The sequence below is a fragment of the Pseudonaja textilis genome, chromosome 1 (assembly GCF_049901715.1).
Source record: "Pseudonaja textilis isolate UNSWEBS1 chromosome 1, rPseTex1.2, whole genome shotgun sequence".
Classification (NCBI taxonomy): Eukaryota; Metazoa; Chordata; class Lepidosauria; order Squamata; family Elapidae; genus Pseudonaja; species Pseudonaja textilis.
In genome coordinates this window covers 4,002,353-4,279,827 of record NC_141990.1, presented here as the reverse complement: position 1 = coordinate 4,279,827, position 277,475 = coordinate 4,002,353, and the positions used below count along the sequence as shown (strand labels likewise).

Below are 277,475 nucleotides of genomic sequence, written 5' to 3'. Positions count from 1 at the left end.
AATCAGCTGTGAGGCATGTGCATGCGCAGTGAGGTAAGTTTGCCTGCAGTTCGTGTGCTGACACAAATGGCACTGCATGCCACCTGTGGCACGCATGTCATAGGTTTGCCATCATGGCCTTATACCATCCCTACACAATAAAACAAAAGCGTTCAATAAGTGGAGGGGTTGTTGTGTTTTCTCCCTGGGGAGGTTTTGGGGCATCTGATTTTGGGGGGCCGCTCACCTATGAAACGGGTAGACTCATCACTTTCACCCCCATAGGCCACCTTCTGTCCTTCCAAAAGGCCCATCAGTCTCTTGAAATGACGCTTGCTCACAATCCGCTCGTAATCCGGGGACTCTTTAATGTTCTCGCCGTAGAATTCCTGCCAGGGAATCAACATGAATAGGGTTACTGTTAGGGATAACAAGGTTACCTAACGTAGTTTGGGTAAAATAATATATATAAACTATGATAGTAAGTTTAAGTGTGTGTCACTTTAAACTGCAAAGCATGTAATTTTGGGAGCGGTGTTGAACCGCCATAAGAGGGAGCAAGAGAACCTGACAATTGCTGACGATTCGCTGACGATTCCTGACGATTGCTGGCTTGATGGATTGATGGTTTGCTAACTGCGTGTTTTCCCTACTGCTGAGTTGCTGAAGGAAGAAAGGAGGTTTGACTTCTTCATATCTCTACTGCGAGGAGATATATTACTGGACTGATATTTATAAGTTTACTGACTTCTTTTTCGACACTGGAATTTGCAACTGAATAATCCCCGGATGGACTGAATTAGTGAATGATATATGGACTGTTTGACTATGCTATAACTCTTACTGGAATAAACTATTTAACTAGCACAGTGTATCTGTTTTTACTGAGTGTAAGCTACAAAAACGTTTATCTCACATATTTTGCCTGCCTGCCTGACTGCCGTGCAGATTCTGCTAGGGTGTATCCCTAACAGTTACTCTAGGTAATCGGTCTTATGAGAAGTCCTTGAGTTATGACCGCAACTGAGACTGGAAGTTCCATCACTAAGAGAGAGGAAAGGGAGGAAGGGAGGAACAACAGAAAGAAAAAGGGAAGAAAGGAAGAGAAAGAATGAGGAAGAAAGGAAGGAACAACAGAAGGAAAAAGGGGAAAAGGAAGAGAAAGAGAATGAAGAGTAAATAATACAGGATAGAAAGAGAATGAGGGAGGGAGGGAGGAAAGAAAGAAGGAAGGAAGGAAGGAAGGAAGGAAGGAAGGAAGGAAGGAAGGAAGGAAGGAAGGAAGGAAGGAAGGAAGGAAGGAGGGAAGGGAAGGGAAAGAAGATCAATTTTTCCAGCCTGATTTCCTTCAGTATAAAAGGGAAGAAAGAGAAATTTTGAATTTACGGTGTTAAGATTCCGTTATTTTATCCTGCAGTTCCTGTGGGGTTTGTCGCATGGCCTAGCCTACCTTGAAGGCCTGGGGTTGCGGATTACACCCTTCCCCTGTGGTTACACCCCTGGGAAGCCTTTGCTAAGCCATCAGTGCAAAAGATAAGCAACTTCCATTTTATTGTAACCCCAGATATTTGTTGTTGCTGTTTGCGGTGGAAGTTTTTTTGCTGCTAATCCTGGCGGAGGAAAGAGGTTTCCTCTGGAGTTTTGGTCAAGGAACAATGCAAGTTTCTCTGTTTTTGAAGATTCAACCAGCATTTGCCCCCGAAATCCCCGTCTTCTGATGCTGCCATGACTGTGTCTTGCCCGTCCAGCAGAAATAGCCTTCCTACAACAGGGAAGACTTAGTTCTTACTTTGATGTTCTTCTTAATGTTCTCTACGACGGTCTTCTGAATGGATGGGCTGCATAGGATGTAATCCGGGGCAATGCAGGTCTGGCCACAATTCAGGTACTTCCCCCACGCAATCCGCCTGAAGGATGAAAAAAATCCCAGGAGGTTAAGAGTAGGAAGGGCCTCTCTAGAGCAACCTTTTGGACCTCAGGGACCACCAAACTCATAATTTAAAATCTCGCGGATCGGAGACCCTAGGAAACCCCCCCGAAAAAGTCTGCAGGAAAATTCCCCACCCCCGTTTTCCTACTGATCAATTGTTCTTTATTTGGGATGGCAGGATACCGCTCCATTCTCAGGGGGAGAGAGAGAGAGAGAGAGACTTCTGGCTTCATGCAAGGAAAACAGCAGAAGCAGCAGAAGTCTGTCTTTCCCTCCCCAAACTCAGCCAGAAATGATTCTTTGCCGGCGCAGCCTCTTAGGAGCAGGAGGCCTTGCAGGGTCCCAAAGACTCATTTCTGGCGGAGTTTGGGGGAGAGAAAGAAAGACTTTGGCTGCTTTCCTTGCATGAAGCCAAAAGCAGAAGAAGAAGCAGAAAGAAGCAGCCCGGTGCCCAGGCGAGGTGTATGGGGCGAATGGGGCAAGTTCCCCCCTTTCTCCCTTTCCCCGCTCCCTTCACTACCTCGTGTTGTTCGCAATGCAAGTGACACAAGCCTTGTCTTCCTGCGGGCCTTGTGGGCGGCGCAGCCTCGTGTTCCCACGCAGCCTGGATTAATTGCTTTGGGGGTGACATTTCTCTGCAGACCACCAAAATTTTATCGCAAACCATCAGTGGTCCCTGGGCAACTGGTTGGCGACCACTGCTCTAGAAGTCACCCAGCCCAACCCCCAACTCTGAGGCCAGGGATCCACATTACAGGCAGACCTCGACTTACGACCGTAATTGGAATTTTAAAAAATTCAGATTCAAATTCGTAGTGAAGCGATCAAACCAGCGCCTGCATTTCCTGCGTCGGATGAAGAGAGCACGTCTTTCTCCTGTCCTGGCCACTTTTTACAGAGGCACGATGGAGAGCGTTTTAACAAAATGGCATCCCTGTTTGGTTTGGTGGCAGCAGCACCTCAAGATAGAAATTCCCTACAGAGAGTGGTCAGGACAGTGGAGAAGATTATAGGAAGCTTGCTTCCTGTTATTCAGGATGATGCTTATAAGCGCAATGTGCTGATTCTGTAAACCGCTCACAGAGAGCTGTAAAAGCACTGTGAAGAGCTATTGCTATTCCATTCCATTCCATTTTCTCTATTCTATCGTATTCTATTCTAAATTCTAAATTCTATTTTCTATTCTATTTTCAATGAAGATTCTATTCTATTCTTTATTCCTTTCCATTCCATATTTTCTATTCTATTCTAATTCTATTGTATTCTATAACTATTCTATTCTTATTCTAGTCTATTCTTTATTCCATTCCATATGTTCTATCTATTCTATTTCTGTTCTATTAATATTCTATTCTTATTCTATTCTATTGTTCTATTCTTTATTCTCTTCCCTTCCATATATTCTATTCTATTCATATTCCATTCTTATTCTACTGTCTGTTCTATTTTTTATTCCTTTCCATCCCATATTTTCTATTCTATTCTATTCTATTCTGTTCTGTTCTGTTCTGTTCTGTTCTATTCCATTCCATTCCATTCCATTCCATATATTCTAATTCTATTCTATTCTATTCTATTCTGTTCTGTTCTGTTCTGTTCTGTTCTGTTCTGTTTCTGTTCTGTTCTATTCTATTCTATTCTATTCTATTCTATTCTATTGTTCCATTCCATTCCATATTTTCTATTCCATTCCCATTCCATTCCCATGTACATGCCAGTTGCCAAACACCTCAACCTTGATCATGTGACCGTGGGGACGCAGGAATGGTCGTAACTGTGTGAAAAACGGTTGCAAGTCGCTTTTTTCAGTGCCGTTGAAGCTTTGCTCACCAAAACTGAGCTGTTGTGAAGTCGAGGTCTGCCTGTAGAAGATGCCAGACTCACCTGCAAGCCACCTCAAGATTGCAGCCCTCATCGATGTAGCAGGGGCTCTTCCCGCCCAGCTCGAGAGTGACAGGCGTCAGATGCTTGGAGGCGGCTTCCATAATAATTTTGCCGACGACGCTGCTGCCCGTGTAGAAGATGTGGTCGAATCTTTGCTTCAGCAGCTCCGTCGTCTCCGGCACTCCTCCGTTGACCACTGGATACAGATCCTGGGGTGGGAGAGGGGGTGGAGACAGGGGAAAGAGGGAGTCCTCGAGTTATGACCACCACTCACAGAGGATCAGATTAGGTAATCACCTCCTCAGCCCTTATTCTTAACACTGGTACACCACAGGGTTGTGTGTCGAGTCCCTTACTCTAGTCCTGGTGATGGCAAACCTTTCTGGGCTCCTGTGCCAAAAATTGTGTGCACGCTGGCGCTCGTGTGCTAGCACCCAGAAGGCGACGCACCACCCCCTTACCTGCACTGTGTCTCACAGCTGGTTTTTGGCTGGTTTGAGGCCTTTTTGGCATCCCAGAGGCTTGAAAAAGCCCCTAGGACCAAATAGGCCCGCTTTGTCACTTCCGGTATTAACAGGAAGTGACAAAACGGGCCTATTTGGCCTGCAGAGGCTTTTTCAAGCCTCTGGGAGGCCAAAAAGGCTTCAAACTAGGCCTCACAGCTGATTTTCGGCTGGTTTGAGGCCCTTTTCGGCCTCCCATAGGCTTGACAAAGCCTCTGCAGGCCTAATAGGCCTGGTTTGTCACGTCCCGGTATTAACAGGAAGTAACGAAACGGGCCTATTTGGCCTGCAGAGGCTTTTTTCAAGCCTCTGAGAGGCCAAAAAAGGCCTCATACCAGGCCTCACACAGCTTTTTTGGCTGGTTTGAGGCCTTTTCGGCCTTCCAAAGGGCTGAAAAAGCCTCTGCAGGCCGAATAGGTTCAATTCGTCACTTCCAAAGAGGAAGTGATGAAACAGGCCTATTCAGCCCGGAGAGGCTTTTTTCAACCCTTTGGAAGGCCGAAAAGGCCTCAAACCAGCCAAAAATCAGCTGTGAGGCACGCGCATGCCTGCAGTTCGCATGCCGGCACAAATGGCTCTGCGTGCCACCTGTGGCACACGTGCCATAGGTTCGCCATCACAGCTCTAGTCTATACTCTATAGGTGCATGACTGCATTCCCACTCATGCTAGCAATACTATTACTAAATTTGCAGATGATACAACAGTGGTGGGAGTCATCTCGCGGGAGGGGGGAGAGAATGAGTCTGCCTCAGGGTTGCCAGATCGCAGTTTGGCTCCGCGGCCAAACTCAAGTCAAAATACAGCCAAATTTGGCCAAATTATTGTTTGCTCATGGTGACGCGCATGCGCGAGGAGAGCGCCAGAGGACGCACTTGTCCTCCTTTTGCTCATGGTGACGCGCATGCGTGAGGGAAGGAGAGCTCAGGATGGGTGGGGAAGCCGAGGGGCGTGGCGTTGGAACGAGCCATAATAGGAATGGGTGTGGTGTTGATGGAGGAGGAGCCGCCCCTGCTCGGGTCACAGGCGGGAAGGGGGTGTGGCTGGGCGCCAAGGTCCCGAAGGGGTGTGTGATGGGAGTTGAGAGGAAGCAGGCGTGTCGGAGAACTGAGAGGACGCACTTGTCCTCCTTTTGCTCATGGTGACGCGCATGCGCGAGGGAAGGAGAGCGCCAGAAGACGTGCTTGTCCTCCTTTTGCTCATGGTGACGTGCATGCGCGAGGGAAGGAGAGATCTGGCTGATTTCACGGCCAAGCAACTTTCGTATGGCCAAATTTCCGGCCAAATAAATTTGGCCGGAGACATCATTTTTTTTCACAGCCAAGCAGATAGAAATACGGCCAGATTTCTCGAATTTGGCCGGAAAAATGGCCAGATGGCAATCCTGGTCTGCCTACCGAGATGAGGTGGACCAACCGTTGCTTTCGTGGTGTGGAGCCAATAACTTGGTCCTCAACCCCAATAAGACCAAGGAGCTTATAGTGCATTGTAGAAGGAACAGATCAGACCTCCAGCCCTGGCTTATCAAGGGAGACGGAGTGGAGCAAGTGTCCGGTTTTAAGTTTCTGGGTGTTACCCTAAAAGAGGACCTGACCTGGGGTGTCCACATTACCAGAGGCTAACCTGGACATTGGGGGACAAGTTGGAGATAATAAAGGGACTCTTATTATCTGTGTTGCCTTTGTGCCACGCCCTAGGCCTTCGAACTGCTAGGCTGGCAGAAGCTGGGACAAATAACGGGAGCTCACTCCATTACGCGGCGCTTGGGATTCGAACCGCCGAACCAAATCGACAAAGCTCAGCGTCTTAAGCCATTGAACCAGCACATCCCCTTATTTGTCAAGCTGGACTCTGGCTTTATGAAGGAATTATTTTTCTTATCTTTCTATCCTGTTTGGAGTGAAACATACCCACCCACCCACTCCAAAACACACAAATCCTGGCGGCTGGCAAATGAAACGGCAACCGCACTGCGAAGTCACACAGCCAACAATTCTTCACCCTGACCTTGTCGATGTATTGAGGCAGCAGCTTTTCAAACACCTTGGCTGTGTTTTCACTGATCTCCGACGGCTTGACCACCACAGCATTGCCTGAAAAGAACAGATCAGACGCAGGAGAATTAAAGGACAACCTGAGGTCATCTAGTCCTCCGGGACCACCAAACTCATAATTTTAAATCCCGCGGACCAGAAAGTCTGGGAAAATCCCCAAAAAAGTCTGCAGGAAAATTCCCTACTCCGTTTTCCTACCGATCGATCATTCTTTATTTGGGATCGCAGGATAGCGTCTCCAGCTCCGTTCTCAGTGAGAGAGAGAGAGACTTTTGGCTTCATGCAAGGAAAGCAGCAGAAGCAGCAGAAGTCTTTCTTTCTCTCCCCCAAACTCCGCCAGAAATGAGTCTTTGTGAGACTTGTTGCACCGGCGGAGCCTCTTGGGGCAAGAGGCCTTGCAGGGTCCCAAAGACTCATTTCTGGTGGAGTTTTGGGGAGAGAAAGAAAGACTTTTGCTGCTTTCCTTGCATGCAGCCAAAAGCAGAAGAAGAAAGAAAGAAGCGGAGAGAAGCAACCTGGTGGCCAGGCCAGGCGTGTGGAGCAAGTGAGGCAAGTCCGCCCCCTCCCTTTCCCCACTCCCCTCACTACCTCGTGAGGTTCGCAGTGCAAGCGACGCAAGCCTTGTGTTCCCGCAGGCCATGTGGGCGGGGCAGCCTTGTGTTCCCGCGCAGCCTGGATTAATTGCTTCGGGGGCTGACATTTCTCGGCAGACCACCAAAATTTTCTCGCGGACCAGTGGTCCCCGGCCCACTGGTTGGCGTCCCCTGATCTAGTCTAACCCCGCGCTCCATTCCAGAACCCAAATTACAGGTAACGTTCGACTTATCGTCGTGTGTGGGGGAGGGGCAGAGTCTCCAACGCTTTAAGCAAGAAGGTTGTTATGAGAACCAGGTCTGATTTTACAACTTTTTTCTACCACGGTTGCTAAGTAAAAATCTTGAAGGTCATTAAATGAATCGTGCAGATTTTAAGTGAATTTTGCCTTCTCCCACTCACCTGGGTTGCAGGTAGCCTTTTTGGGTGGTCTGTCATAACTTGGATGTCAGGATTCCGGCAGTTACCCCCATTTAAATCATGAGTCTTGACCAAAACTTCCAAAACTTCAAAAGGATTTATTGGGAGTTAAACTGTCTGGCACTGCCTGGGTGTAGCCGACTCTGAGACACATCGTTCATTGTCACCCTTGACCCTGGTTTTCCCCACACCCTCTGGATGTATCATAATTCATATTCTCCAATGGGACACCTCCATAGCCCAGAGTCATCAATCATGCTCTCCAGTTAGATATTTGCCTGGCAGAAACTTCAGTCACCTAGTTACTATCTTTGAAATACTATTTATGGAATGCACTTTCGATTTCCAAGCTGCCACACTGCTCCCCCCTCCCTTTCTGTTGGCAACTCTAAAAAGACCATAGAAATATTTTATGAGTTGACATTGGAATTGTTACTAAAAGGAACCAGCTGCATTTATTCTATCTTTAAGAATGAATTGAAATGAATGTTATTTTAACAGATCATATTTTTTTGTTGCTATAGGTTTTATGATACAGGCAGTCCTTGACTTACAAAAGCTCATTTAGTGACCATTCGAAGTTACAACTGCACTTTAAAAAGGGACCGTTTTTTTTCATACTTACGACTGGTGCAACATCCCCATGGTCACATGATCCAAATTCGGACACTCGGCAACTGCCTCTTATTTATGACCAAGGTTGCAGTGTCCCAGGTTCACCTAATCCCCTTTTGATTGGCAAAGTCAACAGCGAAGCCGGATTCACTTAGTAACATGTTACTAACTGAAGAACGCCACGATTCGCTTCACAATTGTGGCAAGACCGGTTATAAATAGGGCAAAGCTCCCTTAACAGATGTGTCACTTAGCAACAGAAATGTTTGGCTAAGTCCTGAAGAAGCTTCTTGGAGGAGAAGCGAAAGGTCTTCAAAGAAAAACCAGAAAGTCCAGCTGTCTCTTGGAAAAAAAACACCTTTGGGACTCCAAGTGGCCTCAACGACCCCCTAAAAAGGATGCAAATGACCAGTTCTGTCTGCAAGGAGTATCAATCCTCCCCTTCCCCACCATCCAGTCAGAGCCGACGAAGCTTCTTGGATGAGAAGCGAAACGTCTTCAAAAGAAAAACAAGAAAGTCCAGTTGGCTCTTAAAATAATAAAAAAAAAAGCGCACCTTCAGGCCACACCTGGAATCCTGCATCCGGTTCTAGCCTCTACATTACAAAAATAAAAGATGTTGAGACTTTGGAAAAAATGCAGAGGCGAGGCAACTAGGATGATTAAAGGCCTGGAGGCTAAAATATACCAAGAATGAAGAACGGTTGCAGGAAATTGGATATGGCCAGTCTAGAGAAACGAAGGTATTAGGGGAGTCGTGATAGCAGGGTTCCAAAATTTGAGGGGCTGCCACAAAGAAAAGGGGCGTCAAATTATCCCCCAAAGCACCAGAAGGCAGGAGAAGAAACAACAGACGGAAACTCATCAAGGAGAGAAGCAACGTAGAACTAAGGAGGAATTTCCTGACAGGTAGAACAATTCATCAGTGGAACTACTTGCCACTTGAAGTTGTAGGTGCTGCCACACTGGAGGTTTTTAAGAAGTTGCTAGAGAACCCTTTGTCTGAAGCGGTTGTAGGGTTTCATGCTTAAGCAGGGGGTTGGTCTAGAAGACCTCCTTCCCTTCCCTTACTTCCCCTCTCCTCCTCCTCCTCCTCCTCCTCCCTCCTCCTCCTCCTCCTCCTCCTCCTCCTCCTCCTCCTCCTCCTCCTCTTCTTCTTCTTCTTCTTCTTCTTCTTCTTCTTCTTCTTCTTCTTCTTTCTTCTTCTTCTTCTTCTTCTTCTTCTTCTTCCTCCTCCTCCTTCCTCCTCCTCCTCCTCCTCCCTCCCTTCTCCTCTCTCCCTCCCTTCTCCTCCTCCTTCTCAGAAATGGTGTAGTATCGCCTGCTTGGGCAGGGGGGTTGGACTAGATGACCTACAAGGTCCCTTCCAATTATCTGTTATCTTCCTCCTTCTCCTCCTTCTCCTCTATCCTCCTTCCTCTCCCTTCTAGACCTGCAGCTGGAGAAACTGAGAGTAGCTCCTAGAGGAAAAGGTTTTCTCCTCTCTCGACGCGTGACATCTGGTTTGGGTTTGACGACGGGGCGGGGTGGGGGGGAGTTTCCTCCATTTGTGGGGTCTAAGGGGGTGCTTTTGCTTTAAAGCCAAACATTCAAACATGCTGCAGCAACAGCCTAATCAAAGAACCACCAAGGACCTTCCCACCAACACTGACAGGGCAAGCCAACTAGTATATACGCACACAGATCAAACCGTTCTAGCCCTGCTGATGTTACCTAGTTGGGTCATGAAAAGTCTGCAAGGCAATTATCAAGGCTAGAGAGCAGTAAGAACCCTACAGTTCTCCTCCTCCTCCTCCTCCTCCTCCTCCTCCTCCTCCTCCATGTATTTGAAGGTGGTTTGCTTTGTTTACGATAGAGACGGGTTAAGGTTGATTTTTTAATTTCGGGAGCCAATACTAACAACATCCCATCTGATATGTGCTGGTTTCGATCCTTGGTACGCTTCCCAGAATCATGGCTGTAAAAAGAGCACCGCTTTAAATTTTAAAATAAGATGGGCAGGACAAGAAGTCACGGGTGGAACGTAATCAAGGAGAGAAGCCACCTAGAACTAAAGAGACATTTCCTGACGGTGAGGACAATTAACCAGTGGAACTACCTGCCTCCAGAAGTTGTAAATGCTCCAACTCTAGAAATTTTAAAGAAGAGATTGGATCACCTTTGTCTGAAGTGGTGTAGGGTGTCCTGCCTAAGCAGGGAGTTGGTCTAGAAGACCTCCAGGGCCCCTTCCAACTCTGTTATTCTATTCTATTCTATTGTAAACAACGTACCGGCAGCGATGGCTGCTAGCAGAGGCCCCATGATCAAAACGAAAGGGTAGTTCCATGCCCCGATGACCAGGGCGACGCCCAGGGGCTCACGACGGATGTAGGACTTGTCATTCAACGTCAGAATGGTCTTTTCCACGGACTGGGGGCTTGCCCAGTCGGGAAGCTTCTCCAGGATCAAATCGATCTCGCCCAGGATGATCATAAACTCGTAGCTGAAGCTGTTGAATTCGCTCTGAAAGAGTTACGTCGGTGTCAGTTGGGGGGGATATAAAATGGTACGATAAATACACGAAAATCAGTAAAGACAAGCGAAGGCCGCCTTGCAGTGAGAGGGGTACCAAATAAATATTTTATAAACGAAGAATAAGAGCTTTTAGTTTACAAATCCTAAGTCTGTGCAGAGGTTCTGACCCAGGCTACCCAAAATCACAAACCAGACAAAACCCCTTTTATTTAGGCTAATGTGAATTCCTCTCATTCCCATCCAGCAAAGTCCCGTCCAACGGTCTTTCAAGAGATTTCACAACTACAGATCTTGATCAGGCTGGAATAGTTGCCAGGCCGATAGCTCCCAAACGCCACGCTGTAGCAGACAACACTTGGCAAGAAGTCAGGAATAGATCGTCTTCACCCTAATGAATTGAACTAATTGTCTCCTGCAAACGCCACACCCCTTTCGCTCCTCTTGGTTCCCTATGGGAGGGGCCATTCGCCGTCCATCTGTGCTTTTACTCCCAAGTCGACTCTTGTTCCTTAACTGTTTCTTTCTTCTAGCAGCTCTGCGCATGCACACACTGGGAACAGGCTCCCGCTGTTCTTCTTCTGCCCCACTGATCCGAAGGAAGCTGATCACCGTCAGATGGTCACGGCCCCATCTTTACCTCTGACACAGAGCACTTGTCGGAGCCTTTCCTAGACTCCAGGACCGGCCCATGTTCCTCCCCAGGAAAAAAAAACAACGTAAATCGTAGTCATGTGACTGCGGGACACTGAAAACAAGCATCAGTGTGTGCCAGTTGCAAAACCCCCCAAATCTGGTCATGGGATTTTGGAGGGCACAGGCCTGGCCATCAGAACTTTGAATCCGGAAATCGAGGTGGGAAAATCTTGAGTTTTTTTCCTCACGCTAAAAGCCACCAATATATTTCCTGACTTCTTCTTTCCTGATTTCTGGGGCAAGCTTCTGTTTTACTAACAGTACCAGACATTTTCTTCTTCTTCAGGGTAAAACTGACTTCTTTACAAGAGAAACTCGGTGTATTGTGGTCAATTTTATCTTCTCACCTCCCAAGCAAGACCTCCCTGGCCGTGGTAGAAGTGGGCCCTCATCCCACCTGCAATAGGGAAGCCCAGGTCAGCTGCATCCAGACAACCCAACAGCTATTTGGGTATCCTATCCACCCCCAGCATTCTCCATCCCACCGTCAATACCTCCACAAACGATGCCACAGCACCAACCTTGTTGAGATCCGCCTTCATGGCTGCGGAGAACTCCTTCTCTTTCTCCTGCACCATCTTTTTCAAGGCTTTCAGCTGCTGGATCCGGAAAGCCAACGGGCGCGTCTTGCCCGTGTTGAAGGCAGCCCGGGCCTGCTCCACCGTTCGCTTCAGCTTCTCCATCGCAGTTTCTTGGAAGCTGCGGAAAGGCAGAAAGAGTCGGTCATGGCAACGAGGACTTGAATAAGGTCAACGGTGAGGTAGCACGGATGATGTTCCCCAGTTGGGTCATGAAACGTCTGCAAGAAAACCACCAAGCACAGCACAGAGAGCACAAGGATCCCATAGTCCTCCTCCTCCTCGCAAACCCCACTCCCTTCTAGCCTTGATGATGGTTCCTAGTTTGGTAATGAAATGTCTGCAAGAAAACCACCAAGCACAGAGAGCATCAAGGACCCCACAGTTTTCCTCTTTCTTTTCTTGCTCTTTATTCTCCTCCCCCTCCTCCTCCTCCTCCTCCTCCTCTTCCTCCTCTCCATCAAACCCACTCCCTTGGAGCACTGATGATGTTACCTAGTTGGGTCATGAAACGTCTGCAAGAAAACAACCGAGCTCAGAAAGCACCAAGGACCCTACATTCCTCCTCCTCCTCCTCCCCTTCCACAAACCCTACTCCCTTATAGCACTGATGATGTTCCCTAGTTGGGTCATGAAACATCTGCAAGAAAACAACTGAGCTCAGAAAGCACCAAGGACCCTACATTCTTCCTCCTCCTCCTCCTCCTCCTCTTCCTCCTCCTCCCCTTTCACAAACCCTACTCCATTATAGCACTGATGATGTTCCCTAGTTGGGTCACGAAACGTCTGCAAGAAAACAACCCAGCTCAGAGAGAACCTAACAGTTTGACCCAGAGCTACAACTATTCTCTTCAATCAGTAAGGTCAAAGGCACTGTAGGATTTTAGGTTGTTTTTTTTTTTTACTGTTTGACTATTTTAATTTGGTTAACCTTGTTCAATTATTATTTTTTATTGCTGTGTTTGTCCTACTCCTCGGTGGAACACATTCTGCCCAAAAACTATAATTTTGTATAATCTGGGTATAGTAATAACAGAACACTAGTTTAACCCTAAAAGTATATAGCCTCTTCCATTCTTGTCCTCTGGAACATAGCAATTAACCAATAAATAACCTATGGAGTTAAAATGGATTTTAACTCATGTCTTGGTTTAAGCCTCAATTACAAAGGCTGGGCCTTGTGTTGAACCGGTTTGGCGTTGAATTCATAATCTAAACCCTTTAGGCATGAGTCTCAGCAGTCGCATCCTGCCTTCCCACTCCAATCCACCTCTTGGTTAATTTACAAGACTTCAACAACATGTAGTTGTGAGGCTCTTAAGCAAAGTAATTTCCAAACTTGGCAACTTTAAGGCTTGTGGGCATGCTGGCTGGGGAATTCTGGGAATTGAAGTCCCCGTCTCTTAAAAGTTCCCAGATTTAGAGACTCTCTGCCCTAGAGTTAGTCAAAACATACGAAGAACGGTTGCAGGAACTGGGCTTGGCTAGTCTAGGGAAGAGAAGGACCAGGGGAGACAGGATAGCATCTTCCAATATTTGAGGGGCTGCCACAGGGAGGAGGAAGGGGTCAAGCTATTCTCCAAGGCACCTGAAGGCCAGACAAGGAATAATGGATGGAAACTGAACAAGGAGAGATTCAACCTATGATAATTATAAACACGTTGATATAATTATCAGAAGCATAAATAAGTTTAAATAAATAAATTTAGTTAAAATTATTTTGTTACGCTATTATTATTGTTATCAGTATATATATGTTGATACTTCTCTGTTTTTCCTTTGCTTTTTCGTAAATGATACGGTCTTAACAATACACTGTATTCAAAATGTTTATGAATAAAAATAAAACATATACTAAAAAGGAGAAACTTTCTGACAGTGAGAACAACCAACCCATGGAACAGAAGTTGCCTTTGGATGTTGTGGGAGCTTCATCACTGGATGCTTTCAAGAAGAGACTGGACTGCCATCTGTCAGAAATGATGTAGGGTCTCCTGCTTGGGCAGGGGGTTGGACTAGATGACCTACAAGGTCCCTTCCAACTGTGTTAATCTAATCTATCTAAATTTGGTCTCCTATCTGTCCTTGGACTTACGGGTTAAATTTTAACAAGTGCTTTTTTAGCAGGATTAAGCTCCTCAAATTGCAATGTCATTGTCCTTCCGCAGGTGAGAATGTGAAAGCTCAGCCAAGAATTTGCGGATCAATTTGCGGTCTCCTTGATCGCAACTCCATTGTGTTCTCAGCCAACACCCACATCAGGTTTGGATTTCTTAAGAGGCTTTTTAGCAAGACGATATCCTGGCAGGTCCCTAGGTTCAACAGCACAAACCCTTCTTCAAGCAGCTCGAGTGGAAATTCAAAGCTGCCCCACTTTAAAACCAGGTCTTTCCTTTCCTTGCCTTTAAAAGGCTTCACGGTCACTAAGAGGGGTTATAGGGAAATCAGGGCCAAGAACGAGACAGGAAGGAAGCAGGACGGTTGATGTGCTCACAACGATACAAGTAGTCTTCGATTTATGACTGTAATGGGGTCTGCTTACCACAAGTGTAAGTCTTTGACTTGCGATTTAGAATAGCATAGCATAGAACGGAACAGAAATAAATGGAATAGATTTCGGGTAGAATATAGAACAGAACAGAGAATAGAAATAGACTATAGAATAGAATTAAATGGAATAGATTTTGAATAGAACAGAGAATAGAATAGGAATAGAAAAGAAGCTGGAAGGGGCTTTGGAGGTCTTCTAGTCCAGCCCCCTGCTCAAGTGGGAGACCCTATACCCATGATGGCAAAACCTATGGCATGCGTGTTGGAAGTGGCACGCAGAGCCATTTCTGCCAGCACACAAGCAGCCGCCCGGAACAGACTCACTGCGCATGCGCATGCGCATACCCCCACCCCCACTGTCTGTCTGTCTGTCTGTCTGTCTTTCTTTCGATATAGATATAGAAATTCTCCAGAACTGTAAAGCCTACAAAACTTGACATTTGGCACGTATGTTCCTCTTGGCTTCTTGGTGCTCACTAAGAAAGGATTTTGTAAACTGACCATCAGAGCTATTAGTATTTCCTATATTATTATTATTAACACGCTCTGATGCTAAGGAGTTCTATTCCCCGTCCCCACCTGAGAAAAAATCTCTTTCAAATGCAAAACACAAGCAGAGGAGTTTCAGTTTCAGAGCAGCAACCAGCTTTAGTAGAGAACAGTTGAGCTAAGCCACGCCCAGGCGCCTTGCTGTCTCCTTGCTCACACAGCAAATACTGCTTCAGTTTCCAAACAGCCCTCAACTCTCTCACTCCCCGCCTGAAAAGAAATTTGTTCCAACTGCAAAACACAAGCAGAGGAGAGGAGTTTCACTTTCAGTTTTAGTTTCACAGCACCAAGAAGCTTTAGTACAGAACAGTTGAGCTAAGCCACGCCCAGGCGCCTTGCTGTCTCCTTCTTGCTCACACAGCAAATACTGTTTCAGTTTCCAAACAGCCCTCAACTCCTGTCACACACTGACAGGACGCTAGCCAGATGAATACCGATGGATGCTGGGATGCTGAGGCAGAATCCTCCCCGCCCTTATTTTCCTCCCCCAAAACTAAGCCCCACCACATAGTTTTGTGCTAGTTCTTGCATAAGCACGACCAGCCCTGGCAGAAGTTTAGTGAGAACTGACCCCAGCCCTCAGCCCCAAATCAGGCAGGAATCCCACAGGTCGATCCCCCATACCCAACTTTCGATTCACCTCTGCACCATCCAGGCAGATGCTCAAAAGGGGCAGCTGCCTTCCCCAGCGGTCGATCAAAACAGGGGATGGAAGCTCTGCACCTGTTGAACTTCCGCCTGCCTTGCTAGGAAAAGAACAGCCTCCGGCACCGCCCTCAGACCCGATCTTTATACCTTGCAGAGACCATTCCCACGTTTCAACCCGCACCCGTGTTCAGCGACACGCCACTCCTCCTCGTGACCCTTCTCCAACCCCTTTGTAAAGGCGGGTCTTTCCGGCTTCCGGCTCCATGCCCGACTTCTGGCAAGCTCTCTTCCGGTTTAGGTAAGACCACCACCTCCACCCCCCCACGGCGCTCGTTCGCGTTTGTCCTCCCTCGCGTCTCTGTAATTAAGTCTCGCGAGACCATCTAAACCAGGCGGCCCGGCGGAGACCAAGGAGCTGCTCTCGGCTGCCGCCCGCGGCGCTCTGCGCTATTGCGGGCGCCTTTGCAGATCGCCTGCGCGTTATAACAGAATAGGCTGGCTGGCTGGCTGGCTGGGGAATTCTGGGAATTGAAGTCCCCTTTAAAGCAGGGTTCTTCCAACTTGACAGCTGTAAGACTTGTGGACTTCAACTCCCAGAATTCCTCCTCCAGTCATGCTAGCTCGGGAATTCTGGGAGTTGAAGTCCACAAGTCTTAAACTTGCCAAGTTTGGAAGACCCTTGCCTTAAAGTTTTCGGGTTTGAGAAACACTGCACCAGCTCAGTTTAAAACCATAGATACAAGGTAGTCCTTGACTTATGACCACAGCTGAGCCCAAAAGTTATGTTGCTAAGTGAAACAAGTGGACTTTTTGTCCTGTTTCATGACTTTTCGTGTCATGGTTTGTTCAGTTAGTAACAGGGCTGTGAATCCGGCTTTCCCGTTGATTTTGCTTAGCAAGAAGTTTGCAAAAAGGGATCACATGACCCCTGGACACTGCAACCGTCATAAATTCGAGTCAGTTGCCAACTTTGATTATGTGACGCTGTAACGGTGGTAATCAGTAGTTGATTCAAATAATGTAACAAACGGTTCTCTGCCCTAGTGATTTCTTCCAACAACCAGTTCACCAAACTGCTCAGAAAGTGAACAACCGAAGTGATGCAAAATGGCTGAATCCCACCACTGGCAGTAATTGTGAAGAACAGTCATAAATGCCTTTTTTCAGTGTGTTGTAACTTCACAGTCACTAAAAGTATAGGGTTTCCTGAATAGCAGGGGGTTGGACTAGAAGACCTCAAAGGTCCCTTCCAACTCTTCTATTCTATTCTATTCTATTCTATTCTATTCTATTCTATTCTAATTTGTATTCTATTCTAATTTGTATTCTATTCTATTCTATTCTACTCTACTCTATTTTTTATTCTAATATTCTATTCTACTCTACTCTACTCTACTCTACTCTACTCTACTCTACTCTTTTTATTCCAATATTCTATTCTATTCTGTTCTGTTCTGTTCTGTTCTATTCTATTCTATTCTATTCTATTCTATTCTATTCTATTCTATTTTTTATTCCAATATTCTATTCTATTCCATTCTATTCTACTCTACTCTACTCTATTCTTTTTCTTATTTTACGTATTTCTTTTTCTTATTTATTCTATTTGCTATTCTATTCAATTCTTTTTCTATTTCTTATTCTATTTCTTATTTTATTCTATTCTATTCTTTTTCTTATTCTACGTATTTCTTTTTCCTATTTTATTCTATTCTATTTGCTATTTCTTATTCTATTTCTTTTTCTATTTTATTCTACTCTATTCCTATTCCTATTCCTATTCTATAAACAGTTGTGACTCGAGGGCTACCAGTATAGGAATTTCCGGCTCATATATTCAAATAAACATAAACACGCATTTATAGATACCCCAATCCTGAATCTCTGAATATGGGCAACGTTAAGGTTGCAGGTCTCAAATCCTATGAACGAGAATAAAGGAGAATATTTGTAGCTCAGGACTGAAATGACATCCTTGGCACTGATGCTGTTACCTAGTTGGGTCATGAAACATCTGCAAGAAAACCACCAACCTCAGAGAGCACCAAGGACCCCATAGTCCTTCCTTCCTTCCTTCCTTCCTTCCTTCCTTCCTCCTCTCTGCAAACCTCCCTCCCTCCGAGCACTGATGATGTTACCTAGTTGGGTCATGAAACGTCTGCAAGAAAACCACCAACCGCAGAGAGCACCAAGGACCCCACAGTCCTTCCTTCCTTCCTTCCTTCCTTCCTTCCTTCCTTCCTTCCTTCCTTCCTTCCTTCCTTCCTTCCTTCCTTCCTTCCTTCCTTCCTCCTCTCTGCAAACTTCCCTCCCTCCGAGCACTGATGATGTTACCTAGTTGGGTCATGAAACGTCTGCAAGAAAACCACCAACCGCAGAGAGCACCAAGGACCCCATAGTCCTTCCTTCCTTCCTTCCTTCCTTCCTTCCTTCCTTCCTTCCTTCCTTCCTTCCTTCCTTCCTTCCTTCCTTCCTCCTCTCTGCAAACTTCCCTCCCTCCAAGCACTGATGATGTTACCTAGTTGGGTCATGAAACGTCTGCAAGAAAACTGCCAACCTCAGAGAGCACCAAGGACCCCATAGTCCTTCCTTCCTTCCTTCCTTCCTTCCTTCCTTCCTTCCTTCCTTCCTTCCTTCCTTCTCTCTGCAAACCTCCCTCCCTCCGAGCACTGATGATGTTACCTAGTTGGGTCATGAAACGTCTGCAAGAAAACAACCAAGCTCAGACAGCACCAAGGACCCCATAGTCCTCTTCCTCCTCCTCCATGAACCCCGCTCCCTTCTTGCACTGATGATGTTACCTAGCTTATTTATTTATTTTATTTTGTCAAGCAGTTATTAGATAACAGGTATAAGTATAAACATGGTTATGAATACATGAAATGGATATGAATCAGAAAACAACAACAACAATAGGACAAGTTGGTGCGCTTATTCACGCCCCCGAGTTGGGTCCTAAAATGTCTGCCAAAGAAACAACCAAACTCGGAGACCGCCCAGAGCTCCTCTAGATAAATATTTCTGCATTTCCATGTTTCTGCCAAACCTGTTGCTATTCAGAGCAGATTTAAAGCAACCTTTATACCTACGGGACAAGCACCCTCCCACGGCATCAGATAAGGTTTCATGGCTTCTCAGAGATATGGTGAAATTTGTAGATAGCATCTACAGTAGATAAATAGTCTTGGGAGGGGTTATTATCATCTTATAATTTCAAATGTTTAAATCTTCAAAGAGCCTTTCAATATTTCAATTTCTAATAATCCTAAGATTATTTTTTTTTTACAATTTAAAAATAAAAAAACGTTTCTAATAATTTAATTTAGCCTGATACAGATTGACAGAGTCGAGAGGGACCTTGTAGGTCATGTAGTCCAACCCCGCCACCCTCACCCAAGCACACCGTTTCTGACAGATGGCGGTCCAGTTTGATAGGCTGATGTTTACTCAGGTAGTCCTTGACGTACGACCACAATAGACCTCAATGTTTCTGTTGCTCAGTGAGAAACCGTGGCTAAGGGAGTTTTGCAAGTCGTCCTTGACTTCCAACAGTTTGTTCAGTGACTGTTTAACGGTGCTGAAAATGTGATTTATGACCGTTTTCACAGTTACGACCTTTGCAGCCATGAATCACGTGATCAAAATTCCCCATGAATCACGTGGTCAAAATTCAGAAGCTTGGCAACTGGCATGTACTTATGACGGTTGACTCGGGGAGGGTGTCACAGGATCCCCTTTTTGCGACTTCCTGACAGTAGGGAGGCCTACTAGACCCAAAATAGGCAGGGGGGGCTGTGCTGTACTCCCCCCCATGCTCCCCCAACCAATATGCATGCGCATGTCTCTGCCACATGCGCCACGCCCCCCCCCCCTTGTGTATGTATGGGAAAGACAGAAAAATCAGCTAGCTGCCCGGAGGTGTGCGCGTATGCGCGGTGGAACTTAGCTGGGTGACAGCTCGCATGTCCGCAGAGCGGGCTCCGCATACCGCCTGTGACATGCATGGCATTAGGTTCGGCCCTCATGGTCATATAAAATGGAGGGTAGAGGGTGGTGGAAATTCACTTCATTGTCTCGCTTAGCCGGAGAAATGTTGAGCTCCATTTGTAAGTCCAGGACGACTGGGAATTGTTTGCCTGATCTGGAGGCCCTCTGTTTGGGAGAAGGTGCCACGACTATTAAAAACTCCCATTCCGGAACATATTACCATATGTGGTGGCCTTGTCCAGAAGCTAAAAAGTATTGGGCTAAGATCCGGGGTGTGTTGTAATGACGAGGCAGTCGAGGTGTTTGATCATGATCAAATAAATCATGATGAGCTTTATTGGAGTCTAGTCTTTCTGGAGTCTATTGGGGTCTAGCATTTATGCACATTTTTAGCAATCCTCTAACATTGGTTTCTGCCTAACTTTCGTCACTGTTTAGCATAGTAATTAACACAATTAATTATCTCTAGTTAAAGTCTAACATATGTTTACTTCCTCTCTCTTATCTTCCTTTACATTAGTGACTTCGTTTGCTTGAGTTGTATTTGCTTTGTAAACAGTCATTACCTGAGGTTTGCCATCCAAGATAAGAACATTCCTGCAATTAGAACTCTACAGGGGTGGGATTCAAATTTTTTAACAACCGGTTCTGTGGGCATGGCTAAGTTGGTGGACGTGGCTAACTCAATATCACTCACATCGAGGCACGCATCTCCTCGCCTGGCCTCTCATGACTGTGGGGATGCTGCAATAGTCGTAAGTGTGAAAAATGGTCATAAGTCACTTTTTTCAGTGCCACTGTAACTTTAAATGGTCACTCCACACAAGCGAAGTACCAGCAAAGGAGGGGAAAAAAACTCCAGAGAAGTTCCAGAGACAGGAAGTCTAGTCCTGCCAAGCATGTAATAAGGGTTAACAGAGAGGCAGTTTCTGTAAGCAACACCAGAATGTTTCCTTCCTGTCTTCCTTACAGGATTAGTCCAGTAATTTCTTCTAACAACCAGTTCTCCAAACCGCTTAGAATGTTAACAACCGGTTCTAGCTAATAGGTGCAAACCTGTAGAATCCCTGGCTAAGATAGACACATGGTTGGAAAACAATGATTAAACAACATATAGATTTGAAGTTTGAAATATTCCTACTAGGAATGGCACTAGAAGATTATAGTAAAGAAAAGACTTACTTAATTATACATGTTTTTAACAGCGGCTAGAATTGTATTTGCCCAAAATTGGAAGAATGATAAGATACCAATAGAGGGGAAAAATAATTGAAAAAATATTTGAATGTGCAGAAATGAATAGATTGACACTAGAAATTAAAGAAAAAGAAGAATTTAAATAACCTGGAAATAAGGAGAAATTTTCTAACAGTGAGAACAATCAACCAATGGAACAGAAGTTGCCCTCGGAAGTTGTGGGTGCGCCATCCCTTGGAGACTTTCAAGAAGAGGCTGGACTGCCATTTGTCAGAAATGGTGTGGGGTTTCCTGCTTGGGCAGAGGGTTGGACTAGATGACCTACAAGGTCCCTTCCAACTCTGATTAATTATTATCTATTATCTATATGGTATGGGATTTGTTTTATCAATGGATAGAAAATAGAACAAATTAAAAGGGATTAGATGTATTTATAGAGCAATAAGAGAAGCTAACAGATAACAGATAATCAGAGTTGGAAGGGACATTATAGGTCATCTAGACCAACCTCCCTCCCAAGCGGGAGATCCTACACCATTTCTGACAAATGGCAGTCCGATGTAATATATATATATTGTAACAGATATACAGTATAATAGATATATTGGACCTCATTTATTTTATACTATATACATGGGAATGTGATTATTGTTGTATTAAGTTTGATAAGAATATTATTAATAATGGCTAAGCAATTGAAATGTGTACCTAACTGATGCACAATTGAAATGGAATGGATTTAATGTATATAAAAATTTAAAACAAAAAACAAAAAAAAACCCTCCAGCTTCTATCCCAGATAGATAATAGAATTAACCAAGGTCATTTGACTCTCCTCAGAGGAAACGAACAAAGCCTCACAGTTAGGAAAAGGAAAATATTTTCACCCACTTGACTTATCAGCTGGCTTTGTCACGCTGCACTAAATAGGCCAGTCTGCCCCTCAGGACCATGGAAACGGACTGTAAACACTCCAATCCTCGACTTACGACCACCCTTGAGCCCCCAAATTCCCGCTGTTAAGTGAGATTGTTGTTAAGTAAATGTTGTCCCATTGAACGGCCTTTTCTTGCCAAAATTGCTGCTGTTCTTAAGCGAGTCACATGGTTGTTAAGTGAATCTGGCTCCCCCACACATAGACGTTGCTTGTCGGAAGGTCGCAAAACACCTGACCACCCCGGGGACATTGCAAGCGTCGTAAGTATGAATCAGTTGCCAAGCCTCTGAATTCTGATCATGGGATCATGGGGAGGTGACACAGGTCATAAGAGCGAGAAACGGTCCTAAGTCGCTTCTTCCGGGGCTCAGAACAGTCACTACACGAACTGTTGGAAGTTGAGGACTATTTCCTGGCAAGTTGGGCCTCAGTTTTTCCGAGATACGGCTTGGGGTCGTCAAACAGGTTAAGCCCCAGGTAACCCAAGCACGCTTTGCAAGCTACACACTCAATCCTATTATGGCACGGAGAGGCTCAGAGAGAATATAATGGCCCCTGCTGACAAAATGGAAGGGAACGATCAGGTCACTAGTCCTCAAGGTTTTATTTTTAATTTATTTTTTAAATTTTTTTAAAAAATTCCTAGCAGAACAAACCTTTTTTTTATGACAGGGCTGAACTCCTGCAACCCTTCAGCCTAATTTCAAAACAAAATAAAATGATAAACTCAGAGGGTCCGAAGGGGCCTTTAAAAGGTCTTCTAGTCCAGCAGGCCCCAACCTTTCCTGCGATGGCGGGTGACAGCAGGGTTGGAAAGGGATGGTTTTGCACACGCAACCTAACCCCGCATAGGTGCAATTGGAGCTTCGCGCGGACCGGTTGCAGGGGTGGGCTTGCTGGGGGTTTGTAGGGGTTCATGATGAGCCCCTAGCTAAGATTCTGTGCAGTTTGGAGACCCCCACAAATCCTGGCTGGCCTCTCCCAGGAGTCCCCACGTGGCCTGTTTTGGATGCAGGTAAGTGCAGGGCTCGTGTGGAGGCTCGGGGAGGGTGAAAAACGGGCCTCCCACAAGTTCGGGAAGGCCAGAAATGGGCCTGCTTCCAGCTTCCACAGAGCCTCCGGAGTTCGGGGAGGCCGTTTTCGCCCTCCTGGAGGCTCAAGGAAAGCCTGCGAGGCCGGGGAGGGCAAAAATGCAGCCCCCTGCCATGGTGCCGGAGGCCGACTGGGAGCTTCACAGGGGTGGGATTCAAAATTTTTAACAACCGGTTCTGTGGGTGTGGCTTAGGTGGTGGGCGTGGCTTGGTGGCCATGTTATTGGCTGGACGTGGCCAACTCAATATCACTCACATCTCCTCACGCATCTCCTCGCCTGGCCTCTCATGACTGTGGGGATGCTGCAATAGTCATAAGTGTGAAAATGGTCATAAGTCATTTTTTCAGTGCCATTGTAACTTTAAATGGTCACTCCACACAAGCAAAGTACTAGCAAAGGAGGGGACAAAAACTCCAGAGAAGTTCCTGAGACAGGAAGTCTAGTCTTGCCAAGAATGTAATAAGGGTTAACGGAGAGGCAGTTTCTGGAAGCAACACCAGAATGTTTCCTTCCTGCCTTCCTTACAGGATTAGCCCTGTAATTTCTTCTAACAACCAGTTCTCCGAACTGCTTAGAAGGTTAACAACTGGTTCTAGAGAATAGGTGCACACTAGTAGAATCCCATCCCTGGAGGCTTTCAAGAAGAGACTGGACTGCCTTCTGTCAGAAGTGATTGGGCTGGGGTGGGTTGGACTAGATGACCTCCAAGGTCCCTTCCAACTCTGTTAATCTGTATCTGGCTAGGCCACGCCCACCATGGCCACACCCACCCAGCAACCGGGCAGAGAACCCATTGCTAAAAATTTGGGAAGCCCACCCCTGAGACCAGTTCCCAAGGGGTCATGACCTGGTACCAGTCCATGGATCAGAGATCAAAGACCCTTTGAATGGAAGGGGCCTTGGAGGTGGTCTAGTCCAACCCCCTGCTTAGGCAGGAAACCCTACACCGCTTCAGACAAATGATTATCCAAAATCTTCTTAAAAACTTCTCGTGTTGGAGCAGTCACAACTTCTGTTCCACTGGTTCATTGCTCTAACTGGTAGGAAATTTCTCCTTAATCCTTGTTGTAGTCAAATGGACCCTGCTCAAGTAGGGGATGCTATTCAATTCCTGACAAACGTATGAGTACAGATTAGGTGAAACCTGGCTCAAAAACAGTCACTGTGAGAGAGAACTTGGAGTCCTAGTGGACGATCCCTTAAACATGAGCCAGCCGTGAACGGCAGCAGCCAAATCCTCTAATAAAATCCCTGGTTGTATAAGCAGAGGCACAGAATCAAGATCGCGTGAAGTATATTAGCACCACTTTGTCAAGCCTTAGTAAGGCCGCACCCAGAATCCTGCATCCAGTTTTGGTCCCCACGTTACAAAAAAGATACTGAGACTTTGGGAAAAGTTCGAAGAAGAGCGACTAAGGTGACTAAAGGCTCGGAAGACTAAAAAATATACGAAGAACAGTTGGAGGATTTGGGTTTGGCTAATCTTGAGAAGAGAAGAGAAGAGAAGAGAGGAGAGAAGAGATGTGGTTTGCTGGCAGCAGGTGCAGACAGGTGAGGTCTCAGAGAGCGAGGACTCAGGTGAGGGGCCTGCGTGGGATGCAGGGATGGGGCCAAGACCATCAGGGAGTGGTGTGCTGCCTTCAGAGATTGTGGAGGCTGGCAGCAGTGATGAAGAGGTCCCCGAGGAGCCTGTGCCCAGGGCACTTGCATGCAGGGCACCTCGAAGGGAAGAGCAGCTGCAGCAGCACGGCCGACTCGGGAGTAAGGCTACAAGGTAATGGCCCCTCCCTGAGGAGATAAAAGCCAGCTGAGAAACCGGAGTTCTTTGCAGGAAGCAAAGAAGTTTTTGCACTCGAGCCTTATGGACATTCGGAATATCTTGATTAGTGTTTGGAGACTTTTTGTGTTTGAAATATTTCTCGGCAACTTTATCTAATGTTCTTGGCAGCCTTGCACAACCTTGGCAAAGCTCCTTCTTATCAGAGACAATCAGTTTGAAACAGACATTTAACAGTGGAACAAGGTTTGGGTCAGAACAATTGAAAAGAAAAGAAGAGAAAAGAAGACCAGGGATGACATGATAGCAGAATTCCAAGATTTGAGGAGCTGCCCCAAAGAAGAGGGATTTTGCAGAGGTAAAGCGAAAGTTGGGAATGCGGGATCGACCTGTGGGATTCCTGCCTAACTTGGAGCTGTGGGGGTGGGGGGGTAAGTTCTTGCTAAACTTCTGCCAGGGCTGATCCTACTTATCCAAGCATTTCCTGTTGCACAGCTGGTCCTGTTGAATTCCTGCCTGCTGAAAGAGAGATTCCTTAGCAAAACTTGTTACTGGCAAGCTTTCCTGACGAATGTCTGCCTGCTTTGCTCCAAAAACGGGGGAGGGGATGGGCTGACTTGAATTTCTGTGCCTTGGTAAAATGCAAGAATTTGGCTGGGGGAAGAAACAGGATTTCAGGTTCCAGCTCAATTCTGATTCTGATTGTTATCTTAGATCTCTGGCTTTTGCAAAATGTCCTGTTTTGCAATTTGGTTGGAGAAGGAGAAATGAGATGGGTAGTGGGGGCTGAGAAGCAAAATATTCTACGTCGATTCTTCCAATTTTCTACAAGAAAAAGGTTTCCTTACCTGCTTTATTAAGATCCAGCAAATTGTCCGTGTCAGAGGATTTTTTCAGGCTGGTTTTTTTTAAATCAAACGTTGAGCAGGCTCACAACAGACGGAAGAAACTGTGCACTTAATTTACACGTGACCATTCCTAAGTATTACCCAAGTTTCAAGGGGCCCCAAAACGCAAGGCCATAAAGAAAAACATCGCGGCTGATGATTTCCTTTGAAAGAAATATTTTTATGCCGTCCATAAAATGCCAGCAGATCTCCGGGATCTGCCATTATTGCACCGTAAAGCAAAATAATAAATAAACAAATAAAATAAATATAATATAATAATAATAATGCAGAAAACAGAAGTGGACTGATTGGCTTTGAGAGAAGAAGAAGGTTAATTGTAGATTAAAAAAGGAGAGTGCATTGGCAGTGCGAACCAGTGGTTAGGGTAGTGTTTTTGAGGTGTCCAGATATCTTCTTGTCTTTCTTTAAAGATTTCTTAGCATTTTGGGAATAAAGTGAAAAAATTTGTTTACCACATTGTGACATTTTAAAGGCTCTTTTGGACCTTTTAAAGGTTGTTGCAATTGCTCAACAATAGAAGTTTCTTTTTTATCTTCTGCTAGAAGTTCCTGGCTACTAATAAATTCCCTAAAAATCAAAAATCGGGGTCAGCTGCCACATCGAGCAGCTTTAAAAGTCGGTTGAGACTTTTAAGTGCCACAATGTGCCAAGAGGCTCTGATTTAAAAAAACACAAAAACGACTTTTTAGGATTCATTGCACACATATCCTTCTTTGGAAGTCACCTCAATTGATTGGGCCGATTCAGTTCCCAGAAACTATTTGAAGCCGGACACAAAATGTTTAACTTGAAGCTAAGCTGATTTCGAAAGTTTCTAACAAATCCCCCTGCCTCCTGGCACTGATGATGTAACCTAGTTGGGTTGCAAAACATCTGAAAGAAGACAGCCAAGCTCTGATAGCATCAAGGATCCCCGTGTCCTCCCCTCTTCCCCCCCCCCTCTTCCTCCCCCTCTCCTCCTCCTCCTCCCTACAAACCCCTCTCCCTTCTAGCACTGATGACGTAACCTAGTTTGGATCATGAAACCTCTGCCTGGAAACTACGCAGCTCAGAGAGCACCAAGGACCCCACAGTCCTCCTCCCCTTCCTCTTCCCTCCGCAACCCCCTCACCCTTCTAACACTGATGATGTTACCTAGATGGGTCATGAAACGTCTGCAAGAAAACCACCCATCTCAGAGACCACCAAGGATCCCACAGTCCTCTTCCTCTTCCCTCCTCAACCCCCTCACCCTTCTACCACTGATGATATAACCTAGTTGGGCCGAGAAACGTCTGCAAGAAAACCACCCAGCTTGGAGAGCACCCCACAAATTCACCCCTGAGCTACAAACCTTCTCTTCTATTTATTTTTCCTTTCATCCAAAGGAATAAAAACTGCCATGCAAAGGCTGGATCCCAAAGCCCCATCCAGCTGGGCTTCCAGGCAGGACTTCAACCCAAACTTCTCCCATAAGAAACCTCTTCAGATGCCAACAATTCTCCTCCCTTAAGTTGACAGATCAGCGCAAAGGGGTCCGTTCCTTCCTTCTACTTTGCACTCATGACATTTGCTCTGGGTTTACTACTCTTCCTGGTCTGGGAACAATTACTCCACTTTGAGCTAGCTGGACTCAGGTTTAAAAATGTGCAATGTGCAACGCAAAGGAAGGAGACAACTTACCCAGGGGCGAAAATCTCATCCGGAGTGGCCTTTGTCCTTCGCAACAAACAAAATACTTTTTTTCTCCACCCTTCTTAGCTTTGCCTGCCTACCCACTGCATTAAATTTGGATCTGAGCCCAGGACACTACCGTATTCTCATTAATACACCAGGCATGTAAAAACACACCCATGCACGCAAAGGGAAAAGCAAGCCAAATGAAAGAAAAGAGAATCTGAAAAATAAAATAAAGGAATATCTTGGCTCGTTCCTCTGCAGTTTTTTTTCCCTTTTTTTGAGTTTTTTTTCTTTAATTTACTCGACCGAGGGAATGGATAGCTGTTTTGTTTTGGGCTTTTCTTTTTAAGCTGTTGTTAGGATTGTCGCAATTATTAATTTTGGGGGATTTTTATTTTTAAATATACTTCAACATCGACACACGGACAGTGTGGCATCTCAGTATCGTTAATTTGGATAGAAATAATAATATTAATCATTTTTGTTACATTAGTAGCTTGGAGAACCGGCCAATGCCACCTCTGACTGCCCCCGCCAACTGCACCTATTCTCTGCCTCTCATTGAGTCCCAGCTGATCCGCTGGATCTTCTTTGTTTTTTATTTTTATTTATTTATTTGATTTGTCAATCACTTACGAGATAATAGGTATAAGTATATACATAGTTATGAATACATGAAATGAGTACATATAAGAAAAATAAAATAATAGGACAGGGACGGTAGGCACGTTGGTGCACTTATGCAGGCCCCCTACAGACCTCTTAGGAAAGGGTGAGGTCAATAGTAGACAGTCTAAGGTTTAAGTTTTTGGGGTTTGGGGAAGAAACCACAGAGTCGCTTATTAGTATGTTTCTCTTTGATTGCTTATTTGTACCCTGAGTGTTATACCTATGATTCTTGACGAATATATTTTCTTTTCTTTTTATGAACACTGAGAGCATTTGCACCCAAATTCCTGTGCCCAATCACACTTGGCCAACAAAGAATTTTCTATTCTATTCTATTTCTATTCTGTTCTAAATTCTATTCTAAATTCTATTCTATTCTATTCTCTATCCCGTTCCATCCCATTCTATTTAAATACTGTTCTATATCCTTCTATTCTATTCTATTGTACCCTATGACTATTATTAAGTGTTGTGCCTGATGATTCTTGACTCTTGACGAATGTATCTTTTCTTTTTATGAACATTGAGAGCATTTGCACCAAAGACAAATTCCTTGGGTGCCCAATCACACTTGGCCAACAAAGAATTTTCTATTCTATTCTATTTCTATTCTATTCTCTATTCTATTCTATTCTATTCTATTCTATTCTATTCATCCATTCTATTCTATTCTATTCTATTCTAACTCCAATATTCTATTCTATTCTAAATTCTATTCTGTTCTATTCTAATTTCTATTCTCTATCCCGTTCCATCCCATTCTATTTAAATACTCTTCTATATCCTTCTATTCTATTCTATTCTATTGCACCCTATGCCTATTATTAAGTGTTGCGCCTGATGATTCTTGACGCTTGACGAATGTCTCTTTTCTTTCATGAGCACTGAGAGCATTTGCACCAAGACAAATTCCTTGGGTGCCCAATCACACTTGGCCAACAAAGAATTTCATATTCTATTCTATTGTGTGAAACCAAAAATAAAACCGAATGCAAAGTGAAATTTGGAAGCCGTGGAAAATGCAGTCCTCGGCTTATTTGAGTGCACAGCTGAGGAGCCACTCCAGAGCTTTTTGCCTTAAGGGCATCACCGCCTCCTAAAAGAGTTTAAGTAAGTGGAGTTTATAATATCCTTTCCCAGGTTTTCCCAGGGGGGGAATTCTAGAAATGTCTTTCAAAATTATTGAGAAGCTGCCATGATGAGCCGAGCCAATTTAAAGTGCAAAGCTTGGGTGGATGATCTGATCAAACAGGTTTTAATGCTCAGCTGGTTTCACTGGAGGCTGGAAAGAATGCCAGTCGTTTTTAGCGTTGGTCTCTCTTTCAATTCCCTTTGAATGCAGCAAACGGCTAGTTGGGAGAAATACTCATCTGGTTCACTTCCGAGAAAGGCAAAAGGAGGAGAGAAAATGGAGGCCGATTGAATAGAATATACAGTAGAATAACAGAGAGTTTCCTGCTTGGGCAGGAAACCCTACACCGCTTCAGACAAATGGTTATCCAACCTCTTTTTAAAAACTTTCAGCGTTGGAGCATTTACAACTTCTGGAGGCAAGTAGTTCCACTGGTTAATCGTTCTCGCTGTCAGGAAGTTCATCCTTAATTCCAGGTTGTTTCTTCCCTTGATTCGTTTCCATCCGTTGCTTCTTGTCCTGCCCTCAGATGCTTTGGAGAATAGCACGACTCCCTCTTCTTCGGGGCAGCCCCTGAGATTTAACAGATAATCAGAGTTGGAAGGGACCTTGTAGGTCATCTAGTCCAACCCCCCCGCCCAAGCGGGCGACCCTACACCGTTTCTGACCAATGGCAGTCCAGTCTCTTCTTGAAAGTCCAATCTCTTCTTGAACATTGCAACAGTGCTATCATGTCACCCCCTGGTCCTTCTCTTCACTGAACTAGACATACCCAGTTCCTGCAACCATTCTTCATATATTTTAGCCTCCGGTCCCCTAATCCTCTCTGTTCCTGTGCAAGAACAGGTATGCCATTGTCAGACTCTGGTGGGGACATGTAGGGGTCATGTTTGTCTGAGCTAAGTTTGGCTGAAGTTCGGACGGTTGATGCAATGAAGGGGCAATGGGCAATTCCTATCGCTAGTCGTTTCTGGCTCTAGGGGTCGGTGCTCCTCTCCGTTACAAAGCCGAAGAGCCAGCGCTGTCCGAAGTTGTCTCCGTGGCCACGTGGCCGCCATAAACACCGAAGGCGCACAGAGCACTGTTACCTTCCCACCAAAGGGGTCCCTATTTTTTCTACTTGCATTTTTACATGCTTTTGAACTGAGACAAGGAATGGGAGCTCACTCAGTTACGCAGTGCTGGGGATTCAAACTGTCGAATTGCCGACCTTTCTGGTCTACAAGCTCAGCCACTGAGCCACCCACGTCCCTAAGGACTCCGATTGTGGCAGAGGGCTAATCCTACCTTTGTTGGATGTTGGGTGAGGGCATTTGCTTATGAATAGAGCTATCTATCCCTTTATCTCTTAAGTGCTGGCATCTGCTGTGGGGCTGCTTTCCAAGAGCATGTGCCTCCATTCCTCCTTTAGGGAAATATAATATTTTGCCTTTTTAATATTTCTCAAACTATTTCTAGGAGAGAGGTGGGTGCTAATTTTCTATATGCTTTTGCACATTGAGCAAACAAGCCAGCATCTGGCCCCAGCTTTGTTTTGTTTTTCGATATCTAATTCCAGTTTGTCTGGCCTGGTCAAAAGTTTAGGGTTGCTCAAGCAAGCCAGAGCTAGTTTTGCCATTGCAGAAAGAACAGAAATTGTGAATTCCACTAGTATGGAAGCTGAGGTACATGCTTATTAAAGCATCCTGCGTGGGGATTTCTGGCAGTGGAAGCCCACCCCTCTTAAAACATCCTGGCTGGGGGATTCTGGGAGTGGAAGTCCTCCCCTCTTAGAGCAGGCTGGCTGGGGGATTCTGGGAATGGAAGTCCTCCCTCTTAAAGGATGCTGGCTGGGGGATTCTGGGAATGGAAGTCCTCCTCTTAAAGGATGCTGGCTGGGGGATTCTAAACATCCTGGTGGAAGCCTTTCCCTCTTAAAGCAGGCTGCCTGAGGGATTCTGGGAGTGGAAGTCCACCTTTCTTAAAGCAGGCTGGCTGGGGGATTCTAGGAGTGGAAGTCTTCCCTCTTAAAGCATCCTGGCTGTGAGATTCCGGAGTGGAAGTCCTGCCCTCTTAAAGCATGCTGGCTGGGGATTCTGGGAGTGGAAGTCCTCCTCTTAAAGCATCCTGGCTGTGAGATTCGGAGTGGAAGTCCTGCCTCTTAAAGCATGCTGGCTGGGGATTCTGGGAGTGGAAGTCCTCCTCTTAAACCAGGCTGGCTAGGGATTCTGGGAGTGGAAGTCCATCCCTCTTAAAGCATCCTGGCTGGGGGATTCTGGGAGTGGAAGTCCTCCCCTCTTAAACCAGGCTGGCTAGGGGATTCTGGGAGTGGAAGTCCTGCCCTCTTAAAGCATCCTGGCTGGGGGATTCTGGGAGTGGAAGTCCTGCCCTCTTAAAGCATCCTGGCTGGGGGATTCTGGGAGTGGAAGTCTTCCCCTCTTAGAACAGGCTGGCTGGGGGATTCTGGGAATTGATAATCCCTACTCCTTAAAGTTGCCAAGAGTGAGAAACTCTGATCTAAATGATGAGGAACAAATTTTCCCATTGCCACCGGGACACCTCCCCGCAACCTTAATTTCAGCAGGATCTCTGGATCTTTTCCCTCTTACTTACCCCATAATCAGTTCATCCTGTTCAAAAGGACTGGAAGCAGGAAAAAAAAATAGTGTATGGGTGAAATCTGTCCTTCAGGGCTGGAAAAGTTGCCGCCATGATTGAAAAGGATTTTGCATGGTGTTGTCTAGGATCCTGGCCATTTTACGGTATAGAACGGAGAAGATCCATTGCTGCCTTAAGGGTTGGGTTGTCTCAAATTTTGGAGCACAGAACCATAGGAGAGAAGTGGAAAACCGAAGATAAACAGGGAATAGCAAGCTCGCAGTATTCGTGTCAAGGCCGGGATTATGGAAGGGCGTGGGAAACTTTTAATTAACTTTTAATTTTGAATTGTTAGCATCTTTTGTCTCATTTTAGACTTTTATATACCGTTTTTATATTTTAATATTTCATTCGTATGACCCGGAGTTCTTCTGAGAGGAAGGACCGCGTTGTTTAAATGTGATTAATAAAAATGAAGGCAGTTGTTAAGCAGGATTATTTCTCTCAATCTGAAGTCAAGATCTGCTTTGCGGATCCTCCCAGTAATCATTTTGAAAAGCAAGATCGAGATTTTAAACACACATTCCAATCTCCTCTTAAAACATTTATATTGTACCGACTTGCAAAATTCATTAATCGAGAAAAAAATTAGGAAGGAGTCCAATAACCTCATTTCTGACTAACAAAATTTGTTGACATCTAAGGAAAGTCGATCCAGGCTTTTGTGAACTGTCAAAATGACAAACTATGTAATTTAAATCCTGGTGCTTTCAGAAGTCGTCAACAAATTTTGTTAGTCAGAAATGAGGTTATTGGACTCCTTCCTAATTTTTTTTCCTCGGCGGTTTTCACATTTGGCAATTTAAGACATCTAGGGTTCAACTCCCAGAATTCCCCAGACAGAATGTTTTAAGATGGGTGGACATCAGATCCTGTGCTGGATGGGGAATTCTGGGAATTGAAGTCCGTTTTAAAGCAGACTAATTGGGGCTTCTGAGAGTAGAAGTCCATCCATCTTAAAGCATGCTGGCTGGAGAATTCTGGGAGTTGGAGTCCACTCGTATTAAAGCAGGCTGGCTGGGGGATTCTGGGAGTTGGAGTATTAAAGCATGCTGGCTGGGGAATTCTGGGAGTTGGGAGTCCACTCATATTAAAGCATGCTGGCTGGGGAATTCTGGGAGTTGGAGTATTAAAGCATGCTAGCTGGGAATTCTGGGAGTTGGAGTCCACTCATATTAAAGCATGCTGGCTGGGTAATTCTGGGAGTTGGAGTATTAAAGCATGCTAGCTGGAGAATTCTGGGAGTGGAAGTCCACAGGGTATAAAGTTGTTAATAGTTCCTCACCCCTGCTTTAGAAGGCAGTACCAAGATTATCGAGTTGGGAAGGCCTGGAAAAAAACCTAGGAAAATGTTTTTTTCCCCCCCCCAAAGCCGTTTGGAAAAAAATAGTTATTTTTTTTAAAAAAACCACTGCTTTCCCCCCACCCAGACCTTCTCCATCTCTAATCAAGATCCAAGAGGACTCCGATGAGTTAGAAGAACAGGCAAGGATGAAGTTCAACAGGGCCCAGTCGAAAGGCCAGCTTTGCACAGGGGCAAGTCAATCATCTGTTCACCCCATGCCAAGGGAAGCAAGCATGCCACATTTTGGGGGCAGTTGTAGCGCAAAAGAGTTTTGTAAGGGAAACTAGGACAACTTGTGTAGGCAGGTTTTCAGGTCAAGGTAATCTCATTATCCACCTGGCCTAAATAGGGCTCCTCCTATGGGAAGCCGTGGTTAAGCGTGGGAGAGATCCTTCTTGGCCCGAAGGTTCAGACCAGGGGTGGGTTTCTACCAGTTTGCACCTATTGGCTAGAACCGATTAACATCCTAAGTAGTTCGGAGAACTGGTTGTTAGAAGAAATTACTGGGCTGATCCTGTAAGGAAGGCAGGAAGGAAACATTCTGGTGTTGCTTACAGAAACTGCCTCAACGTTGACCCTTATTACATTCTTGGCAGGACTAGACTTCCTGTCTCAGGAACCTCTCTGGAGTTTCTTTTTCCCTCCTTTGCTTGTGTGGAGTGACCATTCAAAGTTACAATGGCACTGAAAAAAGTGACTTATGACCATTTTTCACACTTACGACTATTGCAGCATCCCCACAGTCATGAGAGGCCAGGCGAGGAGATGCGTGCCTCAATGTGAGTGATGTTGAGTTGGCCACGCCCAGCCAATAACATGACCACCAAAAGCCACACCCACCACCTAAGCCACGCCCACAGAACCGGTTGTTAAAAAATTTGAATCCCACCCCTGTGAAGCTCCCAGACGGCCTCCTGCACCATGGCAGCGGGGGTGCATTTTTGCCCTCCCCGGCCTCGCAGGCTTTCCTTGAGCCCCCAGGAGGGCGAAAACGCCCATTTCTGGCCTTCCCGAACTTCTGGGAGGCCCGTTTTTCACCCTCCCCGAGCCTCCACACGAGCCCTGCACTTACCTGCATCCAAAACAGGCCACGTGGGGGACTCCCGGGAGTCATTTGCTCACACAGCAAATACTCTTTCCGTTTCCAAACAGCCCTCAACTCTCTCACACCCTGACAGGACGCCAGCCAGATGAATGCCGATACATGCTGGTAGACAGAGGCAGACTCCCCGCGCCCTTATTTTTCTCCCCAGAAACTAAGCCCAGCCACATAGTCTCATAGCGCAGCTAGCGTATCGAGCTAGTATGTGTATATATAGGAACATCTGAGTATCAGTTTATTATTGTTTCACTTGCTTTCTTTTTGTAACTTTAATATACATTTATACAGGCCATAATAAAAGTTATCAACAGGGTTGATTTTTTTCCCCCCCTCTTCAGTTAGTACACTAACGGGTCGAGAATTAAACGCATGCAGTTACAAAGGAGAGGTAGTCGTAGAAACACCGTATTAAAGATTTAAAAATACAAACGTTGTATAAATTAAAAGAAGGAGAGAGAGAGAGAGAGCACACTTTCAAATGAACTTCCGAAATTGTCTGTACTGATAAATAAAAGGAAAAAGTACATTACTTTTGTCAAAGGAAAACAAAATTAAAAGACGGGGAAAAGGAGAGAAGGAAAAAAAAAAAAACTGCACGAAACTCATGTTCTTCACCCTCCATAAAATCCGACGGTTCTTAAATGCCAATCAACTTCCATCCAAGGAGGTTTTGACTGTTCTTTTAAAGAAAAAAAAAGAAGGGATTGAAATGATTCCATTATAAACAAGCTTATTCCCCCCACCCACCCCGGCTCCTCTTTTTCAAGTGATAGGCAGTAAGAAAGCCTCTAAAAGTTAAAAGAGGACCAACTACAAAAATTCCGTTTGTAAAATAACATTTTTTTTGAGTCGAGCAGAGGGGGTGGAGGCGGACAACAGGACAGACGCCCTCAAAAGCTGCTCCAGATAAACCTGATTATAATTAATTCTTAATGCTATATATATATATATATATTTAAGAAACGCCTCTGCTACAGAAGCACCCTGTTCCATCCAGGTGGCAGTTGTGTCTTTTTTCTTTCTTTCTTTTTCCTCAGGGAGAGACACAACTTGGCATGCAACAGAAGAATTAAGCAACCAAACAAGCCAGGATATAGGAGAGGGCGGGAAACCCAAGCCAGAATGTTACCGAAAGTCAGTTTTTTTCTCTCTCTCAAATCTGACCAATGCCAAGACGTGTGTGTGTAGACTTCCAGCTCCCAGAATTCCCCAGCCGGATAAATAGGGGAATTCTGGAGAGTTGGAAATCCGCATCTCTTCAAAAGTTGAGGTTGAGAAAAATGCCGCTCTAGAGTATTACTCAAGTATTAAGATTAAAAAAAGGGCTGTCAAAACCAAAGAATTCACCTGACGACACACATCGACACAACTTTGAAACGTCTCCTAAGAAGCTGCAGAGGTTTGAAGTTCGAGAGGGTGTATTTTTTTTTTTTTTGCAATGATTATTTTTTTTGGGGGGTGGGGGTGTCTCTCCTGCACCCCAACAAGAGTCAATAATGAATTATCGTTCCCCCTTCTCTGCCCGGCCAGGAAGAATGGATAAGTTGTGCCTTTTCTGTATACACAGTTTTAGTAAATTAGTGCAATATAAAGTATCCGGGCGAGAGGGATCGGGAAGAACATTAAGCTCGTACGTCTACGATCGACCTGCTAAAAAGGTCTGTCGTTTTGCCTTCTCGAGTTAATTTATTTTTTTTTGCAAAATTTATCCTGATGGTTGGAAGAGACTTCGCCACGCCAACGCCCGGCTGAAAAGCTTCGCGGGACGGAAGTCCAGAGCGAACGACGTCGCCGCCTTCGTTCGGGTTTTGTTCCGCAAGGCAAACATCCCGTCCGTTTCCCGAAGCGGGAACCAAAATTTGGGGCGCGTGCGTGTCATCTCTCCAGAGAAGGAGGCACTCCGCGCTCTCGTAATCTACGAAGATGGCGAATCGTTGCTTGCTAAGATCCAAATAGCGGTGGAAATTTATACCAAGAGTCTTTCCCGCCTGGCTGTGAAACAAAAGATGGTTTGTCTAAGGACATTTTTTTTTTCTCCCCGACATTATTTGCATTTTTTTCCACCTCCCGTTTCACGAACTGTTTTTTTTCTTCTTCTTCTTCTTCCTTCGATAGAAGCCAGCTTTCCTTTGGGATGGGAAATGCCCAGATTTTGGCTACGCTGAGTGGTCCTCCGGGGAGTAGAACAGGGGGAAGTCTATTCATAGACGGCGACGGCGTTGCAACACAGAGCTGAGAGTCTCCGTTCGATACTAGCTTTATCTGAAAAACAAAGCGAAGGAAAATAATAAACAAAGCATTAAGACATCAGCGTGGGTGAGAGTAAATACATGCTCTGCATTGCAGCCCAAGGGCCTGATCTGGATTAGTCAAGCCAAAACTTGAAAGGAAAAAAAAAAAAGCAGCATCCGGGATGAAGTACGCTAAGGTAGAGATCTACAACTGTTTGCAAGCTCGCTGTGTATTGCAACTTTTACTTTACATAAACTCAAATATCGGTTGGGAGGATTGTGTAGCTAGACGGGAGATTTTTCACTCCTCCGGGTTGTAATTGGCCCTGAAGTTGCTTTTGTTTTTAAGAGACGGTGTTGTGGTCGGCCAGAGGAACTAACGCAGACTTGGACAGTGAGGAGGTTGGGGAGGAACTCGGGCCGGTCCTGGAGTCTGGAGAAGTCTCTGACGAAGGCTCGGCGTCAGAGGAAGACATGGGGCCGGGGCCGTCTGACAGTTACCAGCTGCCTTTGGAGTCAGTGATCAGTGGGGAAGAAGAACAGCTGGAGCCTGTTCCCAGTGGGCGCATGTGCAGAGCTGCCAGGAGAAGGGAACAGGCTAAGGAACAAAGGTCGACTCCGGAGTAAAGGCACAGGTGGATGGTGAATGGTCTCTCCCATAGGGAATAGAGGAGCAAAAAGGGGAGTGGGGTTTTGTAGGAGACAATTAGGGTGAAGATCTGGTCCTGACTTCTTGCCAAGTCATTTCTGCTACAGCATGGCGTTTGGAAGCTATCGGCCTGGCAGCTCTCCAAGCCTGAGAAGCTCTGTGGTTGTAAATCACCCTTGAAAGACCGTTTGCCGGGACTTTGCTGGATGTGAATGAGAGGAATTCACATTAGCCTAATAAAAGGACTTTCTGTTTTTTTTTCTTTGAAGATATTTCGCTTCTCATCCCAGAAGCTTCTTCGGTTCTGACTGAAGGGTAGAGGATGGAAGGATTGATATTCCTTCCAGTCATCGGGTTGTTAGCATTCTCTCTGAGAGCTGCTGAGGCCACCTGGAGGTTTATTTGTGCTCTCAGGGTCCCTTCAATACAGGGGGTCCTCGACTTACAACCAAGATCGAGCCCCAAATTTATGATGTGAAGGGAGGCATTTGTTAAGTGAGTTTGGCCCCATTTTTACGAACTTTCTGGCCACCATTGTTAAGCGAATCGCTGCACCTGATGTCTTGTCACTTTATCAATTAGTTGTTTGGTGTGAATCTGATTTTGCCCGTCCAAAGGTCGCAAAAGGGGATCCCGGCGATGATCTTAAGTATGAGTCAATGGCCAAACATTTGAATTTTGATCACACGACTGTGGAGATGCTTAGAAAGATCGTAAGCATGAAAAACAGTCTCAAGTCATATCCCACCCACCCCCGGTGCCGTTGTGACTTCGAAGGGTCACGAAATGAAGTGTTGTAAGTCGAGGACTAGCTGTAGTGCAAACGGGTGTGGAAACGTCTTGGAACCGCTGAAAGAGCTGTGTTGTAAACAGGAGATGGGTGGTGAGCCCTTGAAAGGGGTTATCTACATTAAGATTCCAGTATTGCCCCTGAAGGCAAGATAAGAAACAATGGGTGGAAACTAATCAAGGTGAGAAGCAACCTGGAATTAAGGAGGAATTTCCTAACAGTGAGAAGAATTCATCAGTGGAACGGTATTAGGAGTATGAGTCACCTAACAGCTATTTGGGTTAGAAATATATAAACCAGGATAAACATTTTAGTACTATATCTTTAAGAGAATGCAAGAGGATGCAATTGGGTGTGGTTTCTCAAACAGCCATAAGATGGAGCCAGAAACTTGGATTGTCTTAGTCTTAGTCTCAGAAGAGAATCTGTCTGAGTGAGTATCTCTGTTTCCTTCTGTTGGAAAGTATTGCTGTTGCTCCATTTCTTCTAATTGACTGATATGACTGGATTTAATGTAAGTCTGATACTGAACTGTTTTTTGACACTGGACTTTGTTATTGAATTATCCCTGGACTAAAAACTGACTGATTTACCTGTGAAGGACTTTGGATTGCTTGTTTGGACTTTGCTTAACATTTCTGGGAGTAAAAACCAACGTTTACTGTACAGTGTATCTGTATGCTGTGTGTGTATTATTCAAACACTCAAATACGTCTCCCTGCATGCGCTCATTCTCCTAACGGGGAATTACCTCAACAAACAGCTTGCCACCAGAAGTTGTGGGTGCTTCATCACCGGAAGTTTTTAAGAAAAGACTGGATAGCCAGCTATCTGAAATGGTCTAGGGTCTCTTGCTTGAGCAGGGGGTTGGACTAGAAGACCTCCAAGGTCCCTTCCAGCTCAATTCTGATTGACTGATTGAACATGCTCTCAACGGGAGGAGGGAGGGGAATTATCACCAGTCTACAACAAATAGGATCGTATCTCCTGTTTACAACACGGTCCTTTCACCGGTTCCAAGAAGGCTTCACATCCTTTTGTACCACTCAAGGTGACCCTGAGGATACAGATAAACCTCCAAGCGGCCTCAACGACCCTCTCAAAGAATGCAAACGACCAGCTGTCTGCAAGGAGTATAAATCCTTCCCTGTCCCCACCATCCGGTTAGAATGGAAGAAGCATCTTGGATGAGAAGGGAAACGTCTTTAAAGAAAAAAACAGAAAGCCCAGTTGCCTCTTGAAAAAAAAAAAAGTCACCTTTGGGACAACCATGACCTGAATGACTGAGAATCTCTACAGACTTTTAGCCGTACAATTTGGGATGAACCTTCTTTGAATGGTGTGGGAAGAGGAATGGATTTCCAGAGGAAAAAAATGGCAGATAACTGAAACCGTTTGCACCATTCAGGTGACCCCGAGGACACAGAAAAAACTTCCAAGCAGCCTCAACAACCTTCTAAAACAGTGGTGGCTAACCTTTTGGGGCTCCTGTGCCAAAAATTGTGCGCATGCTTGCACACTCGCATGCCAGCACCCAGGAGACAATGCTGACCCCAACGCATGCGTGTGCAAACTCCACCTCCCCTGCCACCCCCTTACCTGCACTGTGCCTCACAGCTGACTTTCGGCTGGTTTGAGGGCTTTTTCTGCCTCCCAGAGGCTTGAGGAAGGCTTCTGCAGGCCGAAAACTAGGCCCGTTTAGTCACTTCCGGTATTTCCAGAAAAACAGAAAGTGACGAAATGGGCCTAGTTTTCGGCCTGAAAAGTCTGCAGAAGCCTTCCTCAAGCCTCTGGGAGGCCGAAAAAGGCCTCAAACCAGCAGAAAATCAGCTGTGAGGCGCGCGCATGCGCAGTGAGGTTAAGTTTGCCTGCAGCTGGCATGCCGGCACAAATGGCTCTGCGTGCCACCTGTGGCACACGTGCCATAGGTTCGCCATCACAGCTCTAAAAGGACGCAAATGACCATCTATCTGTAAGGGGTATAAACCCTTCCCTTTCCCGCCATCCAGTCAGAGCTGGAGAAGCTTCTTGGATGTGAAGCGAAACGTCTTCAAAGAAAAACCAGAGTGTCCAGTTGCCGCTTGAAAAAGCACCGATAGATTCTATTTGGATAGAGATCATTGCATTCTGTACATGAAATCCTCACTTTATAACCACAACACATTTGTTGCTAAGCCAGGTGATGATTGAGTTATGCCCAATTTTATGATTTTTTGGGGGGAGGGAGGGGGGAACGGTTGTTAAGCAAATCACGGCACTTATTAAGGGAATCACCACGGTCATTAAAACGAATCCAGCTTCCCTGCGTTGACTTTCCTCGTCGGAGGCCAGCTGGGAAGTTCTGCAAGAATCACGTGGATCCTGTTGTAAAATAAACATGCCGGTTGCCAAATTTGGATCATGTGAGCATGAGGCGATGCTGCAACAGTCGTAAGTGTGAGAACCATGCTTCTTTCAAGTTGCTGTTGTAATTTCAAACGGCCAGTAAACGAAAAGGTTGTAAATGGAGGAGTAGCTGTAATCAAATCTTTGGGTTTCAAACCAGCTCCTTTATCTATAGCCGTGATGGCGAACCTGTGGCACGCGGAGCCATTTGTCCTGGCGCATGAGCCGCAGGCAAACTTATCTCACCGCGCATGCGCGCACCACAGCTGGATTTTTGGCTGGTTTGAGGCTTTCGGCCTCCGGAGGCTTGGAAAAAGCCTCTGCAAGGCTTTTCCGGCCAAATTATAGGCCTGTTTTGTCACTTCCTGTAATACCGGAAGTGGCAAAACGGGCCTATAATTCATCCTGAAAAGCCTTGCAGAGGCTTTTTCCAAGCCTCCGGGAGGTCAAAAAAGGCCTCAAACCAGCCGAAAAATCAGCTGCGAGGCGCAGTGTAGGTAAGGGGGTGGGGTATTGTGTGAGCATGTAGCAGGGCACGCGCATTGCATTCTGGGTGCTGGCACACGAGTGCGCGCTGGTGTGCACACAATTTTTGGCACAGGAGCCCAAAGAGGTTAGCCACCCCCGATCTATAGAAAAGTTTAAATCTCTAATTTTATAAAAGGCTGTTGATTCTAGCTTGTTGTCAACGCGCTCCTAAAATCAGTTTTTAGGAAGGAAAAGATGGAATAAAATAGTGTTTGTGACGCAATGGTGACCTGGGAGTCCAGGCACGAGAGTATCAAAAACCGTGTTCCGTTTTTGCGGGTGATCCTGAACTTATGGCCGTCACTGAAGCTGAAATGGCAGCCGTAAGTCGGACTGGTTGAGGGTCGCTGTGTGATTTAGAAACAGAAACGCGTGGGCTCAAATGAGCGGCCTCCAAACCCCCAAATGCCAATTTTTGTATCCAGGTATACATATTAATGAAGGATGATATAGGATGGTGGTGTTTACTTTACGGCTGCGCTGTGCTTTGCTCGAAGTGCACAATCTATAAAAGTCCTCCCCTCAACCCCCCCCCACCCCCCCAGCTCCACACGTACAACGGTTTATGTTCTCTATGTCAGCAGGGTCCTGCAAGATCTTCGCCAGGCCTTCCAAGAGCAACGCGGCTTTGTGGTACCGGTAAGCAATGTCTTCGGTCTGCTGAAACATTTCATCCAAGGCTGCTGCCTGGACCTGAGGAGGAGGAAGAGGGGCAGATGAACAGAGGGCAAGAAGAGAGGAGACCCCCTCGCTCTCCTGCCCTCCCTCCATCTCTAGATCATCCACATCTCTCTCTTTTCTTTTCTATCTTTGGTCCATTCATCCATCCATATCTATATATCTATCTATCTGTCTGTCTGTCTATCTATCATCTTTGGATCATCCATCCGTCCGATTATCTGTCTGTCTAATCTATCTTTTATCTTTGGATCATACTCTATCTATCTATCTATCTATCTATCTCTTCTATGAATCTATGTATCTTTATCATTATCCATCCATCCATCCATCCATCCAATCATCCATCCCTCTATCTATCCCTCTATCTATCTATCCCTCTATCTATCTATCCCTCTATCTATCTATCCCTCTATCTATCTATCCCTCTATCTATCCATCTATCCATCCATCCATCCATCCATCCATCCATCCATCCATCTATCTATCTATCTATCTATCTATCTATCTATCTATCTATCTATCTATCTATCTATCTATCTATCTCTTATATGAATCTATGTATCTTTATCCTTATCTATCATCTATCCATCCATCCATCCATCCAATCATCCACCCATCCCTCTATTTATCTATCCCTCTATCTATCCATCCATCCATCTATTCTATGAATCTATGTATCTTTATCATTATCCATCCATCCATCCATCCATCCATCCATCCATCTAATCTATCTCTTCTATGAATCTATGTATCTTTATCATTATCTATCCATCCATCCAATCATCCACCCATCCCTCTATTTATCTATCCCTCTATTTATCTATTCCTCTATCCATCCATCCATCTATCTATCAATCTATCTATCTATTCTATGAATCTATGTATCTTTATCATTATCTATCGATCCATCGATCCATCCAATCATCTATCTATCTATCTATCTATCTATCTATCTATCTATCTATCTATCTATCTATCTATCTATCTATCTATCTATCTTTGGATCATCCATCCATCCATATCTATCCATCCATATTCTTTCATCTATCTATCTTCTTATCTCTATCATCCATCCATCCTCCATCCCTATCTATCATCTATCTCTATATCATGTATCCATCCACCCATCTCTAGTTTTCTGTATATCATCCATCCATCCATCTCTCTCTCTCTCAACCATTTGTTTGTTTATATTTATAGGTAATCCTCAATATTTATAAGTAGTCCTCAACCATGGCCGAACCCAAAATTTCCGTTAACCAAGACAGCTAAGTGAGTTTTGCCCCATTTTACAGCCTCTCGTGCCAGAGCTGTTGAATTAATCACTGTAGGTCTTAAGCTAGTAAAACCCATTTATTGAGTGAATCTGGCTTCCCCGTGGATTTTGCTTGACGGAAGGGCACAAAATGGGATCATGTGACCCCTGGGGGGGACCCTGCGACTGTCATAACTACGAACCAGTTGCCAAGGGCCTGAATTTTGATCACAGGACCACGGGGATGCTGCAATGGCCCCAAGTGTGAAAGGTGGTTATGTCACTTTTTTCCAGGGCTGTTGTAACTCTGAATGATGTATGGTTGTAAGTCGGAGATTATCTGTTCTTTGCCATCCATTTCATTTCCAAGCAGTATTTTTGCTTTGGTTAAGGGGAAAAAAAAAATCCTGAACCTTTTAATGACAGCCAGAGTCCACTACGGTGGAGAAAGAGAGGACTTCAAAAGATACCAAGGGGGCAAAAATGCCGCAGATGTTCTGAACAATTCCTAGTGGACAATCACTTCAATAGGAGCCGGCCGCGTGCGGCAGATGCCAAAAAAGCCAACACAATCCTAGGCTGCATTAAAAGAGGGAGAGAATCCAGATCACGTGAAGTGTTAATGCCACTTTATAAGGCCTTGGTAAGGCCACACGTAGAATCCGGCATCCAGTTTGGGTCGCCACAATGTAAAAAAATAAAAAATAAAAATGATGTTGGGACTCTAGAAAAAGTGCACAGAAGAGCAACCAAGAGGATTAGGGGACTTGGAGGATAAAACATACGATGAACGGTTGCAGGAACTGGGCCTGGCTAGTCTAGGGAAGAGAAGGACCAGGGGAGACAGGAGAGCAGGGCTCCAGTATCTCAGGGGCTGCCCCAAAGAAGAGGGAGTCAAGCTATTCTCCAAAGCCCCTGAAGGCAGGACAAGAAGCAACAGGTGGAAACTCATCCAGGAAAGAAGCAACCTGGAACTGAGGAGGAATTTAGTGACAATAAGAACAATTAACCAGTGGAACAACTTGCCAACAGAAGTTGTAGGTGCTTCATCACTGGAAGTTTTTAAGAGATTGAATAATCTGAAATGGGTTTGTTGCCTAAGCAGGAGGTTGGACTAGAAGACCCCTAAGGTCCCTTCCAACTCTGTTATTCTATTGTATTCTTTTCTATTCTGTTCATTTCTCCTATTCTCTCTTCCAGGGGTCTCCAACCTTGGCAACTTTAAAGACTTGTGGACTTCAACTCCCAGAGTTCCTCAGCCAGGAAACCAAAGCCAGCAAAGGGAGCTGAAATCCACAAGTCTTAAAGTTGTCAAGGTTGGAGACCCCTGCTTTCTTCTCTTCCTTTCCCTTTCCCTTCCCTATTGTATTCTATTGTGTTCTATTCCCTTTCCTATTCTATTCCTATTCATTTATTCTATTCTATTCTATTTTCTCTTCTCTTCTCTGTTCTATTCCATTTTCTATTCTATTCTATTCCTATATTCTACTCTACTCTATTCTTTATTCCAATATCTATTCTATTTTCTTTTCTCTTCTCTTCTCTGTTCTATTCTATTCTATTCTATTTTCTATTCTATTCTATTCTATCCTATTCCTATATTCTACTCTATTCTATTCTTTATTCCAATATCTATTCTATTCTATATTCCAATATCTATTCTATTCTATTTTCTCTTCTCTGTTCTCTTATATTCTCTATTCTATTCCTAACTTCTACTCTATTCTATTCTTTATTCCAATATCTATTCTATTCTATTTTATCTTCTCTTCTATGTTCTATTCTATTCTATTTTCTATTCTATTCTATTCCTATATTCTACTCTATTCTATTCTTTATTCCAATATCTATTCTATTTTCTCTTCTCTGTTCTATTCTATTCTATTTTCTATTCTATTCTATTCTATCCTATTCCTATATTCTACTCTATTCTATTCTATATTCCAATATCTATTCTATTCTATTTTCTCTTCTCTGTTCTCTTATATTCTCTATTCTATTCCTAACTTCTACTCTATTCTATTCTTTATTCCAATATCTATTCTATTCTATTTTATCTTCTCTTCTATGTTCTATTCTATTCTATTTTCTATTCTATCCTATTCCTATATTCTACTCTATTCTATTCTTTATTCCAATATCTATTCTATTCTATATTCCAATATCTATTCTATTCTATTTTCTCTTCTCTGTTCTCTTCTCTTCTATTTTCTCTTCTCTTCTCTTCTAATTCTATTCTATTGTGTTGTATTCTCTATTCTATTCTATATCCTCTCTTATCCTGTACCACGTCTCTGAGCATCTTTAGGGCCTCCAACTACACGACTTATGGTAGATTCTTGGAAAGGCTTCAACCTTCCATCACAAAAGCACCTGGGACCTCGCAGCCCTGGGACTGTTCAAACTCTGGATAATGAAGTCTGATGAAAGATCTAACCGACAGCCTCACCAAAACTTTTCCCCCCCCAAATTAAGAGGAAGAAGTAATGAGTCGAAAGCGCTCTTAATTAATCTCCAGGTGCTCAGGTTGCGCTGGAGTTGTTTTGTGTGCCTGAGCAGCAGGAGGCTTTCCGCAGGTAATCCTTGAGCTTAGGACAGTAATGGGGCCCAAGATTTATTTATTTTTCTTTTTGCCACCGCTGTTAAGCGAATTGCTGCAGTTGTTAAGTGAATCACGCTGTTGTTAAGTGAATCTGGGTTCCCCCCTTGATTTTGCTGGCTGGGAAGGTGGCCAAGTGGCCATGACGAACATTATAAACACAGGCGGGGATGTACAGTGTCCAAAATTTTGATCATGTGACCCTTGGGAACGCTGCAATGGTTGTTAAGTGCGAAGATCGGTCGCAAGTCCTTTTTTCCAGTGCCGTTGCAACTTGGGAAGTCACTAAACAGATCAAATCGGGAGATTCAGGCTGTTCCAAGGAGTATAAAGTATAAATGATCTGAGGAGGAGGAAGAGGAGCAGCTGACTGGGAGCGGGTGTGTGGCTCCATTGACAGTGGAGGAAACCGGGCAAGGGCAAAGTCCGGCTGGGCAGACCAGGGGAGAGGTAGAACAAGGGAGAGGGAGTTCAGAGGAAGACCCAGGCCTATCCCCTCTTCATCCTAGGGCACAAAGGGAGAAACGGAGAAGAGAGCAATGTGGATTGTGTGGCTTACGGGGAAGGAAAGGGCCCTGATTCCCTTCATTAGCCACAGCTGGGAAGGGAGTTTAAAGCAAGCTGAGTGCGACAGCTGTTGGGAACAAACGTGGGTTTATTTTGTGTTGACTTTGCTTATATGTGTTCCTGGAGTTCTCCCAACCGTGTTGAATTATGGCTCTTCCTTCACGTCTGGAATTCCTTCTCTTGCCCTGCTGGATTAATTATCTCATTTTGCCTTGATTGGAGTTATAGTTACGGTTTTTGTTGACCATGTTTTGGACTTGATTCTCTGCAGCCCAAGGCTGTTCCTGGGAGAGTTTTTCTCCAGCCCAGAAGGTAACCAGGACATTGGGGGCAAAGTTTGGAGCTAATAAAGGGACTCCTACTGATTATCTGTGTTGCCGTTGTGCCATGCCCCTTTGGGTCCTCACGTTGTGGTTAAGTGAGGTTTACCCCATTTTATGACTGTTCTTGCCAAAATTGTTAAACGAATCACTGCGGGGTGTGTGTATGTGTGTGTGAAGTTTGTCACACAGTTGCTAAGTGAATCTGACTTCACTTGGCTTGTCAGAAGGTCGCAAAAGGGGATCATCTGACCTTGACTCTGCAACCGCCATAAACAGGAGTCAGTTGCCAAGTGTCTGAATGTTGATCATGTGACCAGGGGGGAATCTGCAACGGTTGTGTGAAAAAGGGTCACAAAGTCATTTTTTTTCAGGGCCACGGTAACTTTGAACGGTCACTAAACGAACCGTTGTTAAGTCAAGGACTACCTATACAAGAATCTGAGCTATTAATGGTCAAGGGAAATGAGCGGGAGATAAGAAAGAGCACTCAAGTTGAACTGGACTTAGATCTCTTGCGGGGCGCAAAGGGACTCATGACTTAGGACGCGTTTGACCCCCTCCCTCGGGATCAGCCTACAAGGAATGGTTGGTTTTATGTTGAGAACTTGTACCCATGCAAAGAAGGCCGCTCACTGCATGTTGCCTCCCCACCAGCCCTACAACACTCTGTGAACTGCCTTCTCTATTGCACAGTGATAAATCCGGTCAGTTTCCCTGCTTTCTAACCATTTCCACCATGCAACTATCTCTCTCTCTCTCTCTCTCCTATCTCTCCTGTCTCTCCCTCTCTCTGTCTATCGTCTGTCTGTCTATCTACACTACAATATCTATCATCCTTCTGTCTCTCCTCATCTCTCTGTCTCTCTATTTACCTACTTTCTATCTACCTACCGTCTATCCTGTCTCTCCCTCTCCCTCTATCTATCTATCTATCTATCTATCTATCTATCTATCTATCTATCTATCTATCTATCTATCTATCTATCTATCTAATCTATCTATCTCTAATCTATCTGTCTGAATCTATTTCTCTATTTTTCTTTGTCTCTCTCCATCTCTATTGCTCTTTATCTCTATCTCTCTCTTTCCTTCTCTCTCTCTCTCTACCTATCGTCTGTCTATCCTGTCTCCCCCTCTTGCTATCTATCTATCTATCTATCTATCTATCTATCTATCTATCTATCTATCTATCTATCTTTCCATCCATTCATCCATCTATATCTAATCTATCTGTCTGAATCTATTTCTTTATCCATCTATTTTTCTTTGTCTCTCTCCATCTCTATCGCTCTTTATCTCTATCTATCTCTTTCCTTCTCTCTCTCCATTTATCGTCTGTCTATCCTGTCTCTCTCCCCCCACTTTATCTATCTCTCTGTCTGCTCCTCTCTCTCTACCTGCCTACCTACCTATCGTGTCTTATCTATTGTGTCTGTCTCTAGCTAATCTCTCTCTCTCTCTCTCCTGTCTGTCTCCATCTATTTATCTATCTATCTTTCCAACTTTTTATCTACCTACCTATCTGTATCTCTCTATCTCTTTATCTCTCTGTGATCGATCCGGTCAGTTTCCCTGCGTTCTTACCATTTCCACCGCGCAACTGTAGATGAGCTTTTCGGCCGTGACGCTGTTAATTTCATCGACGAAGCGCTGCTTATCTGAGAAAAACTGGTTCAGCTTTTCGGTCAGCTTCTTGCACATGGCGATGCAGAATTTGTACCTCTCGTTCAGGTTTTTGACAACTGCAAAGGAGGAACAGGAAACAGGAAAAAAAATGCAGCCAATTAGCAAAAAAATAATAATAATAATTCCCATTTGGCTCTTTGGCTGTTACGACAGAATGAGAGAGGGTATATGCATAATGTTGTATGTTTTCATTTATTTGTTTAGTCATGTTCATGTAGTGTACGGTGGAGGAGAGGTGTGGTGGCTTAGAGGTGGAGCTCTCGCCTCACAATTGGCTGTGACTTTGATCCTAGGTAGAAGCAGATATATTTCTCTCTCTGGGCACGAGGAGAATATATCTGCTGAACAAAACTCCTCATTGGTGACAGGAAGGGCATCCGGCCAGTAAACACTCAGCTCCATTCAGTTGCCCTGGGACTGATTTTTTTTTTTTTTACTGCCTTTCTGAGGGGGCATGTGACCTTTCTTGAAATCCGGGTGATTTCCTTATCTTGTGAGGTGAGTGAGAAATGGATCCAAGGATTTCTTCTCCTGGGTGTGCTTTTTTCTGGAGAGCTTAAATGACCTCTCTGCTAAAGGGTTTCACTTTATGAGCAAGAGTTGGCTGCTTGATAGTTATCACTGCATTTTAAATATTTTCATTCCTCAAGGTGCTCTGGCACCCTGCCTGATTCGTAACTCTGCCTTGCAGGTATTTTTCAATCTAATGATTGCAGCTTTTTACAAGCAAAGAAGCTTTTTGTATTTTCGTACAGGTAATCCTTGACTTACAACAACAGTTCATTTAGTGACCATTCAAAGTTACAACGGCACTGAAAAAAGTGACTTATGAGCCCTTTTCACACTTATGACCATTGCAGCATCCCCACTGTCACGAGAGGTCAGGCGAGGAGAAGCACCCCTTGACATGAGCGATGCTGAGTTGGCCACATCCAGCCCTCCCCGTAGTTCCCCGTAGCTGCCCGGGCCTCGCCCTGCCCTCTCCACGGCTCCCCAGGCCTTGGAAACTGGCAAAAAAAAAAACACTTGCTAAGCAACTGGCCATTAAGCCTGGTCATTAAACGAGGACCACTTGCATTTGGTTTGCCAGTCACATGGCCACCTGTCCATGCCCACCCCAGTCACATAACCACCTAGCCACTCCCAGTCAGCGTGCCACTCCTACCAAAATAGGGTCTCCTGCTTGGGCAGCGGGAAGGGGGAGGGGTTGGACTAGATGACCCACAAGGTCCCTCCCAACTCTGATTATGTTAAACCCCAGTCACATGACCACCAAGCCACACCCACAAACTAGGCCACGCCCACAGAACCGGCCGTTAAGAAATTCGAATCCCACCCCTGCTCAAACCAGCCGAAAAATCAGCTGCGAGGCAGAGTGCGGGTAAGTGCGGGTGGCGGGGTTGGGTGGGTGGGGATTGCGCGGGCGTGCGCAGACCTCCAGAGTCCTTTCCAGCTCTATTCTGAGGGATTGACTGACGAGGCACATTTCGCACGGACTCCCGAGATTGGAAAACCCCCCAATTTTTATTCCTAAGGGGAAAAGGCCGTCGGGGGCTCACCTTGTTTCACCGCAGTCGAGAGATTCAGCTTGGCCGATTTGATCTGTGCTTTGGCCAGGTGTAAGGATGAAGCCAGGAGCTGGGCCGCCTTCATGTACAGGACCAGCTGTTCCACTTGCCTGGAGAGCAGGAAACAAAAGAGGAAACAACGCCGATCATTCCTTGGCTACGAACTCAGGGTTCTCAACGAGGGGGTTCCTCCCCTGGCTCCCCCACTTCCTGTTGCAACTTTGGAGGTCTGAACGTCTGTGGAGATTCTCGGGTCATCCAGGCCGTGGTTGTCCCAAAAGTGCTTTTTCCAAAGGAGGCAACTCCACTTTCTTGCCTTTTTTATTTTTATTTTTTTTAAAAAAAAGACATTTCGCTTCTCACCCAAGAAGCTTCTTCCGCTCTAACCGGTGGGGAATGGGAGGATTTATATTCCTTGCTGACAGCTGGTCATTTGTATTCTTTTTAGAGGGTCGTTGAGGCCACTTGGACGTTTGTCTTCGTCCTCAGGATCATTTCAGTGGTACAAATGGGTAGTAGAGTTTTCTTGGAACTGTTGTAGAAGGCTCCACGCCCATTTGCACCACTCAGGTGACCCCCGGGGACATAGACAAACCTCCAAGTGGCCTCAACGACTCTTTAAAAGGATGCAAAGGACCAGCAGTCTCCTGGGAGTATAAATCCTTCCATTTCCCGCTATCTATTCACAGCTGACGAAGCTTCTTGGATGAGAAGTGAAACGTCTTCCGAGAAAAACAAGGAACTCCAGTCGCCTCTTGAAAAAAGCACCTTTGGGATGTCAGCCGTTCTAAGGAAAGCCGCCTTTTGCGGTTGACCGGTGGAATTTTGTCAACACCAATGGTGTCCCCAGTGGTGTTCCAGAGGTTTTGCGATCGCACCCAAGATGCCTATGGACCGTTGGTATTATTTTTGCTTTCTTTTGCCACAGTCCTCCTATTTCTATTTTCTGGTCTTTGCATTTTGCATCATTATTGATTATTATCAAACTTATTTATCTTGAGGCTTGAGGAGACTTATAATTTTGTTGCTCGTAGCTGATGATTTGATTACTTATCGTACCCTGTGACTATTATTTGTCATTTGGAAACTAAAAGTTTCTTTGACTTCCCACATTATTAAGTGTTGTACCTGATGATTCTTGACTCTTGACGAATGTCTCTTTTCTTTTTATGTACCCTGAGAGCATTTGCACCAAGACAAATTCCTTGTGTGTCTAATCACTTGCCCAATAAAGAATTCTATTCTATCTTATGATTTATATGAACTGTTTTATTTAATATCCTAGTATGATTGATGTTGCTTATTTAGTATCCTATGACTGTCACAGAGTGCTGTATTTAAATGATTTATGATGAATGTATTTTATGATTATGAACATGATTTATCACTTGCTGCTTGTATGCACACCGAGAGTTTTATGCACTGGAGATAAATTCCTTGTGTGTGTCCAATCACATTTGGCCAATAAACAATTCTGTTCTATTCTATCCTTAATTCTAATTCTATTCCTAATTCTATTCTAGTTCTATTTTATTCCATTCTATTCCTATTCCATATATTCTATTCCATTCAATCCTTAATTCTAATTCTATTTAATTCTTGTTCTATTCTATTTTGTTCTGTTCTATTCTGTTCCTGTTCTATTCCAGTTCTTTTTTTTCTGTTCTCTTCTATCCTTAATTCTAATTCTATTCGTAATTCTGATTCTGATTCTAATTCTATTCCTAATTCTAATTCATTTCATTCCATTCCTGTCTATTCTTATTCTTGTTCTTATTGCATTCGATTTCGTTCTGTTCTATTCCGGTTCTCTTCTCTTCTGTTCTCTTCTATCCTCAATTGTAATTCTATTCTATTCTTGTTCCATTCTATTCCATTCCATCTCATCCTTAATTCTAATTCTATCTCTAATTCTGATTCTGATTTTATTCCTATTCCTAATTCATTTCATTCCATTCCTCTTCTATTCTATCCCTGTCCTATTGCATTTTAGTTCGTTCTCTTCTACGATGTTCTTGTTCTGTCTGCATCCCCACTCCCTTAAGGATAAAAGCAAGGCTGCTCCTGATTATTATGGGTTGCAACCTGCCACGTGAGCCTGTTATCAACTCAACGTATCCGCACCTTTCCTCTACAAAGGCATGAAATCGTGTGAGGAGTTCCTGTTATTTATTTATACATTTTTACTGGCCACCCATCTTGCCTCAGGGTAACTCCGGACAGCTTACAATCATAAAAAAATAAAAAACTACCCCCAAATTATTATTTTTTTTAAAAAACACCATAAATAAAATCTGGGATGTTTGAAACGGTTTTGGGACCATGAACCGTCCTGGGCAGGAGGAGATTTCTACGGAAGAAAGCTAGCAGCTCGAGGAATCACTCACCCCCAGTCTTTGCTTAGCTGGCTGATTTGATCCACCACAACGCTCTCCTGGATCTGGTAGAGGGAGACGGCGGAGTTGCAGAGCTCCGGGTTGCCGCTCCGGACGGCTGTCAGGTCCAGCACGCACTCCGTGAACGCCAGCATCAAGTTCAAGTGGCGCAGGGTGTCCGTGTGCTCCCTCTGGAGAGGAGCAAGCAAAAAAAAAAGACCAGCTTAAAAAAGGGCGCCTCTGTGGGGCAGTGGTTAGAGTGCAGTACTGCAGGCTACTTCTGCTGACTGCCGGCTGCCTGCAATTTTGGCAGTTCACATCCCACCAGGCTCAAGGTGGACTCAGCCGTCCGTCCTTCTGAGGGGGGTCAAATGAGGACCCAGATTGTTGGGGGCAAGTGGCAGACCCTGTAAACTGCTTAGAGAGGGCTGGGAAGCACTATAAAGCGGTATGTAAGTCTAAGTGCTATTGCTATGACTATTTAATCTCCACCTGGGCTCTGAGGCCATCACAAGGACACAACCTTTGCGTGTGTCTAATCCCATTGGGCCAAATAAAGTATTCTATTTCTATTTTATTCATTCCTGTTCTGTTGTTTTCTGTTCTATTCTATTGTTGTGGCCTGTCAACCGCTGGCCTCTCCAGCAGCTGAATTAGAGGCGGCGGCAGTGTGGGAGTCAGGATCAGGCCAGCCTGGGAACTCCAAGGGGGAAGAGGAAGCGGAGCTGGCAGAGACAGAGGCGGAGCCCGGGCCATCCGTCAGCCCTCAGATGGAGAGTCAACAGCCCCCAGGTCTGGAGGTGGCTGATGTGGAACAGCTATGTCCAGTCCCTGACGCACAGAAAACAGAGGAGAGGAGAGCAGTGGAAATCTATGGGCCGGTCCTTGGGACGGAAGAGCTACCGCTGCTAGCGAAGCCCCTATCCAAGCTCTGGGGATAAAAGGCTGGGGACGGAGATGAATCGATGTGAGACAACTATACATCTCTTTGCAGACGGACTGGTTAGCCTGCGGTGAGAGAGAAACGTTTTGCCGGGGCTGCCGGCGCTGCTAATAAAGGAATCTTTTGAGTTAACTTCAGAGGGTTTGTTGTGTTTGGGGAGGTGGGTCAGAACAGGAGTCAACTGTGGTCGTAAAACCAGGACTACCTGTACCTGCATAGCCTCCCGTGAATCAAAGGGTCTTAAGACTTTCTACGCTTGCGAAGTTGGGTTATTAATGTTCCGGACAGGCATAGTAGGGCTAAGTGCAAAAGAATATGCCCCCTGCCACATAGCCTTCCCACACCTCAGATTAATGTTGCTATAAATATTAGTCCTGGCAAAGACTGTAAAATTCCTTGGGGCTGGGTAAAGATTTACTTAGCGATTTGATTTCCGTAGCCACCCATCTCAACAAGGGTCTCTTGGCAGCATGCATCGTAAAACACAGGAACAAATGAAAAACAATTAAAATGCCAAATATTTATACATAGCACCAAGGAGAATTGTAACAAGGACGCTCAGGCAGCCTTTTAAGATAACTGTATTTTAAAATCTTTGACGTAGGCGGTTTTGTTTACCTGTACAGGTGGACCTCTAACTTATTACCACAACCGAGCCCAACATTGCTGTTGCGAAGCGAAACACTGGTTAAGGGGAGTTTGGCTCCGCTGTACGACCTTTCTTGCCGCCGTTTTTAAGCGAATCACCGCAGTTAGTAACATAGTTGTTAAGTGAATCTGGATTCCCCCATTGGCTTTGCTTGTCAGAAGATCCCAAAAGGGGATCACACACCAACCGTCTTAAATATGAGTCAGTTGCCAAGTGTCTGAATTTTCGGATCGCAGGTGTGAGAAATGGCCGTCAGTCACTTTTTTTTGGTTAACTTCAAATGGCCACTAAACGAATGTGTCAACTCATAAAATATTTCTATGGTCTTTTTAGAGTTGCCAACAGAAAGGGAGGGGGGAGCAGTGTGGCAGCTTGGAAATCGAAAGTGCATTCCATAAATGTTTTTTCAAAGATAGTAACCAGGTGACTGAAGTTTCTGCCGCGCAAAATTCTAACTGGAGAGCCTGATTGATGACTCTGGGCTATGGATGTGTCCCATTGGAGAATATGAATTACGACACACCCGGGGGGTGGGGTGGGGGAAAAACCAGGGTCAAGGGTGACAATGAATGATGTGCCTCAGAGTCGGCTACACCCAGGCAGTGCCGGACATGTTAACTCCCAATAAATCATCTTTAAATTTTGGAAGTTCGGCTCGAGAGTTATGACTTAAACGGGGGACACTGCCGGAGCCCTGACAGAATGGTTGTAAGCTGAGGACTTCCCGGTACCCCATTAACCCTCCATTGCAATGTCTCTGCCAACCTCCATACCTCCATCAAAGTTTCTTCAGGCAGTTCTGGAGCTTCAAAGCTGGGAGGTGAGGCGCCGTAAGGCATGTACTTCAAACAAGGGGCTGCCTCGGCTCCAGGAGGGGAGGAACCCATATAAATCCCGGGTGGGGAGCCCATCAGGATCCGGCCACTGGTAGAACACAGGGAGCCTCCGGAGCTGTTAGAGCCAACTAAAAGGCAGGAATAATAATAATAATAATAAAAAAGACACATCACAACACTGTGATGACCCAAAGGGGCGTGGCACAATGGCAACACAGTCAGATAATCAATTGGAGTCCCTTTATTAGCTCCAACTTTGCCCCCAATGTCCTGGTTACCTTCTGGGCTGGAGAAAAACTCTCCCAGGAGCAGAGAATCAAGTCCAAAACGTGGTCAACAAAAAGTATAAGTCCAATCAAGGCAAAAGGAGCGGGAGAAGGAATTCCAGATGGGAAAGAACGGGAGTAATTCAACACCGCTGGGAGGGCGCCAGGAACGCAGAGAAGCAAAGTCAACACAAGATAAATTCACGTTTGTTCCTGGCAGCTTCCGCACTCATCATGCATCTCTTTTCAACTCCCTTCCCAGCTGTGGCTAATGAAGGGAATCAGGGCCCTTTCCTCCCCCGTAAGCCACGCAACCCACGTTGCTCCCTTCTCCGTTCCTCCCTGCGTGCCCCAGGATGAAGAGTGGGGGGTGGGCCTGGGTCTTCCTCTGAACTCCCTCTCCCTTCTACCTCTCCCCTGCTCTGCCCAGCCGGACTTTGCCCTTCCCCAGTTTCCTCCACAGCCGACGGAAGCCACACTCCCGCTCTCCGTCAGCTGTTTTGCCTTCCCCCTCGGATTCAGACTCCGTCAGGGACATGACAAACACACTCAAAAGGCTGTGTAAGCTTATAAAGAGCCTTCCCAGAGAAAAGAATATTTGCAGATAAGGTTTGAATTGAATTGTGTGGGTCCTGGCTGCCATCTTGAGTTTGGTGGTTTTCTTGTAGACGTTCCACGACCCAACTAGGTAACAGTGGGGACAATTAACCAATGGAACAGCTTGCCACCAGAAATCGTGGGTGCACCATCACGGACAGCCATTTGTCTAAAACGGTAAAGGGTCTCCTGATTGAGCAGGGAGTTGGACTAGATGACCTCTAAGGTCCCTTCCAACCCTATTCTGATTCATTTCTTTTATCCCTCTTTCAAAACACTTTTCCTTTCTGTCTAGGGGATGGGCTTGGCTGTCTTCAAAAGACCTTTGTCTTTCAGATGCAGGTGGATCTCTGGATTTTGCCCTGATGTGTTTGTTCTCCTGCATGGTTTTCAAGGAAAAAAAACCCAATTGCCAGTTTCCTAGTATAATTTGATTGCTTACTGTACCCTAGGACTATTATTAAGTGTGGTACCTGATGATTCTGGACTCTTGACGAATATATTTCTTTTTCTTTTATGTACACTGAGAGCATCTGCACCAAGACAAATTCCTTGTGTGTCCAACCACACTTGGCCAATAAAGAATTCAATTCAATTCAATTCTATTCTATTCTATTCTAATTTTCTATTCTATATTCTATTCCATTCCATTCTTCATTCCAGCACCTATTCCATTCTATTCATTTCTCTATTCTATTCTATTCTATTCTATTCTATTCTATTCTATTCTATTCTAATTCTATTCTATTCCATTCTTCATTCCAGTATCTATTCCATTCCATTCTATTCATTTCTCTATTCTATTCTATTCTATTCTGTTCTGTTCTATATTCTATCCTGTTCTATTCTATTCTATATTTTATTCTGTTCTATTCTATATTCTATTCTATATTCTATTCTATTCTATTCTATTCTATTCTATTCTATTCTATTCTATTCTATTCTATTCTATTCTATTCTATTCTATTCTATTCCATTCCATTGTTCATTCCAGTATCTATTCCATTCCATTCCATTCCATTCCATTCCATTCCATTATCTATTCCATTCTATTCATTTCTCTGTTCTGTTCTGTTCCTATTCCATTCTATTGCCTTTTGAAAAGCACCTTTGGGATAACCATGAACTGGATGTTAATTCTGCATCGGGTTCGCTGAACTGGTATTTGAACCAACTGGCTGGTCCTGCCCACCCCTCACTGTCCCTCCCAGGAGCCATGAGAGGGGAAAACGGGCTTCCCAGAAGTTTCGGAAGTGGGCCTGTTTCCGGAGGGCCTCCAGAGCTCAGGGGAGGCCGTTTTCACCCTCCAAGAGGTCCGAGGGAAACCTCCGGACCTTTGGGAAGGTGAAAAACGGCCCTCCCAGAAATACTGGTAGGCCCCGCCCACCCAGCAACTGGTTAGCGAACCGGTTTGCTGGGATTTTTGAATCCCACCCCTGCCCCTGGCCTGGCCACCAGGTATATACTCAAGGCCCTTTGACCCGGAAGGAGTCACCTCCTCACCTGACATCGTCCGAGCTCGGAGAACCATATGGGTGCACATTGGAGGGGTGGCACTGTTTGGTGGGGATCCTACGGTGAACATCACTGCCCTGGAACTGGCTCCAACTGGCATGGATGGATGTCCTCCGGTGATGCCACAGGCCCCCGGGGGAGCTGGGGAGGAAAGATAACTGGGTCAAGACCTCAAACCGAGCAGCCTTTAAGATGGGCGGACTTCCACTCCCAGAATTCCCCACAGTCAGCGGGCTTTAAGAGGAATGGGTTTCCAGCTCCCAGAATTCTCCAGGCTGCGGGCTTTAAAAGAGGAGCGGACTTTGAATTCCCAGAATTCCCCAGCTGGAACGTTTTCAAGATGGGCGGACTTCCACTCCCAGAATTCCCCAGTCAGCGTGCTTTAATGAGGACCCAAATACTTGGGGGGCAAGAGGCTGACTCTGTAAACCGCTTAGAGAGGGCTGCAAAGCACTGTGAAGCTGTATATAAGTCTAAGTGCTATTGCTATTTATGGTTGAGTGGCCTTCCACTCCCAGAATTCCCCAGTCGGCATGTTTTAAGAGGGATGGACTTCAATGCCCAGAATTCTCAGCAAATATGCTTTAAGATGCACGGACTTCCAACTCCCAGAATTCTCCAGCCAGTGTACTTTAAGATAGATCCGTGATGGCGAACCTATGGCACGCGTGCCACAGTTGGCACGCAGAGCCATTTGTGCTGGCACGTGAGCCGCAGGCAAACTTAGCTCACCGCGCATGTGCGGGCCCCCACAGCTGATTTTCGGCTGGTTTGAAGCCTTTTTCGGCCTCTCAGAGGCTTGAAAAACAAACAAAAAAAAGCCTCTGCAGGCTTTGGCGGATGAATAGGCCCGTTTCGTCACTTCCTGTAACACCAGAAGTGATAAAACGGGCCTATTCGGCCTGCAGAGGCTTTTTTTGAGGCCGAAAAAGGCCTCAAACCAGCCGAAAATCAGCTGTGAAGAGCAATGCAGGTCAAGCGGGGGCATGGGATTGCGCGTGCCTGCACGGGGGTGGGGTATGGGGAGGCACACATTGCCTTCTGGGTGCTGGGACGCAAGCACGCAAGCGCCAGAGCGCATACGATTTTTGGCACAGGAGCCCCAAAAAGGTTTGCCACCCCTGAGATAGAGGGACCTCAGAGCACAGAATTCCCTGGTCAGCCCATTTTAAGACAGGTGGACTTCAACTCCCAGCATTCCCGCAACTAGCATGCTTGAAGATTGGTGGACTTCCATTCTCTTGCCAGGTGTGGAATTCTGGGAGTTGAAGTCCTCCCATCTTTAAAATGCCAAGGTTGAGAAACGCTGATCAAGGCTATCAAGAGAGAACAGATGGCTACAAGCCGCAACTTTAACCCTTTCTGAAGAGCACATCTTACCGAGTCATCCTCCACACCCCCAAAGATCCCCCTTTGTTCCCCCTCTTTTCAATAAAGCTTTGAGCATTGCCCATTAGCCAGCTTTCAGTTCAAAACTGGATTTTTAACCTAACACAGTCCGGGCTCCTGGAAGCCCTATCAATTTGTAAAAATATCTCATTTAAAAAATATAAATGTTCCCGTGTTATCAGTAACAATGATAACCGCCCCCCCCTTTGCTTCAGACTTTGAAACCGCGCATGGTTTGGTTAGCTTTTTCCAATCAGGCGTTCTCACAATGGCCTTGGGCATCAATTCCCGTCCTTGGGAATTCTGGGAACTGAGAATTATCAATACATTCGGGAGGTGGCCCATGGGAGGAGATGAATTATGAGGTGAGCTGGCACAGGGCCATTTTCAAAGCCAGTGTTGTGGTCCGCCAGCAGCCTGCGGAGCTGCCAGAAGGCAAGAACCACTAAGACAAAAGGGCCGACTTGGGAGTAAGGCTTGGAGATGATTGGCCCCTCCCACAAGACATAAAGGAAGAGCAAAGGGACAGGAGCCTTTGCAGGAAGCAACTTTGTTCGTTCTGGTCGGTTTAAGATCTGAAGCTCCGTGTTGACTTTGTGCTCCGTTTGGCCTTGTACAACTAATTGGCAATTTAGTCCTTGGCAGCATTTCAAGGGAGATAAAGGTGGATGCTTATTAGCTTTATCCCGAAAGACTGGGGCAGACCAAGCTTCTGTTGGACTATTCACAAAGTTTTTGGGATTCATTATGGGCTGTGAATGCATATAATTCACAGCCGGTGAAATAATAAAAAGGGGGTTTGAGGAACAGCATGTGATGGTTACTGTCTCAGGAAGCCTTGGTCAGAACAGCCAGACATATCATTATGACTGTGACACAAAGGTTTCTTTCTTCCTTCAAAAGGCAACTGGATTTTCTTGTTTTCAGTCTAGTTGCCCCTTGAAAAAGCACTTTTGGGATAACCATGACCGGGATGACTGAGAATCTCCAGAGAGATTATGGCTGGGACTTCAACCTCAGTGGTTCCAAGTGCCCATATAGACATATAAACACTAAAAAAAAAAGAGAATATTTGTAGCTCGGGGCTGAACTGTGGGGTCCTCGATGCTCCCTGAGCTTGGCTGTTTTTCTTGCAGACATCCCATGACCCAGCTAGGTAATGTCGTCAGTGCTAGAAGAGAGTGGGGATTGCTCTTATTTATGGCAAGCAAGATGTACATAGGTTTTCTTGGTGGTTCTTTGTTTGGGGGGGGTCATTTACTGTCTATTTGTCTGAGTTTGTGAATGAATGAATGAATGATTTATTGGCCAAGTGTGATTGGATCCAGAAGGAATTTGTCTTGGTGCAAATGCTCTCAGTGTACATAAAAGAAAAGATACATTTGTCAGAGTCAAGAATCATAAAGTACAACACTTAATAATAGTCATAGGGTACAATAGAATAGAATAGAAGGATATAGGAATTTAAATAGAAGGGGATGGAACAGGATAGAGAATTTAGAATAGAATAGAATAGAATAGAATAGAATAGAATAGAATAGAATAGAATAGAATAGAATTCTTTATTGGCCAAGTGTGATTGGATCCAGAAGGAATTTGTCTTGGTGCAAATGCTCTCAGTGTACATAAAAGAAAAGATACATTTGTCAGAGTCAAGAATCATAAAGTACAACACTTAATAATAGTCATAGGGTACAATAGAATTGAATAGAAGGATATAGGAATAGAATTTAAATAGAATGGGATGGGATGGAACGGGATAGAGAATAGGACAGGATAGGATAGAATACAGAATAGAATAGAATAGTATAGAATAGAATAGTATAGAATAGAATAGAATAGAATATAGGAATAGTATAGAACAGAATAAAGAATAGAATAGGAATAGAATAGAATAAAGAATAGAATAGAATAGAATAGAATTCTTTATTGGTCAATTGTGATTGGGCACACAAGGAATTTGTCTTGATGCCAATGCTCTCAGTGTACATAAAAAGAAAAGATACATTCCTCAAGAGTCAAGAATCATAAGGTGCAACACTTAATGATAGTCATAGGATACAAATAAGTTGTGGTGCCTTGACTGAGGTAAACGGGGAGGAAACTCACTCGCTTCTAGCACTGATGATATTACCTAGTTTGATCATGAAATGTCGGCAAGAAAACGACCAAGCTTAGAGAGCACCAAGGAGCCCGCATATTCAGTTCCTTGTTTCCCTTCTTTATAGGGGAAGTGTAGGAGTTGACCAGGCTGAGACTGAGGGAGGGGTCGAGCGTGTCATTAGTCTTGAATCTCTTTGCGCCCACAAGAGATCTAAGCCCAGCGCACCTTGAATTCCATTGACTCTTATCTACCAACCTGTTTGACGATTAGCAGCGCAGATTCTTGCAGTGAGCATCAACATGTAATCAAACTAGTCCTCTGAATTGCCTTGGTTCTTGATTGATTGTACCTATATAAGGTACAGTATATACCTATAAGGTATCCTATGATTGTCCCTATTCCATGGAGAAGTTCAAAACAACCTGCAATATCCTCCTCTTTTTTTTTTTTCCTTTTTCCACCTTACCTGTATCCATTGGTCGCTCGGTATTAAGGCTGTCAGTGCTGCCCTGGTAGAGTTGGCTGCTAAGGGCAGCCTTTGCTGGTTGATCTGACAGCTTGCTGGTACTTACAGACCTGTGAAAGGAATGAAGGATGTGGTCAGGATAGGCTGGGGTGGGTGGTGTGTTTCTCAACTGGAGATGTGAAAGTACGAGAGGGATCTCAAGAGTCCTAGTGGACAATCACTTAAATACGAGCCAGCGATGTGTTGCAGCTGCCAGTAAGGCCAACACAGTTCTAGGCTGCATCGACAGAGGGGTAGAATCAAGATCACAGGAAGTGTTAATACCACTTTGGAAGGCTTTGTGAAGGCCACGCTTGGAATATTTGCATCTAGTATTGATCGCCACGATGTAAAAAAGATGTCGAGGCTAATGAAAAGAGTGCAGACAGGAGCAACAAAGGTGATTAGGGGACTGGATGCTACAACATGTGTGACTGCAAGAATTGGGTACGTCTAGCTTCGTGAAGAGAAGGACTTGAGAGCGACATGATAGCAGGGTTGCAAATATCTCAGGGGTTGCCACAAAGAAAGGGAGTCAAGCTATTCTCCAAAGCATCTGAGGGCAGGACAAGAAACAACGGATGGAAACTCATCAAGGAGAGAAGCAATCTAGAACTAAGGAAAAAAATACCCGACAGTTAGAACAATTGATCAGTGGAACTACTTGCCTCCAGAAGTTGTAAATGCTCCAACACTGGAAGTTTTTAAGAAGAGATTGGATAACCCTTTGTCTGAAGTGGTGTAGAGTCTCCTGCTTGGGCAGGGGGTTGGACTAGAAGACCTCCAAGGTCCCTTCCAACTATTCTATTCTATTCTATTCTATTCTATTCTATCCGTTCCATTCCATTTTCTATTCTATTCTATTCTGTTCTGTTCTATTCTATTCTGTTCTATTCTATCCTGTTCCATTCTATGCCATTCTATTTTCTGTTCTGTTCTGTTCTATTCTATTCTCTATTCTGTTCTATATGTCTAGTACAAGGATCTCCAAAAAGGGCAGCTTTAAGACTTGTGGACTTCAAACTCTCAGAATTCTGGGAGTTGAAGTCCACAAGTCTTAAAAGTTTCCAAGGTTGGAGACCCCTGGTTTAGGGCTTCCTTCTTTTCTCAGAAAAGCTCCCAGAACCTTGAGGTTCTCCAGATGGGCAAAGACCCTGATATTCGTGTAATTAGGCTAATGTAAGGAGAAGAAGGAGAGGCATAAGCTGGAGGTGGAGTTAAAAGAGGGGTCAGCCCAGAATCCCTACATAGTCACCAAGTTCAACCCTGTCTTGAATTCCATTGACCCTTATCTAATGCCTAGCAGGGGGCTAAAACCGTTAATTGAGAAGATTCCTAGGCATAACCTTTTTAGCAATAAAATCGTTTTCTTGGACCTGAATTTTTTTGGTTTTTTTTTTGGGGTATCTGACACCTAGTCATCTTCAAAGGAAAAAAACAAAAAAAACCAAGGAAATCCAGTTGCCTTTTGGAAAAAGCCTGACGTGGATGATAAGAGAATCTACAGACAGACACTTTATTCTGTAAAACCTTCCCTTGCAGGAGATGATTTTTACTAGGAAAAAAAAAGAAAAAGCAACGAGCGAAAGACCAAATCAAACCTTGGGGGCTGTTTTTAATCCGTCCGTGGTGGTAAGAAATGCAAAACACATTTTAAAAAGCACCATAGGGAACATCTTGCCAGGAAAAGGAGTTGGTTCGAGCTACATATTTCCAAGAAAGGCTCCCAGATGGGGGGAAATTCGCTTTTGAGCGAGTTCTTTGAAACGAGGCGTGTCTACTGTCCCTCATGCAGGAGGACTCTTTGCTTCCAGAAAACGGCTTTTATTTTGCTTTTAAGGGCTTCAAGGTTTAAGATTTGTGCAAGGACATCAGCTGGAACAAGCTAGAAGGCAGCTCTCTTATATATAGCTCTTCCAATCGATGCTAAATGCTTCCAGGCCTGACCACCATAAATAGGGTGTAAGGATTATAGCCATTATAAAAATAATAACTTCCACTTATCCAAGACAAAACAAGAAAAACAACAACATCAACCCCAGAATATTAAAACTCTTGTTATCATCTCAACACAAGAGGGAGCAGCCTCATTATATACGTGTTCCCAGGGCCCGCTGAAAGAGAGGTTATCAGCAATCTTAGAAACCTAACTGATTAGGTGCCATCAAGCAGCGGTCAACACAACTAACCTAGATAGACCCAAAAGCGCTTTTTTCAAGAGGCAACTGGACTTTCTGGTTTTTTCTTCTTTAGAAGATGTTTCGCTTCTCACCCAAGAAGTTTCTTGGGCTCTGACCAGATGGTGAGGAATGGAGAGGTTTATATTCCTTGCAGACAGCTGGTCCTTTGCATCCTTCGAGAGGGTCATTGAGGCTACTTGGAGGTTTGTTCTCTGTCCTCAGGGTCACCTGAAGAGTGCAAATGGGTGCGGAGCTTTCTACAACACAGTCCTTTCGGCAGCTCCAAGAAGACTCCACGCCCGTTTGCACCACTCAGGTGACCGAGGAGAGAGACAAAACCTCCAAGTGGCCTCAACGGCTTTCAAAAAGGACGCAAATGACCAGCCGTCTGCAAGGAGTATCAATCCTTCCCTTCCCCACCATCAGGTCAGAGCCGAAGAAGCTTCTTGGATGGAAAGAGAAACGTTTTCAAAGAAAAACCAGGAAGTCATAGCCGACTGGGTGGGTGTGCTCAGCTCGACACCTCTCATTGGGCAGGGCTGACTGGGTGGGCACAGGCGGCTCGACACCCACTCCCCAAACTGCTGGCGTGTTTCCTTTTTGCACTGGGTAGACCGGGACAAAGTGACGTGGGCTGGTCCCTCACGTTTTCCAGGACGGCTTCGCGGGCCAGATCCGACCACATCGTGGACCAGATCCGGCCCGCGGGTCTTGTGCTTGACACCCCTGCTGTAGAATGTAGGCTGGGGATCAGTACCTGCCAAAGGCTGCCTTGCCGTGTTGCTTTTCACCACTCTGCGCGGCGTGGAAAGGTGTGAGCTCTCTGGCCTCCCCCAGGTCCTTCTGCTGAGGCAGCAAGAGGTCCGAGGGTGCCTGCCGACTGACCAGGCCCACCAAGTTGGAAGAGGCTTGGGTCTTCGGTATTTTGAAGGGCGCCGTCGCCTATTGGAAAATAATGATGATTAATAATAATAATAATAATAAAAAGATGATGATGATGTCACAACACAGTCGCTCAGATGGTCCACTGGAACTTGTATCACAACTACTATCTGCCTGTAGCAAAGAACTGGTGGGATCGTAAGCCTGAGAAAGTGGTCGAAAATGAGCATGCAAAACTACCGTGGGACTTCTGAATACAGACTGATAAAAAGTTTTAGAACACAATACTCCGGATATCACGATTGTGGAGAGGAAAAAAGTGTGGATTGTCGACATTGCCATACCTGGTGATGGCAGAATCGACGAGAAACAACTTGAAAAAGTCACCAGATATCAGGACTTGAGAATCGAACTGCAGAGACTCTGGCATAAACCAGTGCAGGTGGTTCCAGTGGTACTGGGCACACTGGGTTCCTCTGCCTAAAGACCTAGGCAAGCACTTAAAAACAATTGGTGCAGACAAGATCACCCTTGGTCAGCTGCAGAAGGCCACCTTACTGGGATCTGCTCACATAATCTGCCGATACATCACACAGTCCTAAACACTAGGGAAGTGTTCGACTATGATTTGTGATACGAAATCCAGCATAGTTATCTCATTGGCTGTGTACATTGTTGCTTTTTGTGTATAATATAATAAGTTATCTCAATTGTAATTGGAGCCCTTGGAGCAATACCTAAAGGGCTACCTCGCTATTTGGAAATTCTAAATTTATCAGACTTGAATACCCTGATTCTACAAAAAAACCCACCCCACTTGGAACAGCTTATATCCTCTGACGCTACCTGAACTGTTCCTAGGTCCTTGGTTAGGACTCGAGCTGTTGAGCTGCCAACCAGTCCCAAAGGCTGTGAATCTCACTAAAGATTAAATAATAACAACAATAATAGTAATAATAATAGGCCACCTTAACTGGGATCTGCTCGCATAATCTGCCAATACATCATGCAGACCTAAACTCTTGGGAAGTGTTCGACTAGTGATTTGTGATACGAAACCCAGCATAGTTATCTCATTTGCTGTGTATACTGTAATTTTTGTGTAGAATAATAATAATAACAACAACAACAATAATTTCCTGAATTTTAAATTACAGATAGACCTCGATCTACAACCACAACGGAGCCCAAAATCCCCGTGACTGAGCAAGACATTTTTTTAAAGTGAGTTTTGTTCCATTTTATGACTTTTCTTGCCAGGGTTGTTGAGCGAAGTGTTGCTTTTAAGTTCGTCACACGGTTGTTTTAAGGGTATCTGGATTTCCCGTGGGCTTGGCTGGTCAGAAGGCTGCAAAAAGACGATCATGCGACCCCCTGGACATGCTGCGACCATCATAAATATGAGCCAAGCATCCAGATTTTGATCGCATGACTGTGGAGGCGCTGCAAGGGTCACGTGAGAAACAGGCCGTAAGTCACTTTCCTCAGCATCGTTGTAACTTCGAGGAGTGACTAAACAAACTGTTGTTAAGTTGAGGAATACCTGCAGTTAAGTGGGACTGGGGCCACAGTCCTTTTCAAACTTTTTCAAAAGAAGAGCTGATAAAAGTTATTTGGCTATCACCTGACATCAGTTAGTTGGTGAGGAAGGTGCTGGCCTGTATCTCATGTAGACCTACGTTTGGCTTATGGTCATGTTGGAAGTTATCACCCGCCCCTCTGCTAGGAAAATGAAATATTTTAGGATATACTAAAAAGGCAGAGTATTTCCCCTAAAAAGAACAGAAACTCAGAAGCAGAAGCTCACACACACACCCCCGCACCTTTGTTAATGGGTGGGCGATTAAGGCCTGCGCCAGAATATTCTACATAACAAAGGTAAAGCTATCATAGGAATTGCTCAAAGCCCCTTCAGTGCACCCAGCAAGGCTCAAGCAAGCCTGGGTCTCAGGACAGCCCCTGCATGGCTCCATGGGAGTCTGACAACCCATCAGAATACAAGCTCCAATTCAAATCCCAACGGAGGGTATATAAGGGACTCTCAACACCTCAGACCTCTCTTCTTTTCCTTCACCCAACATTTTTGAACCGTATCATCGTTCCTTCCTTCTTTGGCGCTCCAAGCCACGTGGTCCTGTCTACCATTAAACCATCTTTCCAAAACAGCCTCCGTGTTTCCAGTGTCGTTTTCCCCCCACTTGGAACAGAACCCAGAAGGATAATTCTTCCAACAGTCACTTGTTCATTGCTCTGGTCAAAAGCCACACTCAATCCCTTCTGGAAGAGAGCACCGAAGAACAACTCGTTCTTTACAACAGACAAGAGATCCGGTGAATTTAAAAACTTCTGCTGATTATAACGTACGGTGTAACAGCGGAAACTGTGAGAGGGATCTTGGGGTCCTATCACTTAAATATGAGCCAGCCGTGTGCCGCGGCTGCCCAAAAAGCCAACGCACTTCCAGGCTGCATTAACAAGAGGGACAGAATCAAGATTACGTGAAGTATTAATGCCACTAGATAAGGCCTTGGTAAAGCCACACTTGGAATAACGGATCCAGTTTTGCTCACCACGATGTAAGGAAAAGACATGGAGACTCTGGAAAGAGTGCAGAGAAGAGCAAGAAAGAGGATTAGGGGACTGGAGGCTGAAACATATGAAGAACCGTTGCAGGAACTGGGTATGTCTGGTTTAATGAAGAGAAGGACCAGGGGAGACAGGATAGCAGTTTTCCAATATCTCAGGGGCTGCCCCAAAGAAAAGGGAGTCAAGCTATTCTCCAAAGCACCTGAAGGCAGTATGAGCGCATACAGGGAGACGTATTTGAGAGGAGTGTTTGAATAATACACGTACAAAACACAGATACACTAAATGTAGGTTTTTACTTCCAGAAAGGTTTAAGCAAAGTTCAGAATCAGGCAGTCCAAAGTCATTCACAGTTAAATCAGTCAGTTTTTTTCAATCCAGGGATAATCCAAATATCAAAGTCCAGTGTCAAAAAGCAGTTCAGTAACAGACTTACATTAAATCCAGTAATACCAGTCAATTAGAAGAAATGGAGGAAGGGCAAAACTCTCCAACAGAAGGAAACAAACTCACCCAGACTTCTTCTTCTGAGACTAAGGCTAAGACAACCCAGGTTTCTGACTCCATTTTATGGCCGTTTGAGTAACCACACCCAATTGCAGTTTTTAGCATGCTCTTAAAGAGACAGTGTTAAAATGTCTATCCTGGTTTATATATTTCTAACCCAGATACCTGTTATGGTGACTTATATTCCTAACAGGCAGGAAAAGAAGCGGTGGGTGGAAACTAATCAAGGGCAGAAGCAACCTAGATCTAAGGATAAATTTCCCGATAGTTGAGAACAATTAACCAGGGGAACAGCTGGCCACCAGAAATTGTGGGTGCTCCAACACAGGAGGCTTTCAAGAAGAGATTGGACAGCCACCTGTCTGAAGTGGTACAGGGTCTCCTACTGCAGAAGAGGGTTGGACTAGAAGACCTCGGAGGTCCTTTCCAACTCTTGTTATTCTGTTTCGTTAGCTCTCTGTCCCACCTACACACACACACACACACACACACACACACACACACACTCATCCCCACTTACCCACATCCTTCTCAATGAGGCTGCCAGGCAGTAACCAGAGGGATAGAAGGTGCCAAGTCTGGATCCAAGGACCACTCCAAGGGTGGATGATCTTCCAAGACCCCTTTTGTCCCGTCCCAGTTCCCCAAAATCCTTGCTTTGTTGGTTCTCAAGACCTTCCCCCCTTTGTGGATTCCAAAAGTCTGGGAGGCATTGCTGGGATTTTGGGGAGGGGCTTCCCATGTGCTCAGGCTTCAATCCTTTTGTCTGGGTCAGGTGACTTTTCTTCCTTGTTTCCTTAACGACTTGGTTCCTTTCTTATCTACCACCCCCCCCCGCCCCGCCCTGAAGGGATCATTTAGACCAGATGCTTGGCTTCCTGCTTATCTGCCTCCTTCATCTTTAGGCATGGCAGATGCAGTCTAGTCTCCCAAGTGGAAACCAGGGGATGGCAAAGAGTTTTTGTCCCGCTTCAGGTACAAAAAAGGCAATGGGGTGACTTACAGATAACAGACAATCAGAGTTGGAAGGGACCCTATAGGTCACCTAGTCCAACCCCCCCCCCAAAAGCAAATGGCAGTCTAGTCTCTTCTTGAAAGCCTCCATTGAAAGCCACTCCCACAACTTCCGAGAGCAACTTCTGTGCCACCAGTTGATTGTCCTCACTGTCAGAAAGTTTCTCCTTATTCCTAGGTTGAATCTCTCTCCTTGGTCAGTTTCCATCCATTATTCCTTGTCTGGCCTACAGGCACTTTGGAAAATAGCTCGACCCCTTTCTCTCTGTGGCAGCCCCTCAAATATTGGAAGATGCTATCATGTCTCCCCTGGTCCTTCTTTTCACTAGACCAGCCAGGCCCAGTTCCTGCAACCGTTCTTCATATGTTTTAGCCTCCAGTCCCCTCATCATCCTGGTTGCTCTTCTCTGCACTTTTTCTAGAGTCTGAACATCTTTTTTACAGTGTGGTGACCAAAACTGGATGCAGTACTCTAGGTGTGGTCTTCTTAAGGCTTTATGGAGTGGTATTCGTACCTCACTTGACTTAGGGCCAATCACCAGGAAAAGGTGAGTTTTGGGTCTACCTTAGGCATGAAGAAACCTGGGTTGGGTGACTTTGGGCCACTCACCTGGGAAATAGTGAGTTATTAGCTTCTTTCAGCTTTCAAGTGTTGGAAGTTATAAACCACCCCTCTCTTAGAAAAATGAAATAGGATATACTAAAAAAAGGGCAGAATATTTCCCTTAAAAGAGAAGTAGAAACTCAGAGAGGAAGAAACTCAACCCCCCCCCGCCCCCCCTTTGCTCATGCCCCACTAAGGCCTGGGCCAGTCTATTCTTCATAACAAAGATCTACCTCCTTCAGGCAGACCCATAATAGCAGGGGTCTTCAAACTTGGCAGCTTTAAAGACTTGTGGACTTCAACTCCCAGAATTCTTCCTCCGGTCATGTCAGCTCAGGAATTCTGGGAGTTGAAGTCCACAAGTCTTAAAACTTGCCAATATTTGAAGACCCTTGCATAATAGGAATCTCAAAGCCCTTTCATTACATCATCATCATCCAGCAAGGCTCAACCAAGCCTGGCACTCAGGACAGCCTACAGAGTTGCCCCTGCATGGCCCCATGGGAGTCTGGCAACCAATCAGAATACAAGCTCAAATTCAAATCCCAGCATAGGGCATAAAACCCAGGAACTCTTAGCATATGTTCCTTTTTTTTTCCTGCTCAGAGCTCCAAGGCATGTGATCCTGTCCACCATTAAACCATCTTCTCAAGCAGTCACCGTGTTTCCAGTGTCGTTTTCCCCCCCCGCTTGGAACAAAACCCAGAAGGATAATTCTTCCAACACAAGATTAGAATGAGAATGATAAGAATTGGAAGGGACTTCGGAGGTCGTCTAGTCCATCCCACTGCTCAAACAGGAGACCCTATACCATTTCAGACAAGTGACCGTCCAGTCTCTTCTTAAAAACCTCCAGTGATGGGAGCACCCACAACTTCAGGTGGCCAGCTGTTCCCCTGGTTAATTGTCCTCACTGTCACTGTCCTTAATTCCAGGTTGCTTCTCTCCTTGATTAATTTCCACCCGTTGCTTTTTGTCCTGCCTTGTCGTTGCTTTGGAGAATAGCTTGACTCCCTCTCCTCTGGGGCAGCCCCTGAGATATTGGAAGACCGCTATTCTGTCACTCCTGGTCCTTCTTTTCATGAAACCAGACATACCCAATTCTTGCAATCATTCATGTTTTAGCCTCCGGTCCCCTAATCCTCTTGGTTGCTCTTCTCTGCACTCTTTCCACAGTCTCCACATCTTTTTTACATTGTGGTGACCAAAACTGGATGCAGGATTCCAAGTGCGGCCTTACCGAGGCCTTATAAAGGGGCATTAAGACTTCGCGTGATCTTGATTCCTTCCCTCTGTTTATGCAGCCTAGGATTGTGTTGGCTTTCTGGGCAGCTGCAGATGTGAAGTAGTACAGGCTTACAACTGTTCATTTAGTGACCGTCTGAAATTTACAAAGGCATTGGAAAAAGGGAGTTATGACAAGTTTTCAGACGCTGCTGGAACACTGCTGGTTCCAAGGCACCCAAAGGCCAGAGAAGGAATAATGGATGGGAACTGAAAAAAGGAGAGGCTCAACCTTGAAATAAGGAGAAACTTTCTGACAGGGAGAACCATCAACCGATGGAACAGAAGTTGCCTTCGGAAGTTGTGGGAGCTTCATCCCTGGAGGCTTTCAAGGAGAGACTGGACTGCCCTCTGTCAGAAACGGTGTAGGGTCTCCTGCTTGGGTGGGGGGGTTGGACTAGATGACCTACAAGGTCCCTTCCAACTCTGTTAATCTGTTAATCAGTTTTGGTCACCACACTATAAAAAAGATGTCTGGACTCTGGAAAGAGGGCAGAGAAGAGCAACCAGGAGGATGAGGGGACTGGAGGCTCAAACATACGACGAACGGTTGCAGGAACTGGGCCTGGCTAATCTAATGAAGAGAAGGACCAGGGGAAGCAGAATAACATCTTCCAATATTTGAGGGGCTGCCCCAGAGAGGAGGAAGGGGGTCAAACTATTTTCCAAGGCACCCGAAGGCCAGACAAGGAATAATGGACAGAAACTGAACAAGGAGAGATTCAATCTGGAAATAAGGAGGAATTTTCTGACAGTGAGAACAATCAACCCATGGGATAGAAATTGCCTTCAGATTGTGGGAGCTTCATCCCTGGAGGCTTTCAAGAAGAGACTGGGTTGCCATTGGTGAAAAATGGTGTAGAGTCTCCCGCTTGGGCGGTGGGTTGGACTAGATGACCTACAAGGTCCCTTCCAACTCTGTTAATCAGTATCCTCTGTTAATCAGTATTTTTGGGTGATCTTCACAGCCAGCTTCCGGCAAGCACGGTTAAAGGAGAAAGCCAGAGTTGCATATTGACTGCATGATTCACTTAACAACGGCGGTGATGTGCTAAATTAGGATCAAACAAACCATCATAAAAATGGGGGCAAAGCTCACTTAACCGCTGCCTTACTTAACCGTGGAAACGTTGGGCCTCAACTGTGGTCGTAGGGGAAGGATTAAGGCAACAGTTTAAAAATACCCAAACGGTCCTTTATCAATTCCAAAAATTAAAAACCTGCTTGTGCTATAACTACTAAAGCCTAAGATTTGGCACGGCATTTTTTTCCAACTCCCCCTCGCAAACCAAAATATCACACAATACACTGTATCGCACAAAATAAAAAAAATATATATTAGGTGCTCTCTAAAACACTCTGCAGCCGAGCTTAAAGCATCATTTTGCACCACTTGGAAAAAAAGATCTGCACACCCGTTGTTGCCATTTGAGCGTTCAGGCAGGAGGAACCAGTGGTTTTGGGGTAGAGAAGACATTGATCTCAACATTAAGCAAGTGTCTCCCAATCTCAAGGTCTCACGGGAATACAGGCATTCCTCGACTTACAATGGGGTTGCTTAGTGACCATTCAAAGTTACGACAGACCCCGAAACGGGCTTGTCTCCTGCTGCTTGGCCCAAAGTCCCTCAGCTGGCTGACATGCCTAAGGTGGGACTAGAACTCACCTTCTCCTGGTGACTGGCTCAAAGTTACCTCGCTGACTTCCACTCTAAGGCGGGACTAGCATTCACTGTCTCCTGATGACTGGCCCCAAGTTACCCAGCTGGTTTTCGTGTGTGAGGTGAGACTAGAACTCACAGTCTCCTGATGATTGGCCCAAGGTCGTCCAGCCAGTTTTCATGCCTAAGGTGGGACTAGAAATCATCATCCTCTGGTGATTGGCCCAAAGTCAACTAGCTGGTTTTTGTGCCTAAAGCAGGACTACAGCTTACCGTCACCTGCTGCTTGGCCCAAAGTCATCTGGCTAGCTTTCATGCATAAGGTGGGACTAGAACTCACAATCTCCTGGTGATTGGCCCAAAGTCACCCAGCCGACTTTCATGCCTGAGGCGGGACTAGAGCTCAGCATCGCCTGGTGATTGGCTCAGTCACCCATCCGGCTTTCATGCTTAAGGCGGGACTAGAACTCACCCACTCCTGGTGATTGGCCCAAAGTCACCCAGCCGACTTTCATGCCTGAGGCGGGACTAGAGCTCAGCATCGCCTGGTGATTGGCTCAGTCACCCATCCGGCTTTCATGCTTAAGGCAGGACTAGAACTCACCCACTCCTGGTGATTGGCCCAAAGTCACCCAGCTGACTGTCATGCCTGAGGTGGGACTAGAACTCACTGTCTCCTGGTGATTGGCCCAAAGTCAACCAGCCGAGTTTCACGCCTGAGGTGGGACTAGAATTTACCGTCTCCTGGTGATTGGCCCAAAATCCCCAGCCTGCTTTCATGCCTAAGGCGGGACTAGAGCTCAGCGTCGTCTGGTGATTGGCTCAGTCACCCATCCGGCTTTCATGCCTGAGGCGGGACTAGAACTCACCGTCTCCTGGTGATTGGCCCAAAGTCACCCAGCTGACTTTCACGCCTAAGGTAGGACTAGAACTCACCGTCTCCTGGTGATTGGCCCAAAGTCACCCAGCTAACTTCCACTCTAAGGCAGGATTAGAACTCCTAGTCTCCTGGGGATTGGACCCAAAGTCACCCAGTCGGCTTTCATAACTAAAGATGGACTAGAATTCACGGCCTCCTAGGAGCGCCTTAACCACGAAACCAAACGGCTTCTCTGCAGAGCAGCTTCTGACACTCACCTTGGTGGGAGAGCCAATGATGGTCGGCAGGGGAGTTTTGAACGGCCAGTCCGAGCTCCGTGGAGATGACCCCATGTGTTTGGTGGGGGATGTCCCCAGACTGACCGGCCGGGTGGGCTGGGGCGAATGGCCATAGCTGCAGCCTGCGTGGGATGGGCAGATGGGGTCTGAGTGCTGCTTCCGAAGCTTCTGCTTGTTCTGGTAAATGTCCGTCAGGGTGGGCGTGTTTTGCAGTCGGGCTCCTGTCAACAGGAGGGACTGGGGAGACTGGGACTGCGTCGCTGAGGAACCTGGCGGGGAGGAACGGAAACATTACGGGATTCAGGGCATCCGGTCAAGAATGGATCTTGCGTCCACGTTTTTCAACCCTGGCAACTGTGAGATGGGTGGCCCTTTGCTCCCAGAATCCCTCAGCCAGGATGCTTTAAGAGGGGTGGACTTCAACTCCCAGAATCCCCAGTCAATCTGCTTTAAGGGGATGGACTTCCACTCCCAGAATCCCCAGCCAGGATGCTTTAAGAGGGGTGGACTTCCACTCCCAGAATCCCTCAGCCAGCATGCTTTAAGAGGGGTGGGCTTCCACTCCCAGAATCCCCCAGCCAGGATGTTTTAAGAGGGGTGGACTTCCTCTCCCAGAATCCCCAGTCAATCTGCTTTAAGGGGGTGGACTTCCACTCCCAGAATCCCCCAGCCAGGATGCTTTAAGAGGGGTGGACTTCACTCCCAGAATCCCTCAGCCAGCATGCTTTAAGAGGGTGGACTTCAACTCCCAGAATCCCCCAGCCAGGATGCTTTAAGAGGGGAGGACTTCCACTCCCAGAATCCCCCAGCCAGCCTGCTTTAAGAGGGGTGGACTTCCACTCCCAGAATCCCCAGCCAGGATGCTTTAAGAGGGAGGACTTCCACTCCCAGAATCCCCCAGCCAGCCTGCTTTAAGAGGGTTGGGCTTCCACTCCCAGAATCCCCAGCCAGCCTGCTTTAAGAGGGAGGACTTCCACTCCCAGAATCCCCGTCAATCTGCTTTAAGAGGGGTGGACTTCCACTCCCAGAATCCCCAGCCAGCCTGCTTTAAGAGGGAGGACTTCCACTCCCAGAATCCCCCAGCCAGCCTACTTTAAGAGTGAGGACTTCCACTCCCAGAATCCCCCAGCCAGGATGCTTTAAGAGAGGAGGGCTTCCACTCCCAGAATCCCCAGCCAGCCTGCTTTAAGAGGGGAGGACTTCCACTCCCAGAATCCCCCAGCCAGCCTGCTTTAAGAGGGGAGGGCTTCCACTCCCAGAATCCCCCAGCCAACCTACTTTAAGAGGGGAAGACTTCCACTCCCATAATCCCCAGCCAGCCTGCTTTAAGAGGGGAGGACTTCCACTCCCAGAATCCCCCAGCCAGCATGCTTGAAAATGGGTGTACTTCAAGATCCAGAATCCTCAGCTAATCTGCTTTAAAATGGGTGAAGACTCAGAATTCCCCAGTCAGAATGCTTTAAGATGGACGGACTTCCACGTCTAGAATTCTCAGCTAATCAGCTTTAAGAAGTGTGGGCCAACTCCCAGAATTCCCCAGCCAGTATGCTTTAAAATGATTGGACTTCAAGATCCAGAACTGTCAGCTAACCTGCTTTAAAAAGAGTGAACTTCATCTCCCAGAATGCTTTAAGGGGGATGGTCTTTCACTTCCAGAATTCCCCAGCTAGCAAATTAGGGGTGTGGACTTCAGCTCCCAGAATTCCCCAGCCAGCCCAACAACTCACGTACACCCATTTTAAAGCATTCTGGCTGAGGTGTTCTAGGAGTTGGTCCGCACATCTTAAAGTTCCCAGGGTTGGGTACCTCTGTTAGGAATATAAGTCACCTAACAGGTATTTGGGTTAGAAACATATAAACCAGGATAGACATTTTAACACTGTCTCTTTAAAAGCATGCAAAAAACTGCAATTGGGTGTAGTTACTCGAACGGCCATAAGATGGAGACAGAAACCTGGGTTGTCTTAGCCTTAGTCTCAGAAGAAGCCTGAGTGAGTTTGTTTCCTTCTGTTGGAGAGTTTTGCCGTTCCTCCATTTCTTCTAATTGACTGATATTACTGGATTTAATGTAAGTCTGATATTGAACTGTTTTTGACACTGGAACTTGTTATTGGATTATCCCTGAAGAACTGACTGATTTACTTGTGAATGACTTTGGACTGCCTATTCTGAACTTTGCTTAAACCTTTCTGGAAGTAAAAACCTACATTTTACTGTACAGTGTATCTGTGTACTGTATGTGTATTATTCAAATGCTACTCTCAAATACGTCTCCCTGTATGCGCTCATTCTCCTAACGGGGAATTACCTCAACAACCTCTGATCTAGTTGGATCAGATGCTGGTCAGTGAGAATTCTGGGAGTTAGAATACACCCATCTCAAAGCATGCTGGCTGGGGAATTCTGGGAGCTGAAGTCCACTCATCTTGAAGTTCCAAATTTCAAAATACACTTGTCTTCTGCCCTTTACATGAGGTTTTGTTCTTCCAGACTAGCATCTAGGACAGTTCATGTCCCCAAACCTCAGCCAGTAATCCCTGCTGGGACACCCAGCCAAAAGGAAACTGAGATCACATCTTCCCTTTTTCTTTTGAGCCTGCGGGAGTAATGCATACAGTCCTACAAACATCTGTCTTGCCCAGATCTATTTTAAATAAAGCATCTCCTTTGAACAGGTGCTTTCCAGAGGCACTGAAATTAACAGAATAAATCCAAATAATAGGGTTGGAAGGGGCCTTTAAGGTCTTCTAATCCAGCCCCCTGCTTCAGGCAGGAAAACCTATAGCATTTTGGACAAATGGCCGTCCAGTTTCTTCTTAAAAACCTCCAGTGATGAAGCAGCCACAATTTCTGGTGGCAAGTAGTTCCCCTGGTTAATTGTCCTCATTTCTCCTTAATTCCAGGTTGCTTCTCTCCTTCATTAGTTTCCATCCATGGTTTCTTCTGCTGCCTTGGAAAATTATTTTGACCCCCTTCTTCTCTGGGGCAGCCCCTCAAATATTGGAAGACTTCTATCACGTCCCTCCTAGTCCTTCTCTTCATTAGATTAGACAAGATCCAATTCTTGCAACTGTTCTTTGTATCTTTTAGCTTCCAGTCCAGAGGTGGGATTCAGCAGGTTCTGATCGGTCCTAGAGAACCGGCGGTAGCAGAAATTTTGAGTCGTTTGGACAACCAGCCAATCCCACCTCTGACTGGACCCGTCCCCATCTATACCCCACCTCCTGAGTCCCAGCTGACCGGCTGGGTCTTCTTTGATTGCCCTGCACAGGAGAACGGAGCTGGAAAGCAGGCTAGTGGGGTGGGGGGGTGGGGGGAAATGGGGATTTTGCGGTAACCCTTCCCTGCCACGCCCACCAAGCCGTGCCACGCCCACCAAGCCACGCCCACAGAACTGGTAGTAACAAAAATCTGAATCCCGCCACTGTTCCAGTCCCTTAATTGTCTTCAACCATACTGGCTGGGGATCATGGACAGGAGAGTCATTCCCATCGGCTGGTTGTACCGACCCATTCTTTTTAAACCATCCGTTCCACAAAGGCACAATGAATGTGATGAGAAAAACTAACCGCCGCTGGAGGGAGGGAGGGAGGGAGGGGGAGGACCAAGAGAGGAAGGAAGCCTCTGGTCATCCCAGGTCACCCAAGTGGCTCAAAGAAATGCTTTCATGAGCTACAAAGGAACGGCAACAAAGCCCTCGCAGAGTCTCGGGGAGCTTTCCTCCCCATCAACAGGATGTTACGGCGCAAGGAAAGGCCAGCCGGGGTGACCGCAGCAGCTTGTGTCCTCGCAAGTCCTTTGAAATGGGCTATGCTCACAAAAAGCATCTGACTGGCATCCCAGCACAGAAAGACAAGTTCAGGCAAGGAACGTAATCTCCCATCGCCCCATTCCAACATTTACTGATCTCTCCCTCTCTCTCTCTTAAAATGCCTCTATGGTACTTCAGTCGTTCAGAGAGAGATGGGATGGCTAGAGAAGTCCTGTTCTAATAGGGTTTTGGCTAACTAGCTGCAATCTGTCAGTCAGTCTCCACCTACCTAGAGATAGGTAGGTCTCCCTCATCTATCTCTCTATCGCCTCTCTGTCTGTCTGTCTGTCTCTGTCCATCTATCCATCATCTCTCTCTCTCTGTCCATCCATCATCCACTCACCCACCCACCTGTCTATCCATCCATCTGCCCATCCATCCATCCATCTTCTCTCATCCATCCATCCATCATCTTTTCTCATCCATCCATCCTTCCATCGGTCCATCCTCTTCTCATCCATGCATCCATCCATCCATCCATCCGTTCTTTGTCATCTTCTCTCATCCATCCATCATCATCATCTCTCATCCATCTGTCCTTCCATCTATCCATCCATCATCTTCATCCATTATCTTCATCCATCCATCCATCCATCATCTTCTTTCATCCATCCGTCCTTCCTTCCATCATCTTCTCTCATCCATCCGTCCTTCCTTCCTTCCATCCTCTTCTCATCCATGCATCCATCCAGTTCTCTCATCTATCCGTTCTTCCATCGACCTATCTTCTCTCATCCATCCATCCATCCATCCATCCATCCATCATCCATCCTCTTCTCTCATCCATCTGTCCTTCCATCTATCCATAAATCATCATCTTCTCTCATCCATCTGTCCTTCCATCTATCCATCCATCCATTATCTTCATCCATCCATTATCTTCATCCATCCATCTGTCCTTCCTTCCTTCATCATCTTCTCTCATCCATCCATCCATCCATCCATCTATCCATACATCCATCATCTTCTCTCATCCATCTGTCCTTCCATCTATCCATAAATCCATCATCTTCTCTCATCCATCTGTCCTTCCATCTATCCATCCATCCATTATCTTCATCCATCCATCTGTCCTTCCTTCCTTCCATCATCTTCTCTCATCCACCCGTCCTTCTATTGATCCATCCTCTTCTCCCATCCATCCATCCTGTTCTCATCCATCAGTCCATCCTTCATCTTTTCCCATCCATCCATCCATCCATCCATCCCCCCACCCTTCATTTTTCATCTTTCTCATCTCATCTCTCACTCCCCTCCCCCAATATCTCATATCCTCTCTCTCTCTCTGTGTCTCACGTAACACTGGTGGACGTACCTTGACTTGGTTCCTAAAAGCCTTGGAGAACATTCTCCACCCCTCCCGTCTTTTACAAAACGGAGCACCCAGAGGCTTGGAGACCCAGAACGAAATTGACCTGTAATTCCTCCCCCCCCCCATCCCTTAAGCAGTCAAATGATCTCCACCAGCCTCCTGAACATGCGTGGGTGGGAAGACTTCAAAATTCTGGACAAAAGGACTCTTTGTACCTTCACAGGAGCCAAAACCCTCTCCATTAAAAATCAAATTAGGATGGGGGGACGTGACGGGACGACAAAGAGAAACCGCTCACCTGAAGAGCTTCGGCCCCTTATTTCATGCCCTTGCAGCTGACCACAACAGCAATGCCCAAGTTGCTCAGGTATGGTACCAACTGAGGAAAAGGAAATAGTGAAATTGTTGGGTTTTTTTTTTTTTTATCTCCAGGAATGGAATTACAGGTATCCCTTGACTTACAACCACAATTGAGCCCAAGATTTCTGATGTTAAGGGAAGACATTTGTAAAAGTGAATTTTGCCCCCATTTTAAGACATTTCCTGCCACAGCTGTTAAGTGAATCACGGCAGTTGTTACGTTAGTCACCCGATCGTTGAGTGACTCTGACTTCCTCATTGACTTTGCGCTCTTCCTGCGCCAACTCAGGAAGCTCAAACTGCCCCAAAGGAGCTGCCGATCCAGTTCTACAGAGGAAGGATGGAGTCTGTCATCTGCACCTCTAGAACTGTCTGGTTTGGCTCTGCAACCCAACAGGACAGACACAGACTCCAGAGAGTAATTAGGACTGCAGAAAAAGCAATGGCTACCAACCTGCCTTCCATGGAGGACCTGTGTCAACTAAAAAGATACTCCTTTGGTCTTTTTAGCTGCCAGAGAAAGGGAATGGGGGAAAACAGTGCATTCTTGAAAAGCCTAAATATCAACTCAGCAGCCCAAAGTTGTCGGACCATAAGAAGGTTATTGGAGAGCATGATGGATGACTCTTGGAGACAGATGTGTCCGATGGGAGAAGCCACACCCAGGGGTTGGGGGAAAGACCAGGGTCAAGGGGGAAATGTATGATGCGATTTAGTACCGGCTGCACCCAGCCATGCGCCAACATGGCAATTTCCAATAAAACCAATTTACTTTTTCTGAGACGCGGCTAGAGACTTTTGCTTTGAATGAGGGGGGATTTGTTGGAGCCCTGACAACCTGTATCCTGCCCGAGTCAAAAAGAGGGCTGTGAAAATATCTACAGACCCCTCACATCCCGGACATAAACGGTTTCAACTCCTACCCTCTAAACGACGCTACAGAGCAGCGATGGCGAACCTTTTGTTGTGGTGTGCAGAAAGTGTGCACATGCAATGTGTCCGCCCCCCTGCACATGCATGCGCAACCCTCCCCCTCTTATCTGCACTGCACATGCGCATGTCCCCCAACTGATTTTTGGGACCATTTGAGGCTGTTTTTGCCCTCCCGGGGGCTTGAGGGAAGCCTCTGCAACCTTTGGAGGCCGAAAAACAGGCCCGTTTTGGCACTTCCTGTATTTCCTGTAATTGTTTTTTCTGCAGAGGCCTCCCTCGAGCCCCTCAGAAGGGCGAAAATGGCCTCAAATGGGCCAAAAATCATCTGGGAGGCGCGCACAGGCACAGCGCAGGTAAGTTTGGCTGGGGCTCGCGTGCCCGCACAAATGGCTCTGCGTGCCACCTGTATTCGCCATCATGGCTATAGAGCCCTGCACACCAGAACAACTAGACACAAGGACAGTTTTTCCCCCAACGCCATCACTCTGCTAAATAAATAATTCCCTCCACACTGTCCAACTATTTGCAAAGTTCGAACTACTATTACTGTTAATCTTCTCATCACTCTTAATCATCCATCCCCTCCCACTTGTGACTGTATGACTGTAACTTTGTCGCTTGTATCCTAATGATTTATATTGACTGTTTCCTGGTATGATTTGATTGCTTATTGTACCCTATGACTATTATTATTCAGCGTTGCACCTTATGATTCTTGATGAATGTATTTTTTCTTTTATGAACACCGACAGCACTTGCACCAAAGACAGTTGGACAGTGCTGAGGGAATTATTTGTTTAGCAGAGTGATGGCATTTGGGGGAAAAAATTGTCCTTGTGTCTAGTTGTTCTAGTGTGCAGTGCTCTATAGTGTCGTTTTGAGGGAAGGAGTTGAAACACTTTATGTCCAGGATGTGAGGGGTCTGTAGATATTTTCACAGCCCTCTTTTTGACTCGTGCAGTATACAGGTCCTCCATGGAAGGCAGGTTGGTAGCCATTGTTTTTTCTGCAGTCCTAATTATCCTCTGGAGTTTGTGTCTGTCCTGTTGGGTTGCAGAACCAAACCAGACCGTTTCAGAGGTGCAGATGACAGACTCAATCATTCCTCTGTAGACCTGGATCAGCAGCTCCTTGGGCAGTTTGAGCTTTCAACTTATCAACTCCAGCGATTCGCTTAACAACGGTGGCAAGAGAAAGTCGAACATGGGGCAAAACTCCCTTTAACAAATGTCTCCCTTAAAAATGGACGTTTTGGGGCTCAATTGTGGCTGTAAGTTGAGGACTACCCGCAGAGGCCAAAGAGGTGGCCTGGGTTTTAAATTTTCAGGCTTGTGCTGTATGGGGGCTCACCTAGTGGCGAAGGGGAATATGGCCTCGAAGAGCCTGTGGACAGTCTGCGGCCAACGGTCTGGACAGTGTCAGCCGGCACCGGGGAGCTGGAGCCGGTCTTGAGGAAGCCCAAAGGACTGGTGTTTGACCGTCGCACTGCCCCAGATCTGAAAGCAGAAGAGAAAAGGTTTAATAAAAGAAAGCTAAGACACCTAGGAAATAACACAGCGAAAAATTGTATTTATTCCTCTATTGAAATAACTGTCCATGTGGCAACCTTCCGACAGGAGGGCAATCTTGAAATGTTTAATCGATTTCAGGACCATTACCTTATTTACAGCAGGTATATTTGTATACGCACATATAAAATATAATTTTATATCTATATATCCATATCTATATCTAAATGTATATGCAGGAATACACACACACACACACACACACACACAGAGAGAGTTTGGTCTAATGGTTAAGGCACAAGGCTAGGAAGCTGATGAGCTCAAGTTCAACTCCTGTCTTAGCCATGAAAGCCTGCTGTGTAATTTTGGACCAAGCACTAGGTGACCGTGAGTTCTAGCCTCGCCTTAGGCATATAAAGCCAGCTAGGAATAATTAAGGGAGAATATAGCAAGACAGACAGGTACATTGTCTTACACATAACAACTCCTGCTAGGATTACATATGCACAGTACTGGAAACAAGGAGATATACCACAAGATGGAGCAGTGATAAGAAAAATTCTAGACTGCCCGGAAATGGACAGGCTGACTTTAGAGTTAAAGGATAGAGGTATCTGTGCATTATTCAGTCTGGGACGCCTGGTATATATGGTTTGACAATAGAAAGAAAAGCAATACTGTAACTAACTAAAGAATATGAAGCTATATGTACTGAATGTAGAAGTAACAGAAAATGTATTATGTAACAAGCGATATAGGTAAGGAGTAAGGAATAGAGAATTAACAGAAAAATATGTAATAATCGTACTGCAATAGAAAATTAAGTAGAGTATATGCACATGTGATGTATAGTAGCTAGATTATCGTTATTAAACTAGAATGTGATAATTATGTAGTGATTATATTATGATAAATTTTGATTATGGATTAAAGGGGAATAAATTGAGGGATAAAAGGGTGGCATACTCTAATTGATACTTAAAGGGGAAAATTTTGGGGGAATTATTAGATTTAAGATGGAATTTATTGAATAATGAAACAAAAGTATATTACAAAATTGCAAATGCGACAGATAAAAGTATAAAGGTATAATGAATTTAGAATTAAAAAATAAGAATATTAGGACTATAGAATAAGATTTGAGAACATTTATAGAAAAAGGAGTTAAGATAAGATAGAAATTGAAAATGGATTTAATAAGTGTAAAGAAAATAAGAATTAGTGGAGAAAATTTACTGGAAAATGGAAGTAATGATATGATATAGAATTGAATGTGAAAGATAAATATGTACTATGGTCTTGTATTGAAGTGTAAACCTGGAACCACGTTGACTGAAAGAGAAGTTTTGAAAATATAAAAATAATAAACATTTATTACAAAAAAAGAAAAAGAAAATTAAGTAGAGGAATATGGTTAAGAAATGCTAATGATGTCTTCAACGTTGTTGCAATTGTTATTTTTTTAAAATGCTTTTAAATTGTTGGAAAAACTGAATAAAGTTTATTTAAAAAACCTGTTTCATACTTATGACCGTTGTGTCTGATCCCCCTTTTGTGACCTTCTGACAAGCAAAGTCAGTGGGAAAGACAGATTCACTTCACAATGCGATTACTAACTTATCCACTGCAGGGATTCACTTCAACAACTGTGACAAGAAAGGGCAAAACTCACTTGACAAATGTCTCACTTAACAACCTAAAATGTTAGGCTCAACTGTGATCATTAGGCGAGGACTACCTGTATCTGATTTTGGCTGGGGAAGCCAGCCAAAGGCAGGTAATCCTCAAGTTACAACAGTTTAGTTTAGTGACGGTTCAAAGTTACCACAGTGCTGAAAATAATGACTTTATGACCGTTTTTCCCCCACACATACAGTTGTTGCAGCATCCCGGTGGTCACGTGTTCAAAATTCAGACGTTTGGCCACCGACTCATATTTATGACGGTCTCATATTTATGTGTCCCGGGGTCACGTGATCCCACTTTTGCAATCTTTCGATAAGCAAAGTCCACGGGGGAGCAAGACTCATTTAACAACCAAGTTACCAACTGTGGTGTGTCAACTCATAAAATATTTCTTTTCTTTTTTTAAAAAATAAACTTTATTAGTCTTTTGTACATTTTAAAAATAAAACAAAAAATAAATATCACGACATGAACAGTTTTGTGACATCCATCTCATCCATTTCTATCTTTTGTGTACATTTTCAAATATATACAATTTTGTGCATATGTATTTAATTTACATTTAATCTGTAAGTTGCTTATCTTTAATTCCTTCATTAATGTCTTAATTCGATCCGATTATATCATTTCCCACAAATTCTATAGTATTAACGGCTGCTAGAATAGCTTATGCTGAATGTTGGAAGCACAACTGTATACCATCGGATGAACTGATTATTCAAAAAATAACAGAATGTGCTAAAATGGACAAATTGACTTTAATGATACAAGAGAAAGAGGAGTCTGAATCTCCTAAAATATTTCTTTGGTCTCTTTAGAGTTGCCAACAGAAAGGGAGGGTGGGGAAAGGGGTTTGAAAGAGCAGTACGACAGCTTGGAAATCGAAAGTGCATTCCCTAAATAGTTTTTCAAAGATAGTAACTAGGTGACTGAAGTTCCTGCCACACAAAATTCTAACTGGAGAGCATGATTGATTATTCTGGGCTATGGATGTGTCCCATTGGAGAATATGAATTACGATACGCCCAGGCGGATGGGGGAAAACCAGGGTCAAGGGTGACAGTGTGTCTCAAGAGTCAGCTACACCCAGGCAGTGCCGACATGTTAACTCCCAATAAATCCTTTTGAAGTTTGGCTTGAGACTCATTACTTAATTGGGGGTAACTGCCAGAATCCTGACAAACAGTTCATTTAGTGACCCTTCCAAGTTACAAAGGCACTGAAAAACACGACTATGACCGTTTTTCAGAGTTACAAAATTCAAAATTTCAATTTCAAAATTCAGACGCTTGGCAACAGACTCCTATTTATGAGGGTTGCAGCATCCCGAGGTCAATTGATCCCCCTTTGCGACCTTCCGACAATCGAAGTCAACGAGGGAAGCCAGGATGCGGGGGGAAAAACAGGGTTAAGGGTGACAATGAATGATGGGTCTCAGAGTCGGCTACACCCAGGTGATGCCGGACATGTTAACTCCCAATAATTCCTTTTGAAGTTTTGGAAGTTTGGCTGGAGACTCAGGATTTAAATGGGGGTAACTTCTGGAATCCTGACACGGTGATTCACTTAACACCCACGGCAAGTCGTAAAATGAAGATAAACCCAACTGACACTTAACACTTGCTTGGCAACAAAAATTCTGGGCTCAACTGGGGCTGTAAGTCAAGGAACACCTGTACCAGGTGTGATAAGTGGGGAGGAGATCGTGGGATCAGCCAAAGACCCAGGGAGAAAGGAGGTCTTACCTTGGTGACCCGTGAGGGTTTGACCCCGGGCTGGTGGCCGACGTCAGGTTCTGCTCTATGAGCTGGTAGTTCCGTAGCTGAGTAGGGACTGGGATGGGCGCCGTTTCGCTCCGGGGGGAGACAGAAGGCTGGCACTGCCTGGAGATAGAACAGAATAGAATAACAGAGTTGGAAGGGTCCTTGGAGATCTTCTAGTCCAACCCTCTGCCTAGGCAGGAAACCCTACGCCACTTCAGACAAAGGGCTGTCCAACATCTTCTTAAGTGTTGGAGCATTCACAACTTCTTGTGGCAAGCTGTCCCACCGATTCATCGCTCTAACTCTCAGGAAATTTCTCCTTAGTTCTAAGTTGTTTCTCTTTTAAGTTTAGTTTAGTCACCTGAAATCTCCATCACAATAGAGCTGGAAGGAACCTGGGAGGACATCTAGTCCAACCCCCTTGCTCAAGCAGGAGCAAGGTATCATTTCAGACAAGTGACTGTCCAGTCTCTTCTTAAAAACCTCCAGTGATGAAGCACCCTTAAATTCTGGTGGCGAGCTGTTCCCCTGGTTAATCGCCCTCACTGTTAGGAAATGTCTCCTTAGTTCTAAGTTGCTTCTCTTCTTGATGAGTTTCCCTCCGTTGCTTCTTGTTCTGCCTTTTGGTGCTTTGGAGAATAGCTTGACTCCCTCTTCTTTGGGGCAGCCCCTCGAATATTGGAAGACCGCTCTCCTGTCTCCCCTGGTCCTTCTCTTCCCTAGACTAGCCAGGCTCCAGTTCCTGAAACCGTTCGTCGTATGTTTGAGCCTCCAGTTCCCCTCATCCTCCTGGTTGCTCTTCTCTGCACTCTTTCCAGAGTCCAAACATCCTTTTTTTTTTACATCGTGGCGACCAAAACTGGACGCCGTATTCCAAGTGTGGCCGTACCAAGGGGTACTAACGCTTCACATGATCTTGAAACGGAGGGACAAGGACGGCTGCAGTGAAGAGAGACAGCAGGGTGACCTCTGGGCCATGAAATTCTCTTTTCCGCCGGGGGAAACTTTCATGGCTGGGTGTCCAACCGGCTAAGGCCACCGCCAGAGCACGAAAGAGACCAGAGCCTGCTCATTCACAGGGGAGGGAATGCTTAAGGATTGAAGGCTGGGTGGAAAATTCAGTCGTGCAATAATAATAATAATTTAGAAAGAGGTTGCAATCGAAACATAAAAAGAAACAGTGAGACTGTTTTCCTCCTTTTCTTTCTGGCTGTTCTAGGGCAGGGCGGGCAGGCGCCAGAGCCGCTTCTCTCTCTCTCTCTCTCTCCTCTCTTTCCCTTTCAAGTTTTTTTTTTTCCAAAACAAACCTCCTTTTTTTGGAAAACCCACTGGGGAAGGGAGGACAGGAAGTTCAGAAGTGAGGATGGCCAGAGTTTGTTTATTTAAGGGTGATAAAGTCAGGAGACTTGGGAAAAACGGGGCGGGGGGGGGGAAGAGAGAGAGAGAGAGAGAGAGAAGAAAGACAGATGACGCAACCCGTCGTCCCTGGATAGTCAACAAAGCACCTGGGAGCACCTGGGCAGAGGGAAGGCACGCACCTGCTTGCTTTCGGCGCCCGCCCGGGGCTGCCAATGCTCAGGGAAGGTTGCAGCCGCTGCCAAGAGGGCCCGGCTAAGAATTTGGCCTGTTCCTGTCTCCACCCCCACCCATCCCCTCAAAAAGTCTCAGCAGTTCAGCTCATCGGCTTCCAATGCCTTCCAGATGGGGCGGTTCAAGTCACTTCCAGCCTATTGACTCGATTAACAGAGTCGGAAGGGACCTTGTAGGCAGTGGTGGGATTCCATTTTTAAACTACTAGTTCTGTGGGTGTGGCTTATTTGGTGGGCGTGTCTTGGGAGGCCATGTGACTGGGTGAGCTTGGCTTGGTGGTCATGTGACCGGCCTATTGACAAGATTAACAGAGTCGGAAGGGACCTTGTAGGCAGTGGTGGGATTAAATTTTTTTTAAAAAAACTACTGGTTTTGTGGGTGTGGCTTATTTGGTGGGCGTGGTGTGGCGGTCATGTGACTGGGTGGGTGTGGCTTGGTGGTCATGTGACTGGCCTATTGACTAGATTAACTGAGTTGGAAGGGACCTTGTAGGCAGTGGTGGGATTCAATTTTTTTTTAAACTACTGGTTCTGTGGGTGTGGCTTATTTGGTGGGCGTGGTGTGGCGGTCATGTGACTGGGTGGGTGTGGCTTGGTGGTCATGTGACCGGCCTCATGTGACCGGCCTATTGACAAGATTAACAGAGTCGGAAGGGACCTTGTAGGCAGTGGTGGGATTCAATTTTTAAAAAACTACTGGTTCTGTGGGTGTGGCTTATTTGGTGGGCATGTCTTGGGAGGTCATGTGACTGGGTAGGTGTGGCTTGGTGGTCATGTGACTGGCCTATTGACTAGATTAACAGAGTCAGAAGGGACCTTGTAGGCAGTGGTGGGATTCAATTTTTTTAAAAAAACTACTGGTTCTGTGGGTGTGGCTTATTTGGTGGGCGTGGTGTGGCGTTCATGTGACTGGGTGGGTGTGGCTTGGTGGTCATGTGACCGGCCTATTGACTAGATTAACAGAGTGGGAAGGGACCTTGTAGGCAGTGGTGGGATTCAATTTTTTTTAAAAAAAAAAACTACTGGTTCTGTGGGTGTGGCCTATTTGGTGGGCGTGCCTTGGGAGGTCATGTGACTGGGTAGGTGTGGCTTGGTGATCATGTGACTGGCCTATTGACTAGATTAACAGAGTCGGAAGGGACCTTGTAGGCAGTGGTGGGATTCAATTTTTTAAAAAAAACTACTGGTTCTGTGGGTGTGGCTTATTTGGTGGGCGTGGTGCAGCAGTCATGTGACTGGGTGGGTGTGGCTTGGTGGTCATGTGACTGGCCTATTGACAAGATTAACAGAGTCGGAAGGGACCTTGTAGGCAGTGGTGGGATTCAATTTTTTTTTATAAAAAAACTACTGGTTCTGTGGGTGTGGTTTATTTGGTAGGCGTGGCGGTCATGTGACTGGGTGGGTGTGGCTTGGTGGTCATGTGACAGGCCTATTGACTAGGTTAACAGAGTTGGAAGGGACCTTGTAGGCAGTGGTGGGATTCAATTTTTTTAAACTACTGGTTCTGTGGGTGTGGCTTATTTGGTGGGCGTGGCTTGGTGGTCATGTGACTGGGTGGGTGTGGCTTGGTGGTCATGTGACTGGCCTATTGACAAGATTAACAGAGTCGGAAGGGACCTTGTAGGCAGTGGTGGGATTCAATTTTTTTTAAAAAAACTACTGGTTCTGTGGGTGTGGCTTATTTGGTGGGCGTGGTGTGGCGTTCATGTGACTGGGTGGGTGTGGCTTGGTGGTCATGTGACCGGCCTATTGACAAGATTAACAGAGTCGGAAGGGACCTTGTAGGCAGTGGTGGGATTCAATTTTTTTTATAAAAAAACTACTGGTTCTGTGGGTGTGGTTTATTTGGTAGGCGTGGCGGTCATGTGACTGGGTGGGTGTGGCTTGGTGGTCATGTGACAGGCCTATTGACTAGGTTAACAGAGTTGGAAGGGACCTTGTAGGCAGTGGTGGGATTCAATTTTTTTTTAAACTACTGGTTCTGTGGGTGTGGCTTATTTGGTGGGCGTGGTGTGGTGGTCATGTGACTGGGTGGGTGTGGCTTGGTGGTCATGTGACCGGCCTATTGACAAGATTAACAGAGTTGGAAGGGACCTTGTAGGCAGTGGTGGGATTCAATTTTTTTTTTAAAACTACTGGTTCTGTGGGTGTGGCTTATTTGGTAGGCGTGGTGGTCATGTGACTGGGTGGGTGTGGCTTGGTGGTCATGTGACTGGCCTATTGACTAGATTAACTGAGTTGGAAGGGACCTTGTAGGCAGTGGTGGGATTCAATTTTTTTTAAAACTACTGGTTCTGTGGGTGTGGCTTATTTGGTGGGCGTGGTGTGGCGGTCATGTGACTGGGTGGGTGTGGCTTGGTGGTCATGTGACTGGCCTATTGACTAGAATAACTGAGTTGGAAGGGACCTTGTAGGCAGTGGTGGGATTCAATTTTTTTTTAAAACTACTGGTTCTGTGGGTGTGGCTTATTTGGTGGGCGTGGTGTGACGGTCATGTGACTGGGTGGGTGTGGCTTGGTGGTCATGTGACTGGCCTATTGACTAGATTAAGAGAGTTGGAAGGGACCTTGTAGGCAGTGGTGGGATTCAATTTTTTTTTTAAAACTACTGGTTCTGTGGGTGTGGCTTATTTGGTGGGCGTGGTGTGGCGGTCATGTGACTGGGTGGGTGTGGCTTGGTGGTCATGTGACAGGCCTATTGACTAGGTTAACAGAGTTGGAAGGGACCTTGTAGGCAGTGGTGGGATTCAAATTTTTTTTTTACTACTGGTTCTGTGGGTGTGGCTTATTTGGTGGGCATGGTGTGACGGTCATGTGACTGGGTGGGTGTGGCTTGGTGGTCATGTGACTGGCCTATTGACTAGATTAAGAGAGTTGGAAGGGACCTTGTAGGCAGTGGTGGGATTCAATTTTTTTTTTAAAACTACTGGTTCTGTGGGTGTGGCTTATTTGGTGGGCGTGGTGTGGCGGTCATGTGACTGGGTGGGTGTGGCTTGGTGGTCATGTGACAGGCCTATTGACTAGGTTAACAGAGTTGGAAGGGACCTTGTAGGCAGTGGTGGGATTCAAATTTTTTTTTTTTACTACTGGTTCTGTGGGTGTGGCTTATTTGGTGGGCATGGTGTGACGGTCATGTGACTGGGTGGGTGTGGCTTGGTGGTCATGTGACTGGCCTATTGACTAGATTAACAGAGTCGGAAGGGACCTTGTAGGCAGTGGTGGGATTCAATTTTTTTTTAAACTACTGATTCTGTGGGTGTGGCTTATTTGGTGGGCGTGGTGGCCATGTGACTGGGTGGGTGTGGCTTGGTGGTCATGTGACTGGCCTATTGACTAGATTAACAAGAGTTGGAAGGGACCTTGTAGGCAGTGGTGGGATTCAATTTTTTTTTTTAAACTACTGGTTCTGTGGATGTGGCTTATTTGGTGGGTGTGGCTTGAGGTCATGTGACTGGGTGGGCGTGGCGGTCATGTGACTGGCCGATTAAGTAGATTAACAGAGTTGGAAGGGACCTTGCAGGTCATCTAGTCCAACCCCCTCCCGCCCAAGCAGCAGCCCCTACACCTGTGATGGCGAACCTATGGCATGCGTGCCGGAAGTGGCACACAGAGCCACCTCTGCTGCCACGCGAGCTGTTGCGCTGCATCAGGTCCACTGTGCATGCGCGCCTCCTGAAGCCAGCTGCTTTCGGGGATCTGCCGTGTGTGGGCGGGGGCGTGCGAAATGGGGATGCGGTCCTAAGTGTGAAAAATGGTTGTAAGTCATTTATTTCAGTGCCGCTGTCACGTTGAACGGCCACTAAATGAACTGTAATAATTCAGGACCACCTGAGAGCTCCGAGGCGGAAGAGGGAACGGAGCTGTCAGAGAGAGAGAGAAAGAGAGACGGAGCCTGCGCCGTCTGTCAGCCCTCAGATGGAGAGTCAACAGCCCCCCCAGGTGTGGAGGTGGCTGTTGAGGAAGAGGAGGAACAGCTGGGTCCAGTGACGGACACACAGATGCCCAGAAGGCAGAGGAGAGGAGAGCAGTGGAAATCTATGAGCCGGTCCTTGGGATGGAAGAGCCACGGTTGTGAGCGAAGCCCCCACCCTAGCTCTGGGGGTAAAAGGCCGGGGGCGGAGATGAATAGATGTGACAGACAACTATTCATCTCCATGCCAGACGGACTTGTTAGACTGCGGTGAGAGAGAAACATTTTTGGCGGGGCTGCCGGCATTCCTAATAAAGGAATGATTGATTTAACTCCAGAGGGTTTGGTGGAGCTCGATGAATCCAAAGTTGGAATGAAGGTTGCCGGGAGAAATATCAACAACCTCAGATATGCAGGTGACGCCGCTCTAATGGGAGAAAGTGAAGAGGAACTAAAGACCCTCTTGATGCGGGTGAGGGAGGAGAGGGCAAAAATTGGCTTGAAACTCAACATTAAGAAAACGAAAGTCATGGCATCCGGCCCTCTTAATTCCTGGCAAATACAGGGGGAAGAAATGGAGGTAGTGACCGATTTTTATTTTCCTGGGCTCCAAGATCACAACAGATGGGGATTCCAGCCAAGAAATTAAGAGACACTTGCTCCTGGGGAGGAAAGCTATGGCAAATCTAGACAGCATACTAAAAAGGAGAGACATCCCCCCTGCCAACCAAAGAGCTTCGAGTCAAGGCTATGGTTTCCCCAGTTGCAATGTATGGCTGTGAACGTTGGACCGTAAGGAAGGCTGAGCACCAAAGAATGGAGGCCTTTGAACTCTGGGGCTGGAGGAGAAGACTCCCTTGGACTGCAAGGCGATCCGACCGGTCAGTCCCAGAGGAGATCAACCCTGGCTGCTCTTTAGAAGGCCAGATCCTGAAGAGGAAACTCAAAAGACTTTGGCCACCTCAAGAGAAGGTGGAAAATCCATCCCACTTAAACGGACTCATTGAGGAAGAGCCGAAGTTGTCCGTAGTCCTTCTCTTCCTCCTCCTCCACTCCGCACCCATCCTTCCTTCTAGCAGTGATATCGTTACCTACTTGGGTCATGAAACAAACAAACTCAGAGAGCACCAAGGACTCCATAGTCCTCCTCTTCTGCCTCCTCTTCCTCCTCCGGTCCGCAAACCCCATTCCCCTTCTAGCACTGATGAAGTTACCTAATTGAACCTGCACGGAAACCCCCAAACTGAAAGAGCACCAAAGGACCTACCTCCATCCATCCATCCATCCCAGCTTAATTGAGGAACCACCAAGAAAACAACTCCCACTAACACTGACAGGGTAAGCTGTGATACATAGACAGCAATCCCTCCTTCCCCTTCTAGCGCTGATGATATTACCTAGTTGGGTCATGAAACGGCTGCAGGAAAACAACCATGCTCAAAAGAGCACCACAATATCAACAACGATGGAGAGGCAAAGGAAGAAGACGTGGGGAGGGCACAGAAGGAGGGGGGGCTGGATGGAGTCACTGAAGCAGTTTGGCGTGACTCCAGAAGATGGTTGGAGGACAGGAAGGCCTGGAGGAACGTTGTCCACGGCGGTTTGCAATGAGTTGGACACGACTTCGCAACTAACAACAACACAGAGGGTTTGTCGTGTTTGGGAGCCAGGTCAGAAGAGCTTATTCGAGGCTTTGGCTAACTCTGGGGGCAGTCAGGTACATAAACCCGCCACACCCCCGAAAAGGGCCATGCCACACACACACACACACACCCCGCACTGGTGTCACGTCCAGGGTGAGCAACCGGCTAGTACTTACCCTCCGCACATGAGGAACTCGCTCGAAGCTCTCCGGCCCACGGTTGCCAAGGGGAGATCATCTGCAGGGAAAAAGAGACAGGTCGCACCAACGGTTTATACACAAAGTTGTTGGTCCACTTGCAATACCCCACTCAGGGAGCCATCGACTCGGATAAACAAACTAGCAGAAAACAACCGTCTGGTCAAGGAACTAGTAAGAATAAACCACAACAGGGCAAGGCGCTAGTATACAAACGGAGAGATAACCTCACTCCCTTCTAGCACTGATGATGTTACCTAGTTGGGTCATTAAATGCCTGCAAGAAAACAATCAAGCTCGGAGACCACCAAGAGACCCTACAGTCCTCCTCCTTCCCTTCCTCCTCTTCTTCCCTCCCCCTCCATAACACCACCTTCCTTCTAGCACTGATGAAGTTACCTAGTTGGGTCATGAAACATCTGACAAAAACAACCCAATTCAGAGAGAACCAAGGATGCCATATTCTCTTCCTCCTCCTCCTCTACTCCGCACCCCCCCTTCCTTCTAGCACTGATGGTGTTACCTAGTTGGTCATGAAACATCTGGGAAAAAAACAACAACTCAGAGAGCATCAAGGACTCCATAGTTCTCCATAGTCTTTCTCTTCCTTCTCCTCCACTCTGCACCCACCCTTCCTTCTAGCAGTGATATCGTTACCTACTTGGGTCATGAAACAAACAAACTCAGAGAGCACCAAGGACTCCATAGTCCTCCTCTTCCTCCTCCTCCTCCTCCTCCTCCGGTCCGCAAACCTCATTCTCCTTCTAACACTGATGAAGTTACCTAATTTAACCTGCACAGAAACCCCCAAACTGAAAGAGCACCAAAGGACCTACCTCCATCCATCCATCCATCCATCCCAGCTTAATTGAGGAACCACCAAGAAAACAACTCCCACTAACACTGACAGGGTAAGCTGTGATACATAGACAGCAACCCCTCCTTCCCCTTCTAGCGCTGATGATATTACCTAGTTGGGTCATGAAACGGCTGCAGGAAAACCACCAAGCTCAAAAGAGCACCACAATATCAACTGGGACTGACTCCGCACTGGTCACGTGAGGATTTGTTTAACACCCCTCAGCGATGTGTTGACCTCCTTAATTAAGGTTGTTAAGTGAGAACTACCTGTAGAAGAAATGAAGCTTATTTTTTCTTTTTTTCCCCACTGTCCGCCATAAAGTGATTAAAGCCGCACCTAGGTTTGATCCTAAACGGTTCTTCCCCACTGCAATTCTGTTCGTATCTCCGGCTCTGGGTTTTGTAAAAATTGTTGGTCTTTGAAGGTTCAGAAAAGGAAAGGGTTAAGAAGGCAAGGAATTCAAAGAGGAATGTATCCCTCTGATAGAGAGAAGAAAAACATGTTTCTAATTCCTTTGAATCTGAGATAACTGTACAAACACAGGTGCCCTGATAAATGAAAAAACGAAAAAGAAAAAGAAAGTTCTCAAAACTTCTCAAATCTTTTACTGGTCTCGTGAAACAGATTTGCTCTGACCCTAATTGTGCCCCGGAGTGGTTCCCATGGCACAAAGGTAACTGTTGCCCAGATTACAAAAAAGAAAGATTTTGGACAACTAAGAATACAAATCAAGCAGGAAGCTAACGATTACTACCAACCTGCCTTCCATGGAGGACCTGTATCCTGCACGAGTCAGACTGTGAAAATATCTACAGACCCCTCACATCCCGGACATAAACTGTTTCAACTCCTTCACTCATAACGACGCTATAGAGCACTGCACACCAGAACAACTAGACACAAGGACAGTTTTTTCCTGAACGCCATCACTCTGCTAAACAAATAATTCCCTCAACACTGTCCAGCTATTTACAAAGTCTGCACTATTACTATTAATCCTCCCAGCCTTTCTTTCACACACCCACTCCCACTTGTGACTGTATGACTGTAACCTTGCTGCTTGTATCCTTACAATTTTTATTGACTGTTTCCTAGTGTGATTTATTGCTTATTTGTACCCTAGGACTATTATTAAGTGATGTGCCTTATGATTCTTGATGAATGTTTATTTTTATTTATGTACACTGAGAGCTTATGCGCTGAAGACAAATTCCTTGTATGTCCAATCACACTTGGCCAATAAAGAACTCTATTTTATTCTATTCTGTTCTATTCTAATTTCTATTCTATTCTATTTTTTATTCTATTCTATATTCTGTTCTATCCTATCCTATCCTATATCTATTCCATTTAATTCTATTCTATTTTTTCATTCCACTATTATTCTATACTATTCTATTTTCTATTCTATTCTATATTTTGTCCTATCCTATTTTATCCTATTCAAAATCTATTCCATTTAATTCTATTCTATTCTATTAACTTATTTCTATCCTATCCTATTCCATTCCATCCATCAGATTGTAAAAACACCACAAGGGAGCGGTTGGATGAGGAGACCCGAACTCATTGGTAGCCTCACAATGCAACGAACAAGGACATCCATTCAATTTTGCAGCTACTAAGATTTATTTTTATTTATTTATTTGATTTGTCAATTGTTTACAAGATAATAGGTATAAGTATATACACAGTTATGAATACATAAAATGGGTACATATAAGAAAAATAAAAAGAAACAATAGGACAGGGATTGTAGGCATGATTGGTGCACTTATACACGCCCGCTGCAGACTTCTTAGGAAAGGGGTGAGGTCAATAGTAGACAGTCTAAGGTTAAAGTTTTTGGGGTTTGGGGAAGAAACCACAGAGTCAGGTAGAGTATTCCAGACATTGACCACCCTGTTGCTGAAGTCGTATTTCCTGCAATCAAGTTTGGTGTGATTAACCTTGAGTTTGTATCTATTGTTTGCTCTTGTATTGTTATGGTTGAAGCTGAAGTATTCATTGACAGGTAGGACATTGCAATGTATGATTTTATATACCATACTTAGATCAGACCAAAGACAGCATAATTCAAGGTTTTCTAGGTAGAATTTCAAGTCTGGTAGCATAAGGTATGACTGATGAGCTGTATTCAAGTATTGGTCTAGCAAATGTTTTGTATGCTCTAGTTAGTAGTGTGATATTACCAGAGGAAAAACTACGTAGGATTAGGTTAACAATTCTTAATGCCTTTTTGGCTATGTAGTTACAGTGGGCTCTAGCACTTAGATCATTAGAGATGAGTACTCCAAGGTCCTTTACAGAGCTTGGATCATCAACAAGATCTTGACTATTCCGCTTGTATTTTATTTTCTGATTTTTTTGCCAGTATGTAAGACAGAGCATTTATTTATTGAGATTTGAAGTTGCCATTTGCTTGACCATTCTGATACACAGTCAAGATCTTTTTGAAGGGTAGCAGTATTGTCTGTGGTGTTGAATAGCTTTACATCATCAGTGAAAAGAATGCAGTTGCTCTTAATATGATCACAGAGGTCATTTATATAGAGTATGAAAAGAGTTGGTCCTAGAACACTGCCTTGGGGAACACCACTATTGAGAGATACAGAATTTGACAGGACACTCCCAATTTTGACCATTTGTTGTCTGTTTGACAGGAATGCTTCTATCCAGTTATGTAGGTGTCCAGAGATACCATAAGATTTTAGTTTTAGGAATAGTTTGTCGTGTACCACTGAATCAAAGGCTTTACAGAAATCTATGTAGATTGTGTCAGTTGCTTTGCCCTGATCGAGTTGTGTAGTCCATATGTTTTTGCAGTGTAAGAGTTGCAGATTACAGGATAGTTTTTTCCTGAATTCAAATCGTTTATTAGAGAGTAGGTTGTTTGTCTCTAAGTGGAGGATGATGGATTGGTTAATAATTGATTCCATGACTTTACAGGTGATGCAGCATAAAGAGATTGGTCTGTAATTTTCAACTAGGCTGGGGTCTCCCTTTTTGAAGATGGGGATGACCGTGGCTTGTGACCATAGGTTAGGCAAGGAGCTGGTCCTGAAAGATTTTTCAAAGATTATGCTTAGAGGTTTGGCTATGGCAGTGGATAGCTTTTTTAAGAAGTAGGCACATATTCCATCCAGTACAATAGATAGGGATGGTTTTAGATTGCGTAGTGCTTTTACAACATTGTCTACTGTAAAATCAATACATATTAGATCATTGTAGTTGTCTGTGGTTCGGCTAGGAAATACTGGGCATGATCCATTGCTGTTTACAACTACTGAGCCAAAGAATGTGTTAAAGAGGTTGGCTTTAATGGTGTCATCGTTGCAGTCTTTGCCATTAGGTCCTTTCAGGGCTGGGATGGACCTTGAGTCTTTTAGTTTGTTGTTTACAAAATTGTAAAAAGCGCGGGTGGAATTGGTGCGTAGAAGGTTTTCCTCTTATTTAATGTGATAATTGGTGCATTCAGTCTTTATCTGGTGGCATAAATTTTTGTATCGGCTTTTGAAGTTGGCAACGTTGACCAGATTTGTTTTAACGCCAGAGTGATCTCTTTTTAGACTGAAGTTTCCTTATTGTTATGGGTAATCTGTTTTTTTGTTTGTTTTGGGAATTGTTGTTGGTACTTATAAGATGGTTGGACGAGCAGGCAAAAAAGCAAACAAACAGCCAGGGAAATGGTTGAAGCTGGAAAACAGGCCCCTTGTCAGTCCAACAGGAGAGTGCGGCTTATTAGGTATTTTGGCAACAAGGGTTTGGCAGCACAAAGAAACAACAGCCAATGACTTATTTTTGTGTTTCCACAAAAATAAGATTGTGTCTCATATTAACTTTTGCTCCAAAAGATGCATTAGGGCTTATTTTCTGGTTAAGTCTTATTTTTGGAGAAATACGGTACTAAATGCATCTATCTGGCTGACAATCTTAACTGGGGCTTATTTTCAGGGTAGGGTTTATATTACGAGCAGTCTGAGAAAAAAATAACGCTAGGGCTTATTTTCCGCTTGGGTCTTATTTTTTTTTGAGGAAACACGGTAAACAGCCATCAACACCCCAAATCAACAACTGAAAAGCCGCACACGGCAGGCACCATATAAATACCACACACACAAGAGCCCCAAAGCACACACACATGTTGCTAGAGAGAAGTTCTTGGAAAATGGGCTCCAAAGCTCGGAAGACAAAACTTCCAGTCCTGGTGACCGATCCAGATTGGATCCTGCAATACGAATCCAATCTGCTACAAAATCGCACAACTTAAACCCTGCCACGCTCCTCACGAGAGCGAGAACTGGGGCGGGGGGGAAGCAGCCAGTTATTCATAAAGTGGAAAAACTCACACAACTGGTCGGAAGAGATGTTGTGCGGAACCAGGACAAAGTCATCGGTGTCGCAGGAGGAATTCTTGCTACTGGTGCTGGCAGAGTCTTTGGACACCTGAAGGTAATTCGGAGGCCCCAAGGGAGGAGAAGACAGGTTGTCTTCCTGGATGTGTTGCATATCTGGAAGGGACTGGAGAGAAGAGGGTGGAGTCAGAGGCAACAGGTTTGCAAAGACAGATGGGGAAATTTATTTATTGATTGAATTTATATTGCCGCCTATTCCCCCATGGCGACTTGAGGAGGCTTACAGAATCCAAAACCATATTTAAAATAAAAAACAATAAAAAGTAACAAAAATGATCAAATAAATTAATAAAGTACAATAGAACAAAATCTGGGGGAAAAAATAAATACCCCACCCCTCAAATTCCCACCCCATCCTGCCCCGACGAGAGCAGATCACACGAGCCATTTGATGGGCTCCATCCCGCTCTGGATCCCCCCAGGCCCGCTGGCAGAACCAGGTCTTCAGTGCCTTCTGGAAGAGTATTAGAGAGGGGGCCATTCTAATCTCTAGGGCAAGGGTCTTCCAACTTGGCAAGTTTAAGACTTGTGGACCTCAACTCCCAGAATTCCTGAGCTAACATGACTGGAGGAGGAATTCTGGGAGTTGAAGTCCACAAGTCTTAAAACTGTCAAGTTTGAAGACACCTGGAATAGTTAGATAGAGAAAGGGAGGTAGAATAGATAGATAGAGGTGAAGGAGAGAAAGATAGAAGAGATAGATAGAAGAGATAGATAAAGAGGTAGAATAGAGAGAGAGAGAGGGAGGATGGGATAGACAGACAGACAGACAGAATAGATCATGGGTCTTCAAAGTTGGCCAGTTTGACTGGTGGACTTCAACTCCCAGAATTCCTGAGCTAACATGACTGGAGGAGGAGGAATTCTGGGAGTTGGAAGTCCACAAGTCTTCAAGCTGTCAAGTTTGAAGACCCCTGCTCTAGGGGAATGATGTTCCAGAGAGAGGGAGCCACCACGGAGAAGGCCCTTCTTCCGGGTCCCACCAAGTGTATCTCCCTCGGGGCAACATTCCCTGCCTTCCCGGTCTGGGATTCCATCTCTTATCTCTCTATAGCAGAAGGGCTGGCAGCTTGAAAGACCTGTGGACTTCAACTCCCAGAATTCCCCAGCCAGCTTGTTTGAGACTTCAGAAAAAGTGCAGAGAAGAGCAACTGAGGGGATGATAGATAGATAGATAGATAGATAGATAGATTGATTTATTTATTGTCATTGTACTCAGAAACCTGAGAACAACGAAATAAGGTGCTCTTCCACAACATACAACTGAACAACACCAAAAGACATATACAAATAACAATGTAAAACAAATTCAAAATTCAAGGCCTGGAGGCTAAAACATATGAAGAACGGCTGCAGGAATTGTGTATGTCTGGCTTAATGAAAAGAAGGACAAACCTCCTGACTTTATGATCCTAAAGAAAACCTTGGAATGTGCAGAAATGGACAGGCTACCAATGGAACTCAGAAAACAAGAGGAGTCAGAATACAATGAGATTTGGAACTGATGGTATAGGTGGCTGGAAGGTAGACAAGAAATAAATAAAAAGTCAAATAGAAGGATACGATAGAAATTGGTCAATATTATATGTAAATTTATTTGTGATAAATAATTAGGATGAAATTCTGTATTGTATCTAAATAAGTGAACGACCATTTGATACAATGAGAGAGCTGTCAATTAGAGTGAACATTGCATTTGCTCACGTTGCGACAAATGGAATGTTTTGATTTTACTGTATGTATATAAATTTATTTCATAAAGTATTTTTATAAATAAAGAAAAAAGAAAAGAAGGACTGGTGGGGGGAACGGGACGGGACATGATAGCAATCTTCCAGTATTTGAGGGGCTGCCAGAAAGAAAGGTGTGGTGGGGGGTTTGACTTATTTTCAAAAGCACCGAAAAGCAAGGCAAGAAAAAAAATATGGATGGAAACTAATTGCAACCTGGAATTGAGGAGAAATTTTCTAACAGTGAGGACAACAAAAAAAGTTTTTTTTTTATAAAAAAAGAAGTCATTAAACCAAAGCATTTTTTTTTTTACTTATGGCCAATGATATGCTCGGATAAGCTTGGGTACATATGCAGTTTCCGGCTACAATTCAGGGCCTCCTCCGCTGCTTGTTTTGACCTGAGATATCCCACAAGGAAAACGCGTCCTCTCCGCTGAGCAATCACCCTTCCCCTTAAAGTTCACAAGTTAAAAAAAAAAAATAGTTCTTTGGTCCAGTTCACACGGTATTTTATTTATTTATTTACTCCCATTGATGGGGCTCGCCCATTTTCATCAAAGAAGCGACCTCCGGATGGGGCGTACAAGTGAAGCGAACGCAATTAATCCATACCTAAAAACCATTATCACGGTTAAGGATCGAAGAGGCACATTTAAAAACAAAAGCGAGAACAAAGACAGCAGCAGATTGAAGGGGTGTAAGTAAAAGTATGAACAAACATACTAGTTCACCTGTCCCTGAGGGTCTGAGGCCTCCTGGACTAATCAGATCTTAACAGCCGTGGTTGGCACAGTGGTTAGAATGCAGCACTGTAGGATTTAGAGGTTGTGTGATAGCAGCCTTCCAATATCTGAGGGGCTGCCACAAAGAAGAAGGGGTCAACCTATTTTCCAAAGCACCAGAGGGCAGGACAAGAAGGAACAGATAGGGTAGGGTAGAGTAGAATAGAATAGAATAAGTGTATAGAATAGTATAGAGTAGAGTAGAATAGAGTACTGTAGAATAGGATAGAACAGAACAGAATACAGTAGAATAGGAGTGTAGAGTAGAGTAGAATATAGAATAGAATAGTATAGAACAGAGCAGAACAGAAGAATAGAATAGAAATATAGAATAGAATAGAGTAGAGTAGAATAGAATAGAGTAGGAGTATAGAGTAGAGCAGTAGAGTAGAGGATAGAATAGAATAAAATATAGAATAGAATAGAGTAGAATAGAATAGGAGTGTAGAGTAGAGTAGAGTAGAATAGGAGTATAGAATAGAATAGAGTAGAATAGAATAGAAATATAGAATAGAATAGAGTAGAATAGAATAGAAATAAGAATGGAATGAAATAGAATAGAGTAGAATAGAATAGGAGTATAGAATAGAGTAGAATAATATAGAGCAGAATAGAAATATAGAATAGAATAGAGTAGAATATAATAGGATAGAATAGAATAGAAATAAGAATGGAATGAAATAGAAGAGAGTAGAATACAATAGAACAGAAATAGAACTAGAACAGAACATAATAGAATTAGAACAAGACTAGATTAGATTAGAATAGAAATAGAAATAGAACAGAATAAAATTAGAACAAGATTAGACTAGATTAGGTTAGAATAGGAATAGAACAGGAATAGAACAGAACACAACCGAGAATGGAATAGAATAGAATTAAATGGAATAGAATTAGAACAGAACAGAAATTCTTTCTGGGCCAAGTGTGACTGGACCCACAAGGACTTGGTATCTTGTGCATAAGCTCTCAGCGTGCACACATATAGCAAATAAATGGTAAAGTCATGAGATACCAACAGGAGACGGTGGTAGGACAGATGAGATATGAGGTGATCATAGCAACACAGCCCGCTACATACAGTAGGTAAATTTCTTAGGCCTAAGACAGCGTTACGGGAATTGAAGATGGGAGCTTAATAAAGAGAGACCCGACCTAGAATGAAGGGGGAAGTTGGTGGCAGGGACACCATTGGATGCACAGGACAGGCCCATCCCTCTGCCCACCCCCACCCCCTTCCCCCAATTCAGAAATACAGAGGACCAATTTTCCAAATCTGAGCAGAACTTACTGGAGGAGAAGCAAACCGGCAGGAGGGAGAGCTACCACAGGATCCGCCAGAGACCGACCCAGCAGGTGCTGGAACAGGTACAGGACAAGCTGAATGGAGGGGGGAGAAAAGGGCAGAAATGACACCACAGACAGGTGGGCTGCAAAACGTGAACCATTTCAAAAGGCCAGTCGTCACTCTCTGTCCAGGGGTATCTGGGCAGGTGCATGTCTCCAGGACCTGAAAAAGGTGGGCAGTAGTCTAGGTGAGGGGTCTCCAAACTTAACCACTTTAAAACTTTTGGGCTTCAAACTCCCAGAGTTCCCTAGCTGGGCACGTGGATTTCAACTCCCAGAATTCCCTAGTCAGACACATGGACTAATTCCCAGAATTCCCTAGCCAGACATGTGGACTTCAACTCCCAGAGTTCCCTAGCCAGACACATGGACTAATTCCCAGAATTCCCTAGCCAGACATGTGGACTTCAACTCCCAGAGTTCCCTAGCCAGACACATAGACTAATTCCCAGAATTCCCTAGCTGGACATGTGGACTTCAACTCCCAGAGTTCCCTAGCCAGACAAGTGGACTTCAACTCCCAGAGTTCCCTAGCTGGACATGTGGACTTCAACTCCCAGAATTCCCTAGCATGGACAGACACATGGACTTCAACTCCCAGAGTTCCCTAGCTGGACACATGGACTTCAACTCCCAGAGTTCCCCAGCTGGACACGTGGACTTCAACTCCCAGAATTCCCTAGCCGGACACGTGGACTTCAACTCCCAGAGTTCCCCAGCTGGATACATGGACTTCAACTCCCAGAATTCCCTAGCCAGACACATGGACTTCAACTCCCAGAGTTCCCCCAGCAAGTGGACTTTACATGACACATGGACTTCAACTCCCAGAGTTCCCCAGCCAGACACATGGACTTCAACTCCCAGAATTCCCCAGCCAGACCCGTGGACTTCAACTCCCAGAGTTCCTCAGCCAGACTTGTGGACTTCAACTCCCAGAGTTCCCCAGCACTGGCTGGGGATTTCTGGGAGTTGAAGTCCCTAAGTCTTAAAGTTGCCAAGTGCTGGATGGGGAATTCTGGGAGTCGAAGTCCACTAGTTATAAAGGGGTTAAGTTTGGAGACCCCTGGTCCAGAGCTTGCAAATACTGCAGCAGATAACAAGACAGGGTAGTCCTTGGTTAACGACTCGTTCAGTGACGGTTCGAAGTTACAACACCACCGAATGACGGGGAGGTGGGAATCGGCTGCCACTCATGAACGCTGCAGAGTCCTTTCCTCCCCTCATCCGTTGTTCGTGACCTTCCCTGCTGCCTCCCCGTGAGCAGGGGAGGACAATAGGGAAGGTTGGAGGTTGCCCCCAGCCTCTCTGGGGGTTCATAACCTGCCAGCCGCTCACACACCCATCATGCAGCAGCCCTGCTACTCTCAAGTACAGGCAGTCCTCGACTTACAACAGTTCAATGAGTGACCGTTTAAAGTTACGACGGCATCGAAAAAAAGTGACCGATGATTGCTTTTCACACTTAGCGGCCATTGTAACACCCACCCACCCCGGTCACCTGATCAAAAATTCAGACACTTGTCTTTAGGACGGTTTTACGGTGTCCCTGGGGGTCATGTGATCCACTTTTGGGACCCTCGGAACAAGCAAAGCCAATGGGGGAAGCCAAGATTCGTTTCGCCACCCTGCTACTAATTTAACTGCTGCGATTCGCTTAACAACGGTGGTCAGAAAGTCGTCAAATGGGACCAAACTCACTTAACAACTGTTCCGCTTAGAAACAGTAATGTGGGACTCAATTGCGATTGTAAGTAGAGGACTGCCTCTCTAAAAAGCAAACTATTAACCCAAAGTCTTGATGATTAAAGAACACCCATCGGCTCCCAGAACATTCTACAGGTAGTCCTCGACTTGTAACAGTTCGCTTCCTGACCATTCAAAGTTACAACGGCGCTGGGAAAAGCGACGTATCACCGTTTTTCACGCTTACGACCGTTGCAACGTCCTCACGTGATTTATATTCGGACGCCTGGCAACTGACTCACATTTACGATGGTTGCAAGGGTCCCGGGATCAACTTTTGGCAACCTTCTGACAAACGAAGTCCGCGGGGGAAGCCAGATTCACTGAACAACCAAGTTACCAATGGCAGTGATTCACTTAACAACGGTGACAGGAAAAGTTGTAAAACAAAAAAAAAAAGGGAAGCACAAAACTCAAACAAACGCCTCACGGAGCAGCCTACATTTGGGGCTTCCTGGCGGTCGTTAAGTCGAGGACTACCTGTGTTGGAAATCAATCCAAGGTGAAAACAAGACCGATCCTGGTTTCGCCTGCCATTCCCGAAAAAGGCCAGAAGGGAAGATCTCGGCGTTTTTATGGAAAGCTCAAAAAGGGTTATTCGAGAAGGACGATTTCGGCTTACATTTTTTGACCGTCGAAACTTGATCCAGGAACGGGTGATTGAAGAAAGCTTCTGTAAGAGAAAAAGACAAAAAAAACGCCACAAACTGAGTTCACAGCAACTGCCTTTAACGAAGATCAAAGCCCGCTTGGGGCTAGGAAATGACACGGTTCAGCAAAGGTTTTCAAAGGCACAGACCACGCAGTTTGGAACGGACAAAAAAATAAAAACAAAAAACGTACCCTGGGAATTTAAAGAAGGCCTCAGGCTTCGCGCAGTGACCGGCCAGTGATATTGAGTGATCTGTTGCAGAGCTGGAATCTCTCCTGGTGTCTTGTGACTGTCACTTCCCAGCTGGTGGGAGATGCCGTCTCAAAGCATCCAAGAGAAAACCAAGCTGGAGAGCTTTCTATTTATTACATCATGATTTTTCCCAATAGTTTGCCATTTTCAGATGGGGTGGACTTCAACTCCCAGAATACCCCACGGTACTTTGAGAGGTGAAGTCAATCCATCTAATCTCTAAGGCCCGAACAAAGGTGTTTATTTCAAGAGGCTTTGCTTTTTTTTTTTTTTCTTGAAGATTGTGGTTGTAAGTCAAGGACTACCTCTATAAAACATTTTTTTACGGAGTCCACACTCTGGATCCTCATTTTACTGACCTTGGAAGGATGGAAGGCTGAGTCAACCTTGAGCCGGCCAGGATCGAACTTTCTGGCTGTGGGCAGAGTTAGCCTGTAATACTGCATTATAACCACTGCACCACCATGGATTCCTTCCTCCCTCCCTGTTCTCCTTCCCTCCATTTCTCCCTCTCTCTTCCCTTTGCCTTCCCTTCCTTCCTTCCTTCCTGTTCTCCTTCCCTCCATTTCTCCCTCTTCCCTTTGCCTTCCTTCCTTCCTGTTCTCCTTCCCTCCATTTCTCTTCCCTTTGCCTGCCTTCCTTCCTTCCTCCTCCTTCCTCCATTTCTCACTCTCTCTTCCCTTTGCCTTCCTTCCTTCCTCCCTCCCTCCCTGTTCTCCTTCCCTCCATTTCTCCTCTCTCTTCCCTTTGCCTTCCTTCCTCCCTCCTGTTCTCCTTCCCTCCATTTCTCCCTCTCTCTTCCCTTTGCCTTCCTTCCTTCCTTCCTGTTGTCCTTCCCTCCATTTCTCCCTCTCTCTTCCCTTTACCTTCCTTCCTTCTTGCCTTCCTTCTCAAGGAATAGCACTTAGACTTATATACCGCTTCAGTGCCTTTACAGCCCTCTCTAAGCGGTTTACAGAGCTAGCCTCTTGCCCCCAACAAACTGGGTCCTCATTTTACCCACCTCGGAGGGACAGAAGGCGGAGTCAACCTGGAGCCAGTCAGGATCAAACTTCCCGGCAGTGGGCAGAGTTAGCTTGCAATACTGCCTTCTAACCACTGCGCCACCATGGCTCTTAAGTCAAGGGCCGCCTGAACGGCGGTGATTTCATTTCAATGGACCGACTGTCACAGGCGGACCGTCCTTAAATTTCACGAAGGGCAAATCCGCGCAGAGGCAGCTTTCTTGCCAAGACCACTTATTTCCTTCCATTTGAGATGGGGAGGCCTATCAATTCTCCTCCCAGAGGACCCTCCGAGATGCTGGAGTGGGAATCGGATCGATTAAAGAGAGCATCTGGATTACGGTCAGAAACTGGCAGGCGCATCCTGGGGGCTTTTTCTATCATTTGGAATATATTGCATCCAATTTTGGTCACCGCGATATACGGAGGCTTTGGAAAGAGGGCAGAGAAGAACGACAAGGATGATTAGGGGACTGGGGGCGAAATCATAAGAAGAACGGTTGCAGGAACTGGGTAGATCTAGTTTAATAGGAGCCTCGGTGGCGCAGTGGTTAGAGTGCAGGACTGCAAGCTGCTCCTACTGCAATTTGGCAGATCGAATCCCACCAGGTTCAAGGTCGATTCAGCCTTCCGCCCTTCCGAGGTCGGTAAAATGAGGACCTAGATTGTTGGGGACGATATGCTGACTCTGTAAACTGCTTTGAGAGGGCTGTGAAGCACTGTAAAGCGGTATATAAGTCTAAGTGCTATTGCTATCATGAAAAGGACTACGGGGGGGACGTGATAGAAGTCTTCCAATATCTCAGGGGCTGCCCCAAAGAAGAGGGAGTCAAGCTATTCTCCAAAGCCCCTGAAGGCAGGACAAGAAGCAACAGAGGGAAACTAATTGCAACCTAGAACTAAGGAGGAATTTAGTGACAATAAGAACAATTAACTAGTGGGACAATTTGCCTCCAGAAGTTGTGAATGCTTCAACGCTGGAAGTTTTTAAGAAGAGATTGGGCAACCATTTATCTGAAATAATATAGGGATTCATGCTTGAGTAGGAGTGTTAGGGATACACCCTAGCAGAATCTGCACGGCAGTCAGGCAAAATATGTGAGATAACTGTTTTTGTAGCTTACACTCAGTAAAACAGATACACAGTGCTAGTTAAATAGTTTATTCCAGTAAGAGTTATAGCACAGTCAAACAGTCCATATATCATTCACTAGTTCAGTCCGTCCAGGGATTATTCAGTTGCAAATTCCAGTGTTGAAAAAGAGAGGTCAGTAAACTTACAAATATCAGTCCAGGAATATATCTCCTCGCAGTAGAGATATGAAGAGGTGAAAAACTCCTCTCTTCCTTCAGCAACTCAGCAGTAGGGGAAAACACGCAGTTAACAAACCATCAATTCATCAAACCAGTCAATCGTCAGGAATCGTCAGCAATCCAGCAGGTTCTCTTGCTCCCTCTTATGGCGGTTTCACACCGCACCCAAAATTACATGCTTTGCAGTTTAAAGTGACACACACTTAAACTTACTATCATAGTCTATATATATTATTTTACCCAAACTATGTTAGGTAACCTATGTTATTCCTAACAAGGAGGTTGGAGTATCTGTACAACATAATTTCTCAATCCTTTGGCCTTCGAGGGACGTCCAGAAATGGATGGAAACTAACGAAGAAGAGAAGCAACCTGGAGTTAAGTAGAAACTTCCTAACAGTGAGGACAATTAACCAGTGGAACCGCTTGCCACCAGAAGTTGTGGGTGCTTCATACCACTGGAGGTTTTTACGAAGAGATTGGACAGTCACTTGTCTGAAATGGTATACGGTCTCCTGCTTGAGCTGTGGGCTGGACTAGAAGACCTCCAGGGTTCCTTCCAGCTCCATTCTGAACTGAACCTCCAAGGTCGTTCCAACTCTGTGATTCTTTGTTCTATCAAACAAATCTTGAGCTTTTTCTATCAAACCATCATAATTGATTAAAACAAAACAAAACAAAAGCTCTCAACTTTGATTGCCTTGGAGGGATGTTAAGAGGGGAAAAGGCGATAAAAAGCTGCCTGATGAATTGTTATCAGTTTTATCAGGATTCTAACCTCGGGACAGAAATCCGCATGTATCCTTACATTCCTTCTGCTCTCAAGACTGTAAAAAAAGGAGAAGGACCATTGTGATGGTTCACCAAGGGAGAAAAAGCACGCAAAACCGACAACTAGGTAACACAGGTAGTCCTCGACTTACAGCAGTTCGTTTCGTGCCACAACGAAGTTACAGCGGCGCTGAAAAAAGGGACTTAGGGCCGTTTTCCGTAGCATCTCTATGCTCAAGTGATCAAAATTCAGAGGCTTGGCAGCTGATTCTTATTTACGACAGTCGCAGTGTCCCTGGGTCATGTTTTGCGACCTTCTGTTGGGGTTCGCCGGCAGCAGGTGCAGACAGGTGAGCTCTCGGAGAGCGAGGACTCGGATGAGGGGCCTGCATGGGATGCAGGGATGGGGACAGGATCATCAGTGGAGTGGAGTGCTGCCTTTGGAGATTGTGGAGGCTGGCAGCAGTGAGGAAGAGGTCCCCGAGGAGCCTGTGCCAAGGGCACATGCAGAAAGGATTACTCGGAGAAAAGAACAATTACAGCAGCACAGGCGACTCGGGAGTAAGGCTGCAAGGTAATGGCCCCTCCCTGAAGAGATAAAAGCCAGCTGAGAAACCGCAGCTCTTTGCAGGAAGCAAAGAAGTTTTTGCACTCAAGCCTTGTGGACGTTCCGAGTATTTTGGTTGGTGTTTGGAGACTCTTTGGTTTATTGTTTAGGAACTTTATCTGTTGTTCTTGGCAGCCTTGAAAAAACTTGGCAAGGCTTTCCTGTCAGAGCTAATTAGTTGGAAGCAGCCTTTTATCTGTGAAGGAACAGGATTCGTGAGTGAAACAGTAAAAGGTTGTGGTGCTACCTTTGTCTTGTGTTTGCTCTCTTGGAACCAAGTTTGGTTCGGAACACCTTTGGACAATCAAAGCCAATGGGGAAGCCGGGTTCATTTAACAACCGGGTTATTAATTTAGCAACTGCAGCGATTCACTTAACAAATGTGGCAAGAAAGGTCATAAAATGGGGGCAAAACTCACTTTGACAAATGTTTTGCTTTAGCAACAGAAACTTTGGGGCTCAACTGTGGCCGTAAGTCAAGGACTAGCTGCAGTCTTACATTCCTTCGGCTCTCAAAACTTTAAAAAGAGGACAAAGGCAGCCGTATTGGTTTGAGAGGTGGGGGCGAAAACCCCCGCAATCTACAACTGTGTTAAGGCTATTGTTGGGGCTATCCAAAAGCACACACAAACTCCCACACGTATGTGTGTGTGTGTGGGGGTGGGGGTGTGCACGTTTGTTGATCTTATGCCGGCAGTAACTGCAAAGGTTGGTAGTTGTAATGCTTTCTCTCTAAGTGCCGCCGCTTTTCGACAAACAAGCAGAGCGTTCAACTTTCAACCTTCCAGGTGGGGACGATAAGTCATCTTTCTACGGACAAAAGGTTCCTTGGGACTTCGCAGGAAAAACAGTGCGTGTTTTTCTGTGTTTTTGTGTGTGTGTGTGTCGATGATTATGGGGTGGATGCTCTCCACACGCCTCCCATATAAACCTCCCCCGTTAAGAAAAAAAAAAAAAACTGCTTTGCGTTTTTCCACCGCGAATTGTTAACAAAGCTTAAAGCAAGTGTGTGTGTGTGTGTGTGTGTGTGTGTGTGTGTGTGTGTTAGCAAAGCAAACAACGGCTATAATCGAGAGCACATCGGTCACCTGGAACATTTGAAATCCCTGGAGGAAAAAGACTAGACATTCTCTAGCCTTTCAGAACAGGGTGTTCTGAAATCCAGATGGGACAGTTTGCCGGAAAAATACAGCTGGCGTTACCTGGGACGAGAACATAACGTCCCGGGCAAATGAGCTGGCAAGAACCAACGGAGTATGATAGCTTTTATCTCAAGATTGAGCAAGATTTCCGCCCCCACGTTGACTTAGGCAAGAAAAACCCAAAGGACACCTATAATAGACTGGGTGGAACCAGGCTCAAGAGCAGGAACTGGGAGGGGGATCTCGGAGTCTTAGTGGACAACCAGCTAAATAGGAGCCAGCCGTGTGCAGCAGCAGCCCAAAAAGCCAATGCAATCCTAAGTTTCGTTCACAGAGGGATATAATCGAGATCAAGGGAGGTACTAATACCACTCTATAAAGCCTTAGTAAGGCCACACCTAGAGTACTGCACCTGGTTTTGGTCACCACACTATGAAAAAGATGTTGAGGCTCTAGAAAGAGTGCAGAGAAGAGCAACCAGGATGATGAGGGGATTGGAGGCTAAAACATATGAAGACCGATTGCAGGAACTGGGTTTGGCTAGTCTAGGGAAGAGAAGGACCAGGGGAGACAGGATAGCATCTTCCAATATTTGAGGGGCTGCCCCAGAGAGGAGGAAGGGGGTCAAACTATTCTCCAAAGCACCTGAAGGCCAGACAAGGAACAATGGATGGAAACTGAACAAGGAGAGATTCAACCTGGAAACAAGGAGAAACTTTCTGACAGGGAGAACAATCACCAATGGAACAGAAGTTGCCCTTTGGAGTTGTGGGAGCGCCATCATTTCAAATTTTCAAGAAGAGACTGGACTGCCATTTGTCAGAAATGGTGTAGGGCCTCCCGCTTGGGTGGGGGGTTGGACTAGATGACCTACAAGGCCCCTTCCAACTCTGATTATCTGTTACCTGTTTCTAAATATTGCCTGTTTTTGTTTTTATACTCCTGGTACGATCTAGCCTCCAACTATTTTTAAATGCGGGCAAATCCTCGACTTACGACCACAGCCGAGGCCCAAATTTCTGCTGCTAAGCAAAAACAGTTGTACAAGAAGAGTTTCGCCCCATCGTATGACCTTTCTGGCCGTGGTTGTTCAGTGAATCGGGCTACTCCGTGGACTGGGCTTGTCAGAAGGTCGCAAAAAGGGGATCCCAAGTGTCCCTGGGATACGGCGACCGTCATAAATATGAATCAAGTTGCCAAGCGGCTGAATTTTGATCACTGACCAAGGATGCTGCTGCAATTGTTATAAGTGCAAAAAACCGGGCGTAAGTCATGTTTTTTGGTGTCGTCGTAACTCTGAACGGTCACTAAACTGTTGTCAGTCAAGGAGTACCAGGTTAGAAAGCAAGAAACCGTGAGTTCAAATTCCCACCTTAGCCATAAAAGCCAGCTGGGTGATTTTAGGCCAATCACCAGCAAGCGGTGAATTCTAGTCCCGCCTTAAGCGTGAAAGCCGGCTGAATGATTTTGGGCCAATCACCAGGAGACGGGAAGTTCTAGTCCCGCCTTAGGTATGAAAGTTGGCTGGATGATTTGGGGCCAATCACCAGGTGACAGTGAGTTCTAGTCCAATCTTAAACATGAAACGCTGAATGATTTTGAGCCAATCACCAGGAGACGGAAGTTCTAGTCCGCCTTAGGTATGAAAGCTGGCTGGATGATTTGGGGCCAATCACCAGGTGACAGTGAGTTCTAGTCCCGCCTTAAGCATGAAAGCCGGCTGAATGATTTTGAGCCAATCACCAGGAGACGGGAGTCCTAGTCCCGCCTTAGGCATGAAAGTTGGCTGGATGATTTGGGGCCAATCACCAGGTGACAGTGAGTTCTAGTCCCGCCTTAAGCATGAAAGCCGGCTGAATGATTTTGGGCCAATCACCAGGAGACGGGGAGTTCTAGTCCCGCCTTAGGTATGAAAGCTGGCTGGATGATTTGGGGCCAATCACCAGGTGACAGTGAGTTCTAGTCCAATCTTAAACATGAAAGCCGGCTGAACGATTTTGAGCCAATCACCAGGAGACGGGGAGTTCTAGTCCCGCCTTAGGCATGAAAGCTGGCTGGATGATTTGGGGCCAATCACCAGGTGACAGTGAGTTCTAGTCCAATCTTAAACATGAAAGCCGGCTGAATGATTTTGGGCCAATCACCAGGAGACGGGGAGTTCTAGTCCCGCCTTAGGTATGAAAGCTGGCTGGATGATTTGGGGCCAATCACCAGGTGACAGTGAGTTCTAGTCCCGCCTTAAGCATGAAAGCCGGCTGAATGATTTTGAGCCAATCACCAGGAGACGGGGAGTCCTAGTCCCGCCTTAGGCATGAAAGTTGGCTGGATGATTTGGGGCCAATCACCAGGTGACAGTGAGTTCTAGTCCCACCTTAAGCATGAAAGCCAGCTGAATGATTTTGGGCCAATCACCAGGAGACGGGGAGTTCTAGTCCCGCCTTAGGCATGAAAGCTGGCTGGATGATTTGGGGCCAATCACCAGGTGACAGTGAGTTCTAGTCCCACCTTAAGCATGAAAGCCGGCTGAATGATTTTGAGCCAATCACCAGGAGACGGGGAGTCCTAGTCCCGCCTTAGGCATGAAAGCTGGCTGGATGATTTGGGGCCAATCACCAGGTGACAGTGAGTTCTAGTCCCGCCTTAAGCATGAAAGCCGGCTGAATGATTTTGGGCCAATCACCAGGAGACGGGGAGTTCTAGTCCCGCCTTAGGCATGAAAGCTGGCTGGATGATTTTGGGGCCAACTAGCAGCAGACTCCGAGTTCTACTCCCGCCTTAAGGCACGAAAAAAGCGACACCGCTGTTTTTCACAGGACCGTTGCAGCATCCCCATAGTCACCTGATCAAAATTCGAATGCTTGGCAACCAGCTCAGGTTTATGACGGTTGCCGTGTCCCAGGGTCCACGTGATCCCCTTTTGCGGCCCTTCGGACAAGCAAAGTCCATGGGAAGCCAGATTCACTTAACAACCGGGCCACCAACTTAACTGCAGGGACTCACTTAACGTCTGTGGCAAGTGCGCTCGTAAAATGGGGGCAACACTCGGTTAACCGTCTCACTTAGCAACAAAACTCTGGGCTCCCCACTGTGGTCCTAAGTCGAGGACTACCTGCAGGTACAAAGGCTTTAATGAAACCCGTTCCCATCTCCAGACAACGGCTGAATATCAAAGGCAAGAAGTCCTCAACGTCATTCTTTTTCTCTCTTCCCTCCCCAGCCTTTTCTTGCCTTCTCTGTTGTTTTGCGGAGTCACAAGTCTTTTCTGAGAATTTGTTTTCAGCAGAGAACAACGTTTGCTCAATTCCAGGCAAAGGGAAAAAAACAAAAAGAAACAAACATGAAATAAAAATATAAAATAAGACCATTCTCCCCTGCAGGCAATTAAAAGTCAAATCGGAGCAATTGTTTTCCGTCTCCTGGGCATCAGCTGATCAGCCACGGAACACAACTTGAGTTGGCAACATGAGAATTTCGTCAGAAACTTTCCCAGACAACAATCGCAAGAGCCAAGAAAGATGTTAGACGTAAGCGCTATAAATAACTTGGCCAAAGCTATTTCCAGAGCTGGTTTTATTCTTGCGGGGTTCTTTTTGTGTGTGTGTGTGTGCGATTAATCATTAACGCAACGGGTCCGACTTTACAAGCTGCCTACAGCTTGTTCCTGCTTTAAATGTTACTTAAAAGAAATAAACACAACCTTGGAACCGCGGCTGTGTTTCTAAGAAATTCAGGATTATCTAAGCAGCTCTTGCACTGTTTACCAGTCGACGTCCCTAACCGGAAGCCTTCCCAACCCACCATCACCGAGCATGGCTGGGCATCGAACCAACCACTGAGCTGAAGTGACAAACCCAGGGGAGAAATTGCCCATTCTGCGGGTATTGGCTTTTTAAATGCCATCATCTGCCAATTACAACTCTTGTGGACCAAAAAAGAGAAAGAGAGAGAGAGAGAGAAAAGAGAAAGAGAGAGAGAGAAATAAAAGGAGATGCCATCAGGAAATCAATTCAGATTTAATTGCTGGATTGAAAGAGCCTGGCGCAACTAATAAAACCCCCATTCGGCTAGGTGCAGGGCCAAACAACAGGCTTAGAAGTCACAGAGAAAGGATCTGGTACTTATTCTTATGAATCCTAGTGGATAGACTAGAATAGACTAGGATAGGATAGAATATTATAGAATATTATAGAATAGAATAGAATATTGGAATGTAGAATAGGATAGGATATTGGAGTGTAGAATAGAATAAAATAGAATATTGGAATGTAGAATAGAATAGAATAGAACAGAATATTGGAGTGTAGAATAGAATAAAATAGAATTGAGTAAATAGAATACTGGAATGTAGAATAGAACAGAAAAGAACAGCACATTGGAGTATAGAATAGAATAAAATAGGATAGGATAGAATATTGGAGTGTAGAATAGAATAAATTGGAATAGAATAGAATAGAATATTGGAATGTAGAATAGAATAGGATAGGATAGGATAGGATAGGATAGAATAACTTTGTCACTTTGAAATGTACACTAATTGGCATACATTAAAAATCAAATTTCGCTGCATACAGCTCTTAAAGGGTCACCGCCTCCAATTTTCACTACATAAATAGGACAAGGAAGCTGAAACAAATAAAGAATGGTTGTTGGAATTGGGTATGTCTAGTCTAAGAAAGAGAAGGACCAGGGATGACAGGATAGCAGTCCTCCAATATCTGAGGGGCTGCCCCAAAGAAGAAGGAGTCAACCTATTCTCCAAAGCACCAGAAGGCAGGTGAAGAAGCAACGGATGGAAACTCATCCAGGACAGAAGCAACCTGGAACTAAGGAGAAATTTCCTGACAGTGAGAACCATTCATCAGTGGGACCACTTGCCTCCAGAAGTTGTAAATGCTCCAACTCTGGGAGATTTTTTAAGAAGAGACTAGACAGCCATTTGTTTGAAATGATATAGGGTTTCCTGCCTGAGGAGGGGGTTAGACTAGAAGACCTCCAAGGTCCCTTCCAGCTCCATTCTGATTGATTCTATTCTATTCTCTTCTCTTCTCTGTTCTGTTTTGTTCAGTTCTACTCTACTCGCTATAGTGGCGCAGTGGTTAGAGTGCAGTACTGCAGGCTATTTCTGCTGACTGCTGGCTGCCTGCAATTTGGCAGTTCAAATCTCACCAGGCTCAAGGTTGGCTCAACCTTCCATCCTTCTGAGGGGGGTAAAACGAGGACCCAGATTGTTGAGGGCAATGCGGGGACTCTGTAACCTGCTTAGAGAGGGCTGGAAAGCCCTGCGAAGCGGTATGTAAGTCTAAGCGCTATTGCTATTCTATTCTACTTCTAAGAAGCTATGCCTTTCTCAACGAATGGAGTCAAGGATCGTTTCTATCCAGAGGTTCAAACTTGTGGGAAAGGTGACATCCGATCACCAAGCAAAATCGAAGAGGGAAGCAAGATTCACTTAGCAACCCTGTTACTAACTTAACAACCGCGGCGATTCACTTAACCGTTGTGGCAAGGAAATTCAACAAAGGGTGGCAAAATTCACCTAACAACGGAGAAGTGGGGCGCAATTGTGGTGGAGGATTCCCTGAACTGAGTCAATAGAATAGAATAACAGAGTTGGAAGGAACCTTGGAGGTCTTCTAGTCCAACCCCCTGCCTAGGCAGCAAACCCTACACCACTTCAGACAAAGGGTGATCCAACCTTTTTTTAAAAAAAAACCTCCAGTGATAGAGCACCCACAACTTCTGGAGGCAAGTTGTTTAATTGTTCTTTCAGGAATTTTCTCCTTAGTTCCAGGTTGCCTTCTCTCCTTGATTAGTTTCCACCCGTTGCTTCTTGTCCTGCCTTCAGGGGCTTTGGAGAATAGCTTGACTCCCTCTTCTTTGGGGCAGCCCCTGAGATATTGGAAGACTGCTATCCTGTCTCCCCTGGTCCTTCTCTTCATTAAATTTAGACATACCCAGTTCCTGCAACCGTTCTTCATATGTTTTAGCCTCCAGTCCCCTAAGTCACCACTACTATTACTATTAATCTTCTCATCGTTCCTATCGCCCATCCCCTCCCACTTGTGACTGTATGACTGCAACCTTGTTGCTTGCACCCTAACCATTTATACTGACTGTTTCCTAGTATGATTTGATTATTTATTGTACCCTATGACTAATATTAAGAGTTGTACCTTATGAGTCTTGTATCTTTTCTTTTATGTACACTGAGAGCATTTGCACCAAGACAAATTCCTTGTGTGTCCAATCACAACTGATCAATAAATAATTCTATTCTTCATTTCAATAAATTATATTCTATTCTAAATTCTATCCTATTCTTAATTCTATTCTATTCTACTCTACTCTACTTCTATTCTTAATTCTATTCTATTCTTAATTCTATTCTATTCTACTCTACTTCTATTCTCAAATTCTATTCTACTTCAGTTCTTAATTCTATTCTATTCTTCTATTCTATTCTATTCTATTCTATTCTATTCTATTCTTAATTCTATTCTATTCTATTCTATTCTACTCTACTCTACTCTACTGTACTTCTATTCTTAATTCTATTCTACTCTATTCTTTATTCTATTCCATTCTCTTTGTTGCTCTTCTCTGCACTCTTTCTCGAATCTCAACATCTTTTTTTACATCGTGGCGACCAAAATTCAATGCTTTATTCCAAGTGCGGCCATGTGTGTGGCCAAAATGAAACAGATGATTTTGCCGCTAACGGCCATTATTCTGTTCTAATTCGTTTCAGAACATTCCATTTTTAATTCCGGTCTGTCGATCCAGAATATAAAAAAAGGGTTGGCTGGTTTGGTTCTGAGCTGGCACTGGGAGACGGTGGCTTGGGGGAAGGCTTAACGCTACGGAGCTGGCTCCCTTCCCGTTGTCCTACTTGGGAGGCAGCTGTCCTAACCCCCTCGGGCGTTATGTCTGGGGTAGGCAGAAGGGGCTGTGGAACACCAGCCAAGCCTTGGGGATGCAATGACCCTGCAGAGCTTTAGATGCAATTCCAGAAAGGTCCTCCAAACCCTGAATGGGGCATCTGTCTGCAAGTCCCTCAAGCAACAGCCGGCTGCGTCGAAGGACAGCCTCCCGCGAGCCAAGAAGAGACACTGGTCCTTTCAGAGGTTGTGGGACGGGGGCTAAATTTGTCTCCCGCAACAGGTGCGCAGTCAGAACTGCACCTTGTCTGTGGGGATTCTCCGTCAACCAGGTCATGGTTGTCCCAAAAGGCCCCCTCGCCCCCCCCCAGAGGCTACTGGGCTTTCTGGTTTTTCTTGAAGACGTTTCGCTTCTGATCCAAGAAGCTTCTGCTAACCTGCCTTCCATGGAGGACATGTCTACTGCACCCTGAGTCAAAAAGAAGGCTGTGAAACTATCTACAGACCCCTCACACCCCGGATATAAACTGTTTTAACTCCTTCCCTCAAAACGACGCTATAGACCAGTGATGGCAAACCTTTCCGGCACCAAGTGCCGAAACCGGAATGTGCGTGCATACATGTGCATGTGCCAGAGCACCAGAAACCTGAAGACCAGCTGGCCGGTGCGCGCATACATGTTTTTTGGCCTTTTGGGGGGCTGTTTTCAGGCCAGGTTGGGGCTGTTTTCAGCCTATTTTCAGGCTGGTTTGGGGCCCTTTTGGCTGGAAAACGGCCCAGAAAACAGCTGGAAAACAGTCCACAAAACGGCCAGAAAACAACCTGAAAAATGGCCTGGAAAAAGGCCCACAAACTGGCTTATTTTTTGGCCACTTTTATGCCATTTTCCAGTGCTCTAAGACCAGCTGGCTGGCTAACCCTAACCCTAACGTGACAGCGTGTATGCCCACAGAGGCCTCTGCATACCACCTCTGGCACACGTGCCATAGGTTCGCCATCACGGCTATAGACAGTCAGCAGAAGAAGCCTTCACACGAACCACTACGCCACCGAGGCTCACTATATACACACAAGGCAGTTCCACAATGTTGAACAGACAATTGTCCAGACCCAGGTCCAAAAGAACATCCCGAGTGTCTTTTGGGGCCAGTCTGTCTCAGTCCCAACCTACTTCACAAAATATCTGTTTAGGGCAGAGGTCTCCGAACTTGTCAACTTTTAAGACTTGTGGACTTCAACTCCCAGAATTCCTCAGCCAGGAATTCTGGGAGTTGAAGTCCACAAGTCTTAAAAGCTGCCAAGTTTGGAGACCCCTGGTTTCGTGGCAACAGTCTTTTCTGGCTTGGCAGCCCAGAAGACAGCGGCAGGGCTGAGCGGAGATGGTTTCACCTGCCGCTTTCACAAACGCAGCTTCTCATGTGCCTGCATGTGCAAATTGCTTGCCACTTCCGTGGCCCGGTTCCAAACAGGCACCGGGCCAGACACCGGGCTGTGGACCCTTGTTTTACGGGGAAATACGAGAAGGGATTTCTACAAATGTCCCCGATCTCCTGGAGGAAAAGGCAGGAAACAATAACCCCAACAAATGAGACAGGAAATGCTGTCTCAAGCGCTGGCCAGCTCAACTTGACCTTCCCTGCAAACATCAATCAATCAACTTGAGCTTCTCGTAAAAGTCACGGCCCCGGCTCATTTGAGCAGATCGTTGCTGCGATTGCAAACCGGATCGGACATGAGGATCGGTTCCAGAAGTGGTATTTAGCCGGTTCTGACCAGTTCCGGAGAACCGGTAGCGGAAATTTTGAGTAGTATGGAGAACCAGCCAATCCCACCTCTGACTGGCCCCGCCAACCCCATCTCTTCTCTACACCTCCTGAGTCCCAGCTGATTGGCTGGGTCTCCTTTGGTTGCCCTGCATAGGAGGACGGAGCTGGAAAGCAGGTTAGTGGGGTGGGGAAGGAATAGGGATTTTGCGATATGGAATGAAATAGAATAGAATAGAATGGGATGGGATGGGATGGGATAGGATAGGATAGAATGCTTATAGGCCAAGTGTGGTTGGTGCAAATGCTCTCAGTGTACATAGAAGAAAAGATACATTCGTCAAGAGTGAAGAATCCTCAGGTACAACACTTAATAATAGTCATAGGGTACAATAAGCAATCAAATCATACTAGGAAACAGTCAATATAGATCAATATAGTATCCTTCCCCTGGAGTGGGGAGGGAATGGGGATTTTGCAGTAACCTTCCCCTGCCACGCCCACCAAGCCACGCCCACAGAACCGGTAGTAAAAAAAAATTTGAATCCCACCACCGATCAGTTCTCTTTCCTTACTGGGGGAAAAAAAAAATAGGAGACCTTTTTTAAAAGCATCCCGGATCTTTCACTCACCGAAGTCCATTCTGTCTTTCTGGTTTCTCTGAAGCAAGTTCAGAAGCAAATCGGACAAGTAGGCTGAGGTTTCCCTGGGGATGCTAAAAGAGCAAAGTCAAAAAAATAAAAAATAAAAAAAATGGGCAGATGATTTATGGTCTCTCTGGAGGTTCAAAGCCATCCCCAATGGGCTGCGATACCGTGCCATCCTGTGGCTACTTGGAAGGGCACCGGCCGCGACAAACAAAGGCACTGAAATTGGATGCCGCGGTTTAAGGGAGCGCCGAGCCTACCTCGGGATGAGGTTTCTGTTCTTCTCGTAAAACATTCGCAGATCCTGAGGACTATTCGCCTATAAAAAAAATGAGATTGATTTAGATTAAGTTAATTTAGGGTGATTTTGAGGTTGGCTTCACCCAATGTCCAAATGAGGTTTTTTTTAATTGTATTACGGCTTTGCTTCATTCACGGATCTCTACGGAGGACGGATCTAGACAGCACAACTAAAAGCATAAAACCAACCCCAATATTTATTTTAGAAAGTTTATGAGGATGATTAGCAGTGTCTTGGAATCAAGGGAGCAGCAAATGAGAGTCCCTGTCAGGGCAAGTCCCTTGTGTATCGACAGAGAGCAAACCCTTCTCCCTTCTAGCACGGATGATATTACTTGGCTGCGTCATGAAACGCCTGCAAGAAAACAGCCAAGCTCAGAAAACACCAAGAACCCACCAACCAACCATCCATCCACCCACCCTTAATCAAGGAAACCCTGAGGACACCTCACCAACACTACTGTCAGTGCAAACCACGAGTATAAATGAAAAGAGAACAAACACCACTCCCGTTTAGCTCTGATAATGTAACGTAGCTGGGTCATGAAATGTCTACTAGAAAACCAGCAAGCTCAGAGGGCACCAAGAACTAACCGTCCATCCATGACAGTCTAACCAAGGATACCCCAACAATACTGACAGAGCAAACCATTAGTATATATGAAAAGAGAGCAAACTCCACTCCCTTCTAGCACTGATGTTACCTAGTTAGGTTATGAAATGTCTGCTAGCAACCTACCAAGTTCAGAGAGCATTAACAACCAACCAACCAACCTTCATTCATTCACCCACCCGCAACCAAGGAACTAACCAATGAGCCACCAAGGAACCTCACCAACACTAGCAGAACAAACCGTTAGTATATATGAAAAGAGCGGAAATCTCATTCCCTTCTAGCACTGATGACGTTATCTAGCTGGGTCATGAAACGTTCTGCAAGAAAACCACCCAGCTCAGAGAGCCCCAAAGGACCCCCACATTTCCATCCTGAGCCACCTGAGTCTCCTTTAGTGTTTTATTCTCTGCGCTCACCTGAAAGGGTGGCTTCCCAACCAGACACTGGTAGATGACGGTGCCTATACTCCACAGGTCGGCTTTAGCATCGTAATGCTGCGACATGATCACTTCTGGGGCCTAGGAAATAAAAAGGAGATTGAGTGACAGGAGGGAGGGAGCAGCTGTGGGAGAGAACAGCACTGAGCGGACAGGTGTGTAAGTTAATGCATAGCAGGGAGGGAAATATTTACACTTCCCACAATCTTAGCAAAACAACCCAATTTGCACCCCCCTCTTCCTTCTCACCCATTCCTTCCCAGCTTTCGCTCAGGTGGGGTTAGAAGGAACCAGTCCTTATCACCCCTCCCTTTTTTCTCCCATTCTCCAAGGGTTGCAAAAAAAAAAGTGGGGAGTTGTTTTCCCCTTCTTTGCTGGCTTTATATCAAAGGGGCCGTTTTCTCACGCCGAATTTTTCAGCAAGGGCTTAAAACGATTCCTTTCTGTTGACGATGAAATTCTTTCCTTTAATTTATCGCACGGAGCTTAAGTCTGGTCGTTTGGGTTTGCTCCAAAGCTTTTTTTTTTTTTTTTTTTGCAAGTTTCCTTAAAATATTCGGTGTATTTCTGGGCATTTTCAAAAGCCGCTTCCAGATTATTATTTTTTTTTTTAAAAAAAAAAAGGCTGTCTTTTTAAACAAGACTGGTTCATTTCGTTGTGTTCACACAAGGTCCTTAATGTATTCAGGTGCATTTGTAAAATATCAACAAGCTTAGCGAACACTTCAGTGTTTGTTAAATTTATGGTTCTATGCATTGGGCCAACTTAAGAAACCGAGTTAGTAATCTGGCTAACGGTGACATAAATGAGCCAGTTTGGTTTAGTGGTTAAGGTACCAGGCTACAAAATAAGGAGACCGTGAGTTCTAGTTCTGCCTTAGGTATGAAAGCCAGCTGAGGGACTTTGGGCCAATCACCAGGAGACTGTGAGTTCTAGTCCCGCCTTAGCCATGAAAGTCAGCTGGTTTTTTTTTTTTTTTTTGTAAATTTTATTTGAGTTTTCACAAAGAGAAAAAAATACAGATAAAACATCTTTTTGAAAGCAGCATAATCCCGGGTTACATTTCTTCGTACAGACACAAATTCAGGTTCATGCTCATTTTTATATTCTATTCCATATCTTATTACTATTTTACATTTTCTGCATGGCTTCTCCCACCTTTTAATCTTCTCAATTTTATTTTAATTCTCTCATCTCAATTCAAATCATTGTATTTATATTTTTTGCCTGTCCTGTTTCAATTATCTATTATCTTTTCTCATTAAACAAAATTTCTCCTGTGGTTACTGATTGGAGTATGACGCCTTTATATCTTTTCCCTAAAGTTGTAACATTCAATATAATACATAACTTCCATTCGGATTCTGCTTGGTACATTTTTAGTTGTTGCTTTTACAATTTAACCCGGTCAGCCAGAACTTTCACTTCTTATCTTCCTCCTGCACATTCTTTTCCGGTCGAGTTCTTCTTTGTGGTGGCCATTTCTGACCACGGCTGCAACCGCCTTTGGGAAAGGGAGTAATGGCCAGCTGAGGAGGAGAGATGCGGCTCTCCTCAACCCTGCTGGCGGTCTCCCCACTCTTCACCACCTCTACGGGGTGGCTTAGCCCCAAAACCAGCCGGCTTGGGGCGCTCCAGCGGTGTGCCCAGACAGAAACTGCGCACGATCGCGGATTTCTGTCTGTCGCTGAAGCCCTTCAAACCGGAAGTCAGCTGGGTGGTTTTTGGCCCATCACCGGAAGGCAGTGAGTTCTAGTCCTGCCTTAGACATGAAAGCTGGCTGGGTAATTTTTGGCCCATCACCAGGTGACTGTGAGTTCTAGTCTCACCTTAGCCATGAAAGTCAGCTGGGTGACTTTTGGCCCATCGCCAGGAGACGGTGTGTTCCAGTCCCGCCATATGCATGAAACACCCAGCTGGGTGACTTGTGGCCGGTCACCAGGAGACGGTGAATTCTAGTTCCGCCTTAGGTATGAAAGCCAGCTGGGTGACGTTGGCCAGTCCTTCTCTCTTAACACAACTCACCTTACAGGGTCGTTGTGGGGAAAATGGGAGGAGGAAAGAATTTTATGCATGTTCACCAGCTTGAGTTACTTACAAAGTAATAAAATGGGGGCTAAAAATAAAAACAATACAATAAAATAATAAATGTGCCCAATAAAAGAGAGACAGATAAAACCCTGGATTTTGAACCCATTTAACCTTCAAGTCTCATCTTTGCTATGAGATTTCTAGGTGGTTTTTCATAAGCCCCCTGGATTTCATCTTCGGTTCTCTGCGCCCAATCTAGAGCCATCGCGCAGAAGGGAGTGAAGATTACCAAGGACCTGTGCACAGCCGAAGCTGCCCTAACCTTAAATACTAGCTGCAAAGCTGCACCTACAGCCAAAGAAAACCAAGGGTCTTCACTCACCATATACATCGGGGAACCGCAGAGAGTAGCCGCCATCATGTTGCTCTGGAGGTAACGGGCAAACCCAAAGTCAGCTGTTTAAAGAAAAAACAGAGCACAGTTGAGCGCTCAACCGCTAATAACAGAAGAGTCAGGTGGGGCTTTGGAGGTCTTCTAGTCCAACCCCCTGTGCAGGCAGGAGGACCAAGGTAGGTGTAATATGGCCCAACCTCTCCCAATCTGGGACCTCCACAGATCTGTGGGTTTGACTCCCACATCTCCCAATAGGTCAGAAAATAAGATTTGGTATATCCAACTTTGCATGGAAAATGTTTCTGGACTTTGTGCTTGGGGCAGGAAAAAAAAACCCTGAAAAACCCTTGGATGCTGGGTTTTATTGATTAATATACTTTGCTATAGAAATGACTGGTTGGTAAAGTTAAAAGTGGAGGTTGCAATCGTATTTTGTACTTTACTGCACTGAAAAAAAAAAATGGAAGTTGATTTTTTTTCCCCTTTTCCTTTTCTCCTGCACCTATAACCTCCCTTCTCTCTTTCTTGTTTTCCAACCATCTCCATTTTCACATTCTTTCAATTTTAATAAAATCCTTTCGAGGAAGGGGAGGACATTTGAGAGGGTGGGAGTGAATGCCTTACCAAGACCTCTTCACTTCATGACTCCTTCCAGCATAATTCCAAGCTGGTGCACCGAGAGGTGAAATCACCAGACCGGAGGTTTATGAATTGTGTTCTACGATCGACGGAAGCGGTTCAAGAATGTGAACAAGAGTCTGCCTTGTTCAAATCCGTCGCAAGGTCAAACATTAATGCTGACCGTGGGGAAGCTTCATCCAATTGTGCAATTGTAAGTCAATCAGAGCTAACCTTTAATGCGACGATGGCCAACCTTGGAGGTTTGGCGGGTCACCAGTTAAGAAAATGCCTATCTTAACTCTGCTAGTGTGTCACGCCCTGTCCGCTCCAAACTCTTCTGAACCCCCCTCTGGAAGTCACGTGAGATTACCCTTCCCTTGTGGAGCCTCCTGGGCCACACAAAATAGTGCAAATATGCTTGCACAATTTTCGGATGCCTATTGGTTCTGTAAGAGCACGGTGCCAGAGCTCCGGCAGTGACCCCCATTTAAATCATGAGTCTTGAGCCGAACTTCCAAAACTTAAAGGAAGATTTATGAGGAGTAAACATGCCGGCACTGCCTGGGTGTAGCCGACTCTGAGGCACATCATTCATTGTCACCCTTGACCCTGTTTTTTCCCCCACCTCCCCTGGGCGTATCGTAATTCATATTCTCCAATGGGACATATCCATAGCCCAGAGTCATCAATCATGTTCTCCAGTTAGAATTTTGCACAGCAGAAACTTCCATCACCTAGAACCATGATGGCGAACCTATGGCACGTGTGCCACAGGAGGCACACGGAGCCATTTGTGCCGGCACGCAAGCTACAGGCAAACTTACCTCACTGCGCATGTGTGCACCTCACAGCTGATTTTCGGTGGATTTGAGGCCTTTTTCGGCCTCCCAAAGGCTTGAGGAAAGCTTCTTCAGGCGTCTGCAGGCTTTGTAGGCTGAAAACTAGCCCTGTTTTGTCACTTCCTGTTTTTCCGAACATACCGGAAGTGATGAACAGGCCTAGTTTTCGGCCTGCAAAGCCTGCAGAAGCCTTCCTCAAGCCTTTGGGAAGCCGAAAAAGGCCTCAAACCCACCGAAAATCAGCTGTGAGGCGCAGTGCAGGTAAGGGGGCGCGCCTCACAGCTGAGGTGGGGGGGGGATTGCGCGTGCATGTGTAGGGGTGTGGGGAGGTGCACATTGCCTTCTGGGTGCTGGCACGCGAGTGCGAGCGTGCAAGCCCATGCACCATTTTTGGCACAGGAGCCCAAAAGATTAGCCACCACTGACCTAGAAACTATCTTTGAAAACATTTATGGAATGCAAGCTGCAAACTGTTTCCACCTCCCTTTCTGCTGGCAACTCTAAAAAGACCATAGAAATATTTTATGAGTTGACACAAGGATCTCTTGTACGATTTTACAACGATCCAAAGACCTGTGTGTGTGTGTGTGTGTGTGTGTGTGTCTAGGACAAGTCACCAAAGCCAAGTCACCGCAGTCAACACGCCGTGGGACAATTCAACGCTAAATTATTTCATTCAGTTCCTTTTATTATTGGTGACCACGTTTTTCACTGAAATTATTGTAAGTCTTTGTATTTCGGGATTGGCTTTTATTATTACTGGCCATGGTTCCATCAAAATTAATTTAACTTTTGTATTTGTTGAAATTGTCCCATGGTGAGTTGTTAAAAGCTGCTCCAGAGGCAACTGGGCTTTCTTGGTTTTTTTCTTGGGAAGACGTTTCGCTTCTCATCCGAGGAGCTTCTTCAGCTCTGACTGAATGGTGGGGAATGGAAGGATTTATGTTCCTTGCGGACAGCTGGTCATTTGCATCCTTTTAGAGGGTCGTTGAGGCCACTTGGAGGTTTATCTTTGTTCTCAGGGTCACCTGAGTAGTGCAAATAGATGGGGAAGGGGTGGGTGAGAATATTTGGGGGAAAGCGAAAGTAACTGCCTTATTTCCCTGAGGCACTGCTTCAAGGTTGCACGCCTGGGAGAAGAAAGCGGGTAGCTTCGAAGTGACCGTCCCGAAAACAACTAGCTTGAACCCGATTGGTCATTATGGATCAGCGATGGGAGGCAGTTATGGAAGGGAAAAGTTGAACTTAGGGATTTTGGCATGCGATGATCCAGTTCTGGCTATGCATTACTGCGATACACCTGACTTCTAATAAAATTATACCTTCCTCAACAAATGGAGCCAAGGATCATTTCAGGTTTAAGTGCTGGCAGGTGTCAACTCTAAAGCTGACCTGATCGGAGCCGTTTTGTCGCTTCAGTATTGCTACACTGGAGCTGAGAGATAAGGGTAGGGGAAGAGAGAGGTGATGACCCGTAGTCTCTCAAAATAACCCCAAACCCAAAAACATATATTAAAGTCCGGTAAAGCCTTCGACTTAACTTCCGTGTTTTATTAGGCACAGTTTAAAGTCACCAAAGTAAATAAGGAGGCAAACGGAAAACCAAAACAAACCGCATTGAGGAGAGTTCTGAAGCAAGCCGAGATAACTAATTATAAACTCCAGGAAAATAACCGAAAAAAGTCCACGGGAAGAACCCAGCAAAGATAAGCCTCTTTCAAGGTGAACACTGATTGACTTCAGCAATTCTAACTGCGCAGTTGCAAACTTATATACATAGCTCCCGACTGCAAGCCAGGAGGAGGATCATGGTAATCTCCCTTTGAGTAGACCTCGCTTTTCCCTGATCCTCTCCTCCCTGCGTGCCCTAGGATGGAGACGGGATGGGCCTGGGTCTTCCTCGGACTGCCCAGCCTCTGCCTCTGCCCTTCCCCAGCCTCCTCCACCACCTCTGGTGCCACACTCCCACTCCCTGTGGGCTGTTCCTCCTCTTCCTCAGAGTCAGACTTCACCAGGGGCATTATAAGAGATAGCTGGGGTTATATTGTAGCCAAAACAAAATAATTTCTCTTGGGAACCAAGGATATTCTTACACCTGGTCAGAGAGAAGAGGAGTGATGATACCTGGCAACCAGACAACATCTGGATTGGACCATGTGACTGTTTGTTTGGGAAAAGGGGGAAAAAAACTTTCATTTTGAATTAGATGAAAGCAACGGGAACCTTCGCAGTTGGTTTTCACCAGATCTGTGTCAACACGATAGATCACAATAAAGCTGTTCTCTGAGGAATCTACCGGCCTTGTAGGTTTGCTTGATACGGGTCTATTATTTGGAACCCCGACACCAGGTCTGACAAGCCCGCTGTGGCTTTTCAAAGTAACTTTTGAGGGGGGGCTAGCTCCCTCGTGCGGGGGGAGTCCGCGGCGGGGCAATCGGCTCCGACTTGCCTATCTTGACGCGGATGCCGCTGACGTTCGACTTCCTGCGACTGGCGTACGACAGCAGGATGTTCTGCGGCTTCAGGTCCCTGTGGATGATGCCTTTGCCGTGGAGAACGCGCATGGCAGCCGCGATCTGCTGCAGGAAGACCCGGATGGTATCCTCGCTGAGCGTCCCTTTGGCTGGCAGGAAAGGGAGGAGGGCAGGGCAAAGTTATTTCTTTTTTTTTAAAAAAAACGACAACGATTTTTTTAAATTAAATTTTACACAATTAAAAACAACACAAAGGTCAGGGCTCCAACAAATCCCCACCTCGTTCAAAGCAAAAGTCTCCAGCCGCATCTCAGAAAAAGTAAATTGGTTTATTGGAAATTGCCATGTTGGCGCGTGGCTGGGTGCAGCCGGTACTAAATCGCATCATACATTTCCCCCTTGACCCTGGTCTTTTCCCCAACCCCTGGATGTGGCTTCTCCCATCGGACACATCTGTCTCCAAGAGTCATCCATCCATCATGCTCTCCAGTAACCTTCTTATGCTCCGACAACTTTGGGCTGCTGAGTTGATATCTAGGCACTTAAGGAATGCACTGTTTTCCCCCACTCCCTTTTCCTGGCCGCTAAAAAGACCAAAGGAGTATCTTTTTAGTTGACAACAAATACAAAACAAAACAACACACGGACCATTTTTACAATGTTGTGACATCTACTTTCCCAGTTTTTGTCAACTATCTACCTACATATATACAGAAGCCTGATGATGGCAGGTGAGATTCTGCCGAAACGTCGCTACAACTTTAAAAGCACAACTACAATGATGTGGGAAAATACCCGAACAAAGCTCAATGCCCTACATATATTTATATATACATTTGTTTATATTATTGTTTTATTCTTGCTGTCCAATCATCCATAACAAATTATAGTATTTTTTTCCAGACTGTATAACATTCCTTCTCTTCCCTCTCTTGTAATTCCAACGTGAGTTTTGTCATTTCTGCACAATCCATAATTTTCTTTATTAATCGTACTGCCTGTGGGGGTACTATCTAGTTTCCAATCTTGGGCCTACTAGGTTATTCTTGCTGCTGTTAGAATGTGTACTCTGAGGTATTCAATTTCTTTCTTAAATGTTCCTCTAATTATCCCTAAGAAAAACGTTTCAGGCTTAAGTTCTAATTGAAATCCAGTAATTTCTTGCAACCATGTTCTAATTTTATTCCAGTATTCTTTTCTTTTGGGCCAGGACCAGCATATGTGAAAGAAAGTGCCCTGTTTATTTTTGCACTTCCAGCATTCAGGATTCATATTTGGGTAAATTTCCGCCAATCTTGCTGGTGCTAGATGCCAACGATAAAACATTTTGTAAAGGTTGTCCTTATACGCAACAGCCAATTTCAGAAAATTGCACTCTGACTGGGTTCTCCTTCATACGATAGTTCTTGATTTCTGAACATAACTGATCCCAAAATTTATGTTGCTAAGCAAGACAGTGGTAAAGTCAGTTTTGCCCCATTTGGGGACCTTTCTTTCTTTTTTCTTTTTTAAATTTTATTTATGCCTTTTTTCTTCTTCTTTAAAATACACAAATGCTTATTAAACAGTGTATTGTCTGGATCAATTTATTTATACATTCATAAAATACTAGTAGTGACAATAGTAATCCTATGACAGTAATGTTTGCTTATGAATAATAAAATTCTTACATAATTTACTTATACATATTAGTAATCGTTCATCCTCTAATTTCTACTCCTTTTGCACCTCTATAACTGTCTGGTTTGGTTCTGCAACCCAACAGGACAGACACAGACTCCAGAGAGTGATTAGGACTGCAGAAAAAAACAATCACTACCCACCTGCCTTCCATTGAGGACCTGTATACTGCATGAGTCAAACAGAGGGCTGTGAAAATATCTACAGACCCCTCACATCCCAGACATAAACTGTTTCAACTCCTTCCCTCAAAATGACACTATAGAGCCCTGCACACCAGAACAACTAGACGCGAGGACAGTTTTTTTCCCCAACGCCATCACTCTGCTAAACAAATCATTCCCTCAACACTGTCCAACTACAGGTGAAACTCGAAAAATTAGAATGTCGTGCAAAAGTTCATTTATTTCAGTAATGCAACTTAAAAGATGAAACTAATATATAAGATAGACTCATTACATGCGAAGCAAGATAATTCAAGCCATGATTTGTCATAATTGAGATGATTATGGTTTACATGACTAATCACATAACTAATCACAGCTTGCAATATTTTGCTTTTCATGTAATGAGTCCATCTCATATATTAGGTTCACCCTCTAAGTTGCATTACTGAAATAAATGAACTTTTGCATGATATTCTAATTTTTCGAGTTTCACCTGTATTTACTATGTCTGCATTACTATCACTATTCATCTTCTCATCACTCCTAATCGCCCACCCCCTCCCACTTGTGACTGTATGACTGTAACTTAGTCCCTTGTATCCTTACGATTTATATTGACTGTTTCCTATATGACTTGACTGCTTATTGTACCCTATGACTATCATTAAGTGTTGTACCTTATGATTCTTAATGAATGTAACTTTCTTCTATGTAAGAGAGCATTTGCACCAAAGACAAATTCCTTGTGTGTCCAATCACACTTGGCCAATAAAAGAATTCTAGTCTATTCTTTTGTCTTTTTAAGGCCTTTTTCCTGCCACACTGTTACGTCAATCCCTGCAGTTGTTAAGTCAGTGACAAGGTTATTGAGTGAATTTGACTTCTCCGCTGAATTGGCCTTCTCGACCTTCAGATGAGGAGATTTCTGAGTAGAGCATTTTAGCCCATCAATCAGCTTAATTGAACCTTCGTGTGCGGACCTGATCTTTCTCGCCTGACCACGCCTTGAAACATGCAGTTTATCAGGCAGCCACAACCAGAGACGTCTAGAATTTGAATGACACCCATCCAGGCACGTCTGGCTGATGTGCTTTGGCTGGACTTTGACTTCTAATACTGAATAACAGCACGGGATTAACAAAAATGGGACTCAGATCCTGTATATCTGGACAGCAACAGACTTGATAGGACAACAAATACAGAGTAGTTCCTCGACTTATGACTACAATTGAGTCAGTGGTGGGATTCAATTTTTTTTTTTTTTTACGACCGGGCTCTGTGGGCGTGACTTGGTAGGTGTGGCAAGGGAAGGTTACTGCAAAATCCCCATTCCCTCCTCACCCCACTAACCTGCTTTCCAGCTCCGTTCTCCTGTGCAGGGCAACCAAAGGAGACCCCGCCGATCAGCTGGGACTTGATAGGAGGCAGGGAATAGGTGGGGGCGGGGCCAGTCAGAGGTGGGATTGGCCGGTTCTCCCAACTACTCAAAATTTCCGCTACCGGTTCTCCAGAACTGGTCAGAACCCGCTGAAGGCCACCTATGCACTGAGCCCCAAATGTCTGTTGTTCACTGAGACATTTGTTAAGTGAGTTTTGCCACATGTTCTGCACCTTTCCTGCCACTATGGTCAAGTGAAACACTGCAGTTCAATCAATCAGAACAGAGCTAGGAGGGACCCCGGAGGTCTTCTAGACCAGCCCTCTGCTCAAACAGGAGACCCTGTACACGTGATGGCAAATCTATGGCACACGTGCCTGAAGTGGCACGCAGAGCCATTTTTCTGGGCAAGTCAGCCATCGCCTGTTGCTCTTCTGGTCTTCGTGTGTGTATATATATCCAAAGGACCCTCTGTGGTTATTGTACAGTACTGCAAGCTACTTCTGCAGCCGGCTGCCTACGGTTTGGCAGTTCAAATCCCACCAGGCTCAAGGTTGACTCAGCTTTCCATCCTTCCGAGGTGGGTAAAATGAGGACCCAAATTGCTGGGGGAAAGAGGCTGACTCTGTAAACGGCTTTGAGAGGGCTATAAAGCACTATAATAAGTCTAAGTGCTATTGCTATATGCGCCAGAAACCAGAAGAACGGGTGGCCACTGCGCATGTGCATGCTGGAAACTGGAAGCTCTGCTTCCTGGCGTGTGCTTGCAGGCCAGGGAGCTGCTCTTCCGGTTTCCAGTGCTCCCCTTCCAGTACTTGGCGCCCAAAAGGTTCGCCAACACTGCCCTATACCAAGTGGTGGCTAACCTTTTGGGGCTCCTGTGCCAAAAATTGTGAGCGTGCTTGCAAGCTCACACTTGCGTGCCAGCACCCAAAATGCAATGCGCGCCGCCCCCTCCCCATGCCCTCTGCGCATACGCTCGCAATCCCCCACCCCCTTAACTGCACTGTACCTCACAGCTGATTTTTCGGCTGGTTTGAGGCCTTTTCGGCCGCCCGGAGGCTTGGAAAAAGCCTCTGCAAGGCTTTTCGGACTGAGTTATAGGCCTGTTTCGTCACTTCCGGTATTACAGGAAGTGACGAAACGGGCCTATAATTCAGGCCTGTTTCTGGCTTCCGGAAGGCCTCTGGAGCCCAGGGAGACCGTTTTTCCCTCCCAGAGGCCTGAGGGAAGCCTCCGGACTCTGGGGAAGGTGAAAATGCCCCTCCTGGAAGTTCCAGAAGTCCAGAAACGGGGCTGTTTCTGGCTTCCAGAGGCCCTCTGGAGCCTGGGGAGGCCGTTTCTCCCTCCCAGAGGCCTGAGGAAGCCTCCGGACTCTGGGGAAGGTGAAAATGCCCCTCCTGGAAGTTCCAGAAGTCCAGAAACGGGGCTGTTTCTGGCTTCCGGAAGGCCTCTGGAGCCTGGGGAGGCCGTTTTCTCCTCCCAGAGGCCTGAGGGAAGCCTCCGGACTCTGGGGAAGGTGAAAATGCCCCTCCTGGAAGTTCCAGAAGTCCAGAAACGGGGCTGTTTCTGGCTTCCAGAGGCCCTCTGGAGCCTGGGGGAGGCCGTTTTCTCCCTCCCAGAGGCCTGAGGGAAGCCTCCGGACTCTGGGGAAGGTGAAAATGCCCTCCTGGAAGTTCCAGAAGTCCAGAACGGGGCTGTTTCTGGCTTCCGGAAGGCCTCTGGAGCCTGGGGAGGCCGTTCTCCCTCCCAGAGGCCTGAGGGAAGCCTCCGGACTCTGGGGAAGGTGAAAATGCCCCTCCTGGAAGTTCCAGAAGTCCAGAACGGGGCTGTTTCTGGCTTCCAGAGCCCTCTGGAGCCTGGGGGAGGCGTTTTCTCCCTCCCAGAGGCCTGAGGGAAGCCTCCGGACTCTGGGGAAGGTGAAAATGCCCTCCTGGAAGTTCCAGAAGTCCAGAAACGGGGCTGTTTCTGGCTTCCGGAAGGCCTCTGGAGCCTGGGGAGGCCGTTTCTCCCTCCCAGAGGCCTGAGGGAAGCCTCCGGACTCTGGGGAAGGTGAAAATGCCCCTCCTGGAAGTTCCAGAAGTCCAGAAACGGGGCTGTTTCTGGCTTCCAGAGGCCCTCTGGAGCCCAGGGAGACGTTTTGCCCTCCCAGAGGCCTGAGGGAAGCCTCCGGACTCTGGGGAAGGTGAAAATGGCCCTCCCGGAAGTCCCAGTAGGCCATGCCCACCCCCACCATGACCACGCCCACCCGGCAACCGGGCAGAGAACTGGTTGTTGGGATTTTTGAATCCCACCCCAGCATCCCTAAAAAAATTCAGACATTTGGCAACTGGCTCATATTTATGACCTTTGCTGTGTCTCGGGATCCTGTGATCCCTTTTTTTTTTTGCGATCTTCTGACCAGCAAAGTCAACCAAGAAAGCCGGTTTCCTTTAACCCTCGTGTTTTACTAACTTAACAATGGCGGGGATTCACTTCACAACTTGAAAGGTCGTAAAATGGGGCAAAATTCACCCGATTAAATGTTTCCCTTAGCAACCAGAAATTTGGGGCTCAGTTGTGGTTCTTAAGTCGAGGACTACCTGTATCGGGCCAGAATTTTGTAGCCTGACACCTTGCTTCTCCGTGTCCCAGAAGGCCACGCTGGCTTCTGAAGGGCACAAAACATCTCACACACTTTCCCACAACAGCTGTGCAATGATGCTCGAAGTCCCAAAATAGCTTGCTTGAACTTTACAGCTTACTGGACCCTTAAAAAGTTATTTTCTCCTTAGTCTCCAAATCCTCTAGAAGGAAAAAAAAAAAGACGCTTTTCCAGAAATATGGTCCCTCCTGCTCCAGATCCTAACAGGAAAGGTCCAGAACCAGGAAATCAAAACAAGGGCAGCTATCTCTCAGGCCCAACTCCAAGTAGCCCTCGACTTACGACCACAATTGAGCCCACAATTTACGTTGCTAAGTGAGAAGTTTGTTAAGTTATTGAGTCTGTCATTTGCACCTTTATAACTGCCTGGTTTGGTTCTACAACCCAACAGGGTAGACACAGACTTCAGAGAGTAATTAGGACTGCAGAAAAAACTATGGTTACCAAGCTGCCTTCAACTGAGGACCTGTATCCTGCACGAGTAAAAAGAGGACTGTGAAAATATCTACACACCCCTCACATCCCGGACATAAACTGTTTCAACTCCTTCCCTCAAAACGACGCTATAGAGCCCTGCATACCAGAACAACTAGACACAGGGACAGTTTTTTCCCGAAGGCCATCACTCTGCTAAACAAATCATTCCCTCAACACTGTCCAACTATTGACAAAATCTGCACTACTATTACTATTAATCTTCTCATCGCACCTTATCACCAACCCCGTCCCATTTGTGACTGTTTGACTAACTTTGTCGCTTGTATCCTTCCAATTTATATTGACTGTTTCCTAGTATGATTTGGTTGCTTATTGTACCATATGAGTAGAGGAACTGGGGTGGTGGTGGTGGTGGTGGTTGGCTCTCTGTTTACCCCGATCAAGGAATTACTAATTCAAGACAAACAAACAATAAACCACAGCCTAACCAAGGAACCACCAAAACGCTCCCAACAAACGCTTGACAAGGCAAGCCTAAACAGAAAGCAACCACACACACCCTTCCCATCTAGCACTGATGATGTTACCTAGTGGGGGTCATGAAATGTCTGCAAACAAACCACCAGGCTCAAAGAGTCCCAAGGGCCCCACAGGTCAACTCTACCTACAAATATTCTCTTTGATCAGTCATCTGGGATGAGGGTTCTCCAGCCATCAACAGCACTGTTACCTTTTCCTACTCTCAGCTAGAAACAAGCAAGAAGAGGGGACTGTGAGGCCACTTGGCCACGAGAGGATGCAGGTTAAGGACAAGAACTCTTACCTTGCAAATAATCGGCTAGGTCTCCACCATTGCAATACTGTGAAAGAGAAGAAGAAGGAAGGACCAGTATCAGAAGGGATGAAGGCTATAAGCTGGTCTATTTGACCTAAAACCTCTCCACACGTCCCATCAATTTTAAATTTTATAGACTGTTTTTATGTTTTAATATTGTATTGTACGGCACCCACCAGAGTCCTTCTGTGAGGAAGATGGGCGATTGCAAAATGTCAAATAAAATCAAAATAAAATATATACCTACTAGTTCAGTAGTTAAGTAGTTATAGTTCAGTAGTTATATTGTTACTATAGTTAATATAGTATTAGTAAAAGTATTAGTATAGTATAGATTAGAAGAATGGAATAGAATAAAAGAATAGAATCAAATAGAATTGAATGAATAAAGAATTGAATCAATTAGATTAGAACCAAATAGAAGAATAGAATAGAAGAATTAGAATAGAATCCAATAGAATAGAACAGAAGAATAGAATAGAATCAAATAGAATAGAACAGAGGAATAGAATAGAATCAAAAAGAAGAATAGAACAGAAGAATAGAATAGAATCAAATAGAAGAATAGAATAGAATCAAATAGAATAATTGAATCAATTAGATGATAATCAAATAGAAGAATAGAAGAATTAGAATAGAATAGAATCAAATAGAATAGAACAGAGGAATAGAAGAATAAAATAGAATCAAATAGAATAATTGAATCGATTAGATTATAATCAAATAGAATAATAGAAGAACTAGAATAGAATAGAATCAAATAGAATAGAAGAATAGAATAGAATCAAATAAAAGAATAGAATAGAATCAAACAGAATAGAATAAGACCCTCAGAAGGGACCTTAGAGGTCTTCTAGTCCAACCCCCGGGCTTAGGCAGGAAACCCTATACCATTTCAGACAAGAAGTTCAACAAAATCCAAAGTCCCCAGACTGGTTTCCTCGCTTGCCCAAAGCTCTTTCTCTTGATTTCAATTTTCAGATTGAACTAAGGGGAATTTTTGCTCACTCCCAGCACTGCACATTACATGAATGTGTTAACCTTAAGTATAAACCATGGTTCTTCTAACCCCGGACATAACGGAGCAAAATGGCAGAGACTCTGGAAATTAAAGAAGAGAACGGGCCACATTTGCATGTCAGGGGTTGACACGTGTGGCTGCTTCTCCAGGCTATGGGACTGCAGTGTGACATCTCACAGTTCGTGACTTCACAATCCAGGGGGAAACAGAAGCATTTGCCAATGGAAACGCTGCGTGCATTTTAATTTTTTTTGCACGATTGTTCACCCCACTGCAGATACAAGTGTGGAGAAAATTATAAATATTTCGATGCTTTTATTTAACGGAACTCGCCCAATGTTTAATAGGTAGAGAGAAATCAGCAGCCTAGCTAGCTGTTTATAGTTGCCAGAAAGAGTCACTTGGGTTATGGACCGACTGGGAGATGTAACTGAGCCACACACAGAAACTATATTTATCACTTGGTGAATTGACAGGGACTTAGAAAGTGTTCCTCTTTGTAAAGGAGAAAGTAAAACAAGTTAAACAATAAGCCACCCCAAAAAAGAAGATATAAGGTTTATTTTAGGCCTGGATAATAGCTAATTGGCTCAGTTGGACTTCTAAGCCTGAAATAATTAGAAATAGCGGAAATAATTCTGGAAAAATAGTCGCTATTGCCTAGTCATTTCCCCCCCCACCAACTAGCTAATATCCACACCCCAAAACAAACCCAACGAATTCCTTTTGCCTGGTGCATCTGAATGCACCCAACGGTCACCTGTTATATACACAATTTTGCAATGCACCGCACTGCGCCAGCTCAATTGGCCGATACTGATGACAAGCTTAAAAAAGAGAGCTATCTTCTCCAAGGGCTGAAATTTAATAAAGCTGCCACATGTGCAGAGTTTTAAAAATGGAACAGCAGGATAAAAGCCTTGATTTTCTTTCCTAGGTTATTTAACCCTTGAAGTTTCTCCTTCTTGGGCTATTGCTAGTTGGACCCTTACTCCTTATTTCCTTTTTTTACTCACACACACAGATACACACACATTCTCCCTCTATCTATCTATCTATCTATCTATCTATCTATCTATCTATCTATCTATCTATCTATCTACCTACCTACCTACCTAAAAGCGAAATACCACTCATGCACAAACTCTCCAGAACCGTAAAGCCTACAAACTTGGAAATTTGGCATGTATGCAGGGGTGGGATTCTACAGGTTCACACCTATTTGCTAGAACTGGTTGTTAACATTCTAAGCAGTTTGGAGAACTGGTTGTTAGAAGAAATTCCTAGGCTAACCCTGTAAGGAAGGCAGGAAGGAAACATTCTGGGGTTGCTTACAGAAACTGCCTCTCCGTTGACCCTTATTACATTCTCGGCAGGACTAGACTTCCTGTCTCAGGAACTTCTCTAGAGTTATTTTCCCCTCCTTTGCTGGTACTTTGTTTGTGTGAGTGACCATTCAAAGTTATAATGGCACTGAAAAAAGTGACTTAGGACCGTTTTTCACACTTACGACTGTTGCAGCATCCCCACAGTCATGAGAGGCCAGGCGAGGAGATGCGTGCCTCAATGTGAGTGATATTGAGTTGATCACGTCCAGCCAATCACATGACTACCAAGCCACGTCCACCACCTAAGCCCCACCCACAGAACTAGTTGTTAAAAAATTTGAATCCCACCCCTGCACGTATGTTCCTCTTGGGTTCCAGATGCTCACTAAGAAAAGATTTTTCCAAATGACCATCAGAGCTATTAGTATTTCCTATATTATTATTATTATTATTATTATTATTATTATTATTATTATTATTATTATTATTATTATTATTATTTATTTATTATTAACATGCTCTGATGCTAAGGAGTCCTACTCCCCCTCCCCACTTGGAAAGAAACCTCTTCCAAATGCAAAACACAAGCAGAGGAGAGGAGTTTCAGTTTCACAGCACCAAGCAGCTTTAGTACAGAACAGCTGAGCTAAGCCACGCCCAGGCTCCTTGCTGTCTCTTTGCTCACACAACAAATACTCTTTCAGTTTCCAAACAGTCCTCAACTCACACACTGACAAGACGCTAGCCAGATGAATACTGATAGGCAGAGGCAGAATTTTTTCTCCTTATTTTCCTCCTCAAAAACTAAGCCCTACCACACATAGGGCATGGGTATAGAACTAACTAGGTAGGTAGGTAGACAGACAGACACACACATATTCATACATTCATTCATTCGAGAGCAGGCATCACAATTTCATCTTAACGTGTGTCATTCTGCACGTAGGAAAAATGACACTAAAGCTTATCTCACCTTTTCTCTGACTTCTGGCATGACACGCTGTCCCCGTCCCCTTAATCCACAGGCACACATTTCTTCTGCGGGGGCCTTGATGCTCTCTGAGCTGGCCTCCACCCACCGCCCCCTTGCAGAAGTTTCATTGCCCAGCTAAGTAATATCAACAGCGTGAGGAGGGAGTGTGGTTTGCTCTGTTTATAATTGCTCAGTGCTGGTGGGTATATATTCTTGGTGGTTGCTTGATCAGGCTGTGGTTTACCGTTAAGCTTGCTTACGGTTCCTTGATTGGGGTACTGCATTGACAGGCAAGCCCCTTATACTGTGTATAAACAGAGAGCAAACCCCACTCCCTTCTAGTCCTGATAACGTTACCTAGTTGGGTTATCAAACGTCTGGTTGTTTGTTTGAGTTGGTATTTCCTTAATTGAGGTGTTGTTTCAGGCCTGGTTGTTGGTGCAGTGTAAATCTTGGTGTTAATTTCTGCTTCCCTGGGTATTGATTGCGGGAGGTGGTGTTTTGGTCTAAATAAACGATGTTTATTGTAAACAATACTCCAATCAAGGTATCACCAACTCAGACAAACAATAAACAAAAGTCTGATCAAGAAACCCGTCAAGAACAGTCCCACTAACACTTACAGGGCAAGTCATTTGTATATAAGCAGAGGTGAAACCCCTTCCCTTCTAGCACTGATGAAGCTACCTAGTTGGGTAATGAAACGTCAGCAAGAAAACAACCAAGTTTAGAGAGCACCAAGGACCCCACAGTCCAACCCTGAAAATTCTCTTTAATTGGTAATGCATTACCCTGGCTGTACTATGTTTTGCGAGGCAATGTATGGGTGAATGGAAAAAAAAAGGGATTTTTAGTAATTGCTTCTGTAAGTACAGAACATCAAATATTGACCCACGTATATTATAGCATAAATCACATAACACTCCATTAGAACCCAAAACTGGTGGATCAAAAATATTTCGGGGTGGATTTTCTTTGGTAGTGTACATATCTACTAATTTTTGGACAATTCAGGGGATCCCTATATGGTTTGAGGGAGGCTGGGGAGACTTGAGTAAGACAAAAGGAAAAATAACTCAAATTCAGTCACAAAGAAATTCAAATCATTAATATACATACCTCCATTACAAGAAAGACAGAGTTGGGCATTTCCTGAAAGGAAAAAAAGAAAGAAAGAAACATCTCATTAAACAAGAATAACGAAAGCTTTCTTACAATAAATATATCCTTTTCACCCACCTGCCATTGATTTATATTGGGAGATATTTATGGCATTGACCACAAAAAGACAAGATTTTTTTCTGGAATTGGCACGATGCTCAGCTTTCAAATAAAATAAAGCTTTAAAAAAAGACAAGCGTGGACAGACATGGATGCGGATTTTGCATTAAAAACCACCAAAATAAACAATTATAATTTGATACAGAGCAGTGGTGATGCAGTGGTTAGAATGCAATATTGCAGGCTGACTCTGCCCAGAGTCTGGGGTTTGATTCTGACCTGTTCAAGGTGGACTCAGCTTTCCATCCTTCCCAAGTCAGTAAAATGAGGACCCAGATTGTTGGGGGCAAGAGGCTGACTCTGTAAACTGCTTAGAGAGGCTTTGTAAAAGCACTGTGAAGCGGTATATAAATCTAGGTGCTATTGCTGTATAATTTTACATCTGGCAGGATTGTGCAGGCCTTTGGATTTATGGTGCTTTGGAGTAAGAGTAAGTGAGGGCAATTTCATATCAATTTTTGGCAAGTCCGTAACCCAAATGCAATTTTTCTTCCTGGGACTGTGCTACAATTGTAGAATTCTTTATTGGCCAAGTGTGATTGACACACAAGGAATTTGTCTTGGTGCAAATGCTCTCAGTGTACGTAAAAGAAAAGATACATTTGTCAGGAGTCAAGAATCATCAGGTACAACACTTAATGACAGTCATAGGGTACAATTAGCAATCAAATCATACTAGGAAACAGTCAATATAAATCGTAAGGAGACAAGCCACAAAGTTAGTCATACAGTCACAAGTAGGAGGGGATGGGCGATAAGGAGTGATGAGAAGATTAATAGTGATAGTAGTGCAGACTTTGTAAATAGTTGGACAGTATTGAGGGAATTAGTTGTTTAGCAGAATGATGGCACTGGGGGAAAAACTGTCCTTGTGTCTAGTTGTTCTGGTGTGCAGTGCTCTATAGCGTCGTTTTGAGGGTAGGAGTTGAAACAGTTTATGTCCAGAATGTGAGCGGTGTGTAGATATTTCCACAGTCCTCTTTTTGACTCATGCAGGATTCAGGTCCTCCATGGAAGGCAGGTTAGCAGCCGTTGTTTTTTTCTGCAATCCTAACTGTAGTGGACATTTACGCAATTCCGGGAAAAGACACAGCTGCCTTAAGAAGTTGTGGGCGGGTGCTACGCAACAACCCACACGCAAATATTTGGAAGCATCTATTTGGCTTCGAATCCAAGGTTTTCTATGGGAGAAGACTCAGTCTAGTTCATCTATAGAGCTGCACATTTACAGTAAAGGACCATTCGGGGTTTCCGATGATTTGTTGGTGCAAACTTGTAAGACCAGGCGGAACAGGCTGTTTGCTGCAAGGAGGCAGAGGCCGAAGGGTGGGGACCGGCGGGTGGGCATGGCTTTGGCAAAATTCCCTGTATAAAACTCACTTTTTGGTGGGTGGGGTGGAAAAAGTGTATCTTACACACTGGAAAATATGGTAACTTTGAAGTAAGGGATCAAAACACCCCGGGGGCCATGAGACGTCATGTGGCTGTTATGTACTATCACCTTACGTCCCAGTTACTCATTGATGCAGAGTAAACATCCCTGGGAAAGCTGCTGGGACGGCCTTCAGCTCTCCCGCTGGAAAAATTGAGGCTCCCCCAGTAATGACACAACTGTTAAGTTAGGTGGAAACCCCCACTGGGGAGTTGTTTGCACAGAAACACACATCCTCTGTCACTGAGTTACAGATCAGGCCCTCGCTTTGCAAACGCAGCCGTCTGACATGGTGTCCTCACATGGCCTATTCTGAATTTCATCCTTTTAAGCCAGCTTTGCTGGCTGAGGAATTCTGGGAGTTGAAGTCCACAAGTCTTAAAGTTGCCAAGGTTGGACACCCCTGTTTTAAGCCATTGTCTATCCAACCAGGATGAAGGCCGCTTCCGCCTGTTTCCAACCTATACAGATAGTCCTCGACTAAACCAGTAGCGGCTAACCTTTTGGGGGCTCCTGTGCCAAAAATTGCGTATGTGCTTGCGCTCGCATGCCAGCACCCAGAAAGCAATGCGCACACTGCCTCCTGTGCATGCGCGTGCAATTCCCCCCCTCCGCCCCCTTACCTGCGCTGCGCCTCCCAGCTGTTTTTCCACCTGTTTGAGGCCTTTTTCAGCCTGCCAGAGGTTTGAGGGAAGCCTTTGCAGGCTGAAAAATGGGCCTGTTTGGTCACTTCGGATATTACCGAAAACACAGGAAGTGGTGAAATGGGCCTATTTTTCGGCCTGCAAAACCTGCAGAGGCTTCCCTTAAGCCTCTGGCAGGCCGGAAAAGGCCCGAAAATCAGCTGGGAGGCTGTGTGCATGTGCAGTGAAGTAAATTTGCCTGGAGCTCACATGCCCCACAAATGGCTCTGTGTGCCACCTCTGTGTGTCACCATCACGGGACTAAACAGTCTGTTAAACGGTCAGTAAACAGTCTGTTTAGTGACCGTTCCAAGTTAGAACGGCATTGAAAAAAGTGACTTGCGTCCACTTTTCAGAGTTATGACCTTTGTAGCGTTCCCCATGGTCATGTGACCCAAATCCAGATGAACAAGCCATTTCTATAACAATAAGCCTCTCTAGTTAACCCCCCCTCCCAAAATCAAAGTATGTTTTTTTCATTTGAAGCACAAAATCACAAAATACTGTTGTGTGAAAGGAATGGAATAGAAAATAGAATAGAAAATAAAGAATGGAATGGAATACAATGGACAGAACAGAATATAGAATAGAACAGAATAACTCTGTCACGTTGAATGCACATTAGTGAACGTACATTAAAATGAAATTTCGTTGCACACAGCTCTCAAACGATCAAAAGTTGTAGTTGCAATGTTGTTATCGTCTACTGCAGGGGTCTCCAAACTTGGCAACTTTAGGACTTTAGGAATTCTGGGAGCTGAAGTCCACAGTCTCAAAGCTGTCAAGTTTGATGACTCCTGACTTAGACTAATATACCGCTTTACAGTCCTCTCCAAGCGGTTTAGAGAATCAGCCTATTGTCCCCAGCAATCTGGGTCCCCATTTTACTGATCTTGGAAGGACAGAAGGCTGAGTCAACTCAGGATAGTATCTTTACAATCCCCAAGGCATGTTACAACTTTTGAGCAACCCCTAATGTAGGGGTCTACAAACTTGGCAACTTTAAAATTTGTGTATTTCCACTCCCAGAATTCCCCAGCCAGCCATGTTTTAAGAGGGGAGGACTTCCACTCCCAGAATGCCCCAGCCAGCCATGTTTTAAGAGGGGAGGACTTCCACTCCCAGAATCCCCAGCCAGCCATGTTTTAAGAGGGGAGGGCTTCCACTCCCAGAATGCCCCAGCCAGCCATGCTTTAAGAGGGGAGGGCTTCCACTCCCAGAATTCCCAGCCAGCCATGTTTTAAGAGGGAGGGCTTCCACTCCCAGAATTCCCCAGCCAGCCATGCTTTAAGAGGGGAGGACTTCCACTCCCAGAATCCCCCAGCCAGCCTGCTTTAAGAGGAGGGCTTCCACTCCCAGAATTCCCCAGCCTGCATGCTTTAAAAGGGGAGGACTTCCACTCCCAGAATTCCCCAGCCAGCCAGGCTTTAAGAGGGGAGGGCTTCCACTCCCAGAATCCCCCAGCCTGCATGCTTTAAGAGGGGTGGACTTCCACTCCCAGAATTCCCCAGCCAGCCATGCTTTAAGAGGAGGACTTCCACTCCCAGAATCCCCAGCCTGCATGCTTTAAGAGGGGTGGACTTCCACTCCCAGAATCCCCCAGCCAGCCATGCTTTAAGAGGGGAGGACTTCCACTCCCAGAATCCCCAGCCTGCATGCTTTAAGAGGGGAGGACTTCCACTCCCAGAATCCCCCAGCCAGCCTGCTTTAAGAGGGGAGGCTTCACTCCCAGAATTCCCAGCCTGCATGCTTTAAGAGGGGTGGACTTCCACTCCCAGAATTCCCCAGCCAGCCATGCTTTAAGAGGGGAGGACTTCCACTCCCAGAATCCCCCAGCCAGCCTGCTTTAAGAGGGGAGGGCTTCCACTCCCAGAATTCCCCAGCCAGCCATGCTTTAAGAGGGAGGACTTCCACTCCCAGAATGCCCCAGCCAGCCATGCTTTAAGAGGGGAGGGCTTCCACTCCCAGAATGCCCCAGCCTGCATGCTTTAAAAGGGAGGACTTCCACTCCCAGAATGCCCCAGCCAGCCATGCTTTAAAAGGGGAGGACTTCCACTCCCAGAATGCCCCAGCCAGCCATGCTTTAAGAGGAGGGCTTCCACTCCCAGAATGCCCCAGCCTGCATGCTTTAAGAGGGGAGGACTTCCACTCCCAGAATGCCCCAGCCAGCCATGCTTTAAAAGGGGAGGACTTCCACTCCCAGAATCCCCCAGCCAGCCATGCTTTAAGAGGGTGGACTTCCACTCCCAGAATTCCCCAGCCAGCCATGCTTTAAGAGGGGAGGACTTCCACTCCCAGAATCCCCCAGCCAGCCTGCTTTAAGAGGAGGGCTTCCACTCCCAGAATGCCCCAGCCAGCCATGCTTTAAGAGGGTGGACTTCCACTCCCAGAATCCCCCAGCCAGCCATGCTTTAAGAGGAGGGCTCCACTCCCAGAATTCCCCAGCCTGCATGCTTTAAAAGGGGAGGACTTCCACTCCCAGAATCCCCAGCCAGCCATGTTTTAAGAGGGAGGGCTTCCACTCCCAGAATGCCCCAGCCAGCCATGCTTTAAGAGGGGAGGACTTCCACTCCCAGAATTCCCCAGCCTGCATGCTTTAAAAGGGAGGACTTCCACTCCTAGAATCCCCCAGCCAGCCATGTTTTAAGAGGGAGGGCTTCCACTCCCAGAATCCCCAGCCAGCCATGTTTTAAGAGGGAGGGCTTCCACTCCCAGAATGCCCCAGCCAGCCATGCTTTAAGAGGGGAGGACTTCCACTCCCAGAATTCCCCAGCCAGCCATGTTTTAAGAGGAGGGCTTCCACTCCCAGAATTCCCCAGCCAGCAGGCTTTAAGAGGGGAGGGCTTCCACTCCCAGAATCCCCCAGCCAGCCATGTTTTAAGAGGGGAGGGCTTCCACTCCCAGAATGCCCCAGCCAGCCAACCATCTTAAAACATGCAGGCTGGGGAATTCTGGCAGTGGAAGTCCACAAGTCCTAAAGTTGTCGAGTTTGGAGACCCCTGCTCTAATGTTTGGAAATAGAAAGTTGAAAAATTTGATGTTCCCTAGCCATTCTAGCTGATGGTGTCAACCTGTCTTGATTTAGGTCTCTTTCGTGGACACTTTTGAACCAGTGGGATCCATTCTACAACTCTTCTATCCAGTGCACAGAATGGATTCTGAATTTATTGGGGAGCAAAGGAAGTCTTTTCGCCAAATGCTTCGCTTAGGTACCCTGCAGATTTCTGGGCCGCTGTCCTTACCATTGGCCAGGCTGCTCCCAAGGGGAATGGTCTTAATACAACCAACTTACAACCATTCGTTTAAGTGACCGTTTGAAATTAGAATAGCACTTTTTAAAAAATGGACTTATGAGCGGTTTTCTTCCCCACGCTTACGACCGTTGCATAATCAAATTTCAGACGCTTGGCAACTGGCTTGTATTTATTATGGCTGCAGTCTCCTGGGGTCACGCGATCCCCTTTTGCGACCTTTGGACGGGCCAAGTCAATGGGGGAGGAAGCCAGATTCGCTTAACAACCACAGTGATTCACTTAACAAACGTGGCAAGAAAGGCCGTAAAATGGGGGTGAAAACTTATCTAACAGTGCTCTCGCTTAGCAACAGACATTTGGAGCTAATTGTGGTCGTAAGTCGAGGACAAACCTGTAGCCCAAAGCATTTAGAGCAGGGGTCGCCGACCTTCTGTACCCCAGGGACCACCAAACTCATCATTTTAAATCCCGAGGACCAGAGACCCTGAGAAAATCCCCCCCAAAAGTCTGCAGGAAAATTCCACGCCCCGTTTTCCTACCGATTGGTCGTTCTTTATTTGGGATCGCAGGATACCATCTCCAGCCCCGTTCTCAGAGAGAAAGAGAGAGACACTTTTGACTTCATGCAAGGAAAACAGCAGAAGCAGCAGAAGTCTTTCTTTCTCTCCCCCAAACTCTGCCAGAAATGAGTCTTTGTGAGACTCGTTGCACCAGTGGAGCCTCTTGGGGCAGGAGGCCTTGCAGGGTCCCAAAGACTCATTTCTGGTGGAGTTTGGGGGAGAGAAAGAAAGACTTTGGCTGCTTTCCTTGCATGCAGCCAGAAGCAGAAGAAGAAAGAAGCAGAAAAAAGCAGTCCAGTGGCCAGGCCAGGCGCATGGGGCCCGTGGGGCAAGTTCCCCCCCTCCGCCCTTTCCCTCCTCCCCTCACTACCTCGTGTTGTTCGCAATGCAAGCGACACAAGCCTTGTGTTCCCACGGGCCTTGTGGGCGGCGCAACCTTGTGTTCCCGCGCAGCCTGGATTAATTGCTTGGGGGCTGACATTTCATTGCGGACCACCAAAATTTTCTCGCAGACCACCAGTGGCGCCCGACCGCTGATTTAGAGGACACCTACGACCTATGCTTCTGGTTAAATGTAAATACGCGGGTACATTATATATAAAACCTATCTGGAGCTGCACCACAGATTTCTCTAAAAATCAAACCATTCTGGCCCCAAAGAGAAGCAGAAACAAAGGGCCCAACAAACCAGGCACCATCCGAATTACAAGGTCTAAAAGAAGAGAAACAGCTTACGTAAGCGTTCTGAATAATATCGGCCACTGCAGAGCCCGTGAGAGAATACAAGCCCCGTTTTATTTTTATTTCTAAATGAGGCCTCTGGCTTTAGTCCCCTTTATTTAAAGAAAAAAAAAACCCAACAACAGACAAGACTCAGCAGAGAAAAAAAAGGGCAGCTGAGGCCAGCAAAATGCATCTATGGGCAGCTGACAAGAGAACAATACAACCGATGCACGGAGAGGGGGTGAGGGACTGGGACAGGATCAGTGGTTAATTCCAGGAGGTGACGGAAAGAACGTGGTGGCCCACCCTGGGATGAGGCTCACAAGGGTCTCCTAAACGGAAAAGCCCAGACAACAGTTGCTCGTGACAGGAAGGGGCCAGTGAGAACATGTAGCCCACTCTACTCCCTTTCCTGCACTAGTCTGGAGTGTCCCCTCATGACCGACAATGCAATTTGTGTATTTATCTATATCTTTATTGGGTTGGTTTTTTTTTTAGAAATAACCCATATCCAACATACCCTTTCTCCTCCTAGTTTCCCTAAAACCACCTTCCTGTGAGATGGGTTGGGATCAGCGTGTGTAACTGGCCCAAAGTCACCTAGCCAATATTCATGCTTAATGGCGGGACTGGAACTCACTGTCTCCTGGTAATTGGACCAGCCAGCTTGCATGCCTAAGGCAGGACTAGAACTCACATTCTCCTAGTGCAGGGGTTCCCAACCTGGGGGTGCGAGACGATATTCCAGGGGGTGCGAGAAAAGTCCAGGTAAATAATAGGATATTGGCTATATGTTAGCATTTTTATTTATTATGCAATGGATTAACCTTGTTTTCATTTTAGAGAGTTCAGTATCGTTATTTAGTGGCCGTCACATACACAGCTGAAAAGATCCGATCCTACCGTATATTTAGCGCGTTCAGTAGTTCCTAAAGTCTAAATTTCAGGGGGTGCGAGGTTCGAGTGAAATTTCTTTAGGGGTGCAGGGCGAAAAAAAGGTTGGGAACCACTGTCCTAGTGGATGGCCAAAAGTCACCCAGCCAGCTTTCATCCCTAAGCCGGGACTAGAACTCACAGTCTCCTGGTCTCTACCCTAGTGCCTTAAAGACTAGACCAAACTGGCTTTCTCTTCCTCTTGATCTGCCTGAAAAGTCAGCATCCATCGGAATAAAGCTGGGAGGGACCTAAGAGGTCTTGTAGTCCAACTCACCGCTAAGGCAGGAGACCCTATACCAATAGTCGGAAGAGACAAATAATAAATAATAGACAAACAGTCCGAATAGTTGGGATCAAACGGAGAAAAAGAAGAAGGGACAGGCAAAAGGACTCAATTCCAAGCCTTAGACAGGTTCCAGAGTTCAAAGCGGAGAGGCCACCAAGAGAACTGACGGGTCTCCACGTCAAAAAAAAGACCTGGAGCTGTACAGCGACACCAGCCCTCCCACACAGATGTCCTCAAGATGCTGTGCATGCTATATTTATTGTTACTATGGGGGCAGCAGTAAAAAAACTTTGAAAGGGAGCCAATGGAATTAAAAAAAATCCCACACACTATATGGAGGAGGATGCCTGTAACCTGACCAGTAACTAACTCAGTGGAGACAAACATTGTGTTTATTTGTCACGTTTATGTAGTGTGCATTGGAGCTGTACCCGACAAAATTTAATTTTAATGCATGCCGATTAACGTACATTTAAGGTGACAATAAAGTTGTTCTCTTTTCTTCTAATGCTCTTCTAATTCTATTCCCATTCCCAATTCCATTATTTCCTATTCCCATTCCCGATTCTATTCTGTTCTCATTCAATCTTGTTCTCTTCTCTTCTCATTCCTATTCCTGCTCTACTCTAATTGCTGTTCTACTCTAATGTCAAGCAAAAGGGCCCCACATAAGTCCAGGAAAGCAAAATAAAGCAACCACAGCAGAATTACGCTTACGGGTACGGTCAGTCCTCACTTATGATCACCACTGAGCCCAGCGTTTATGTGGTTGAGGGAGAAATGTGTTAAGCGGGTTTGCCCCATTTCACACCACACAGGTTAAAAGTGAACCACCGTTCGCCGTTCTTAATTTAGTCACCCGGTTGTTAAGTGAATCCCCATTGACTTCTCCTTTTCAGAAGGTTGCAAAAGGGGAATCACGGGACGCTGCGACCCTCATAAATAGGAGCGCCTGAATTCGGATCACGTGACCATGGGGACGCGGCAATGGCCCCAAGTCCCTTTTTTTCAGGGTGGCTGTTACTTTCAACGGTCACTAAACGAAGGATTGCGAGTCAAGGGCTCCCTTTATCGGCAAAAGAAATGTAGCATGATTTGCTCAATGGACGACTCTTCTTTCTTTAAAGACGGTGCCTCTTGACAAAGAGGTGGCCTCCTTCCATCTATTCTATTCTACAGAGGAAGGATGGAGTCTGTCATCTGCACCTCTATAACTGTCTGGTTCGGTTCTGCAACCCAACAGGACAGACACAGACTTCAGAGGGTAACTACGACGGCAGAAAAAACAATGACTACCCAACTGCCTTCCATGGAGGACCTGAATACTATACCCTGAGTCAAAAAGAGGGCTGTGAAAATATCTACAGGCCCCTCACATCCCGGACAGAAACTGTTTCAACTCCTTCCCTCAAAACGACGCTATAGAGCAGGGGTCCCCAACCACCGGTCCCCGGACTGGTACCGGTCCGTGGATCATTTTTTACCGGGCCGCAAAGCTTGGGCGCCACCATCTTGTTTTGACAGCGCTTCCGGGTTTTCGGTTGCTTCCGGGTTTTCGGTTGGAAAGTGGCGTTTGGGTGCTCCCACCTTAGTTTCGTCGAAGAGGGGGGCGGCTTTGAACGAAGAGCCGTCCCGATGGCGGTGGAGTCTCACGTTACTCAGGTACCGGTCCGTGGAAGAATAAATAATCGTGAAACCGGTCCCTGGTTCGAAAAAGGTTGGGGGCCACTGCTATAGAGCACTGCACACCAGAACAACTAGACACAAGAACAGTTTTTTTCCCCGAACGCCATCACTCTGCTAAACAAATAATTCCCTCAACACTGTTCAACTATTACAAAGTCTGCACTACTATTACTGTTAATCTCATCACTCCTTGTCACCCATCACCTCCCACTTGGGACTGTATGACTGTAACTTTGTCGCTTGTATCCTTACGATTTATATGGACTGTCTCCTAGTATGATTTGATTGTTGATTGTACCCTATGACTACCATTAAGTGTTGCACCTGATGATTCTTGATTCTTAACGAATGTCTCTTCTCTTTTTATGTACACTGAGAGCATTTGCACCAAGACAAATTCCTTGGGTGTCCAATCACACTTGGCCAATAAAGAATTCTATTCTGTTCTATTCTATTCTATTCTATTCTATTCTATTCTATTCTATTCTATTCTATTCTACTCTACTCTACTCTATTCTATGTTCCAATATTTTATTATATTATATTCTTCATTGCAATATCTATTCTATTCTGTTCTATTCTAAATTTCTCTTCTAATTTCTGTTCTATCCTATTATTTCTATTCTATTCTATTTTTTTTATGTATACTGAGAGCATTTGCACCAAGACAAATTCCTTGGGTGTCCAATCACACTTGGCCAATAAAAGAATTCTATTCTGTTCTATTCTATTCTGATAGGGTGCTGATATCAGCCCTACGGGAAAACCAGCTTCCTCGCTGATCACTTAGTAACAGCAATCAGCCCTGACTCAGTCAATCAGAATAGAGCTGGAAGGGGCCTTGGAGGTCGTCTAGTCAACCCCCTGCTCAAGCAGGAAACCCTAGACCTGGGATGGTGATGAACCTATGGCACGTATGCCGGAAGTGGCACGCAGAGCCATTACTGCCGGCACGCGAGTTCTCACCCAGAGCAGGTCTACTGGGCATTCCTGCCCATTGAACAGATGATTATCGGTTATCTGGTGCGCACAGGCAGGGTGTGTGTGTGCAGGGGAGGGTTGCCCGTGCATGCGCAAACACGGTGCATGAGGGAGGGATGTGTGCGCATGGGGGGGGTACGTAAGTGCACGCGCACAATTATCGGCACAGGAGCCTCCAAAATTTAGCCACCGCTGCCCTAGACCATTCCAGACAGGCGGTGGTCCGGACTCTTTTTAAAAACTTCCTGTGTTGGAGCTCCCACAACTTCTGTTGGCAAGTAGTTCCACAGGTTAATTGTCTTGCCTGATAGGAAGCTTCTCCTTCGTTCCAGGTTGCTTCTCTCCTTGATGAGTTTCCACCCATTGATTCTTGTCCTTGTGGTGCTTTGAAGAATAGCTTGACTCCCTCTTCTTTGAGGCAGCCCCTCAAATCCTAGAATTCTGCTATCATGTCCCCCTTAGTTCTTTTCCCTAGACTGGCCAGACCCAAATCCTTCAATCGTCCTTCGTATGTTTTAGTCTCCGGGCCTTTAACCATCTTGGCTTGCTCTTCTCTGCAACTTTTTCCAAAGTCTCAACACCCTTTTTAGAGTGTGGTGTCCAAAACTGGACGCGGTACTCCAGGGTGCGGCTTTACTAAGGATTTTACTAAGGACTTGTGTTTTTTCTTTTTTTCTTTTTAATTTCAGCCACTTGTCAATGTTATTGCAGCTCAGAATCGGCTGGCTGGCCTTTGCTTGCCCCTCTCCCCCTCTCAAGGCCGTTTCCTTTCGTGTTAGGAATTTGCCGTTTTCAAAAAGAGGAACTGTCTATTACGGATCCAATCTTCTCTGAGAGTTTGTTTTAAAGAGGGGATTTTTTTTTTCTTCCCCCAGCAGCAGAAGAGAGTTAAAACCACAGCGAATGTTTATATAACACGGTTCTTAAAATATTGTTGAATCCGAAGTCCTGAGAATCGGGATGTTTAAACATGTTGTTCTAAAGCGGTGGCATCTCTCACACTTTCCTTTGCCAAGGATTAAAAAGAAAAAAACAACAACTACTGGGTGTATTTTTTGGCCCAAGCTAGATGCTAGCCACAGATGGATTCATAACGACCAAAAACTGCCTCAGTTGTGGATGCTTCAATAAATATGCAAAGATGATTGACAGGTGGAGACAGTTCGTAACTGCCTGTTATACTAGAGCATGTTTTATTTATTTATAATTCCACGTTTATTACTTTTTAGGTAACTCCAACTGGTGAGTACACATAATGCTCCTTTCTCCTCTTATTTTCCCCACACAATCACCCTGTGAGGTGGATTGGGTGGAGTGTGTGTGTGTGTGACCGGTCCAGAGTCATTCAGCTGGCTTTTACATCTAAGGTTGGAACAAGAACTCACCATCTCCTGGCGACTGGTCCAAAGTCACTCAGCCAACTTTTATACTTAACGCAGAACTAGAACTCACAGTCTCCTGGTGATTGGCCAAAAATCAACCAGCCAGTTTTTATAAAAGGGTGTGTGTGTGTGAATATAACTCGCCATCTCCTGGTGATTGGCCCACCCAGTCAACTTTTACACCTAAGGCGGGACTATAACTCACCATCTCCTGGTGATTGGCCCAAAGTCACCCAGCCAACATTCATACTTAATGCAGAACTAGAACTCACTGTCTCCTGGTGATTGGCCCTAAATCAACCAGCCAGCTTTTTACACCTAAGGAGGGACTAGAACCTTGACCCTTGCGTTGGCCTGACACCAACTGATTCACCAATTAGAAATTACAGGTGGCGACTTTTCTTATTTTGTTGCCTGGTATTATTGTGGACACTTCTAAAGATGTGGAACTGAAACAAAGCCACGGCTGCTAGCCAGGAGCACAGTGTAGACTCACCTCACCATCCTGTTTTGCGTGTTTCAGGTATCAAGAAGTGTTGTGTGCTCTCTCTGCCTCCCTCTCTCATTTAATTTTGTTGTACGAGGTGCAATGACAATAAACACTCCCTCCCTCCCTCCATCATCTATATATCCCTCTATCACATTTAGTTGTACGAGGTGCAATGACAATAAACTAAACTATCTCTATTTATCTATCCCTCCCCCCATCTATCATCTATATCATCTATCACATTTAATTTTGTTGTACAAGGTGCAATGACAATAAACTAAACTATATCTATCCATCCATCCATTCGTCCCTCCATCTATTATCTATATCATATCTCTCTCTCTATTGCATTTAATTTTGTTGTATGAGGTGCAATGACAATAAACTAAACTATATCTATCTGTCTGTCTGTCTGTCTGTCTGTCTGTCTGTCTATCTATCTATCTATCTATCTATCTATCCATCCATCCATCCATCCATCTATCCATCCAGATAACAACAGATAATCAGAGTTGGAAGGGAGTTTGTAGGTCATCTAGTCCAAACCCAAGCGGGAGACCCTACACCATTTCTGACAAATGGCCGTCCAATCTCTTATTGAAGGTCTCAAGTGATGGCGCTCCCACAACTTCCGAGGGCAATTTCTGTTCTGTTGGTTGATTATTTGCACTGTCAGAAAGTTTCTCCTTATTTCCACCTCTATTTAAATCTCTCCTTGTTCAGTTTCCATCCATTATTCCTTGTCTGGCCTAAAGGCGCTTTAGAAAATAGTTTGACCCCTTCCATCCCTCCATCTATTATCTATATCACGTTTAATTTTGCTGTACGAGGTGCAATGACAATAAAGAAAACTAAATTATCTATCATCTATGTATCTATTCATCTATCTGTCCATCTGTCTGTCCATCTATCCGTGAGAGATAGAGAGATAGAGAGTATAACTACAACCCATTCCTGCTTTCCCAGGATAAGAGCCAAGGGGGAAAAAAATTGCTTTCTGTTCCAAATTACAACCTTGTAAGGTGTCCTTGACTCCTTTTTCAAAATGAGTTCACTGTCAGGACAATTTATTTTGCCCATCTGAGGTTGAAATTAACTCACCATTGCTCAAGCTGGCCAATAGGGTTTGGGTTAATTATTCTCGCAAGGCCAACGGAAAGCTCTGGGGGCAGCTGACGATTATGTGCCAATATTTACACATGTACAGATTTCGGACTGGCCTATAATCAAGCTTATGATGAGCAGCTGCCTTTTAACATTAGATGCCAAGGGTTCAATCTAGGAGCCTCTCAAACTACAGGTAGTCCTCGACTTACGATCGCAACCGAGCCCAAAATCTCTGCTGTTAAGTGAGTTTTGCCACATTTTACAACTCTTTCTGCCACTGTTGTTAAGCGAATGGCTGCGGTGGATAAATTAGTAACCCGGTTGTTAAGCGAATCCAGCTTCCCCATTGACTATGCTTGTCAGAAGGTCACAAAAAGGGATCACATGAATAGTCGTAAGTATGAGCCAGCTGCCAACCGTCTGAATTTTGATAACCTGTCCCAAGAGGATGCTACAAAGGTGGTAAGTGCGAAACCAGGGACAAAACCGTATCACTGAAATTCAGCCAACGCCGCTCAGTTTTGACGACACAGTCTCAACCCACGGAGAGTTTGGGAGTTGAGGGGCCAAACAGGAATTACTGCCCTTCAGCTCCCGTTCCTAGCCTTTTTCAAAGGAAAGAAGGAAAAACACCCAATCAGCCTTTCTGACAGCATTTGTGCTCCCACGGGAGGCCAACCCAGCTGGAGAGATTACACACATCCCTTGCTGACAGCGAATTCATCCCAGAGAAGCTCTTGAGGAAACATCAATTCCTGCACAATTTCTTCCCCAAAACCCACACATTCTCCTGGGCAAACTTCCTTCCTAATCTTACTACCGATATTCATCAGCAGGGAGGGCCGCCATGCAAGGCAAAAACTTTATTCCCTTTAAAGTGCCAACTAGAAACTTAGGGGCCCTTGAGAAAATAGAGAACTCTTGTTCATCGTCTGCTTTTCTATTGTTTCACCGTTTTATATGCGAACTTTCTACTAGTGGCACGGAGCCTCCTAAATGCAAACATTATCTGAATCCACTGAAGAAACGGGTTAATATGTTTTTAGTGTTGTATGCTGCCCAGACGAGTCAGGAGGTCTTAGGGATTTGGCAAACCAGGCCTCGACAGCAATGTTTCTCTGAATTAGCAAACCCTTTAAGGCCCCTTGGACTTCAATTCCCAGAATTCCCTAGCCAGCTCACGCTGCCTGGGGAATTCTGGATGTTGAAGTCCACGCGTCTTAAAGGCCACGCGTCTTAAAGGAGTTGCTAAGGCAGAGAAAAACTGCTCCGCAGGGTGACGTAACTAAGTTTGCGCTGTGTAAGCACAGCTGACTAGCAAAAAGGGAGGCAAGCTTTGGCAGGAATCCCGGTTTAATTGTTTCAGCAGACTTTGATACAACGGGTGGTACATGCGGCTGCTCAATTTTTCACGTGACTTTTTTTTCGGGGGGTAACTTGCTTACAAAAGTATCATCTCATGAAACAGCGTAGGTTTATTTATTTATTTTATTTGGTTTGTCAATTGCTTATAATAGGTATAAGTAAAAACAATTATGAATACATGGATACATATAAGAAAAGTAAAAGAAACAATAGGACAGGGACGGTAGGCACGTTGGTGCGTTTATGCACGCCCCATACAGACCTCTTAGGAAAGGGGTGAGGTCAATAGTAGACAGTCTAAGGTTAAAGTTTTGGGGGTTTGGGGAAGAATCCACAGAGTCAGGAAGAGTATTCCAGACATTGACCACTCTGTTATTGCTGAAGTTGTATTTCCTGCAATCAAGTTTGGTGCGGTTAACCTTGAGTTTGTATCTATTGTGTGCTCTTGTATTGTTATGGTTGAAGCTGAAGTATTCATTGACAGGTAGGACATTGCAATGTATGATTTTATATACTATACTTAGATCGGACCGAAGGCGGCGTAGTTCTAGGTTTTCTAGGTCTAGAATTTCGAGGCTGGTGGCATAAGGTACCACCTGCAACGAATAGAGGAGTAAAGAACTCTTCTTGTGAAATATTTCTGGACTTTCTCAACTGTGTTAATATCAGATACGTAATGTGGGTTCCAGACTGATGAGCTGTATTCGAGTATAGGTCTAGCAAATGTTTTGTATGCTCTAGTTAGTAGTGTAATATTACCAGAGAAAAAGCTATGTAAGTTAACAACTCTTAATGCCTTTTTGGCTATGTAGTTACAGTGGGCTCTAGCACTTAGATCATTAGAGAGGAGAACTCCAAGATCCTTGACAAGAGTTTGGATATCAACAAGGTCTTGATTATTCAGCCTGCATTTTATTTGGATTTTTTTTTTGCCAACATGTAAGACAGAGCATTTATTTGTTGAGGTTTGAAGTTGCCATTTGTTTGACCATTCTGATACGTATTTCTGCACTACTTTGTAATTCAACACATTTCTCCACTCCATTATAGATTATAGCACCTATATAACAGGCCATACCCCCCCTCCCTCCCTGTCTTCTATATTTATACCTATATCTTTTCTCTCTTCCTACCTACCTACCTGCCAACCTAATCCATCTATATCTTTCTGTCTATCTTCCTATAATCTCTCATTCGCCCCTGCCCACTACCCACCTAATGCCTTCTATATCTACATTTATCTATCTACCTACCTATACATACATACCTATCCCTACCTACCAACCTTATCTGTCTTCTATATCTACATCTACCTACCTATATATACATACATACCTATCCCTACCTACCAACCTTATCTGTCTTCTATATCTACATCTACCTACCTATATATACATACATACCTATACCTACCTACCAACCAACCTAATCTGTCTTCTGTATCTATACCAGTCTATTTCTTTTCTCTCTACCTACCAACCTAATCTATCTATATATTTTAACTATTTCTCTCCCCCTGCCCACCTACCCATCTAACCTGTCCTCTATATGAACATACATACATCCACCCACCCTTCTACCTATCTATCTATCCATCTATCCACCCATCTACATACCAACCAACTTAATCTGTCTTCTATATCTATACCTATTTCTTTCTATCTACCTACCTACCTGCCAACCTAATCTATCTCTAACTCCTGTCTGTCATCTCTCTCCATTCTTCTTGGAATGGAATAGGGTTTCCAAGCACAGCCCTCGGATAGGATTTGCTAGTGTTTCATTTTTTTCTTCTTTTTTTCTTATTTTATAACATAACATACTAAACAATTCAAAAGAAAATCATGGGAAAGTGAGGGAGGGAGAAGGGAAAAGTGGAGTAAAAAGAAAGAAAAAGGCACTGACTTCCGACTCCCTTTTGTGAAGTAGAATAATACAATAGCATTAAACGTCAACTTTTTAACTTTTACATGGTAGTATAAACTAGCCGTTTCTAGAACAACAAATCCATCTAATTGGTAAAACCCCAAATCAAAGTTTCATTTTTTTTTTCCCACCTCAAGCACAAAGTCCAGAAACGGTTTCCAAGTAGAAACAAAGGTAATTGTGTTTTTTCCTTTAATCAAAACAGTCGATTTAGCCACCTCTGCTAACTCTGTCAATGTTTGCAGCCATTTACTACCGGTTGTGGGTGTGGCTTGGTGGGTGTGGCTTGGTGGGTGTGGCTTGGTGGGCGTGGCAGGGGAAGGTTACTGCAAAATCCCCATTCCCTCCCCACCCCACTGGCCTGCTTTCCAGCTCCGTTCTCCTCCGCAGGGCAACCAAAGGAGACCCAGCCAATCAGCTGGGACTCAATGGGAGCCAGAGAAGAGATGGGGGCGGGGCCAGTCAGAGGTGCATTGGACGGTTCTCCGAACTAGCCAAAATTTCCGCTACCGATTCTCCAGAACTGGTTAAAACCGGCTGAATACCACCTCTGACGGTGGGGATCAAAGAGTCCTTCCATTTGCGTGCATAGAGTAACCTTTCTGCCCTCAACGTATATAACAGCAAAGTCCCAATTTCTTTCCACCCGCCCAAGTAGGATTTACTGATATTTTAACTGGTCTGAAGAAAAAGACAGAAGTGACACAGGGACATGGGCCTTTGAAGGGAAGCTTTCTTACAGGGAAAAAAAAGGGGAAGGAATCATGTCCCCTAGTTAGATTTGGAAGGAAATAGTTAATTTTTTTTTTCCTGGGGATCTGCAGGTGTTCAACTTTATAATTAAAGGTGAAAAAGAAACAAGGAAGGTGCTTTGTAGTCCAACCTGCCAGGATTAAAAGTAGAAATTTGTGTATGGCTCACTGGGATACAAACACCGATGGATTGGTTTTTCAAAAATTAATTGGTGCTTCTGTGTCCTGGGACCCAAAGCATACTCGGCAGAGAAGCTGTCATCGGTCTTCCTACGTCCTATTTCTCAAACTATAACAAGGATATTGCGGAATACCGTCCAAAAAAAAAAAAAAAAAAAGGAGACTAAAATAGCAGCAAACAAAACTCCATGAGAAATGAAGAGATTTTAAATGGGGGAAAAAAGCAAGATTATTAAAACTTGGGGGGGGGAGAGGGAACTTTATTTAATAAAAATTAATAATGTTGAATAACAGAATTGGAAGGGACCTTGGAGGTCTTCTAGTCCAACCCACTGCTCAAACAGGAGACCCTATACCATTTCAGACAAGTGACCGTCCAGTCTCTTCTTAAAAACCTCCAGTGATGGGAGCACCCACAACTTCTGGTGGCCAGCTGTTCCCCTGGTTAATTGTCCTCACTGTCACAAAGTTTCTCCTTAATTCCAGGTTGATTCTCTCCTTGATTAATTTCCACCCGTTGCTTTTCGTCCTGCCTTGTCGTTGCTTTGGAGAATAGCTTGACTGCCTCTCCTTTGGGGCAGCCCCTGAGATATTGGAAGACCGCTATTCTGTCACTCCTGGTCCTTCTTTTCATGAAACCGGACATGCTTTGGAGAAGAGGTTGATGCCCCTCTTCCAGAATAGATTTTCTATGAGCGTCTATTTTATTACCCGGTTGTCCAACTTTTGGGGACATTTTTGAGAAGGTTGAGAAACACCGCTTTACCTTAGAATTTAATTTAACAGATTAACGGAGTTGGAAGGGGCCTGGGAGGTCATCTAGTCCAACCCCCGCCCAAGCAGGAGACCCTACACCATTTCTGACTGTCCCATTTCTTCTTGAAAGTCTCCTGTGATGAAGCTCCCACAACTTCTTTCCTTGACCATAAACACACACACACACATACACATGTTTAGGGTCAAAGAAAGAGAATAAAGCAGTGTTTCTCAACACACACAAACACACTTGTGTATGTCTGTGTGTCTGTATACATATATACACTGCCTAAAAAAATAAAGGGAACACAAAAATAAGACATCCTAGACCTGAATGAATGAAATATTATTATGAAATACTTTGTTCATAGTTGAATGTGCTGACAACAAAATCACACAAAAATTATCAATGGAAATCAAATTTAGCAACCCATGGAGGTCTGGATTTGGAGTGACGCTCAAAATTAAAGTGGAAAAAAGCACTACAGGCTGCTCCAACTTTGATGTCATGTCCTTAAAACAAGTCAAAATGAGGCTCAGGAGTGTGTGTGGCCTCCACGTGCCTGTATGACCTCCCTACAACGCCTGGGCATGCTCCTGATGAGGTGTGGGATGGTCTCCTGAGGGATCTCCTCCCACACCTGGTCTAAAGCATCCCCCAACTCCTGGACAGTCTGTGGTGCAACGTGGCGTTGGTGGATGGAGCGAGACATGATGTCCCAGATGTGCTCAACTGGACTCAGGTCTGGGGAATGGGCGGGCCAGTCCATAGCATCAATGCCTTCGTCTTGCAGGAACTGCTGACACACTCCAGCCACATGAGGTCTAGCATTGTCGTGCATTAGGAGGAACCCAGGGCCAACCGCACCAGCATATGGTCTCACAAGGGGTCTGAGGATCTCATCTCGGTACCTAATGGCAGTCAGGCTACCTCTGGCGAGCACATGGAGGGCTGTGCGGCCCCTTAAAGAAATTCCACCCAACACCATTATTGACCCACTGCCAAACTGGTCAGGCTGGAGGACGTTGCAGGCAGCAGAACGTTCTCCACGGTGTCTCCAGACCCTGTCACGTCTGTCACATGTGCTCAGTGTGAACCTGCTTTCATCTGTGAAGAGCACAGGGCGCCAGTGGCAAATTTGCCAATCTTGGTGTTCTCTGGCAAATGCCAAATGTCCTGCACGGTGTTGGGCTGTAAGCACAACCCCCACCTGTGGACGTCAGGCCCTCATACCACCCTCATGGAGTCTGTTTCTGACCGTTTGAGCAGCCACATGCACATTTGTGGGCCGCTGGAGGTCATTTTGCAGGGCTCTGGCAGTGCTCCTCCTGTCCCTCCTTGCACAAAGGTGGAGGTAGCGGTCCTGATGCTGGGTTGTTGCCCTCCTACGGCCTCCTCCACTTCTCCTGATGTACTGGCCTGTCTCCTGGTAGCGCCTCCATGCTCTGGACACTACGCTGACAGACACAACAAACCTTCTTGCCACAGCTTGCATTGATGTGCCATCCTGGATGAGCTGCACTACCTGAACCACTTGTGTGGGTTGTAGACTCCGTCTCATGCTACCACTAGAGTGAAAGCACCGCCAGCATTCAAAAGTGACCAAACCATCAGCCAGAAAGCATAGGAACTGAGAAGTGGTCTGTGGTCACCACCTGCAGAACCACTCCTTTATTTGGGATGTCTTGCTAACTGCCTCTGCTTTCCACCTGTTGTCTATTCCATTTGCACAACAGCATGTGAAATTGATTGTCAATCAGTGTTGCTACCTAAGTAGACAGTTTGATTTCCCAGAAGTGTGACTGACTTGGAGTTACAATGTGTTAGGTGTTCCCTTTATTTTTTTGAGCAGTGTATATATACACACACGCACAAACAAATATATATACACATATACTTATATGTATGTATTCAGCTTTGTTCAGGTATTTTCCCATGTCATTGTAGTTGTGCTTTTAAAGCTGTAGCAACGTTTCGGCAGAATCTCATCTACCATCATCAGGCTTCTGTATTGTGTTCATCTGTGAATCAGACTTTCACAGCCGTTTCAGTTTTAAATTTGGGGCTAGCCTACTGCTGTGCCAGAATGGTTTTTTCTTCATCCTGATTGGTTGGGAGTTTTGGTCTGTGTTTATTGGTCTTGGAGTTTGCTGTGTTCTGCTTGGTTGGTGTTTCTAATATCTTCTGTCTATTTTGTGGCTTTTTTTGTCTTGATTGGCTGGCAACATTGTGTTTCCTGTACTGGAGGCTTTTAGTGCAGCTTGGCTCTGAGTAAATGGACAGCTATCATTTATTAGGAAGCTAGGTTTCATCTGGGTGCCTGGCTGGGGTGTTTGAGCTGGAGGTATCAGGGGGGGAATCTGTTTGTGCCCAGGTCTTTGCCTGACTTGTGGTGTGGAGATTTTTTTGTTTGTGAGTGTAGGCTTCCAAATAATAGACAGTCTGGTGGAATCATCTCTTCTATTCATGCTATTCAGATGAGATTCTGCCAAAATGTTGCTACAACTTTAAAAGCACAACTATAACTATAACGACATGGGAAAATACCCGAACAAAGCTGAATATATTCTGAGGTTTTCATGGGTATTTGTATGTGGATCTTTGGTTATTTGGGTTTTCTCCTGCGTAAAATTGGAAGTATCTAGGCGACGTTTCGATGAAGTCTCATTCATCATCTTCAGGCTTGCGTCTTCGGCTTTGTGCTTCTTACTCCGAGAAGCACAAAGCTGAAGACACAAGCCTGAAGATGATGAATGAGACTTCATCGAAACATCGCCTAGATACTTCCAATTTACGATGGGAGAAAACCGAATAACAAAGATATGATATGATATGATATGATATGATATGATATGATATGATATATATATATATATATATATATATATATATATATATATATATTCATATATATATATATATATTCATATTCGTAGATTTTCACGGGTAAAGGTATGCAGGTCTCAGTGTGTTTGGGTCTTTTCCCGTGTAAGATTAAGAGTATCTTGGTGACATTTTGGCGAGGTCCCACTTGCCATCCTCAGGCTGGTGCTTTCGGCTTCGTGCCAGTGCAAGCAGTGTGTGATCGGAGCTGCCGTCTCTCTATAAATACTGGTGGGGGGAGGGGGGCTGGTGTGCTGGGCTGGTTGACTGCGCTGCTGCCTCTCGATTAGTGCTCACACAAGCACGAAGCCAAAAGCACCAGCCTGAAGATGGCGAGTCGGACCTCACCGAAACGTTGCCAAGATGCTCTCAATCTTACACGGGAAAAGACCCGAACACGCCAAGACCTGCATACACACACACACACACATACTTATACACACACAAATATATCTATCTACAACTATATCTATCTAATCTATCTATCTAATCAATCTATATCTGTCTCTATCCATCCATTCATCTGTTCTGACCATTACTAAAACTGTCTGTCTGTCTGTCTGTCGAGATTAGATAGATGTAGATATAGATAGACAGACAGTTTTAGTAGTGGTCAGAACACAACTTGTCATCAAATTGGAGAAAGTGGAGAAAGCCATCTTGCTGGCTGGGGAATTCTGGGACCTGAAGTCCACAGATCTTAAAGCTGGCAAGGCTGAGAAACCCTGGCGTAAAGTGAAGCTAAATTGGAATGAGAAACGATCCTTGGAAAAACAAGAGACGGAGGCAAAGGGTTAACATTCCTATTCCATGCCAAGTGCCAAGAGAGAACCAGGGTGGATGTTTAGGGAGGGGCATTTAAAAGCAGAAAAAAAACGAAGAAGCTGAGATTTGGCTCTCGAAAGATTTGCCTCTGCCTTTTGCCGACGACGTATTGCTTTCATTTGTTCCGTTCCCGCAGCTGCCAATCTCGACAAATGACTGTAGGCGGGGTACGTCATAAATATTAGTCTGGTGTTGTCAAGTATCTCAACATGGAAATGTCGTTCAGCCTTATTTTGGTTGACTGCGTGTATACCAAGTGATTTACGCTACTGTACGCTTCAAACGGCCTGCCAAGTCTCCTATTTGATTACAGGCGTTGCATGCGGTAACGTTCGCACACATCCGAGTCTCCTCTCTAACAAGCCATTAATTATGTCGAGAGCTGGAAGGATCAGCCAAACCTCCAACTCTTGTTGGCATGGCCACCAAACAGGAAAAGCCTCACGGCAAACATTTGCCAAGCCAGCACCTTTTTCAATTATCCAGGAACGAGATGGGGCAAGTCGAAAAAGCCCATGGCCCTTTCTTATTAGAGGTTCCCGCGGACCTGGGAGGAGGAGGGAAATCCCGGTACTAAATGAGGAAAGACACTTTTGAGCAAACCTTGAGAAGAATGAATAACAGAATAACAGAGTTGGAAGGGACCCTGGAGGTCCTCTAGTCCAACCCCCTGCCTAGGCAGGAAACCCTACACCACTTCAGACAATTGGCTGTCCAATCTCTTCTCTTTTTTTTTTTTTCCCCACAAACTTTTTGATTTCAATCTGCATATGCACAGCGATACATTAATAAGGTGGCATCGATATATCATACATTTTAGTATAGGCAAAATCAATAATATCGATCATTATCTCTCAGTGCATAATTTTCACATTAATTCATAATCCTTCGATGCTTATTTTCAACCTTTCAAAACTCTCTCCAAATGCCTACCACCATATCAGTTAAATATACCTAGTAATTCCATTATTCAATTTTCTCCCTCCTTTTATTTTTTAATCTCTACTTAAAAACCTCCAGTGTTGGAGCATTTACAACTTCTGGAGGCAAGTTATTCCACTGACTGTCCTGTCAGGAAATTCCTCCTTAGTTCTAGGTTGCTTCTCTCCTTTAGTTTCCATCTGTTACTTCTTCTCCTGCCTTCTGGTGCTTTGGAGAATAGCTTGACTCCCTCTTCTTTGGGGCAGCCCCTCAGATATTGGAAGACTGCTATCATGTTTTCCCTAGTCCTTTTTTATTAAATTAGACATACCCAATTCCTGCAATTCCTTCATATGTTTTAGCCTCCAGCCCCCTAATCCTCTTGGTTGCTCTTCTCTGCACTTTTTCTAGAGCCTCAACATCTTTTCTACATCGTGGTGATCAAAACTGGTGACCAAAGATTGTGGAAAGGTGATTCAGACCTAAATTGCCAAAGGACGTCACCTACTGATAAACTAACTCAGTCTGGTCTAGTTCTGGCATTGCTGCGTTTTGTACAATATTTTAATTCGCCGTGATGTAAAAAAGACGTTGAGACTCGGAAAAAGTGCAGAGAAGAGCAACCAAGAGGATTAGGGGGCTGGAGGCTAAAATACGTGAAGGAATTGCAGGAATTGGGTATGTCTAATTTAATAAAAAGGACTAGGGAAAACATGATCGCAGTCTTCCAGTATCTGAGGGGCTGCCCCAAAGAAGAGGGAGTCAAGCTATTTTCCAAAGCCCCGGAAGGCAAGACAAGAGGCAATGGGTGGAAACTAATCAAGGAGAGAAGCAACTTAGAACTAAGGAGAAATTTCCTAACAGTGAGGACAATTAACCAGTGGAACCGCTTGCTACCAGAAGTTGTGGGTGCTTCACATCACTGGAGGTTTTGAAGAAGAGATTGGACAGTCACTTGTCTTGAAATGGTATAGGGTCTTCTGCACGAGCAAGGGGTTGGACTAGAAGACCTCTGAAGTCCCTACCAGCCTTATGATTCTGGAAGAAGAGAGGGAAGGAAGGAAGGAACGGAGGAGGAAGGAGGAAGAGGAAGGAAGGAGGTGGAAGGAGGAAGGGAAGGAAGGAAGGAGGGAGGATGGAGGAAGGAAGGAAGGAAGGAAGGAAGGAAGGAAGGGGGGGGAAGGAATGAATTCTAATGTTCTATGATTTGCTTAACACTCATGGCAAAAAGTTAATAACATTGGGCCAGAGTCATTTAACAACTACCTGGCTTAGCAATGAAAATTCTGGCCCCAACTGTGGTCATAAATCAAGAACTACCTGCATATAAGCAGCCCGTGTGTCAGAAAACAGCAAATCACCCTTAGGTAGTCCTGACGTTTTAGGAGAGGAAATGTATAAATCAAATTAAAAGGCAGTCATAAAAAAATTGCAGCAATACATCAGGAATGGAGGTTCCAGCTTTTGGGAGGAGGGTGGGAGAAGGGGGAAGAACGGACACGCAAACCACAATAAATGCAGGTGGTGTGCAGTATCAGTTAATCTGGATTTCAGGGCAAATTCTGTGTCTTTCCCAAGATCAACTGCATTGCAGCTGCGATGTCCTGCCTCCTTCCTCCAGTTTATATTGGTGGCAGGGAAAACTAGTAAGAGATTCAAAAGCAAAAAATAAATAAAAATAAAAACTGGGACTTCTGCCCTTACTTTCCCCAGGGGAAACAGACCCGAGAAGTTGCCGAAAGGAAAGATACAGGCCAGGAAACATTTGCATCCAGAAACACGAAATTGGGGCTGGCAAGGTTGGAGCCAAAACCATGGGACGAGTAGCAAATTCACTGCCGGGTCTGTATAAAAGACACAGCAGCTGCTAAAATATCAAGACAGAAACGGAGTTGACCGGCGTTCACCTTGTTTCCTTATGTGAGGGTCTCCTCCAATTTGAAATCAAATTCAAACAGTGGAAATGGTCCCAAAGGTTCTTTTATTCAGGAGGCAATTGGACTTTCTTGTTTTTTTTTCCCCCCCTCTTTTGAAGACGTTTTGCTTCTCATCCAAGAAGCTTCTTCAACTTTGAAAGGATGGCGGGGGATGCACTTGGGAGCCTGATTTTTAGCTATACAATTTGGGATATGAACACCCTTTGAAGGGTGTATGGGAGGAGGAATGGATTTCCAGAGAAAATTTTTTTGCAGACTACAGGAACCATTTGCACCACTCAGGTGACCCCCGAGGACGCAGATCAACCCCCAAGCGGCCTCAACGACCCGCTTAAAGGATACAAATGACCAGCTGTCTGCAAGGCGTATAAATCCTTCCATTCCCCACCACCCAGTCAGAGCTGAAGAAGCTTCTTGGATGAGAAGCGAAACATCTTCAAAAGAAAAACACACATACAAGAAAAGTCCACTTGCCTCCTGAAAAAAGCACCTCTGGGACAACCATGAGCTGAATGACGGAGAATCTCTACAGGCTTTTAAGCAGTGGAAATCAAATTCACATTTAATTATGAGAGCCCTGAGGCTAGATACAAGCAAGATACTGAATAAAAGGATTACGTCCTTTAATATATATGTAAATGTGTATAGGAGGAAAACAATAACTGTAAAAATAATTAACAATGTGTGGAGATTCTCAATCATCCAGGTTATGGTTCTCCCAAAGGTTTTTTCTTCCCACAACGCAACTGGATTTTCTTGGGTTTTTCTTTGAAAATGTTTGGCTTCTCATGCAAGAGGATTCTTCAGTTCTTTCCTGAAAAAGCTTCTTGGATGAGAAGCAAAACGTTTTCAAAGAAAAATCAAGGAAGTCCAGTTGCCTCCTTCGTAGCCTTCTCCCGATGCTACCCTTTCAAAGCGCAACGTGTTTCCCTACCAACATGAGAGTAAGAACCAGAGTAGTAAGAACTTATTTCCAGGTTGAATCTCTCCTGGATCAGTTTCCATCCATTATTCCTTGTCTGGCCTTCGGGTACCTTGGAAAATAGCTTGACCCCCAGAGAAAGGAGGGGCTCAAACTATTTTCCAAAGCCCCCAAAGGCCAGGCAAGGAATAATAACAGATGGAAACTGAACCAGGAGAGATTCAACCTGGAAATAAGGAGGAATTTCCTGACAGGGAGAGCAATTAACCTGTGGAACAGAAGTGAAAGAAGTGGAAGCTTTCAGGGAAGAGATTGGACTGCCATTTGTCAGAAATGGTGTAGGTTTCCTGCTTGGGCAGGGGGTTGGACTAGATGACCTACAAGGTCCCTTCCAACTCTGTTAATCTGTTAGTCTGTTAAAAAAAAAAAAAACCCAGAATGAAAGGTGAGACACCAGAAAAACAGGGGAAGGCAATCTGCTCACCACAGGATAAACTTGTAATTTCATACATTACAGCGGCATAAATTCAACGGTATCCAAGCATCGCCAGGAGACGCCATTCGCTGCCTCGCAAGCAGCACATTATCTGGCCTCGAGCACATTATGCTAATAAACTTTCCAGCTTGAATGAAGGGAAGCAGAGGCGCCGAGGATACGAGGCAGAGAAAGGGAGGAGGAAAATCCACGAAGCAGAGCACGGCTTGAATGCTTAATTTTATTTTATTTTTTTCAATTTCCACGAGCCGTTTAAAGGGCCGTAAAGCCACACAGCTCAATTGGCCAATTTGCATGCAGCTGGAACTTCGGTCTGGTTAAGTTGACAGCTTAGGGTATATACAGGCAGTCCTTGACTTACAATCACAACGGAGCCCAATTTCTGTTGCTAAGTGAGACTTGCCCCCATTTTACGACCTTTCCTGGCACCATCGTTAAGTGACTCAGTGTAATTTTTAAGTTAGGAAGGCGTTTGTGAAGTAAATCTGGCTTCCCCGCTGATTCTGCTTGGCAAGAAGGTTACGAAAGGGGATCACACGACCCTCAGGACACTGCGACCGTCACAAATGAGTCGGTTGCCCGGCGTCTGAATTTGGATCATGTGACTGGGCATGTTGCAAAGGTTGTGTGAAAAAGGGCTGTAAGTCCCTTTTCCAGTCATGGAACTTTTTTTTCCCCCAGTGATGATGTAACTTTGACTGGTCGCTAAATGAACTGTTGTAAGTCGAGGACTACAAAAATAAAGATTGCACTGTAATCTTTTTACAGAGGCACAATGGAGATCGTTTTAATAAACCGCATCCCTGTTTGGTTTGAGGGCAGCAGTGCCTCAGATAGAAAGTCCCTACAGAGAGTGGTGAGGACAGCGGAGATTATAGGAAGTTCGCTTCCGTTATTCAGGAAGCTACTTACAAGCGCTACGTGCTTTGAGCTCAAAGCATTGTTAGAGACCCCACACGCCCACTTCACGGTCTCAGTTTCTGTTGCTCCCTTGTCAGGAACCGTATTTACCAACCGCATCAACTTCCCTTTAGCGGGCCGTCACGCTGCCCCGGCACAACGGCCCCGCCGCCCCATTTCAGGGGGAGGAGATTTCAAAGTATTTCTAGCAGGACTACCAGAATCTAACAGTTTTGTTCCCTATGCCATCCATCTGGTAAACTCGCAAGATTCGTTTTACTCACCATCAACATGTATACATCCGAATTAGACTGTGTTGTTTCTCTCTTGTCACATAGTATATGTGGGCAAATACATAATTTTATATTTATCTATTTATCTTGTCATATTTAGGTAGTGTAAAATTGGAGGTGCTGACCCTTTAAGAGCTATATGCAATGAAATTTCATTTTTAATGTACGCCAATTAGAGTACATTTAAAATCACAATACAGTTATTCTATTCTATTCTATTCTATTCTATTCTATTCTATTCTATTCTATTCTATTCTATTCTATTCTACTCTACTCTACTCTACTCTACTCTATTCTCTATTCTATTCCTTTAAAAAAACAGCAATTTTGCCACTAAGCCAATTACAATCATTTCACCAATGACAATTTGCATAGGTCTATTTACCATTGATCCTGGGTAAAATGTGTGTGACTGGGAAGAATCAATACCAACTTATTAAAATAAAAAAATTAATAAACTCAATGGCACAAAATTGACTAAACATAACTGAAGAACACCAAGAATACTGCAGGCACCTGCCAAGTCAATCCCCAACTTGAGACCTCTCCAACAGAAACAGCCAGGCTTTATTTTTAAAGCAACCAAAGTTATACAGGTAGTCCTCAACTTATGACCACAATGGAGCCCCAAATTTGTGTTACTATGTGAGACATTTGTTAAGTGAAGTTTGCCCAATTCTATGGCCTTTTAGTGCCACAGTTGTTAAGTGAATCCCTGTGGTTGCTAAACTAGTAACATGGTTGTTAAGTGAATCTGGCTTTACCGTTGACTTGCAAAAGGCAATCCCAGGAGCCTGGGACACTGCAACGGTCATAAATATGAGTCAGTTCGCAAGCCTTTGAATTTTGTGACCACGGGGATGCTGCGACGACTGTGAAGTGTGAACAATGGTGATAAGTTATTTTTTTCTCAGTGCTGTTTGAGCGGTCACTAAATGCACTGCTCTAAGTCAAGGATTACCTGTACGTTCTTTTAGTCAAGATTCAAAACAATGGCTCTCCCACAACTCTTGTGTGTTTGTCAACCAAAAAGGCACTTTTCCCACCCTACACAATAAAAAAACATTGTGTGCTTTGGTGGACTGCACATATTCACAGGTGCAACGCCGATACAAAAACACCACGGTTAAAAAAGGGGACGTTTGGTGCAAGAAATAAAACAGGTGAGAGGCAAGGAGACATTGTATAGAGCAGGGGTTGCTCTGACCAAGGCTTCCCGAGACCGTAATTAAGCACACTCTTAGTCCAAACAGTCTTGTTTTATTTCAACGCTGGGAATTATGTTCATTCCCAGTCTGTAATGAGTCCCACACAGTTCCTCGAGATAAGCACCCACCTTTCTCTCCTTTGAATTGCTGCCAACAACTAAAGTGCCAAATTAACTGGGAAAAAAAACCAACCGAAGTACAAAATCCACACAGAGCTTCAATGTTTAATCCGAATAGAACAAACGACTTTGCTTCCTGCAAAGGTTTTCCTACCTTTGCACTTCCTTTATACCTTAGGGGAGGGGCAATCACCTCCAAGCCTTATTCCAGAGTTGCCCTTTTGTCTGCTCTTGTCTTCTAGCAGCTCTGCGTGCACGCATACTGGGAACAAGCTCCCCTTCTTCCTCTGCTTCGCTGCTGTCCGATTCTGGAGGCTCTGGGGTCAGCACATAATTCCCAGGTGGCCCCGGCCCCATCTCTGTATCGAATGCAGGACCGATCTTTCGAGTCCTCCCCAAACTCCTGGACTGGTCCCTGTTCTTCCCCACTGTCTGATTCTGTTGCCATCTCCGCAGGCTGCCGGCAAACCACAACAGGGGTCTTCAAACTAGACAGCTTGAAGACTTGTGGATTTCAACTCCCAGAATTCCTCCTCCAGTTAGGTTAGCTCAGGAATTCTGGGAGTTGCAGTCCACAAGTCTTACACTTGCCAAGTTTGAAGACCCATTGGTATAAGGACACAGGTTCATTTTTTTAAAAAAGTGCAATGGACAACAAACTCACCTGGACATCATACAGGGCCACAATGTTTTCATGTTGCAGTTCCTGGAAAATAAAAGACAAATAGTTCAGAGGAAGAATGTGACCAAAGCCAGTCCTGTACAGGCAGTCCTCAACTAACGACCCCAATGGAGCCCAACACTTCTGTGGTTAAGCGATACATTTAACGGAGTTTTGCCCCATTTTACAACCTTTCTTGCCACGGTTAAGTGAATCCCTGTGGTTGATAAGTCAGTTAACACGGTTGTTAAGTGAATCTGGCTTCCCTGTTGACTCTGCTTGTCAGAAGTTCTCAAAAGAGGACCATCGCGTGACCCTGGGAGGACGGCCGTTGTAAGTATGAAATAGTTGCCAAGCGGCTCACGGGACTATGGGGATGCTACAAAGTCGTAAATGGTGAAAAACGGTCCCAAGTCACTTTTTTTCAGTGCCGTTGTGACTTCGAAGGGTCACTAAATGAACTGTTGTAAACTGTATATGCTGCCATCGAAATTATTTCCACAGTTTCTTCCCGAGAATCAAATAGGTGAGGGCCACCGAAGTCATAATCTCTAGGCTCAACTGCACCCAGTGGTGCCACTACTAAGAAAGTCCTGTTCTTAGTTTCCATCAGGGAAAAAAAACAATGAGCTCAGGTGACCCTAGAATGTGAGGAAATTCAGCTGGGACACCTTCCACCTTGGAACTAAGAGGTTCTCTCTCTCTCAATACGTGAATAGTTATAAAATAACAGAGTTGGAAGGGATTTGGGAGGTCTTCTAGTCCAACCCCCCTGCTAAGGCAGGATGTCAACTACAAAGATACTCCTTTGGTCTTTTTAGCTGCTAGCAAAAAAGGAGTGGGGAAAAAACAGTGCATTCCTCAAGTGCCTAGATCAGGGGTCTCCAACCTTGGCCACTTTAAGCCTGGAGGACTTCAACTCCCAGAATTCCTCAGCCAGCTTTGCTTCCTCCCACTCCTCCTCCTCTCCCCACCCCTTCTGACACAGATAATGTTCCCTAGTTGGGTCATGAAACGTCTGCAAGGAAATAACCAAGCTCAGAGAGCATCAAGGACCCCAACCCGTCTGGTGCCTCCTCCTCCTCCTCTTTCTTCTCCTCCTCCCCCCTCCTTCTAGCAAACCTCCCTCCCCTTCTAGCACTGATGATGTTGCCTAGTTGGGTCATGAAACGTCTGCAAGAAAACAACCAAGCTCAGAGAGCACCAAGGATGCCACAGTTCTCGTCCTCCTCCTCAAACCTCCCTCCATTCCAGCCCTGATGACATTACCCAGCTGGGTCACGAAACGTCTGCAAGAAAACCACCCAGCTCAGACAGCACCAAGGACCCCACAGTTCCAACCCTGAGCTACAAACATTCCCTTTTATTGGTATTGTTTCCTGTTTGCTCGGTGGCCTAGTCCAGGGGTCTCCAACCTTAGCTTTGCTGGCTGGGGAATTCTGGGAGTTGAAGTCCTCCAGGCTTAAAGTGGCCAAGGTTGGAGACCCCTGGCCTAGATAATCGCCATGGCAGCCCGAAGTTACTGGAGTGCAAGAATATTACTGGGGAGCATGATAGATGACTCTTGACTATGGATGTGTCCCATTGGAGAATATACATCCAGGAAGAGGGGGGAAGATTAGGGTCAAGGGGGAAATGGGTGATGTATTTTAGTATCGGCTGCATCCAGCTAATGCCAACATGGTCACTTCTAATCGATTTTCTCTGAGAGAAGCGGCTGGAGACATGATTTGAATGGGGGTGGATTTGTTGGAGTCCTGATTGATACAGGAGACCCTTTACCTGTGATGGTGAACCTATGGCACGCCTGCCAGAGGTGGCATGCAAAGCCCTTTCAGTGGGCACGTGCACCATCGCCAGCTCCTCTTTCTGGCGCACCAGCTAGCTGGTGTTCGCAGGCGGCAGAGTGCCGGAAAATGGCCCCCAAAAACGGCTGGAAAACAGGCTGTTTTGCAGGCCATTTCCAGGCTGTTTTTCCAGCCAAAAACTGCCTGAAAATGGGCAAAAAAACCCAGGCTGTTTTCTGGGGTGTTTTCGGTGCAAAAACTGGATTCAAACCAGCCAGAAAAATATGCAAAAAACAGGCAAACGTGAACCGGTCAGCTGGTTTTCGGCAAGCACGCATACATGCACGCTCAGGCATGCGCATTTCGGTTTGGGCACTGGGTACCTAAAAGATTCACCAACACTGCCCTACACCATTTCAGACCAAGGGTTATCCAATCTCTTCTTAAAAACACCTCCAGCGTTGAAGAACCCACAGCTTCTGGTGGCCAGTTGTTCCACTGGTTCTGACTGCCAGGAAATTTCTCCTTCCTTCCAGATTGCTTCTCTCCTTGATGAGTTTCCATCCGTTGCTTCTGGAATGAGCCAAGAAGGGACGGTGGCCAAGTTTTCAATCCACCCAGCCTTCGGATGTCTTTGAAACCAGTCCCGTGTTCACTAAACCAGGAATTCTGGCTTCCCAGAAACGGGTTTCTGGGAAAAGTTGACTCACCGAAGCCAAGGGCTCGAGGCTATGTCCAAGTAAGACACTTTTACAGATGTACAGTTAGTTTCCTTCCTTGGTTTTTGTAAACAGAGAGAGCAGAAATTTTAGGTCGCCGACGCCCTTTGTATCTGTTTGGAGAGGTGGTTATAGCTTCAGGTTTTATAATCCTGGCAAAGGCGGCTCTGAAATAAGGGACCTTTTTCTTACTTCAGGATGATTATTCAAAGTAACCGGAGGAGAGGGGAAAGAACTGAAGACTGATCAATGGAAGAATCCAAATTAAAGCCTCCATCCTTGGCTTGAAGTATAATTTGGATAATTTGCTATTTCTGACGCCTGCCTGAACACTAGGGACTAGAATCTCAGCCAACATGGCATCAAAATCCCAGCCAGGAAACCATTTGGGTCCAAAGTTTTGAATTTAGTGCAGAGGTCTGGTCCCTATCCACAAAACCTGTTTTCCCCAATCACCTCTAGAGCTAACAGATCTCAAGAATCTATTACAGATAGTCCTCGACTTACAACAGTTCATTTAGTGACTGTCGTTCAAAGTTACGTCACTGAAAGTAATTTTATGACTGTTTTTCACACGTACAACCGTTGCAGCCTCCCTGTGGTCGCATGAGCAAAATCCAGGCGCTGGATTGACTCATATTTATGGCAACTGACTCATATTTATGACTGTGATGTCTCAGGGCGTGGTACAAAAGCAACAAAGTCACAAAAGTAGGTAGAAGTCCCTTTAATTCCTCCAACTTGGCCCCCAATGTCGAGTTATCATCAGTTGGAGAAAAAAACTCTTCCCAAGAACAGTTTTTAAATGGAAGAAATTCCGTCCGAACCCAAAGTACATCTAAATTATAAATAAAAAGCAACACAAACCAGGCTGCAGAAATTAACGAGACAGGGCAGGATAAGGGATTGCAGACTTCAAAAGGTAACGAAACACACACAGCGGGGAGGACGCCAGAACCCAGATAGGACTTGACAAACAAAGATAATGCAGGCTTTGCTTCCGGCATGGTTTTGTGCGCAGACACCTTCTTTAAACTGTTTCCCCAGCTGCAGCTAATGAAGGGAATCAGGGCCTTTTTCTCCCCTGTAGCCCACGTTGCTCCCTTCTCCGTTCCTTCCTGTGTGCCCTAGGATGCGGAGGGGGTGGGCCTGGGTCTTCCTCTGAATGCCCAGCTGGACTGTGTCCTTCCCCAGTTTCTTCCACAGCCACCGGAGCCACATTCCCACTCCCTGTCAGCTGTTCCACTTCTCACTCGGAATCAAACTCCAACGGGGGCATGACAATGACAGTTGAAGTGTCCCAGGGTTGAGTGATGACTTTTTGTGACTTTCTCACAAGCAAATTCAACAGGGAAGCCAGATTCACTTAACAACCACGTGGTTAACTTAACAACTGCAGCGATTCACTTAACCACGGTGGCAAGAAAAGTTGGGGACAAAGCTCATAAATACCTCACTTAGCAACAGAAGGGCTCAATTGAGGTCATAAATTGAGGACTACTTGTATCTTAAGCAGTTGCTAGATACAACTGCTTTACTTTGCTCCTTCTCAAAAGATTTTCTCCAAATTTACTTATACTTTTATTTCATTGTTGTTAAAATTAATTTTAACGCTTTCAATGCTTTTACATCTACGCTTTTATGTTGTTGTGAGTTGTCCAGAGTCACTTAAAACAGTGAGACAGGCAACATATAATACAAACAAATGGTTGATTTCGCACAGCAGGCAGAAGGGCCACTGTCCCTGCCTGACAACACTTCCACATTTGACTGACAGTTGGGAATCAAGTGACTGATTGTGGCTTTCAATAAGCTTGACACTGCAAAAGATCTGAATGTCAAACAGGATGTCCACATGTTCGCTGTAGCATAAAATACTTATTTTTTAACAATTTTTCGCTTATGCTCAGACCACAACTTTCTACAAGAAAAGAAGAAGAAGAGAGAAGCGCTTGTTTGCAGAGCAAGCGTGGATGGAATTATCTATAGATATAAAAGCGAAATAACACTCAGGCATCATCACAAAATCTCCAGAACCGTAAAGCCTACAAACTTGAAATTGGGCACGTATGTTCCTCTTGGCTTCTAGGTGCTCACTAAGAAAGGATTTTTCGAAATGACCCTCAGAGCTATTATATTATTATTTTTAACACACTCTGATGCTAAGGAGTTCTACCTCCCCACTTGAAAACTCTTCCAAATGCAAAACACAAGCAGAGGAGTTTCAGTTTCACAGCACCAAGCAGCTTTAGTACAGAACAGTTGAGCTAAGCCACGCCCAGGCTCCTTGCTCACACAGCAAATACATCTTGTTTCAGTTTCCAAACAGCCCTCAACTCTGAATACCGATCGATGCTGGTAGGCAAGAGGCACAATTCTCCCCCCACCCTTATTTTCCGACGTTTAGAAAGGATTGCTTCTTTGCTGGGCCTCTGTAATTCACCCCAATGAGGCTCTTTGTACCGGAGAAGAGATATTATTTACTTGGCTGAAGTCTTACGCATCTCATGCATGGCCTCCTTCGGTACCTGGGAAGTGAAAAACTGGGGGGTGCTCAGTAGATGTGGGAGCTTGTAAGCTGAATAAAAAGTTCAGGCGGCCTGTATTCCCAGATCAGGGATGGGAAAACTGTGGCCCCTTTAAGACGTGTGGACTTCAACTCCCAGAGGGCCTGCATGGCTGGCTCAGGAATTCTGGGAGTTGAAGTCCACAAGTCTTAAAAAAGCCATGGTTCCCACCCCTATACAGAGAAGGAAATCAACTAATAATTAGCTAGCTCGGTCTTCCTCACGCTTGCCCTCCCCAGCTTGGGCTTCAATTCTCATGTTCTCCAGCCTGGGTGGGAGTCAAGGCCCCATCACACAGGGAGAAAATCACATTGGGCAAGTTTGAGGGACTTCAGCAAAGGTTCGGTGCAGCCCAAGAGGCACCTGACAGGTGCAGGCTTGAAGGAACAGCTCCTACATGCCAAGTTTGAAAAGGAAGAGTGTGAGTTCTAGTTCTGTCTTAGGTAAAGAAAGCTGGGTGGGCGACTTTGGGCCAATCACCAGGAGACGGTGAGTTCTAGTTCCGCCTTGGGCATGAAAGCCGGCTGGGTGACTTTGGGCCAATCACCAGGAGATGGTGAGTTCTAGTCCTGCCTTAGGCATGAAAGCCAGCTGGGTGACCATGTGCCAATCACCAGGAGACGGTGAGTTCTAGTCCTGCCTTAGGTATGAAACCCACCTGGGTGACTTTGGGCCAATCACCAGGAGACGGTGAGTTCTAGTCCTGCCTTAGGTATGAAACCCACCTGGGTGACCATGTGCCAATCACCAGGAGACGGTGAGTTCTAGTCCTGCCTTAGGTATGAAACCCACCTGGGTGACCATGTGCCAATCACCAGGAGACAGTGAGTTCTAGTCCTGCCTTAGGCATGAAACCCACCTGGGTGACCATGTGCCAATCACCAGGAGACGGTGAGTTCTAGTCCTGCCTTAGGCATGAAACTCAACTGGGTGACTCTGTGCCAATCCCCAGATTAACAACAATGGTAAGAAAGATTGTAAAATGGGGAAAAACTCACTCAACATCTGTTGTGTTTTTTTTGGTATCTGGTTTGGGTCACCCAATAAGGATGTTGAGATTTGCAGAGAAAAGCAGCGAAGATTATAAGGGGACAAAATGTGTGAAGGACAGTCGCAGGAATTGGGTAGGTCTAGTTTAGAGTAAAGAAGAACTGGGGGTGGGGGTTATGATAGCATCTTCCAATATCTGTGGGGCTGCCCCTAAGGAGGAGGAGTCAAGCTATTTTCCCAAAGCCCCTGAGCACAAGAAGGACAAGAAGCGACGGATGGAAACTGATCAAGGGGAGATCCAACCTAGAACTCAGGAAAAAAAATTCCTGACAGTGAGAACAATTAAACAGCGGAACCGCTTGCCGCCAGAAGTTGTGCGTGCTGCATCTCCGAAGGTTTTTAAGAACAGATTGGACAGTCACTTGTCAGAAATGGTCTAAGCTGGTCTCCTGCTTGGACAGAGGGTTGGACTAGAAGACCCCTTAAGGTCCCTTTCAACTCTTAAAATATCAACATCTTCTCTCTATCCTTGTGCTCAATGGACACTCGGAAAAACTGAAGGGATTCCTACCATCACAATCCTTATTCCAATCTAACTAGAAATGGGGTTTAGCGTCAATTGGTAGATCTCCGCCGAGAGTAGTTCCATTCTCCTGAACCCTGAATTATTATTTTTTTACGCCGCAGAGACAGGCGACTAAACCTGGAATTTCCCCTGTATACAAAGTGCATGTTTTACCACCTAACTGTACACGTTCCTATCTTGTCTGTGGCATTTGCAAGGATTCTGCCTCCTCCAGAATAAATTAAAAGCACTATGCGCAGGCCAGTGTGGTTTGCGCCGTCAGCCTCAACCCGGCTGCCAGATCGCCGCCTTCGGCTAAGCATTTCTAATTCAGAAATTTTTCAACTCATAACTCAGGTTGTTCCTTTGGCCTTGCTTAGCGTTTTGCTTGGAACGAAAAGAAAAAAGGCTGGGGCAACAGAATTATGGACGTTCCGCACCATTCCAGAAGTCCTCATCCATCTCTTCCAAACCAAACTGACAAGTTTTTTTAATTTTAGTTTACTTTGTCGTCACTGCTCCTCGTACAAAGAAATCGAACATCTTCAGCACACATCACGACCATGAAAATAAACACCAACACACATCCTTCACGTTCTATATAATTGAACGGAAAACCCCTGATACTGCATTCATATTGCACTAGACAGGAGAATCCAATGGGATTACTACCCTGGGATAGAAGCTGTTTTTCAGCCTATTTGTCCTTTTTTTTTTTATTGTCCTGTACCGGCTTCCAGATGGTAATAATTCAAATAAAAAGGGTGCCCAGGATGAGATGGATCTTTGAGAATGTTTTTGAACTTTCTTGAGGCAGCGGGAGCTATAAAGCTCTTCCAAAGAAGGGAGAGGGCAACCCAGGATCCTCTGGGCAAAGACGTTAACTCTCTGGAGCAGGGGTCTCCAACCATGGCAACTTTAAGCCTGGCAGACTTCAACTCCCAGAATTCCCTAGCCAGCTTGCTAGCTGGGAACTTCTGGGAATTGAAGTCCGCCAGGCTTAAAGTTGCCACGGTTGGAGACCCTCGCTCTGGAGTGCCGTCCTATCTGCCACTGTGCAACTGGCAAACCATACAGAGGTGCAATAAGTTAAGAATAAAGGAAAAGGAAAAATCAAAACAAAAGGCCCTCAAATGAAGGTTGTCTATGCATGCAGGCAGTCCTCAACTTACAACCACAACCGAGCTGAAAATGCGTCGCTAAGCAAAGTATTCGTTCAGGGAATTTCGCCCCATTTAACGAGCTTCCTTGGCATAGTTGTTAAGTGAATCACTGCAATGGTTAAGTTAGTGACACGGCTGTTAAGTGAATCCGGCTCCCCCTTGGACTTTGCTTGTCAGGAGGCCGCAAAAGGGGATCAAGTGACCCCCCTGGGACACTGCGACCGTCATAAATACGAGCCACTTGCCAAGCGTCTGAATTTTGATCGCAGGAATGTAAGTATGAGGACCGGTCAATAAGTCACTTTTTGCAAAGCTATTGTAACTTCAAACTGATCGCTAAATGAACTATTGTAAGTCGAGGACCACCTGCACATAGCCAATATAAATGTCACTATGCCTCCTGAAATCTAAAACTAGGAAAAAAAGACACTATACGAGGGGAGGCTCAGCCAACCTCATTGTACACATGTTGTACTCTGACAATAAAGGTAATAATAATAATAATAATAATAATAATAATAATAATAATAATTCCCCCACCCCACCCAGGCTAGGCAAGCTCTGCTAGGTATCCACACAATGCTAAGTTGCGGCGATTGTCGGAGCTCCCCATGTTGTGAGCTACACAACAGCGCAAGGAGGCTTTGGGGGTTTGGAAGAAAAGAGACAGCGTACAATACCTTCAAAATTTTTATCTCCTTCCCAAGGAGGAGCTGCGACTTCGACAAGTTCTTTTTGTTAATGCTCTTTATGGCCACTTCCCAGTCCGTTTTCTGAAAAGAGAAGGGAGAAAAGCGTTTTAAGTACAAGCGAGCTTTCTTTTTTTGTAAACAGTCACCAGAAGCGAGTCGATCTGGCCTTTTTTTCTTTTCCTTCTTCTTTCCTTTAAAAGCTTTACGATGATTTAAGATTCCTGGAAGACGTGCTGAGTCCTCTTTTCCTCCACCTGGTCTACAGCTTTCTCAACTCCTAATTACACTGCCAACACCCCCCCCTCAGGAGAGTTTAAAGTGGCCAGGGAATCCTGGGAGTTGAAGTCCACAGGTCTTCAAGATGCCAAGGTTGGACACCCCTCATCTAAAAGACTTAGAAGAATATGTCAAGTTGCAAACAGCTGACAGTTTACAATTAGGACCACAGGCCCAACCTTAAGTGCAACTTAAGTAGGAAGAATTGGCTACACGTCCCCAAGACAAGAATGGGTTCACAATAACAACTTCTTTGTAGGGACAAGAGGAAAACTTACAACTTTCTCCTTCTAGCTTTGTCCTTTTTACAGTCAAGGCGATCACCTTCAGCACACGCTAGGCTCAGGTTCAAATGCTTAACAGGCAAGACCACGGATCTCCTACTCTGTTCGGTCAGCCAAGCAATGGTACCTTTTAAGAGATCTGCAGACCATTCCCTTATCTTGAACAGAGGGACCAGAAGTTCCCTGTCTCAACAAGATTGCAGCTGCCCAAAAGGAATCACACACACACACACACAGAGACAAAAATCCCAAGTTGTTCAAAGTTACCCAACAACAACAAAAAAAAAAGACATTTGTGAAGATCCAAAAATATCTAAGTCAAGCCAGAAGCAAATTCTTGAGGAGTCGCTTGGCCCCTTCATATTATTATTATTGGTTATTACTAGTTAAATTTCTTTGCCAATCTTGCCGTGGGACTACTCGAGGCAGCTCACAAGAAGAAGGAAGGAATGTAAACAAGAAGCAAAACGCAACCATCAAAGGAATCATTGAAAAAGGGACACGCACAGAAGAGCACCTCCTCGATATGATAACCAAGAGGGGAGGTCAACCCTTAAAACAAAACACACCCAACCCCAAGAGAAGAAATGCTTCTGGCTCACTGGGATCCTGGCAGTAGAAGCAACTCAAGAAAGAGATTGTGGGTGGGTGGGAGTTGCTCCCCCCCCTCCAACCACAAATCAAACAGCTACCTACCCATCTATTTCCGTAAGCTAGGAACTTCATTCAAGCCTTTGGACAAGAGGTTGGCACCCCTCCGCTGGCAAAACCCCGGACTACAAAACCCATGATCCTGTAAACCCCAGCCTCCTCCTTTACAATTCAAAGAGCGTGCAGGTTTGCCCGCCGGTGTGCACGATAGAGAGATAGAGAGATAGAGATAGAGATAGAGATAGAGATAGAGATAGAGATAGAGATAGAGATAGAGAGAGAGAGAGAGAGAGAGAGAGAGAGGGGAGAAAGGTTGGGAGGAGTACAAGCCATTTGGAGGCTGACATCATCCCATCTTGGCTTTGGTGGGGAAGGAAAAACAAGGCAGGCAAGTCCACCAGCGGGCAGCAGAACTACACCCCAGCCCCCCCCACCGCCCCCCCAAAAATAGGGAGAGGGGAAGGAAAAAAAAACCGATTTTTTTTTGGTGACAAAGGCACCCAGCTTTTTAAAAATACACCGCTTTCTGGTCTACCCAACCTCAGCAACCTAGTTAAAAGAAGAGAAGCGGAGAGAAAAAAGGGCAGGTAAGGAGAAAGGCTCTCCAGGTAAAATTTGAGGATGGAGAAAGCCCAGGAGGCAACTTCAATCGAGACATCCTCGCTCCTTCGCAAATCTGGCAGTCCTGTAAGCGCCCCCCTCCCGCCACCCTCAACCCCAATCGACCTTCTCCATCCACCACCAAAGAAGTCGAGACCCCCATTCCCCTTTGCACCCCCACCCCCAATTCTCTCCCTTTGCACCCCACACACACCTCCACCCTCGTACCTTGCGGTGCCGACCCTTAAAGACCACGGCGAAAGCCCCATGCCCGATGAGGTCTTTCTTGCTGTATTCAAAATCTCCCACCACCTCCATGTTCTTCAGGGGGGCATGAAGCTTGAAAGGGGTGGGGGGGGGACACACACACCACGCAGGGAGGAAGAGGAGGACAAGGAGAAAGGGAAGGACAAGCCGGAGCTCACATCAGCAGGCTGGGGGAGGAGAGGCTAGGAGAGAGGGGGGGCTGGGCTGGCTCTGCCCGCGTCCTGGCCGCCCCCCCCAGAGAAAGGGGGCACCTGCTGGCATGACGCTGCTGCTGACCTCAGGCAGGTGGCTGGGGGGGGCATTGGCCAGCTTCCCATAGGCAATGGGTGTTTTCTGGCATTGAAAGTTGGGGGGGGGGAAGAGGAAGAAGAGGAAGAGGAAGAGGAGGAGGAGAAGCAGTAGGGTGGATGAAGCCTCTTTGGTAGAAAGGAAAGATGCCCAAAGCCCCAGAGAGGTTTAAAGAAAGGAGCCGTTCCTAATTCCAAGCGAAGATGGTAAAAATCCTAAATTCCTAGCATTGGGAGAGGGGATTAAACCCCTTTAGAAAAGCCACCCCCCCACACAAAAAAGTGGGTTTTACAGGTGAGGAACATAAAAAGCCAATAAAGGAGCCAAGCAGGTGTCTGTCATCCAAAGACCCCTTTAAAAACAAGGGTTGCTTTTTTTTTAAGGGGTCGTCCCAGGCAGTTGTGATGATGCCTGGAAGGAGTTGGGGGGAGATCAAGGAATTAAAAAGGGAGGGCAATGACAGCTGCCCTGAGGACGGAGAAGAGGAAAAACCCGTTAATAACAGGAAAGATTAGGAGGGGAGGAAGGATTGTTATTATTTTTCCCCCCTTGGCTTTTGCGAAGGGAGATTGCAAGGGAGCCCCAGAGAAGAGAATCGGGATCGCTTTTAAGGGGTGGAGGGGGGGGAGGAAGGAAATTAAAACCTTCCCACCCCCCAAAAAAGAGGATGAAAAGGGGGAACCGGGTAAAGGAGTTCAACCCTCGCCCATCGCTCTTTTTACATCCTGCCTCTTCCACCCCACCTCTGCCCCGGCTTTAAAGGCAGGGGGGTGGGGGGGCAAGGGCGGCCCTTCCTGGAAGAAGCCGCCGGAGATTAAACGAGGAGGAGGGGAGGGGGGAAAGGGGGTTGGCAGGTCTTTGCAAAAGGGAGGGAGGAAAAAAAAAAGGAGCGTCAGGGAGGAGTCCTTCGCCTTAGGCCGCCACTGCCGCCCCTCGCGTTCTCCAAGCGCCGCGGACTCAAAGCCTCTTGCCTCCACCGGCGTCCGGCCGCGACTGGCGAAGCTTCCGCGCGGCGCCAGCTATTTATATAGGACGTCTCGCGCAGGCGCTTTCTTCGGTCTCCCTCCGCCGGAAAAAATACATTTAAAAAAAAAAAAAAAGAATGGGCGGGGCGAAGCGGGAGAGAGGAGGGGAAAAAAAGAAGAAGAAAAAAAAAAAGAGTCCGCGCGCGGGAAAATTTGAGGGAGAAAACTTGCCCCCAACGGGTGGGGGGGAGGGGAGAGGAACGGCTGTTATTCTTGATATTGAAAAAAAAATATTTTTAAAAAAATAAAGAATAAGCGGTTAGAAGCCAGACATAAGACACACACCCCCTCGCACCTAAATCAAAAAGATTTTAACTTAGGAACTCCGCAAACCAAAGTGTTGTTCTGAGACAGAGGTTGGCAGCATTTGGACTTCTCAAGGAGGAAGACCTCAATGAGGAGAGGTGGCCAACTTTTTCCTCCGACTCTGCTCCTTCATCTTTTAGGATGTAGGTCACTTGCTGCTTTTTAGAAATGGAGCTGTCCTTTCTGAAATTTTACAGTGCTGAAATAACATAATCTGTCTAGCTTCTTTTAAAATTAAACACACAGGCCCAGCCTATCCGCATCTCATGGCTTTTCTAAGGTTCAAAGGCGCAGGGAATTAGAAACTGGATACAAAATTATTTTTATCCATACATTATTTCATTTATGTAGCCCCAGTAGCCTACTCTGCAGGGGCGTTGTGTGTAAGTACAAGTATAGGTCGTTCTCGATTTACGACTGCAATTGAGCTCGGCATTTCTGTTGCTAAGCGAGGCAGTCATTAAGTAAATTTTGTCCTATTTTACAACTTTCCTTGCCACTGTTAAGTCAATCAATACAGTTTATAGGAAGTCCTCAAGTTACGACCACAACTGAGCCCAACATTTCTGTTAAGCGAAATGATTGTTTAAGTGAGTTTTGCCCCTTTACGATCTTTCCTGCCACAGTCGTTAAGTGAATCGCTGCAGTTGTTAAGTTAGACACACGGTTGTTCACTTAATCTGGTTTCCCTGTTGACTTTGTCAGGAGGTCGCAAAAGGGGATCAAGTGACCCCAGGACACTGTGACTGTCGTAAATATGAAGCAGTCGACAAGCATCTGAATTTTGATCATGAGACCATGAGGCGGCAATGGTCGTAAGTGTGAAAAACAGTTGTAAGTCATTTTTTTCGGTGCCGTTCTAACTTTGAACGGTCACTAAATGAACTATTGTAAGTCGAGGACTACCTGTATTGTGTTAGTAACACGGTTGTTAAGAAAATCAGGCTTCCCCATTGACTTTGCCTTACAAGGTCACAAAAAGGGATCACCTGACCCAAGGACACTTCAGCCATAAATATGAATCGTCCCACGGTCGTGATCCCCTTTTGCGACCTTCTGACAAGCAGTCAATGGGGAAGCCAGATTCACTTAACAACCGTGTGACTAGTAATGGCAGTGATTCACTTAACAACTGTGGCAAGAAAGGTTGTAAAATGGGGCAAAACTCACTTAACAACAGAAACGTTGGGCTCCGTTGTGGTCGTAAACCAGGAGTACCTGTATTCTAATCCATATATAATCCTGATAAACCAAAGATGTGTTTACAAATCTCAACCCAATAAAGCTTATTTCTGAAACTTGGGAATTTTAAGATGTTTCAGGTTCAATTCCCAGAATTCCCCAATCAGCTTCTAAGGGATTGAAGTGAATTCTGAGTTGATGTCCATACATGCCCAGTTTACAGATAATCAGAGTTGGAAGGGACCTTGTAGGTCATCTAGTCCAACCTCCCGCCCAAGCGGGAGACCCTATACCATTTCTGACAAATGGCAGTCCAATCTCTTCTTGAAAGCCTCCAGGGATGAAGTTCCTGTAACTTCTGAAGGCAACTTCTGTTCCACGGGTTGACTGTTCTCCCTGTCAGAAAATTCCTCCTTATTTCCAGGTTGAATCTCTCCTTGTTCAGTTTCCATCCGTTATTCCTTGTCTGGCCTTCAGGTGCTTTGGAGAATAGCTTGTCCCCTTCCTCCTCTCTGTGGCAGCCCCTCAAGTATTGGAAGACTGCTATCCTGTCTCCCCTGGTCTTTCTCTTCCCCAGACTAACCTTGCCCATAAATACATGCAACCTTTCTTCATATGTTTAGCCTCCAGTCCCCTCATCATCCTGGTTGCTCTTCTCTGCACTTTTTCTAGAGCCTCAACATCTTTTTTATAGTGTGGTGACCAAAACTGGATGCAGGACTCTAGGTGTGGTCTTACTAAGGCTTTATAGAGTGGTATTAGTTTGAGAAACATTGAAATAAAACAGTGTGGCTGGATGCCAAATTAAAAAAGATGTAACACCTGCTTTTTATGTTTGGCTGAGTTGTATACTATAAAGGGCATAATAATGTACATATTACTCAGATCAATGCCCTAGGATCAATGATGGTGAATGCACCCTTCTGCCGTGAATTTTTTAATCCCAATGCGCACATACAAAATTCTCCCCACATCCTTACGATCAAAACATGAGCCCAGAGATCCTAATCTTAATTCTCTGCCTTGTTTTAATTTTGTGGTGCTATCACATTGCAATGGGAAACAGGTAAAAAGATACGATGACACACATTTCAGATGTTTGTCCTGCAAAACGACCTATGACTGCAATTTTGGCCAAAGCATCACGAGAATCTGGATCTAGCGATGTGAAAATCTAAACAGCTAGATTTTTAAACAAATCCTCTTAAGCTCAAAACAAATGAACTTTTCTAGTGAAATGTGTGAACAATGGTATTAATTGCCATTTAGCAGCCTGAACGCTCCAACACTAGAAGTTTTTAAGAAGAAATTAGACAACCATTTGTCTGAAATGGTATAGGGTTTCCTTCCTGCGCAGGGGGTTGGACTAGAAGACCTCCAAAGTCCCTTCCGACTCATTATTCTGTTCTGTTCTGCCTTTTAATGGTGTCCCGTTCAACTACCAATCAAATCACACCTTGCTGCCTGCTTTTTTGAGGCTATTGATCCAAAGGAGCAGATGGCTTTCTTATTTAGAGGCCTAGAACATTTATTTTGCTGTATAAAATAAATACATTATTTGATCGTAGCACTAACGATTACCGAAAGCGGCCGTTTGCTTAAATGGCTTTTTTTTTAAAAGGAAAAAAAAATCCTAGAATCATCAAGCAAATCTATGAACGGCTATTACCGGTGTAAAATATTTATTTGCTACTTCTTCCTGGGCTCCTAACCTCCGAGGCAGCTTCAAAGATGACAGGGATAATATTAATCAGGAACAAAAGGTCCTTTTGATAAGGCTTTTGTAGGACCTTAAAAGATTTAAGCTATTTTGAGACGCCAAATTTACCCTGCCTGTGAAACTTAAAAATTAAATTTTTTGCTGCAGCTATCTTTTTCGACATCCTAATATTTCAAGGGTGAGTTACTCATAGGGCGAATGATACAGGCGAAAGACTAAAAGATATTGCATTAACTGAACCCCATTTCCATGGATGGGAGGATCAGGACAGGAGATGCTGAATGGAGCCTCCAAGTTCAGGGGCGGTCTACCAAGGAGCAAGTGAACGATAGCAAGGGACAATTAAGAGTCAATAGACAAACCAATCAGATCCCCCCAAACTTTTCTGAACATTTTAGTTACGTATTTTTAGTGACTCCTTCAATTCTCAGCGCTTTCCCTTCTATGTCTTCTCATATCTGTCTTTGCATTGTTGAGACAGGCCAGTTTTATTGCAGTGGGCTAATTTAAAAAGCTGTGCCTTGGTAGTCCTCCAGTTACAACCATTTGCTTAGCGACCATTCAAAGTTATGATGGACCTCCCAAAACCTACAGTACTTACAGGAAGTCCTCAACCAACAACCAGAATTGAATTCAAAATGTCTTAAGTTTGTCAGAAGGTCACAAAAGTGGATCACATGACCCCCCTGGGAGACTGCAGCCGTCATAAACAACGAGTCAGTTGCCAAGTGGGTGAATTTTGATCACATGACCATGGGGAATACTGCAATGGTTGTAACTGTGAAAACCAGACCATAAGCCACTTTTTTTCCCCAAATTTCTTGTAACTGCAAACGTTCACTAAATGAATGGTTGTAACTTGAGGACCGCTTCTACACAACTTTTCTCCTTATAAGGCAAGAGAAAAACCACTGGAGGGGAAAGGAACAGGGTTATTCGAAAACAACGAACAACATCACGCTTAACCTTCATGTCCTTTGACAGCAGAATTCTCTGCCCCGATTAGGAACGTTAAGCGAGAGAATTAGCTTGTATTGCCATAAGACATTTTGATTTAAAACCTGGATATAATTAAGAAATGTCATCTGCAAAAAACCAAAACATTGCAGCACATGGTGGTCCCGTCTTCTTCTAAGGACTATCACTACCCCAGATTTCCATCGTTTTTTTTGGCCGACTCTATTCCATCTTTGCTTCTTCGTTTTACCAAACGTTAGTCAAAATTGTGGTTTGCTTTGTGCTGCATCTTCAGTCCTCTCAGATTTTCTTCTGCTGGCTTTTCGGTCTTCCTGGATAATTTTTTTTTTTTTTATAGTGGTCTAAATATTCAAAGTTCAGCCAAGCCTATTGATATCATTATTTCGTTTCTTGAGAGTCTCAATTCTTTCGGTACTCACTTCAGCTATTTGAGAGATTGAGATAATTACATCCCTCTTATTGACAGGAGTCCGAAGCAAGGGAATGGTGGCTTATTCGTGACCAGCATTGTTCATAACCTAAGTTGAACCATGATCTCAAGATCTTCCTGCTTATGCTGTAGCATCCATGTTGATAGTTAACACGGATGAAAATATTCAATATAGTTTTCCAGTGGTCGATATAAAAGGAAGCTGTCTGCCAAGTATTCTGTACAATGGGCCCCATTCTCAAACTCCCAAATCTTCCCTAAAACAGGAGGAGGAGTAGCGCCAGAAAAGAATTTTTAAAAGTTCATCCAGTCCTTCCGCTATCGTCTCCATCTGTTGGAAAGAAGGAAAAAAAAAACCCAAAAGCTTGACAACATGGCCTTGAAGTCCACACATTTGAAAGCTGCCAAGGTTGAGAAGCATTGAATTAAGAGTGAAATGTTTTATTCTAAAGAGTTATATGGGGTCTTTAATGCTCTCTGAGCATGGTTATTTTCCCCCTCCGAGTTCTTTCATGACCTAACTAGGTTATATCATCAGTGCCAGAAGGTAGCGAGGTTTGTGGAAGGAGGAAGAGGAGGAGGAGTAGTGGGGGGAGAAGAAAGAGAAGGAGGGAGTGGAAGAGGAGGTGGAGAAAGAGAAAGAGAAAGGAAAAGAAGAAAGAAAAAGAGAAGGAGGAGAGGAGGAGAAAGAGAAGGAAAAGGAGGTGAAAGAGAAAGAAAGGAAGAGGAAAAAGAGAAGAGGAGAAAGAGAAAGGAAAAGGAGGTAAAAGAAAAAGAGGAGGAGAAAGAGAAGGAGAAAGAGAAGGAAAAGAAAGAGAAAGAGGAAAAGGAGGAGGAGGAGGAGGAGAAAGAGAAAGAAAGGAAAAGGAGAAAGAGAAGCGGAGAAAGAGAAAGGAAAAGGAGGAGAAAGAAAAAGAAAAAGAGGAGAAGGAGCAAAGGAGGAGAAAGAGAAGGAAAAGGAGAAGAAAGAGAAAGAGGAGGAGGAGGAGGAGGAGGAGGAGAAAAAGAAAGGAAAAGGAGAAGGTGAAAGAAACAAAGGAGAGGGAAGAGAGGAGGAGAAAGAGAAGGAAAAGGAGGAGAAGGAGAAAGAGGAAAAGGAGGAGGAGAAGGAAGAAAGAAGGAGAAAGAGGGGGAGGAGGAAGAGGACTATGGTGACTGTAGGTTCCTTGCTGCTCTCTAAATTTGGTGATTTTTTTTCTCTTTTTCCTCCTCCTCCCCTGGTCCTCTCTTTCCCCACTCCTTTATAGCACTGATGACATTACCTAATTGGGTCGTGAAATGTCTGCAAGAAAGCCACCAAGCTCAGAGATTGCCAGGGAGCCCACAGTTCCCCTCCTCCTGGGACCTCACAGAGCCACAAATATTCTCCTTTATTGGTAAATATTTATATTTTATAAAGTATTTAAAAAAATTGTTTTAGATTAAAAGTTATTTAGATTAGGCAGGAGAGACAGCAGCCACAGAAACTAATTGTGTATTAAGAGTCAGTTGGATCGGTGGCTATAGAAACGGAATAAATAAAAACAAATATTACGCACAAATATGCACAATATTACGTGTGCAACTCCACCAGGTATTAAAGTAAAGAGAAAGGACCAGGCGAAACATGATAGCAGCCTTCCAATATTTGAGGGGCTGCCACAGGGAGGAAGGGGTCAAACTATTTTCTAAAGCACCCAAAGGCCAGACAAGAAATAATGGATGGAAACTGAACAAGGAGAGATTCAACCTGGAAATTAGTAGAAACTTTCTGACAGGGAGAACAATCAACCAGAGATACAGCAGAGGGTCGGAATATCTAATACTACACAACATTTAACAGGAGCAGCGAAAATGGTAAATGCCCAAAATTTGACAAATAGAGACATCCCCTTAGAAAGAGAGACAATAAAGAAAACACTAGTTTGTGCAGAAATAGACAGACGTTAGAGCTTAAAAATAAAGGAGAGAAAGAATATCATGATGTATGGAATAAATTTTCATCAATGGTTGGAATTGAGAAGGAGAAGCCGGAACAGAAAATAATGAGGATTTATAGAATGGAAATCTGATGTTATCTGGGTAAACACAATGGACCATATTGGATAAAATGTCTGTATAAAATTAGCAACATATGAGGTTTTATGCTGTAAATATAAATGTACATATTGGATAGAATAGTAGCATAAAATTAGCAATTCATGACAAGTATAATGTTATTTGTTTTATATTTTAGTGGAAAGGCCTTCAAACTTGGCAAGTTTAAGCCTTGTGGACTTCAACTCCCAGAATTCCTGAGCTAACATGACTGGAGGAGGAATTCTGGAAGTTGAAGTCCACAAATGCTATTCTTAGATCTCAGGCAGGTTTGGTGGGAATAGTAAGTCTTTACTTCTGGTGCTGGAAAATTGTGTCATTCTGGGAACCATCAGAAAGATTGGATAATGCTGAAGAAAACCCAGACAAGATTTGTCTCAGAAGCTGCAAAAACTTCCCAAGAGAGATGACAGCAAGAGTCATCCTCAGCTTTTGGCATTCCCCAACCATTATGGCAGGGTTCGAACTTGACAGCTTTTAAGACTTGTGGACTTCAACTCCCAGAATTCCTGAGCTAACATGACTGGAGGAGGAATTCTGGGAGTTGAAGTCCACAAGTCTTAAAAGCTGTCAAGTTCGAAGACCCATGTTTTAGTGTGTATGGCATAGACAACTGCCAGGATGGTAAACACTGTGTCCAATATTTTAATATATAATCAATAATATTTTGTGGGGAAAAAAAGAAGTAATGGTGACATTTGAGCCTGACCATCTTAATAAAAGAAGCTTACATCCGAAGACATTTGTCCTTTCCTCCACTTGCGACTCGTTGGCCATCAGGACTCCAGTCTACCGCAAACACCTGGAAAGGAATTTATCAAAAAAGTACATCAACAACTCCCGTGAAGAAGGTGGAATAATTTTTAAGCTGAAACATTGCCTCTCCCATCAAACAAGGGAGGAGATAGAAATATGCTTCTCGAGGATCGCATTTATGGAATTTCAAACTCGTTTGTGGAGGACTAGAAAATACGTATCAACAGCCACTAATTTGCCATGCAGAAAAGCAGCTTGTAAAAGAGTGCTTGGTACAATACTAAGCAGTCTACACAATCCTATCCTCGCCTGTTGGCTCTCCAGATTGGTATTTCTCAACATTAGAAAGCAACTTTAGAAAGAGTGGACTTCAAGTCCCAGAATCCCCCAGCCAGCCTGTATTAAGAGGTGTGGACTTCCATTCCCAGAATCCCCCAGCCAGCCTGCTTTAAGATAGGTACATTTCCACTCCCAGAATCCCCCAGCCAGCCATGCTTTAAGAGGGGAGGACTTCCACTCCCAAAATCTCCCAGCCAGCATGCTTTAAGATGGGGGGACTTCAACTCCCAGAATCCCCCAGCCAGCTTGTTTTAAGATAGGTACACTTCCACTCCCAGAATCCCCCAGCCAGCATCCTTTAAGAGGGGTGGACTTCCACTCCCAGAATCCTCCATCCAGCATGCTTTAAGACGGGGGGGACTTTCCACTCCCAAAATCTCCCAGCCAGGATGCTTTAAGAGGGGTGGACTTCCACTCCCAGAATCCCCAGCCAGCCATGCTTTAAGAGGGGTGGACTTCCACTCCCAGAATCCCCAGCCAGCCTGCTTTAAGAGGGGTGGACTTCCACTCCCAGAATCCCCCAGCCAGCCATTCTTTAAGAGGGTGGACTTCCACTCCCAGAATCCCCAGCCAGCCTGCTTTAAGAGGGGTGGACTTCCACTCCCAGAATCCCCCAGCCAGCCATGCTTTAAGAGGGAGGACTTCCACTCCCAGAATCCCCCAGCCAGCATCCTTTAAGAGGGTGGACTTCCACTCCCAGAATCCCCAGCCAGCCATGCTTTAAGAGGGGTGTACACCACACAGAAGTTGTATTTCAAAGTTGTTGAGTTGAGAAACACGGTTCTAGATGACCACAAATCTCATCCTTCTTCCAGCCAGAAGAAGGTCGTTGAAGGCATCCCAAAGCAATCCGAGATGGGACCAGCCATACCTCATCAGCATGTCCGGGTAGGTCAACGGCCAACTTCTGCGTCTTGGCGTCCCAAACTTTGAGGGTGCTGTCGCTACTTCCGCTGACCAGCAGACGGCTGTCGGCCGACCACGCAATCTGGTACACAGCCGAGACATGTCCCCGCAGGGAAGTGAGATACCTGGGGTCGAAAAAGGCCATTTAGGGTAGAATTCCATGCCTAACTCATTTCCCCAAGTCTGTCTCTTTTTATTTTCTTACTATGTGGTCGGGCTTAGGTTTTGGGGAGGAAAATAAGGAGAAAAAAATTCTGCCTCTGTCTACCGTCATCCATCGGTATTCATCCGGTTAGCATCCTGTCATTGTGTGACAGAGTTGAGGGCTGTTTGGAAACGGAAACAGTATTTGCTGTGTGAGCAAAGGGACAGCAAGGAGCCTGGGCGTGGCTTAGCTCAACTGTTCTGTACTAAAGCTGCTTGGTGCTGTGAAAGTAAAACTGAAACTCCTCTGCTTGTGTTTTGCGTTTGGAGCAGATTTCTCTTCAGGTGGGGAGGGGGTGTAGAACTCCTTAGCATCAGAGCGTGTTAATAATAATAATATAGGAAATACTAATAGCTCTGATGGTCATTTCGAAAAACCCTTTCTTAGTGAGCACCCAGAAGCCAAGAGGAACATACTGTTGTGGTTTGCCGGCAGAGGAATCGGAGAGTGGGGAAGAAAGGGGATCAGTCTGGGAGCCTGGAGGGGATTCGGACGAGGTCCTGCCTCCAATGCAGGGATGGGACCAGGACCATCTGGAAGTGGGGTGCTGCCTCTAGAGCCTCCGGAGCTTCTGGAGTCTGGCAGCAGCGAGGCAAAGGAGCGAGGGGAGCCTGTTCCCAGTTTGCGTGTGCACAGAGCTGCTAGAAGGCGAGAGCAGCTGAAACAAAAGGGGCAACTCGGGAGTAAGGCTGGGAGGTGATTGCCCCTCCCATAAGGTATAAAGGACAGGCAAAGGTGAAGAAACCTTTGCAGGAAGCAAAGTGGTTCATTCAGTTCAGGTTCATTCTTGAAGCTCTTTGTACTTGGGTTGTTGTTTTTTCTAGTTCATTTGATATTTCTGTTATTGGCAGCACTTCACAGAAAAGAAAGGTGGGAGCTTATCTCAGGGGACTGTTTGAGATTCATTACTGGCTGGGAATGAAAACAATTCCCAGCATTGCAATAAAATAAGTCTTGTTTTTAAAATAAGGGTGTGCGTAATTACAATCCAAGAAGCCTTGGTCAGAACACATATGTGCCAAATTTCAGATTTGTAGGCTTTATGGTTCTGGAGATTTTATGATGATGCATGAGTGGTATTTCGCTTTTATATATAATGTTATAATATAGCAAAACTCACAAGGCCATCACACAACCCATTACCCAAGCCGTTAAAACACGAGAGGCTAATGGAGAAAAGATCACTACAAAACAAACGACCCAGGAGATTACAGCACAAAATCCAGGATATCTCCACAACAAAACTCACAAGGCCATCACACGGCCCATTATACCAACATCAAGTCCATCAACCAATCAAGAGGCAGCAGTTTAGCCAACCAGCCCAGCACACCAGCCCCCCCCACCAGTATTTATAGAGGCAGCAGCTCCGATCACACACTGCTTGCACTGGCACAAAGCCGAAAGCACCAGCCTGAGGATGGCGAGTGGGACCTTGCCGAAACGTCGCCAAAATACTCTTAATCTTACACGGGAAAAGACCTGAACACACCTAGACCTACATACCTGCACCCGTGAAAATCTAAGAAAACATATATATATTTATGGCATTCAGCTTTGTTTGGGTATTTTCCCACGTCATTATGGTTGTGCTTTTAAAGTTGTAGCAATGTTTCAGCAGAAACTCATCTGCCATCATCAGGCTTCTGTATTGTGTTCGTCTGCCTGATGATCATCATCATCAGCCTGATGATGGCAGATGAGATTCTGCCGAAACATTGCTACAACTTTAAAGGCACAAGTATAATGACATGGGAAAATACCGGAACAAAGCTGAATACCATACATATAAATACCCGCGAAAACTTAAGAAAACATATATATATGGACATGTGGCAACTGGTTCATATTTATGACAGTGGCAGTGTCCCGGGGCTGCGAGATCCCCTTTAGTGACTTTCAGACCGGCAAAGTCGACAGGGAAGCCAAATTCCCCTAACAACCGTGTTGCTAACTTAACAACGGCAGTGGCCCCTTAACAACAGTGATAAGAATGGTCTGTCAACTCATAAAATATTTCTATGGTCGTTTTAGAGTTGCCAACGGAAAGGGAGGGGGAGAAAGGGGTTTGAAAGAGCAGTGCGGCAGCTTGGAAATCGAAAGTGCATTCCATAAATAGTTTTCAAAGATAGTAACTAGGTGACTGAAGTTTCTGCCATGCAAATATAATACTGGAGAGCCTGATTGATGACTCTGGGCTATGGATGTGTCCCATTGGAGAAAAGGAATGATGATACACCCAGAGGGGTGGGGGGGAAAACCAGAGTCAAGGGTGACAGTGAATTACGTGTCTGAGAGTCGGCTACACCCAGGCAGTGCCGGTAATGTTAACTTCTAATAAATCCTTTTTGAAGTTTTGGAAGTTTGGCTCGAGACTCGTGATTTAAATTGGGGGGAACTGCAGGAATCCTGACACGGTCATTAACATGGGGCAAAACTCAGTAGGCAAACGGTTCTGCTTAGCAACGGAAATTTTGGGCTCAATTATGGTTGTAAAGTTGAGGTCGACCTATACTGTACTGCATCCCTGTTCACAACAGAATTGTAATAAGAAAACGGAAAAAAAAAAAAAGGAGGCGGGGAAAGAATCCAGACTAGAACTGGTGTCTCCAATCTGAGCAAACTTTAAGATTTGTGGACTTCAACTCCCAGAATTCCTCAGGCAGCCATGTTGGCTGAGGAATTCTGGGAGTTGAAGTCCACAAAGTCTTAAACTTGTCCAGGTTGGAGGCCCCTGGACTAGAACATGTCCTGAACTCCAGAAATGTCCTCCAGGAAAACCTCACATCTGGATTGACGTGGTCCAGAGGAAGGAAGGACAGTCTCCAAAATGTTCCAGAATCTCTCCCCTCCCCCACACCCCACTCCACCCAAAAAAATTCCACCTACTTCCCGGTCCGTCCATCCCAAAGCTTGATTGACTTGTCGAAGGATGCGCTGGCGATGGTGCGGGTGTCAGGGGAGAAGACGACTTGATTGATTAACGCTTGATGGCCTGTCATTCTCGTCAATGGCTTCTTATCTTCGGCAGGAAGCCAAAGAAACAAAGTGAAATCATCTGATCCAGAGACCAGCCGTTCTGGTCCTTGGCCCTGAGGAAGAAAAGATTTAAAAAAAAAAAATTGTGGCTTTTGTGAGGAAAACAGATGATTTTGTGGGGTTTTTTTAAAGTTATTTTTTTATTTTAACAACAAAAACAAACAAATAAAACCATTTTTCAGTTCAACGGTGTGTCGGTTGGGTACATCTATCCTGTGCACATATTATTATCATACATTTCTTACTTGTTTATATATATATATAAAACCATTCAAATCAGTATTTTATTTCACATTGGTTCAATTGTTATATTATTATTAATATTGTAATTATTATCTTTCAAAAACATATTTCATCCTTACCTAAATTATATTCATTCTCTTGCTCAGTCAATTAATTGTAATACATTATTACTATTATTGCATGTTTCTCACTCTTGAAAACAGAAGATTTTGAAACAGCTTTGCATTCGGGTATTGTCATGCCCCTGTTCCAGTCTGACTCCAGGGAGTGGAAGTGTGGCTCCGGAGGTTGTGGAGGAGGCTGGGGAAGGGCAGAGGCCGGCTGGGCAGTCAGAGGAAGACCCAGGCCCATCCCCTCTCCATCCTAGGGCACGCAGGGAGGAGAGGATAAGGGAGACGTGAATGGCAGGTCTATGGGGGAGGAGAGGGCCTTGATCCCCTTCATGGGCTGCAGCTGTGAGAACTGGTTAAAAGGATGGACATGCATATGGGCCAATGCTGGAAACAAAGCATGGAAATATCTCTAGTCTGTCGTTCCTCTCTGAGTTTGGCATCCTTTCCAGTGTGTATTCCGATATCTGTGGATGTCTTCAAGATAAGGGCTGGTTCACTTAGTTGTTTCAGTGTGGTTTGTGTTGTTTTTAATACTCTTTATAATTTTTAATCATTTTTAGTTTAAACGGCATTTCCTCCTTTTCGTAACTGCTTGTGGGGGAGTTTTTTTGTCTCTAGTCAAGGATATTTGGAGCTTTGAAGCAAAGTGAAGGAATAAAAGGGGCTTCACTTGTTTTTGTGACTCTCTCTTTGTTTTGTATCCCACCCTGGGTCATCATAGGTATTTATCAGCCCAGCGCACAACTTGAGCCTTTGGAACTCACCACCATAAGAACTTAGCAAAAAGGCCCAATGTTTCCAGAAAATACCTTCAACGTATATAACTGACTTACGACAATTGAGCCCAACACTTCTGTTGCTAAGTGAGGCCGTTGCTAAGTGGATTTTGCCTCATTCTACAACCTTTCTTGTCACAACTGCTAAGTGAATCACTGCAGATGTTAAGTTAGTCCCACGGTTGTTAAGCAAATCTGGACTTTGTTTGCTAGAAGGACACAAAAGGGGATCACGTGACCCCGGGACAATGAAACCGTCATAAATACGAGTCAGTTGCCAAGCCTCTGAATTTTGATCGGGATGTTGCAGCAGTCGTAAGTATGAAAAATAGCCCTAGCCTTTTCAGGTTTTTTCAGTGCCCTTGTAATTTCGAACGGTCATTAAACCAACGGTCGTATGTTGAGGACTATTTATAGTCCTTATATCAATTTATAAGCCAAGCGCACAATATGAGCCTTTGGAATTCACTGCCACAAGAGTGTAGCAAAGAGAGGATTCCAGCCTAAATTTAAAACGTTTTATTGAGAGTTTGGAAAGCTTTGGGGATAGGAGCGATGGAAAACGCTTTCTCCTATAGAAATAGTCCAAGTGACTTGTGACTGGTCCTCGCACTTACGACCGTCACAGTATCCCCATGGTCACACGTGCTTAAAAATTTGGATGTTTCGCAACCAGAACGTATTTACTATGAGTGGATGTGATCCCCTTTTTCGACCTTCCCAAGTGACTTCTGGCACTCAAGGTTAATCGGGGGAGTTGGATTTATTGAACGACCATATGATTCACTTCAGAACTTCAGCGATTCACTTAAAAACCATCGCAAAAAATGGGTTATAAAATAGAACGTCACTCTCCTATCAGCTGCTGCGTTTAGCAGCAACGGAGGTTCCGGTGTCAATTGTGGTCAGAGATCGACCCGTATCTGCATTGCAAATGGAGGCGGGTAGCAAAACGTTACATGGAATTGTTGAGGCCTGTCGGCCGCCAGCCCCGCCGGCAGCCGAATCAGAGGAGGAGCGGAAGGTGTGGGAGGCAGGATCAGCATTAAGGCAACCTGAGAGCTCCGAGGGGGAAGAGGAAGTGGAGCTGGCAGAGAGACGGAGGCGGAACCTGGGCCTTCCGTCAGCCCTCAGATGGAGAGTCAACAGCCCCCCAGGTCTGGAGGTGGCTGATGAGGAACAGCTGGGTACAGTGACGGACACACAGATGCGCAGAAGGCAGAGGAGAGGAGAGCAGTGGAAATCTATGGGCCGGTCCTTGGGACGGAAGAGCTACCACTGCTAGCGAAGCCCCTACTCAAGCGCTGGGGATAAAAGGCCGGGGGCGGAGATGAATAGATGTGACAGACAACTATTCATCTCCTTGCAGGATGGACTGGTCAGCGTGTGGCGAGAGAGAAACATTTTTGGCGGGGGTATTGGCGCTCCTAATCAAGGAATCTTTTGAGTTAACTTCCGAGGGTTTGTCGTGTTTGGGGGAGCTGGGTCAAAACGGGAATATTCTGATTTAAAGATCTTCCTAGCCAACTGGTTCAGTCTAATCCATTCTATAGTTAAGATTCACAGTCATAAATTGAATTTAAATTTCATCCTCTTTGGTAGCCTTCAGTGAAAATCATTTTTAGAAGGAAACTCCATTGAGATGGCAACACAGGAGGTTGCATGGACGTGAGCTCCATCCGATAATTTTAAAATGCATTCTAGAAATATTGGATAGCAGTATATATATATATATATATTTATATATTTATATATTTAGATAGATAGATAGATAGATAGATAGATAGATAGATAGATAGATAGATAGTATGTTTTCTGAGGTTCTCGTGGGTATTAGTATGTGGATCTTTGGTTATTCGGGTTTTCTCCCACGTAAGATTGGCAGTATCTAGGCAACATTTCGATGAAGTCTCATTCATCATCTTCAGGCTTGTCTTCCGCTCTGTGTTAGTTTTTCACTCTGAGAAGCACAGAGCCGAAGACACAAGCCTGAAGATGATGAATGAGACTTCATCGAAACGTTGCCTAGATACTGTCAATCTTACGCGGGAGAAAACCCGAATAACCAAAGATCCATATATATATGGGTCACACGTAAGAAACTCATTCCAGTTCATCGAGATCATAAAGAAACAAAACTTACAACCTAATGACCTACTAGTAAGCTTCGATGTCATATCCTCTTCACCCAAGTGCCAATAAAAGAAGCCTTGACAGCCATCCGAAACAAATACAACCCCCAAGCACATCCTAGATCTGACCAACCACTGCCTATCCAATACATACTTCACCTACAATGAACAAAAATACAAACAAATAGAAGGAGCACCCATGGGATCACCCTCTCACCTGTCATCGCTAACCTCTACATGGAACACTTTGAAACACAAGCTCTAGAAAAATACGACCACAAACCCAAACTCTGGCTCAGATACGTAGATGACACCTTCATAATCTGGCCACACGGGAAAGAAAAACTGAACAACTTCCTCACATACCTCAACAGCCTACACCCCAAAATACAATTCACCATGGAAACAGAAGCCAACAATCAACTTCCTTTCCTAGATGTCTTGGTATACAAAAGATCCAATGGCTCCCTAGGACACACCATCTACCAGAAGAAAACACATACAAACCACTATCTACATGCACTCTCACACCACCACCCAGCACAGATCAATTCCGTAGCCAAGACACTCATCTCCAGAACAAAATGCTTAGCCGATGAACAATACCAAAAAACGAACTACACACTCTCACCAACGTATTTACAGCCAATGGATTCCAAAGAAAGAAGATTACCCACCTAATCCAAAAAGAAACCCCAACCAAAATCCAAGACAGAGAACAAGAAAACGGCAAAGCCCTCCTCCCATATATAAAAGGCACTACAGACAGAATCAGCAAGATCCTCCAAAAACACAACATCAAAACAGCATTCTGCACAAACAGAAAAATATCCACCATCCTAAGAAACCCCAAAGACAAAATCGAATTAGAAAACCAAGGAGTATACGAAATCCCCTGCACTGCCTGCCCTACCACATACATCGGACAAACTAACAGAAGAATAAGTGCACGCATTGAAGAACATAAGAACTCAATCAAAAAAGAAGAAACGACCTCTTCCCTGGTCCAACACCTCAAAGCCACAGGACATGAAATTGATTTTAAAAATACCAGAACTATCGCCAAAACCGAACACTTCAACAGCAAAATAATCAGAGAAGCCATAGAGATAGAAAAACGCCCACACAGCATGAACAAACGAGATGACACCTCCCGCCTTCCAGCCATTTGGAAACCCGCCCTCATGAACAGACGAGTACCTAACATGAAGAATGACACCAGACCCACACCCATGAGAGCCACACAAGATGCCACCACCACACTTCCATGTAGAAACAGACTCCCACCCACTCAGAAGATGAGACACGACCATGGACCAGAAGCTGCACTGCAGCTGCATCACTACCCACTTCAAACCCCTCCGAGCCATACATGAAGCAAACCGACACCCACTATGAAGATGTAGCAGGACCACGAACTCAAGCCAAACAGCAAGATCACAGCTCACCAACTCAAATCCCCAGCAACTAAGACTAACCTGAGCACAACCAAGCCCCCACCTGAACAGAACACGCTCCAACCAATCAGAACACGGCTAACCCCCAACCAATCAGAACACAGCCAAACCCCCTACCAATGAGAACACACCCCACCCAATCAGAACACAGCCAAGCCCCCACCCAATCAAGTCCCACCCCACTGGCAGTTAAAAGGAGGAAGCAGCTGCAATCTCACATTACTCTGAGAAGCACAGAGCCGGAGACAGAAGCCTGAAGATGATGAATGAGACTTCATCGAAACGTTGCCTAGATACTTGAATCTTACGCGGAGAAAACCGAACAACCAAAGATCCATATATATATATGTATGTATGTATGTATGTATGTATGTATATGTATTAATTGAAGCATCACAATGAACTATGCTTTGACTGCGACAAGCCGGATTTACCGCAGAAGCGTTTCTTTGCTAATAAAAAAAAATGTAAACTAAAAATCACTTTTTGAAGACCTTCCCATCTTAAATTAAATATTCAATGTCCAATTGGCAAAAAATTGGGGGAAAAAGTATCTGGGATTCTTACCCGGATTTGATTGTATCTCAATAGTGCGTTTTGCTTGATTTCCGTCACTGCAAGAAAAGCAAAGGGAAGGATAAATAGGATGTATGGATGTTACAGGTAGTTCTTGCTTAACGACGGTAATTGATTAGAATCAGAATAGAGCTGGAAGGGACCTTGGAGGTCTTCTAGTCCAACCCAACTGATCAAGCAGGAAATTCTAGACCATTTCAGACTAGTGACTGTCCAGTCTCTTCTTGAAAACCTCCAGTGTTGGAACACTCACGACTTCTGGTGGCCAGGCGTTCCACTGGTTAATTGTCCTCACTGTTAAGAAGTTTCTCCTCAATTCCAGGTTGCTTCTCTCCTTGATTAGTTTCCATCCATTTTTTTCTTGTCTGGCTTTGGAGAATAAATTGACCCCCTTTTCTTTGAGGCAACACCTCAGATATTGGAATACTGCTATCATGTCTTCCTCTAGCCCTTCTTTTCTCTAGACCAAACCCAAATCCTGAGATCCTTCTTCATACGTTTTAATCTCTAGGGCCTTTTTAGTTGCACTTCTCTGAACTTTTTCAAAAACCTTTTTTTGTAATGCGAGAACCAAAACTAGCTGGAGTATCCCAGGTGTGACCTTACTAAAGGCTTTATAAAGCAGTACTGATACTTCACGTAATTTTGATTCTATGCCTCTGTTTACACAATCAAGAATTGTGTTAGCTTTTTTGGCTGCTGCTGCACAGGTAAGATAACCTTAATTGTTACGTACCTGCATGCACAATGACACACGTTAAAATAAAACTGACATCCTGTTCTTGAAAGAAGGAATACCACCCACCAAATAATCTCACCCCACCAAGGATAACAATACCAAGGATTAATGATACCAAGATAATAACAACAGCAACGCCAAAATGCGAAGTTATACAAAAATGGCACTGAAAAACGTATATTAATCACAGTCCATTTTGAAGGCCTAACAGAAAAACCTTCTGAGAGTTAACACGGGTTATGTGACGCGGGGAAAATCTATTACTAAATCTGGTTGTTCTGAGACTTAGCGATGGCCATACCGGCAGCCCCTGTTGCTGTCATTAAACAGGGATGGTGGGTTGTTAAGTGAGGAGCTCCTTGCAACTTCCTAATGGCTTCCCCAATGCAAATATATTGGGGAAGCCAGAAGGAAATTGCAAATCCAGGCAGCTCACAAGCAGACTGGAGAGCACTGAGTGGCTACTAACTGGGCAGGGGACGGAGCGTGAGTGGGCGGAGGAGGGTGTGCAGATGGGTGGGATGGTAGCAAGCACCTTGTAACCTTCTTTGCTGGCTTCCCCACTGACCTTGCCTTTGGAAAGACGGCAGGGAAGGTTGCAAATGGTGAATATGAGACTTTAGGATGCTATAACCCTCATAAATACAAGCCAGTTGCCAAGCGCCAAATCATGATCAGGTGACTGCAAGGGCACTGGAGCAGTCGTAACTTCGAGGACTGGTTGTAAGTCACTTTTTTTTCAGAGGCACTGTTACTTCAAACAGTCCCTGAACGGATGCACATAACTCAAAAACTACCTGTCGAAGGTAGTTTTTCGCCGAACATTCAACATTCTACATTCCTTGGCTGTTTCTGCATAAAATAGTCTTATCACTTGAAAGTGCCGCTCATAATATTCTATTAATCCAATGCGGTGCTCAATTTCCCCACGCAGTGGGACGCAGGGTGGAACATCTTTTAAACTCTGCCAGACGATTGTATGACTTTTGCTCTTTGGTTCGATGCCTTGTGAAACTTACTCTACAACAGGAGGATCCAACTTTCGCAGATTTAAGATCTGTGGATTTCAACGCCCAGAATTCCCCAGGTGGTGACGTCCACAGGTTTTGTGAAGTCTAGGAGTTAAACCACCACCACCCGCTTCCCAAAACATGCTGGCTGGGGAATTCAGGGAGTGGAAGTCCACCCCATCTGAAAGCAAGCTGACCGGGGGATTCTGGGAGTTGAAATCCACCCACCTTAAATTCCCCCAAGGTCAAAAAACATTTGATCCAGGCACGCCACATGCTCTTACATGATCCGCTCAAATCCTGGGGGTTGATAGAAGCTTTGGCTGGCTCAAAGGCTCCTGTCCGGAGAACATAATCCGTGCTGAGGGCCATGGTGTTGACCCAGTGCGCATGGCCCTGCAAGGTACGGCACAGGATGCCCTGAGGACGACAAAAATGCCAGGCATCGATCACTTCCCTCCATTCATTCTGTGGAGAGACCCCCCCCCACTTCTCCTGAAAAGATACTAAGCCCCCTTGACTCATCTATCCAAATGTGGCCGCAGGGGAGAAGACAGGAAGCATTACCTGGTCCAGTGGTTAAGGCATCTGGCTAGAAAGTGGGAGATGGTAAGTTCTAGTTCTTCCTTAGATATGAAATCCAACTGAGTGACTGGGTGCCAATCACCAGGAAAGGGTGAGTTCTAGTTCTGCCGTAGTCATGAAAGCCAGCTGGGTGACTTTGAGGCAACCACAGAAGACAATGAGTTCTAGTCCTGCCTTAGATATGAAACCTGGCTAGGTGACTATGGGCCAATCACCAAGAGACAGTGAGTTTTAGTCCTGCCATAGATATGAACCTGGCTAGGTGACTATGGGCCAATCACCAGGGGACAGTGAGTTCTAGTCCTGCCTTAGATATGAAACCCAGCTGGGTGACTTTGGGCCAATCACCAGGAAAGGGTGAATTCTAGTTCTGCCGTAGCCATGAAAGCCAGCTGGGTGACTTTGGGCCAATTACCAGGGGACAGTGAGTTCTAGTCCTGCCTTAGATATGAAACCCAGCTGGGTGACTATGGGCCAATCACTAGGGGACAGTGAGTTCTAGTCCTGCCTTAGATATGAAACCCAGCTGGGTGACTTTGGGCCAATCACCAGGAAAGGGTGAATTCTAGTTCTGCCGTAGCCATGAAACCCAGCTGGGTGAGTATGGGCCAATCACCAGGGGACAGTGAGTTCTAGTCCTGCCTTAGATATGAAACCCAGCTGGGTGACTATGGGCCAATCACCAGGGGACAGTGAGTTCTAGTCCTGCCTTAGATATGAAACCCAGCTGGGTGACTATGGGCCAATCACCAGGAAAGGGTAAATTCTAGTTCTGCCCTAGCCATGAAACCCAGCTGGGTGACTTTGGGCCAATCACCAGGGGACAGTGAGTTCTAGTCCTGCCTTAGATATGAAACCCAGCTGGGTGACTTTGGGCCAATCACCAGGAGGCTGGGAGTTCTAGTTTTGCCTTAAGCATGAAACCCAGCTGGTTGATTTTGGGCCAATCACCAGGAGACAGGGAGTTCTAGTTTTGCCTTAAGCATGAAACCCAGCTGGTTGACTTTGGGCCAATCACCAGGAGACGGTGAGTTCTAGTCCTGCCTTAGATATGAAACCCGGCTAGGTGACCATGGGCCAATCACCAATAGACAGTGAGTTCTAGTCCTGCCTTAGATATGAAAGCCAACTAGGGGACTTTGTTGCCTGTCACTCTCCCATAGCCCATCCCACCTCACAGGGTTGTTGTTTGTAGGGAGGAAGGTGCGTTGGATATGTTCATTGCCTTGTATTGTTTGAGAAATAATAATAAAGGTGGAATACAAACAAATATACGAAATAATCAATAAGCAAATTGGTAATTGCGCTGTGTTGCCCGGGCCAACCAAACCACAACGGGGACGACATGCAGAGGCGGGAAGAGAGAAAGAAGCTACCAAGCTATTTTATTTATTGTATTTATTCAGTCCGTATGCTGCCGTATGCCCCACGGCTGGGCTACTTACATCCTGGGCCCTCCAGACTTTGATGGTGCGGTCCTGCGAAGAGGAATACAACAAGCCGTCGCCCCCCCACCGGAGGCAAGTGACTGACTGAGTGTGGCTAGTGAGGATCTTGTCGCAGCGGCCAGCCACCGTGTCCCAGATTCGAACGCTGCCATCTTTGGAAGAGCTGGCTAAGTAGCGACACTCGGGGTTCCTAAAGGTAAAGAAAGAAAGAAAGAAAGAAAGAAAGAAAGAAAGAAAGAAAGAAAGAAAGAAAGAAGGGAGGGAGGGAGGGAGGGAGGGAGGGAGGGGAGGGAGGGAGGGAGGAAAGACAGAGAGAGAGAGAGAGAGAGAGAGAGAGAGAGAGAGAGAGAGAGAGAGAAGCTGTTAATTTTGCTCTAAAAATAATCAAAAACAGGCATAGGTTCAACAAGCCAACCCACTGTGTTGCAGAAGGAGAACCTAGGAAATAGAACAGAACAGAATAAAGAATGGAATGGAATAGAATAGAATAGAATAACAGAGTTGGAAGGGACCTTGGAGGTCTTCTAGTCCAACCCCCTGCTCAGGCAGGAAACCCTGTATCAGTGGTGACTAACCTTTTTGGGCTCCTGTGCCAAAAATTGTGCTCGTGCTCGCCTGCTCACATGCCAGCACCTAAAAGGTAATGCGCATGCCCCCACCCACCCCCTGCGCATGCGTGCTCAATCCTCCCCCCAGCCACCCCCTTACCTGCACTGCACATGCGCACGCCTCCCAGCTGATTTTCAGGCCTTTTTCGGCCTCCCAGAGGCTTGAGGGAAGCCTCTGAAGCCTTTGTGGGCCGAAAAGTGGGCCCGTTTTGTCACTTTCCTGTATTTCCAAAAATACAGGAAGTGATGGAACGGGCCTGTTTTTTTGGCCTAGAAAGGCCGCAGAGGCTTCCCTTGAGCCTCCGGGAGGCTCAAACGGGCCAAAAATCAGCTGTGAGGCACATGCAGGTAAGGTGAGGTAAGTCTGCCTGCAGCTCACGTGCCCGAAAAAATGGCTCTGCGTGCCATCTGTGGCATGAGTGTCATAGGTTTGCTATCGTGGCTCTATATCATTGCAGACAAATAGTTGTCCAGTCTCTTAAAAACCTCCAGCGTAGGAGAATTCACAACTTCCGGTGATAAGCTGTTAACACTGATTAATTGTTCCAACTGTCAAGGAAACTTCTAATTCTAGCTTTGTTCTCCCCTTGATTAGTTTCCCTCCGTTGCTTCTTGTTCTGCCTTTTGGTGCTTTGGAGAATAGCTTGACTGGCTCTTCTTTGGGGCAGCCCCTCAGATATTGGAGGACTGCTATCCTGTCTCCCCTGGTCCTTCTCTTCATTAAATTTAGACATACCCAGTTCCTGCAACCGTTCATGTTTTAGCCTCCATTCCCCTAATCCTCTTTGTTGCTCTTCTATGCACTCTTTCCAGAGTCTCAACATCTTTTTTACATCGTGGTGACCAAAACCGGATGCAGGATTCCAAGTGTGGCCTGACCAAGGCCTTATAAAGTAGTATTAACGCTTCACATGATCTTGATTCTATCCCCCTATTAATGCAGCCTAGGGCTGTGTTGGCTTTTTGGGCAGCTGCAGCGCACATCTGGCTCCTATTTAAATGATTGCCCTAGATGGTTGTGGCCTCTATCTTGACTTTTTAGATGTCCTTATGGCGCTGGGTACAATATTGGATATTTTTCCTGCACCTTAGGTGGAAATGCAGATGAAAACTACAGTAAAGAAATTGTTAGGAATAACAAGGTTACCTAACGTAGTTTGGGTAAAATAATATATATATATAAACTATGATAGTAAGTTTAAGTGTGTGTCACTTTAAACTGCAAAGCATGCAATTTTGGGTGCGGTGTGAAACCGCCATAAGAGGGAGCAAGAGAACCTGTTGGATTACTGAGGATTGCTGGATATACTGGATTGATGGTTTGTTAACTGCGTGTTCCCTGCTGCTGAAGGAAGAGAGGAGTTGTGACTTCTTCATATCTCTACTGCGAAGAGATATATTACTGGACTGATATTTGTAAGTTTACTGACCTCTTTTTCGACACCGGACTTTGCAACTGAATAATCCCCGGACGGACTGAATTAGTGAATGATATATGGACTGTTTGACTATGCTATAACTCTTACTGGAATAAACTATTTAACTAGCACAGTGTATCTGTTTTACTGAGTGTAAGCTACAAAAATGTTTATCTCACATATTTTGCCTGTCTGCCTGACTGCCGTGCAGATTCTGCTAGGGTGTATCCCTAACAGAAATAATGCACAATTGTGATTTAAAGCCAAGATGTTGATTAAAGCTAAAATTGTGATTTAAGCCATGATTAAAATATAAACCACGATTGTAATTTAAGGTCCCTTCCTTTAGAAGTGCAGAGCCAGGGAAGATTTATTTTTGGGAGTGGGGTGTGGGTGGATCTGGAGTGGTGACTTACACATGCAGAGGTTCCCAGCAGAGCGAAGTGATCCACTTAGAGTGACCCACCAAGATACGGCCGATCTGGATCCCGGTGCTTGGATCCCAGAGCATTATCTGCATAGAAAGTTCATGTGGGACACGTTAAGAAAACACCTTCTCAAAATGGTTTATGTGTTTGCGCAGAGATGGCTAAATCGACTGTTTTGATTAAAGAAAAGGAAGAAAAAAACACAATTACTTTTGTTTCCAACTTAGAAACCATTTCTGGACTTTGCGCTCAAGGTGGGGGCGGAAAAAAAGGAATCTTTGGTTTTTGGGTTTTACCGGTTAGATAGATTTGTTGATATAGAAATGGCTAGTTTATACTACTATGTAAAAGTAAAAAAAAGGTGAGCTTTAATGTCCCAAAGGTGCTTTTTTCAAGAGGCAACTGGACTTTCTGGTTTTTCTTCTAAGACGTTTCGCTTCTCGCCCGAGGAGCTTCTTCCGCTCTGACCGGATGGTAGGGAACGGAAGGATTGATACTCCTGGAATGACCCAAACGGGCGTGGCACAAAGGCAACACAGTCCCATAAGTAAGAAGAATCCCTTTAGTACCTCCAACTTTGCCCCCAATGTCCAGTTACCTTCGGTTGGAGAAAAAAACTCTCCCAAGAACGGTCTTTAAATGGAGGAAATTCAGTCCGAAAACAAACCGTAAATAAAAATCCACACAAACCAGGCTGCAGTAATTAACTTGACAGGGAAGGAGAAGGAATTGCAGACTTGAAAGGCTGGCAAAACACACACTGTTAGGAAGATGCCAGGAACCCAGATAAGCCTCAACAATACCGGATAATTCACGATTTGCTCTCAACAGTTTGCTGTGCGCAACTTCCCGTTTTAAACACTGTGTTCCCAGTTGCAGCTAATGAAGGGAATCAGGGCCCTTTCCTCCCCTGTAAGCCATGCAACTCATTGCTCCCTTTTCCGTTCCTCCCTGTGTGCCCTAGGATTAAGAGGGGGTGGGCCTGGGTCTTCCTCCGAACTCCCTCTCCCTTGTTCTACCTCTCCCCTGCTCTGCCCAGCCTGACTGTGCCCTTCCCCGGTTCCTTCCACAGCCAACAGAGCCACACTTCCACTGCCTATCAGCTGCTCAACCTCCCCCTCCAAATCAGATTCCGACAGGGGCATAACAACTCCTTGCAGACAGCTGGTCATTTGCATCCTTTTAGAGGGTTCTTGAGGCCACTTGGAGGTTTCCCTGTGTCTTCATGGTCACCTGAATAGTGCAAATGAGTGTGGAGCCTTCTTGGAACTGTTGTAGAAGGCTCCATACCCATCCGCACCACTGAGGAAAACAGAAACAAAGCCGAAAGGAGTACTTACCTGCCCGTTCTTGCACCCAGATGCCAGTTTCCTTCCGTCAGGCGACCAAGCAATGCTCAGCACCCAATGACGGTGACCTGTGGAGGTATGAAGGAGGGAGAGTTACTGGACAAAGTCCACCAGCCGACGAAACCAAAAGATTTTAAAATGCTTACTTTAAGTCAGTGTTACTCAACTGTGGTCCCTTTAAGGCACCTGGACTTCAACTCCCAGAATCCCCCAGCCAGCATGGCATAGAACAGTGCTTTCTCTAACATGGCCACTGCAAGATATGTGGACTTTAACTCCCAGAATTCTCCAGCCAGCACGGGCATAAAGCAACGTTCTTCAATCTTGGCCACTTTTAAGAGGGCCACTTCAACCCCAGCTGGGGAATTCTGGGAGATGAAGTCCACCCATCTTCCATTGGCCAAGACTGAGAAGCCTTGGCCTAGACCAGAGGTCTCCAAACTTGGCAACTTGTGGACTTCAACCCCCAGAATCCGCCAGCCACCATGCCATAGAGCATAGTGTTTTCTCAAACATGGCCACCTTTAAGATGACCACTTCAACCCCAGCTGGGGAATTCTGGGAGTTGAAGTCCAACAAGTCATAAAGTTGCCAAGTTTGGGGACCTATGGGCCTAAACCATCCCCCTTCTGCATGTGAAGACTCACCCTTGGCAGTAAAATGCGGCGTCTCCGTGTTCAGGTCCCAGAAGCGGACGGTGGTGTCCCCAGAGCCGCTGGCCAGGTACCTGAGGAGACAAACTCTCAGGCTGACAGAGCCAAGGCACAGCAGTTGACCAGATGCCATTCAGGGGTCAAAAAAGTCAAGATGGCAACCAAAGCCCACCCCAAAAATGAGCCCTTCAAAGTAGGCCAGACTTAGAAGCCCAAGTCATACAGATTAATAATACAAAGTAGGCCTGCACTGACAACTAATAATTCTCCATTCAGCTCTTAAAGTGAGGCCTATGTGACGGAGCCCAATTCTGCAACTTATTTTTTTTTGCTGTGGTCGTTAAGTGAGACATCCCGTGATTGGTGACCTTCCCCACCAATGCTGCTTCTCAGGAGGTTGCAAAGGTAACTGCAGGACTCCACAACCGTCACACGGTTGGGATTCTTTTATCCTCGAACGGGCGTTAAACATATGGCTGTTATTAAGCGAGGACTACCTGCACTACTTTTATTACAGGTAGTTCTCAACTTACATCACTTGAGGCTTTCAAGAAGAGACTGGACTGCCATTTGTCAGAAATGGTGTAGGGTCTCCTGCTTTGGGCAGGGGGTTGGACTAGATGACCTACAAGGTCCCTTCCAACATAATTATCTGTTACGACCACAACTCAGTCCCAAATATTCATCACTAACCGAGACAGCTGTTCAGTGAGTTTTGCCCCATGTTATGACCTTTCTTGCCACCGCTGTTAAGCAAATCGCCACAGGCGGTAAGTTAGTCACACGGCTGTGAAGCGAATTTGACTTTCCCCACGTGATCTCAGGACCTGGGACACTGCGACCATCATAAATGGGAGTCAATTGCCAAGCAACCAAATTTTGGTCAGGTCACCATGGAGAGGCCACAACGGTCATGTGTGTGAAAAATGGTCATAAGTCAGATTTTTTTCCTGTGCTGTTTTAATGTCGAATGGTCACTAAAGGAGTGGTTAAAGTCTAGTTATTGACTTTCAACCATTCCTTTAGTTAGTTATAACTAAATGTGCGTTTGCTTACATGTGTATATGTGTGTGTACAATTATTTTGTGAAGATGTGTATTTTGCTTTTATATACAATATAAACATAAAAATTTATATATAAATTTTCTGTGCTACAACTTTAAAAGCACAACTATAATGACATGGGAAAATACGTGAACAAAGCCAAATACCATACATATAAGTATCTGCGAAAACTTAAGAATGAAAATATATATATATTTGTTTTCTTAAGTTTTCGCGGGTACTTACATGTATGGCATTCAGCTTTGTTCGGGTATTTTCCCACGTCATTGTAGTTGTGCTTTTCAAGTTGTAGCAACGTTTCAGCAGAATCTCATCTGCCATCATCAGGCTTCTGTATTGCATTCGTCTGTGAGTCAGACTTTCACAGACGTTTCTGTTTTAAATTTGAGGCTAGCCTACTGCTGTGCCAGAATGGTTTTTTCTTATCCTGATTGGTTGGGAGTTTGGGTCCGTGTTTATTGGTCTTGGAGTTTGCTGTGTTCTGCTTGATTGGTGTTTCTAATATCTCCTGTCTGTTTTGTGGCTTTTTTTGTGTCTTGATTGGCTGGCAACATTGTGTTTCCTGTATTGGAGGCTTTAAGTGCAGCTTGGCTCTGAGTAAACGGATGGCTATCATTTAGGAAGCTAGGTTTCATCTGGGTGCCTGGTTGGGGTTTTCTATAGTGGCTAGGGTTTTGGTGCCATTGAAGTTGCTGCTATGACCTGTGGCTTTCATGTGTTGGACTAGTGAGGAAGTGTGTTCCAGTTTTTTTTACTGCATTTTTGTGTTCATCTAGGCAGGTATTTATTCTTCTATTGGTCTGTCCAATGTATGTGGCAGGGCATGATGCACAGGGGACATATATGACCTCAGCTACAGAATTATCAGAGAAGCCATAGAGATTGAAAAAAGACCTGAAAGCATGAATAGAAGAGATGATTCCACCAGACTGTCAATTTATCTGGAAGCCTGCACTCTCAAACAAAAAAATCTCCACATCACTAGCCAGGCAAACACCTGGGCACAAACAGATCCCCCCTGATACTTCCAGCTCAAACACACCCCAACCAGGCACCCAGATGAAACTGAGCTTCCTAACAAATGATAGCCGTCCATTTACTCGGAGCCAAGCCGCACTAAAAGCCTCCAATACAGGAAACACAATGTTGCCAGCCAATCAAGACAAAAAAAGCTACAAAACAGACAGGAGATATTAGAAACACCGATCAAGTTAAAGAGCAGCAACCAGCTTTAGTACAGAACAGCTGAGCTAAGCCACGCCCAGGCTCCTTGCTGTCTCCTTCTTGCTCACACAGCAAATACTCTTTCGGTTTCCAAACAGCCCTCAACTCTCTCACACACTGACAGGACGCTAGCCAGATGGATACTAATGGATGCTTGGTAGGCAGAGGCAGAATTTCCACCCTCCCCAGTATTTTCCTCCCCAAAAACTAAGCCCAACCATAGTTTCCAAGCGAAGCACGGGTATAGAGCACATCTCTATCGACACACACACACACAGATTTATAAATACCATAGTTATACAGGTAGTCCTTACAACCATTCCTTTAGTTATAGTCATAAATATATGTACAGTACATAAATGTAAAATACATAGTTATACACCAAGTCCTTGACTTGCAACAGTTCATTTAGTGACTGTTCAAAGTTACAACGGCATCGAAGAATGTGACTTATGACCATTTCCCCATGCTTATGACCATTGCAGCGTCCTCACAATCATGTGATCAAAATTCAGATGCTTGGCCAGTGACTCCTATTTATGACGGTTGCAGCGTCCCTGGTGGGGGGGGGGGGGAATCACGTGATCCCCTTTTGCGACCTTCCGACAGGCAAAGTCAACAGAGAAGCCAGACTCACTTAACAACCCTGTGACTAACTTTACCACCGTAGTGATTCTCTTAAGAGCTATGTGTTAAGGTATGAAAGGTTTTAGACCAGGGGTGTCCAACCTTGGCCACTTTAAGACTTGTGGACTTCAACTCCCAGAATTCCTCAGCCAGCTTTGCTGGCTGAGGAATTCTGGGAGTTGAAGTCCACAAGTCTTAAAGTTGCCAAGGTTGGACACCCTGGTTTAGACACTGAGGAGCGGTGAGTAGCTGCACGATGCTGTGAAGCCGATGTAAGTCTGGCTGATGTAACCAGAGAACATGGGTCTTTCCCTTTAAGGCTGGAGAGTAAAGTTCCCTTTAAGAGGTGTGTATATTAAAAGGCAGCCATTAGAGGGTGTGGTTCTCTTTCCTTGTGGCCAGTATTCAGCGCAGAAGTTCTCTGTCTGTTAAGAAGAAGAAAAGCTCACTTGCAAAAGTATTTTGCCACCAGGTGTATATTGTCTTTATATACCTGCTATATATTAAACCACTGTTAATATCTAAGTCTCTGTGTGCTGTGTGTTGCCCCTGGGTTGTCTCATAACGGTAGCCACGCCGCCAAATGCTCTGACACGGTAGCAAGAAGGGTTGTAAAACGGGACAAAATGAACAGAACCGACGTTAGAAGCCGACAGAGAGAGAGAGGAGGGGCTCCTTTTGGAGCAAAGAAGCAAAGCTAGCCCCCAAACTGTCATTTTGGTAGGCTGGGCAGCAAGAGAAATTTGGCGCTCAATTGTGGTCATAGGTCGAGGACTACCTGGAGTCCTCGACTTCTGTCCACAACGGGGCACGTAACTCCTTTCCCTCCGGCACCCTGATCCGAGCTACACCTCCGCTTACTTCCCAGTGGGGCTGAAGGCAACCGAGATGACGGCCTCGCTGTGGCCCTCCAAGGAGCTGGTGCAGCGAGTCACGGCTCGCACCCGGAACACGGCCTGGGGCTGATAGATGATCTCGACCACCCGCTCCGTCTCCAGGGCCAGTTCGGCCAGGGTCTTCTGCAGGCAGGCCACGATTTCGGACTCCTGGACGTAGAAGGCCAAGGGGACGGGCTCCTCCTGGGTGGCAGCAAGGGGTATTGGTGAGAGACACAGAGTAAGCTTGGTAAAGTAAGGTAAGCTTGATTGTTGTTGTTTTTTAGTGTGAGCAGGCTGGGGAGGAAGGAAGGTTGGAGGAGGGGAAGGAAGGAAGGAAGGAAGGAAGGAGAAGTAGAGGGAGGAAGAGGAGGAAAGGAAAGAAGGAAGGGGAGAGAGGAGGAGAGGGGAGGAAGGAAGGAAGGAAGGAAGGAAGGAAGGAAGGGGAGAGTGGAGGAGGGAGGGAGGAGAAGTAGAAGGAAGAAGAGGAGGAAAGGAAAGAAGGAAGGGGAGAGAGGAGGAGAGGGGGAGGAAGGAAGGAAGGATGAAGAAGGAGAGGGGAAGGAAGGAAGGAAGGGGAGAAAGAAGGAGAAGGAGGAAGGATGGAGGAAGGAGAAGTAGAGGGAAGAAGAGGAGGAAAGGAAAGAAGGAAGGGGAGAGAGGAGGGGAGGAAGGAAGAAGAGGAGAAGGAAGGAGAGAGGGACGGAGAGGGGGAAGAAGTAGGGACAGAGGAAGGAGAGGAAGGAGGAAGGAAGGAGGTCAGGGAGGAGGAGGAAAGGAAGAAAGGGGAGAGAGGAGGAGGAAGGAAGGACAGAGGAAGGAGAGAAAAGGGAAGGAGGAAGAGGAAGGAAAGAGAGAGTGGGGAGGGGGAAAAGACGGAGAAAGAAGAGGAAGGAGGAGGAGGAAGAAAGGAAGGGAAGAGAGAGAGGGTGTAGGAAGGAGAAAGAGAAGCAGAAGGAAGGAAGAAGAAGGAGCCCCCCTCTGCCGCAATTGTACCTTCTCCAAGAGGGTGTTGCAAACCAACTGGAGCTTTTCTGGGGTGATATCCACGGGGACATCAAACGGGGCCCCCAGAACCTCCCCGGCTTCATCTTTGAACTGGATCAGGAGCCGCTCAACGTCCGCCGTCATTTTAAAACTGTAGTCGGCTCTTTGCCCTCTGGCCTAGAAAACAAAGGAGTACAACCAAAACTCAAAGGAGCCCCACCAGCATCTACGACCCCCCCTCCAAGCTCTCTTTGGGCACCCCCTTCTCCACATGAACACCCCACTTTCCCCATCACAGACGTTCAGAAAACTCTCATGAGCTGCTAGAAGCCAGAACAGGGAGAGATTATTAGAACACCTGCTTTCTAGGATGAGGTCAGAAACATGAATGTATATGTCAAAAAGAAGTCAAGATGGAGGCAAGGAGGTATTTTAAAAGAGGCATCGCTCCTGTCTTGACTTTCTGGTTCTTCCCTCCCACTCCAAGAGATGACCAACCTGGGGTAATAAGGCTTGGAAGGGACCTTAGAGGTCTTGTAGTCCAACCCCCGGCTCAAGCAGGAGTCTTTACACTATTTTGGACAAACTGGCTGTCCAATCTCTTCTTCAAAACCTCCAATGAGGGAGCATCCACGACTTTTGGAGGGAAGCAGTTCTATTGGTTAGAAACAGATGAACAGAGTTGGAAGGGACCTTGTAGGTCATCTAGCCCAACCCCCTGCCCTATACCATTTCTGACAAATGGCAGTCCAATCTCTTCTGGAAAGTCTCCAGTGATGGCAACTCCCACAACTTCTGAGGGAAACTTCTGTTCCATCGGTTGATTGTTTTCCCTGTCAGAAAGTTTCTCCTTATTTCCAGGTCTCTCCTTGGTCAGTTTCCATCCATGAGGTACCTGGCATTCAGGTACCTTGAAGATCAGTTTGACCCCTTCCTCCTCTCTGTAGCAGCCCCTCAAATATTGGAAGGCTGCTCTCCTGTCTCCCCTGGTCCTCCTCTTCCCTAGACTAGCCAGGCCCAGTTCCTGCAACCGTCCATCATATGTTTTAGCCTCCAATCCCCTCATCATCCTGGTTGCTCTTCTCTGCACTTTTTCTAGAGTCTCAACAATCTTTTTTTACAGTGTGGTGACCAAAACTGCATGCATGCAATTAACTAATGTTAATTGTCCTTGCTCTTAGAAAGTTTCAAGAGGCACCTGGTTTTTCTTTGAAGACGTTTCGATTCTCATCCAAGAAGCTTCTTCAAACTCTGACTTCGCCTTCAAAGAAAAACCAAGAAAGTCCAAGCTGCCTCTTGAAAAAGCACCTTTGATGACGGGAGAATCTCCATAAGACACTTTAACTTCTGCATTTTCTATTTATTATTATACTTGTTATACTTGGAACAGTTTCCATCCTGCTAAAAGAGACCTTGTACACCACCCAACGCCCGGATCTGCTTATCCCCAGGTCCTTGGGAAGGGCTCCATAGGGGGACTAAAATGCCAAATCCAGTCTCAACATCTATCATCCTCATCATAATAAATTACCCTCAGTCCATTGCAAAAGGCAGCTTGACTTGAAATAACTCTGCAACAAGACCTATACATTATTAACCAAGAACGTCCGCCTATTCCAGGTCCTTGAGAAGGACTCGATAGGGGGATTTTAAAAAATGCCAAATCCAGTCTGAACACCTGGTTGCTGGGCGAGAACCCCTTGAGCACCATCGGCGTTGACAAAATCCCTGTCCGTCAATTGCAAAAGGCAGTTTTGCCACGAAACTTTGAATGTTATTAAACAAGAACATCTGGGAAAGGACTCCATGAGGGGATAAAAATGCAAAATCCAGCCTGACTGGGCGACCAAGCACGACCAGGATGAGATATAAGGGGGAAACCCTGAACAGGGGGGAGCGGGTCAGACTAGAAGACCTCTACGGTCCCTTCCAACTCTTCCTATTGTGTTATTGCTTGGGAGCGTTGTTCTTTCTCCGCTCCCACCCCCAGGGCCGTATGTCTCCACCCCAGCCCCCACTTTCCAAAATATGGGGTGCTGCTGCCTTACCTCCCGCTCCCAACTTGGCAAAAAAAAAGTAACCCCTCCAAACCTGCAGCCGGACGTTTCTGCTCCAACTTGCCTCCACGTGGGAAAGGAGGCTGTACGTCATCATTCCGCGACAAGGCACAGTTTCTGACTCGGCTGCCACCTGCTGGAGGAAGCGGGGATCCTCCGCCAGAAGTTTATTTATTTGTCAAGTATTAGATAACAGATATAAATATGAAAATGGTGACGAATATGTGAAATGGATACAAATAAAAAAAGAAACAATAGGACAGGGACGGTAGGCACGTTGGTGTGCTTATGCACGCTCCCTACTATAATTAATATAATATAATATATAATATAATATATATTATAATAAATATTATAATATAATATATATATATAATATAATATAATATAATATAATATAATATAATATAATATAATATAATATAATATAATATAATATAATATAATATAATATAATATAATATAAAATACTGTTAGGAAAGGGTGAGGTCAAGTTGGGAAAAATCTTATCTAAACGTGAGAACTGGCAAACACACACACACACACACACACACACACACACACACACTTACCTGTGCTGGCAGAGTTTCTTTCTTTGGGAGTTTCACCTGTAACACAATCCTGGAGATTTTGATACACCCACAGGTCTTAAAGTTGCTGAATAATTATTTTCCCTGTCAGGAAGTTTCTCCTTAATTTTAAGTTGCTTCTCCCCAGGGGGATTCTAATTTTTTTAAAAAAAAAAAAAACCGGTTCTGTGGGCATGGCTTAGGTGGCAGGTGTGGCTTGGTGGTCATGTTATTGGCTGGGCATGGCCAACTCAACATCGCTCACATTGAGGCACGCATCTCCTCCCCTGGCCTCTTGTGACTGTGGGGATGCTGCAACAGTCGTAAGGGTGAAAAAGGGTCATAAGTCACTTTTTCAGTGCCATTGTAACGTTGAATGGTCACTCCACACAAGCAAAGTACCAGCAAAGGAGGGGAAAAAAACTCCAGAGAAGTTCCTGAGACAGGAAGTTGAGTCCTGCCAAGAATGTAATCAGGGTTAACGGAGAGGCAGTTTCTGTAAGCAACACCAGAATGTTTCCTTCCTGGCTTCCTTACAGGATTAGGCCAGTAATTTCTTCTAACAACAGGTTCTCCAAACTGCTTAGAATTTTAACAACCTGTTCTAGTGAATAGGTGCAAACTGGTAGAATCCCACCCCTGATTCTCCCCAAGAGTAGTTTCAATCCGTTTCTTGTCTTGCCTTCTGGTGTTTATTACCCGCATACTGCCCATAAACACAAGCTTTTTTAATCTAAAAAAGAGGCTTTGCTAAACATAGTATCAATTCTTAATTTTTCTATTAAATGATTTCATTTATGATGGGATGTAGTCTGGGATTCCCAGGAGAGTGAGACTGCACCCCAGATGGCAAAGAGCTCGCTTGGAAAGTTTGGTGGAGGGTTAAAACGGCTCCTTCCTAGCGATTTCCAGAATTGGTCTGCAGTTATGCAGATGGCTGCTTTAGTCTGGCAAGAGTCTGTCTATAAGTGAAGAATAATAAAGGAAATCACTCTTGAGCAATTCCACGTGTCAGTCCTTGTAGCGCGACTATCAGGTTTGAACCTTGTATAAACCTGGCTCAGAGCCCTTCAGACACTGTTGATTAAAACTTGACAATCGTATCAGATTTTTGTTCTTTGTACCTGGGGCATCTCAGTCCATTAACCCTTGGCCCAATTCAAGCTGTAGCTGACTCACCTTTGAGGTCCCACCTACTCAAAGTTCTTTGAACCCATCTCTCTGCGAGAGTGGCCGATCTTCATTTTGGGAGAATCCCCCCCTTTTCTCAATCCCCACTCTTGGGCTGGCCATCTAAGGGGCAGAGAGCATGCAGGGGTGTCGTGCCCCTGTGGAAGACTGACTCGGAGGGAGTGGAGGAACAGCCGACAGGGAGTGGAAGTGTGGCTCCGGAGGTTGGGGAGGAGGCTGGGCAGCCGGAGGAAGAACCAGGCCCATCGCCTCTCTGTCCTAGGGCACGCAGGGTGGATAAGGGAGAGACATGGTCTACGGGGGAGGAAAGGGCCTTGATCCCCTTCATGGGCTGCAGCTGTGAGAACTGGTTAAAAGGACGGACATGCGTATGGGCCAGTGCTGGAAACAAAGCGTGGAAATATCTCTAGTCTGTCGTTCCTCTCTGAGTTTGGCGTCCTTCCCAGTGTGTGTTCCGATATCTGTGGACATCTTCAAGCTCTTATCTTGCCTGGTTTCCTTAATTGCTTCAGTGTGGTTTGTGTTGTTTTTATACTCTTTATAATTTTTAATCATTTTTAGTTTAAACGGCATTTCCTCCTTTTCGTAACCGTTTGTGGGGGAGTTTTTTTTTTAATCTCCAGTCAAGGATATCTGGAGCTTGGAAGCAAAATGAAGGAATAAAATGGGGCTTCCCCTGTTTTTGTGACTCTGTTTATTTTGTATCTCACCCTGGGTCATCACAGGTGTCAGCCTTCAAGATCTTCTACTATTGCTTTGTATCTTTTGGCTGCCATAAGTAACGGGGGGAGGAGGGGGTAAAGTCTGGGAAGCATGCTGGAGGTGTTACATTCTAGTGTTGTAAAAATGAGGAGCGGGGGGAGTATAAATTCCTGTTTAGGTTTCTATTTCTCGCTTAGCTTTCTTTTCTCTGCGCAGCTGCAAACCTTTATCAAACTATGCCAAGGTCAACCCGACAGAGGCCTCATCACCACCTGAAGATGTCCGAGTGATCATATTCACAACTTTTAATTGGAAGAATCCTTTGAACTTTTTTTGGGGGGTGGGAACATTTCCATCACTTTGTATATGTGATTTGCGTGCCTGATTTCTCAGATTCAGAAGTCTACAGTTGCTACCACTTCATTTTCAGTAAATGATATCTTTTCTCTAATCTGTGGAGTCTAAGTATTTCTTTCTTGGATTTTGAATGGAGCACCACCTGACAACAGGGGGATTTCACTTGTCAAGGCTTCCCTGGGTCTGTCCACCCCATATAGCCGGGGCCTCTTACGAAGAAGGTGAACCTACTTCCAACCAACAATCCCATTTCCTTTCCCCGACCCCCCCAGATGTCACAAATAAACACCTCGACTTCAACTTCTCCCTTGCCTGCCCAAGCTTCTGAAATGTTACCAAAACAGCTGCTTATTCTCTGGGCTCAGGATAAGCCATAGACGGTTCCATCCAGAACTACCGATGGCAAAGGCCAGAGAGCGAGGCGAGAAATTGAAGCAAGTTGGGAAGCAGTTTGCCAACCAGCACATGGGAAGCCCAGAGGTGGATTGAGGCTTCCCAACAGCGTCAAAGTCTCCGACCAGAAACGGCCTTGATTGAAGACATTGAAGGATATAAATGAACCATGGCAGAACAACGAGGACGTGTGGAAGTTCTGAAGGTCTTCTGGTTGGTAATCCGGTTTGATACCTCACAACAAGGCTCCATTAAATGCGATTCACCCGACCGATTTGTTCCTCTCCCAACCACTGCACCCAATTTCCAATGAGGGCTTGGAAAACGAACGCTCTTGGTACGGAAAATCTCCGGTGCCAAGAACATCCTGGCACAAGCCAGGAATTCAAGTCGTAAGCTGATTAGAGCTTCAAAGGCTGAGATACTCCGGGAAGGAGGGCCAAGGTCTTCGGAGGCTGACGCTTTCCGATCTTGTGAGAAGTTTGAGGAGGGAGCAATCAAAGGCCTGGATTAAGGAAGGCCGAGGACTGTCCATGGCCCACTGGGTGGGCCGTGAGAAAATTTTGGTGGGCCGCAGAGAAATGTCACCCCTAGAGCACCCCCTCCCAAAAAGCAATTAATCCAGGCTGCGCGGGAACACAAGGCTGTGCTGCCCACGTGGCCCGCGGTCACCCTCGCAGCCTACTCCTTCCTTACCTGCCTGCTAAGTTGCTAATTTTCCTCCCCCTCCACCCCCTGCGCCCCCCGGACTATCAGCTCTTCTGATGCATTTCTTGCTGTCTTATCTTTAGAACCTTCCTTAGGACTGAAGCTTCTATTATTCAGTGCAGGTAGTCTATGGCAGAAAGATAAGACCTCTAAATGAATCTGTGATTTGCCTTCATCTTTCTATATACATTTTTTAAAAGCAAAAAAGCACTTGTGCATCATCACAAAATCTTCAGAGCCGTAAAGCCTGCCAAGTTGAAATTTGGCTTGTAGGTTCCTCTTGGCTTCTAGGTGCTCAGAAAGGATTTCTCAAAATGATCATCAGAGCTATTAGTATTTCCTGTACTATTATTATTATTATTATTATTATTATTATTATTATTATTATTAAACACGCTCTGATGCTAAGGAGTCCTACTCCCCCTCCCCACCTGAAATCTTTTCTAAATGCAAGACACAAGCAGAGAAGTTTCAGTTTTACTTTCACAGCACTAAACAGCTTGAGGATAGAACAGTTGAGCTAAGCCACGCCCAGGCTCCTTGCTGTCTCCTTGCTCACACAGCAAATACTCTTTCAGTGTCCAAACAGTCCTCAACTCTCTCACACACTGACAGGAACGCTAGCCAGAGGAATACCGATGGATTCTGGTAGGCAGAGGCAGAATTCCCCACCCCCCTTATTTTCCTCCCCATCACATAGTTTCGTAGCGAAGCACGGGTATCCAGCCAGTTTGTAATAAACTGAGTGGGGCCGGTGATCCACTCAGATTGGACCCCGCAGAAGAATGACCAATGAGTGGTTTTGAAGAGAAAGATTTAAGAGCCCACTTCATTTTCCGCCAAATGAGCGGATCGAAGCCAAAAGGTGCGCACAAGTAGAAACAAAACCACACAGAGAAAACGGGACACAGGTGCCTAATTTATATATAGATATATATTTATATTTCAATCAAAACACAATTAAATATGGTTTGAGTACTGGAATACTTGGGTATCAGACAATAAGGTGGTACACGGTACCAAAGAAACCTATACACAACTTGTTTCGCTTCTTGACAGTGTCTCGCTCCAGCCGATACCGCAAAGTGACGTGCGTTTCAGTCTTTACTCCACTTTCAAACGGCTGGAGGCAAATCAAAAACTTTCCTAAAAGTAGTTTTGAGATAATAAATCCTTTTTTTTTTTTTTTTGCACAAGTCTTCAGGAAACAATGAGAACCTAAAAAAAACCAAACCAACCTCCGAAGGAATAAAAAAAATCGCAACAGAAAAAAAAAATAGGAGAAGGGGGAAAAAAAGAATATATTAAGCACGACAGAGTGGATTTTATCTCAAATATTCCAAATTCTTGTAAAATGTCTCGCGCGCGGCGAGCACTGGAGATCGGAGGAAGTTTCAGATTTATTTGGAGAAAGGGGAAAAAAAAAAAAAAAAGAAGAGGCAACTGACTCCCAAACTGCATTAAAGGAGAAGGTAGAAAAGCCGGAATCGGGAACAATTTCAGCAAAAAACAGGATTAACGTCTGACCCGGGTTTGAGTTGTTTCGCCTTAATGGACATATTTGCAAAGGCAAAGAAAACAGGAAACAGATTAAAAATTCATTGCTTATTTTTTTTTTGTTCCTTGCATTTTTTTTCAATGTCGTTTTGCAAAGTGCAGAGGTATGGAGTCACACTGGTTTTATTTTTTGGAAGGCAAGAAGAGACAGAAAAGTGGAAGGGTCCTTTTTTTAAAAAAAATTTAATTTGTCTCTGACTTCTTCTCTTTTTCCGGACTGGCCCAAAATGCACGAAGAAAGAGAATCCAGTTAATGGAATAATTCATTATTTCAAAGGATCTTCCCCCCAAAAATGGTTCCAGGGTTTTAAAACCGCTCCTTTCCCGGACACGCTGAAGATACCCTGAGCCTTTCTGATCGCAAATGTCTTTTTTTTTTTTCTGTTTTCCTTTTTTAAAAAAAGTTTGCGATAACAAACAAACAAACAAAACTAGATCGCAGCTCGGAAAACTAAAGGGCCGTTTTGTTTTTCCTCCGTGCCTAACCGTAGTCCAGAAAGAGAATCCTTGGGGAGAAGGAGGAGCTGGGGAAATCTTCCTTCCGTTGGGTCTCAAGAGAAAGGAAATCCACCTGCAGATTTGGGTGTGGGTCCCTGGCCAGGCAGCCAGGGTGAGGAAGGGGCTTTGGGGAGAGGGAGAAATTCGGGTTCCGCTTCACTTCACAGGCAGGAAACTCCTGGAGATCATAGCTGAGAAAATTAGGAGGGGAAAAAAAAACGGGGGGTGATTAAGAAACAGGAAGAGGGGGGGTCAGACTTCCATTTTGTAACGTGCATCTCCCCGAGCCCCTTTTCTCAGCAGGCCCTTTGGGGGGGACCAGCACAGCTCCCCCCACCCCCTTTTTTTGCAAAATGCAATTCCAGGCAGCCATCCCCGGTACCATCCACGCTTTCCCGACCGAGAGCCGCGAGTGAATTCCACTGACTTTTGGCCTTTCGGAGCTCACAAGGGGGGTCCCGATCATGCGCGGAATCTGGTTGTATGGGGTTGGCTGGTCAAAGGTAGCCCTCGATTTTGGACCGTCAGGGAGTCTGCGATTCTGGACGTAAATCGAGGCGGGCGAGAAACAGATCGCCATGTGACTGGGTCTGATTTGATGATCTTGTGTGGGGGTTGTATGGGTGTGTGTGTGTTGGTTGTTAAGCAAACAAAGCAGTTGTTAAATGAACTTGTTGTTCGTTGGTGATCACCAGAAATGTTGTACGTTGAAGGTATGGGGCTGCTAAGTCTCCTGAGGGACCAACTCATAAAATATCTCTACGCTCTTTTCAGAGTTGCCAACAGAAAGGGAGGGGGGAGCAGGACAGCAGCTTGGAAACCGAAAGTGCATTCCATACATAGTTTTTCAGAGATAGTAACGAGGTGACTGAAGTTTCTGCCCCGCAAATATCTAACTGGAGAGCAAGATTGATCACTCTGGGCTATGGATGTGTCCCATTGGAGAATATGAATGATGATATACCCAGAGGGGTGGGGGGGGGAAAACCAGGGTCAAGGGTGACAATGAATGGTGTGTCTCAGAGTTGGCTACACCCAGGCAGGGCCGGTAATGTTAATTTCTAATAAATCCTTTTGAAGTTTTGCAAGTTTGGCTCGAGGCTCATGATTTAATTGGGGGTGACTGCCGGAATCCTGACAGAGAGGTTGTAATGCAGGAGTGTCCAACCTTGTCAACTTGTAGACTTCTACTCCCAGAATCCCCCAGCCAGCCTGTTTTAAGAGGGATGGACTTTCACTCCCAGAATCCCCCAGCCAGCCTGCTTTAAGAGGGGTGGACTTCCACTCCCAGAATCCCCCAGCCAGCCTGCTTTAAGAGGGCAGGACTTCCACTCCCAGAATCCCCAGCCTGCATGCTTTAAGAGGGGAGGGCTTCCATTCCCAGAATCCCCAGCCTGCATGCTTTAAGAGGAGGGCTTCCACTCCAGAATCCCCAGCCAGCATGTTTTAAGAGGAGGGCTTCCACTCCCAGAATCCCCAGCCAGGATGCTTTAAGGGGGAGGACTTCCACTCCCAGAATCCCCCAGCCAGGATGCTTTAAGAGGGGAGGGCTTCCACTCCCAGAATCCCCCAGCCAGCACGTTTTTAAGGGGAGGGCTTCCACTCCCAGAATCCCCAGCCAGCCTGCTTTAAGAGGGGGGACTTCACTCCCAGAATCCCCCAGCCAGCCTGCTTTAAGAGGGGGGACTTCCACTCCCAGAATCCCCCAGCCAGCCTGCTTTAAGAGGGGGACTTCCACTCCCAGAATCCCCAGCCAGCCTGCTTTAAGAGGGGGGACTTCCACTCCCAGAATCCCCCAGCCAGCCTGCTTTAAGAGGGAGGACTTCCATTCCCAGAATCCCCCAGCCAGCCTGCTTTAAGAGGAGGACTTCCATTCCCAGAATCCCCAGCCTGCATGCTTTAAGAGGAGTGGGCTTCCACTCCCAGAATCCCCAGCCAGTATGATTTAAGAGGGGAGGGCTTCCACTCCCAGAATCCCCCAGCCAGCATGCTTTAAGGGGAGGGCTTCCACTCCCAGAATCCCCAGCCAGGATGCTTTAAGGGGAGGACTTCCACTCCCAGAATCCCCAGCCAGGATGCTTTAAGAGGGGTGGGTTTCACTCCCAGAATCCCCCAGCCAGCACGCTTTAAGAGGAGGGCTTCCACTCCCAGAATCCCCCAGCCAGCCTGCTTTAAGAGGAGGGCTTCCACTCCTAGAATCCCCCATCCATCCTGCTTTAAGAGGGGAGGACTTCCACTCCCAGAATCCCCCAGCCAGCCTGCTTTAAGAGGGGAGGGCTTCCACTCCCAGAATCTCCCAGCCAGCCTGCTTTAAGAGGGATGGGCTCCCACTCCCAGAATCCCCCAGCCAGCCTGCTTTAAGAGGGGTGGACTTCCACTCCCAGAATCCCCCAGCCAGCCTGCTTTAAGAGGGGTGGACTTCCACTCCCAGAATCCCCCAGCCAGCCTGCTTTAAGAGGGGTGGGCTCCCACTCCCAGAATCCCCCAGCCAGCCTGCTTTAAGAGGGGTGGACTTCCACTCCCAGAATCCCCCAACCAGCCTGCTTTCAGATGGGTGGACTTCAAGTCCCAGAATTCCCCAGCCAGCAGATGATTTGAAGTCCACAAGCCTTAAAGTTGCCAAGGCTGGACACCCCAGCTGTTGCCACCTGAGCCATTACCTTAGTCACCTTGTCGACCGCTGCCTCTGGGGGTTGGGCCTGTTGCATGACGTCGTTGACGATCATCTTGGCTATCCTCCATGCCATCTCCTCTTGAGCCTAGAAACAGGGCGAAGGAGTCCGTCAGCTCAGGGCATTCTGGGATTGCGACCAGCAAGCAGAAAAAATGCTATTGTTCTGACCCACAACAAACCCTCTGAAGTTAACTCAAAAATTCCTTTATTAGCAGCGCCGGCAGCCTCGGCGAAAAGTTTCTCTCTCTCTCTCTCTCTCTCTCTCTCTCTCTCTCTCTCACCACAGGCTAACAAGTCCGTCCTGTAGGGGAGATGACATCGATTCATCTCCGCCCCCTGCCTTTTATCCCCAGAGCTTGAGTAGGGGCTTCGCTAGCAGCAGCGGCTCTTCCGTCCCGAGGTCCGGCCCATAGATTTCCACTGCTCTCCTCTCCTCTGCCTTCTATGCATCTTCTATGCATCTTCTATCACTGTACCCAGTTGTTCCTCCTCTTCCTCATCAGCCACCTCCAGACCTGGGGGCTGTTGACTCTCCAACCAAGGCTTGATGGATGGCCCAGTCTGTCTGTCTCTCTGTCCTCCCCCTCCTCCCAATTTGGCTGCGGGAGGGGCCAGCGGCCACAAAAGCTATACCCCAGGACCTTCGCCTCCCCCTCCCATTCATCTGGGTCCCAAACTATATTTTCAAACCACATTCGATGGGCCACTATGCAAACGACGTACCCCCCCTACGTTCCAGTACAGGTAGTTCTCGACTTACGACAATTGAGCCTCACGTTTCTGTTGCTAAGCGAGGACAGTTGTTAAGTGAGTTTGGCCCCGTTTTACAACCTTCCTGGTCACCGTTGTTAGATAAATCCGGCTTCTCCGCTGACTCTGCTCATCAGAAGGTCACAAAAGGGGATGACATGACCCCGGGGCACTGCAAACCGTCGTAAGTACATGCCAGTGGCCAAGTGTTTGAATTTGGATCACGTGACCAAGGGGGATCCCGCAAAAGTCATTAACTGGGGAAAATGGTCATAATCACTTTTTTTCAGGGCCCTTGTAACTTTAGATGGTCTCTAAATGAAAGGTTGTAAGTTTGAGGCCTCCCTCTGTTTGCTTAATGGCTGTTCAAAGTTACTAAGGCCCCCTCAAAACATGACTTATTACCAGTCCTCATACTTACAACCGTTACATCTGCGTGATCAGGTAATGCACATTTGGGACCTTGATAACTGGAGCCCATATTTACGATGGTCGCAGCATCCCAGAGTCACTATATTTGCAACCGTTCCAAGTGGCTTCAATGGGGAACGCCGGATTCACTTAACAACCATGTGTCTCATGTAACGACCGTGGCCAAAAGGGATGATAAAATTGGGCGTGACTCACTTAATGATGAATCAACCCGAATCAATAGTTCCCAAGTATTCAAAGGAGCTCCTTCTGCAACCATTTTCTTTATTCTGGGGAGGAATTTTGGGTTGTTCTGACCTAAAACCTGCCTGTCCCCCCCCAAAGATACATATTTTTTCTGTAAGTGTTGAGTGCCTTACCTCATCTGTATTTCCTTGCACCCATTTCTTCATTGCTTGTGAAAACATGGACCCTGAGAAGAGAGGAAAAAGAAGGGCAGAGAAATTTCAGGTTTTATGAAGTCAACATGACTAGCTGGGGGATTCTGGGAGTGGAAGTCCTCCCCTCTTAAAGCATCCTGGCTGGGGGATTCTGGGAGTGGAAGCCCACCCCTCTTAAAACAGGCTGGCTGAGGGATTCTGGGAATGGAAGTCCACCCTCTTAAAGCATCCTGGCTGGGGGATTCTGGGAGGGAAGCCCTCCCTCTTAAAGCATGCTGGCTGGGGGATTCTGGGAGTGGAAGCCCACCCCTCTTAAAGAAGGCTGGCTGGGGGATTCTGGGAGTGGAAGCCCACCCTCTTAAAGCCTGCTAGCTGGGGATTCTGGGAGTGGAAGTCCTCCCCTCTTAAAGCAGGCTGGCTGGGGATTCTGGGAGTGGAAGCCCACCCCTCTTAAAGAAGGCTGGCTGGGGGATTCTGGGAGTGGAAGCCCACCCCTCTTAAAGAAGGCTGGCTGGGGATTCTGGGAGTGGAAGCCCACCCTCTTAAAGCCTGCTAGCTGGGGGATTCTGGGAGTGGAAGTCCTCCCTCTTAAAGCAGACTGGCTGGGGATTCTGGGAGAGGAAGTCCTCCCTCTTAAAGCATCCTGGCTGGGGATTCTGGGAGTAGAAGCCCTCCTCTTAAAGCATCCTGGCTGGGGATTCTGGGAGTGGAAGTCCCCCTCTTAAAGCAGACTGGCTGGGGGATTCTGGGAGTGGAAGTCCTCCCCTCTTAAAGCAGACTGGCTGGGGATTCTGGGAGTAGAAGCCCTCCCTCTTAAAGCATCCTGGCTGGGGGATTCTGGGAGTAGAAGCCCTCCTCTTAAAGCAGGCTGGCTGGGGATTCTGGGAGTGGAAGTCCTCCCTCTTAAAGCAGACTGGCTGGGGGATTCTGGGAGTGGAAGCCCACCCTCTTAAAGCCTGCTGGCTGGGGATTCTGGGAGTGGAAGTCCTCCCCTCTTAAAGCAGACTGGCTGGGGGATTCTGGGAGTGGAAGCCCACCCCTCTTAAAGCACCCTGGCTGCGGGATTCTGGGAGTGGAAGTCCTCCCCTCTTAAAGCATCCTGGCTGGGGATTCTGGGAGTGGAAGCCCTCCCTCTTAAAGCAGGCTGGCTGGGGGATTCTGGGAGTGGAAGCCCACCCTCTTAAAGCACCCTGGCTGCGGATTCTGGGAGTGGAAGTCCTCCCCTCTTAAAGCATCCTGGCTGGGGATTCTGGGAGTGGAAGTCCTCCTCTTAAAGCAGACTGGCTGGGGATTCTGGGAGTGGAAGCCCACCCTCTTAAAGCACCCTGGCTGCGGGATTCTGGGAGTGGAAGTCCTCCCTCTTAAAGCATCCTGGCTGGGGATTCTGGGAGTGGAAGTCCTCCCTCTTAAAGCAGGCTGGCTGGGGGATTCTGGGAGTGGAAGCCCTCCCTCTTAAAGCATTCTGGCTGGGGAGTCTGGGAGTGGAAGTCCTCCCCTCTTAAAGCAGGCTGGCTGGGGATTCTGGGAGTGGAAGCCCCCTCTTAAAGCATCCTGGCTGGGGGATTCTGGGAGTGGAAGTCCTCCGTCTTAAAGCAGGCTGGCTGGGGGATTCTGGGAGTGGAAGCCCTCCCCTCTTAAAGCAGGCTGGCTGGGGGAGTCTGGGAGTGGAAGTCCTCCGTCTTAAAGCATTCTGGGAGTGGAAGTCCTCCCCTCTTAAAGCAGGCTGGCTGGGGGATTCTGGGAGTGGAAGCCCTCCCCTCTTAAAGCATCCTGGCTGGGGGAGTCTGGGAGTGGAAGTCCTCCCTTCTTAAAGGATGCCGGCTAGGGAATTCTGGGAATTGGAGTCCACCCATCTTCAACCTACTAAGCAGGGGTGGGATTTTACCGGTTCGGACCGGTTCTATAGAACCGGTTGTTATGCTTCTGTGCAGCTTGGAGAACCGGCAAATCGTGTCCCTGGCTAGCCCCGCGCCTCTTTGGCCATCCCTCCCCTTATGCGTGACATCGCCAACTGCATTCTCCCCCACCCAGTCACTCCTTAAGGTTCCCCCCACCCCCCCATTGTGGTTAGCCAGCAACAAGTGTGGATGGCTGAGGAGAGCAAGGACTCAGATGAGGGGCCAGGACCATCAGGGAATGGACTGCTGCCTTCAGAGATTGTGGGGGCTGGCAGCAGCGATGAGGAGTTTCCCGAGGAGCCTGTGCCAAGTGCACTTGCGCGCAGGGCTGCTCGCACGAAAGAGCAGTTACAACAGCGTGGGCGACTCGGGAGTAAGGCTGCAAGGTAATGGCCCCTCCTTCAAGAAGATAAAAGCCAGCTGTGAAACAAGCGTTCTTTGCAGAAGGCAAAGACGTTTTGAAACTCCTGCCTCGTGGACATTCCAGTATCCTGAGTTTGTATCTGAAGATTCTTGTATTGCAAATTATTTCTTGTCTCTTATCTTTTGGCAAGTCTCGCACAGTTTGGCAAGCCTTGTGTTTATCACAGCTAATTATTTTGCAAAAGCATTACACGGTTTCTGTTCCCTCTGGATTGCGTTTGATATGGTGGGTCAGAACACCCTGCCGACGATCAGCTGTTTACGACGATCAGCTGTGGCGGGATCCCCCTCGCTGTCTTACTGCTTCGCCCAGGAGGCTTCCCTGAGGCCCAGAAGGTAAAGGGGGCTGGTGGGGTGGGGAGAAAGTGCTCCCCTCCCTGTGCTCCCTTTTTTGCCTTCCTGGGCCCCAGGGAACCCCCCTGGGAGCAAAAACGTCCCCCCAGGAGGCTCAAAAACGGGTTGTGTGTGTGTGTGGAATGTTGCAAAGAAGAAGAAGAAAAAAAGCCACGCCCACCAAGTCGCATGGCCACTCCCACCTAGCCACGCCCACAGAACCGGCTGTGAATCCATTCGAATCCCACCCCTGCTGCTAAGGGCTGAGAAACCTTCGCTCAGGGGAATCTTCTCTCGAGGAGGAAGAGGTAGCTCACCTTTGGACTTCTTGATGTCCGGCTCGGGCTCCGATTCCCGAATGAACTGGCCCAGGTCGCTAACGCGGCCGAACGTCATCTTCCTGCGGTAGGAGAAACAGCAGGGGGTTACCACCTATGGGGTGGGGTGGGGGTGGGGGGGTTGCAGCAGCGATGGGAAGTCCGTGGCAAAGAAGCCGCCCAGGTTCAAATCGCACCCGAACGTTTCCCTGGGAAGCCTGTTATTTTGTTCTCTCTCATTTCATTTCAGGGAAGGCGGCCTTGGTTCACCGACCTTCCCACGAGAAGTGAAAAGCAACTGAAAGCCGATTGTGGGGAAAATAGAACAGAACTCTGAAGGAGGGACTCGAACAAGACTACGGAGCCCAGTCCCTTGAAGAAAGTGGAAACCGAACAGCCGTAAATACGAGGACCGGACGTAAGCCACCTTTTTCAGGTCTGTCGTGACTTTGAACGGGGAGGCTAAACGAATGGCCCTAACTTGAGGACGACTCATAGTGTGACAGGGTAGGATAATTCAATCTTGAAAGCCTCCCTCCCACACACAAATTTGTCACTTGTGATGACCCAAAGGGGCGTGGCCCAAAGGCAACCCAGTTAGGTAATCAATAGGAGTCCCTTTATTAGCTCCAACTTTGCCCTCAATGTCCTGGTTACCTTCTGGGCTGGAGAAAAACTCTCCCAGGAAGAGCCTTGGGCTGCAGAGAATCAAGTCCAAAACATGGTCAACAAAAAAGTCCGATCAAGGCAAACTGAAGTAATTAGTTTGGCAGGGCAGGAGCAAGAATTTCAGACTTGAAGGCACGGCAGTAACTCAACACGGTTGGGAAGATGCCAGGAACACAGATAAGCTAAGTCAACACAGGATAAAGTCACGTTTGCTCCCAGCAGCGGCTCTACGCAGCCAGCCTTTCTTATCAACTCTCTTCCCAGCTGTGGCTAATGAAGGGAATCAGGGCCCTTTCCTCCCCCGTAAGCCACGCAACCCACGTTGCTCCCTTCTCCGTTCCTCCCTGCGTGCCCTAGGATGAAGGGGTGGGTGGGCCTGGGTCTTCCTCTGAACTCCCTCTCCCTTGTTCTGCCTCTCCCCCTGCTCTGCCCAGCCGGAGTTTGCCCTTCCCCAGCCTCCTCCACAGCCAATGGAGCCACACTCCCGCTCCCTGTCAGCTGTTCGGCTTCCTCCTCGGATTCAGACTCTGACAGGGGCGTGACATCACTTCTTAGCCTAAAGAAAATCAAGACGGGCTGATCTTGAATCTTGAGTTTCTTTCTCACCTTTCCTTCTAACCCTTTTCTTAGCAGCTTTCTCTTCTCTTTCTGAAGCTCTGCTCCACGTTTCTTTAATCGGAAGGGGCCATCCGGATGTTGGGTTAAAACCAGACAGACATTTTAAAAGCCAACAGGCCCATCCCAGGTTTCTGTAACCCTCGGCTGATCTTCTTCCGGCTGCAGGAGAAACACCTGCCCGCGTTCCCAGCTGCAGCTCGGCATAAGAAAACAAACAAACAAACCACCCTTACCCAGCGTAAGTCCGCTGATACAGAGACTCTGGGTCCAGGCTGGCAGCATCGACGATTATTGCTTCATCAAAGTTTTTCAGGATTTTTACGTTGGCCTTTTTATGGCTGGGCTGTGTTTGGGTAGGATCCGGAGGAGAACGAGAAGAGGAAGGGGAAGAAAGAAAAAAGAACTTCATAGAACTGTAATCTGGATTAAACTTTTCATCGAAGGAGTGTCTGCCTATATCTATTTATCTCTCTCTCTCTATCCATCATCTAGCTATATCTGTCTGATGGCTCTCTTTCTCTTCCTGTCTAGCTAACCTTTCTATCATCAAGGTGGTGCAGAGGTTAGGGTGCAGTACTGCAGGCCGCTTCTGCTGACTACCGGCTGCCTGCAAATCCCACCAGGCTCAAGACGGATTAAGCCTTCCGCCCTTCCGAGACCAATAAAACGAGGACGGCTTAGAGAAGGGCTGAAAAACACGGTGAAGTGGTATGTAGGTCTAAGTGTTGTTGCTATCAACTATTCTGTCTAATCTCTCTCCCGTTAATCTATCTAATATTTCTCTCTCCATTCCATCCCTCCATCTATCTGGAATTCATACTGGCTGGGGGAATTCTGGGAGTTGGAAGTCCCCAAGTCTTAAAGTTGCCAAAGTTGGACGCTCCTGCTTTAAATGCCCAAACGTAGCGTATAAAAATGATATTTTTTTCCCCGCCAGCTTCACTTCTCTGCTCTAAATTGAGCCTCAAGACTCGCCATCTGCCTCGAGTAGCCTATGGTGTTGGTGGCCTGCTTTTTATTTTTTTTAATTTGTTTTTGCTGGCCAGTGACACTTCCAAGGCACACTTAGATTTTGGCCAACTATCAACCCGGCTAAAGGGTTGACGGGCATTGTTGCAGAAGGCTGCAGACGGGGCGCGACGCACGCCTCCTGAAGCGCCCCGTGCCGAGGTGTCTTCCTGTCGATGGCTCGATGCCACTTCCTGTTCTGCGCTTTGCTGTTTTGGTAGTCCCCCGCCCCCAGCCAGATCTTTACCTTGTAGGTCATCTAGCCCACCCACCCACTTGCCCAAGCAGGAGCCTCTCCTCTTGGAGGAATTCAGACGTGGAACAGAAGTTGCCTTCAGAAGTTGTGGGAGCTTCCATCACCGGAGGCTTTCAAGAAGATGCTGGACTGCCCTCGGTCAGAAATGGTGGAGGGTCTCTTGCTTTGGGCAGAGGGGGGTTGGACTAGATGAACTGCAAGGTCCCTTCCAGCTCTGTTAATCAATTAATAAGGTCTCTCTCTCTCTCTCTCCCTCCTCTCTCTCTCTCTCTCTCTCTCTCACACATACACAACACACCCCTCTATCTTTGCTCCAGTGGTAGGATTCAATTTCTTTTTACTACTGGTTCTGTGGCGTGGCTTGGTGGGCATGGCAAGGAAAAGATATTGCAATATTCCCCATTCCCTCACTAGCCTGCTTTCCAGCTCCGTTCTCCTGGGCAGGGCAACCAAACGAGGCCCAGCCTATCAGCTGGGACTCGACGGGAGGCAGAGAAGAGATGGGGTTGGCGGGGCCCAGTCAGAGGTGGGACTGGCCGGTTCTCCGAACTACTCGAAGTTTCCGCTACCGGTTCTCCGGAACTGGATGAATGCCACCTACGCAACCCCCTCCCCGAACGACAGAAAAACAACGTTCCCTGAGGCGCCATGCCGGAGAAGTCTGTTTGACCCTGAAAAAAGCATCCTTCTAGTTTCTAATTTTCACTGTCACCCTCGGGTTTCCAGGCTGTATTTTCTCACAATTCATTGACTTCGCTGACTAAAGACCCGAGGGGCCTTGCAAATTAGTCATCGGAGCTACTAAAGAGGCAGGAAAAGAAAAAAAAAAAGACCCCGTCGGAAGACATAAGGGTTTAGTGGGGGATTTGGAGGTGGAAAGGAGACCAAGAAGTAATCAATGGAGCACCTGAGAAGCAGCCCTGCTGTCCGCAGCACCCGTGTGGGAATAGTGGTCGGACAAGTTGCCAAGACCGTGAACGTGGAGGGCGAGACCCCCGCCGGCAAACTCATCTCCCCGGACCGAATGGATGAGGTCGTTCAAGTATTTGTAATAAAGGTTGCTGGACAGGAAGCTGGGTAAGAAAACCTGCAACATTGGGAGAGAACAGGGAGGGTTGGAAATGAGGACTAGCCACATGCTTAGAAGAGGAAGGTCAGTAGCTCAGAGCTGGGTGTGGCGTCCTCGGTGCTTTCTGTGCTGGGTTGTTCCTTTGGAGACGTTTCATGACCCAGCTACGTAACCTCATCAGTGCTAGAAGGGACTGAGGTTTGCAGAGCATAAGGGGAGGAGAAGAGGGCGAGGAATGGAGCGGAGGAGGAGAAAGAGGAGGAGGACTGTGGGGTCCTCGGTGCTCTGTGAGCTGGGTGGTTTTCTTGCAGATGTTTCATGACCCAGCTAAGTAACATCATCAGTGCTAGAAGCAGGGTGGGTGGGTGTCCTGAAATCAACCTTTGCAACATCTGCTTAAACACAATCTTGGGGAACAGGTGAGAGAAAAATTCTTTCTCTGCCAGTGGCGACAGATATATCTCACCTGACGTAAAGGGGAGTTTCTCAACCTCCACAATTTTAAGACAGATGGACTTCAACTCCCAGAATTCCTCAGCCATTATGTTTTAAGTCATAGTAATGGGGGATTCTGGGAGTGGAAGTCCTCCCCTCTTAAAGCATCCTGGCTGGGGGATTCTGGGAGTGGAAGTCCATCCCTCTTAAACCCTGCTGGTTGGGAGTCCACCCATCTAAAAAGACACTGAGCTTGAGAAACCCTTGCGATTAAAAACAACAAGTCATCCCCGTCCCTGTCAAGCAGCCGCTGTCGTTCTCCCCGTAGCCGAGCCCTGCTCTGTCTCCTTACCCAGATCCCTCAAAGTCCCGTTTGACTATTTCAGCCCCTCTCCCCCCCACCGCTTCCCCATTCGAGGGGCCCTCCATCCTCACCTTCTCCATGGTGGTCCAGGCCTGTCGCAGTGGAGTGGTGAAGCAGTTGGGGAGGGGGCCGCCTTCCCTGCAGATGTTGGACTCGATCTCCAACCGTACAGAGTCGTCGAAGCCGAGAGGATGCGTGGATTGAAGAGAGAAGTACCTATTTGGGGGGGGCGGGGTGGGGGGGGGGGGGGGAGAGGCAGAGAGAGGATGGTAAGATGAAGTGAGGATAGCTTGGGTTCGTTTCTTTTTGGAAGCGTCCCGTGATGCTGTCAGGATTCCGGCAATCACCCCCTTTTTAAATCCTGAGTCTCGAGCCAAACTTCCAAAACTTACAAAAGGATTTATTAGGAGTGAACATGTCCGGCACTGCCTGGGTGTAGCCGACTCTGAGGCACATCATTCATTGTCACCCTTGACCCTGGTTTTCCCCCCACCCCCTGGGCGTATCGTAATTCATATCCTCCAATGGGACACCTCCGTAGCCCAGAGTCATCAATCTGGCTCTCCCAGTTAGAATTTTGCAACGGCAGAAACTTCAGTCCCCTGGTTGCCATCTTTGAAAAACTATGCACGGAATGCAGTTTCCATTTCCAAGCTGCCGCACTGCTCTTTCAAACCCCTCCCCCCCACCCCCTTTTCCCTTGGCAGCTCTTAAAAAGATCGTAGTCTTTAAAGACTTGGGAGGCAGAGAAGAGATGGGGTTGGTGGGGGCCAGTCAGACGGGAGTCTTTGCCGGTTCTCTGAACTACCCAAAATTTTCTGCTACCGGTTCTCCAAGGATCGGTCGGAACCGGCTGAGGAGCCCCTCCGCTGCCCCTCACCAGGGCTGAAAACTAGGGTTGCGGGGAAAGTTGGGGAGAAAGAGAGGCGCGTAAGAACGAGGCTCACTTGTCGTATAAAATCATGGCGTCGTTTTGGGCCTCCTGCCCGTCGTACTGGCCTTCCTTGGCTGCCAGCTGGGACTGGAAATTGTCCGCGGCCAGCCAGAACTGCAGGACGTTAACGGCGTCTTCCTTCTCCATGAACTGGCAGAGAGGAAGAGGAAAAGGGGAGCGTGAGGATTCCTCCGTTAAGTGAGAAAATTCATTCTGGGGGGGACGGGGGAAGGGAAAGGAAAAGGAAAAAGGAAAGAGGGAAGGAAAAAGAAAAAGGAAAGAGTGGAGGAAGGAAGGAAAGGAAATAGGGAAGACAGAGGGAAGGAAGAAGGGAAGGAAGGAAGGAAGGAAGGAAGGAAGGAAGGAAGGAAGGAAGGAAGGAAGGAAGGAAAGGCAACCAAAGGAAAGAGGAAAGAAGGAAAGAGGAAAGTAAAGGCAAAGGGAAGGAAAAAAGAAAAAGGAAAGAGTGGAGGAAGAAAGGAAAGGAAATAAGGAAGACAGAGGGAAGGAAGAAGGGGAAGGAAGGAAGGAAGGAAGGAAAGGCAACCAAAGGAAAGGAAAGAAGGAAAGAGGAAAGTAAAGGCAAAGGAAGAAAAAAGAAAAAGGAAAGAGTGGAGGAAGAAAGGAAAGGAAAGAGGAAGAAAGAGGGAAGGAAGAAGGGAAGGAAGGAAGGAAGGAAGGAAGGACAGAAGGAAGGAAGGAAGGAAGGGCAACCAAAGGAAAGAGGAAAGAGGAAAGGAAAGGGAAGGAAAAAGAAAAGGATGGGTGGAAGGAAAGGGAAGGGAAAGGAAAGAGGGAAGGAAGGGAGATAAAGAGTGAAAGGAAAAGGAGAAAAGGAAGAAAAAGAAAGGAGAGTGGCAGGGAAAGAGAAGGAAAAGATCCTCACAAAGCATTATGTTAAAAAAAAGGATTCCTCCTGCTAAAATTCACTGTAGAGGAAGAAGGGAAAGAGGAAGAAATAGGAAATGAAAAGCAGAGTGGGGGGGAAGGATGGAAGAAAGTAAGGAAGTGGAGTGGAGGGAGGGAGGAAAGGCAGGAGGAGAGAAATGGAAGAAAGGAAAGGAAAAAAGGAAGGCAAGAGTAAGAGGAAAGGCAAGGCAGGGGAAGGGAGGGAAGGAAAGAGGGGGAGAAAAGGAAGAAAAAAGGAAAGGGAAAAGGAGAAAGAGAAAGAAAGAGGAAAGAAAGGCAGAAGGGGAAGGGAAGGAAGAAGGGAAAAGGAAGAAAAGATGGGAAAAGGGTGAAAGGAAACGAGGGGAAAAAAAGAAGGGAGGGAGAGAGGGAAAGGAAAAGGCAATAAGGAAAGGAAGCAAAGGAGGAAAAAAGGAAAGGAAAGGAAAGAAGGGAAGGAAAAACTCCTCACCATGAATTACCCTTATCTTAAAAACAAAACAAAACAAAACAAAAACAGGCATCCTTGAGAATGAATGTTTTACAATTTAAAGCCCCGGAATGAAAGATATTGTGTGTGTGTGTGTGTGTGTGTGTGTGCTATAAATACAATTTGACAATTCACCAGACTTCTTGACAGCTGCAAGAATCCGATTCTGCCTTTCGTTAAATTTAGGGTGGCATTTTCACGCCTGCAGCCGGGTATGAAAGATTCGGCAGCGAGCTGAGAACTAGTGTTGTTCAGGTGTTCAAAGCCCTCGTGCATAGAGAAACGTCTAAGGCAGGCAGTCCTCGACTTACCACCCACAACTGGGACCCCGAAATATCTGTTGCTGAGCAGGAACGTGTTTGTTAAGTGACTCTTGCCCCCATTTTGTGACCTGTCTCGCCGTGGTTACTAAGTGAATCATTGCCGTTAAATCAAAGGGGATCATGTAACCTCGGGATGCTGCAACTGTCATAAATATGAGTCAGTTGACAAGACATCTGAATTTGGATCATGTGACCGCAAGGATGTCGCAACGGTCGTAAGGGTGTAGGTCACTTGGTTTCCGGGCCGTTGTAAGTTCAAACAGGCAGTAAATGAACTGTCGTAAGTCTACAATATCCAATTGTCCGATTTGTCAATTTCAAGATCTATGGACTTCAACCCCCAGAATTTGTCCATATCTAATTTGTCAATTTCCAATTTGTCAATTTCCAATCTGTCAATTTCTAGACCTATGGACTTCATAGGTCTTCCTATGATATCCGATTTGTCAATTTCATGACCTATGGACTTTAACCCCCAGAATTTGTCCATATCCAATCTGTCAATTTCCAATCTGTCAATTTCCAATCTGTCAATTTCCAATCTGTCAATTTCCAATCTGTCAATTTCAAGACCTATGGACTTCATAGGTCTTCCTATGATATCTGATTTGTCAATTTCAAGACCCATGGACTTCAACCCCCAGAATTTGTCCATATCCAATTTGTCAATTTCCAATCTGTCAATTTCCAATCTGTCAATTTCCAATTTGTGAATTTCCAATTTATCAGTTTCAAAACTTATGGAATTCTGGGAGTTGAAGTCCACAAGGCTTAAAGTTGCCAAGGATAGTCTCCCCTCGTCTACTATATCTTGGAGAGCGAAGGAACGAAAAAAAACCATTTTAGGAGTGTGCGTAAAGTTGTGAAGTTTGCTTTCACAGCTAACCCTGAACTTTTAGGCACGCACACACACACACACACACACACACACACACACACAATCGAGGTTTAATTCTTTCCCATAAAGTAGGGATGACAGTCAACCTTTCTTAGGAGGGCTGTTAGGAAGACAAACGCCACAAAACCCGGATTGTCACAAACCGCAGCGCAGAATCGAGCTGCCCCAGAGTCACTTCGGGCGTGAGACGGGTGGCGTGCGAATGGAAAAATCCATAAAATGAAATCTCCCCGGTTTTGCCAAGCGTGAGATGACCAACCCAAGAAGGAAAGCGAACACCTTGGTCTCACCTCTGAGAAGTAAAAAAGGGCCGATTCACAGAAGAGGATATCGGCCAGGTAGACCGTCCCGCTGGTCAGCACCTCGATCTGGTATTTGCAGAAGTGATGGCTTCGCAGGAATTCGCTAAAGTGCCTGCAAGAGAAGAAAATTAGGTCATTCCCCACTCCCTTCTAACACTGATAATGTTACCTAGCTGGGTCATAAAATGTCTGCAAGGAAACAACCACCCTCAGAGAGCACCAAGGCCTTCACAATCCTCCTCCTCCTCCATTACACAACCCCACCCCCCTCTAGAACTGATGATGTTCCCTAGTTGGGTCATGAAATGTACGCAAGCTCAGAGAGTAGCAAGGACCTCACAGTTCTCCTCTTCCCCCTGTTCCTCCTTTCCTCGAACCCACCCCTTTTCAGATTTAATGATGTTCCTATGACATGTTTCCTGGGCTCCAAGATCACCGCAGATGGGGACTGCAGCCAAGAAATTAAAAGATGCTTGCTCCTTAGGGAGGAAATCTATGGCAAATCTAGACAGCATACTAAAAAGCAGAGACATCAACCTGCCAACAAAAGTGCGTAGAGTCAAGGCTATGGTTTTCCCAGTTGCAATGTATGGCTGTGAACGTTGCACCAAAGAATGGAGGCCTTTGAACTCTGGGGCTGGAGGAGGAGACTCCCTTGGACTGCAAGGCGATCCAACCGGTCAGTCCCAGAGGAGATCAACCCTGGCTGCTCTTTAGAAGGCCAGATCCTGAAGAGGAAACTCAAAGACTTTGGCCACCTCAAAAGAAGGAAGGAAGGCTGAGCACCAAAGAATGGAGGCCTTGGAACTCTGGTGCCGGAGGAGAAGACTCCCTTGGACTTCAAGGCGATCCAACCGGTCAGTCCCAGAGGAGATCAACCCTGGCTGCTCTTTAGAAGGCCAGATCCTGAAGAGGAAACTCAAAGACTTTGGCCACCTCAAAAGAAGGAAGGACTCTGAACGCTGGGAACGATGGAGGGCAAAAGGAGAAGAAGGAGATGGCAGAGAAGGAGGGGCTTTATAGAGTCACTGAAGCAGTCGGCGTGAGCTGAAACAACTCCGGAGGATGGTAGAGGACAGGAAGGCCTGGAGGAACGTTGTCCACGGGGTCGCGATGGGTTGGACATGCCTTCGCAATTAACAACGACAAAGCTTGAGTCATGAAAACACCCGCAAGACAGCCACCCAGCTCAGAGAGCACCAAGGAGCCCTCAAGTCAAGTCTAGGAACGGGAGCGCACAAGGTTTAACCTGGCTGAAGTAACAGTGCCGACTTACTCTTGCTCCATGGCGTTAAACACCACGGACTGTGCCGTGACGAAGCAGTTGGGGTCCACCTGTCCGTCCTCCCCGCAGATCTTGGCTGAAAGTAGAAACCGCAAGAAATTCCCGTGAGCGTCAGCGTTGACGGCAAAGGAAAAGACAGAAGGGAGATACAGTGCAGGGGTTTGAAACCAGGGAGGCCAGGCGGTGTCTCCTTCCAGCCAAAGGACCGGTTGGGACGGGTTTTAGTCGGTTCGGACCGGTTCTGACACACCGGTGGTGGAAATTTTGACTAGTTCGGAGAACCGGCAAATTCCACCTCTGATTGGCCCTGCCCACCTGCCCCCCTGCCCTCACCTCTCTTATAGTCCCTTTGTTGCTTGTATCCTTACAATTTATACTGACTGTTTCCTAGTATGATTTGATTGCTTATTGTAACCTAGGACTATTATTACGTGTTGTACCTGATGATTCTTGACTCTTGATGGATGTATCTTTTCTTTTTACATACACTGGGAGCATTTGCACCAAGTCAAATTCCTTGGGTGTCCAATCCCACTTGGCCAATAAAGAATTGTATTGTATTGTATTGTATTCTACTCTACTCTATTTTTATTCTATTCTATTCTTTATTCTACTCTCTATCCCGTTCCATCCCATTCAATTTAAATTCTATTCCTATATCCATTTTATTCTATTGTACCCTATGACTATCATTAATTGTTGGACTTGATGATTCTTGACTCTTGACAGAAGTATCTTTTCCTTTATGTACATGAGAGCTCATGGACCAAGACTAATTCCTTGTGTGTCCAATCACATTTGGCCAATATAAGAATTCTATTCTATTCTGTTCTATTCTATTCTATTCTATTCTATTCTATTCTATTCTATTCTATTCTATTCTAATTCTATTCTATTCAATTCTAATTTGTATTCTATTCTATTCTAATTTGTATTCTATTCTATTCTATTTTCTATTCTATTCTAATTCTATTCTATTCCATTCTATTTTCTATTCTGTTCTAATTTGTATTCTATTCTATTCCATTTTCTATTCTATTCTAATTCTGTTCTGTTCTATTCTATTCTATTTATTATTCTTTTCTATTTTCTATTCTATTCTAAATCTATTCCAATTCTATTCTATTCTATTCGATTCTATTTTCTCTTCTGTTCTAATTTGTATTCTATTCCATTTTCTATTCTATTCTAATTCTGTTCTGTTCTGTTCTATTCTATTCTATTTATTATTCTATTCTATTTTCTATTCTAATTCTATTCCAATTCTATTCTATTCCAATTCTATTCTATCCTATCCTATCCTATTCTATTTAGTTCAGCTGATTTGCGTGGCAGAGCGGAATTGCCGCGCCTCAGCTGAGCTAAAATGCAACTCAGCTTACCAACATTTGAAAGAGGTTGGTCTTTGAGCCCTTAACGCCCGTGCAAAGAACCGTGCATAGAACCAGGGGTAGGAATCAAATTTTTTAACAACTGGTCCTGTGGGCGTGACTAGGTGGGCGTGGCCATGTGACTGGGTGGGCGTGGCTTTTTTTTGCAGCAACCCCCCACCCCCATTTTTTGGGCCTCCTGGGCCTCGGGGAAGCGCGAGGGAACCGGGGGTGGGGCATTTTTGCTCCCAGGAAGCTTCCTTGGGGCCCAGGAAGGCAAAAATGGGAGCGCCAGTGTGTGTGTGTGTGCCTTTCTGGGCCTCAGGGAAGCCCCCTGGGCGAAGCAGTAAGACAGGTAGGGGGATCCCAGCACAGCTGATCATAGGAAGAGCTGATTGCCCGGAGGGGAGAAAAAAGGAAATACCTTAAGGAGTGACTGGGCAGAGAAGAACACAGTCAGTGATGTTGGGCATGTGCGCGATGGTGCACATGTACGATAACGACTGACTGAGAGGCACGGGGCCAGCCAGGGGCAGATTTGCCGGTTCTCCGAACTGCACAGAATCCTAACAACCAGTTCTACAGAACCGGTCCAAACCGGCAGAATACCCACCCCACCCCTGCCTAGAACCGGTAGCAAACAAGTTGGAAACCCACCACGGCTTCCAGACCCATTCTCCCCCAAAGTTTGTTAATCCCGCCGAGGCGGTTTGGGCGCGCGACAGTCTTACCCACAATGTCATTTCTCATCAGCTCCGTAACGGGTATTGGTTTAGCAGCATCGGGAGAGATATATTTGGTAAAAATGGTCACTGCATCCTGTTCAATACCTGGGGAAAGAGAGAGAGAGAGAGAGAGAAAGAGTTCGTCTGAGGTCGCAGTGAGTTTGGAGAGTGTAAAAAAACAAAAAAAAAGAGATTCACCCCTTTTGCACAAACTTCCGCAGTGAGTAATTGGAGGTTAATTTTTGTTTTCGAGAAGAGAGGAAGAGTTACACAATCCCACCTAAGAGGAAAACTGAAGAGGGATCTTTGTCGGTGGAAAGGAAATCTCCTTTGCCCCAGAAATAAGTCACTAATTGCTTTTGAAACCCAGAGCCTTCAAGAAACAGATCTACCTCCCCTCTTGAATGATTTACAGGGAGACTTGTGGCGGTAAATTGAGCCCGCAGTTGCGCCCAAAATTGTACCCCCTAACTGAATCCACAAAGCCGCGACGGACGGTAGTAAAATAAGTTATCACATGGCCCCATCTGTTCCCCACTTGCTTACTCTCTCTCTTGCCATATCTAACAAAATGAAATTCAATGGAGAGAAAAGGAAAGTCCTACACTTAGGCAAGAAAAACCCAAAGGAAACATATAGACTGGGTGGAACCAGGCTCAATAGCAGGAACTGGGAGGGGGATCTTGGAGTCTTAGTGGACAACCAGCTGAATATGAGCCAGCCATGTGCAGCAGCAGCCAAAAAAGTGAATGCAATCCTAAGTTGCATTAACAGAGGGATACAATCGAGATCAAGGGAGGTACTAATACCACTCTGTAAAGCCTTAGTAAGACCACACCGAGAGTCCTGCATCCAGTTTTGGCCACCACATTATAAAAAAGATGTTGAGACTCTAGAAAAAGTGCAGAGAAGAGCAACCAGAATGATTAGGGGACTGGAGGTTAAAATATACAATGAACGGTTGCAGGAACTGGGCTTGGCTAGTCTAGGGAAGAGAAGGACCAGGGGAGACAGGATAATGATCTTCTAATATTTGAGGGGCTGCTCCAGAGAGGAGGAAGGGGGTCAAGCTATTTTCCAAGGCACCTGTAGGCCAGACAAGGAACAATGGATGGAAACTGAACAAGGAGATAGATTCAACCTGGAAATAAGAAACTTTCTGACAGGGAGAGCAATCAACCGATGGAACAGAAGTTGCCCTCAGAAGTTGTGGGAACTTCATCACTTGAGACCTTCAAGAAGAGATTGAACTGCCATTTGTCAGAAATGGTGTAGGGTCTCCCACTTGGGTGTGGGGCTGGACTAGATGACCTATAAGGTCCCTTCCAACTCTTGATTATCTGTTATCTTGTAATCCCTTCTTCTCCAATTTCCACACTCCCTGATGGGAAGAAACACCAACAGGTCAGACACGGGACAATATATACAGGTGGCCCCCAACTTACAACAGTTCATTTAGTGACTGTTGAAAGTTACAATGGCAGGAAAATTGAGACATTTGGCAAATGACTCATATTTAGGACGGCGGCAGTGTCCCGGGATAGTGCGATCTCCTTTGGCAAACTTCGGACAAGCAAAGTCAGAATTCACTTCACAAAACTGTTTTACTGAATGAACAACTGCAGTGATTAACAACGGTGGCAAGAAAGGTCATCAACGGAGGCCAAACTCACTTAACTGTCTCTCTTAGCAACACAAATTTTGGGCTCAGTGGTGATCGTAAATCGAGGACCTCCTTTCTATGTTTTCAAAACAGGAACTATCCATGCTATAAATCAGGCTTGTCCAACCCGCAGCCCACGGGCCGCATGCAGCCCAGGTCGCCTCGTAATGCGTCCCAGTGCCCACCCCAACCATCGTGCCACAGCCAGCAAGAAGGAGGAGGAGAGGCAGGCGCGAGGCGGGGCGAGGCAAGCGCCAGGCCAAGCAGCAAGAGAAAAGGCGGGCGCCTTCAGAGCGCCACCTCCTGCTGTTGCTGCTGCCCCCGCCGCCGCCGCTTCTGCCCCGCCGCCACCCCTGCTGCTTCTACCCCCGCCGCCACTGCCCTGCCACTGCTGCTGCTTCTGCCCCCACCGCTGCTGCTGCGCGCCGCTTCTTCTCCGCCGCCACCCCGCCGCTACCGCTTCTTCTCCGCCCGCCACTCCACCGCTTCTGCCCCTGCCGCTTCTGCCCCGCCACAGCTGCTGCTTCTGCCCCGCTGCCGCCGCTGCCAGGGGCAGAAGGGCAAGCGGCGGTAGTGGAAGAAGCAGCGGCAGAAGCAGCAGCGCTGCTATGGGGAGGAAAGCAGCGGCAGCAGAAGCGGCGGCGGTGGGGGCAGAAGCGGTGGCGGTGGCAGAAGCAGCGGCGGCGGCAGGGGCAGAAGCGGTGGGGGGGCAGAAGCGGTGGCGGTGACAGCGGTGGCGGTGGCAGCGGCGGCGGGGGCAGAAGCAGCAGCAGTGGCGGGGCAGAAGCGGCGGGGGCAGCGGCGGGCGGGGCAGAAGCAGCGGCGGTGGCGGGGGAAAAGCGGTGGCGGCGGCGGGGGCAGAAGCAGCGGCGGGAAGGCTTCTGCCCCGCCGCTGCTGCTGCTTCTGCCTTCCAGTCCTGCCTCATCCAGCCGGGCTATTTGCAGGAGGAGAGGTAGGCGTGAGGCAGGCGAGCTTTCTCCCCCTCCCCCGCTGCAAAATTTGGCCGGAAAATAAACTGTGATAAAAACTGTGATAAAAAAACGTTATAAAAAATAATTTTTAATAAATAATAAATAATAAAAACATCTAACTTTATTTCCAAATAAATTTAATATGTTAACTATGTTTTCTATGGTTTTTTGGGATGATCGGGTATGGTTACTGTTATTTTATTTTATGTGCGGCCCAAACCAAATTTTCATCTTCTAATGTGGCCCAGGGAAGGTGAAAGGTTGGACACCCCTGCTATAAATCTTCCTTTACTTATAAACTTTTTCAGCTGAGCTTTGCAATGCAAGGTATCCATCATTCCGGAAGAGACGCCCTGTGACATTTAACAAATTAACAACGAATTGTGAATGATGAACAGGGTGAACCAGAGGAAGGGATTGACGAAACTGAGATTTAGGATTACATGCACAGCCCAAATTTCTCTTGGGAGCCCACATTTCTTCCTTTTCCAGTTTGCAATCCTGGATTTCGAAGCTTTGGCTGCAAACAAACCAGGGATTTTGGCTTCAGTTTTGTTTCCACAAGCCGTGGACTGCCTGTAGGTCCTTAAATGAAGATGACCCTGGAAGCTACAGGTTGTCCTCCACTTACGACCACAATGGAGACCAGAATGTAAGTTGCTAAGTGAGAAATCAGTGAAGTGAATTTTGCCCCATCTTACGACTTTGCTTTGCCGCGGTTGTTACGCGAATCCCTGTGGTTGTTCAATTAGTAACGGAGCTGTTGTTAAGTGAATCTGGCTTTTCCCATTGACTCTGCTCGCCAAAAAGTCATCAAAGGGGAATCAAATGAACCCGTACAGTGCAAATGTCATAAATGCGCGTCAACTGTCAAGGATCCGAAGGGAAATCACGTGACAGTGAGGATGCGGCAATGGTCATAAGTGAGAAAACGGTCCTAAGTCCCTTTTTTCATTGCTGTTGTAACGTTTTGTTCCCATCAGGGAGTGTGGAAATGTAGAGAGGAAGGGATTACAAGAGAGTAAGCAAGTGGGGAACAGACCGGGCCATCTGATAACATATTTCAGCACCATCATGGCTTTGTATGGTCACTAAGTGAACTGTTGTAAGTCGAGGACTACCTGTATGCATTGTCCTGTTTCTGACCTATTGGTTTTTCTTCCCATCAGGGAGGGTGGAAATTGGAGAGGAAGGGATTACAAGAGAGTAAGCAAGTGAGGAACAGACCGGGCCATCTGATAACTTATTTCACCACGGCTTTGTACGATCCCTAAGTGAGTTGTCGTAAGTCGAGGACCACCCGTACTTGGAGAGACCGTGGACTGGCCTTACCTTTCATGAGTTTTCCTGACAAGTCCTTTAGTGCAAAGGAGGAAGGACTATTTCTATTGGACGCGGAGACCATGGAAGCATCTGGAAGGTCACCCGGAACAGGACAGTCCTCGTCTTCCGACGGGGTCAACCCCAAGCGGGATTGGTCACTGCCTTGGCTAAGCAGCAAGTGATTCCGAAGAGTCCAAGTGGACCGGTCCCAATGGGCCAAAGAGGGTTCGGCGGGGTACCGGTCGTCCAGTCCTCCGTTGAGCGACTCGCCAAAGGGGAGGAATTCGGGGGTCTTGTGGCTGCTGTTGCTGCAGGCCGGGGGACACCGGCTCGGCCAGGGAGCTGTGCTTCACCGTGTTTAAGCTGTGTGCTCTGATGTGGGACCAGGCGGTGGAGCGGAAAGCCTCGGCTTCCAGCCAGAATCGGACCAAGTGCTCCATGCGGTGGAGCTCCATGTACTGGGTGAAGTACGGGAGGGCCACGGGGTCGCGCAGGACTTGCGCCAGCGTCTTGGAAAGGCTTGACTTTGTTTCTTGAGCTTGGTAATCCAGGCAGGAGCGGCCTAGAGAAAGCAGAGAGGGTGAGTGAGTGAGGGAGGGAGGGAGGGAGGGAGGAAGAGGATGCTTGGGGAGAGACTGTACTGACCCAGTTCCCCAAATACGACAAAACCTCCAACGTTAACTGAAAAGATTCCTTTATTAGGAGCGCCGGCAGCCCCGATAAAAGGTTTCTCTCACCTCAGGCTAACCAATCCGTCCTGTAGGGAAGATGAATCATTGTCTGTCACATCTATTCATTTCCTCCCCCTGCCTTTTATCCCCAGAGCTTGAGTAGGGGCTTCGCTAGCAGCGGTGGCTCTTCCGTCCCAAGGTCCAGCCCATAGATTTCCACTGCTCTCCTCTCCTCTGCTTTCTGTGTATCAGGCACTGAACCTAGTTGTTCCTCTTCTTCCTCATCAGCCACCTCCAGACCTGGGGCTGTTGACTCTTTATTGGAGAGCTGATGAACGGCCCAGGCTCTCCCTCCCTCTCTCTCTCTCCCCCTCCCTCTCTCTCTCTCCCCGCTCCATTCTCTCTTCCCCCTTGGAGCTCTCAGGTTGCCTAGATGCTGCCCGATTCTTAGGCCTCCTCCTCCCGATTTGGCTCCTGGAGGGGCAGACGGCCGACAAGCCATAACAGCTACACCCCAGGACCTTCGCCTCCCCCTCCAATTCATCTGGGCCCCAAACTATAACTCAAATATTCTTTTATTAGGAACGCCAGCCAAAAGGGGGACAGGCTAACAAGTCCGTCCGGTAGGTAGACGAATAGTTGTCTGCCACACCTATTCACCTCTGACCCCCTGCCTTTTATCACCGGAGCTTGGGTGGGGGCTTCGCTAGCAGCGGTGGCTCTTCCGTCCCAAGGACCGGCCCATAGATTTCCACTGCTCTCCTCTCCTCTGCCTTTTGCGCATCAGGCACTGGACCCAGCTGTTCCTCCTCTTCCTGATCAGCTATTAATATTTATATGTTCAGGTTTTAAGTCGGGGGGGTGTCAAACTCAAGGCTCCGGGACCTGGATTCAGCCCACGGGGTGCTTACTTCAGACCTGTGGGGCTGCCCTGGAAAAAGTGAAGGACTGGCCTGCGGTGCTTCCGCCGGTGAAAACAGAGCCCGAGGGCCACGCATGCCTCCCCTCAGCTCTGTTTTTGCTGACAAGAGGGTTGCAGGAGGCCATCGCAGCTGGAAATGGAGCTCGGGGGTCCGTTTTTGCTGGCAGAGCCGCGCAGGCCAACAAAGGTGTCCCTGACATGCGTGACGAGCTGGCCATGCCCATCCTGGCCCCCCCAAGGTCAAACATAATCCTCAATGAAATATAGTGTTTGATGTCCCTGTTTTAAGTCCATTACTTATATACTGTATGTACCGTTTCCCCGAAAATACGATCTACCCTGAAAGTAAGTCCTAGCTTGATTTTTATATGTACACCCAATATAAGCCCTACCCCCCAAAATAAGCCCTAATTAAGATCCTGCTCACTCCAGAGTGGACGGGTAAAAATTAAGCTAGGGTGGGGATGAGGGCGGAGGAGCTGCCCTACTACTTACCTTTGGACAGTTGTAGCCAGGCCTCGCACCTCCTGACACCTGCCTTGCCGGCCCATTTCTTCTGCGGCTGGCCTGGCTTTCCTGAAGGCCTCTGGAGCTCATTAGAAAGCTCCGGATCGATCCTGAGCTCTGTTATAGGCTGCAGAGGCCTTCAAGAAAGCCTTGCTGGTCGCAGAAGAAGTTCCTGAAGGCCTCTGACAGCGAAAAGGAGGCCGGGTGCGACACACGCAAGTGAGGTTATAGTCAGTAGATGACATCCCCCGAAAATAAGACCTGATAGTTTTTTTGGTGGCCCCCAAAAATATAAGACGGGATCTTATGTTTGGGGAAACACGATCTATAGCATATCTCTTGTGTTATATATGTGTACCCTTTTGAGGGCAGGGCACAGAATTTCATTTTTAAGGTGTGCCAGTGTGTTCACAGGAAAAAAAAAATGACAATAATCTTATAAAAAGGGACCAGGCTCACCCAGGTCTCCAAAATGGGCAGCTTCCATGTGGCTGGGCTGCTTCTTAAGGGCGGCTGTGCGACTGCTGCAGGATTCCATGTTGGCCGAGATGGCGTTGATCGCCACATGGCTTGGTCCGGCGGCCTCGAGCAAGGCATGGTTCCTGGTGCCCTTCTGCGGAGAATATCCTGGTGCTGCCGTTGGAAAAGGAAACCACAAGGTGATGCTGCTTTCGCGAGCTAAAAACCTGGGTTTTTAAGAGGATGCCGGACCTCCTATCCGGGTTGTATAGACAGGTGGTCCTCAACTTAAAACCGCAATTGAGCCAAGCATTTCGGTGGCAGGGCGAGATAGTTAAGTGAACGTTACCCCGTTTTATGACCTTTCTTGCCGCCGTTAACTTTGTAAAACAGTCGTTCAGGGGATCTGGTTTCCCCCTTGACTTCGCTTGTAAGAAGGTCGCAAAAGCCGATCACCTGACCCAGGCACACTGCAACCGTCATAAATGTGAGTCGGCTGTCAAGCATCCGAATGTAAATCACGTGACCATGGGGGTGGGGCGCTGCAATGGTCATAAGTGGGGGGAAACGGTCCTAGGTCACCTTTTACACTGCCTTTGTAACTCCGTAACGGTCGCTGGATGAACAGTTGTTGGTTCTTGAGGTATGTTAGCAATTTGGACCAAACTTTCTGTCACTAAGTGGGATGGTCACAAAGCATGGAAATCCCCGACTTTCTAAATAAATCAGCAGGGGAGGTTTGCAAATGGACTGAATCTCTAAAGGAAGTCCCTATAAAAATCCAGACTCACATGCCATACATTAAAATTAATCGTGTTGAAGACTAGCCGGCTCTTCTCTTTTACTATTCTTCTTCTTATCCTTCCTAGTACCTATCTCTTCCCACTTATGAGTATAACCGTGTTGCTTGTATCTTTACCATGGGTAGTATTTTGTTTGTTCCCTAGTATGAGTTGATTGCTTATTTAGTATGAGTATCACTAAACGTACGTTATGATTCTTGATTAATATATATATTTTATGTACAATGAGAGCATCTGCACCAAAGACTAATTCTTTTGTGTGTCCAATCACGCTTGGCCGGTACAGAACTCTATTCCCTTCTTCTGAATCTAAGAATTATAAAAAGAAATGAGGTAATTTCATTTCCTTCCACTTCCTGCTGTTGTATTCATGCAACGAAGACAATGGGAGTGATTAAGTCAGTGTCGTTTTTTTTTTTTCAACCGTGGCAACTTTCAGAGGTGTGGACTTCAACACCCAGAATTCCCCAGCCAGCCACATGAAGACTTTATAATAAGGCAGTTAAGAAGAAATTAGTTTTAATGGGCCGAAGGTAATTAGCACATGAAGGCTGGGCCAATATAGTTGGTTTGAGGAACAATGGGGTAGTTATTTAGTTTTTTTTTTTTTTTGTAACCCAGAAGAGGAAAAAACTAGTTTCCTTCAGGTTGGCAAAGAAATATTAAAATATTTTGCCGTCCTACGACAAAATATTATTATTTTATTATTATTATTAAGGACTATATTTAGTCCTTTAGTGACTGTTTGAAGTTACGAGACTGGAAAAAAGCGACTTATGACCATGTTTCACATTTGTTGTAGCCTCCCTGTAGTCACGGGATCAAAAGTCAGATGCTTGGCGGCAGAGGTTTGGAGAGGAGGGGGTAAAAAGTTTAGGCGGGCTAAGAAGGAAAGGGAAAAGGGGGAAAAAAGTTACAAAGGTATAAAACAAGATGGAGAGAAGAAAAAATTTTTTAGGGATAATGGGTAATGTATGGGGGTTTTTTTCTTAAAAAAAAGGGGATTCTGCAAAGTACACATGAGTATTGTAATAGTGTAGTGTATAGTATTATAAGTAGATAATCAGAACTTTTTAAGATCTAATAAAAGACTAAAATATCAAGGTATAACTTTAAAATGTTTAATAATGAATAATTTTAAGTTTTAATAAAATACTAAAGGGAATGTTTAAAATATTAGTTTAAATATAGAGTTTAATGGATTAATGTGTTGACTGTTGCGGATTTATTATTGTAGTATTGGTTTCTGAAATAGTAGAATGTACTAAGCAGAATCTGATTGGGATTTAGGTGTTATTTTAAATTTTAATTTAGGGGAATGATAGAAAGGCATCATACTCTGATTAGTGATTCCAGGGGAAACTATTCTTTTTTTATATTGGAAATGAGACAGATGTAAATGGAGAAATGGACAAAAGATATAAAAATATTTTCTTTAAAGCAAGATTAAATATATAAAACAGAATTAAGACGAGGCAAAAGTGGAGAGGAGTTATATAATAGATATAGAATGGTAAACAAGAGGGGTAAGGGCATATAAGAAGAGCATGAATTCAATTGAAGTCCATACAAAAAGAGGTAATCTGGGGCCAAGTTACTTTCTAAAAGAAAGTTTTATGTTTTTATGTTTATGTCTTATGTGTGTGTGTTCAATTAAGAATTAAATAATAAAATCTAGGAGGAAGACTAGATGAGAACAATTATAAACAAGCCAGAGGAAAATATAAATGTGATGTTTGAACAGCAGATAAATTAGAAAGGAAATATGATTGAATAATGATTAAAGAGAAACAATGTGGATTTTGGTAAAGGGAATTTACGTGTTTATATGGAAATGGGATAAATTATAAGTATGTGATATAAAGCAATGTGTTACCTGCCTTGTAAAGATTTACAATGGAAAGAGGTTTTATGTTTCTAATGTTTAATGATGTTTTGTTTTGTTTGTTTGTAAAATCAATAAAACTTGTTTTTTTTTAAAAAAAAAAAGTCAGATGCTTGGCCACTGACTCCTATTTATGACGGTCACACTGTCCCCTTTTGCGACTTCTGACAAGCAAAGTCAATAAGGGAAGCCAGATTCACTTCAGAAGCTTAACTATAACGGTTCACTTAACGACTGTGGCGAGAAAGGTCGTAAAATGGGACAGAGCTCAAATTAACAAACATGTTATGCCCCTGGTGGAGACGGACTCTGAGGGAGAGGAGGAACAGCCGACAGGGAGTGGAAGTGGGGCTCCGGAGGTGGTGGAGGAGGCTGGGGAAGGGCTGAGGCCGGCTGGACAGTCAGAGGAGGATCTAGGCCCATCCCCTCTCTACCTTAGGGCACGCAGGGAGGAGAAAATAAGGGAGAAACGTAAATGGCTGGTCTACGGGGGAGGAAAGGGCCTTGATCCTCTTCATGGGCTGCTGCTGTGACAACTGCATAAGAGTTTGGACCTGCATACTGGCAAACACTGGAAACAAAGTGTGTGTTATTTGGGGCTGAAGTTATCTTGGTTGGCGTCCTTCCAACAGACTGTGCCTTGTTATCTCCTTGAAGTTGGTAAATACTTATCCTATTCCATTGTGGAAATTTCATCATTGTAGTTTGTTTGATTTTTTTATTTCACCTCTATCTGCTCATTAAGTTCGGACTGTATTGCTTTCTTTTGAAGACTATTTTTGAGTACGTTTTATCCCCATCTGAGTGTTATTGAACAGCGGGGCCAAGTTGGAGGCATTAAAAGACATTTATTTAACCTTTTGGATTTTGTTACGTTTGTGTTACACTCTGGGTCATCACAAAACATCTCACTTAGCAGCAGAAATTTGGGGCTCAATGGTGGTCATAAGTCAAGGACTACCTGTGTCTGAAAGGAAGAGGCTTGGAGTAGAGTTAGCCCTCGAGTTACAACCACCCATTACCACAGAACTGAGAAACTGACTTCTGACCAGTCCCCGCACTTATGACCACCGCAGCACCCTTATGCTCACGTGTTCAAAACTTGGGTGCTTGGCAACCGACTCGTATTTATGAAGGTTGCAGTGTCCCATGAGATCATAGCTTGTTTCTGACAACCCCAGTCAACGCGGGGAGCCGATTTGGGGGATTCACTTAAGAACAGCAGCGATTGGCAAAAAGCAGGCCGTAAAATTGGATGTGACTCGCTTAACAACCACGCTATTTAGTGATGGAAATTCTGTTCCCGATTATGATTGTAAATCATGGGCTGCCTATAATGGAGATTTGGGAAGGTCATTTAAGTGGAATCTCCTAACCGTAAAAGGTTATGAACGTTTGCAGAAACTGAGGGCGGTTCAGACTGAATCCCTAATTCCTGGGAAATTCGGGTTTTCTGGAATTATGGGACCTCTTACCAAAATTGCCGGGCATGGGAGCCAGTCCAGACTCTGCAAATATGAAAAGAAAGCAGTTAATTTTTGCTGAGGGTGTGAAATGTGACAGAAATGTGATACAGTGCCCATCCCGCATAACTTTAGAAGCCCTTGTAGAATTTAGTCAGCATATTCAAGGTCAAACCCAGGTAATATTAGATAATTTATGAGACCCTCTGCGCAAATCTGAAGGTCAGGGTTAAAAAAAAAAAAGAGAGAGAGATAATGGCTTGAAAAATTAATGGAGGCAGAAAGAAAGCAAGTGTTGACTGTGTCCTTGTGCAGTAAGGGCATTATAATATTGATCAGGAGTGGAGGGAAGTGGCCCTTTTATGACTTGTGGACTTCAACTCCCAGAATTCCTCAGCCAGCATGGGGAACAATATGTCTCCTGGTGATTGGTCCAGAGTCACCTAGTTGGCTTTCCTGCCTAAGGCGGGACTAGAACTCACCGTCTCCCGGTGATTGGCTCAAAGTCACCCAGCCGGCTTTCATGCCTAAGGCGGGACTAGAACTCACCGTCTCCTGGTGATTGGCTCAAAGTCACCCAGCCGGCTTTCATGCCTAAGGCGGGACTAGAACTCACCGTCTCCTGGTGATTGGCTCAAAGTCACCCAGTTGGCTTTCATGCCTAAGGCGGGACTAGAACTCACCATCTCCTGGTGATTGGCTCAAAGTCACCCAGCCGGCTTTCATGCCTAAGGCAGGACTAGAACTCACCGTCTCCTGGTGATTGGCCCAAAGTCACCTAGTTGGCTTTCATGCCTAAGGCCGGACTAGAACTCACCATCTCCTGGTGATTGGCTCAAAGTCACCCAGCCGGCTTTCATGCCTAAGGCGGGACTAGAACTCACCGTCTCCTGGTGATTGGCTCAAAGTCACCCAGCCGGCTTTCATGCTTAAGGCGGGACTAGAATTCACTGTCTCCCACTTTCTAGGCTGATGCTTTAAACTCTAGATGGAAGTAGCTGCGACTGTTTAATTCTACTTAATTCTTAATTAAGTTTTGACTGTTGAACCACCCATGTGGTTACGTGATTTGCATTTTGGGCGTTTGGCAATTGGCTTGCATTTACAACCCATGGCAAAAAAAAACATCCAGCGGATACACTGGATTTGGACTTATGACCTTGCTTAGTAGCCACAGTGACTTGCCCTAAGAAGAACGGTTGTAAAATCAAACCCAGTCATGAAGTGATTTGACTTGACGACTGTAATGAATTATTAGCAAAATTCCAAGCTCAACTGTGGTCAAAAGTCGAGGACCACCTGTACTTAAAAAGCAGGGGGTCCCCAAACTTGGCAACTTTTAAGACTTGTGGACTTCCAATTCCCAGAATTCTCCATCCAGCATCGTTGGGAATTGGTCCACAAGTCTTAAAGTTGCCAAGTTTGGGGACTTCTGACTTATAAAGAGTGGAGAGACAAGAGGTTGGAGTCATGCACATTTAAAAAAAAAAGGCTGACCACCCAAAGCATTTAAGAGCCTTTGCATTGCATGGCAGCTGCAGAGAACTGAACCACCAGCCGAGTGGAAAAGAGAGGATTTACCTTTAATCGCCCTGGCTTCTGCTGGCTTCTGGTGCTCTCTGCCTCTCACTGCAAGGACACAAGAAAGGCTGGATTTAGCAAGGGAGGAAACACTTAGGAACACCCTTGCAAATACCTGGGAACACACACAAAAGACTGACAATATCCCACAGACCAGGGTCCGTGGAACACTTTCTACAGGGCCGCCGGTTTGCTGGGTGCCGCCATCTTGTTTTGATGAAAAAGTGCTTCCGGTGAGCTTTTCCGGGTAGAAAGCGGCGTTTGGGTGCTGAAAGAATCAAAACCAAGGCATGAGGATTCTTTCAGCACGCATGGCAAGGCGAGCCGAGCGACCGTCCCAAAGCCCATTGTCACAGGTACAAAGGAGGAGTTGAAGGTGGCGGGGAGAGGCGGGGGACGGCTGGCTGGCCGGTTGCTCGGCTCGCCTTGCCATGTGTGCTGATGCCAGTACCGGGCCGCGGATGATTTTGTGATGCCGGTACCGGGCCACGGCACAAAAAAGGTTGGGGGCCACCGCCATAGACCCTCCGCAACAAAGAGGGCGAAATGCAGTCCACGCACAAAATAAAACCCACAGGTCAAATCAGAAGAGGACAATACTAAACAGATAAGCTATAAGTTGAAAAGATAAAACCCAATAACACAAGAGGACTTCAGTGCTAGGTCATCAAAGAACACAGCAGTACAAGTCAGATTATTAAAAGTAGATTGTGCTTTTCTCAGACTTGGTCACTTTCAGAGGAGTGGACTTCTACTCCCTGCATTGCCCAGCCAGCGTCTTGCTGAAGTTGAGAAACGTAATAAACCACCAGCCCATCAAATCTGTATCATTCCGCAGCCGCTCCCAAAAAATCTTGTGAAGGGCCTCCTCACAGGCCTGCTATTTATTTAAGGAGCTAACTTGGGACTATCTCAAGCTATGCTACACACTTTCTCCCGTTTTGCTAAAGAAAGAGACAGAGGGAAGGAGGGAGGGCGGGAGGAAGAGAGAGAGATAAGATAGAGAGAGAGAGATGAGGGACAGAAAGAGAGATGAGAGATAGACAGAGATAGAGATGAGGGAGGGAGAGGGAGAGAGAGAGAGAGAGAGAGAGAGAGAGAGAGAGGAAGAGAGATGAGATGGAGGGAGGGAGAGAGAGAGAGAGAGAAATTCTGTTCCCTTATATCATTTCCCCACCCTATAAACACGACCCTGAAGTCTTTAAAGAAATTTGGGCTGAATTTTCCTCCTCCTGCTTCCTCCCTCTTTAACACCGTACCACTCCAGATCGTAAGGCTGTGCACTTTTCTTTCAATTCAGTTTCCAAACCTGAGCTGGAAGATTTGGGGAGGGCACGGAGGGAGGGAGGGAGATGCCAAAAACGTAAATAACAAAGCAAGATTATACAGGTGTCCATTGCTGACCAACTCAAGATAGCAACTTCGCTCCGACATGGGGGCGCGGCTGTACCAACCCTACTCCTTACTTTGGACATCACCAGCTGTTCTATCTTTCCAAAAACCTGGAGAAAAAGCACCTGGGACGTCTAGTACAGGAGCGCGAGACTTCACGGCTTCTGCCCGCGGACAGATGGTTTGCAACGGAAATGAAGACCGCAAAGGCTCCTAAGCAGCCCTGAAGTTTTCCAACTGTCACCGTTCCGAACGACCAACTGAATTATGTCCATTCTAGGAGGTCATAAGAAGTCCAGAGTTTTCCTCCTCCCTTCTAACTCTGCTTTCCTTTTGTGTCAAGGCTTCTATGGCCAGAATTTCAAGGACATATTTTTTTTAAAAAAAAAAAAAAAACATCGCTCTCCAGAAGCTTCGGGAACCGAAGTACAAAGATAAAACTGCTTGAAAACGCAGGGATGTCCTTTGTGGATTGGCTTTGAGTCTCTTTTTTTTTCAGAAATAGCAACCAGCGAAAGTCCTTAAGCATTTCATTTTCATTCAATTTATTGATTAGCCCTTGGGCCATTTCGAAGTGCAGAGTTCAGAAACATACATACATACACACACATATATATATGTGTGTGTGTGTGTGTGTGTGTGTGTGTGTGTGTGTGTGGTACACAGATGACTTAACCTCTGGAATATGACACCCGATACTGCTCAGATGTTCTCGCGCCTTAAAATGGCTTCTACTGTACAGCAGAGTTGCCATGGTAATGGCTTCCCAGTACTCTACAAGGGGGCTCCCGACAGATGACTTACCCTCTGGAAACAAATATTGGGTGGTAAGACACCCTAACGCCTTGGGGTGTGTGTGCCTCAAAATGGCTTCTACTGTATAGCACAGTAGAGTTGCCATGGTAACGGCTTCCCAGTACTCCACAAGGGGGCTCCCGACAGATGATTTACCCTCTGGAAACAAATATTGGGTGGGTAAGTAACGCCCCCTCGGTGTATGTGTATGTGTGTGTGTGTGTGTGTGTGTGTGTGTGTGTGTGTGTGTGTGCCTCAAAATGGCTTCTACTGTACAGCACAGTAGAGTTGCCATGGTAATGGATTCACAGTACTCCACAAGGGGGCTCCCGTCAGATGACTTACCCTCTGGAAACAAATATTGGGTGGGTAAGACACCCCTAACGCCCTTGGGGTGTGTGTGTGCCTCAAAATGGCTTCTACTGTATAGCACAGTAGAGTTGCCATGGTAACGGCTTCCCAGTACTCCACAAGGGGGCTTCCTCTAGGAAGGGCCCCTCAGCTTCAAGCAGAGGGCAAGTTGTCTGGGGAGGTGCCTGCTAGTGCAAATAATCACCTCAAAGGCTGCTCCCTGTAGAATTTTTCCAAGGCTGTTGGCCAGGACATTCTCACCACAGTGGTTGAGGTAACTGGGCCAGGCCCAAGCCGCCTCCCGGGAAAGGTCAGGTGATTGGCCAAGTCCTTTGTAGGGTATAGAATGGAATCTCCCATATCTGAGCCTTGTCTTAAGCAATTAAAAAAAAAAAAGGATAATTCTCAGAAGGCAAGATTGAAATAATGACCGGTGTATGCAAATATTTGCGGCTATGTAATGGTCTCTGTGTTAAGTAGGAAGGAGAAATGCTCTTCTGGCTTCAAATTTTATTTTATTCTGCTTTATGGATGGAACTGACTTACAACCATTTTTTTAGTAACTGGTTGAAGGTACAACGGGCACTGAAAAAAGTGATTTACGACTGTTTTACACACTTACAGCAGCCCCCGTGCTCACGTGAGCAAAATTCAGAGGTTTGGCAACTGGCATGTACTTATGACTGTCGTGGTGTCCAGAGGCCACATGATCCCCCTTTAGTGACCTGGGAAGCCAGATTCACTTAACAATGGGGTGACTAACTTAACAACTGCAGCGATCCGCTTAAGAACCGTGGCGAGGAAGGTTGCAAAACGGAGCAAAAGTCACTTTACAATGGTCTCACTTAGAGACGGAGATTTGGGACTCAACTGCGGTCGTTAAATCGAGGACTAACCGTAATGAAGTTTGCGTTAACCGTCACGATGAAATGGTCTGAGGGAACGACCTTGGGGGACAGGGAGGAAGAAGCACCCCAAATGTAACCACGTGACCACAAGGGGGAAGGTGTCAGAACTTCAAATTCGGGACGTAAAACTGCGAAGCAACTCGATGTAAGTCTAGGACTAACTGTATGTGTCAAATTCAACTCATGAAGATTTGTATGGATACCTCTGAATCAAATTTCGGGGAAATTTGGAGATTTTCTTCTGCCTTTTTGCAGAGGTATTTTTTGCTTTTCAGATTTAAGTTAGATATGCTAAATAATAAATTCGCTTACATTCCTGGGTTATCCTAGCTCCGTGATGGCGAACCTGTGTCATGCGTGCCGGAAGTGACATGCAGAGCCATCTCTGCCAGCATGCAAGCTGTCGCCCCAGCTCAGTTCCACTGTGCGCATGCATTTCCCGCCAGCCAGATGATTCCCGGGTATCCGCCGTGCATGCCTGGGTCTCATGCGGGAGACGTGCGCGTGCGGCAGGGGGAGTCGCACGTGCATTGCATTAATGGCATGCGACGACAAAAACGTTAGCCATCACTGTCCTAGCTGTTTCCCACCCAAGGAGGGTTAATCCTACTTGATTTGCGAGATCGCCTCAAATACAAGCAGTCCTTGACTGACAGCAGTTCGTTTAGTGACCATTCAAAGTTACAACGGCACTGGGGAAAAAAGTGACTTATGGCCGTTTCCCACACTTATGACCATGGAAAACATTCTCATGGTCATTGATTAAAGTTCAGACACTGGGCAAGTGGCGTGTACTTATGATGGTTGCGATGTCCCGGGATCATGTGATCCCCCTTTGCGACCTTCTGATAAGCTAAGTCAACAGGGAAACCAGATTCACTTAATAAACATGAGACTGCCTTAACAACGGCCGTGATTCATTGAACAACTGTGGCAAGGTAGGTGGCAAAGTGGGGCAAAACTGGCTTAGCAATATAAATTTTGGTCTCCATTGAGGTCGTACGTTGAGGACTAACCTGTAGAAGCTTCCAAAGCCATGTCTTTCAACACTTTTCAGATGGGTGGATTTCAGCTCCCAGAATTCCCCCATGGCTGATTAAAGAATTCTGGGAAATTGTCCATGTATATAGTTCATGAACTGGAATAGACATGACAGCAGGCCAGCCAATTGGGGACTGGCTGGAATAGACATGGCAACAGGTCAGCCAATGGGAACTGTTTAGACATGGCAACAGGTCAGCCAATGGAGACTGTTTGATTAGACATGGCAACAGGTCGGCCAATGGAGACTGCTTGATCAGACATGGCAACAGGTCGGCCAATGGAGACTGTTTAATTAGACATGGCAAAAGGTCGGCCAATGGAGACTGTTTAATTAGACATGGCAAAAGGTCGGCCAATGGAGACTGTTTGATTAGACATGGCAACAGGTCAGCCAATGGGAACTGTTTGGATTAGACATGGCAACATGTCAGCCAATGGAGATAGTTTGATTAGACATGGCTACAGGTCAGCCAATGGGGACTGTTTGGAAACTGAACCATAGCATTTGTTTTGTATGGGGCCATAAGAGACAGTTTGGAGCCTGGGCGTGGCTTTGACTTGCTCAACTGAATATAGCAGTGATGGTGAACCTTTTTGGCACCAAGCACCCAAACTGGTTGTTTGGCCATTTTCAGGCCATTTTTCAGGCCGTCTTTGGCCTGAAAATGGCCTGAAAAACAGCCTATTTTGGGGACATTTTGGGGGCCATGTTCTGGCACTCCGGCGCCCGCAAACACCAGCTGGCTGGCATGCCAAAAAACCAGAAGAATAGCTGGCGAATAGCTGAAAGGGCTCTGCATGCCACTTCTGGCATGTGTGCCACAGGTTCACCATCATGGGCATATAAGAGTTGGTTTGTCCTCTGTAAATCTAGGCCTCAGGGCCTCTGAATCTCTCTCTTCTGTAATGACTGGCTTCTGTGAATATTGCTTCCTATTCCTGATTTTTTTTTTTTTTTGTATGCTGACTTCTGCTGTATGGTATTGTATGTAAAGGAAGTTAGTTTTCTTTGTTATGTGGATCCTGCAGAATCATTTACTGGTGCGCTGGTCGGATGTGCTACAAACTCTGGTGGAATTCTGTATGTTGAACCTCTTAAAAGTGGCTGAGATTGAAAAACGCCGCTCTGGAGTTTGGGTTTATTTCTCAAACATAGACTTTGGCCCTGGAATTTAGCAAGTAGATTTTTAAGCAAGAGAACCGTCTCTCTCTCGCCCCGCAAGGCGAATTCTTTAAATATAAATCCTATCTGGAAATTTTGCAGATTGACCTGATGGGTCTTTTTTTTGCAAACAAAGAGACGGGCTGGAGCGATTTCACGTCTCCTTGTTCCAAACACAGGAAGTTCCCAGACTTGCCCAGTTGTGTTTTCACAAGGTGTGTCAAACCGACAGCATGGCAAACGGGGCTGGGATTCTATCCGGTTCGCTGTTACATCTGGTTCGCTGAACTGGTATTTCGACCAACTGGCTGGCCCCGCCCACCCCAGCAATTTCCACGTGGCCCATTTTGGATGGAGGTAAGCGTAGCTTTCGTCCTCCCAGAGGCCTGGGGGAGGCCTCCAGACCCTTGGAAGGGCGAAAACGGCCTCCCCCGGGCTCTGGAGGCCCACCGGAAGCCAGAAACAGGAAGTTCCAGCAGGCCATGCCCACCATGGCCACGCCCACCTAGCAACCGGGCAGCGATCCGGTTGCTGGGATTTTTGAATCTCACCCCTCCCTGATGGCAAAGATTGTGTGCTCTTGTACTATAAGTGTAAACTTTTGCTACTCAACTGAAAATGGCCGCAAAATGCAATATTAGCTGGTCCCTGACTTACAACTGAGGAAAGGAAAAAAGAAGCCTTGCCCTTTAAGGAATAGGCAAAGTTCTTTCCTTTTGTGGATGGCTGGGAGAAATGCAAAATGATTTGGTCAGCTGCGTTGAAAGTCAGAATCAGTTTATTAATAGGAAGGCAGGTAAAAAGAAATCTCACAGCGTTCCTACGATTAATCTAATAAGTGGGTAAGAAAACCCCTTTCTTATACTTTTTCAGGTCCTTTGATTTGGAAGTGAAGTCTTTGATTTTTGTGTGTTGAATTCCTGACTCTTTCAGGTTGGGATCTTGGTTTTATGGCGCTGATCCTTTGTAGTTGCTTGTCTGCTATCATGGTTGCTTCCTCCCATGCCTTTTGGTTTGCTTTTCACAAGTTTTTTTTTATAGCTTGCTATCTATTTGATTCTATGGGAAAGGATCTTAGCTAGTTTGTAGGGTTTTTTTCTCTGTCTCTCATGCCTGTAATTTTCTCCTTCCTTTGTTGTGAAAAGTAAGCTGGCTCCAGCTATTTTAATAGCCCTACTTGACAAAGGGTGGGGGCTGTTTTCCCAGAAGAGCGGGGAATCGTAACTTCCAACACAACCATCCGCTGAATGACCATTCGAAGTTACAGCGGCACTGGAAGGAGTGACGCACGCTCTTTTTTTCACACTTAATGACCGTTACAGCCTCCCCACGATCATGTGATCAAGGTTTGGACTTTTGGTAACTGGCTCATGTTTAGGACGGTGGCAGAGTCCCAGGATCATACAATCCCTTTTTGTGACCTTCTGACAAGCAAAGTCAAAGGGGAAGCCGGTTGATGCATTCATTAGGCCCTTTTTAAAAATTTCTGTGCGAACTTCTTATTTGTGATTGAAATGAGTCATTAACTGCGCCAGGTACAAACAACAGGATATTCCCTCTGCGCTGTCCAACTATTTACAAAGTCTGCAATAGTATTACTATTAATCTTCTCATTGCTCCTTATCACCCATCCCCTCCCACTTGTGACTGAATCACCGTGACTTTGTCGCTTACGACTTTTATGGACTGTTTCCTAGTATGATTCAATTGCTTATTATTTTACCCTCTGACTATCATTAAGTGTTGCACCTTATGATTCTTGACTCTTGACAAATGTATCTTTTCGTTTTATGCACACTGAGAGCATTTGCACCAAGACAAACTCCTTGTGTGTCTCATCGCACTTGGCCAATAAAGAATTCATTCATTCATTCATTCATTCATTCATTCATTCCTACCTTTGCAGATATGTGGGGCCTAAAATGTTACCTAGTTGGGTCGTGAAACGCCTGCAAGAAAATAAACCATGCTCCAAGAGTATCAAGGAGCCCACATTTCATGGAACTACACACAAGCCTGCCAGTGGGACTAAGAGGGAGTTTAAAATCAAGGTGTCAAACTTCTGAAATCGCACAATAGCTTCCCTGTTGAAAAACTGGTTTTCGATACGTGCAATGCGGTTTACCTTCTTTCTGGTTGGGGCTGAATCAAGAGGAAGAAAATACCAACCTTATCCAGCTGCTGAGCTGATAAATTCGTCAGAGGTGCATTTCACACCTACGCCCAAACAAACCTGGACCTTGCAAGAGGCAAAGGACTTCGAAAATCACACTCCACAGAAGCAATCAGCAGAGGCACATATAAAAACCAGAAAAAAAAAATTACCCAAAACAATAAGGAAACTTCAATCCAAAAAGAGATCACTGTGACGGAAAAACAAATCTGGTCACGTTGCCAACTTCAAAAGCCGATACAAAAATTTATACCATCAGATAAAGACTGAATGCACCAATTATCACATTAAACAAGAGGAAAACCTTCTATGCACCAATTCCACCCGCGCTTTCTACAATTTTGTAAACATCAAACTAAAAGACTCAAGGTCCATCCCACCCCTGAAAGGACCTAATGGTAAAGACTGCAACAAGGACACCATTAAAGCCAACCTCTTTAACACATTCTTTGGCTCAGTATTTGCAAACAGCAATGGATCATGCCCAGTATTTCCTAATCGAACCACAGACGACAACAATGATCTAATACATATCGATCTTACAGTAGACAATGTTGAAAAAGCACTACGCAATCTAAAGCCATCTCTATCTATTGGACCGGACGGAATATGTGCCTACTTCTTATAAAAGCTATCCACTGCCATCGTAGAACCTCTAAGCATAATCTTCGAAAAATCTTTCAGGACCAGTTCCTTGCCTAACCTATGGTCACAATCCACGGTCATCCCCATCTTCAAAAAGGGAGACCCCAGCCTAGTTGAAAATTACAGACCAATCTCCTTATGCTGCGTCACCTGTAAAGTCATGGAATCAATTATTAACCAATCCATCATCCTCCACTTAGAAACAAACAACCTACTCTCTGATAAAGAATTTCAGAAAAAAACTATCCTGTAATCTGCAACTCTTACACTGCAAAAACATATGGACTACACAACTCAATCAGGGCAAATCAATAGACGCAATCTACATAGACTTCTGTAAAGCCTTTGATTCAGTGGTACACGACAAACTACTCCTAAAACTAAAATCTTACGGTATCTCTGGGCACCTGCATAACTGGATAGAAGCATTCCTGTCAAACAGACAACAAATGGTCAATATTGGGAGCGTCCTATCAAATTCTGTACCTGTCAACTGTGGTGCCCCCCAAGGCAGTGTTCTAGGACCAACTCTCTTCATACTCTACATAAATGACCTCTGTGATCATATTAAGAGCAACTGCATTCTCTTCGCTGATGATGTAAAGCTGTTCAATACCAGAGACAATACTACTACCCTTCAAAAAGACCTTGACTATGTATCAGAATGGTCAAACAAATGGCAACTTCAAATCTCAACAAACAAATGCTCTGTCCTATGTATTGGCAAAAATAATCAGAAATTAAAATACAGGCTGAATGTTGATGATCCAAATTCTGTCAAGGATCTTGGAGTGCTCACCTGAAATGAGCTAAGTGCTAGAGCCCACTGTAACTACATAGCCAAAAAGGCATTAAGAGTTGTTAACTTACATAGCTTTTTCTCTGTAATATTACACTACTAACTAGAGCATACAAAACATTTGCTAGACCAATACTCAAATACAGCTCATCAGTCTGGAACTCACATTAAGTATCTGATATTAACACAGTTGAGAAAATCCAGAAATATTTCACGAGAAGAGCTCTCCACTCCTCTACTCGTAGCAGAAGACCTTATGCCACCAGACTTGAAATTCTAGACCTAGAAAACCTAGAACTATACCGCCTTGGGTCCGATCTAAGCATGGTATATAAAATCATACATTGCAATGTCCTACCTGTCAATGAATACTTTAGCTTCAACCATAACAATACAAGAGCACACAATAGATACAAACTCAAAACTGCACCAAGCTTGATTGCAGGAAATACGACTTCAGCAACAGAGTGGTCAATGTCTGGAATATTCTACCTGACTCTGTGGTTTCTTCCCCAAACCCCCAAAACTTTAACCTTAGACTGTCTCCTATTGACCTCACCCCTTTCCTAAGAGGTCTGTACGGGGCGTGCATAAGCCCACCAATGCGCCTACCATCCCTGTCCTATTGTTTATTTTTCTTATATATATCCATGTATTCATAACTATGTTTTTACTTATACCTATTATCTTGTAAGCAATTGAGAAACCAAATAAAATAAATAAATAAATAAAGCGGGCGTTGGGGGAGGAAGGAGCTTAAATACATTTTTTTTCCAAAGGAGAAATACAAGCAATCAATTGTCTGACTGAAGTGGACCATAGATAACCCTTGACTTACGACCACAACAGAGCCCAAAATTTATGCTGCTAAGAGAGACAGCTGTTGAGTTTTGTCCCATTTTGTGACTTTTCTTGCCACCTGTCCAGCCCTGGTGGAGACTGGCTCCGAAGGAGAGGAGGAACAGCCAACAGGAAGTGGAAGTGGGGCTCCGGAGGTTGTGGAGGAGACTGGGGAAGGGCAGAGCCCAGCTGAGCACCCAGGCAGTCGCTGTAAGTGTGAAAAACGGTCATAAGTCACTTTTTTCATTGTATCCTTGAAGGGTCACTAAATTAACTGTTGAGTCCATAACTACTTGTAGGCCTAAGAAAGCCAAAGCCTTTCCCAATTATTACAAAACCTAACTATTTCTCTGCAAACCAAGTTTATCTTTACCACCTGGTCCACCGATGAACATTTATCAACGTTTAACGCAATCCTTTCCTGCGGACCCAAAATTTGATGTTTTAAACGTCTCGACACAATCCTAAAAACCTTTTTGCAAAGGTTCCAGAAAAGGACTTGAAAGATATCTTAACTTCGCTGCTGCATTGGAAAAGCGGCACTGGGTAACTTCTGTTAATAGCAACCCGCAGTCAGCTTTATCTGAGGCTAAAACTTCCTGAATCTTTGCACTGAAAATGGGGAGCGGAGAGAGTGTTTAATTAGGTCACTACCTGACTATGAAAGCAAAACTTTGCCCCATCCTGGCCCTGTTCTGAATCTTTTCCTTCCTACTAACATGGAATTGGCTGCAAAACACTTTCTGGTTTTAGCTTTCAATGGGCGCTCTGAGAACTTGCCGTAAAGAAGCCTGCACAACGTATCCCATTTTTATTTCATGCCGGCCCTGATGGGTTATCAGAGTTATATAGGGATCTTTTTCAACTCTTGTCTGCACTTAATGACTGCCACATAACAGGTTGTAAAATTGGGCATTTCGTGTGCAGCGGCAGCCCAAAAAGCCAATGCAATCCTAAGTTGCGTTAACAGAGGGATACAATCAAGGTCAAGGGAGGAACTAATACCGTTCTATAAAGCCTTAGTAAGGCCACATCTAGAGTACTGCACCCAGTTTTGGTCACCATACTATAAAAAAGATGTTGAGACTCTAGAAAAAGTGCAGAGAAGAGCAACCAGGAGGATGAGGGGACTGGAGGCTAAAACATACGATGAACGATTGCAGGAACTGGGCTTGGGTAGTCTAGGGAAGAGAAGGACCAGGGGAGACAGGATAGCAGTCTTCCAATATTTGAGGGGCTGCCCCAGAGAGGAGGAAGGGGTCAAGCTATTGGATGGAAACTGATCAAGGAGAGATTCAACCTGGAAATAAGGAGAAACTTTCTGACAGGGAAAACAATCAACCGATGGAACAGAAGTTGCCTTCGGAAGTTGTGGGAGTGCCATCACTTGATACTTTCAAGAAGAGATTGGACTGCCATTTGTCAGAAATGGTGTAGGGTCTCCTGCTTGGGCAGGGGGCTGGACTAGATGACCTGCAAGGTCTCTTCAAACTCTGTTACATCTGCTTAGTGGTGACCCACTTAACGATCACCATGACTTACAACCGTAATTGCGGGCTAAGTTACAGTTGTTAAATCGAGGCCAATCTTGGTTTAATCCCGGGTCATTGAAAAGCTAACCCAGAGGCAAAGTTCTTTAACGCACCGTCTTGAAAGCAACCATTTTGCCTGGTGGAAAGAGACTGCACGTTTGCTCATCAAAACTCCCTTCTGCCACCCCAGGGCAAAGTTTGGGGGTGGTGCATTCACACATAATGAAGGTCTGTTGTTGTGTATCACCCTTTAAGGCACACAACGGGAAGATTTCACGGGGGGAAGAAGAATCTGAAAAAATGGAAACTCTTACGGCTGGCATCTGTGGAATTTGGCAAAGTTTTGCTTATTATCCTGGCCAAAGGGTGTGGGAACAGGCACCAAGATGGAGATTTTTTCCTTCCTGCCGCACCCAGAAATACTGTTTTTTAACACACGATTTTGACAGAGGGGAAGAATTCCAGCGTAAGATGCTTTCAAGCGATCAGTGGAAAAGAAAATAAGTTTCCCAAGGCTTGAAATCAACAGGAGATCCATAAAAATCTAAAATTAAAAAAAAAAATCTAAAACATGCCAGGGAACTAGATCCTCTATCCGTTTTGCTAAACCGTGGCAACTTTTTAAGATGGTGGACTTCCAGAATTCCCAGCCAGCGTGCTGAGTTGAAGCCCATCCCCCTTAATTCTGGGAGTGGAAGTCCTCCCCTCTTAAAGCATCCTGGCTGGGGGATTCTGGGAGTGGAAGTCCACCCACTTTAAAGCTTGCTGGCTGGGGATTCTGGGAGTGGAAGTCCTCCCCTCTTAAAGCAGGCTGGCTGGGGGATTCTGGGAGTGGAAGTCCTCCCCTCTTAAAGCAGGCTGGCTGGGGATTCTGGGAGTGGAAGCCCACTCCTCTTAAAGCAGGCTGGGTGGGGATTCTGGGAGTGGAAGTCCTCCTCTTAAAGCAGGCTGGTTGGGGGATTCTGGGAGTGGAAGTCCTCCCCTCTTAAAGCAGGCTGGCTGGGGATTCTGGGAGTGGAAGTCCTCCCCTCTTAAAGCATGGCTGGCTGGGGATTCTGGGAGTGGAAGTCCTCCCTCTTAAAGCAGGCTGGCTGGGGATTCTGGGAGTGGAAGCCCTCCCCTCTTAAAGCAGGCTGGCTGGGGATTCTGGGAGTGGAAGTCCTCCCCTCTTAAAGCAGGCTGGCTGGGGGATTCTGGGAGTGGAAGTCCTCCCTCTTAAAGCATGGCTGGCTGGGGATTCTGGGAGTGGAAGCCCACTCCTCTTAAAGCAGGCTGGCTGGGGATTCTGGGTGGAAGTCCTCCCCTCTTAAAGCAGGCTGGCTGGGGATTCTGGGAGTGGAAGCCCACTCCTCTTAAAGCAGGCTGGCTGGGGGATTCTGGGAGTGGAAGTCCTCCCTCTTAAAGCAGGCTGGCTGGGGGATTCTGGGAGTGGAAGTCCTCCCTCTTAAAGCAGGCTGGCTGGGGATTCTGGGAGTGGAAGTCCTCCTCTTAAAGCAGGCTGGCTGGGGATTCTGGGAGTGGAAGCCCACTCCTCTTAAAGCAGGCTGGCTGGGGGATTCTGGGAGTGGAAGTCCTCCTCTTAAAGCAGGCTGGCTGGGGGATTCTGGGAGTGGAAGTCCTCCCCTCTTAAAGCAGGCTGGCTGGGGGATTCTGGGAGTGGAAGTCCTCCCCTCTTAAAGCATGGCTGGCTGGGGATTCTGGGAGTGGAAGTCCTCCCCTCTTAAAGCAGGCTGGCTGGGGGATTCTGGGAGTGGAAGTCCCCCTCTTAAAGCATGGCTGGCTGGGGGATTCTGGGAGTGGAAGTCCTCCCCTCTTAAAGCAGGCTGGCTGGGGGATTCTGGGAGTGGAAGTCCTCCCCTCTTAAAGCAGGCTGGGTGGGGATTCTGGGAGTGGAAGCCCACTCCTCTTAAAGCAGGCTGGGTGGGGATTCTGGGAGTGGAAGTCCTCCCTCTTAAAGCAGGCTGGTTGGGGATTCTGGGAGTGGAAGTCCTCCCCTCTTAAAGCAGGCTGGGTGGGGATTCTGGGAGTGGAAGCCCACTCCTCTTAAAGCAGGCTGGCTGGGGGATTCTGGGAGTGGAAGTCCTCCCCTCTTAAAGCAGGCTGGCTGGGGATTCTGGGAGTGGAAGTCCTCCTCTTAAAGCATGGCTGGCTGGGGGATTCTGGGAGGGAAGTCCTCCCTCTTAAAGCAGGATGGATGGGGATTCTGGGAGTGGAAGTCCTCCCCTCTTAAAGCAGGCTGGGTGGGATTCTGGGAGTGGAAGCCCACTCCTCTTAAAGCAGGCTGGGTGGGGATTCTGGGAGTGGAAGTCCTCCCCTCTTAAAGCAGGCTGGTTGGGGATTCTGGGAGTGGAAGTCCTCCCTCTTAAAGCAGGCTGGGTGGGGATTCTGGGAGTGGAAGCCCACTCCTCTTAAAGCAGGCTGGCTGGGGATTCTGGGAGTGGAAGTCCTCCTCTTAAAGCAGGCTGGCTGGGGATTCTGGGAGTGGAAGTCCTCCCCTCTTAAAGCATGGCTGGCTGGGGATTCTGGGAGTGGAAGTCCTCCCTCTTAAAGCATGGCTGGCTGGGGGATTCTGGGAGTCGAAGTCCACCCCTCTTAAAGCATCCTGGCTGGGGATTCTGGGAGTGGAAGCCCTCCTCTTAAAGCATGGCTGGCTGGAGGATTCTGGGAGTGGAAGCCCTCCTCTTAAAGCAAGCTGGCTGGGGATTCTGGGAGTGGAAGCCCTCCTCTTAAAGCATCCTGGCTGGGGATTCTGGGAGTGGAAGTCCTCCTCTTAAAGCCTGATGGCTGGGAATTCTGGGAGTGGAAGTCCTCCCTCTTAAAGCATGGCTGGCTGGAGGATTCTGGGAGTGGAAGTCCACCCTCTTAAAGCACCCTAGCTGGGGGATTCTGGGAGTGGAAGTCCTCCCCTCTTAAAGCATGCTGGCTGGGGGATTCTGGGAGTGGAAGTCCTCTCCTCTTAAAGCCTGCTGGCTGGGAATTCTGGGAGTGGAAGTCCTCTTCTCTTAAAGCCTGCTGGCTGGGAATTCTGGGAGTGGAAGTCCTCCCCTCGTAAAGCAGGCTGGCTGGGGGACTCTGGGAGTGGAAGTACACCCCTCTTAAAGCAACCTGACTGGGAATTCTGGGAGTGGAAGTCCTCCCCTCTTAAAGCAGGCTGGCTGGGGAATTCTGGGATTGGAAGTCCACCCACTTTAAAGGATGCTGGCTGGGGAATTTTGAGTCCACCCATCTTAAAGATGCCACGGTTGAGAAAAACTGCTCTACTCTGTTTGGCCTGCAAGCATAATTCACAAAATGATAGTCCTCGACTTATGGCCATTGTTTTGAATATAAATTATGATGGTCGTAGCGTGCTTTTTCACATGATCAGCCCTGATTTTGTGACTTTTGCAGCGGTCACGAAATGAAAGTTGTTGTTCAACAAATTCACTGTTTGACGTGGGGAAGTTTTTGCCAGAAAGCAGAACTAAGCACCAGTTTCCAGGGAAAATATCATAAATTGCAGTGAGCCAGTTGCCAAGTACACAAAATGTGGTCGTGCAATCCAGGGCGATGATGGATCTTTGAATCCGGGTTTCATATAGTTTTAGGGGGTCCGTTGTAACTTAGAACGGCGGCTAAGTGACCAATAAGTCAAGGACTGTCTATATTCCCTCTTGAATCTCCGCTGGTGTTGCAATCAATCAATCAATCAATCAATCAATGGAATGACTTGCCTCCAAACGCTGCGGGTGCTCCAGCACTGGTGTTCTGACCCAGGTTTCGTAAACCGTAATCACGCACAGACCAATTTTAAAAACAAGACTTATTTTATTGCAATGCTGGAAATGGTTTTCACTCCCAGCCGGAATTAATCTCAAACAATCCCCCACGATAAGCACACACGTTTCAGTTCGGTGAAGTGCTGCCAAAAACAGAAGTATTAGATAAACTAGCAAAAAAAAACAACGGAAGTACAAAAAAAATAACAAAAAACCAACTGAAGTACAAAGAGCTTCAAGAATTGAACTACTTTGCTTCCTGCAAAGGTTTCGTCATCTTGACCTGACTTTTATACCTTATGGGAGGGGCAATCACCTCCCAGCCTTACTTCCGAGTCACCCCTTCTGTCTCAGCTTCTCTCACCTTCTAGCAGCTCTACGCAGACGCACACTGGGAACAGGCTCCCCTTGTTCCTCTGCCTCACTGCTGCCAGACTCTGGAGGCTCCAGAGGCAGCACCCCACTCCCAGATGGTCCTGGCCACATCGCCGCTTCGGACACAGGACCCTTGTCCAAGTCCTCCCCAGACTCCCAGACTGGTCCCCGTTCTTCCCCACTCTCCGATTCTCCTGCTGTCTGCACAGGCTGCTGGGCGAACCACAACAACTTGAGATTTTTGAAGAAGAGATTGGACAGTCGTTTGTCTGAATTGGTACAGGGTTGAACAGGGGGTTGGACTAGAAGACCTCCAAGGTCCCTTCCAACTCTGTTTAGGTAGTCCTCACCATTACAACCACAAGGGAGCCAAACTTGAGACTTCTGTTGCTAACTTGAGACTTCGGTTAAAGTGAGTTTTGAACTCTCTTGCCACCGTCGTTAAGCAAATCGCTGCAGCCGTTAATTTAGGAACATGGTTAAGTGAATCTGGCTTGCCCATTGACCTGGCTTGTCAGAAAGTCGCAAAAAAGGGGGATCCCATGACCTTGGGACACTGCGACCGTCATAAACATGAGTCAGTTTCCAAGAGTCTGAATTTTGAATCCCATGGCTTTGGAGATGCTACATTGGTCGTAAGTGTGAAAAATGGTCATAAGTCGCCTTTTTCAGCGCCTTTGTAACTTTGAATGGTCATTAAACTGTTGTAAATTGAGGATTACCTGTGTCCTGTTATTCTGCTATTCCCTGAAATATTTATTGGCTGGCAGAGGTTTTTTTTTTCCCCCTGTGAGGCTCGTATTTCTTTCCGTAGCCATCTGACTTTGCTTTTAAGACCGGGTTGAACCTAGCAGCTTTTAAAATATATTACGGTCTCCTATGCTGGATTCGTCAGCTTTTTAGAAAGCTCCAAAGACTCAATTTCCCTAAATCCCTTAAGTGATTTGAAACTGGAATTTAAGCGAGTGAGTTGGCTCTTTTAACTTCTGTACTATTTGCGTTTTAACCATGGACTTTCTAAGTGTTTCATTCCTTGCGTATCAGCAAACCTTGGAAGGGAGTTCATTGTTTTCCTATCTACTTTTCTTCAAGGAATTCAGAGCTTCACACAAGGACACTCAAGAGGTTTACACTCAAGAGGAAGCTAGAGGGAAACAAGCTTTCCTCATTCGTATGTTTACTGAGTTGGAAGGGGCCTTGGAGGTCTTCTAGTCCAACCCTTGCTCAAGCAGTAAGCTCTATATCCTTTCAGACAAATGACTGTCCAGTCTCTTCTTAAAAACCCCCAGTGATGGAGTGCTCACAATTTCTGGTGGCAAGCTGTTCCACTGGTTAAATTGTCCTCCCCCATCAGGGAATTCCTCCTTAGTCCCAGGTTGCTTCTCTCCTTGATTCGTTTCCATCTGTTGCTTCTTGTCCTGCCTTCAGGTGCTTTGGGGGATAGGTGGAACCCCTCTTCTTTGGGGCACCCCCTCAAATACTGGGAGGCTGCTGTTATGTCACCCCCTATGTTCTGACCCAGGCTTCGTAAACCATCATTATCCACAAAATTGTTTTAAAAGCAAAACCTATTTTATTGCAACGCTGGGAATTGTTTTCATTCCTAGACAGAATTAATCTCAAACAGTCCCCCGAGATAAGCACACATCTTTCAGTTCGGTGAAGTGCTGCCATAAACAGAAGTATCAAATGAACTAGAAAACTACCAACCGAAGTACAAAAAGAAACCAATCGAACTTCAAAGAGCTTCAAGAATGACTCTGAACCAATCGGACAACTTTGCTTCCTACAAAGGTATCGTCACCTTTGCCTGACCTTTATAACTTATGGGAGGGGCAATCACCTCCCAGCCTTACTCCCGAGTCGCCCCTTTTGTCTTAGCTGCTCTTGCCTTCTAGCAGCTCTGCGCATACGCACACTGGGAACAGGCTCCCCTAGGTCCTCTGCCTCGCTGCCAGGCTCCGAAGGCAGCACCCCACTCCCAGATGGTCCTGGCCCCATCTCTGCATCGGATGCAGGACCCTCGTCCAAGTCCCCCCCCCCGAGACTCCCTGAGTGGTCCCCGTTCTTCCCCACTGTCTGATTCCACTGCCGTCTGCACCAGCAGCCAGCGAACCACAACATCCTAGTCCTTCCTTTCATTAAACTAGATATAGCCAATTCCTGCAACAGTTCTTCATATATTTTAGCCTCGAGAATTCTGCAGTTCTCTTAAGATTATAGAATTAAAAAAAAATGGCCTAAATGACAGCAACCTACAATAAGTAGCATTCTAAACCCAAGACTCAAAATCCGCAAAAGTTACTGACCCACAAAAGAGCCTCCAATTCTGTGCCATTTGTGGGTCACTTGCAAAGCACTTTCTTGCTTCAGGATGCCTTGAGATAACACCTCTGGCATGTGAGCAGGGAGCTGTTTAAAAACCGGCATCGCACCCCCTTCTGAGAAAAAAAAAAACCCAAGGGAAGAAAAAGGAACTTTTAAAACTCACGCGCCGCTTGAGTCTAACCGCTGAGTGAGAACCACCAACGCAGCAGCTCAGTTTTTGAAGAAAACCCTAGTTTAAGCAGAAGCTACACAGGGTAGAATGAAAGAGCTTCAAAAGGCAAGAGTTGGTGGAGTAATAACAGATCCCACCTGCCCCCACACACTATTAACTTTTTATATTTTAGCTGTTATGTAATTTTGTAAACTGTCCAGAGTTACTCTGTGGTAAGATGGGTAGCCAATATAATGAATGAATGAATGAATGAATGAATGAATGGGGAAGGGAAGGAGGAGAGAGGAAAGGAAAGGGAGGAATGGAGGAGGAAGGAAGGGAAAAGGAAGGAAAGGGGGAGGAAGGAAAGGAAAGGAGCAGGAAAGGGGGAGGGAGGAAAGGAAAGGAAAGGAGGGAGGAAAGAGGGAGGGAGGAAGGAAAGGCTGATACAGCAGCTGAAAATTTTCTCTGTAATAAAGGTAGTCCTCAACTTACAAAAATTCATATAGTGACATTTGAAGTTAAAAATAAAACGGCACTGAAAAAGTGACTTATGACTGTTCTTCACACTTACAACCGCTGCAGCATCCCTGCAGAAACGTGATCAAAATTCAGGCGCTTGGCAGCTGACTCATATTTATGACGGTCGCGCTGTCCCACAGTCACATGATTCCCACCTTTGTGACTTTCTAACCAGCAAAGGTCAATGGGAAGCTGGATTCACTTAACAACAGCAGTGGATCCACTGAACAAGAACGGTTTGTTACGTGAATTGGGCTTCCCCATTGACCTTGCTGGTCAGAAAGTCACAAAGGTGGGATTACGTGACCGTGGGACATTGTGACCGTCATAAATGTGAGTTGCCAGGCGTCTGAATTTTGATCATGAGACCGCAGGGATGTCACGACGGTCATAAGTGTGAAGAAACAGCCTTAAGTCGCTTTTTTGAGCGCCGTTGTAACTTTGAAGCGTCACTAAACAAATGGTTGTAAGTCAAGGAATATCTGTATAAATAAGTAAGTAAAACAGTTTACCGTGTCTATTTTTTCAGCAGCACCCCCCATAATTTCTCAAAAGCATTATTTATAGCCAACAAGACTTAAGCATTTTGATTTTCAAGGGTGCCTGGTCTATTTAATCAAGAGACCATATCAAATCACAGCCGATGTGTTCTGACCCAGACCTTGTTCCAAGGGAACAAACACGAAATGGCAGTAACAGCAAAACCTTTTAATGATTCTTTAAGAATTCCCTTCCTTCCTGGTTAAAAGGCTGTTTCAAACTAATTGTCTCTGATAAGAAGGAGCCTTGCCAAGGTTGTGCAACGCTGCCAAGAACACTAGATAAAGTTACTAAGAAAGATTTCAAACACAAAGAGTCTCCAAACACCAACCAAGATATATTCTGAACGTCCACAAGGCTTGAGTGCAAAAACTTCTTTGCTTCCTGCAAAGAACTCCGGTTTCTCAGCTGGCTTTTATCTCTTCAGGGAGGGGCCATTACCTTGCAGCCTTACTCCCGAGTCGGCCGTGCTGCTGCAGCTGCTCTTTCCTTTGAGCAGCCCTGCACGCACACACGCCCTGGGCACAGGCTCCTCGGGGGCCTCTTCCTCACTCCTGCCAGCCTCCACAATCTCCGAAGGCAGCCTTCCATTCCCTGATGGTCCTGGCCCCATCCCCGCATCACGCTTAGGCCCCTCATCCGAGTCCTCGCTCTCTGAGAGCTCAGCCCTCCGCACCTGCTGCCGGTGAACCACAACACAACGCTATGAATTTTACCAAACTTCTCTTCCTTTTTGGGTGTATGTGTGTGTGTGTAACTGCTTAATTCTGCCCTTCAAAATAGCTGACTCAGTTTATGCCGCTTGTATCATTTTCGGCTTCGGTGTGCAAACATTATTCAGCTGCAAATCCCCAAATACAGAGAGGATATTAAGTTGTGAAAGCAGCCTCTGAAAATGACCGGTTTACATCCGACAACTCAATGCCTTCCACAATAGCTACTCAAAGTGAGAACAAGGCAAATTTCCAACGCAAATACAGGTAGCCTTTGACTTGCGACCACAATGGGCCCCCAAATTTATGTCGTTTAAGTGAGACATTTGTTTTGCCCCATTTTAAGACCTTTTTTGCCATTGTTGTTAAGCAAATCGCTGCACTTGTTCAGATAGTAACCCGATCGTTAAGTGAATCTGGCTTCCCCGTGGACTTCGCTGGTCAGAAGGTCACAAGTGGGGATCCCGTGACCCCGGGACACAGCAACCGTCATAAATATGAGTCAACTGCCAAGTGCCTGAATTTTGCTCACACGATTATGGGGATGCTGCAAAGGTCGTTAACTTTGAAAAAGGCTCTTAAGTCAAAATTTTCCAGTGCCATTCTATTCACAAAATGAACCGTTGTAAGTCAAGGCCTACCTGTCGTTTTATGGGCAGATTTTGTGACCGTTTTTGTAGTGGTTGTTAAGCAAACTCCACAGCTGTTTGCTCGGGGCACAGTTTTGCCAAAAACCAGGATAAGAGCCAGTTTTTAGCAAACCCAGTTTTAAAAACTGTTATAAGCCACTTTTTTTTCAGGGCCATTGTAAGTTTGAACAGTCACTAAACGAACTGTTGCGATTACCTCTGCTCAAGAGTACATGAATACAACAGGTACCTCAGAGGCCCACCTCAATTGTTGAGCCCGCAGCGTCAGAAACCTTTTCGACCCGATGCCGAAACCATGAGAAAGGGGGTTTGCCTTCTTTCACAACTATTACGTGGCTTTCAAAATGTTCCTTCGGACCTGTGGGCCCTTTCCTAGGATTTAGAGCAGGGGTCGCCAAACTCGGCAAACTTTTAAGACTTGTGGACTTCAACTCCCAGAATTCTCCACAAGTCTTAGTTGCCAAATTTGGAGACCTCTGATTTAGAGCAAGTATGGCACACGGCTCCGACCACTCCAGCTTTGGTTGCTAATCTGGGGATTTCCTGAGATTCAGAAAAGTTTCAGCAAAGGCACTTCCAGGGGGGTTTCCCTCCCTCTGGCAGGACCCCAAAAGCTCTTACAATTGGGGGTGCTGAGAGAGGAGAAAATGTATATAAAAGCGAAATAATACCACTCACACATCATCACAAAATCTCCAGAACCGTAAAGCCTACAAACTTGAAATTTGGCACGTATGTTCCTCTTGGCTTCTAGGTGCTCCCTAAGGAAAGATTTTTCCAAATGACCTTCAGAGCTATTAGTATTTCCTATATATTATTATTGTTATTAACACGCTCTGACGCTAAGGAGTTCTACTCTCCCTCCCCACCAAAAAAACAACCCGGGCAGTTTCAGTTTCAGAGCAGCCACTAGCTTTAATACAGAGCAATTGAGCTGAGCCACGCCCGGGCTCCTTGCTGTCTCCTTCTTGCTCACACAGCAAATCCTCTTTCAGTTTCCAAACACCCCTCAACTCTCTCACACACTGACAGGACGCTTGCCAGATGAATACCGATGGATGCTGGCAGGCAGAGGCAGAATTTTTTTTTTCTCTCCTTTTCCTCCCCAGAAAACTAACCTTCATGACGGTTTCGTAGCGAAGCACGGGTAGAGCAAATAAATACTGCAGTTCCATCCAGCTGCCTTTTAATAGCACTTATGTTTAATTTAATAGCACAACACACACAATTTCCCCACAACAACCCCGTGGGGTACGATACACCTTTTTCCCCCACCGTCTCTTCCACCAGGCCCAAAGACAGGCGCAGCCCCGTCCCCAGCAGCGACCCTTCCTCCCTTTTCCCCCTTCAAAAGACCCCCACCCCACCCCCGACCCCCAAAAGCTACCTTTCCGCCTGAAGAAAGACATGGCGGCGCCGGCAGGGGAGGCCTAAGCCGTCCCTCAGGGCTGCTGGGTCTCCTTCCTCCTCCCGCCGCCGCCTCCCGCGCCCCACACCGAGGCGGAGGAGGAGGCGGCAGCCGCCATGTTGTCAACAGCGGCGGCCGCGGCGCAGGCTCCTTCTTCCGGTCGGCGACGGTACGCAAAGCCTGTCGGGAAAAACGAAACAAAAAAAAAAGAGAGATGACCGGCCCGGAAGCCCTTGGTTTTCAAGCGGCATGGGGACGGATTCCCGGCCAATCAGAGGAGAGCGAAAGGAAAGAGGAGGCGGGGCGTCAGGATAGGCCATCTTGGAAGAGGGCGCCAGGCACAGGAGGGCGAAGGGAGGCGGAAAGGCCATTTTGGAAGAGGGCGCGACCTCTCTTTCTACGCGAGGCAAGAGAATCCCGCTCGGCCCATTCCTGAAACAGGAACCGATGCCCGTTCAGCCATATTGGATGAGGGCAAGTGCCCCAAACCTAGAAGAAATCGTTCCTTATAATATATGCAATTTACAGAAGCATCCATTTTCCACGAGGTGATACAACGGGTTGGGAGAGACTGAGAAAGTAATACAAGAAATCCTCAACCTACAACTATCCACTTAGTGACCATTTAGAGTTGCAACACCAAGACTGAAAAAAGTGACTTAGGACCAGTCCTCACTTTACGACCATTGCAGCGTCCGGTCATGTGATCAAAACTGGGGCACTTGGCAATTGGCCTGTATTTACAACGGTTGTAGCGTCCGGGGCTCATGCCATCCCTGTTTGTTGGCAGCTTGCGACAAGCAAAGTCAAATGGGGGGAACTGGATTTGCTTAACGACCATGTGATTCACTTAAGAACTGCTGTGATTTCCTTAGACGCAATTTACACAGGCTTCTGCAAAGCCTTTGATTCAGTGGTACATGACAAACTACTGTTAAAACTAAACTCTTATGGCATTTCCGGATCACTTCATGAGTGGATTACTGCATTCCTGTAAAACAGGCAACAAATTATAAAAATAGGGAGTGCTAGATCAAACCCTGCTCCAGTTAAGAGCAGTGTCCCCCAAAGCAGCATTCTAGGACCCACACTCTTTATATAAATGACCTTTGTGATCACCTTATTAGCAACGGCATCCTCTTTGTGGATGATGTAAAACTATTCAACACCACTGACAATGCTATTATCCTTCAAAGTGACCTTGATTATGTGTCTGAATGATCAAACATTTGGCAACTCCAAATGTCGACCAACAAATTCTCTGTCCTACACATTGGTAAAAAAAAAAATTCACCAAATACAAACTAGGCGGATATGACCACGTTGATGACCTTCACTCTGTCAAGGACCTTGGAGTACTCATATCAAATGATCTAAGCGATAGAGCTCACTGTAACAACATTGCCAAAAAGGAAAAAGAGTTATAATGTAAAAATCAGTCCGATCTAAGTATGGTATATAAAATCATACATTGCAATGTCCTACCTGTCAATGAATACTTCAGCTTCAACCATAACAACACAAGAGCACACAATAGATGCAAATTCAAGGTTAATCACACCAAACTTGATTGCAGGAAATACGACCTCAGCCACAGAATGGTCAATGCCTGGAATACTCTACCTGACTCTGTGGTTTCTTCCCCAAACCCCAAAAACTTTAACCTTAGACTGTCTACTATTGACCTCACCCCTTTCCTAAGAGGTCTGTAGGGGGCGTGCATAAGCGCACCAACATGCCTACCGTCCCTGTCCTATTGTTTCTTTTATTTTTTCTATTTTTCTTTTATGTATCCAAGTATTCATAACTATGTTTTTACTTATACCTATTATCTTGTAAGCAATTGACAAAAATAAATAAAATAAATAAATAAATCTTACGAAGCTTCTCCTCTGGAAATATTTAATTGCTAACTAGGGCATTCAAAACCTTTGCTAGACCAATACTCGAATACAGCTCATCTGTCTGGAATCCGCCCTGTATATCAGACTTTAATACAATTGAGCGAGTCCAGAAGTATTTCACGAGAAGACACTTCTCTGCTCGCAACAGAATACACCACCAGGCTTGAAATTTTGGGCTTGGACTACCTTGAACTACGCCGCCTACGGTTGGACTTAAGCATAGTACACAAAATTATCTGCTACGATGTCCTACCAGTCAATGACTACTTCGGCTTTAACTGCAACAATACAAGAGCACATAACAGATACAAACTCAATGTTAATTGCTCCAAGGGGAGGGGGGAAAGGGAGAAAGGGGGGGAACTTGCCCCTCTCGCCCCATGTGCCTCACCTGGCCACTGGGCTGCTTCTTTCTTCTTCTGCTTTTGGCTGCATGCAAGGAAAGCAGCCAAAAGTCTTTCTTTCTCTCCCCCAAACTCCACCAGAATTGAGTCTTTGGGACCCTGCAAGGCCTCCTGCTCCAAGAGGCATGACAAGTCTCACAAAGACTCTCATATCTGGCAGAGTTTGGGGGAGAGAAAGAAAGACTTCTGCTGCTTCTGCTGCTTTCCTTGCATGAAACCAAAAGTCTCTCTCTCCCACCCCCAGAACGGACCTGGAGACTGTATCCTGCGATCCCAAATAAAGAACGATCGATCGGTAGGAAAACGGGGTGGGGAATTTTCCTTTTTTGGGGGGGAATTTCCCAGGGTCTCTGGTCCGCTGGAGTTAAAATTATGAGTTTGGTGGTCCCTGCGGTCCAAAAGGTTGGCAACCCCTGGACTAGAAGACCTCCCGGGTCTCTTCCAAATCTGGTATTGAAGAATATATCAACAATGGTTGAAGGATTTGGGTTTGGCTAGCCTAGAAAAAAAGAAGGAAGGGGAGGAGGAGACATGATGGTATTCCCACATTTGAAAGGCTGCTCCAAAGAGGAGAGGGTCAATTTATTTTCCAAAGCACCAGAGATAGGATAAAAAGCAACAGATGGAAACTAACCAAGGAGAAAAGCAACCTGGAATTAAGAAAAAACTTCGTAACAGTGAAGACAATTAACCAGTGGAACAGCTTGCTACCGGAAGTTGTGGGTGTTGCATCACTGGAGGTATTTAAGAAGAGACTGGACAGTCACTTGTCTGGAATGGTATAGGATCTCCTGCTAGAGCAGGGGGCTGGACTAGAAGACCTCCAAGGTCCCTTCCAGCTCTATTCTGATTCTAATCAATTACCGTCGTTAAGCAAGAACTACCCATAACATCCGCACATCCTCTTTATCCTTCTCTATGCATATTCTGACTACCTGTTCGCCACAACCATGCACTCCTTAAAAGAGAAATCTTTTAAGAAACGAACAATTAAAACTTTATAGCGGCTAAGAGATGATGGTTAGAAAGGGAATATGTTTAAATGCAGTAGTGGCATAATCAAAGAATAGGGATGGAAACTAGAGAGAGGGGAATTAATAAAACACACATTTTTATATAATAAGTAATAATAGGAGGGAAAAGTAGAATTTGAATGACGGTACTACTAAGTATATTTAAATAATATGGTGACTGGCATAAAAATAATACATTGAACTATTGATTAAATAAATAGTGAACAATTATAATTCAATATGAATATGTGTATGTTTGCTAAATGTAACAAATATGATTAAAATACTTTATTAGTATTGAAATGTATGACATGAAGAAAACGGTGATGGACATAAAAATAACATTGAAATATTGAATAACCAAATAATGAAGGATTATAAGTTGAACAAGCAAATATTGGAAGATTTTAATTTAACATAAATGTGTTATTAGAATTATATAAGCTTGCTAAATCTAATAAATATGATCAATAATATTCTATTTGTAGTAAAAGGTATGACACTTAGAATAGGGCGATTGGCATAAAAATGAGACATTGAAATATTGAATAACTAAATAATGAAAGATTATAATTTAATAAAAGTATTAATGAAATATTATTAGAACTATATAAGCTTGTTCAATGGAACAATGATGATTAACGTTATTTTATTTGTATCCAAGTATATGACACTCAGGTGCCCAGCTGCTCACAAGCATTGATAGGTTTGTAAAACATAAAAAACTTCGGGGAGGAAAAAAAAGAGAAGTTTTTGACCCAAATTGCCTGATCATGATTACAGCTTGATGATTAATTCATATCCAACAGACGAGCCGCATCATCAAAGCTGCAAAGCACCGGCTTGGCCGCTGGAGGGCAGCAACACCTTACAATACGGGCGGTTCCCCTCGCTGTCCCACCTAGAGGCCGGGTTGGGTACTGCCCACGTTACAGAAACACGCAGCGAGCCAGAGACGCTGTCCGCGTGTTGTTCGGCTTCCTCCTCCTCACGTTCTTCTTCCCCGAGAGCCACACTGACCTCTGCGGATTTCACTGCACGCCCAACGGCGGGAATCCCCGGCTTGGGCTCCGAGAGCGGAGTTCCCACGCGTGGGAAAGCTTAGGGAAGGGTCTCTCTCTTTCAAAGCCCTGGGGAACCCCCCCACCCCCGTCGCATCTTCGAGCCTGGCTTTTCACGGGCGGGGGAGGGGAGACTTTTCCCCGGGGAAGGGAGAAGACCCCCCCAGTTCCCACGAGTGGGAAATCTTGGGGAAGGGTCTCTATCTTTCAGAGCCCTGGGAAGCTCCCCCATCCTCCTCCCGCGCGTCTCCGAGCCTCGTTTTAGCTAGGGGGAGGAGAAGGGAGATTTTTCCCGGGAGAAGGGGAGAAGCCCACCCAGTTCCCACGAGTGGGAAATCTTGGGGAAGGGTCTCTCTCTTTCAAAGCCCTGGGAACCCCCCCACCCTCCTCCCGCGCGTCTCCGAGCCTGGTTTTTAACTGGGGGCGGGGAGGAGAAGGGGAGATTTTTCCCGGGAGGAAGGGAGAAGACCCCCCAGTTCCCACGCGTGGGAAAGCCAGAGGAAGGCTCTCTCTTTCAAAGCCCTGGGACCCCCTCACCCTCCTCCCGCGCGTCTCCGAGCCTGGTTTTTAGCTGCGGGGGGAAGGAGAAGGGAAATTTTCCGCGGAGAAGGGAGAAGGGGAGAATCCACCCAATTCCCACGCGTGGGAAAGCCAGAGGAAGGGTGTCTCTTTCAAAGCCCTGAAATCCCCTCCCCCACGCTCTTCCCTCGCGTCTCCGAGCCTGGTTTTTAACTGGGGAGGAGAAGGGAGATTTTCCCTGGGGAAGGAAGGCCCCCAGTTCCCACGCGTGGGAAAGCCTGAGGAGGGTCTCTCTCTTTCAAAGCCCTGGAACCCCCCACCCTCACTCTCCTCCCGCGTCTCCGAGCCTGGTTTTTAGCTGGGGGTGGGGGAAGGAGAAGGGGAGATTTTTCCCCGGAGAAGGGAGAAGGGGAGAAAGACCCCCCCGCAACCTATCACCCACGCCCCCCAGCCCCGCTTCCTCCCTCCCCCTTCGCTGGGGGGTCCCTGCGCAGGCGGGTGCGGCCGTCCTGCACGTGACGGGGAGCCGCTCCAAGGGAGACGCCCCCGGGAAGGCGAGGCCAAGCGGCCGGGGGTGGGGTGGGGTGGGGGTGGGAGAAGGAGGCACCTGCAGGCGCCGGCTCCCGCCGCCCGCCGCGATCGCGAGTGGGTGCGTGGGTGGGTGGGCGAGTGGCGCGGCTGGTGGAGGGGGGTTGTTTTCCCGCCGCCTGGCCCGGCCCCCTCCATGCCTCCGCGCCGCAAGAAGAAGAAGAAGAAGAAGGCGAAGGCGGAGGCGGAGGAGGAGGAGGAGGAGAAGGAAGCGGCGGGCGGCGGCGGCGGCGGCGGGGGCAGGCGGCATTGCTGCCCGGGCGGCCGGCTGCATCCTTGGCATCGTCCCGGCCGCCGAGCCACGCCGCGGCTCTGCCCAGGATGTTCAGCGGCGTGGGCTGCTTCTGGGTCCTCTTGTCCTCCTGCCTGGTGGCCGTTTGCAGCCTCGCTTTCCTCTCGCCCGCCTGGATCGTCCGGACGCGAGGCGGGGGCGGGAGGCGGTGGGGAGGGGGCGGCGGGGGCGGTGGTAGCGGCAGCCCGGCCGCGGCGCCGCCCGCCTCCGTGGAAGGCCTGGTGGGCGAAGTCGGCTTCGGCTTGCTCTGGCACTGCTCGGAAGCCACGCGGCACGTGGAGCCCTGCGACGACGGCGGCGGCGAGGGCGAGGGCGGCGGCCTGGGGGGGCTTCGGACGGATCCCTTCCGCCTCCTGGCAGGTGAGCCCGGGGGTTGCGTGGGGGGCCTCCGCGGTGGGGTGGGGTGGAAGTCGCCCCGCGGCTGTGGGGTGGGGCTGTGGGGTGGGGGTGGTCTTCGCGTGGCGAGCTCCTCCTTGCCGTGACAATCACGAGGCTGGGAGTGGGACGGTTGAGGTGGGGGGGGAGATACACGACTTCTCTTTGCCACCCACCCGCGATCGCGCCCGCCGCGTGGCCAGGCCCGTGGTCTGGGACAGACGGACGGGGAGGGTGGCTCCGCTTCAGCGGTGGGGTCTCCTCACCATATCCAACCCTGAGCCCCCCCCCCCACGCTTTCTGCCGGCGGCGGGTGACTTCCACGCCAAATTCAACGCCCGTGGGTGGGTGGGTGGGTTTGGGTGAGGGGTCAGCCCGTCGCGTGAACCCGTTGCCTCCCGTCCCGGTGGGAGGAAAGAAGGGAAAAAAAGAAAAAGAAGGAAGCTTTTCTTTTCTTTTTTTTCTTTTAACGGTTCTTTGTAATTTGCCCTGCGTGGCAAGCGTAGCCTTGCATCCTCCGTGGGGTTCGCTTGGGAAAGCAGCGTTGGAAACTATCACCATAGGCTGCCACACAAAGAGCTGCCAGTGGGAAATCGAAGATAATACTCATAGTTCTTAGGGGCAACCCCCCCACACATCTGGAGCACCTCTGGAATATCATCCGGCATTGACAAAAAAAAAAAAATCCGTCAATTGCAAAAAGGCAGCTTGACTATTCCAGCTGACATCCTGCAGCTATACCTTTGAACGCAGTGAAAACGTGTTCACATTTAACCATCCTAAGTCCTTGGGATGGATTAAAAAAAAAAAAAGCCTTATCCAATCTGAACATCTGGCTGATTGCGTGAGGAACAATAATCATTATGAAAAGATCAACCTGGGCATGACCAGTGAAATTAGCTGATAGCCATCGGGCTAATCTTTCTTCCTTTTTAAGTGGGTTGCACCCCCCCCTTTGGGTTTCCGGTGGTGGGTCTTACAAGACAGGACTTCAGCACACTTTGTGCCCCAGTTTTGTGTGAGTTGTGGTGCAGTTGTGCGGAAGGCATCTGTTGGGGTGACACGAGAAGGCAGCTAAAATGTGCCTTTTTGCTCCTTTAAAATGAGTCAAATTGCTGCAAACTAGCAGAGACAATCCACGATGAAGCCAGAAATCCAAATAGGTGTTAAAGTTCATCCGGTCCCCATGCGGGTTTATAGCAGGCTTTTAAAAAAATAAATAAATAAATCCCGATCTCTAGTATAGATTTTATTTTATTTTATTAAGGTAATAATGGGGTGTGAATTTAAAAAGAGAAGCGGCTGAGAATGGGCTGTTAAACACTCCGCCCCAAAAGACCCCGCTCTTGTTGTGATGGGCAGGCATCGCTTCAACAGGTCTCGCTCTGTGGTGCAAGGAAGTCGGGTGTAATTTTATGCACGTCCCCCTGATGGTGTATTGTTGGGAAGGGATTGGGGGGGGTGTTGTGTGTTTTCGCCCTGCGTTCTTTTGTTGGAACATGTGCGTGTGTGTGTGTGTGTGTGTGTGTGCGTTGTGGTGGCCGAGAAAGGACAAAAGAGTCTGGGGTCCTTTATCAGGCAATTTGATTCCACTGCTAGCCAAGCTGACGCCCTTCCCTCTAGAAATGACAATTATGAATGTTATTGGCAAGTGGTCAGTGAAATGGGGAGGCTTGAGTTTGCCTGGCTGGGTAGTAGCCTCCTTCCTTCCTTCCTTCCTTCCTTATCTATGATTTTCTTTCCTTCCTTCCTTCCCTCTCTCTTTCTCTCTTTTTCTTTCTTTATTCCTTTCTCTTCCCCTTCCTTATCTTTGATTTCCTTCCTTCCTTATCTATGATTTTCTTTCCTTCCTTCCTCTTTCTCTCTCTCTTTTTCTTTCTTTATTCCTTTCTCTTCCACTTCCTTATCTTTGATTTCCTTCCTTCCTTCCTTCCTTATCTGTGATTTTCTTTCCTTCCATTCTTCC

The 277,475-nt window shown here is 45.9% G+C and overlaps 5 protein-coding genes across 12 annotated transcripts in view; 1 reads left to right on the top strand and 4 right to left on the bottom strand.

Moving 5' to 3' along the window:
* Positions 1-27,173, bottom strand: part of ALDH3A2 (aldehyde dehydrogenase 3 family member A2) — a 35,349-nt gene extending 8,176 nt beyond the window's left edge. For 2 of the 8 annotated variants that reach the window (XM_087924763.1, XM_087924784.1), the window contains exons 1-7: positions 27,075-27,173; positions 11,707-11,884; positions 10,249-10,480; positions 6,303-6,388; positions 3,794-4,002; positions 1,769-1,886; positions 227-368 (exon numbers count right to left, since the gene is read on the bottom strand). In XM_087924763.1, the coding sequence (XP_087780889.1) occupies positions 227-368; positions 1,769-1,886; positions 3,794-4,002; positions 6,303-6,388; positions 10,249-10,480; positions 11,707-11,868 (949 nt within the window). In that variant the 5' untranslated portion in view covers positions 11,869-11,884; positions 27,075-27,173. Of the gene's footprint in view, positions 1-226; positions 369-1,768; positions 1,887-3,793; positions 4,003-6,302; positions 6,389-10,248; positions 10,481-11,706; positions 11,885-15,657; positions 15,866-25,349; positions 25,558-26,745 lie in introns of those variants that run through there. The other 6 variants (XM_087924792.1, XM_087924775.1, XM_087924769.1 and 3 more) reach the window with 6 other exon arrangements.
* Positions 27,174-34,166: 6,993 nt separating this feature from the next.
* ULK2 (unc-51 like autophagy activating kinase 2) lies at positions 34,167-177,874 on the bottom strand. The gene is made up of 27 exons (XM_087924738.1): positions 176,544-177,874; positions 174,493-174,585; positions 166,025-166,066; positions 136,195-136,227; positions 131,742-131,778; positions 124,587-124,760; positions 120,666-120,739; positions 118,231-118,332; positions 117,159-117,217; positions 116,884-116,966; positions 102,491-102,541; positions 100,067-100,155; positions 96,195-96,366; positions 90,963-91,023; positions 83,628-83,765; positions 80,039-80,184; positions 77,694-77,774; positions 72,252-72,541; positions 63,335-63,519; positions 60,359-60,468; positions 56,388-56,540; positions 53,959-54,149; positions 51,606-51,784; positions 49,210-49,328; positions 47,549-47,706; positions 41,097-41,232; positions 34,167-36,218 (listed from the first exon to the last, which is right to left on the bottom strand). Exons 1-27 carry the CDS (start codon positions 176,631-176,633, stop codon positions 36,154-36,156), a joined length of 3,111 nt encoding a protein of 1,036 aa, XP_087780864.1. The 5' UTR covers positions 176,634-177,874; the 3' UTR covers positions 34,167-36,153.
* A 3,607-nt stretch (positions 177,875-181,481) lies between these two features.
* NLE1 (notchless homolog 1) lies at positions 181,482-210,398 on the bottom strand. Its single transcript, XM_087924795.1, has 13 exons — positions 210,237-210,398; positions 208,155-208,322; positions 207,145-207,362; positions 203,362-203,441; positions 202,706-202,782; positions 201,354-201,451; positions 198,909-199,101; positions 197,163-197,298; positions 195,121-195,167; positions 189,683-189,885; positions 186,554-186,713; positions 185,319-185,389; positions 181,482-182,842 (listed from the first exon to the last, which is right to left on the bottom strand). Exons 1-13 carry the CDS (start codon positions 210,297-210,299, stop codon positions 182,830-182,832), a joined length of 1,527 nt encoding a protein of 508 aa, XP_087780921.1. The 5' UTR covers positions 210,300-210,398; the 3' UTR covers positions 181,482-182,829.
* A 4,640-nt stretch (positions 210,399-215,038) lies between these two features.
* On the bottom strand, positions 215,039-269,545 carry AKAP10 (A-kinase anchoring protein 10). Its single transcript, XM_087924745.1, is given in 17 exon segments — positions 215,039-216,368; positions 218,838-218,936; positions 220,393-220,445; positions 223,385-223,467; positions 224,905-225,014; positions 226,843-227,022; positions 227,875-228,019; positions 228,751-228,887; positions 231,627-231,750; positions 232,915-232,999; positions 235,025-235,123; positions 238,986-239,274; positions 239,276-239,538; positions 241,536-241,713; positions 245,700-245,731; positions 247,268-247,315; positions 269,333-269,545. Coding segments are annotated over 17 exon segments (1,953 nt in total). The 5' UTR covers positions 269,355-269,545; the 3' UTR covers positions 215,039-216,362.
* A 5,513-nt stretch (positions 269,546-275,058) lies between these two features.
* The window catches only part of LHFPL7 (LHFPL tetraspan subfamily member 7), a 74,813-nt gene continuing 72,396 nt past the window's right edge, over positions 275,059-277,475 (top strand). Inside the window, 2 exon segments of the mRNA XM_087924804.1 lie at positions 275,059-275,454; positions 275,456-275,494. Coding sequence (XP_087780930.1) covers positions 275,164-275,454; positions 275,456-275,494 — 330 coding nt within the window. The 5' untranslated portion in view covers positions 275,059-275,163.

Bases quoted from the DNA above. Each gene is read 5' to 3' on its own strand.
- NLE1 (XM_087924795.1), bottom strand. From the start codon at position 210,299: ATGATGACGTACAGCCTCCTTTCCCACGTGGAGGCAAGTTGGAGCAGA. The intron at 203,442-207,144 runs GTAAGCGGAGGT...TTGTCTCCTCAG, and splicing joins GCCTTCAGCCCCACTGGGAA to GTACCTGGCCAGCGGCTCTG. The intron at 189,886-195,120 runs GTAAGAATCCCA...TTTCTTCCTCAG, and splicing joins TGAGATACAATCAAATCCGG to GGCCAAGGACCAGAACGGCT.
- ULK2 (XM_087924738.1), bottom strand. From the start codon at position 176,633: ATGGAGGTGGTGGGAGATTTTGAATACAGCAAGAAAGACCTCATCGGG. The intron at 83,766-90,962 runs GTAAGTACTAGC...TTCTATCTCCAG, and splicing joins GAGTTCCTCATGTGCGGAGG to GCAGTGCCAGCCTTCTGTCT. The intron at 49,329-51,605 runs GTGAGTGATTCC...CCTGCTCTCCAG, and splicing joins CAGCTAAGCAAAGACTGGGG to GCAAGTGGAACAGCTGGTCC.